The sequence below is a fragment of the Drosophila grimshawi genome, unplaced genomic scaffold, assembly GCF_018153295.1.
Source record: "Drosophila grimshawi isolate 15287-2541.00 unplaced genomic scaffold, ASM1815329v1 contig_848, whole genome shotgun sequence".
Lineage (NCBI taxonomy): Eukaryota > Metazoa > Arthropoda > Insecta > Diptera > Drosophilidae > Drosophila > Drosophila grimshawi.
The window spans coordinates 5,128,185-5,403,606 of record NW_025063692.1 but is presented as its reverse complement, the minus strand read 5'-3'; the positions used below and the strand labels follow the sequence as shown (position 1 = coordinate 5,403,606).

The 275,422-nt window shown below is 39.0% G+C and overlaps 21 protein-coding genes across 33 annotated transcripts; 11 read left to right on the top strand and 10 right to left on the bottom strand.

The window, feature by feature from the left end:
- Positions 1-14,711: 14,711 nt before the first annotated feature.
- Positions 14,712-15,336, bottom strand: LOC6566368 (V-type proton ATPase subunit F). Its single transcript, XM_001992011.2, has 3 exons — positions 15,184-15,336; positions 15,043-15,121; positions 14,712-14,984 (listed from the first exon to the last, which is right to left on the bottom strand). Exons 1-3 carry the CDS (start codon positions 15,313-15,315, stop codon positions 14,755-14,757), a joined length of 441 nt encoding a protein of 146 aa, XP_001992047.1. The 5' UTR covers positions 15,316-15,336; the 3' UTR covers positions 14,712-14,754.
- Positions 15,337-51,670: 36,334 nt separating this feature from the next.
- LOC6566366 lies at positions 51,671-112,194 on the top strand. 2 transcript variants are annotated; one of them, XM_043216027.1, is made up of 17 exons: positions 51,671-51,766; positions 53,300-53,405; positions 54,491-55,099; positions 56,041-56,957; positions 57,938-58,041; positions 74,680-74,789; positions 75,351-75,516; positions 100,758-101,241; positions 101,318-101,429; positions 101,510-101,702; positions 101,798-102,006; positions 102,425-102,555; positions 102,655-102,836; positions 108,443-108,666; positions 108,766-109,066; positions 110,740-110,952; positions 111,432-112,194. In XM_043216027.1, exons 1-17 carry the CDS (start codon positions 51,702-51,704, stop codon positions 112,028-112,030), a joined length of 4,725 nt encoding a protein of 1,574 aa, XP_043071962.1. In that variant the 5' UTR covers positions 51,671-51,701; the 3' UTR covers positions 112,031-112,194. The 2 variants fall into 2 exon arrangements, with proteins under 2 accessions (XP_043071962.1, XP_043071961.1); XM_043216026.1 differs by having other exon boundaries at positions 108,766-109,072.
- Position 112,195: 1 nt separating this feature from the next.
- On the top strand, positions 112,196-112,669 carry LOC6566365 (AF4/FMR2 family member lilli-like). Its single transcript, XM_001992008.3, has one exon. The coding sequence runs from the start codon at positions 112,196-112,198 to the stop codon at positions 112,628-112,630; it is 435 nt and encodes a 144-aa protein (XP_001992044.2). The 3' UTR covers positions 112,631-112,669.
- Positions 112,670-119,056: 6,387 nt separating this feature from the next.
- Positions 119,057-133,157, bottom strand: LOC6566303 (dual specificity mitogen-activated protein kinase kinase hemipterous). Its single transcript, XM_043215994.1, has 12 exons — positions 133,061-133,157; positions 129,513-129,994; positions 128,346-128,525; positions 127,569-127,789; positions 127,330-127,497; positions 127,078-127,194; positions 123,347-123,579; positions 122,830-123,276; positions 122,451-122,560; positions 121,637-122,396; positions 120,146-120,830; positions 119,057-119,483 (listed from the first exon to the last, which is right to left on the bottom strand). The coding sequence occupies exons 1-12, from the start codon at positions 133,086-133,088 to the stop codon at positions 119,345-119,347; spliced, it is 3,570 nt and encodes a 1,189-aa protein (XP_043071929.1). The 5' UTR covers positions 133,089-133,157; the 3' UTR covers positions 119,057-119,344.
- Positions 133,158-134,507: 1,350 nt separating this feature from the next.
- LOC6566302 (dual specificity mitogen-activated protein kinase kinase 6) lies at positions 134,508-138,052 on the top strand. The gene is made up of 5 exons (XM_001992006.2): positions 134,508-135,123; positions 135,984-136,374; positions 136,444-136,576; positions 137,203-137,405; positions 137,470-138,052. Exons 1-5 carry the CDS (start codon positions 135,062-135,064, stop codon positions 137,707-137,709), a joined length of 1,029 nt encoding a protein of 342 aa, XP_001992042.1. The 5' UTR covers positions 134,508-135,061; the 3' UTR covers positions 137,710-138,052.
- A 1,625-nt stretch (positions 138,053-139,677) lies between these two features.
- Positions 139,678-141,092, top strand: LOC6566301 (probable alpha-aspartyl dipeptidase). Its single transcript, XM_001992005.2, has 3 exons — positions 139,678-139,962; positions 140,033-140,593; positions 140,750-141,092. The coding sequence occupies exons 1-3, from the start codon at positions 139,862-139,864 to the stop codon at positions 140,808-140,810; spliced, it is 723 nt and encodes a 240-aa protein (XP_001992041.1). The 5' UTR covers positions 139,678-139,861; the 3' UTR covers positions 140,811-141,092.
- Positions 141,093-142,292: 1,200 nt separating this feature from the next.
- LOC6566300 (chondroitin sulfate synthase 2) lies at positions 142,293-159,606 on the bottom strand. Its single transcript, XM_032738827.2, has 6 exons — positions 159,272-159,606; positions 147,022-147,750; positions 144,768-144,923; positions 143,967-144,566; positions 143,401-143,896; positions 142,293-142,715 (listed from the first exon to the last, which is right to left on the bottom strand). The coding sequence occupies exons 1-6, from the start codon at positions 159,488-159,490 to the stop codon at positions 142,387-142,389; spliced, it is 2,529 nt and encodes an 842-aa protein (XP_032594718.1). The 5' UTR covers positions 159,491-159,606; the 3' UTR covers positions 142,293-142,386.
- On the bottom strand, positions 155,109-155,995 carry LOC6566299 (soma ferritin). Its single transcript, XM_001992003.2, has 2 exons — positions 155,747-155,995; positions 155,109-155,687 (listed from the first exon to the last, which is right to left on the bottom strand). The coding sequence occupies exons 1-2, from the start codon at positions 155,882-155,884 to the stop codon at positions 155,253-155,255; spliced, it is 573 nt and encodes a 190-aa protein (XP_001992039.1). The 5' UTR covers positions 155,885-155,995; the 3' UTR covers positions 155,109-155,252.
- A 985-nt stretch (positions 159,607-160,591) lies between the features above and the next one.
- On the top strand, positions 160,592-162,078 carry LOC6566297 (actin-related protein 6). The gene has a single exon (XM_001992001.3). The coding sequence runs from the start codon at positions 160,695-160,697 to the stop codon at positions 161,997-161,999; it is 1,305 nt and encodes a 434-aa protein (XP_001992037.2). The 5' UTR covers positions 160,592-160,694; the 3' UTR covers positions 162,000-162,078.
- Positions 162,079-162,449: 371 nt separating this feature from the next.
- LOC6566296 (iron-sulfur cluster assembly 1 homolog, mitochondrial) lies at positions 162,450-163,530 on the bottom strand. The gene is made up of 5 exons (XM_001992000.3): positions 163,369-163,530; positions 163,185-163,238; positions 163,036-163,111; positions 162,892-162,966; positions 162,450-162,791 (listed from the first exon to the last, which is right to left on the bottom strand). The coding sequence occupies exons 1-5, from the start codon at positions 163,450-163,452 to the stop codon at positions 162,688-162,690; spliced, it is 393 nt and encodes a 130-aa protein (XP_001992036.1). The 5' UTR covers positions 163,453-163,530; the 3' UTR covers positions 162,450-162,687.
- A 121-nt stretch (positions 163,531-163,651) lies between these two features.
- LOC6566295 (uncharacterized protein C24H6.02c) lies at positions 163,652-164,755 on the top strand. The gene is made up of 3 exons (XM_001991999.3): positions 163,652-163,760; positions 163,822-164,034; positions 164,102-164,755. The coding sequence occupies exons 2-3, from the start codon at positions 163,849-163,851 to the stop codon at positions 164,408-164,410; spliced, it is 495 nt and encodes a 164-aa protein (XP_001992035.1). The 5' UTR covers positions 163,652-163,760; positions 163,822-163,848; the 3' UTR covers positions 164,411-164,755.
- Positions 164,649-165,984, bottom strand: LOC6566323. Its single transcript, XM_001991998.3, has one exon. It carries the CDS (start codon positions 165,857-165,859, stop codon positions 164,771-164,773), a length of 1,089 nt encoding a protein of 362 aa, XP_001992034.1. The 5' UTR covers positions 165,860-165,984; the 3' UTR covers positions 164,649-164,770.
- A 486-nt stretch (positions 165,985-166,470) lies between these two features.
- Positions 166,471-187,250, bottom strand: LOC6566322 (E3 ubiquitin-protein ligase HUWE1). Its single transcript, XM_043215993.1, has 19 exons — positions 186,829-187,250; positions 186,500-186,739; positions 186,220-186,441; positions 185,719-185,990; positions 184,864-185,366; positions 179,288-184,797; positions 175,707-178,827; positions 175,026-175,612; positions 174,842-174,863; positions 174,328-174,668; positions 172,783-174,234; positions 172,282-172,417; positions 169,032-172,202; positions 168,541-168,942; positions 168,281-168,469; positions 167,863-168,184; positions 167,616-167,781; positions 167,317-167,507; positions 166,471-167,247 (listed from the first exon to the last, which is right to left on the bottom strand). The coding sequence occupies exons 1-19, from the start codon at positions 187,093-187,095 to the stop codon at positions 167,145-167,147; spliced, it is 17,217 nt and encodes a 5,738-aa protein (XP_043071928.1). The 5' UTR covers positions 187,096-187,250; the 3' UTR covers positions 166,471-167,144.
- A 3,185-nt stretch (positions 187,251-190,435) lies between these two features.
- Positions 190,436-191,783, bottom strand: LOC6566321 (putative cyclin-dependent serine/threonine-protein kinase DDB_G0272797/DDB_G0274007). The gene is made up of 2 exons (XM_001991996.2): positions 191,399-191,783; positions 190,436-191,337 (listed from the first exon to the last, which is right to left on the bottom strand). The coding sequence occupies exons 1-2, from the start codon at positions 191,729-191,731 to the stop codon at positions 190,576-190,578; spliced, it is 1,095 nt and encodes a 364-aa protein (XP_001992032.1). The 5' UTR covers positions 191,732-191,783; the 3' UTR covers positions 190,436-190,575.
- Positions 191,784-192,276: 493 nt separating this feature from the next.
- LOC6566320 (nuclear pore complex protein Nup205) lies at positions 192,277-200,265 on the top strand. Its single transcript, XM_001991995.3, has 12 exons — positions 192,277-192,358; positions 192,432-192,577; positions 192,664-192,987; positions 193,071-193,172; positions 193,238-193,788; positions 193,865-194,389; positions 194,711-196,223; positions 196,299-197,608; positions 198,188-199,282; positions 199,347-199,504; positions 199,574-199,753; positions 199,867-200,265. The coding sequence occupies exons 1-12, from the start codon at positions 192,352-192,354 to the stop codon at positions 200,067-200,069; spliced, it is 6,114 nt and encodes a 2,037-aa protein (XP_001992031.1). The 5' UTR covers positions 192,277-192,351; the 3' UTR covers positions 200,070-200,265.
- An 858-nt stretch (positions 200,266-201,123) lies between these two features.
- LOC6566319 (40S ribosomal protein S14a) lies at positions 201,124-202,143 on the top strand. 2 transcript variants are annotated; one of them, XM_001991994.3, is made up of 3 exons: positions 201,124-201,155; positions 201,454-201,703; positions 201,767-202,143. In XM_001991994.3, the coding sequence occupies exons 2-3, from the start codon at positions 201,467-201,469 to the stop codon at positions 201,983-201,985; spliced, it is 456 nt and encodes a 151-aa protein (XP_001992030.1). In that variant the 5' UTR covers positions 201,124-201,155; positions 201,454-201,466; the 3' UTR covers positions 201,986-202,143. The 2 variants fall into 2 exon arrangements, with proteins under 2 accessions (XP_001992030.1, XP_032594865.1); XM_032738974.2 differs by lacking the exon at positions 201,124-201,155 and adding an exon at positions 201,168-201,187.
- A 1,191-nt stretch (positions 202,144-203,334) lies between these two features.
- On the top strand, positions 203,335-221,265 carry LOC6566308 (E3 ubiquitin-protein ligase Ubr3). The gene is made up of 11 exons (XM_032738851.1): positions 203,335-204,338; positions 206,909-207,648; positions 207,725-207,953; positions 208,028-208,440; positions 208,516-208,674; positions 215,348-218,287; positions 218,689-219,112; positions 219,195-220,039; positions 220,117-220,248; positions 220,325-220,464; positions 220,693-221,265. The coding sequence occupies exons 1-11, from the start codon at positions 203,651-203,653 to the stop codon at positions 220,808-220,810; spliced, it is 6,828 nt and encodes a 2,275-aa protein (XP_032594742.1). The 5' UTR covers positions 203,335-203,650; the 3' UTR covers positions 220,811-221,265.
- LOC6566309 lies at positions 209,401-214,819 on the bottom strand. 2 transcript variants are annotated; one of them, XM_032738852.1, is made up of 5 exons: positions 214,531-214,819; positions 214,084-214,431; positions 210,336-211,054; positions 209,865-210,254; positions 209,401-209,794 (listed from the first exon to the last, which is right to left on the bottom strand). In XM_032738852.1, exons 1-5 carry the CDS (start codon positions 214,804-214,806, stop codon positions 209,500-209,502), a joined length of 2,028 nt encoding a protein of 675 aa, XP_032594743.1. In that variant the 5' UTR covers positions 214,807-214,819; the 3' UTR covers positions 209,401-209,499. The 2 variants fall into 2 exon arrangements, with proteins under 2 accessions (XP_032594743.1, XP_032594744.1); XM_032738853.1 differs by lacking the exons at positions 214,084-214,431; positions 214,531-214,819 and adding exons at positions 211,471-211,635; positions 211,773-212,336.
- Positions 221,266-223,705: 2,440 nt separating the features above from the next.
- On the bottom strand, positions 223,706-237,019 carry LOC6566307 (neuropathy target esterase sws). Of its 3 annotated transcripts, none has more exons than XM_032739065.2 (11): positions 235,864-237,019; positions 232,273-233,010; positions 230,701-231,560; positions 230,047-230,615; positions 229,080-229,498; positions 228,708-228,983; positions 228,300-228,486; positions 227,271-227,387; positions 225,825-226,036; positions 224,936-225,289; positions 223,706-224,845 (listed from the first exon to the last, which is right to left on the bottom strand). In XM_032739065.2, the coding sequence occupies exons 1-11, from the start codon at positions 235,963-235,965 to the stop codon at positions 224,402-224,404; spliced, it is 4,278 nt and encodes a 1,425-aa protein (XP_032594956.1). In that variant the 5' UTR covers positions 235,966-237,019; the 3' UTR covers positions 223,706-224,401. The 3 variants fall into 3 exon arrangements, with proteins under 3 accessions (XP_032594956.1, XP_032594957.1, XP_032594958.1); XM_032739066.2 differs by lacking the exon at positions 227,271-227,387 and adding an exon at positions 226,203-226,319; XM_032739067.2 differs by lacking the exon at positions 227,271-227,387.
- Positions 237,020-239,284: 2,265 nt separating this feature from the next.
- Positions 239,285-254,525, top strand: LOC6566306 (protein singed). Its single transcript, XM_032738839.2, has 7 exons — positions 239,285-239,343; positions 249,047-249,072; positions 249,128-249,381; positions 251,957-252,377; positions 252,458-253,027; positions 253,649-253,897; positions 254,164-254,525. Exons 3-7 carry the CDS (start codon positions 249,177-249,179, stop codon positions 254,255-254,257), a joined length of 1,539 nt encoding a protein of 512 aa, XP_032594730.1. The 5' UTR covers positions 239,285-239,343; positions 249,047-249,072; positions 249,128-249,176; the 3' UTR covers positions 254,258-254,525.
- A 2,548-nt stretch (positions 254,526-257,073) lies between these two features.
- LOC6566305 (double-stranded RNA-specific editase Adar) lies at positions 257,074-274,279 on the top strand. 8 transcript variants are annotated; one of them, XM_032738699.2, is made up of 12 exons: positions 260,035-260,225; positions 261,346-261,498; positions 265,071-265,158; positions 265,247-265,395; positions 265,814-266,108; positions 266,765-266,947; positions 267,007-267,287; positions 267,343-267,493; positions 269,024-269,189; positions 273,014-273,113; positions 273,187-273,666; positions 273,737-274,279. In XM_032738699.2, exons 2-12 carry the CDS (start codon positions 261,463-261,465, stop codon positions 273,833-273,835), a joined length of 2,028 nt encoding a protein of 675 aa, XP_032594590.1. In that variant the 5' UTR covers positions 260,035-260,225; positions 261,346-261,462; the 3' UTR covers positions 273,836-274,279. The 8 variants fall into 8 exon arrangements, with proteins under 8 accessions (XP_032594593.1, XP_032594592.1, XP_032594590.1 ...); XM_032738702.1 differs by lacking the exons at positions 260,035-260,225; positions 261,346-261,498 and adding an exon at positions 257,074-257,079; XM_032738701.1 differs by lacking the exons at positions 260,035-260,225; positions 261,346-261,498 and adding an exon at positions 258,639-258,704.
- Positions 274,280-275,422: the final 1,143 nt, after the last annotated feature.

The following is a 275,422-nucleotide window of genomic DNA, read 5'->3' as shown; positions in this document are numbered from 1 at the left end:
ATTGCCGTTAAAAACCTGAAAACAAATACCTTACACAAATATATATACACTTGGAGCCCCACCAAAATCCCCGCAGAACTTATACTATGATGTAAGTGTACTTCGTATCAGAAAACTCTAAGATATTTCAAAGAGATAAAAGAAATAGTAAAACCACCACAAGCTGCAGAAAAATAAAAAAAAAAACGTATATAATAATAATGAAAAAATCCTTCGATATTTCGAACCAAAATGAGAAATAGTTCGACAATCGGAAACAAACTCAAGCAGAACTTTAAACAAACTTGAGATCATATAAAACGCTCGACTATTTCAAAAAGATATAAGAAATAGTAGGGAAAAGACATAATGATATGAGACAGAAACTCTGTCGCCAGCCCAGCCAGATCCCAAAAGAACTTGAAAGAAGTCAAGATCATAAGAAATCAAACCAAACAACACTGAACACAAAGCAAAAACCATCAAATTAAAGAAATAGGAACCGCAAAACTTTGAAAAAAATAAATTAAAATAATTATAATAAAACACGGAAATCGAAGAAATCTTCACAGCAAGGACAAAAACAAAAAGCATGTGAGTATTTCAAAATCATCTTTGAAACATTTTTATATCCTTTATATACCCAAATATAAAATTAAATGAAACGAAAAATGCTACCCCTTACTTAATATTTTTAATTTCCAATATCTCATAATTTTATCATTTAATAATTGAATTTATATAATTTAGGTTAACTTGCAGAGCGTATTGTAATTGTATATGGAAGAAGTATATATATATAAAACAAATAGATACATAGAATAAAAAATAAACTTATCTATATCTTATATATATATTATATCCTTCTCACCTTTTCCTCTGACCTATCTGAACTGGCTTTTGCGTGAATGTAAAAGTTAGCACTATTTTTGCTGTATATAACTATCAACATGCACTAAAATGATGATTATTTCTTGCTTCAATTATTTAAATATTATACTTACATCGTTATTAAATGCATATCATATCTAATTAATAATAATATATAACAAGGTTTATACTTTTAATTTTTGATTCGATCCTCCTTCGCTTGTAAGTTTCTATAGCTCTTTGAGAAACTCAATTTATCGAAACCGTAAATCTCGAAGCTTTAGCTTATTTCATTTAAAAGCAAAAAATTGTCAAGTATTCTAAATGTTGTCTAAGATGTAAAGTTCCATGTTAAACTGTTACTCACAGTCAAATTTCTGTTCTCAACTGGGTTTCACCTCGAGTCAAAACCTTAAAAATGGAATCGATTTTGGTTCAGGTAAGTACACCACATACATATACAACTGAATGCTGATTAGTTAATATAAGACTTTGGCTTACGATTTATGTAACTAATTGATTAATATGATCATAAGAGGAAAAATTACAGCTGTTATCAAACTTCTGGGTTAACTTCTCAATGGTTGAATGATTCCAAGGCAGATACAAAATCAGTTTCAATACCTAATTTTGGGCCTAAACGCAAATATGAATTTCACAATCCACAATAGGAATGCATGACTGTATCAAGATGATTTAACGACTGCAATTGCTCAGCGTGAGCTTTGTTGTATGTGTTGTGTTACACAATGCTACACTGGACAGGCAGATGGACAAACGGACAGACAGACAGAGAAGAGCAGAAGCAGAAGCAGAAGCAGAAGCAGAGCACGGCAATCATTTGTAAAATCAGTGAGATTAGTCAGCTCGGAGCTATTGCTGTGCATCCTCTTACGCTCATTAGTAGCACATTTGCCCCGTACGTGATTTAGCTGCCAATGTCCAGAGATGTACAAACAAATATTACAATGTATATGTGTATGTGTATACACAGGAAAATATCAAAATGGCCAAAGTCTGCGGAAGTCGTCTTTCCTTCTTATTTCCTTCTTTCAAGTGCAAATACGATTTATATTTGATTTTGCCTAAGTGTATGCTATAAACTTGCAAGAACATGCAAATCCACTTCAAGTACAAAAGAAAACTGAATAAGTCGATAGGTCGAACAGGTGCTAAGTAAACTTAATCCAAGATTATTTGCAGATTAAGTTAAGCAAAAATCAAATTTAGAGTCTTGGACATTATCTTGCTTCAAAAACTTGGTAAACATAATGTACTAATATATTTGCTTAAGAAATGACTTAAGCTCACAGCTGAGTATGCCATTATTGAATTGGCGTTGGTTCTACAATTTTTTCAAGTGTAGTCACACATCCAGAAACCTGGCGAACAACACTTGTCAGAGTCAGAGTCGTTGGGCGAACGTGGAGCCAAAAAGTGTGTGCTTAATAATAACTGTTGCTTCCTTCTGGATTTTATGGCTCAACTAGAGCACAACACACACACACACACACACAAGCCAGCGTGTGTGTGTGTTTTTACACGTTAGGGAATTTTCCCACCTCCTCTGTGGCAAACATTTGCATTTTTGGGCGTGCTGCAGTTGTTGATGTTTTAGTTTGTGGCGTGGTTCGTTGGTGTTTTTTGTATGGATCGATTGCATGTAGCACTTATGGGGATAAGCTCTATCTGTGTTCAGCGCAACAACAACAACAACAAACGCAACAACATCAAGAACAACAATACAGCACTCATCCGGAAGAATTCCGAACAATTCCCAAAGCCCATGATTTGCGCATAACCCAACTAAGTAGTCGAACATCGAGGAAAATAAAATTCGATTTGCAAGTTGAAGTAGGAAATATGCAATGGATATTTCGACTCTTGCTAAATGTTAATACTGCTACTAGCTCAAAAAATAGCTGACTATATTCAATTTATTTCTTCATCCGTCGTAACTTTGTCCAATTACTTGCGAAATACTTGCAATCAAACGGTTTTTCATATGGTATGTCATTTATTTGAATTTTTAATCAAGTACAAATTTCTGAGAAGTTGCCAATGGCATATCAAATACGTGTCAAAGCTTTGAGCTGCACTTGTCTCAATAGTAAACACATAAATGTCGCTAAAATTTCTGCGCAAAATTGAAATGAAAATCTTTTCAATTCTTGAGCGCATAAAATCGTTGCGAATATTGAATCGTTCAATATAAATACATGCTTGCAACATAGCACCCCCCACACACACACACACACAGACACATATCCGCACACTGGGGCAAACTGATCAATGACTGTCAAATTTCCGGCACAGAGCAGAAGCTTCCTATTTTCATCGACGCTGCAAGGACACCGCAAAGCGCTAAGTTCATTTACGCTTATACACTCAACCTTCCACACAATCGGAGCAACCTAAACACAGACGCACAAGCACACACAAACACACACACACACACACACACACACACACACACCTATACTAACAAGTCACACTTATGTCTCAATGAAAAATGTTCACTCAATTACGCTTTAAGACTTAATTCACAAAATTGGAGCAAATGTTGTTAACGGAAGTGGGCCACTGGGTTCCGAGTTCAGTCCAGCAGTAACTGTATCGCTACCTTTGACCACACACACACAAGCACACACACACACATACAGCATCGTTTATTGTTTCGTTCGCATCTATATATATATATAGCGATGACACCGCCACTCGGCTCATGTTGGTCTTTTTTAGTTTCAGTTTCCTGCAAGCATTTTATTGAGTGTATGCACTCAGAAAAAAATCGACGAGAAATTCGTCATACTTTTTGTCGTCAAGGGCAATCCACCTTATTATTCAGAAAGTATAATTATATAAAACAGGGCTTTTCTTTGCCTTATTTCAGGGAATCATTTTGAACAAATATGTCAACTTTTCATATTTGTAAAAGGAGCGTTTCTTCTTTCGTTTGGGTGCATACATATTCCAAGTCTCCTTTCGCTCAATAAATTAAATTTCAAATATGAAAACTTGCACATTTGATTAAGTTCGGCTTTAAAATGACGTCGGCATTGATTTAAGAAAAGAAACTGCAAAACATAGTTCATGAAAAAAGTTAATAATTTAAGAATTCGATGTACGAGTATTATAATTATAAAGAACAATAATCGAAATTACGTCACGACAAAAAGATTTACATTTAGGAAAGAATATTCATTCATTCTATAACTTACTGAATGTCAAGTTACTTTTATCTGTCGGAAGTTAGCTGTCTAAGTTATTCGGAATTCACTGACAAATATGTCTGTATATATTTTTTTAGCCTTTAAACTAGCAAAGAGCAGCTCAATTTTAAGCACATCAACTACGTTACTTAGTCCTGCAAAAGATGCTAGTTTTGTTGTTGGCTTTTAGGCCAAAGCTAAGCTGGAAATTGCCATCAACTTAGATTTGTTTGTTAGGCCCTAAGCCGGGCATCAGCTGATAAGCTGATTAGGTTGCGGAGAATGAAAAAACACAATAGAAACAGCAATGGTCAAAGGCAAGTCCACAAAAGAGGCTTAAAATGCATCAAAAATTGTGTGATCTAACAAAACCATAGAGAAAGGCAAGAGAGAAAGAGATAGACAGTAAGGTATTGCACTCTACCTTTGCCTCGATTGAGGACAGCTAATCGAAGTATAAAACAATTTAGTCAAGTTGAAGTTAGTTCTTAATTTAAGCCAAACATATTATCTTAGCCCATTAGCCAATTTTCTGTTGGCCACTTTTACAGAAGCCACGAATCGCATTTTGGTCTTGCTTACAGCTGAGCTCTAAGTGCGCCAAAAATAAATTATCGTATAAGATAGCTGCCAATGAGCCTTTGGATATAAATAAATAAGCATTGCATACACATACACACACACAGAGAGAGAGAGAGAGAGAGAGAGAGAGATAGAGAGAGACAGACAGGTGTGTCACCCTAACTGGGCTGATTCAAAAAATGCACTCAAGCGTTAAAATGCTATCGATTTGAGGCTAAAAATAAGCGAAACCTTAAGCAGGAACAAAATACACACACACACACACACATACACACACACACACACCTCTACATTAAAATTCATATATGCGTGTGTGTATTTATTGAATTAAATTGTATAATAAATCCGGCTAGCGATTAAAACGCGCTTCCCTACATAAATATATTTGAAAAAAGTTTTAGGAAATCAAAAGTGGACAATATATACTTTGTGTATATTGTATTATATTTCTATATACATGTATAGATTTCAATTTTCGCCATAGGGCTCTCTCATGCATTCTTTCAACGTTAGTCAACCAAAACAAAAGAAAAAAAAAAGACAAAAATACCACCCTCCAATTTTTGGCATACCATAAATGATGACAAACGCATATCTCAGCTTTAATGAGTTTAAAAAAAAAAATCCAATGCTTTGAAGTCAACTTTTCGCTGGTACAGCTGATGGGAAAAGGGGCGTGGCCAAGCAAAAAATTAATACAAAAATGTGACAAAAGAGAAAAAACAGAACAGAAAAAGAAAAACCAAATTTCAAATGGGAAAACGTTGCAGTCGGGCGTATTCGACTGCGATATACTTTGATACCAACAAATGTTGGAGGACGATCTTAGCAGTCTGCCTTCCAAGCTTCAAAACTATAGCTCTTAAATTGTGGAAGATATAGGGTTCTATTGTTTTTGGGGGAGGGAGTGGGCGTGGTGTAGTATTTTTCTTGGAGAGTGTTACTTGCAATATACCTTTCAGATTTGGTGACTCTAGCTTTCAAATTGTGTGAGATATATAGGGATTTATCGATTTACACTACAAGGTGTATCGGTTTCGCGAGGCGGAGTGGGCGTGGCCATAACAATTTTACTGTCAATCTTTTAGGTGAGTTATCAGTAACATATTTTCCAAATTTGGTGACTCTAGCTAACACGCTGTGAAATATATGCGCATTTCAGATATCTAGGGCTGAAGTGGGCGTGTTCTGCCGCCCACATTTGCGGCTCTTTCAACAATTTCATTCAAACGACATGCATTCAAGTGGGTGTTGACACAGAATTTCCAAGCAGTGAATGCATGTCAGCAAATTCTATAGGTGTTGCAGCAGCCACACACACACAGACACACACACAGCCATGTGGTTACAACGCCTCGCAATGTGTGTAGGCCTTTAATAACAGCTCATAACTAAACTGTGACGTTCACATACACCCACCTGGTGTCCGACATTTAGCTTTTGTCTCATTCATTCATTCTCTCTCTCTCTCTTTCTCTCTCTCTCTCTCTATCGCTCTCTTTCTCTCTGTCTCATGTTGCTGAGCAATCTCGCAATTGGGTAATATATCATATATCTCACACTTGCTAATCACTTTGGCCACTTCAATAGTTGAGCTCATTTGCATCTCCAAGCACAACTCCAATGTCAATTGTATAAATCAATCTGCATTCCTGAAATCAAACACGTCCAACGCAAACAGACACAACATACCATAATACCCTATAATGTAGTTAGAACTGAGCTTGATACTTTTACATTATTTATTTAGTCGCTTAAAAAAAGAAAAACTTTCTTCGAAATTAATAAATTCGAAGAATACTTGAATATATATACTAATGTTCTAAAACTAACACACATTGAAGTGTTCTACGTACTCGGTAGTCTTGTGTATCCATTTATACTGTTTTATACTCTGCTATGAATTTGGTAGCTGCTGCTGGCAGTTGAAATAATTACAACATCCAACTTACCACAAAGTGATGCACATAAACAACAACAGCAGAAACGAAAACCAAAACAGTAGTTGACAGCATCAAAAACAGCAGCTTGCTTTAAAATGTAATTAATGTATAAAATATATATATGTATATATATGTTATATGTATGCATTATTGACTCAAATATATCTTCGTTAATCCATTTCAAAACACTTTGTGTGTTTGCAGATTTTGTAACTTTGTTACGATGTTAAATAAAATAAATAAATAATATCCCTTTTCGCATTCTGCAGTTGGTTTAGATACAAACACGATAACTATTTCGGATGTGTGTGTTTACATAACTAGATATATGTATGTACACATGTATTTATGGTTATGTATATAGTTATGCAATGAGTTGGCCAAAAATATATGCTCAAGCCCAGATTTATTTCTTTTTTGCCATTCTTCTATAATTGAAATATGTATAGACAACTGTATTAAAGAGAAGCTACTGGAGATTGGCCAAAATAAGTGGGAAGCATGAGTGGTACAAAAACAGAGACATGGACGGAGAAAAAGCATGAGAAAATGGGAAAGGAGGAGCGAGGGGGAGCGAGGGGTAGCGAGTGGTAGACAATGGCAAGGCGAAATGAATGATGGACTGGGAGCTGGCTCTTGGCCTAGTTTGATTTCAATCATGTTTGTCACAATGCGAAATATGTGTTCACAAAAGCCAGACAACAATAATAAAAGGCCAAGAGCAAAAATTAATCGCAATACACAATCGATATTGAGTCTGAGAAATGGTATTGAATACATTGTAAATTAAAAGAATCCCATCTATGATGTGCAATAGGTTAAATATAAACTTAGAGCAATAACGAGAGTCTCCTGTTGCAAATTGTTGTCTCTGAGAAAACATAAGTAGCGATGCTAAGAAGATTACTGGTTACCTTTGAGTTATGTTTCTATTCATAACAATTGCCATTAGATCGAGCTTGTGTTGTGAACTGAGCATTCAAGGATTCAGAAAAAGCACTCATTCAAACTTTACTCGATGAAATTGCTTGTTGTAAAGTGAAGTGCATTTGACACATTTCGAAAAGGGCCAACGCTCCAAAATGTTATTTTCAATTTGGATATTCAATTATATCTGGCCGTACTTGCTTTTCAAGATGACGCTCAAGTAGTTTTATAAACCAACCTTAGACGGTTCTTTGCCGTTTTTGTTGTTGTCCAATTTTAAACGTTTTCATATTTTCTGGCCTCGAATACAATGCAAATTGCGTATTTTCTTTTTTAATCACACTCTTTTTTAAATAAATAAAAAATTCAGTCAATTGTAAGGAAGTGATTTGCTTGCATTGAAATTAATGCACGAATTTAAAAACAATTTGGCAGTGTAGATATTTCCATTTAAGCCAGTACCTTTACTGGCCAGTCGAAGAAGCACCCAAATCAACATAAATACTATTTGCTTAACGTTATTTGAGTGTATCGGTAATCGATTTATCGATACAAGAAGTAAACTTAATCTTTTAATCTGAACTTTTTTTTTGTATGTGAATGCATGTGAATGCTAAGATTTTCCAAATATAACTCGAAGAATTCTTCAAATTATTATATATAAATATACATTTATTTCACTTTAAACTTTTGCACTGCCCGGAATATGAAGTAAAGAGCCCTATTTAGTTGCAAAGTGTAAAAACCAATACATAAAATGGATAGCTGGATACAAAACAGACCATCAATGATTGGAGGGGGAGGCTGAGAGAATTGCTGTCCATACAGCTGTCTGTGGCAGAGAGTGGACAACAATAAAAGAAGAGACGACAGCTGCCACTCAGGGAAAAACGGACGGATGTGAAGGTTATGTATATATAATGCCACAAATTCATAACAGACGATGTGGTATTTTCAAGGGTCGGTTATGTTGACCCAAAGGCGAGTTTGGGGCAGGAAAAACAGCAGCAGCGTCAGCAGCGTCAAACAAGATGTGCATTTTTCTGTCAATCTATACAAAATTCCCGTACGGAAATCGTTAAAAAAAGAAACAATTTGATCAACGCGCAGTCCTGGTAGTCAGAGCCCCTGAGAACATTTTGTTGAGTGCCCTTGGAATTCAAAAAAATTATTTGATTTCATGTCATATTTGTTGTCTCAACGCGTGTTACACACGATTCTTTGGCTCTTAACTTTAAACACTTGAAAATCAACAGAGAAACATATGTCGTGAAAAGCGTCGTCAAATGTTTTACGCAAATTGTTTTCATATGCAATTTACTTCAATTACGGAATAAATATGTTTTTTAGTTGGGAGACGCAGAACTACCGTGTATTTGCATATGAGGCAAACAGTGTATACATATTTATTTACAGACCTGGGGGAAATGTGTGCAATTTTCTCGCATTTTCATTCGACACTGTCAAATTTTTGTCTGCCGCTTTTGCTTTTCTTTGCTTTTTCTGTTTGTTATTTGACCGTTATGCAAATATCCTGAGCTGGCAAAACGGGAAAAGAAAATAAACAAAAGTTCAAGTAGTTGACTTCAGGATACCCTGTAGGCAGCAGTTCATTTTGTATTTTTTATGATGAATATGTAATGAACTGTAACGACATTTCTTCGAGCTTATGATTTTGAATTTGTAATTGGTTACAGCCAAGTGATGAAGACGTCTTAGGCTTGTATTATGTAGACTGAATTTTTTAAATTCTAGGCGATTTTCTTCTGAGTGCATTTGCTGCACATCTCCTCCAAAAAGAGCGGCAAGTCATTGTGTTTGACCTGGTTACGGACTTGCCACTGGGAGTTGACAACATCTAAGAAGTCTTGATTTGTATGCCGTATGTCCAGATTGGTTTCTGATTGCCATTATTCCTTTAATGTGCCAGTTCAGCTTGTCTAAGTTATTTGTTGCAATCTAAAGAATGTTAAGTTTCAATTTCATTGCCTTTTCATGTTCAAATGTGTAACTAACATCGGGCTTCTCCATTAAAGCTGGATGCTTTTGCTCATTCAAATGACTTCTTTCTTCTTTTTGGCATTGACTGCCTTTTTGCAGCCGACTGATACTAATGCGATTTATTTGTTTTGACTTATTTATTTATTTATTTAAAAAACATCTGCTGCTCGTTACTGAGTGAAAGTCCTTTCCCTTTTGACATTTCAGCCGGCTTCAGGCCATGCCAGCAAGCAGCTCAGTCTAATTAAACAGACCAAAATGTAAATGCAAACACACAGCGAGACAGAGCGAGATAGCGACAGAAAGCGAGAGAGAGAGAGAGAGAGAGAGAGAGAGAGGGAGATAGTGAGAGGGAGGTTAGAGCTTTAAGAGTCCTATCAAAAGGCTAAAGAATGGCTTCTGAGTGGTTCTTGGTTCGATTCGATTGTTTTCGCTTCGTCATTCGACGATATTAAATCATATAAACTTAAAGAAAAATCACTCAGCTCTGCTCTCGTCTCCCCTTCCCCTCAACCCACCACTATTGCACTCCAATATCGCTGAGCTGCCTGCAGGCCGTGGAAACAGATCCAAAGCTCCGAAACAGAACAGAATCCGAACCAGGAAAAAACAACAAAACAAAAAAACATTACAAAACCGGGGTCCCATAACACAGATCCCATACCCTTTTTGAAATGTGCTACAAAACGGTTATAATAAGCTTGCTCAAGTTGTGTATCAGAATTATATATTGGAATAGAAATGAATTGAATAATTTGTTGCTCTCGAATGTCAAATGATAAATGAGGAATTTTAACCGCACATTCAGATGCAGAAGCTGCGTACAGGGTATCTGCGAGCTTATCATTTTTGCAATGAATTACTCTCGACTTGTTGATGTTGTTGCTGTTGTCTTTTTTCACTTTATTTTGCTGTTGAAAGGCCGTGCAGCGAGGTCGACGTCAAGAGCGATTGAGAGAGAGAGAGAGAGAGACAAAGGAAGAGAGAGAGAGAGAGAGAGAGAAAGAGAGAGGAAGAGAGAGAGAGAGAGAGATAGGGAGAATCACCTGTGGCTTGTCAGAGTATGAAAGGCAAATTTTAATGCCAAAATTGACAGGTAAAACGGCACATATGTATCTCTATACGTATATGTATATGTATGTGTGTATGTTTATATGTATGTATATATGTATGTATGTATGTATGTATGTCATCCAACTGAATGCTGGACCCAACGAAGCGTATAAGCCAGCTACGGCAAAGAGGAGGGGAGCCGGTGTTGCAAAGGGGAAGCGGAGGGGTATGTCAATGTAGCCAGGCACGCAGGCAGCATTGCTCGGCGACTGAGCCAATTGTGGAAAGCCACCCCCCCTCCCCCTCTCTCTCTCTCTCTCACTCTCTCTCTCTCTCTCTCTCTCTCTCTCTCTCTCTCTCTCTCTCTCTGTATATCTTTCTCTCTCTTTATCGCAGTCACTTCTATTTTGTTGTTGTCTTTCAGTTCACTATGTTGTGTGTGTGTGCGTGTATGTGTGTGTGTGTGTGTGTGTCCCTCGTTATTGGCAGATTAAGCCTCCTGTGTGCGTCTGTGTGTGCGTATGCAGCAGCAAAAGCACAAAAAAGCCATGGAAATAAAAAAGAATAAAATGGCAACAAATCAAAAAATATTAGCAGCATATTCCTTTTGATTTTTTATTGCGCAATGTTTTTTTTGCCATTGGCACACACACACACACACACACACGCCCATACACAAACACACACACAGACTGATTTAGTCTCCAAGGTAACACTACGTTGAGTGTGACCCTGTCCTGCGAACCGTAATTGAACTACTAAAAGGAAAGCAAAAAAAAAAAAAATCTTGATAAAAAATACATCAATTTAGTTTTAATCCTTTGAGTGAATCACAAGAGTCGGAATCCTTTTTTGTAAGTTGCTTTTGTAAACGGATTCAGAACTCAATATGGAAAATAAAATTGTATTAAATATTAGAAAGTTCAAACGATGATCAAAATATATAAATCAAACGAAGAAAATGTTGTTTAGCGAAAAAATAAATGAGTAAGAATTCAAATTAAAAGAAGCAAAGATTAACTTGTTTTTACCTTTCTTTTATTTTTTTTTTAATCTCAGAACCTGCTTAAGAACAGCTTTTTGTAAAAGAATTAAAATCAATATGCGATTCTCTGTCTGCTAATATCTCTTGAAATGTATCATGCAACAGAAAAGACGCTTTGCTTTCATTTGAAACATATTTAATGTTGCAAACTCTGATTTTATGTGGCACTCGTTGCTTATGAACAACAGCAACAGCAACAACAACAGCAACAACAACAGCAAAAGCAACAACAACAGCAACAACAATAACAATAACAATAACAACTACAATGCTTCGTGTGGAACAATGAACAATTGAGTGTTGCGTGCAAATTGTTGGCTGTGTTGAGTTACACCTCTTGAATGGGTTGGGTGCCAGGCGAAGGTGGGCGTGGCACAGTTAACGCCTCTTGTTAGCTTTGTGTGTGTGTGTTTGTGTTGCAAAGTTCTTTTCCATCTTGCCTTGTTGTGCTGTTGCTTTTGTTTATTATTTTAGCTGTTGCGCAAAAGTTGTTTGCATAAATAATTTCTATGCATAAGAAGCCTCATGTGAGACACGGAAAGCAGTTGTTGGGCGGTGAGGTGAGTCGAGGGATGGAACCTGGCAAACACACACCACGCAGCGAAATCATTGATATTTTAATGTAAAAACAATGTCAGCCACTTATGCCCCCATTCATGCCCCGTGTGCGTGTGTGCTGTCAGCATTTCACTTTAAAGCCATGGAAATTGAGCCCAGGCTCAATAATGATAAGCCATCCCTATCCCAATCTTACACCTGCCCCACCCACACCACCGCCCAACAAACCAACTCGGAAAGTTTTAGTCGAATGAGCTAAACGGGAGAAACTCTAGAGTAAGAAACACAAATATCGCCCGCCTCATGTATATATACATATGTATATACATGTACTCAACTGGAAAATACCCTGCAGGCTCCGAAGACATAGTGAAGATAATGCTGAACTAGGAGTATGTAAAGATACTTAATATATCAATATCATTTTTCATTTTTTTTCAGCTTTTGAGTAGCTGCAGTTGTTTGTTCTCGTCTATAGTCATGTAATTTTTTGCCAGTCTAGGCTTTAATGCTGTGTCAATAAATTGTACGCTGCTTAAGCATTTAATCTAAAATGAATTAAATTGGATGATAGGTGACTTTAAAGTGTACCGCCTCGTCCCCCATTCGCCCTTTGGGTGTAGCTGAAAAGACTTTTGCTTGTTTAATGTTGTTTCGTCAGTTTCCCAGACCTGCGTCAAATGTCAAAGTTTCCCAACTTGTATCGAAAGCAGCACGCTGAACATTTAATGAAATTGAAACAGAGCCGACAACCAAAAATACAGTTCATGCTACTTAATGCCGGAGGCATAGAGATCTCATAAACTTATCCATAAGTGTAATTAAATTTACGCATGCGACCTGTTGACTTTGCTCCTCTTCTTCTTCATCTTCTGCCTCATCTGTCTCATCGGTCTCATTTGCTGCTGCTGCTGCTTCTGCTGCTTCTTCTTCTAGGGGTTGATGATGAGCGCCTGAAAGTATGCTTTGATTTCTGAGTCGGGGCAAAATCAAAGCCAGACAACAGCTCAAGCTCTAACTGAGGGGCTGTCTAACAGACTAACTGACTGACTGACTGACTGACTGACTGACGGACAAACTGACGCACTAACTAACAGCCTGACAGCGTTGGCAGTGGGCGTGTCAATAGGCATTAAAACAAGCAACCAACCAACATTCGTGTGTGGTTGTGCCTAAGACACTCTCTTACTCTCCAGGGAATTAGCGCTAATTCACTTTTACGCGTCTTACAAAATTAATTGCGCACATTTCGCCAATCATACCTCCAATAATATACTCTGCCCCAAAAAAAAAAAGCAGCATGTTCCGCATTTAAAATTTTCACTTTTTCTTTTTTGCCATATTGCCATGGAATATTTTCTTCATTGTTCAATGCATCCTTATTGATCTTAGGCGGAACAACACTTTTCACACAATTTTCTTCCTATTATTGTATATAATGTATAAAAAAAAACGAAAAGAAAAAAACAATTCGCTCATACTCTAAAACACACACACACACACACACACACACACGCACACACACACGCACACACACACACACACGCACACACATCAATTGACACACTCGCTTAACGCACACATTCTAAGTGAGAACGTGATTGGGAATGAAAATGTCAACGCTGCGTCGCTCGTCTAACAAATTTACCAAGTTTGAGTACGTGCTGGCACACCTTTGCCACAAGCACTGACTTATGCTTTATCCTCATCCATAGAATAAGTCTGATATATATACACTCCGAAGAAAAATCCACATTAATTTTAGAAATTTACCATATCTTTGCCTTATCTTCAGCAAGTATATTTCTGATAAAAACCGAATTGTTTTTTTTTAATTTTCGTCTTCGGGGTAATTTTGCATAATATATGGACCAATTATTTTTCTGAGTGTATATACCAGTCAGTTACAGACGTTGTCCATCTGGCGTTTTTCGGGGTGCCAGCCACGCATGAGAAATCGAGGCCATCATCTGAAATGCGCATAAATTACGCACAGAACAGAACAAACCTCGGAAGGCTAGGAGAGGTGAGCCATGGAACACTTCGAGCAGCAAACTGTGTCTACTCAAGCATCTAATAGCTATGATTCAATTAGTTATCCTGCGGTCTTTCTCCTAATCAGGTGTAAATTAGCGTTGCGTCGCCAGCTTTTGTCCTTAGAGTGACGTGCAAGTTCACTTATAATTGGCCCCAAGCATTTCTACTTTGGCTAACTGCCTTTTTTTTTTAGCCTTAATATAGACATTGTCTTAAGTTTGCATACGATGTTTCATCATAGAATGCAAAGTAACAGATTGCTTGTCATTCCAAGAAAACAAAAAAAATTCTAACTAATTGGGCTTTCTAACAATGTGTAACTTTCTGAGGCACAAATATTTAATTATTACTGCCACAGGGCTGGGAGCACTTTTTAGTGTGAGTTGGGAACTGTTTCCTCATCTAGGAGCAAATGTTGCTTGGCAGGCCTATTTCAGATTGACTGATATGTTCCATAAGAGGAGGCAATAACGCTCTTAAGTTGTTTTTTCTTTACTTTTCCAATTATATTATTCAGATACTAGAGTTTATTTTTAATGAATATATTTTACGTGTAAGCTTCTCGCATACGCTGTCGACGTTGACGATCCTTCTCCTCCATATAGGGCATAATGGTTGTCTTTGTGGGCAATATGATGATAATGGGCAGGATATTCTTGCACTTATCCAACACATGAGCCAAACGCTTTGACGTCGGATAGTCGAGCAGTATAATGCCAATATTGCCCCCCTTGTACATAATAAGGAAAAATGTCTCAAGTTCCCCCAGCGTAGTGCCTTTGAGATGAATATGAGGCACATCAATCGATATAATAAGTTCTAAAGACTTACGTACTTGGTTCAACCATTAGATAGTTGCGAAAATTCTCACGATGATAGCCAATGCCAGCCAGAAATAAGCCCAGGGTTACCTCCTATTTTCAAAATAGTCAATAATTTGTATCAAATTATCGCAATCATTGCTGCGTTATCTTACTGTATCGGCGATGACACCGATGCGCATCACTGTTGGATCCTCGACCTCAACGGCGACCAGCACATCGAAATCCTCATCAGATCCCTCCTCTTTCGATTCGCTTAGGCTATTGACGATTGTGTCAAAACTCATTGTATCTGTATAATTTCGATTTTCGATTTTCTCTAAGCCAAATTAATAACATTTAAATCGGGGCACTTTGTTCGATGTTTCACTTGCCACTCGAAAATATAGTCATATCATTTACAGAACTTTGAGATAGTTTTTCTCAAAAACTCCAACAGAATTACTGTTCTTTGAAGCTCTTCTATTTTATTCAAAGACCTGACTTGTAATCAAAAAACGCCAGATAAACTTATACATATATTATATCTGCATATTTTTGGGTGAGCTTGTAATAAAGGGTACCTTATGTTCATTCAATAGTTCTCTCTCTCTCTCGCTCTCTCTCTCTCTCTCTCTCTCTCGCTCTCTCTCTCTCTCTCTCTCTCTCTCTCTCCGTGTGTGTTGTTCATTTTCAATTGCTTTTTAATGAGTTTTCAATAAATAGCAGGTTGCCCTGCTTCCACTCTCGACTCCTTCCAGAAATTATAGAGCTTTTGCACTCCAAGCCAAGGCTTAAGATGGAACTGGAACTGTAACTGCCTCTGGGATATCAGATCTAGGTGGGCTTTGTTGATGTCCAAAATTAGTTTACCTTAATTTTTGTTCTATTTTTTCTTTTCACTTGATTTGCATTTATCTTAATTATGAAATTTGCCGCTCGAGCTTGGCTGCCCCTACCCAATATCGACTACCCCTGCCACACTGCTGAGCACCAAAATGAAAATTCAATTATGACATGAGTTTACAGATTTAGTTGCTGTTGTTGCTGTTGTTGTTGTTGTTGTATTTGCTGTTGGCCCGCAGGCATTGAGAGCGTCTTTGTGGCCACTTTTAGAAAATTTATTAACTGCGACTTAACGAAAATTCGTTTACTTTTCGTTTTTTTTTTCGTTATTTTTTCGTTTTTTTTTTTTTTTGGGTTCCCCAGTTGATTAAGTCAGCTGCTCTCCCCGCTCACCCAGATCTGACTTGTACAGCCTCCCCGCCTTAAGGCCCAACTGCAAACACTTGAGCGTTTTTTGTGGTCCCCAGATGCCATCGATTTCCTTTGTCAAGTTTTTGCCATGTTAAGAACTTAACATTGATTGGCCTTCCTAAACAACTGTGCCTACTGTTCGCTTATGGCATGGGGTCTTAAGTGTTGTTTGTTTTCCAACTTAATAGTCTAATTTATATAAATAAAAACAAATGTAAAAAATTTAATTTGTAATGTGTCAAACAAGAACTGGAATTAACCTATTGAAATTCATAACCGGCATCAGAGTCGACTTACTACGATTTTTTCAAGGAACCAGTAAGCGGTTCATTATTTTTTATATTGAGAAACTATTTCTAAAAAAGGGAACATTCTTTCTAGTTCTTTTTTTCTGAGTGTAGCACCACTGTAAGTTAGAATTATGGAGCCGCTTACAGTTAGAAGCTTGAAGATATTTCACAATCTTTACCGGAGCACTTTACTTACAGCAATCAGAGAAGCAAACAACATTTAATTTCGATTTCAAAGACAAATAAAACTGAGATAATGATGTTTGTTCCACACCGTCTTATACTTAATATCAATTATTTCAATATGTCAAACTACAAATAAATATTGTAATAGTAATTTCTCCCATGTAGGCAAATATGTTCAACTTCAAATGAAATTCAAATACAGTATAAATCAAATGTTTAGATTGATATTGATAATATTAATGCCATTTTGGCAACTTCAATGATACGTTTTGTATTATATTACATTATTTCGTCACATATAAATGTACAATTTAATATTAAAACCTTGACGACCCAAAAGAAATAAAAATGAAAACTGTTTCCACCGTGATTTTTCATTAATTCCAAACTTCGGAAAACTTTTGCTCCCCAGAGTTTTGCATTAGATTAAAAAGAGCGTTAATATCAGTTGTCGCTTCGGGGAATTAACAAGCTCTTCAATAACAATCTATAAATAGCTGGTGCGCCTCGCTTAGTTGCTTATCAGGTGAAGGACTCCCCGATATGGCGACTTTCCGACGTTGAAGGTCTTATTTAATGTACCCACAGTTGAAACTCTCTGTGTGTGTGTGTGTGTTTGTGTGTATGTGTGTGTGTGTGTTTGTGTGTGTGTGTGTGTGTGTGAGTGTGAGCAATCAGCCTGACCGTAAGAGGAAACTGTGAGGCAGACAAGCCAACATGCCGACAAGCTGACAAACTGGCAACACGCAGTCAAAGTTCAAATTGTATTTGTTCTATTTTTGCTGTGGCAACTCGACAAGCGGCATAAATAAGTTAGCCAACAAATGTTGAAAAGCCACTCAAATTACACCCACACACACACAATCAAATCAAAGAGTAAACAAACCAATCCACGGCCAAATACCCTAGTACTCTAGAATTTAGACTTAAAATCGTAAATATTCTTTTCAAATTAAATGATATAATTATATAAAATACGAGTATATAAAATGCTTGTTTACGTGAAATCTTAGAACACTTATGTTAATTAATAATATAGGCAACAACAAAGCGAATATTAGAAAAAAACATCGTAAGAATTTGGCAGATTCTTTTTCTACATTTTAGAAATATATACCCCAAAATTATGAAAATAAAACATTAGTTTTTAGAAATAAGGCCACAATGTACTAGGCCCATACAGCCTCTATCAATGTACAGCATTTGATATCATTATACTCATCTGAGTATATTACTCTATATACATACATACATTTATATTGCATGCCACAAGCACAAATTTTGAAATATATATGATTATTGTCTGGTATTCAAGAGTCTGCATTTCAAATTGGCCAAAAACTCTCAACTAAGGTCTGACCAAAAAAGAGCGAGATAGAGAGAGAGAGAGAGAGAGAGAGAGAGAGAGAGAGATAGAGAGAGGGAGACAGATAGAGTAATGATAGATTTCCCTTAACATTTGTTGTGCCATTCAAACAGTTAAACGTAATGCGATTTGCAATCATTTCTTCACATATTTGGATGGCATTTTATTTTGATTTTTGGCATGCATGGAAAACAAAAAAAAAAACCCAAAGCCAAATTGACAGGCGCCCTTTGGGGTCTTAGACCCAGGGGGTAGGAGCAGTTAGGCAACTGAAAGTCATCTGGATTTCGATTTGTATTTCGATTTCAATTTAGCTTTCAAAAGCTAAACAATATACGATAAATGCCAAAAGACTTGGTCGACTTCTCAGCAACTAAAAAGCTGAAAATCTTAAAGGGTGCTTGTTGTTGTTGTTGTTCTTGTTGTTGTATGTCGTAGTAGTAGTTGTTGTTATTGGTGTTTGAAAAACTGAAAGGAAATTGAGGGGAAAGCCCAAAACAAATCAACCGCACACACACAGATACACAGCCAAATACCTCCCCCCACACACACACACACACACACACACACAAAAGCATAGAGAGGCAGCTAAATTATTACGTTCAAAGTGAATATTACGTTAACCATAACATGGGTTCGTTGAAGGCGACAGAGAGACAGAAGGACAGAAAGACAGCAAGACAGCAAGACAGCAAGACAGTAATACAGAAAGACAGTAATACAGGAAGACAGTCGGACAAATAGGCAGACAGTTTTGGGGTAGAAATTACACAGTTACAGCATCAGAGATGAAAACATTCTGTGAGCTGTGCACTAAACTTTGCTTTGCTTGTTGGCATTGTCTGCCTGTCTTCTATTGACAGAGCAATAGCAACATCAACAGCAACAGCAACAGCTACAGAATATTATTATTATTCTGTATAGTTGTTCATTGGCAGTAGCAATGGCAACACAGACGCCCAAACAAAATCCAATTCTATTTGATGTGACATCAAAGCATGTGATAGGGGGTATTTAACTTGTCTTTAATAGATACATCCAGCTCGCCAAACCAAGAACTTTAACTTGAGACAACCAAACGTTGAATATCTTATGTTGCAAGTGCGTTCGGTAAAATAGAAATAAAAAGCAACTGCAAGTTGTCGCAGTCGCTTGTCTGTTATCTGTCATCCATCATCTATCATCTATCATCTATCATACATCATCTATCATCTGTAATCTGTGTCTGCAGCGCAGTCAGGAAACAAAATTCCCATTCCCTTATATTGCTCGACAACAATAGGTTGCTGTTTGGAAGCTTTATGCATTTACACACACACACACACACACATCACCCGCTGCGTTGGCATTAAAATGGTTTGCAATTTTAGCTGCAAGCAACCAAAATTGAATGCAGTCAAGAACAGGAGCAAATGTGTGTGTGTGTGTGTTTGTGTGTGTGTGTGTTGGCCAAATGTGGTGCAGCTTTAATAAACGCGTGGCTTGTTGGCTGGCAAAAACCATTAATAACTGGCCTGCACCTGAAACGCAGCACAAAAACAAAGCTGCCAACAGTGGAATAGACCCCAACGGCGACAGAGAGAGAGAGAGACAGAGAGAGTGTGCGAAGGCGGGATGGAAATGGGGATTAAATGTCTGTGTATAGTTGTGTGTGTGTGTGTATTTTTGGGTGTGTGTGTGTGTATTTTTGGGTGTGTGTGTGTGCGTGCGGGTGTCAGATGGTAGGCCAAACCATTTCTTGCCATTTGCGGTGCAGCTTTTCCACACAGCGGATCATACATCCACACACACACAGACACATAAAGCATCTATATAGACTGTGACTATACCCTGTAAATAAATTGTAAATTGTAAAATGTCTGCACAAATGTAGCTGTAGTTGGAGCATCAAGCATACTAGAAAACACGTGAATCGTAATAGACTAGTATTACAATTTATATATTTAATGCTTTGCTGTGATTTTAACTTTAGCCCATTAAGAATGGATAAAAAGGTATATATATATATCAATCGGTATGAGCTAACTAATCTCAAAGATCTTTAAATTTGGAATATTGGTTCCCATATGCCGCCATAGTCAGATCAAGTTTACTTTATTTTATCGATAAGCCACGCCATATTGCGATTATCGATCCGATTTTCAGTAAATGTAATATTTTCAGTTGATCTATAAAATACCCATACACCTGTAAGAATGTCATTAAGATCGGATAGAAGTACAGATTACGTTAAGTCGAGCTCTCTCGACTAGAATATTTTTACTAGTTAAAAGTGAATATTCATGAAATTGAAATAAAATAAATTGCTCATAGATTATCTATAATTCAAATTAAGCTATTCTATAATACTATTTACTGATTAAAAACTGATTAAATATATATATATATATATATATATATATATATATATTTAAATTCTATTCTAGAATCGTAATATACTCATATATATCATATTCTGCATGTGATACGCTGCATGGGCTTCATATACTCTAGAGTTTCTTCAAGTTGTCTAAAATTGGAGAACTCTGGTACTATAACCGAAAGACTCTGCCATATTTGGTATATTCTTGTAAATAATACCTGCTTTCAATATTGATTGATTTAAGTTTGCTGAATTCAATACTCAAGTCTTGTTTATGGTTCTTTAAACGAGTGATTTAGAGTTTACCGATTCAGTACACTTCAGCAATTCGACACTTTTGAAATAATCAAGCTTAAGCAAATTTGTCTGAAACTTTATCTATGCTCGTAAAAACTGTAAACAAATGTTATTTACAAACGGACAAATGGACAAATTTCCAATTTATCTTTAATGCCAAACCTTAAATGTTGACATCCACATAAATTTACAGATACTTTCTCTAGAGAGAGAGAGAGAGAGAGAGAGAGAGAGGGAGGGAAATAGAGCTACAATTTGAAACTGTTTACAGTCTCGTTAAGAGCACTCTTGTGTTCTGTATGCCTCTGAGTGGGTGCCCATGTGTGTGTGTGTGTGTGTGTGTGTTTGTGTGTGTGTGTGTTGGGGTTGTTGTGTTGCGTTGCCTGATAGCTGCTGGCTGCTGGCTGCTGGCTGCTGCCCTTTAATTATTGATTTTAACGATGGGGTGATTAATAATATGAAACTATAGCGAAACCTATGCAGATCGAGTTGTTGTTGTGGTCGTCGTTCTTGTTACTGTTGTGGTTGCTTTTGCTGTTGTTGTTTTCATGTGATGCTCTAATTGCATTTCCTTGTTACAGCTATTGTGTGTGAAAACACTGTTTCAACTTCACGTACAGCAAGTACACTCAGAAAAAAATGAATGAGGATTCAAATAAATATGATCCAGATAGCTTTACCCAAAACAAAATGTATTGTTTTGAAAGCTTACCACTGTTTTGCAACTATTAACACGCCAACCTAGCTTATTTTTTAAAATGAGATTTCTGACAACTTTTCGAGCATTTTACCGTGTGTATGTGATCAACTGCTCAACTTTTTTTCTGAGTGCATGTACGTGCATCTGCATTTTGATGGCCTCTGGCCAAAAATTACGAGTTGAATGCGAGGCGAACTGCCGCAAATTCAATTTGTTGCATTGTTGATCCCTTGTACAGCAGCGCCCCCTGGCGTTCAGAATTTGTTTGTCAGTTGTTTTCTTGTGCGCTCATAATACCTCTGTTGAGGGTATTATACTTAGATCCAGAGGCTTGTAACGCATTCAAGGATACGTCTCCGACTTCTTAAATATATATTATATATATATATATATTCTCGATCTGCATCAGTAGCATCCGTCTGTCTGTCCCTCTGTCCTTTCCTAGGCGAAATATTCAATTCAGTTGTGATGGCCTTGTAAACTTCGATGTGTTTGTTGTTTTTTTCATCAGTGTTCCCATTTGCATGGACTGTGCCACAAAATGGTTGGAATGAAATGCAACTGGTGATGTTGCTGTTCTATTTTTTCCTTTCATTTGTTCTGTGTTGTTGAGTGTCGCAGCTGCAACGACTGGCATTTAATTAAGGCAACTGTTGACTGAGAGCAACTAACTGTTGCACAACTGTTCGCCTAACGATGAATCCATCAAAAAGACCAAAACTTTTCGACTGTGTGTAACAGGAACACCAACATGGCAAATTACTTTGCCCAAGCCCACAGCACACACAGCCACATGCTCACTTCAACATATGTGTGTGTGTATGTGTGTGTGTGTGTGTGTATGTGGCAAAAAAAAACAAAAACGAAAACAAAATTTTGGTTTTTTGGGGCATCAATCTTCCTCCATCATTGTCAGAAACGCAGACCCGATGACGATGGCTCAAACGATGACACAGCAGCAGCTCACACATACACCCACCATGATGTATATAAATGAAATATCATTGAAGCCATTTCATAATTTTTGCAGAGCAAGCAAAAGAAAAATAAATAAAAAATATGTGCTATAATTTTTGTGCGCCCGCCTTTTATTGACGCTATTAATGTTGTTGTTGTGTGTACAAATAATAAATTAATTATTTATTTACATTACCATCAATATTAATGTAATGCTTTCCGTTCGCTCTTCGCTCCTGTTGTGGCTTCCCAGCCTGCCTTCGATGAAAGCTATGCGAATTCACACAATTCAATTATTAAGTCGAGCTACTAATTTGTGAAATATCATCGTTACCAGCTTATATTGCTGTTTTCAATACACAATTTATTTAATTTATATACAACACTCAATTCAATCAATAATAAATAATATCAATTCAGAATACTGTACACTACATACACAAAAACTTCTAAACTTCATTAAATTAAATGGCAGCGAAAAGTATTTACCTGAAAATCAAAAAAAAATAATAATAATAATAATTAAGGCTTTAGCAATATATCATTTAAATGACTCCCGCGGCTCAGTTTGCACTGTGTTTTTCTGTCCTTCCAATTTTCATTGAGCCTGAGCTGAAAGGACCGAATGACTGTTGGCTCCCAGTGAACATCCCAAAAGAAACCAGCCGTTTTAATCGTTGCTCCTGGTGATAATCGAGTCAGTTGCTGTGCCAATGTGATCTTATTGGGGATGCAGACCCAAATCGTGCCACAAAATACACCAGGTAGTCATGGCAAGAAGGCCAAGTTCGACGAAACGGCAGGAAACGGTTCAACTTTTGTTGTTCTGTTTTATAGTATCGATAAGGTACAACTTGTACATACCTGCGGGTAGAACCAATACAGCATTATTACATTCTCTACATGTGTTTTAAATTGTAAGAATTTGTAACATTTTTATTTAATTATTTTAATTTTATTTGCTTTAATTAATACTTTAGTGGTAGTTGAACTGCGTGAGCTATTTATTTCTAAATATATATATATATATTTGAAAGTCGTTTGCGCTAAAAAAAAAGACTGCATAAATTGTAAAAGTAAAATGAGATAAGTAGAAATCCACTCTTACTGATGAGTTACAAGCAAATCTTTCAAGCTTTAACCATTCAAAACATGCACTTGCAAACAAACGAAATAAATTTCAAAACTCTCGACTGAGTGAGGAAAACGGAGTTTAAAACTCAAGTAAAAATAAATTAACATACATGTACACACATATGTATACAGCAAATGTTATTCAAAGGACTAACAAATCGTATGCTGTCTGTCGTCCACAAAAGAAAAGCGATGAGAAGCGAGAAGCGAGAAGCGAGAAGAAAAGGGAAATGGAAAAGCGAGCTAAAAGTTGAGCTTCCTCTTCATGTAGAAAACTCATAATTTTAATGCAATAATTCACTTAGCTCGGGCTGCCTGCATAAACAAATTGAAAAACTTTTTCCACCAGCTTTCACTTCACACTTCTGGTTCCTTTTTTTTTCTCTCTTCAGTTTTTCTTCTTCCATTTCTTTTGTGTCTGTGTGTGTGTGTGTGTGATAAACAGGAGCCCGTAGCCTTGCAAGGCGACCACAGACAGCCAACAAGGGCGGACACACTCGGCCACATACAGTACACACACGCACACACACTCACACACACACACACGCACACACACACACACACACACGCACACACACTCACACATTAGCCTCATTTAGATAGATGCCACAAAACTTACATATGAACGGATATACTACGAACACGAAGCGAAAGTCTTAGTCCCAAAAACTTTTTGTTTGCTTTGTTCGTTTTTCTCTTCTTTCTGCTGGCAACAGTTTTTGCCTGGCAGATTGAAGTGTATTTAGTTACGAGCGAGGACAGGCAGCAAAAACCACAAAAAAAAAAACAATAAAAAACAACAAATAATAAAAAAAAAAAAAAACTAAAAGGGAAAAGGAAAGGAAAACACACACCACAAAATGGGAAAAGTAAAAATGAAAGTAAACCTCAACCACAAAATAAACGGACTATTTCCATGTTTAAGTGCCGCATTCAAAATGATGAATTTCATGGCTCTGGCTTATAAAAGTTTTTCAGCCCAATCGAAAAAAAAAAACAAAAAAACCGAAAAACTGACAAACAACTTTTGTCACAAACTGCTCCCGAAAACAACTTTTTGGAAAATGGTCCCAGAAGGTATTTAGTATCAGCTGCAAATTGCTGCAAGAAGAGCTTTTGTACTTAGTGCATTACTAATAGAAGCTACACAATTATACAGATAAGCTTAAGTATATTTATATTTATTAAACGACATTTAATATTGATTGTCTGACAGTCTGCCTGCCATTTTATATCCGAAGTGATTCCTCAGATCTGATTAAATTCTTTAACGAACTTCTTATTCGTGTTCCTATGCTCAAAAAAGTCTTTGGCAACGGACCACTATATCATAAAGCTGCCAGAGAAAAGAGCAATTGAAAAATGAAGTCTTGTATGAAAATTATTATGGTTGCTATCATTCGACAAAGTATATTCATAACTATTATATAGCTTGTGTAGAAACAATTGGTCTTTTTAGATATCGGTAATATAACTCCGTTCCACAAGGGTCGTTGTTCACGGGCTTGTAATATTTAAAGGGCAAATCTGAGTTTAGCGCAATTTAATTTAATTTCAAGACTTAGTTCTTAGTTCTGCTAATTCAATTTCAGCTGTAGACACCTAAATATATATACCTATGTATGTGTGTGTGTGGGTGTTTGTATATATATATATGTATATATATGTATATATACACACACACACCATCTACCTCCCCATCCATCAGTCCCTTATCCCATCATCTTATGCGCTTACCTGGGCACCCTGGCATTTTTGTGTATAATTTAAAATGTTGTTTGCGCTTCAGCTTAGAGGCCTGCACCCAAAACACCCAAAACAGCCCCAAAAGAGACGAACCCGGCGGGCAGCAGCAGCAGCAGCAGCAGGAGAAGAAGATGAACAGCCAAAAACAGCACAGTAAACCCTCCACAAGCAGAACACCCCCCTCCTCACACACACACACACACACACATACCCCCTCGCCAAAGCAACCAGCTAAAATATTTCTATCAAATTTCAATTTGTTGAAATTTATTTTTTACAATTTTGCGTGAATGGGGGGGCGGGAAAGAGACGCATAGCAAGTGACACAAATAGAGAGGGTGAGTGAGTACTAGAGAGGGTGAGAGAGGGAGAGCAAGAAAGAAAGAGAGGCGATTTTATAGGCATTGAAAGCTGTGTGCCAAAAGCTGCATGCCACATAATTAAGCTGCGTTTCCCAAAAACTTCTGGCGAAAGCCCACAAAAGCCAAGCCTGTAATTAGAAATCCCCTTCACTCGACCACAAAAAAAAAATATATATATATGTATATATACTTATATGTATATATATATATAATTAATACAAATACAAAAATCTCCAAGATTTGCGTAAAGATGAAGCGAAGCAAAAAATATGTCTCAAAATTATAAGATATATCCATTTTGATACATAATTAATTACCAAATGGGGTTTTCTTCGTTGCCTAGCTTAAATATCGTTTAAGTCGGAATAGGGTTAGGAGGGGGTTAGCTGACAGAGTTGTTAGTCAAAGTTTGGAACAGGCAGAAAGACAGAGAGACAGAGAGACAGAGAGAGAGAGAGAGAGAGATTGAAAGAGAGAAAGTTGAACTGTGGCTTATGCAAAACAAATTACCGGACAGAAAGATATAAATATATATATATATATATATATATATATATTCGTATTTGGGGTGCGAGCGAGAGAGTAGATCCATCTGATTTATGGAAAAAGTTTATGGCACTCAAGCCGCATTAAATGCGGATTTAGTTTACATTTTTACTTATTACTTTGACGTCAGCAGCAAGAAAATCAACGATAACAACAAAAACAACAAAAACAACAAACATGGCCTAAATATATATAGCTAATTTGTTTGTTTGTGCACATTGCGTATCCCCCATCTCTCCTCCCCCCTCCCATAACATCACCTTTCACTTAGCTAGGTGTCTGCCATTACTGGTCAGCGAGTATCTTTTTAGCTAGGCTGACATCTGCATTTTGTGACAATTTTGCCATGCGGCTACACCGCTTCGCATATGAATAGAAACAAGCCGGCAACGTTATCCCGAAGATGCCAAACCAATTAAATACCTACACAAATTAAACTCCTACATTTGAAAAGAAAATAAGTATGCATATATAATATAAACATATCGATTCAGTTGCCCTTTCTTACAGCTAGAACTGTTCGTATTCTTAATATTGAGCTGCATTTATTTGATTGGACTATATTGTGCTTATACCTAAATACATACAATCCCCATCCCCCCACTCCACACAACCATATCAAATTCTGAGCATTTTGGGGGAAGCTTATGGGATGTGTGTGTGTTTAGGGGAAGTGGGAGGAGGTCAGCATTGAATTTCCGCTTGTGTTCATACAGCTTTTTTTTTGTTATTTCACCTGATGATAGTTTACTTGCTGCTTATTATACCCTGTAATCAAGGCATTGGGGAGTTTTTTAATCAAATTACTATGTGACTTAATCAGTGACATTAATGCCCGATGCCCGATGACCGAAATGAATCTTTGATTTGATACATACGCATAAGAAAAGTATTATGATTTTTTAAGAAAATAAGTTTGACATAGAAATCTATTTCATATATCTCTAGACGATTTCGGAGAATAAATAAAAGAAAAAGGATCCACTTACACATAAGATGTAATTAAATTCAAATATAAATCTATATACTAAAGTTTATTGAAGAAAAAACATAAAAAATGGTTTGGCATTAGCAAAACAATAAATGGGGTTTGGGAAGAACCAAGGAATATTATAAGGAACAAAATATATGCAGGATATTTCACTGTCAGGCAGTTTCAACTCTCTGCCACCTCGCAGATGGTAACTGGGGACAGCTGAACAGCTGGAGGCCTGCCACTGAATTACTGACTGGGAATTGTGCTTTGTCCACATTGTAACAAGGCACAAGGCAAAAGGCACAACACACACAAACACACATAAACACAAACACAGAACAAACACACACACACACACACACTCGCTGGCTAAACTGGAGCACTAATTGCATCGTTAACTTATTTCGAACTGGCCTCTCAGTCGTGTCCTTGTGTATCCTGTAGCTCTGTACCTGCTCCTGCTTTCGCTACCATTTGCCATTTGCCACGCTCGCATGCACCTTGCTTATTTATTTATTTATGAGCTTTACGCAGCTACGAACCATTTCCTTATTGATTGCCTATGTGCCACCTTATCAGCTTTCCTTTCCTCTCTCATCCAGCCATCTGTTCGCCTAGCACACACACACACACACTAACACACACACACATACACTTACACACCCACGCACACTTTGCCTTTTCTCCGAATTGTACTCGTTTCCAATTATTTGCTGAATTGTTAAGTTAAGTGAATAATATTTGAAGATCTTAAAGTCGAATAACATTTGAAATCAAAACTGAATCGTTTTCAGTAAAAAAATAAGGTTTTTTCTCTCTCTCTCTCTCTCTCTCTCTCTCTCGTGATCTATCTCTGTCTCTTTCGGCAAGCACTTACTTAGTTGTTAGTTAGACTTGCTTGTTTTTGAATGAAACAATGAAAAGAAATGGAAATGCATCTTCTTTCTAGTTCGATGCCGAAAATATATAAACTCTATTTTCATCTGTCTCTCTCTCTCTCTCTCTCTCGCTCTGTGTCCTTTCATGATCTATCTCTTTCGCACATGTTTTTGGAGACTGTGAATCCTTGACAATGGCTACTCTTCCTGTGTCTGCTGCTATTGCTGCTGCTGCTTCTGCCTCCGTTTCTGGTTTGTTTCTGTTGTTACAGCTGTTGTTCTTCCAGCTCGTCTTGTGGTTGCTGTTGTCCTTGTTGCTGTTGCTGTTGTTGTTATTGTTGTTGTTGTTGTTGTTGCTTGTTACCAGACCCACATTAACCGCATTGCTTTGCGGAGCTGTTCTCGCTGTCGCTTCGTCCTGTCGCGCCTGACAGCCTAACTTTATTAGCTCGTTGCTGTTGGCGTTGAGTGCCGCCTCCCTCCCCCGCACCCTTCGCCTCATTCACGTCCCTACATCTCGCGCTGTCTAGGTTTCTACAGGCAACAGGCGGCAAATGCGGCGTTAAATATGCCAAACGCCATTGCGGCAAAATGTTCAATTATCAAGTAGCCTCTAAAATGTTAGACCACAAAAAAGGATCCCCTCCTTCCCCCCGCCTTTCCGCAAACTGGGCGTGGCAAGGAGCTAAACAGATAGACAGAGGGAGAGACACAGAGCAAGAAAGAGAGAACAGGCCACAGTGGCTTCACATGGGCATATAGTTTATGGGCAAGTTAAGGGCCTTGAAAAGGAGCATTAAAGAATCCGCAAAAGTGCCTCATAAAATTTGAAGTGTGTTCAACATAATAAATCTATAAGCAAAGGTTTTTGTTTTCACAGGAAAATCTTGAACTTTTTATTGTATATATCTGCACAGATTTTTCTTTAAATACATAGTTCAGATAGATGTGAGGACACTTAAGCAAAAACAGACTAAATGAATATTGATGACTTAAGCTCGGTCATTTTAAACTTATTCAAAATATTAGATATTCACAAAATTGGCCAACGAACTTTGGCCATAGAGCTCCAGGAACCAAGGCAACAAGTGGCCAAAGCTAATAGCCTGGAAATGTGTGGCAATAAAGAAAAGGCAAAAGACCAATATTAATGTCAATGGCGCTCGGACTCACGGAAATCGTATTAAACGGTAAAAAAAAAGGTTAAATTGAAATTAAAATTAAAATTGAAATTTCTCAAGTAGGACCCAAAATTAAGGCCATGGGGTCACAGCAAGGATACTCTAACAAATACCTCCACTTAAGCAAACGAATATAAATTTGTGTATCCTGGCTAAGGGGTTTGCGTTCGAGTTGAGGTTGAAGTTGCACTTGGCCCTCGGAAACTCGAATAAATTGTTCATTGAAAAATCCGCTCATTAAACGAGCATTAATTGAAACAAATTGAGATGCTCAGGCCTTCATTTAAAGCTAAGCGACCATCTCCATCTTCATCCCCGTCACCGTCACCGTCACCGTCACCATCACCGTCACCGTCCCCATCACTGTCCATTTCCCCATATCCATCTCCTCTTAGGGTCGCCTAGCCCACAATCTCCAGGCGTTTAGGGTGACTGTATTACATTCCATGGCGTCGAACAAATAACAAAATAACAAATCAAACATTCAAGCGCTTGTAAAATAATACCAGGAAGACCGGCTAACTTGGGCACACCGATTCTTTGAAATACCCTTGCAGACGGAGTTTAACTGTCGACATCATAATTAATAAATTTCAAAAACAAACCGATTGTCAAAAGATTAATTTCAATAATTTCGCTATCGCTATATCGAATAACTGAATTGCTAATCAAGAATATAGATACTTACCTGAAGGTGTCTCCTTCAATGCGTTACAAATTTCACAACACAATTATAATACTCTCTGCAAGGGTATCAAGATAATTAAATGCCAGTAAATTCTTCTTCGTCTTCGACTTCGTCTTTACTGGACTTTTGTCCATTTCATTTTGTCGTCCTCATAAATTGGCAAATTCCTCAAATAATTAGCCGGTCATTGAAATTACAATAACAATTACAATTATACAAAATTAAAGCGTTTACTGACACAAAATAACGACATCGGCGTATGAAAGACTTGCAATAAAATTCCAATATTAAATTAATAAATTGAAGGCTAATGTTTTAAAGTGAAACGATTACTTAATTAGGCACAAGTCACAAATGTTTCTCATACAGTTTTATCGAGTTTCAATTGAGTAAATTATATTATTAATATTTAATTTAAAAGAATACTTTAAAATTGCTTACAATCATTTCCAAGTGGTACAAACTTTAGAAAAGGATATAATTTATATTATTAGTGGAACTGTACGCTGAACCCATTTAAATAATTGTCTTTCAGGTATATCAGTTTTAGAGATTCGTGGGCTCTCTCATTACAATAATAATCAATTTAGAAGGACCTCACTCCATAATAATGACATTTATAGTCAATTACTCCTGTGGCTTCACAGCAGCAGCTGCAGCCACAACAAAAGGCATGTTGCAACATGTTGCAATGTGATCGCAAAGGATTATGCTAATGAAGCCTTTCGATACCGATAAAACCTTTTGAAAGCTAATGAAGCCAACTCTTGCGGGATGCAGGCTGCACGCAGTATCAGACAATCAGGTTGGGCCAGTCCTTGCAATTCATTCAAATAAATCTCAAGTGTATAGCAGAGCTGGTACAAATGAAGCTCAGGCGTAACAATAATAAAAATAAAAATAATAATAATAATAATAAGATGAATGCTAATGCAATAACAACAAACGGCGTCGCAGAGAAACAACAGCAACAAGTAAACAGGAAATGGCGCATGAAACGAATCAGTCGAAACGGAAGGAAATGCTTAAGCGATATGAAAATCCTGCCGGGGCATATCCTTAAAATTTCCAGTTATTATTATTTGACGTTTCGGTTTTTATTGTTGTTTTCGTCGCTTCTCCAATACCCTAACAATTGTATTTGTCCTTAAAACTCTCAGTCTTTTAACTTTGAGATTAGCTTCGATGCGAGCGTCAACTAAGTTAAACTTCTAGCTTAAAATCTATCGATAATTATCGATGTCATTGAGAAAACATATATATATCAAATTGTGTATTTTTCGTTATCGTGAATCGATTCTAAACGATATTTGAGGATATTAAAAATGAAAGATGATGATGATAAAAGAGCTATTAATTTACGAAGAGAAACAGAACAGAAAAACGGACATGGCAAGATTGACTCTTTTGTTGATTGGTTCGGGGTATAAAAAACATTAAACTTTTGGTAGAGTATAGAAAATTCGTGATATTCAGATCAGACTGCCTACTGATTGCTCAACCAACAGCTATGCGCAGCGCTTTTTTTACATCTTTGTTATTGTTGTTGTTCGGTATTGTTGCAGCTGTACTGAGCAGAGCAGGAGCTGGAACAGGAGCTGGAGCTGGAGCTGGAGCACAAGATGGAGATGGGGGCTATGGCTGGAAATGAGGATGGGGAGATGTGCTCCAACGACAGGTTAATGCCTTTCTGCCAGGCTCAGGCGCTGCCTGTTTCGCATTGTTGTTCTTATATCTTGGCAGTTTTTAATAACGGGTCTGACAGGGAACTTGATGCTGTTGCTGCTGTTGCAGCATCGACTTTAATAACCACACTCAACACGCACACACACCTACACACACCTACACACACACACACACACACGCACACAAACACACACAGTTTAATGTGATCCGACATGGCAGCAATTAATAAGCGAGAGCTACTTGATGGCCCCGGTTATTTTTATGACTCACATTTTGTGGCCATAACGCTTTACCATTTTTTTTTATAGTTCACACCCATAAAGCAGCTAGATAAATGGAAGTGTGAAAGGACAGCAAGAAATGAAAGATGGCAGTAGTGAAAGTGAAAGTGAAAGGCAAAGTTTTTTTTCTTTTACGAGATTCTCTCGAACATGAACAGAGCAACAATTTAATTCAGCTGTGGTCCACAGAACATATACATATATAGATAGAGATACAGATAGAGCTAGACATGGAGAGAAACAGAGAAGAAGAGACAGAGATTTTCTTTCAAGGATTGCTGACGCCTGCAAAAAGCAGAACACAAACATTTTGTGAAAGCTGCTTAACAATTTAAAAGTAGAAAACTCAACTTGCCCAGATTACTTAGATTCCTAGAAAGTGATAACAACAACAGCAACAACAACAAATACATAATTTTTGCGGCAGTTAAGCGAAATTGTTCTTAGAAATCTTTGAATGATTAACTCAAGATACAATTTCGAGCACAGCCCAAAAATTTGTTGAATTTACTAGAAAGACAAATTCAACAAATTGATACAAAATATTGTAGACTCAATATCTTACACAGTGCAACACTCTAATTACATTTAGACATTTGGGGACATTTAGTAGATTTTAGGTACATAATTGCAACAAATAAATGGTTTGCCCCCAGTCGCACTTGAGAGGGAGAGAGAGAGAGAGGAAGACAGAGACAGAGATAGTGACAAGTGCTTTAATTGAAATGTTGTAGATGATTACACAATTGAACGTCGTCCGGGGACTTGGGGATGTTTCGATCTGAAATGGCATTCAAGTGCCCAGTTGGCCCGTTAAAGGGCTTCAGTTTCCATTCAAGCGGACGCTACAGTGCATGCCACAAGTCTGTGGTCCTATTTCCACTCGTGTGTCAGTCTGTCTGTCTATCTTGTGTATGCCCCCGAAAGCAGATAGCAAATGTTTGCGGAGATAGACAGACAGACAAAGAGAGAGAGAGTGAGAAATGGTAAGCTTGAGATAGCACGGCGAACGCGTGTGAATGCATTAAGAGGATTGTGTTGGACTACACTGAAAAAAGGAAAAACAGCAATCAGCAACCAAAATCTTCATCAATAAATCCGCTTGCAAAACGGCTTAAATTCTTAGTTCCTACGAACTATGTTGCCAAATTGTACTCGAATTTCGATGCCAGTTCATGTTCAGATATTTAAAGCGTAAAGGTTCCGGTTGAAGTTATGCAGTTTTCAGCACAGTTTTGTTGAAAATTAAGAGGTGAAAAAAACGTAACTTTTTATACCATGAATCCATTAAAAATGCGTAAAAATGTAGCAGCCAGAAGGAAGCATCTCTGACCCCATAGAGTATATATATTCTTGTTTAAAATCAACAGCCAAGTCGATATAGCCATGTCCGTCTGTCCGTCTGTCTGTATGAACACGCGGATCTCAGAGACTATAAGAGCTAGAGAATATAAATTCTCGTATACCCGGCGCAAATCAAGTTTACTTTATTTAATCGATAACTGCCTTGAATATCGATATAATTCGATTTCCGATAACAATAAATGCCACAATTTTAAAAGCAGTATCTTCTAACAAATACATAAAATGCATATGCATATAATGGATCAACTGCCCAAATTTCATCAAGATCGTGAAAAGAGAGAGAGAGAGAGAGAAAGAGTGCACTTGCAGACCTGCTCACATTTGGGTGCACAACTTTTTAAGGAGAAATTTGCCAACAAAAATGGAATATATTTAAGGGTACATCGTAGTCGGTCTCACTCGGCTGCAGCATTCGTACTTTTTTATAGTGAGTCCTCGTTACTTAACGACTTGCGGCTTCACATAGACAGAAGGATACAAAGATAGATAGAGGAGAATGGAGACAGAGGGAGGAGTTAACAATTGCAGTTCGCGCTCGCATAAAAAATGGAGCAACTTTCAGTTTTTTTTTGTTTTTTTGAATGCAATTTTCATGGCACACAAATTGAAGCTGGCAGTTAAAAGGGAAAAGGTTGCCAGCAGCGGTGTGGAAAAAGGAATACAATGAAACAATGCAAGAGAAGTTTATGGAAAAATGAAGGACGATGGACCAAATGGCAAACAGGACATTCAGCACTGTGGGGCAGTAAAAAGCTGTTGCTGCTGCTGCTGCGTTTCTTCTTTAATTCTTTTTTTGTTGCCCATTTTACGAGCGCTCAAATTACACGCATTGTAAAATGCCAGTGCACGTAAATACAAACAAACATACACCCACACACACACAGCGGGCCTGGCAACAGTTAAAAGTGAAAACAAACGTAAAATCATGACTGAAAAACATAAGGCTGTAAAATACTTGAAGACAGATGTCATAAGACAGAGCTGTGCATGTCTAAGATTAATAGAGCCTTATACGACAGTTGCCAACATATTTCAATGAGTAAATGTTCCTAAAGCGCCAGCAGGGAAACAAAATTAAAGTAATCTATACTAAAGTCATTTAAACATCCATATCGCTTTGAATTTTTGAAATTCGCCATTCTTTTGGCAAGGGTAACTCACCATATTATTCACAAAGCATATTTCTAACAGCCGCAGACTTAAAGTTTGATCATTTCCAGTAGTTAAACAAAAGGTAATCAATCGATAATCTGGTCAAAGACTTGGACAGGGTATCTGCTTCGTCCAATTCGCCCCACTTAAATCGAATTTGCAAAAGCACTAATTGAACTCGTTTGCTTGCTGAGCCGTGAATGAAAATTGAAGTGTTTTCCTTTGCTCCTGCACCCAAATCCAAATCCAAATTGAAATCAAGTACATTCTGAACACAACACTTTAACTTGATCCAATACGATAACATGAAATTTGATGTGAAGTGAATGAATGAAGTATTGAAACATATGTAAAAATGAAGGTAGTCAAAGATACCCAATATCGAGATTTATTAGAGTTATTCATTCTCTGTATATTTATATGTGCTAAGTACAATCGTATGACTTGTATAAAGTGTGCAATATTCCCCAAACAGTCTTCAACAAAGTTTGCAGGGCATCGGAAACATCACTTGTGAGAGCATTTCCTGTACATTTCACTCGCAGTCGTATTTCATTTATTATTTTGACTTTGATACGCAGACAAAGCTGGACTGGATGACTGACCCAAAAGTTCCATACACTCTGAGACAAGAGATATTTCATTTGCTTTCCATGTTGTCCAAATCCAAACACCCACTCGATTCCCAAACTCCGCACTTTGCCTGCTGATGAGTTTATTAGCGAAATGTGGCAGAAGATTCCACTGAATGCGGCTTGTAGCGTTTTTCACAACTGACTAAACACAAATTCGTCGAAACTTGCCTCGTCTGCCTACTGCCACTGCCTCCTCCTCCTGCACCGCCCGTGAAAATATGCAAAGTACGCCGCAACATTTGTGTTAGCCAAGAAGATATCGGATAACTGACAAGGCTCTATGTCTTTAATATACAAAAGTCACTCGTGTATGCAAATAATGTGCACGTTAATAAACACGCATATTGAACAGAGGTAAACATTCAAACTGAGACCGAGACAGAGAGAGAGAGACAGAGAAAAAGAGAAAGAGAGAGAGAGAGAGAGAGAAAGAGAGAGAGATAGAGAGACTCACACTCAGAAAAAATATTCTTTATTTCTGATTTTTTCAGTTTTCTAATTTTAATCTATTCTTCTCTTTCTAACTTCTCCTGTTTAAAAAGAGATTCATCTAAACTTTATCTAAATTTTAGAAATAATATAATTTTACTTTTTTTTTTATAAAATGATTTTTATTTATAATTCTTATTATAGTTTTGTATATTTTTTTTCTTTTGGCTTCTGCACTTTGAAAATGCATTCATTCAAAAGTAGTTTTTAAATGTTATAAAAATCACGAAATGATTTTTATTTCAATTTATTTTCAAATTCCAAAATAGAAGTTTCTTATATAAGTCTACACACAGAAATTGAAGCCTTTTATTTAATTTAATTTTATTTTATTTTCTTTGAGTGCAACTGAACTCAAGTGAATCAAATTGTTTGTTGTATGGTTTTTGGGTTTGAGGGTCGTATGCGCAATCTCTTCAAAGTTATTTATGTGTGTTTCTTGAGTTGATTTGTTGGGCCAAATGCATCCACAGTCGATTACCCCTCATTTAATTTACAATTCACATCGCAACAGCACAGAAACAAATATATTTTGTAACATGAGAAGACTATCTGTATACATGACTGCTGCTTAAGAGGGGTGTGTGCTATAAATATTATCGAATTGATTCAAATTGGCCTGCTAGGTGCTCAAAGAAGGTTAGTTCGAGTTGGTTAATTTGGATACTAATCCAGATAAACAAGTTCAATATTACATAATACAGTTTATATTAATAGAAACTCTGGCTCAAAATCGAGGTCATATAAATCAAAAAGATGTCAGGTTTGTAATTGAAAAAGAGAAGCACCCAACAATAACTTCAGTGGATGTTCTACTCTATATCTTCAACAATTTAATAGTTAAGTAGATAGTAATCCTAGCACACAGCTAAAGTAAATCTGCGTTTCTTTACTGAACAGTTTGTTGTTGCTTAACAAAGCCACAACTAGCATTTCCTTGATTTTAGCAAATATGAGCACAAGAATTTTTTTAACACACTTTAAGAATTGTATGGAAGTTTTCAGCACAGCTTTGCTGAAAGCATAATAGTGAACAAAATAGCTGAACATTTTTCCAAAACAATATTTCTTTGTTGTGAGCAATTGCAAGAAGATTATGTGGGTGGCAAAATGGGTTAAAAGTTGTGGTTACTAAATCAAGGACTTGTGGCTTCAGAAAGCAAGAATGTGAGTGATTGAAGGGGGAGGAGGAAGAGTGGGAGAAGGAGTAGATAAACAGAACCTCAACTAATTCTCGCTGGCCCCAAAGACCATAATCAGCCGGTTAAGCTTGTGGCTTTTGCTTGTGAAATTTATTTTGAAAACAACATAAAACAGTCGCAGCTCAAAAGGGGGGCGACAGTGAATATTTCAAGTCGAGAAACTACTTTTTTACTTATGCGTGTAAAAAAAATAGGAATAGTGGGGAGAGGATGGGGTTGGAGCTTGGGCTTTGCAAAGTGTATTTATTTATTTTAGCACTTTTGCATATTTATGCAAATGCTCGCTTTCAGTCTATTAAATTTGCATATTTATCAATTAGTTTTGCGTGTTTTATGCTGCCTCGTCTCTCATTGCTAATGTTTCTTGACTATGCCAGCATATTTTAATTATTTGCAGACAGCGTCAATGCCGTAACTTATTTAAGCATCATTTGCATACACTAACTAAATGATAAACTGACAAAATATGAGAATGAAAAGGCAACAGGATATGCAAAATATTATATACCCTCGCAGAGCGACATCTTAGTTGCATTAGTTATCCAAAAATCGGGCAGATTATTACTCTGGAAGTAGATTAAGCAGATTTAATGCCGATTAGGAATATATATAAATATTTTATGGAATTTTAAATGTCTATTTGAGGTGGAATATAGAGTCACAAGCACGAAGTAAATATTAAGAATAATCTGAAAATCTTTGTACACATTGCGTATACTTAATATGGATTCAGTCACGGTATATTAAGAAATTAGACGGAATATTTGTATGGGGAGTTAAAAATCATATATAGCCATATTCCGAGTTCCATTAGGATAGCTTTGAAGCACATGTAGATGGACGAGTGCTGATTTAGAATATATGTATATAAATAAAAATATTTATGTCTGGCTTAGGGACTCGTAGGTGTCTACTTGCAATGCAATATAGAGTACACAAGTACGTAATTAATATTAAGAATAATCTGAAAATCTTGCTACAACATTGCGTATACTTAATAAGGATTCAATCCAATTAGGCACGGGATATACATCAAAGGCAAATGACAAGTCCCGCTACCCTCGTTCAGTCGTTAAGCGATCAAATATTAAACAGACATTGTGCCCCACAATGTGCCACACAAATTAGTTTCCCTCCTCCCCCAAGCAACACCCCCCTCCTCGCTACCCACGAAAAAAGCAAACTAAATCAAATGCTAATCAGTGTAAGGACTTAAGGACTCAAGCAGACCCGAGAACTCTGCGCAAAGGCAATTATCATTATGATAATTAAAATGTATGTGTATGTTTCTCTTTCTCTCTCTCTCTCTCTATCTCTCTATCTCTCTCTCTCTCTCTCTCCCTCTCTCTGTTTCTCTATCTCTCGCTCCTGTTAATTCCAGGAAAATCTGCTCTCGATGTTTTTCTTGAGCAACTAAAAACTATCTTAATTGCCTAGAGCAGCTCAACTAAGTGCATTTGGAATAATCCAAATGATACTCGCTTCATAAATCTTAAGCTGAATTTGCTTTCCACTAAGCATGTGGAAAAATTTGTAGAATTAAGTTGGACTTTGCTCCGATAACAGCTTAAATAGCTCTGATGTGACTGACTTTAGTCATTCATGTGAACATCTGTCATATTTTTTGATAAGTCAATTTTCCATTTTTTACTTATGGAGCGATAATTTGATATAATCTACATGACTGGTGAATATAATTATTCCATTTGAAGGGTCCAGGGAAACATCTAAAAGATGATGTGTTGTAAAATTTATTAATAATAAATAATTGATTAAAATTTATACGAATAAGCCTTAATATAATCCACTAATATAACTAAATACCAAATAAAATAAACTGATTCAGAATCTACTCATTTCCCAAAAACTGAAATCAATTTATGAACTTGTTGTACTGCAAAATAAATGAATAAACCTTAATATATAACATTCACATTATAATAGAAAAAAATGCAAACAACACAAAAAAATGTACACCAAAAGAGCATTAAATCAGTTTCAAGCTCAGCCTACAAGTGGATTTCAAAGGCCATTTAACTCAAAGGTTCGCTTTAGCTAAATCGATTAACTTCATATGAAAGGGGTACTCCCTCAATCACACACACACACACACACACACACACACACACACACAGACTGTTCACGCCTGTGGTCGCTCTTAGCTCAAGTTTGGATTAAATGAGCTGCTGCTGGGCCATTTAAATGCCGAATGTGAATACAATATGCGAATAGAGCCGAGTGCCATATGAATGCCATAAATGTTGTTTGGGGCCAATTCTCAGTTGGCTTTTGTGCCAGTTTGCATCTGGATAGTCGCTCGTTCGTTCAATTACAAAAGTTTTGGCCAAGTTAATAACATTTATCGCTGTTCATAAAACATACATGTATGTGTGTGTGTGTGTGTGTGTGTGTGTTTGTCCCTTTCAAACTTATTGCTACAAGTTTAACAACTTCGTTTCATTTTTTCAAGTGTTTCGATTATCGAGCATATCCGGTTTCCGCTTGGGATCCATTGCTCGCCATCTCCCCCAATTCCCTATACCTTCATTCACTCCACCCTCCACCTACCCCCTTTACCGGACCAACACACGCACACTCTTTCCTAATAGTTGAGCAATTCTTTTAAGTTGCCTTGCGTTTTGTCGTGGGTATTCAAGCTGCTTTCCTCCCACGCAGCAACTTTGGTCAATTTGCTAATTGTTGGGGCCACATTTCAGATTTACACTTAACTTCCTCTCCCTCTCTCTCTCTCTCTCTTTTATCATTGTGTAAATGTGACACCAACTAATTTTCTTGCTTTCCAAGACATCTTAATCAAAGTAACACTAAATACGAGTGTTAATCGTTAAACACAGGAGAAATTTTAGACGACTGCCTTGTGTACAGGATATCTTCTAGTCGAAGTGCCTCGACTAGAACATTTATATTTGTTTTTTTGTCCGTTGCGTCGCATAGTAGGGGAGAGCTTTGGTTTTTTTTCTGACACTTCTCGACAATTTATCAAAAGAATGTCCGGACTGGATATCCTGTCAGCTGTCCATCTCCGAATGCGTCGACCCGCATAAATTAAGCCGGACAGCAATCAAATGGGCGTTGACACGCCCCTCTCCAACTGTCAGTCCTTTTTTGATATGCGTACTGCCGTCAGGACAACACAAAAACAAATATAAATTTGCAGAGCATATGCATAAACATGCAGAAGAAGCGTAGCACACAAAATATGTTTGACAGGTGAGCAGGAGAATAAACAAAAAACGAAGCTATGAGATGAAACATCAAAGTGGAATTGTTACTCAAACTGTTAGCTGAGCTTAGCCTTATCAGCATATCAAAGTAAACCACACCCTCACCTAGCCTCACACACTTTAATATTAAAACCAAGGCATATGGTGAGCAACTAAGTTAGCCAGTTTTCCATATGGCTCGGAAGACAATTGTTTGATTTATTTAAGCTTTAATCCCAGATTCATTGAAAACTAATTTATTTTCATGTATTTTAATTTATTCTCTTGTTTTTTTACTTTAATTTAATGAGTGCTAAGTATGGAAACATAATTGACAAAAACCAATATAAATATTGAGTAACAGCGATTCTTTCCAATATCAAAATTCCATTTTTCAATTAGATAAAGTACATTTTCCCATAAGGAATTAAATATTGGCTATTAAAGGTTAAGAGCGATTTGTGCGTAATTATGGAAGACGTTGTTGGGAATTTTGGCATTTGAAATAGTATTTTTCTCTGTGTGTGACGTGGAAGTTAGGAAAAGCCATTTGTGCCACATCGCTACATCTCGCAAAAATTCAACTTTGTTTGTTGTTGCTTGCGGGCAACCCTTGAACTTGGCCATCAGCAGAACAAGAACAACAACAAGTTAAGACCTGGAACGCATAATGATGAACTGAGAACCGAAGCCGCAAAACTGGCCCACAAAAATCTCAGTTTGTGCATCTCTCTGCTCCCTTTGCCCTATGCCCTTTTCACTAACCCTCTTTCTCTCTCTCTCTCTTTCTCTCTCTCTGTCACTCTCTCTCTTCGGTTTACCATATTTAGCCCCGGCAACAACCCCCAGCACCTTCTCTCCACGCCACTTAAACTGAGAACTCTCAGCTCTCAACTCTCGACTCTCGGCTTTCATCATATTTTTAGGCAATGAAAAACATGCAAAGTTTTTCCCCACAACTTCACAACCCAACCAAAAAAAAAACGGAATATTAAATCAACTGAGCCGAAGTCTAAATACCCTTTGAACTGCTAAGAATCTAAAGAGAATCATTAATTTTTTTTTGGATCACTTAAGATTTGAAGCCAAGCTATCAAATTGTCAAAACTTTTTGTATAACTATGGGACAATAATAATAATTGTGTAGCATATCACAATTTGTACAACATTTCCTCGAAAGTTGAGCAAATTGTACAAATATGTTTCGGGTCCTCTCGGGTTGCCCTCGTTACCACCTTCTTGTTCTTGTTCTCAGACCAAAAACAAATCTCAGACAAGGGTTTACATTCAACATTCAACATACAGAAGAACAACCCATTCGCTGGGCATAAAAATAACTTAAACATATGCAATCTAATGGCATTTTAAGCAGAGATGAATGATATGCGAACGTAGATCCACCACTTTTTTTCGTCTTTTTTTGTGTCCTCCGGGAAGGGCGGGGTGAGGGGGATGGGGAGGAGGAGGAGGAGGAGGCAGAAGCGAAGGACCCAAGGCAAAAGCATGAAAGGACGTCGCGTGCCTTTGTGTCGATTTGCCACCTGCTTTTATGGTTCATAAAGTTTTGTGCTCAGGCAGCGTGCAAAGCGCCATCTGGCGTCTGGAATAAAAAACTGATTTGTTATTTATTTTGCTTATTTTCAGGTTTTTTCCTTTTCTGATTTTTTTCTTATTTTTTTGGTATTTTTTGTTACCTTACTTTATTTTATATTTTATTTTTGTATTATTATTATCATGATTTTGGGGCCAGACACGGTTGGTGCGCTCTATTTGTTGTGCGTACGTGTGTGTGTGTGTGTGTATGTGTGTGTACGTATGTGTACGTATGTGTGTGTGACATATGGCACACACTTGAAAGTAATCATCATGAGCATTATCCTTAACATCATGATGATGATGATGGTGCTCCTGACGAGTTGTTAATGATAAACAAAATGATGATAAAGTCTCGTATTTGCTTCTTGTTTCTTGATGAAAAACGCTTTGGGCCAAGAAAGTTGTTAACATAAAATGGCTCACTGCACACACAAATACACATGCACACACACACACACACACGCACAAACTTATGCCTTCGCTCTGATTTTCTTTTTATTCTTATTTTTGTATTTTGCATTCATTATTGAAATGTTTTGCATTGCCCACTTTGATTTTCTTCTTTTTTTTTTTTTGTCTGCCTAAAGGGACTTCTGGTCTCCACTGGCAACAGCCGGGAATTTATGGTCCTTTCTTCTGTATTACATTCCCACTACCCACCCCCTTTCCTCACATTTTTACTGGTTTTGGCGTTCACCTTTTACAGTTAATAGCTGGGCATCAGTCATTACAATCGCTTTTCAAGCACATCAATTTTAGAACAGATGCCCATTTGATGCCCTTTCTTATATATTCAGCTACAAACTAACACAACTGAAAGCATACGCCTTACATTTTCATTATATAGATATAGATATAGATATAGATATATATATATATAGATATAGATATAGATATATATATATATAGATATAGATATAGATATAGATATAGATATAGATATAGATATAGATATAGATATAGATATAGATATAGATATAGATATAGATATAGATATAGATATAGATATAGATATAGATATAGATATAGATATAGATATAGATATAGATATAGATATAGATATAGATATAGATATAGATATAGATATAGATATAGATATAGATATAGATATAGATATAGATATAGATATAGATATAGATATAGATATAGATATAGATATAGATATAGATATAGATATAGATATAGATATAGATATAGATATAGATATAGATATAGATATAGATATAGATATAGATATAGATATAGATATAGATATAGATATAGATATAGATATAGATATAGATATAGATATAGATATAGATATAGATATAGATATAGATATAGATATAGATATAGATATAGATATAGATATAGATATAGATATAGATATAGATATAGATATAGATATAGATATAGATATAGATATAGATATAGATATAGATATAGATATAGATATAGATATAGATATAGATATAGATATAGATATAGATATAGATATAGATATAGATATAGATAGATATAGATATAAATATATATATAGATATAGATATAGATATAGATATAGATATAGATATAGATATAGATATAGATATAGATATAGATATAGATATAGATATAGATATAGATATAGATATAGATATAGATATAGATATAGATATAGATATAGATATAGATATAGATATAGATATAGATATAGATATAGATATAGATATAGATATAAATATTGATATAGATATAGATATACATATAGGATTGAGACAAGATAAGACGGAGATAAGGATAGAGGCAGAAAATAGGGAGAGGGAGGTGGAGAAGCATGGATGGTAAATTTTCGTTCAAATTTAATATTTGTAATTTCCTCTTAAAGTAGACTCGAGTTAAATAAATAAAATAAATGCTTGGCCCTAAATCAATAGCTTGTGGTATTGGAAAGGGGTTGTCTGTGGCACACATTTACACAACTTTACAGGGTATCCACGAAAAAATGTACGCAAACTGAAAATCCACAACGAAATCAAACTTTTGCTTTTGCACACTTTAAATAATGAACTAGTCCTGAAGTGCTTTTGTGGCCTGCTTGCCTCTGATTTACGACAAAGGATTAAAAATCCAATCCACTCACCCGCTCTCCAATACACACACACACGCACACACACACACACGCACTTAAAGTGCTTTAATTTAGTTAAACGGCGATAATTACAATGCCTATAATTGTCATTAAAGTCGCCATTTTGAGGCCTCTGATGCTTGGCAACTTGGAAGTTGGATCATTGTTAGAGCACGACCCTCCCAGCTCCGGACCACCCAACCATCCAACCACCCAATCATCCAACCACCAACGCTGGCTGCGGCTGATTCACGAAGGAAGACCCCAAAAAGCATGCTATCAATTTTATTTTTATTTATTTTTTGTGCCTCCGCCTTCGCAGTGAATGAAAACAACAAAAAAAACAAAAAAACAACAACTCTCGGCGCAACATTTGTTTGTTTTTTAGGCGCTCAGCATCAGCGTATTTTGTAGCTCGTAAAAGTTTTTGATATAAAAAGTAAACAAGCAAACGCGCAGTGGAGTGCTTGGGGCGAAGATTGTTGGGAGGGGCTTACAAATATTGTGGAGACTTTGGAGGGGGGGGGAGGCATATAAGGCGCAACACGCAAAAGCAAATTATGTGAAGAGAGCAGCAGCAAAGAGTACAACATGAAACCCATGGTTTAATATTTAGCGGGCAAACGGCTGAATTGTTGGCTAGAATTGTTGGCTGGGCTTATTGACTCTGTGACTCAGGCACTCGCATGCATTAATTAAAAGTTCAGGGCCACAAAGGACAACAACAGACACGACAAACATCGGATGCCGAGGCGTGATTACAAATACTTATCAGACTACCAGGCTGCCAGCCTGCCAGACACTTAGTTAGCCAATGAGTTGAGGCTGAGTAGAACTCAGCTATTCGAAAGAACGACACACTGAAGATTAAGTACACTTGCAGATCGGGGTTAATCAGCTGACATCTGAATTTTAGTTCGGAGTTCGAAATACAAAACACTCAGACTCCGATTTCCGGCAGTTTCTTATACCAAAAATAACAAGCTAATTGAAGTGAGTTATTTATTTCTGCTTTTAATTATGTATCTTCTCAAATTAGGTATAATTTGAGTGATTTTTAATTGGAGAAGTTAACTGCTTAAAAAGATGTTCTTATTTATGTAAGATTAAGATTTGATCAATAAACACACCTTATTTATCAATTTCAAGAGTCTACCATTATTCGAAAACTAAAAATGAATTACAAATAAATAAATTAAAATTAAAGATGAAAATGAAAATGAAAATAAGTAAAGAATGTAATAAAGTTAAATTGGTCAAACTCAGAAAAGACCCAAGTAGACCCAAGAATTATTTAATAATATTATCTCGCTATCTCTCTCTCGCCCCCACCTGCTCTCTCTCTCGCCCCCACCTGCTCTCTCTCTCGCTCTCGCTCCCTAACTCTCCCTCTGTCTGTTAAGCAATAGAGCACACTATAGTAAATTCTAGTCTACAAACCGCTCTTAAGCTATGCGGGCAAATAAATAAAATATATAGAAGCTCAACAGCCGAAACCGAGATGGGCAGAGGCAGAGAGAAAGATAAAGATTCTGCCAGAGCCTTATGCCCCTCGCCATCCTTTGGCACACTTTAGGTTTGTTCCACGCCCCTGAGTCATGGCAGCTGTGTGCGTAACTATAATTAATTTCATTTTAGACCTGTTGGCAAGTAAGCGAGCAAACGATGTAGTCCTTTGTTTGGTTTAAGAGTTGCCAGCACTGCAAAACAGACTGCCAATGCCAGAGACTGTGGCAGAATACATGTGGGTGGTTGAGGGGGGCTATCATTCTCAGTGTGTTAACATCCTGTGCAGCTGACAGCGTGATCCCTTTTGCCCCAACCAATTGAGTTGGTTAAATGATTGTAATTAATTTGTTCGCTGCTTAAACGATCATTTTAGTTTTAGTTGTTTAACCGATTGCAATTGATTTGGCAATATATACGAGTAGTTTTCATCTAAATTAAATATATAATATTTATAGCCAACTTAACTTAACTTCCTGAACATGGATAAAAATTAAACGTGCTGCAAATGTTTGACTGCAAAATTCTCACTTGTTTGCTTCTTCTCACATCTTTTATACGCGATTTGTGCCGCGAATCTTGTTGCCTTAAGATCACCTGAGCAACAGCATTTCTCCCCACGCCTCCAGCTTTGGCTCTGTGTGCACTCGAATTATGCATGCAGATAAACAAATACACACACACACACACACACACACAGGCACACACACAGGCACACACACAAGCACACATACGAACTTAAGGCTATTGTTGTTGCTAAGGTGGCGTATGCCAAAAGGAAATTAGATTTGAACCCCCTTCCAGCAACAAAAAGAGCCAAAGGGGCAAGTTAGCTGCCCGGCAAAGACTTTGTTAGCAGTTCGACGGGGAGGAAGCGTGGAAGGGGAAGGGGGTGGGCGTGCGGGTGGGCGTAATGTGAATCGGGGGCTAAGCTAAAACGGCTTAAATGTTTTGGCATCGCCTTTTCGCTTGATTTGCATAATGGCTGTCGAGTCTGTGCTTGACGTCAGTTGCCAAGTACGCTGTACACTCAGAAAAATAGTGGTGTTAAATTTAAAAAATCAAACCAAATTAAAAATCTTCCCCAAAATGAAAATCACCCAAACATTTTTTTGTAAATGATTTCTAAATAATTAGAATACTTGCCCTAAATCAACAATTCAAAAAATATGATCTTTCTTTGGCGCATTTCTAAAAGTTCGTCGGATTTTCTCTAAGTTTATATTCGCAGATGCAGTCGCAATCCAGGCCCGCATTCAGGGATTACAAAGGCGCCCAAAAATATGTATACTCCTAACCACAAGTCTGAGTTTCTAAGCTTAGCTCACGACAGAAATAAATCATGATGATTTTACTTATTACACGCATTTTATACATCTATGAAGAAAATAGGAAATTCAAATGAGTCCCAGCTAAAAGCAATATACACTTTTGCGCACCGGGAAATGCACAGGGTATACATATTGCTGGGGGATTAAGTAGGCAACAACTTCGGGGCAGATTAGACTCTTCCGATAAACGTATCTCTGTTTATTTTTTAAAGCTACTTTACAGAAGTCTCTTTTGCATACAAAGTTTTACAAATATTATTATTTAGAAACCGTTCAATTAAAAAACAAAATTCAAATATTCACATTTTGTTTATTGATATTTTGTTTTTTTTTTAGTGCTACAAACTTAAGGTTATTATTTCAGGCTTAGGTCCTTAAAAAGTGCAATTTAGCAAAGCTTAAAGCTTTGTCGAGCAGCTCATTAACTGCATGTTCAATGGAGCAGCCCCACCTCCCCCAATACCGCCCGTGGAGCGCCCATTAGTGACCCATTGTGCCGATTCTGTTCCTGTTCTTGTTCTTGTTCCTGTTCCAGTTCCAGTTCCAGTTGCCGTTCCCATTCGCCTTTGTCCACTTTCGCTTTCTTTCGGTCTCCCCGTGGTTCTGTGTCCCATTGTCAGCGGAAATTATATTTTGCTGTCAGCAGCTGCCAGCAGTGAGATGCACTGAAAAAAAAAGCTAAAATAAAACAAACTACGTATGTAAAAGCTCACTTTTTAGTCTGCAATCTTGCTGGCTTCAATATATATATCTCATTTTTTTGTGAGTGTATTTGAAAGGAAATGGAACTTTTGGGCTGCACCTGTTTGTCTGTCAGTCTGTCTTTCATATCCAGTCAACAGACAGCAGCCAGAAGCATCATCAGCACAAATCCATATAGTTCCGGATGCGAGCGTTATAAACCCTTCTCCTCTCTCTCTCTCTCTCGCTCTCTCTGTCGCTGTCTCTGTCGCTGTCTCTGTCGCTGTCTCTGTCTCTTTCCCAAACAACACGCTTCCCTTGCTGACCATTGGTGGTTTCACTTTGCACTCATTGAAACTCCAGACACTGTGCTCATAAAAAAAAAAGGTGGCGTCTCTCCGCATTAATTATTTATTTATTCAAATATGCTCTTGGGCTAAACGGCGTGCAGAAAAATGGGTATATCTTAAGGGATTACATATTAAAGCAAGAGCAAAATTAACGACATTTGAAACCACTCCAATGAAAAGAAAAAGTTCCAAAGTTCTGCTTTAGATTCACATCAAATTCAAAAATATAAATCGATAATTCCCAAAGCATACAAAACTCTTTAAGCTGCTGTACATTTTTTTCCCCAATAATATCTCTGTTGAAGCTGTCAACTCTACTTTTGCTCATCTTATTCAAACAATCGGAATCAGTCGCATCGATGTTCCACACATATCCTTGTCTTATTCATCATAAGCTATGCCCAACTTTAACTTTTACTTTGCAACTTGAATTTAGAGAAATCTTTTCGCTTGCAACAAAGTCAAATGCAACAATGAAGCAATTCAGCTAAATGCCTCGCATTTCTGATCTCTTTCAGTAACAGAATGCAAGTCCTAATAAACTAGGCCACCTAAAATATTTTGTTCGCCTTGTGTCAACTGTCACTTGTCCACACACGGGGGCGGGGATTCAGGGGGTTTTGCAGTAGATGCCAACAGCAGTTTAGTTAATTTTTGAGCGCCCCATTAAAAATGACTCTGCAACAATTTTCTTTTGATGTAATTGCTGTGGAGGCAGGCAGCTGAGGGGTTGTGGTTTGGAGGGCAGCCTCGTTGGCCAGTTCATTGATTAACTGCTTTAGCTCTCTCTCTCTCTCTCTTTCTCTCTCTATCCCTCGCTCTCTCTGGGCTCGTGTTACATTTGACATTTTCATTTAAGACTCGTTGCTGTTGCTGCTTATTCATCTTCGTTTCATTCGTTGTTTTTGTGTTGTTTTTTGTGTGTTTTGTTGTTGGGCTTTCTGGCTTGGCAAATACCTGAGAATGTTTGGTAATTTAGATCAAAGGCAGGGCAAGGACTCTACGTGCAGGCATTTTTTCTATTTTATTTTCTTCATTTTTTTTTCGCCCCCGTTAAAGGAATTTGTTTTTTGGGTTTTTTTTTTTTTTTTTTTTTTTGTTTTGTGTTACACAAAATTATTTCTTACGCTCAGATTAAGTAATTCGCGCGTGATACTTTCAATTTCGATGTTCTTGTCGCTTTTTTAAAGAGCCAACGAAAACTCGTTTCGGGCATTCGCTTTATTTTCTTGGATATACATTTCTTATGGCAATTATGCGCTGGATTCGAGAAAATTCGAGAGTGAACAGTTGCAGTCCTATTTATCGATAATTATCTGGCCGCCAGTTGTCAAGGTTGTCACTTTGTAAGGATGTAAATAACATAGCATACTTTGTGTATATAATGGCATTATAAGTATTTCAGTTTATCTACGCAAAAGTGACTGTTAACATCATTTTAAATGTTTAACTATTTTAAGTTAAATTACTTAAGATGCTTCTCATATTTTAAACACACACTTTTTTCAATGTTTTACAGCGTATTTAAATATGCACACTCTCTCTCGCTCTCTCTCTCTCTCTCTCTCTCTGTGTCTCTCTGTTATAACGTATGCACAGCTTAATCATGGCCCAAGTAATCCTGAACACGCAATATAATATATGTAGATATATACACGTATATATATATGGATGCACGGTGGGAAACATGGCTGAATCAGACTTCGACTTCGCCACACAAGTTGACTGCTAATGCAAATTTCAAAAGCGGGTCAAAAGCTTAACCAACTGTTGTGCCTGTGGGTGTGTGTGTGCCTGTGGGTGTGTGTGTGTGTGTGCATGGGGATTTATCCTGGCAATTGCAGTTGCAGCTGGCGTTGCACTTCAAATTGATTAAGGGAAACACGTTGCAGGGCTGCCAGGTGGCAATTGGATTGCCCAACTTAAGTTAACAACTTGCGGACCGATTGGGGTAAAGTTTGGCCAATACAACCAGCAGCATCATGTTATATACCCTTCACAATTGTGATTGGGTAGCATACATGTTTTACACATGAATGTAACACTCATAAAGTCAGCATATTAATTAGATCATGAAAAACGTAAACATGAAACAAAGACTTATATCTATATATAAATAATAAATGAGAAAATAATAATTTACTCTAGCCATGGCAAATTTTATACTGATTATAAAAGCAACATCTAAACAAATTGAGTAATATCACAAAAAAAAATATTTAATAATGGCAAATTTTACTCTGATTATAGAAATAAATAATTCCTAAATATGCTTTAACTTTTTATCTCAAGCCTTTATTCAAATCATAAAACATTTATATATTTGAAAAAGGTAAAAATTGACTACTGCCAAAATCTATTTGTTCCCAGTGTATGTCTGAGTAAAGGCTATGTTTAAGTCCGTCAAACGCTGAACGCAAGCATTCTTGTTTCATTTTCTATATAAACTATTTTATTGAGTAACCAAAACCCAGTCCCAGCGACCATAAATGTGTGTATCTGTGTGTGTGTGTGTGTGTGTGCTTGACAAACAACTTGAGCACACTTGGCAAGAAATAAAAAGGACTCGATGCAGCTGCCAACTTTTCTCGAAACTCGCACGCAACGACTTGACAACTTCCGCTCGCTCTCTCACACACACACACACCCCTACTATGTGTGTGTGTGTGTCTGTGAGGCTGACTGCCAGTTATTAAGTTTGCAGCCACAAACTTGCACATCCCAATAAAGTTTATGGTTCATTTTGATTGGGTTTTGTGCGCTGTTGGACTCCTTCAGTATTTTTAGTTAGCTTAGACAGCTCATCGTAAAAGTCGTTTTTCACAGTTGGATATTGGAATTCATTCACATTTTTGAGTGTTATTCGCTCAGTTGACAGACAATAAATAAGCTGGTAAGCTTCGCTTTTTCAGCTGATTGTAATCAGTGAATAATTCAAAAAGCATTTCGGATTAGTTAAAAGACAAGCTGAGAAACTGTTTTTTTTTTTTTTTTGTTTTGTATTCAATCAGATATGAAAATTGAAAGCTACCAAAAAGGTAAGATATTTTAGAAAACTCAAATCCCCCCTTCCCTATAAAAATTGCAAAATTTAATTGATTGAGAAGAAAATATATATATATTTATGTAAATCAATTACAACACGCTCTGCAAAACTAAAATATAGGCTTTATAATAATAAGCAATATCATATTTCGCATGCCTTATTTGTAGCTTATTAAATTCGTTATAAATGGATTTGTATTCATTTATTTATTTGTGCTGTTAACTCAAATAAATATATAAGCATATTTAACAATATAATAGTTGTTATCTTTTTTATAAACTTAGATTTAATTGATTTTTACGTAGTTTTGGCCCCAACCCAAATATTTTATATATAATTCGATATTAAAAGAGAAAAATAAATTAAATTAAATATCCCCTCAATGTGTTTTAAAACCAACAAAATATTCTTTTCTTCAATTTATTTCAGTGTATCTCTGTGTCTCTGTGTGTAGCAAAATTCCCAAATTCCCCCGCCCCACTTAACAAAAAAAAAAAAAACAAAGAAGTTAAACAACAATACCAAAAAAAAACAAAACAGGTTAATTTATTTTAAATGCAATTTGCTAAGGCATTATTATTCACTTCGGCTAGCCGAGGTATAAATACTCTTCCCTCGAATCTCAACGAAAAACTTGGCGTCAAACAAATTAAAAGGGTATATGGATTGTCTGATCGTCTGATTTAAAACGGTACCTAATTGTTAGTTAAAAATAACATGAAAGTTCCTGAATTCAAATAAGTTGTTATTTTGTGTTGATATATTGTGTTCGTATGGAAGAAGAGTACGGGGAATGAGTATAAAACATTTCAATTGAGTTGCAATTTTATACAGAAAAACAAACAAACAAAACTCAACTGAGGTGAAAAGCTCATCAAGTTAAAAGTGAACATTTTTGAAATGAAAGCAATGCAAAAGCATTTTGGAACGTTGTTACTTAAATTGTGAATAGTTCACATAGTGCACAGACAGGCAAACACCAGCGCAGAGGAAGGACAACAACAACAACCACAACAACGACAACAACAACAACCACAAGAACAGCAACTGCAACAAGAACAACAACAACCACAACAACAACGATTGGATATTAAAGGATATTCTGCAGTGCTGCAGGCGCAGAACGCCATGCGCCATGTCAAAACTTCGGCATTACAGGTCCATGGATCAGCCCAGCACCAGCGTCGTCATACGCAAAAAGTTAGCAAATCAAGTCAAAGTCTCCTATAAATAAATAAAATAAAATACACTATAAACAGCAAATAGTAAAGAGCTCCTTTGAAAAGCGACGCTTGAATTTAAGCTTTTATTCATATGCTTTCCATAAACTCACCTCTCCTCTCTCTAGACTTGTCATCAAAACATTTCTCAAATTCACCACACGCACACCGAAATTTGCAACAACCCAAAGCTTTCTCAAAGCTGCAAGCCTAGCATGAACAACACCCTTATTCCAATACACTTTGCATGTGCTTTTTATTATCCCATACGTAAACTTGCAGCATGCTTTTCATAACAACTAAATAATAAAAAAATACAAATATGTAAGCTAAAACTTTTTGCACTTCATACTTTTACACAATGCTTTCTGTATGCTTTTATCACAAGAAAAAAAAATAAGACAACAAATAAGGGAGAAAAAATGAAGTTCGAGTGTTGTGTACAAAAATTATTAAATAAGGCCACGGTTTTGAATCTACTTGAATCTCTGGCAAATCGAGCGAACAAATTTTATAATCATTAAATTGATGAAATTTATTGCCATTGGCCTATCCCAACAATAATAATAATAGGGTTTTTCAGACTAGATTTGTTCACAATAGGGTTTTTCACAACGCCTACGTAGGTATTTGCAAGGCCAAATTGAACTTTCACATCGATTTTCAAGCAGAAAAAGCTCTTTCACAAATCCTTCCACTGAAAAACCATGTGCAAGAACCACACTGAAAGCTTTCTCCACAAAGCTCTTTGCCCTAGGTTTATGAAGTCCACTCCACAGTGGTATGAAACTGCGGATCGCAGTCAATTAAAAAATACGCATAATATTAAAATTGTGAGCCTTTCATAAACAAACATATTAAATGAATATAGAATATATATATATATATTTATATATATATATATATATACAGCAATTTTCCTATGGCAACAAAAATGATATTTTGATGTAAAAATTAATTAATAATATTTAATTTTTGAGCTAATTATTTGTGTGAAACTTATATGATAATTATATGTAAAAATCACAGCTCAACTCAGACATAAGTTCACTTGTATCGGAATTCATTGAAAAGTGGAGTTTCTCCTATTGATTCAAGGTCATATCAATGATTTATTGAGCAGTTATCGAGTCGGCGATTTTCGCGCGGCGCCATTTAACTCAAGTTCAAAACAGCTTCCGTCTGCCAGCAGAGACAGGTGCATGCGCTTTTCCAGGGCTCGTTGCCGGGCAACATACAAAGCTTCAATGCCATGCATCATAAGAATGTGCACAATGCGACGAGCTGTTGCATTTCGCATCCGGAAGTTGAACGAGTTTGACGAACGTTCGCAGTCAAACAAAACACAAAAACTAAAACGCAAAACTATTGCACACTAAAAATATTAAATTTAAAAAAAAAATTAAATTTAAAAAAAAAATTAAATTAAATAAAAAACTGCTTCAGCATGGCTTCGTTGTTAATGCTTACAATTAGAGTGGTACTATTATATTTGGTTGCCTTTTGCTTGCAGGACGATGACGGCCGTTTGTTTCGTGTGCAACCTGCCGATAATGTCGCATCAGGTGGGCCTGGTATGGCAGGGAGGCAACGGCTGGGACGACTTGGTCCGGGAACAGGTAAAATCAAGATTAAAATAAATTTTAAAAAATAAACTTGCAAAAACAAAAAAAAGTCATTCATAAACTATTCATAAAAATAATATCATCACTCTCATAAGAAGAGTCTTTTTGAAGTTTACGGAAGAAAACGAACAGATAAAATAATTGCGCAATTTTTCAAATATGCACTTACAATTATGGAAATTAGAAAGTGCGTAGTATGTAATAATAGTAAATAGTAAAATATAAATATATAGTGTAAAATAATAAATATATTTATATATTAAAAAGAATTCCAGGAGCAATTTCGTAGTGGTGCTATTATTTGTTCGCATTATAATATATACTCCCCAAAATTCGATTAAACGCACTTGATTTTTTTCTTATAAAATTTAGAATAAAATAAAGAATGTTCTCTGTAGTTCTACAAGATGTAGTTAATTTAAATACACTTCAGATAAAAAAGGAATTAAATTTGTAACATGAACATAACATTTTTTTTTTAATTTCTATTTATTTAAAGTGAGGTTAAGGTGCGAAATTCGGTTAAAGACAGTGTCAATAAAAATAATATAATCAATGTAATATGTAGAAATTATATGAAAATAACAATTTAATAGCTTTTTAGTCGGGTGATCTTCCTGGCTATTCGAAAAACTTAAAACTCTTATCCCGAAACCATACACGACAGGCTCGCTACACATATATTGAAGCATTATCCAACTGAAATAAGCCATTTGGGTCTGGTTGATGCTCCATAAAGTTCACCAAAACTACGTCCAACAAGTTTCTATAACCCTCCGATCTCGTACGGCCTGAAATTTTCCAAATCAAGGTCGTGTTGCGATGACTTCAGGAGTGAAGCACCGGAAAAATTACATTTTGTTCCAAAACCAATCGATCATTATCTGATCAAATTTGTTGAAGAATATGTATCGATATTTTTATATTTGTAACCTTAAATCAAATAGAATTTTAGATGTGACAATATCCTGATATATAAACACGAGTGCCTATAATCGAATTTCGCGGAGTGTATATAGATATATATATAAATATATATATATATAAATTTTGTTGCCCAAATTCCTACTGATTTGTAGCTGGAGGAGTCGACGATCCGTCAACGTTTGGGAGGACGTCGCGATTCGGCGGCACAGATCACCACACCGCCGAGCCAATCGCCGCCGCCTGGCCTGCAGCGGCGTCGCCGCAGTTCGTTGGCCCAGCTAACCGATATACTGAGGGAATGGAGCGGTGGGGCGAACCGTCAGCAGCAGCAACAGCAACAACAACAACAGCAACAACAACAGCAGCAACAGCAGGCGGCTCGCAACAGATCGCAATTGAATCGTCGGGAGACACTGGCAGATTTGGCGCGCAGTCTACCATGGCGCACATCGACCACAGCGGACGCGAGCACCGGGGCTGGTGCCAGCTGTACCGTTACGTATGTGACGCCGCGGAAGCGTCGGGAGTCGAGCGCAGACTCGGGCGCACGGGGCATACGCTCCCGTCGCGAGTCCCAGACAACGGCAACGGGCAGCAGCAACGTCGTCACCATCACCACCGCGACAAGCGCCTCGACCGAATCTGCGAGGCACTGGCACCGGAGGGAGAGCTCCACTGCTGAAGAACCACAGCAGTCATCAACTGGCGGTGGCAGCAGCACCACTGCCTCCGTGCCCGTCGTCATCGAGTGCACGAAGAGCGTAAGTTTGACAACAACTACACCCACACAACCTTCGATATATATACACACACACACACACATACACACACACATACACACACACACACAGAACTACTAAAGCATACCACCCACACAAACACCATCCACTCACATAGAAAGTTCCCAGAACTTGCGCTGCTGCACCAAATTTTCTGGATAAGCTTCGCAACAATGCATTTTCATAAAATTTTACTAAAATCCTAATGGCATATTATTTTTTTAGTATAATTCAATGCAAAACAAAATGTAAAGCACATAAAAATATTTGAATGCAATAGGTAAGCACATGCAATGGCTAAGCACAAAGTAGTTTCGATTTAAATGAATGAGAATATTATAATAGGAATATAGAAATAGTAACTTTTACATATAAATGAGCCCTTAGCAAAAGTCATCCGCAATGAGTGTTATTCATAAAGACAACTAATAAATTAAGTTGCATATTTTCCGTGATGTATTTTTTTTTTAGAACGATTTGTTACCAAATACTAAAAGCACCATAAAACACATCACAACCAAAAATTAAAGCTTCGCTGGGTATACAACAAATATAGAATATATTAAGTACAAATTAAAAAGCTAATATATAAATATAATATTCGAACTGAAATCCGGCGATCTGCCCGGAAAAATGTTGCCTGTTTTGCTATCGGAAATTTTTGTATCAAGATCAAGCTAGGAAATTAAATAAGGATTACAAATAGCAAAAAAGAATTCCAGAAAGGGATTCTATTTATGGAAAGAGGAAATAGTAAAGTATTTTATGAATAAAAAGTATATATTTATACGATTGTCAGATTTAATACACTTTGAATGCAGCCCAACCTAACCCAGCCTATGCATGTCCTCTCTCTCTCTTTTTCTCTCTCTCCCTCTCTCTCTCTCTCTGTATCTATTGTGTTATCCTTGAGCAATGCACAGGCTTCGCGACGCGGCTCCGGCGAAAGTTATCCGTCGGGCAGCCGTCGCGACAGTAGTGTTGCTGGACGTGTAACAACTCCGCCTCCACCAGCCAAATACCAAATAACCAAGAAACGTGACTCACTGGCCGCACCGGAATTTCCCATTTTCCGGCAGGAGCAGCGTCCCTCGACCAGCTCCGCCGGCTCCAACTCAGACTCAATAAGCGTACCACAAATTTCAACAAGCAACTATCACTCACATCAGCAGGTGGACACCGCCTGCCAGGCCCTGCCGCCGCCGACAATTATCACCAGTTCCGTAACGCCGCCGGCGACCAGTCCGACAGCTCCGAAGGGTCGCCGTGACTCTACCACGCAATGTGGCCGAGGCCAACGGCGCGACTCCAAGGCAGGTATCAGTCCGGAACGTGTGCCCCGGCTGCAGCGATTGCAGCGTCAGGCGACCGCCTTCGATGAGAGCTGTCTGCCCGGCGGCAGCCGACGCGGCTCGCAGCCAGCGCTCAGTCCAGATCCACCCGAGGATTGCGAGCGTCGCACCTCGCGACGAGACTCCCTCTCGCCAGACAGCGCTTCGCGGGGCGGGCGACGCGATTCCCGGACCCATCTCTCTCCGGATCGATCGCATGAGCGCGACGGCAGTCCCAGGCGACACACGTTGCGGCGCCAAAGCAGCTCGGCGGCACGTTCGCCACGCTCCCCGGACTCCAACAGCTGCTCCTCGTCGCGGGACCCGAGTCCCTGCTCCCGCCCTCAACCACCGAATGTGGAGCAGAATCAGCGGCCAGCCATCCGGCGGCAGTCCACCACCGAGGAGATTCTCATCGCACGCGGCTTTCGACGACAGTCGACCACTGAGGAAATGATACGCTGTCGCAACTTTCGACGCCAGAGCTCCCAAAGCGACGATGTCTGCCGGTAAGGATATCTATTCGTATACCACTCTTAGTCCCTCAAACAATCGGGAAAAAAATAGCCCTGCATTTAAGAAATTCAGAAAGTAAACGAAGAATTTTTTCAAAAATTATGGTTTGCATTTCTACTTTTTAGAAATGCATTTAAGAAAAATAGAAAATATTTTTAAGAAATAGAAAAAATCAACATATTTGTAGGGCAATCATTTTTTATTTTAGGAAAAAGGTTTTCCTAAATTTAGAGACTATTTCCATTTGAAAGCGATTTTCTACCTTCCAAGTAAACCTTTCCTCAATGTTCAGTTAAACTTTCAATTAACTGCTAGTTATCAGTGAGCTTGAGCTTAGACTCTTCAAACGTAAAATGTATTCAAATTGGCCCTAAGCCGATTAATAAATACTAATAAGCACAGTACAAGGATAGAAACAAGTTTGCATATGAAAATTAGAACAATAGAACCAAATGCATTGTTCCATATGATGTTGACTAAGATAAAGTATTTGTGTCCTTCGATGATTTCTGAGTGCAAGTCAAGAACTCATTGTTCATTATTAGTTTAATTAATACGCACAGCTTATACAGTTGAGTTTTATAGAATTGCTTAGGCGGTGCACTTTCCAATTTGGATGTCACATGTTAGCTACAATGCAACTTGCTTTCAATTTGGTAATTATATATTAACCGCCAATCAATAACATTGGCAGGAAACTTGTCCTTATCTCTGTTTGAGAAGTCGCCAGTTAACCACAGTTGAAAGCCTCCTTGGAAATCAACATTGTTCTTTGACTTCCTTCGGTAATCTGCAGCTATGCACAGCTTGCTGAGAGGGAGTTTCAAGGTTGAGTGTGAAGCTAGTGATAATTGAGGATTTAGTATGTCAAGATATGCGTGTACTTAACAATCAGTCGATTGAAGTTATGTTAAAGTTGACTTATATTGACTTAATAAACAGATATTAATATATTTAATATATTATTCCGCAGGTATCGTGGCCGACGCGACTCATCAGCCCAGATTATTGATGGCACCATTGGCACCATGACCGTGGAAACAACTAGCACATTCTTTGACTCCAGCACTCAGACAGGTGAGTCACACTAGTTTGATACATAATAAATATAAAGTTGTACAAGATTTATTTAATTACTTACTGTCGACGAAAAATATAAAAAGTATATAATAAATTAAATGAAGTTCAAACTACAATTTACTATTTAAATTTAAAAACTCAGAAATATTTTCTAGCGATTTAAATGCAAATGGATCCAACATTCGTTGAAGAAATATTTAATAGAGCCAATGGACTTTCTAGTCTATTAACAATTTCAGAACCTTTTGCTTGACAAGTCTTCATTTTACTTAAACATTGCAACCTGCAAATAAAATCTAGAAGATTTCCTCGCTTCCCTTAATTAATACCGATTAAATAACCTCTTTGAAAGAAGTTGATAGCCATGCAAGTCAAACAATCTTTTGTGATCCGAAAATGTGAATAGATTAGTTTTATATCTTCTCCCGAGTTAAGATTCGTTAGACTCAAGTTTCATTGGAAGCTTATCATTTTGAAATAGAGAGCTTTTCACAAAAATTTTGATTGACTGTTTAATCATCCATCCCATATAAACAGGATATGTTTAAGATCATTCATCATTTCTCAGTCAATTGATAAAAACAATTAATGTAGTTGTTTTTTGTTTTAAACAATTGTGGAAAGTTCGTTAGCAAAATTCGCAGATGGGGCTGTCAACTTGTGGCAATATCCTCGAAAGCTTGCGCTTTGCGCAATCCAATTATTTTTGTTCGCAAGAAAGCTAAACTAAAGCTCCAAGCAGCTGTTGCTCAGCTGATTGTTCGTCGGCGTATGGCCAAGTTGCCAATGCGTGCGAATGAAATGGATGCCACCGTTCAGAGGGAGATAAAGTGTAAAGGGAAGCGAGTGCTCGCTACTCGCATCAGTTGGTGTTGAATCCTTCGACGTGCCACAACAGCAGCAACCAGAGCCCCGACGCCAATTCTCATTTCACACATCGCCCCAACAACAACACACACACTACACACACAACACAACACAACACAACACTTCACACACTAAGCAACACACACACAGAGACACACACACGCATCACAGACGAAAGTGAGGGAGAGAGACAGAGGCGAGACGCGAGTTGCTCCGTGTCCGTGTTGCACTCTGAACCGCATTCGAAATCGGAGTCAAAGTCAAAGTCGGCGTCGCAGTCGGAGTCGAAATCGAAGTCGGCGTCGAGTATAAAACGCGGCCTTTTTTTCGTTTTTTTTTTGGTTCGGCATCGTAAACAGTAAATACAAATGGAAATTGCGCCCACAGCGCTCTAACCATTTGCACCCAACCCAACCCACTCCACCCCTGTCCCATCGTCGCCATCATCAACAACAACAACAACAACAAACTGCGCGTCTTTCTCCTGCTCCCTGCGTGTAAATTCATCGACACTGTCTTCTCGACTATTTACTCACACACACACACATCTATTTTTTTCCTGTGCAAAGCAAACCATACAAAAGAGAGCATCTTACAGTTAGCTCCTCTTTTTTTTGTTTTTTTTTTTGTTGTTGTGTGTGTTGTGTGTGTGTGCAAACAACAAAGCAAGAAAACGAACCACAAACAAGCGAAAACAGCAAACAAGCAGCAGCAGCAGCAGCCGCAGCAACAGAGCAACAGAGAACGGCAGCGCAGTGGCCGAATCCGTTGATCCGCCGCACGCCGATGTCGCGGCGCTGCGCGGCGGCAGCGGCGGCGGCGCACGTCGACGGCACCGAACCCCCCAACAGCCATCGAGTAGCAGCAGCGCCAGCAGCAGCAGCTATCGCAGTCGCAGCGGTCTGTATAGAAACACACGTACACAAACACACACACACAACTATGTTATCTTATCCAAACAGCTGACAAAATTTTCACGATCTAATTCAATTCACAAAGTTATTGCCACGACGTTATAATGTTGATTCGTAATATGTACTTGAAGGCTTGCAGTTATTTATTAAAAGGAGATAATTTGTACACGACACGATCGAAAGAGCGAACGTGACACGACACGAATGAATGATTGCCCGCAGCAGCCAGCAGATCAGCAAGCGCCCTTTCCCGAGAAAGAGAGAGCGGGAGCGCTGTTAACGCTGCAAGCTATAGTTAAAGTGCAGTTAACATAGTCTACAAATGTAATTACAATTGAATAAAATAACATTATGTTATTATTTAAATTGTGTCAGGCAGCGCGCAAATTCAAATATACAAACAACTAAAACAAATTGATGTTTGTTTGTTGCTGCTGCTGCTGCCAACAAGCACTATTTTGCCTTGATATGCATACATAAAACAAAACACATTTCTATGTGACTTTTCGAACATTATCAAAGACCACTATTTGCAATTATATTTTATTCAAACATAAACATTTAGAAACCCCTCCCGTTAAAAGTTCTATAGGTTTGTAATTTTAATTTCATTTTCATAGGAGATGCATATGTTAGCCATACACAAAGAAGCTGATGAAGTTTGAATAGACCATCAATATTATGGAAACGTGCATATAAAGAAATATTTTTAAAAGTGTGATTTTGCTTTCTATATTTGGGTAACGCAGGAAGCTATCAATAAAATTAAATTAATTCGATATTGCAAATCTATATTCTCTAACTCTTATATATTATCGGCTGTAGATGCTGAGCTATAATATATATATACTTTCTGTATATTATATACATTCGCAGTATCGGAGCTGACTGCTTTAATGTGTTAAGCAATCTATATAATCCTCTTCGATATATTTTCATGCAATATCAATATTGACTATCAGACATTTATATACAAAGAATAAGTTAGTCTGTTGTTGCTTGCCAATTATGCACAGATATAATACGGAAATACAAAGATAAATAAATAAATCTAGACCAAATGCAAGCTTTCAGCTGTTGCTTTTCTGCCCCAAAAAGTAGGCAACATTTCTGACACACATTCGACGCACCCTTTTACTCTGTTTACATACAACACGACAATTGTGTGTGTGTGTGTGTGCGTGTGTGAGTGCTATTGAAGTTAACACACACACACACGCATAAATACATACACACATACACCAATACGAACGCCAAAAGAGTTGGCCAAAGTTCGCCTCAGTTTGTCACAGTGACTTTTAATGAATGAAAGTACCCGGGGTGTGTTTATGTACGTCTGTGTGTGTGTGTGTGTGTGTGTATGCTGACAGCAAATAAATGAATGAGTGCTGACTCGAATGCCAGCGCCATCTGCATTTGCTATCTGTCTGCGCCCTGCAACCTGCACCCTGCCCCATTCCCTCATTTACAATCGTGCTCAGTTTGCTTGCTTGTGAATGAAATGTGAGTCAAGTTTGGCGTGTTGCCTTCTTTACATTGCAACAGCGAGCAGCCAACAGCCAACAGCCAACACACCCAACACCCCCACTCGCACCATCCGCAACACAATTTGCCACAGTCTAACACATTTTAGCGGAGAATGGTGCAACAAGTTTTCACTGCAAAATGTCTTGCTGGCAATTCGCAATCGAAAGACACTTTTCCCATTTCGCATTTCACTTTCCTCAATTGCCAATTCAGTTATCTTTATTTTTTGGAATGCGAGCACCATTTATTTGTACTCGACTCGAGCAGTCTTTTTTTGAAGGCTTTCCATTTATTATCTTCCGATTCACTTTTTCGTATTTTAAATTGTAAGTCTTTGACGCTGGGTATTCATGCTTCTGGCACATTAATTCATTATGCTTTAAGCTAAATTTATGTAACAATTTAAGCTTCATTTGCTCAATAATTCTGTTATAAATTAGTGGTAATTTCTCGCCAATTTATTCGTTAGTAGAATCGCATATTTGTGCCAGATTATTTGTCGAGCATTATTTCGACGGTAACACACGGCTGTAATTGTAATTAATTCAAGGCAATATTTAGATTGAAAAATATTGGGTGCTGTGGTCTCTGGGCCTAGTTAATACCTGATATTATTGATTATTTAATATGCAATCAAGGCTGCAGAAAACACTTTTCCCAGTTCTGGTTCTGTCATACCAATTGGACTTGTTTTTTGGGGCTTTCAGGTTTTCTGCATGGCATGGAAAAATAAAACGAGCAAACGCCTTTTTTCTCTTGTTTATGTGCCAATAACTTTATTGCATTTTACGAGCCACAAGCAACATTAATTGGGGACCACCAAAAAAGAACATTCGAAATGCTCTCGACTTCAAAATACCCTGCAGTTTCACTCTAACATCGCATAAATATCCATCTGTAGTATATATACATTTATATCGACTATTGTATATCATTTATATCATTTATAAGTCTGGATAGAAAATAATTGAGTATTCAACGTCATCTGGCATAAATCACGTTGCTGCATTCAGCTTGCAAATTGTTGCACACATTTGTTACACGAAATCAGTTGCAGTTGCAAGCAGAGTAGCTCGTTTTTGCTTACAGTGATATCCATTTCAATCATGCCACAAATTCCGGCATTCATGCATTACTAAAGCACAGCATTTCTCGTTTCTCGTTTGATTCTGGAGACACAAAATTGAAATATGAGACATGCTTTCATGAATTCCACTCTCAGCATGATGCCGCTTTGTGCAAATATACACACACACATATGTATATTTCCAATTGATATATGTATGTGCAGATGTGTGTTCACATTTTCTCTTGCCTAACATATCGACAAATATATGATGATGAGCAAGGTGTCACACTGAAACGCATTTCGGTTCCAGTTCCGGTTCTGGTACATAAAGTGTAGAGTAAAAGAAAAAAAAAACTTCAATGTTTTGGTTATATCAGTTCCTGTTACTGGTTCCTATAGAATTGCAAGTCAAACAAGAAATAGGGACTTTCTTGGGCCAAACGGAGATAGCATTAAAGCTATCACTCATACATAAATGATCTAAGACAGTTTCCTATACCACATCTCCATCTCCAGATGTATATGTGTATAAATTCCAACACCGCATAAATTTTTTGCCAATCTGTGCAACTCGCTGTTGGCTATTTGTGGCACTCTCTTATCTTGTATTTTGCTGGCCTGAGGCGCTCCAAAAATAACTACCGAAACCGGCCAGCTGGTCACGCCCCTTTTAATTCTTATACTTAATTGCAGTTTGAATACAAAGCGCTGACCACAGCAGACCTTCCCTCCTAAAAAAAAAAAAAAAAAAGAAAACCCCTGAAATGAGTTGGGTTTTCTGCTCGCATAAGCTGGCTGGGTGATGGGTGGCAAAAGAAAGGCCAGCTTTCTTTTTGGGGTCGCGTTGCGATGCGATGCGATATTATGGTGGCAAGTGCGACACGCGTTCGAGTTAATTTATGAGCGCCGCTGGCGCTGCCAGTTTTAGATGGCCCCGAAAGAGTAAGTGGCAACAAATGAGCAACAGTACGGTCCATTGGGGCCCCACAGCTAATTAGCCACACGTATGCAAACTACTAGTGTAAATATACACTCAGACAAAAAATCAAACTGAATTTTAGAAACCAGGGATTTCATTTCTTAATTTCTGGGTGGATTTTTCTACGGTGGTTGCTTTTCTCTTCCTTATTTTAATATTAAACATTTGTATTTTAAGAATTCTCATATGCAACAACTAAACTCAAATATATAAGCCGAGCCAGAACATTTCAATACTTGTTTCTGAATTTTAGAAAGGATTTTTATTAAGAATCAGGATTTCCATTTCCACTTTTAGAGGCATTTGTTTCTAAACAATAAAAAAATATAATATTTCATTATTCATTTTGATTTGGGTCAAGCTTTTCAAATTTTTAGAAAAATGTTTTCTTATATTTAGTAATTATTATTTATCTGAACAGAAAAAACTGTCTAGTTTTCAGGGCCATTTTCTAAGGTTAGCAGAGGATAATCAGCAAATAGTCATGACAATCGGTCGGCTTTAATTTTTTGATTTATTCAGATGTCTTCTCTTAAATCGATACTCACTTTCTATAGCATAAGTCGTGGTCCTAAATTCTTGAGTGTAATATTATTTTTTTCAGTGTAAGTGGTGTTAAAGTGAGTAACTAACTTTCGCTGTCAAGGTCAAGCTGTTGACTTGTCTCGAATCAGCCTCAGCCTCAACTCAGCTCGATGTACACGTTTCATTAGCCATTTATGGGTTTATGAATGCAATAATAACGTGGCCATTGGCATCCTTCGCCTCGCCTCGTCTCGTCTCGATCCGTTTTAATTGATGGATTGTCTTGATTGATTTATGAAGCCTCCTATTCTCGAGGAGGCTGTGTGTATTTTTTTTATATTTATTTTGTTTTCCTTTGTAAGCGGTAGTAAATTCAATTAAAGATGTGCGCTGCAGCGCTTGATTGATTTGTTAATGAGTTTCGTTGAGCTAACTGATTGATTGGCGCTGGAATTCTTAAATGATTGGCACATGTCTTAAGCACTAGCTAGCTGAATTTGCGTTGAAAGGATTAGCATACTGAGCTACTGACTGTGAGTGATAAATAAAATCTTTTTCTTGTTTTCTTGTACAGTTGATTTTCACTTGATTGATTTCTTAATGAGTGATTGACTGCGTTAAGTTGATTGATGTGCTAACGATTCTCGTTGACTTACTGATTAGTTGATGCTAAGGTTAAACACATTATTTAAATATACATAAGGTGGGCTCTTGCAAGAATTAAATTTAATACACACATTGAGATTTGTTTAAGAGTATATTTATTAGTTGCATGACTTACTGATGGACTATTTATCTAATGATTTTCAATTAACTCTAAAGAAGCTCTCAAGTAGCTTCCTCTTAGGTTTAATTAAATAATTTATAATCTGAGAACTAAGCTCAACTGAAAACATCACATCAACTAACGAATCAATTGATTGAATGTTAACCAGCTGATTGACTAGAGTTCTGTGTTCTCTATTGAGAGTCCTATTAGATTTCTTTTAGTTTTAATGAAATAATTCACAGTCTGTGAACCGAAAGTCAAGTCAAAACTTTACGTCAACTAATTGGCAATTAACGAGTCAATTGATTGAATGTTGACCAATTGATTGAACGGAACAGGCACTCCGACTAGAATACTGTGTACTCAGTTGAGAGTCGCACGCATAAACGCAACTCGTTAAGGGCAACTGCCACAACATTAACAGCTGCTGTTGCCGTTGACGTTGCTTGTGCTTTTGCTGACATAATGCTCGAAAATCTGCAACAGTTTCTCTCATAAAACGCAAATTGTTATGGCAGCAATTCCGGGGGCAAGAATACTCAAGGCCGTGGCCATAAACAACAACGGCGCCACAACCAAAAAAAAACAAAAAAACAACAACAACAACAACAACAAAAACAGTACCATCGATGCTATCAATCTAAAAGGTACGAGTGCCTCTGCAAGCTAACGAATAACTGTTGCCAATCCCAACCCCAGCCCCAACCTAAAAAAAAACTTGCCTCGTCATATTTCTATGTACTACACTCAGAAAAAATGTTACAGAAGGGTCACAAGAGAAAAGAAAAAAAAAAACACAAAGTCAGCATAAGTTTCTGTTCCCAAGCCCAAACCTGAAATCACCGGTCTACATAGATACATAAATACATACATAAATATGTATGTGTAGATGTCAGGAGGCTGCAGAGTACATTTACACTCGTTTCGCTTATCATGCTGCTCGCTTCTGGGACACATCTGACAATAGCCCGTTTTATACGAAAGTACGATTTGCTTAATAACTTAGGTGTTTCTTGTATGATTTTGTTGAAAATTATTTTTAACGTTTTTGAACGTTCAAATTTTGAAGCCGATTTTTATTTTAGAGCTATTTAACTATTTTCATCGGTTTCAGGGTATTCCCATTTAATTTTAAATTGTTTGCTGCTTTTCTACACACTTATTTTTCTAAGCGTAGCTTTGTGTCATTTTTTTTTCGAATAGTACTTGAAGTTCTGTCTGTTTTTTACGAGGACAAGCTATCAGCAGCAGCCGCAGCACTTAGCAGCGAGTCAGTCAAGCGGCGACTCACCTGAATTTGTGGCTGCCCCTTCTCCACTGGCAGGCCGTTCAGAACAGGATGTATAATGCCATTAACAGCTGTCATTTCTTGAAATATTTGGCAGCGAAGGACAAGGGGCAAAGTGTCGCAAAGTAAAACTCAGGAAAATAAGAAATGTTCACACAAAAAAAAAAAAAAACCAAAACAAAAAAGAAAACAAAAAACAAAAACATAAGCTGAACGAGGCGAACGCTGCCGACATAGTCATAATAATAATAATAATAAAAATAATACTAATAATAACGTTATTATTATTTTTTATTTTTATTGGGACAGTATTTTAGTTTCGTGGCAATTGGGCTGCGTGTATTTCCCAAACGTTCTCCATTGTTATTATTTATATCAATGTGTGTGTGTGTGTGTGAGTGTGTGTGTGAGTGTGTGTGTGTGTGTGTGTGTGTGTGTAAGAGTGTGCGGGGTGTGCGGGGTGTGTGCTGTCTGACCCCAATTGCCCCGTAACAAGTTGTATACAACATTGGATACCCTCCAAGCAGCATAGCTTTTAATCGGGGATTTACGGGCTGTTAAACCAAAACGAATTTTGGTGCAGTTCCAGTTCCGATTCTAGTATGATATCGTTATATAAAGATCTTCAAAAATATTGATAGTCATTTTGAATAGAATGTTGCATTAATTGTAGACTTAACTATAATGCTACTATTATGAGTATCGTCAATTGTGATAGATTCCATTGATGTCAGCACTCAAACCACTGGGAAGGCCTTAGATTCGTATGTAAGCAAAACCTAGTATTCAATTGTAATAATCTAAAAAATATGATGACCCTCTTAGATCTTTTATGTTGCATAGTACATATGCCTCATTAGGCCATCGGCCATTTACTGGGTATATTGACAAACAGGCAAAATGAAAGTGCTGCAAACGCGCTCACTAATTGAAGTCGCCTATCAGGCCGCTTTCGCTGCGTACTGGCAACAGGGTGGGTCGGGTTCGGGGCCGTGGTGGCGTGCCAAGTAAGGGGGTATGGTGTCAAGGAGGGAAAGGGGTAAGGGCGCTAGGGGAGTTAAGGCGAAAGCGCTAAGACATAGCGTTTAGCCTTAGCTCAATTAACAGCATTTACAAATAGAATGGCCGGTCTGCCCGTACAGATTCATTAAAACACGAAAAACGCACACATCAACTCACAGACACACACACACACACACACACACACGCACGCACAGACAACCTGTTCGCCAAGAGACCAGCCACACCCACACCCACATACACCGAAACACACAGGCACACTCAGAAAAAAAAAAAGATAAAAATGTGACAAAAAGTAGCATGCAAAATTTGTCGGTAGATAAAATTCAATTGAAGCTAGATTTAAAAGTTGAAAAGAAAAATTTATGAATAAATATGCAAATAACTTCCGACTCAACCTGATTAAGAAAAGCTTTTCCTTTTTCTAGCTTTCATTTTAGGGGAAAAAAGATTGAAGCAATTTTCGAAAATTGGTATCTCAAAAATAATAAACATATTTTTATAAAATCGATTTTTTTGGGATTGTAGATTTTAACTTGCAAAACTATTTTTATTATTATTTGAATATTTGAATATAGAATATTAGAATAAGAATTATCTATTTATTTATTTATTTATTTAATGCTGTGGCATATTTGTTGTTTTCTTAGTGTAGCCAAACACTCTTGGGAGTGAATGCAAACAGAAAAGCAGCTCAAACAAAGCCACGTCCAAAAACCTGGATGGAGGGAAGAACAACGCTGTCATTATGTGTGTATGTGTGTGGGTGTCTAGGTGTGTGTGTGTGTGTGTGTGTATACTTTAGTAATTTGGATTAAACATGCAGAGTCCAGCAGCAAAGACGCAGTTGAGCAGAGAGCAGGCGGCGACAATAGAAAATCACCTGACCCATTAGACAGCAAATGCGTATAAAACTTAAATGACATGTGTATGTGTGTGTGTGTGTGTGTGTGTGTGTGTGTGTGTGTGCGTGTGTGTTAGCCCTATTGGTGTTGAAGTTTGAAGTTATTGCTTTCATTTTGGCTAGCCTGTTGTTAGTCGTTAGCAGCATTTCTTTTGCCTTTTATTTGCTTGCTTTATTTTTCTTGTTTGCCAAACGTTAAGAATTTAATTAAGTTCCAACTTGTGCGCCATACATTCATATCAGTATTTTTACTACAAACACACACACACACACACACACACACACACACAGACACAGACACAACCAAACAAATAAATTTTCTTTATGTCGAATGAATAACTACAGGTCTTAAACCAGACACGTTTTTGTTGCCCTTATTCAGTTGCTCTAATTAAAAGTCAAGTTTCATTCGCAACTAGGCCCGATTATGTCTAATAGCCTTGTGTGCACTTATGCAAAATTAATTATTTAATTAATTAAGGCCAAACCGTATTTTTTGGCCGGCATAAATTATGCCGTTGGTAAACAAATTTTCTTATCCATCTAAAAATTACGACCGTTGCCGATACAGAGACCATAAGAGCTGCAGTAACCTTATAGAGAAGTTGAGTAAAAAGTATGTAACAGGCAGAAGAAAACATCTTCGATCCCATACTGCATATATATTCTTGATCAGGATCAACAGCCGACTATCTGAATAACCGAACCGATCTCATTGACAATAAGAGCTGGAGGTTTAAAATAAAAGTACTCGATTTTCTTACATCGATTAAGTTTATTTCATTTCATCGATTACCTTATACGTTTCCCCAATATCAATATAAATCGATTTCCGATAGCAAGAATAAGCTCATCATTTCAAAATGTATTTATAACTAATAATTATAGACCTTGATATGAAAGGAGGTGGAATTACGAGTACAGGGTATATCCTAGTCTGCTACCATTTATATATATGTATATATATATATATATATGCATATATATTTAAGTAAAGCTCAGTTGCTGATCCAGCTTTGATTCATGAGATGTATCGTGACTTGTCCAAGCCCCAAACCCCAAACCACGCACCCAACCCAAAACCCAAACCCGAATCCGAATCCTCACACGCAGTACGAGAAGCAATCCCCCACTTCCTCTTTACATAATAAACATGCGTCCTTTAATACCGCAAACTGCGTGGCAGCAAAATCTGTGCCGTAGTAAATTAGTTAAAGAAAGAAAACCGAAGAATAGAAAAGCAGAGCGAACCACAAAAAAAGAAAAGAAAAAAAATCAAGATAACAAGTGGCAAGTGGCAAGCAAGGACCGCAACATGTTGATGCCTTGCTAATTGGAGCACCCAAAAGAGAGAGAGGCAGACAGAAACCAGTCGAGATAACGCGCATGAAAGTAGCGTGTGATTGGTGTGATGTGGAGGGGGAGCGGGAGAGCAGGAGAGCGGGGAAGGTTGATAGTACAATGACATAGCAGATGAAAATAATTAGAAAACAGTTTACTCAATAAAATTCCGATTGATTTAACTACAACAACGGCAACAAGAACAAGAACTACAACGACAACGACGACGACGACGACGACGGGCGACAAGGCGAGGACATGTCTAAGGATTGGCAAACGGGGGAACTGAGAAGGGATGACCAGAGCAGGAGGAGGAGATAGAGACGAGAACGAGCAAGACCACAAACAAACGGGAAGAGGACAGATACACTCAGCAAAAAAAATCGAACTGAATTTTCGATATTCGCCATAATCTTCAAAATTTCATTTTGAGAGTGTTTCTTCATATTTGTTCAAAGAAATCCCATAAAATTGATTTATGATTAAGCTATAATTAAGTTTTGCTTATGATTAATAAATATTAGGGTTTTAAGATTTCATTTCGCAAAGTTTATAATTTGATATAACTCTTAATTTGAAAAAAAAAACGGAGATTCGAACCGAGTTTTTCTTTTTAGAGATTCATTTTTTAATAATAGAAAATGTCTAATAAAAATTTAAACAAATTAGACCATATTTTTTGAGATTGTCGACTTACGACAAACCTTTCCAATGATAAGAAAAATGTTTCTGGTACTTGGCAAACATTTCTAAAATCAAGAAAAACTTTCTAGTTTTCAAGGTGATTTTATGAAATTCCCTGCATTTTTTTCTGACTGCAGAAATAAGGCGAACAGCATCAAAGGCAAGCTCAATGAGGCAAAATGTATTTTTTTTTATATGATGGTGAGTGTTTGGAGTGGGGGGTTGAGGGGATTCGCATAGCTGACATTGATTGAGCGAGGACGAGCGAACGATTGGAGGGGAGAAGTTGAATAGAGGGATGCGAGAGAATGGGCAAAGATTGTCAGGACAACGCTTGACACTGCAACCTCCTAGCAACAACCACCCCCGCCCTTCACCCAGCAGCAATAACCCACGCCCCTGTTCTACCTCTTTTGCACAGTCGCTGCTAGCATACCTTTCGGAAATGCAAAAGCATTTGAGCTCAAATTTAAAATTTAAAAACTAAAAATTGCTTTCTTATTGCCCTGGGTAAATATTGAATAATGAAGTTGTGCAGGCAGAAATAAGAGCCGTATTTATGTTCCTAATTAGCATAAATTGACCACTTAGTCAACTAATTCATTTTATTCGATAATTCGAATGTGTATATAGATAAAAATCCATTGGCGATAGCCAATATATATTGTGCAAAATATATCTTAATATATGTGATATTACGCTGATTGGGATAAGTCGGAAGACCAAAATGTTGCTCATACGAGATGGTGGCTTTTTATGCATTCACGTTTTTTACTGATAGCTTATCCAATTTGTCAGCGTGTCCAATATGGTTTTAAAACTGAATTACATTCTTAAAATGCATGCATGCAGCTTCCATTTGCGTAACTTTTTACGCTCACTTAAATTAATGCATCCAGCTGGGCAATCACATATTACCACCCGCCCACCCCTGCGGCCCCCCCACCTGCAGCAGCACTCGCAGCACTCTGTTGCCGTTACACTTGACAAAAAAATAAGACCCAAAATTTAAATAGAAATAACTTCGAAACATTCAAAAGGAAAATCAAACTAAGCCGCAAATAAAAAAAATAAAAAAAACAATATTCTTAAAAGAAGAAATGTGCTTTAAGATTTTTGGTAACTTTAAAATTGAAAATCGTTTAACAGTGCAGAAATTCAGAAATTTGCCATGTTTTTCGAAAGATAATCTTTCTGAATCTGCAGCTTTTTTCAAAGAGAATTGCATGTGAGTACACTCAGAATAAAATATGTGCACTATATCTGTTTCTGAGTGTACTCGTTTACAATTTTATCAGTCCAACAATTGACTGTTAGAGGTTACTTGGCGGAGATTAGTGCAGTGTTCCCAAAAATGCAATTCATTGCACTTTTGTTTTTATTGTCAACCCAATTGATTCAGAACCACCCCACACCACCCCACCTCACCGCTTCACCCCTTGCTCCCTCACCTATTAAACTGAGTGAAGCTGGCGGCCAGTCACGAGCCATTAAGCCGCTTTTGTTTTCGCCTGGGCAAAAACAATAAAAAGAAAATAATGAAAACGCTCTACACTCAACAAAGGAAATTCCAGGGAATAACTTTGAAAGGGGTGGGCGGGAGGTTGGCGGCACGCGAAAGGGGAAAGAGGAAAGAGGATTATGGGTTCAAGTCCCGCCCTGCGCACTCTTAATTTGAAGCTCAAAAAGTTGGCATTCGCTTATTCACTAAAAACCAGCGAAGTTTTACCATTCTTCTCGGTCATTAGTTGGTAATTTATCAAAGTCATGAATTTATATTTAAATTACTTTCTCCCACGCTCTCTGTCTCTCAATTTCCCTCTCTCTCTCTCTCTCTCTCTCTCTCTTTCAATTTCTCTCCGGCTATTTCTTACACAAACAACTGCAAATTGCAGCTGCAAAAGTTTTCATTTTCTTGCGGTAACTGTCATAAAACCAAATAGCCCAGTCAAAAAGTTGGGATTACGGGGCGGGGATGGGGAGGTCTGCAAATTTTTGGTTGGTTTTCAATTAGCAAATTTTGCTTCATGAATAAATAAAAAGTCTAGAGGATAACTCATATAATTTGTTTTTGCTACTATGTGTGTAGCTTTATTACCAGTGTAATTTTTTGATATCTATTTTGAGCCTGTCAAAGATATGCGAACAATTTAACATATATTAACTTCGTTGCGTATTTGAACAATCTACATAATAAATTGTACAAAATATGTCGCTGTTTACATTATTAATTTGTCTTTGAAGACAGCATCTTTAACCACAGATTTCGACGAAATTGTAAGATTATTATGACATAACAATACAAAGAAGAAGAATCATCCTTATGCGCAAATTGTGGCAAACAATCAAGCATGCAACTGGAATGTTGCATGCTGCGTAGACAATTGATAACAGCAGCCCTTTGCCAACATTTGATGCAGAAACCGAAAACCCATTCAACGAAAGTCAAATGCAAACAATACCAGCAGCAACAATAGGAACAATGCTGAATTGGAAACACAGATCCAATTGAAACTCTATATTAATCTTTGGTAAATTTTGCCATGGTGAAACCACTGAAACCAATTCAATTTTCCAAACACTCCGACAATTCGACATCATAATATTATTACGCATACGCACAGAAGCACAAAACAAGCTTAGCCAAATTCGATTAGAATTCAGAACCGCAACTGGAGCCAAAATTCAAAACAAGAGACAGTTAAGCGATCCGATATTAATCGTACCGTAAGAAAACTGAATGCGATTCGAATTGACACCCAGAAAGACCGGAATGAAAGTTGTAAACCATTGCTGTACTCGGCCAAATGTTATTGGGCATTTGGCGAAGTGTTTTATTCAAATGGGAGTAGGTTGGTTGAGTAGGTTTGAATGTTGTGTTGAGTTGTAGCTCATATTCATAATAGGTTTCCACTTGCCTGATTCATTTAATTATGATTTCCGGGTGACTGACGTGACACACGCACACACATACACACACACACACACACACACACACACACACACACACACACACACACACACACGCACACACATGCGCTTTGTGAGCTTATTATTAATATATCCACTTGATTGCTGTGACACTAAAAAAAACGTCCAGCGAACATACACTGAAAGAAATAAATACTAATCAGATGCGATATTTCTGTTAGCACTTCTAATTTGCGAAAGTGCAAATTGAAAAAGGCTATAAATCTTTCAAGAAAAAAAAAAATATATATATATATATATATATATATGTGCCTAAAATTGTAAAATATGTTTCTTAGCAATTGTACGTTTTAGAAATATATTACTTGAAAATAGCATGTTCTCTCTCGATGAAAAGCAAGTGTTTACTTTGAAAATTTCGACAATATTTCCAAAAATAATCATGTTTTTGTAACCTTTTAAAGTGTATTTTGATATTATCGCCAACGTTTTTGATTATCATATTATCCCCATCAAATTCAAAAGTTGTGCTTTCTATAATGATCCTTACACTCGGACATAAAGTTGTCATCATTAAACTATGTCATACATATTAGTCGAATGAACAATCAGTCGATTTTAACTCCGCGCTGAAGGAATGATTACAATCGGATCCTTCTTTATGTTTCTTTCTTTTCAAAATTAAATTTTAAATTGTTGCTTACTGTTGTTTTTCCCAGTGCATGGATAGCTGTTATGCCAACCTATGAGCTAAAACCAATCAAGCAGCCCATTCATCAACTCAACAAGCATATTTTGTGCGCTTTTTCTGGCGCTCTCAGTTGACTACTCTCTTACTCTCTTACTCCCTCTCTCTCTCTCTCTCCCTTTCTCTCTCTCTCTCTTTCTCTCGCCCTCTCTTCTATGAGTGTGTGTGTGTGTGTGTGGCAGCAATCTGCTTGTTCTAGAAACTAATTTCCGCTTGTAATTGAGTCGCTCCACAACTGTCGACAATTGGTGTTGTCTCTTGTAAACAGCACCTACCACTACCACCGCTCAGCAACCCACCCTCCCATCATACCACTCTGTCTACGCTTGCATCTCCATGATTGCCACCCAATCAATTGACATTATGCAAATTAATGAGCATGTTGTAGCTGCGACACAAATACACCTTCCCTTCCCGTGGCGCCAATACTCAAGATATGCTTGACAGGCTGCCTGCCACCATCTGTCGATCACAATGTGCATATTGCTCTGCTCTTGTGTGTGTGTGTGTGTGTGTGTGCATCACACACTGCTTAAATTGAATGCAAATTATATGAGCAATTGCATATGCATTAAATTGAGTCATCTATTTGTTAGATCAATTTTCTTTTCATAAGAAATACATTTCGAATAAGTAGAAAGTCAAGTCCTGATTCTTAGAAAATATAATTTCTAAATATAGCACAATCTCAAGGTTTTTCAAACTCAAAAAATTATGAGATTATACTGATTCAAATTAATTATATGAATTTATAAATTATTTAAAATATATATGTGAAACCCTAAAATTCCAACGTTTAACAAGCAAAAACTTTGATGTACGAATTCTTATCTATATCTGCACATATAAAAAGAAACTGATACCTGAAAATGAGACAATTTTTTTTTGTTTTTTTTTTTTGAGTGTACATATTTAATTAGTGATTTTTAAAAAAATATTTGGAAATAAAGAAAAAAATATAGTCTTGATTTATGAAATCTTTTTTTCATACACCTAAGCTATCCCAGAACTGAAGTTATTTCAAATACGAATATAAATATATATTTGGAATTTATTCTTATATTTGCAGAGCCGTCTCCACTTTATGATAATAACCATTACCACGAGGAATGTCTACGATGCAATTCATGTGGGCTTAACTTGACGGGTCCGAATCAAAAGCGTGCTAGGAGATTCAAGGTATGTGCATACACACACACACACACACACACCCACACACACACACACACGCACACTCGCACACACACAGATACACATAAGCTGCACACACACACATCTTTTGGTTGGTGGCTCATTTGGAATGCATTTGCTCATTTCGATGAAATGAACTCATTACACATGAAAAGTGAAAATGTACATGTAATGCAATATTGATAAAGTCAATTAAGTTGATGGTTGCAGCTACAGCTGACAGGCCGCAAGCCACAAATTCCAGCAAGAGCACGGCACAGCAGCTAACTGTGGCAAGTAAACACAAAACTGTTGCATACTTTTGAGTGCGGCCTACATTTGGCCTGTTGCCAACTGTGGCAGTTCGCAGTCGGCAGTTGGCAGTTGGCAGTTGGCAAGTTGCTTAACTCGCCAAAATAAATCATTTACACAGCTCTTATAAAAGCAACACATACACACACAAACAAGCACACACATTACACTCACCCCTCCTCCTCCCCCACTAAATGTCTCATTTCTCTCTCTCTCTCTTTCTCTCTGTGTTTGTTTTTTCTTCTTTGCTCCACATAGAACCAAATACTGTGCGATTTGCATTTCGCGGACGTGGCGCTAATGGAATGCTCCGATTTTATGCAACAGCTGCGGAGCTTCAAGCCTCAATCTCTGGGCTGTGCGGTCGCGAGACGCAAGAGCTCAACGACGCTAATATTTCCATTGCCGCCGCAGGCTTGCTCAGGTATGTGTACTCACTTTTCTTTCTTTTTTGCCCATTTCACCCCACGTTGCAAAAGGCCAAATTGTGCCTTGCAGCGAAAGCAGAACCAGAGTCACAGACCCACGGCCAAATATGGCCTACACAAAAAAAAATGAAGCAAGGCAGCACTTTTGCACAACATCTCCCCCACACCCCCACAAACCCCAACCGCCCAGAAAGCCCACCAGCCTACACTCAGAAAAAAAAAACTAAGAAAACATTTTCCTCAAAATTGGAAAGTCTTGCCCTGAATTGACATTCTCAAAAATACGGTGATTCTTCTATGTGTTAGACATATGTTGTATCATTAAAAAATGAATTTCTAAACACTTATTCTAAGAAAAAATTCATTTCTGAAATTCAGCTAATCGTATTGAAATTAGTTCTTCCGAATGCCATGTTTGTTTTAGAGGCTGAGTAGCTCAGTAGGTAGTCATTCTACTCGCAAATGCGAAGATCTTTGAGTCCTAGTAGAAGTGTAAGTTTTTCAAATTGGGTTTCATAAATTGTATAAGTTATGTAAAATATGTGAAATGTTAAATATAAGTAACAGAAACGATAATAAAGAAAAAATGAAGAGCGCCACATCCTTCAAAACTGTGGTGAATTTCTACAATTTAGGCCGATTTTTTTTCAGAGTGTACCAGGCAAACGTCTATCTTACCCTTCGCATAGGCAGTATATGCTCTCTTATAGCCCTATACCCTATATGTACAATCACGTCGGCCCAAGTAATGTGTGTTTTATATTGCACTTGGCAACAGGCGTTTCAAAAATATGTCCAATTACTGACATTAAATACGTTTTTATTGTCAACTGCTAGGGCAACGCCAGTTTGAATAAGATGTCAGCATTCCCAACGTTTAAGAGTTGTCAAATTTACATATATTTCAAATATTATAATAAAAAAAATCTTCTATTTTTAATACTGTTAAAATTATGTAAAAGTACAAAATACAAAAATTGTCCAACTGACAAACGGAAATACGAATTCAATTTTGTCAATGATTATTATTATTTTTAAATATTAGGCTGCCAAACCGAAACTGGGGAAGATGAATGAAGATGGTTCGGCATTTAGTTGCATCCTACTTTTCATACCTGTGCAAGATAGAAATTCTTTGAAAAATAACTAAAAAAAAAAACTTTTAATTTCAACTTCGATTCAGTTTTCTAAATTTCAAACTTTAAATTTCGTTAAACGGTTCGCGGTTTGTTTCCGGCTTAACAGCCCGTTTCTATGTAGAATATAGCATAAGTTATTGAAATTTTAATTTTTTATGTATCACTCGGAAAGAGTATTTGCAGTTCGTAGTCAGCACAATTGTAATCCAATACTCAGGCATATAATTGCATAAAAGGCGTGTGTGTGCGTGTCTGTGTGTGAATGCGAATGCGAATGTGAAGCTGCCGGCGCCATCATTATAATTCAAATGAGATTTGCGCGCCTAGTAATCTACACGCACACACACACACACACACACATAGACACACACACACACACACACACACACACACATAGACACACACACACACACATACACACACACACTGAAGAATGGAACAGACATCGAAACGCGTTTGCAAGTCGCACAAGTTGGAGAGAATGTTTGGCATTTTCCACAATAAAGTTGTTCAAACATATTTCGCACACACACACAAATGGAGACAAAGACATTGAGAGAGAGCGAGAGAGAGAGAGAGAGAGAGAGATAGGCAGATAATGCATGAGATAAAGATAGCACAGTCATATTTGACATATATTTTGAGTTCATTTCGCTCAATATTAAAAAAATGTGTGCAGCTCATTTAATTAAAAGGCTTAAAGCAGAGAAAATGTTCATTATGTCAAAGATAAAGAGTACGCCAGGCGCACAGATACCCTGCGCGAATATATTGTGTGAATATAGAAAATATATTTATAGCATAGCACATGCTACCCATTAGGCAAAGCTTTGCTGCTCACAGGGTATGCATTGCAATATATTTTTTGCTTTTTGCTAAATATCTCTTGCTCATTTTGGCAGCTGTTTTTTTTTTAATAACCTTCATGTGTGTGAGCGTGTGTGTGTGTGTGTGTGTGTGCGTATCGACTGCCAGCTGGCTTCCAGAAGTTTATTAACTGGATTTTTTATAACGAAACTTTTTGGTCTGGCACCGCCCTTCCACCAAGCACAATTCCTTTTCTATTCATTTTAATTACGTGTTCTCATACGAAATATGCCTTTTCCGAGAGAGAGGAAGAGAGGGAGAGAGAGAGAGAAAGTGAGAGACAGAGTAAGCCACAGTCGCGTGAATGTTTCTTGGATCAAACGAACAAAACTCATAAAAAAAATATTTCAATTAATTTGACTACAATTTTGTATATGCAGTTGATAAGCTGCTTAAGCCTCATTCATTTCTCTGTGTGTATGTATAAATAAATATCTTCTTTTATTAGCCTGACTAATCAGTGCCTATAAATTCCAAAAAATAATGCCTGAAAACAATACAACGAAAGATGCCTTAAATTTTATTTATTTTGGTTTAAAAAAAAAAAGAACTTATATATTAATTATTTTATTTTATTGAAGTATCTGTCAGAAATCTGTCTCAACATGAAATAGTAATGGAAATATGCATTCAAGTATTGAAGAATATTCAAAATGCATATGTTTTATTCAAATATGCGCAATGCTTAACAAGATTGCTTTCTCTTCGCTTGGTTCCAGTGTACACTTTCAGCTTGTGTCATTGTTATTCTGTATGCTCTCTCCCTCTCTCCCTCTCTCTCTATCTCTCTCTCCCTCTCTCTCTATCTCTCTCTCTCTATCTCTCTCTAGAGTTTGCTTTCTAGATAAGCTCAGACTTTTTCGTCTACTCGCTTCGCTTGTTCGCTGTTGGCTTAAGTGTTCACTTTCAACGTGTGTCATTGTCATTTCTTACCCATCTCTGTCGTTCTCTCTCTATATCTCTCTCCCTCTCTGTCTCTCTTTTCACCTTCGTTATCGCTAACATTCCTCCAAAAAAGGGAACGTGGCCCCACTCCTGGTGGGGGCGTTAAGTGCGCTTGTGTAAAGTTCTTTTATGCGTGTCCGTTTCAAGTGCAAGTGCTGCTTAGAGTCCAAGTGATATTTTAGAAGACACGCATGGTGAGAATAATGCACACACACACTCGCACACACACTTGCACACACACACACACACACTTGCACACACTCGCACAAGTACAACTGCATTGTCGACAAAAATGAAATGAAAGTGAATCATTCACTTGACTTTGGCACAGCTAGCATAATAACCTATTCAACCCCCAAAGCTCTCCCTCTCTTTCTCTCTCTCTTTCTCTCACACACACAAACCAGCTCAGTACCTCGTTCTCTCTCTCTCTCTCTCGCTGTCTATCTGACCACCCCTTGATGGCGCAAGCTTAAGCATGAATTTGTACAATAAATCGTATTTCCACATTTTATCTTTTTTATTCCTTTATTGAACTTGATGAAAAAAGTCTAGCTTTTGAGAATTGTTTAAGTTTTGGCTCAGTTTTTGGGCTGTGGAATATGTTGAGCCATCTCTAAATGCGATTTGTATTTTCTTCTTCTTCTTCTTTATTTTTTTTGTTTTTTTTTTGGGTAGCATTTTTATTACACCCATATACACAAAGGGTATTTTTATTTTTGTGTTAAAGGAAGAAGAAGAAGACGGTAGCGTCGACCCCATGCCCAGGTCAAAGATTAGTTGATGTATGAACAACTTTTTGCTTACCAAGATATCCGAACGGAAACTTGGCAATTTGGTTTTGCTGAATGCGGGAAGATGGACTTCGTTTCTTGGTTTCTATTTCTGGCAGCTTTTCAATTTCATTGCTAAATTCGTTTCCGAAGCATTGCAGCACTTTTGCATATGTGAGGCATTAAGTCTAAAGACTTTAAAGTGTTCTATGAAGCCTTTTATTGTTGTTGGCCCCATAAGGCATTGGCGTAAAGACAAATTTTTGGGCCAACAAACAAGGAAAATTGGTTGAGCACATAAAATAGATGAAATTATACAGTAAATAAATCATTTCGCTGATGCTGATGCTGATCTATATAAACGCACATTCTGGTGTGGGGCGGGCGGTAAGTGGGGTATGAGGCCCTAGCACGTTTACGGCCCAATCGCGGGCCAACAGTTATAAACACGTATTATGGGCCCACACCCTAGCAAGTATGTGTGTGTCAGTGTGAGTGTGAGTGTGTGTGTGTGTACGTGACAATTAAATTTATGAAATTCTATAAGGGAAGCGACCAAAAAAAAAAAAAGAGAGAAGCCAAATCGGAAATCGCATACAGTCCAAGTTCAAAAAGACAGCCGCCCTTCCTTCATTCCAGCTAACACTTATACATATATGTATAAGATATATATATATATATATATATATATATATATATATATATATATATATATATATATAAGATGGCGAAATAGGCGCGTGACTTGCCAGATAGCGAGAGAGAGCGGCCATAACCTAAGGATCTAGTGTGTGCCACTATAAAGAGCAGAGAGCAGCAAGACACATAAGCAGAGATAAGCCAGGCAAATAGCTGGCAAATGCAGCTCAATCTACACCGAAAAAAAATGGATAATAGCAAATAAATTAGCTAATATACAAGTACAGTGGTCGCTAGTGAATTGGGAAAAGAAGCAAAATGATTACAAACTCAAAAATACAAAAATTATGATCTTAGTCTGATTTTATTAATGGATTCCCTGAAAGATTTTATGATGAATTTTGTTTTCACATACTACTTACTCATCGCCTACCCCAACCTGTGCCCCTCACTCCCTTTCTCGGCTCTGTCGATGTGAAAGCATTTACATTTTAATATGCATTATTAGCTAAATAATCGCTGGCAAACATTTTGCGTCAAGCAACTACCTTCTGGCGTTTGCCTTACCCCACTGCTGCTGCCCCCCCCCCCCTCCCCCCTACACTGTTTCCACTCCCACATCCATCCTCGAGCCTGTCACTTTGCCATTTAGCAATTGTTTCCATGCCACGCCCGCTGTCATTTCGCTATAATAAATTCAAAAGCAGACACAAGCATTTCAGCACGCCAAAAAAAAACAATTTTTTTAAAAAAAATATGCCCGAAAAAATCAGATAAAAATCAGCAAAATTTTGGAATGTCGATTATTAAATACCCTTGCATACTTTTCTCTTCATATATTTGAGCTTAGATACACTTTCCGCGATCTTTGCTTGCAACTATCAAAATATTTATTTACAATATATTATTGATATTGGAAATTGTCATTATATTATATTAAAAACTTGTTTAGAGTTGTAACTAAAATTCGCTTAACTTTGGTGAAAAAATAATATTACATGTAAAATAAAACTAAAAACTTAAAAAATTGATGCAGAAAGAAACTTAAAAATGATCGAAAAATCCGTTGTTTTGATGTACTTATTGAGCTGTATTCTAAAGGAAATAGTCATAAAAGTTATGATATACTTCAGTCCCGAAAAGGTTATTAATTGGTTACATAACTATTATGTATATAAAGGTTGATTAGACAGTTACTATTTGTATAAGCTTGCCGGATTCAAGGTGCGTGCCTCAAATCTTCAGCAGGGTATCTCAAAGACGCAGCAAAGAATCTAACACACACAATATATATATACATATATATATAAATAATTTGGCTGTCGCGTCCATCCATTTGTCAGCTGTGAGTTCTATTGTAAGCGACGTTTCTTTTGCTACCTACCTTTGCCACTGTGCCCCTTATGCCTCAGTCCCACATCGTTCTCCTGTTGCTATTGCAGCAGCTATTTTAATATTTTAATATATGCTGGCATGCATTTTGTCTCATTATTTGCGACACAAAGCGCGCCATTTGTATGAAAAATGATTTTAATATTGCGCCCACAGCATTTTCGCCCCCAGTTCGAGTTTTCATATTCATTTATGGTCTGTGGGCTTTACTGCCAATTAATTAATTGGTCGCCTTTGTCTGCATAGCTCAGGGCAATACCAAGCCAACGTTTCCATTGCATTTTATCACATTGATTGCACTTCCCCCGCTTTTCCAACTTACCAAACATATTCAGCACTTTCTTCAAATTCAAATCATAATGATGCTAACTCAGCTTAATAAAGGCAAATTCATTAAGTCAAATGAAACTGCAAACAAAGTATGGGTATGATTGTTTAATGTCTTAAAGTGATTCTCAGAATTCCTTATTCAAGCCAAACACAAACAACAAAAATCATAAAGTTGAGCAAATAAATTATTTCGGAATTTACAATTCTGATTAGATTTTGTTCATTATCCATTTGTTCAACTCAACTTATAACTTTTATTTGAACAATGCTTTTCATATTGTTTCGACAAGCTTTAATATTTATTTGTTAGCTTGCAATTATTTTCAATTCAGTTAGACATTAAACTCTTTTCAAATAATTCAAATAATAATGTGAATATGAGCATATGCCAGGATTGTATTTTGATACGTTTCAATTAAATTTAATTAAATACCAAATTCAAAACTAACACTTAGGTGAAGTGTTCATTGAATTGATGATCCACAGGCCTCAATGCCCCAATTATAAAATATACAAAACTGCATAATTGCAATATAATACGAATCAACTCCATTCACAGACATATATATAAATATATAAGTATGTGCTAATTTGAATATGGATAGTCAAAGATTTGGATTGTGGGCATCTGCTAGTCGAGCTGTCGCAACTTGAACATTCTTAGCGGCTTTAATACGCTTTTATTTCGAAATCGGCCAGATTAAACCACTATATAATATACACACACTTTACGACAAAGTTGCAAAGTACTTTTGGCTGGAGCATAAAAAGCAAGAAAGCACAATTTATAACATACAAAATGTTTATGATTCTTTCTATCTGTTCCCTCTCTCGCTCTCTCTCTCTCTCTCTCTCTCTCTCTCTCTCTCGCTCTCTCTCTCGCTCTATCTATTTGAGTTTGCTGTAATTGTTTTTCTTAGCTTTCTTATCTGAAAATGGGCGTGTATGTGAGTGTGTGTGTTTTTCCAATTATTATGCTGCTGACATGACAGAAACAGTGGCCGCTCTTCTACCTCTATATACATATGTATGTACATAGGTAACAACTTTGACACGCCGCGGGGCAAGTTGCGTGAGTTGAGTTCGATAATGCAGCACGTAGCACCTAGAACGTAAAACACTGCAGTGGCACACACACACACACACACACACACACACACACACAGACACACTCTCTCTCACACTCACGCAGAAACAGCTCTTGACTATTAAAAGCACACGCAATTAAAATGAAATCAATAAATTGGTGACACATATACACAAATACTCGTTAGATAAGATACAGATATATTTCATAAAAAATTTGTGTACACTGTAAGAAAAATGTGTAGTCCAAGAATTACAATGCAATTGGATTATAAATTTTGTTTACAAAAATTAAATTATGATATTTAAGCAAACAATTATTTATTATAAGATAATCGAAATTTCTGAATGTAAATTTCATTAATGTTTTCTTCATTTTAGAAAGAGTTTTTTCTACAAATTATTGTTTGCATTTCTACTTTTTAGAATTCTTATTTCCTAATTATAGAAAATATTTGTAAAAAAAAAAAACATTTTTCTAGTTTTTAGAACTTTTTTTGAGTGTACATTTAAGTAGGCGGGGGTGTTTGGGGTAGCGACCAAGCCCAGCTGTCGATGCACGGCAAGCGAACCAGGCCAAGACTATAGCAACTGCTTATAGATCTTCATGGTCTCAGCTACGAATCTTACACGAGAGTTGCAGTTCCAGCACAATCCACAATAAGCAACAGAAAAGGTTGACAAACAAATTGCAAATTAACTAATTAAATTTAACTCAACGTGGCAATAAGCAGAAAGCTGATAAGAAACTTTAAGTTAACTTCAATAAGTGCAACTGTGATAGCCAGATATGCATAGATCATAATAAAGAAAATATATAATTAAATCTTTTAATAGATCGTACAAAATATTCGAATAAAATACGAAGAAAAAAAACGTTTCCTTTTGAATCTAATTCAGTTTAACGATTTGAAGAATAAAAACGAAATGGAACTGGAACAGCATGTAAATAAATATACAAAAATAAGGGATGGAACCTAATGGAAGTGGTACACACAAGAAAATTACTGTGTATAACCATTTGTATGCACTTATATTTAACAAATTAGCTAAAATGTCTAACCAGCTGAGTAAGTTTAATTAGACTTTGTCTTTCCCCAACTATACTCCGTCTATGCCCATTCCATCCCAATCCATTCCATTCCCCACTCCCCCCGTCTGAAGAGCAACACATTTTCAAGGGTCTCCCCAAACAAGCTGGGAACAAGGCCCCAAAAACACATTGCCCCACATTATTATTAAGGATGGCGACAATGACAAAAGAAACAACCAATTCAAGCCAAGTCAAACGGGAGGGCGGGGGACGTCAGGATGGTTAGTGACTCCAAAGGAGGGATGACAGTGAGTGAGGGTGTGTGGGTAGGTGGGGGGGTGGGGGGGTTATGTGCTTTGTCTCTTGACGCGTCACCTGCATTAAATTATTGATTCGATTTCGCGCTCGTCTCGTTTTCTCTTTTGTGGTAAGTATTTGAGGCCTGAATGAATTGTAGACATTGGAGGCCATTGTCAAAGATGGCGCCCAAGACCCCACTCGCACCACCTGACATCTACCTATGCCCATATACCACTCAGTTAGTCCGTTAGTCAATTTTTCATATGCATTGATGGGCAACAGCAACAGCAACAGCAACAACAACAGAGCCAACAAATGTGTGCCGTGTGCCTCCGTTTGTCTATCAGCCTGCCTGTCTCTCTGTCTCTCTGTCAGTCTGTGTGTGTATGTGTGTGTGTGTGTATATATCCTAGCCACAAACAAGACATAATCAATCACTAAATCAAAGAAGAAGAAAAAATAGAGAAGCGCCCGCACCAAATGTTCGTTTCAATTAAAGTTTCGTTTTCATTCAGTTAGTCCCGGCCAGAGCCAAGCATAAGTGAAAATCCCATTTTGCCGTTAGGCCAGCCTAGGCCCAGCCCACTCATACACTGATCGAAATATCAATGAGCAAACGTTTTCATTTAGATAGACAATAGAGCAATAATTAGGGCTATTCATAATAGTGTATTAATACTATATTTTAAATCTCACTGAAAACTACCAATTTCTTATCTGAGTGTACATAATAACTAATAGTAACAATAATAATACCAATCAAGTAGTAAAATGTAAAAGTTCTGGCAAAGTTTATGAATTGGTTTTCATTTTTTTAGACTGCCTTACTTGGCAGTGCTTGGACCACAGTCAAACATCTGTAATTGAAACTTTCCGAACTGCAACTTCACAAGTAACCTTAAGATACACACTTTTCTCTCAGTGTACTCAGACACACATGCTAGACCTACTCTGTCTCTGTTGTGTGTCAGACATCATACGAAAGGGAAGCACATTTTTCCAAAAGGGATGTTGTGATGCGGTTTGAAGGTAGATTGGGGGAAGGTTGAAGGTGGAGGGGAGTCGACAGTCGGCTCAGCGACGGAAGTAACCAATTTCCGGCTGCAGCCTGCTTTCTAGTTCACTTTGCATACATTTAGGCGACATTGTGCGGGCACCAAAGATGAATTTCGGGGTGGAGGGGTGCTGGAGAGCAGTTATTGTTGACCCTGGGCTTTTAGCTGTGGAAAATATGAAATTGTTGTTGCTGCTGTCACTGCTGTGACGCACGCAAAATCTACTTTAGAGTATGCTATTAAAATCCACACCTCCGCCTTACAATACAACACCCCCCCCCCCCATACCATCGACCTCCCCTCACGTTTTTGCACACCCCACCTATAACTAGCGGCGCCCATCAAAGTCAATTTAGTTGAAAGTAATTTGCTTTACTCGGCAAACATTTAATGGGCCTATGCATTATTAAGCTGTGTTGCTGTGGATGCACTGCAGCACAAAAATATTGATTTACCCTTGACTTCAACCCCCTGCAGCATTCCCCAGCACCCCCTTCATCGCAGGAAGAAAACATTGCCTTGAATTTTAAAATTGCGCCAAGTGTAACTCACCTTATTATTCAGAAAGTATATTTCAAAAGTCAGTGTTTCTCTTATTAATTTATTTAATTAATTTAGGGCTACAATCTTCTAAAATTATAAACAACTAACTTCGGATTTGAAGATATTATTATTATTTTAATCAGAATTGAGAGAGTTTCGACTGAGCTTCTCGGCCCTTGAGGCAGACGACAGACTACATTCTAATATAAAAGCAGAATCAGTAAATTTCATTAGTTGTTTCTGCATTTCAGAAAAGATCACTTTCTCAGAATTAGGGTTAGCATTTCTACTTTTTAGAAATGTATTTCTTAATTATAGAAAATATTTTAAGAAAAATATTTGAATGCCTTCTGATTTTTCAAAATTATTTCTAAGGCAAGAAAAACTTCCACTTTTTAGTTCTTAGCGGGACTTTTATTTTTGCACATTTCAGGGTTTTTTAATATTTTTTTAAGTGTGTAGTTCGCTCATTTTCGAGTCGAAATCACATTTTGGCGCACACACTTAGCATAATTTAGCACTTCATTACATGGAGCAGAAAGCAAAAGCCGCAAGAACGCCCACAACAGCTGCCAGCCACAAAGTTTTTCCGACCTCCCCCCCTCCCAGAAGAGCCCCTGGAAAACTCTTCCCCTGACTTCTTTGCGGCTGCGAGAGTTGACAAGGCAAGGCTTATGCGATTTGTCGCGCATTGGCAAATTGAGCAAAATCTTAAGTCGCCAGCTAGCAGGTACAGCAGAGGTATTAAATATGTATGTTGACATTATGTATCCCCAAAGTGATTATTCCTAACCCCCCCCTCCCCCATCGCATTCACCACACCCGTCCTTCCCGAATTCCCCACATCCCCACAAATTATTTCTACAAAGTGACAAAAACTTGTCGCATTTTCTCAATTTCTTAAACGAACCGGAATAAAAACTTTTGCACTCTTGACAAGTTCTAAATTACGATGCTGACATATTGACGACTGTTCAGACCATACGCATATAATATGTATGTATGTCTAAATACATATATATATATGTTTTATTTCTTAAATAAGTCCTTAAACTTTTAGCCAAGTTTGTGTGAAATGTTTTCAACGTCTTTTGTCGACTTCATATCTCAATGACTATTTAAGTTATGTTTGCTGAAATTCTGTGATATATGAACTAAAGCAATGGTAATGGCTTGTGTTATAAAGTTTCTAAATCAGATCAAGTCTGCCTTAGAGACAGTCCAAGTGTAACGAAATAAAATATATAGTTTATTTTGATTAAGAGCTAAAGTAAGTTTGTAAGTTCGACGTGCTAACTCATTTCTTGAGTTATAATGCTGAAATACAGTATGCGTTCAGGATTAGTTTAAGACAACTTTAAAACCAGCTCAAAATGGTCTATAATCAGGTCAAAGTATATATTTTCTTACTTAAGCCAGGGCTAATTCACTCATTTTATAATGCTTATATGCAAATATTTTGCATAAGTTCCTGTGAACTGGTTCCTAACTGAATCAGCAGTTATTGAAGCTATCATATTATTAGTAGAACCTTTACAATCTAGCCAAAACTGATTCAGCTTTGTGTAACCATTTGTTATACAATTTTAAAATGGAATTGTGTCATGGATGTTTTGAAGTATAGTTGAACGAATCACATCCACTAAATAACCGTTTTCCAAAGCGAACCAGTTCAGCTTTTGTCTGTTGCAGATATATTCAGAGAGATATGTGTATGTAAATGTATTTATGCCCGTTTTAGCAAACATTTTACAGCTTTTTGCTTTGCATACATTCCAATCAGCGTTGACTACTCGAAATGTGGTGAAATGTGTGCCACATCTTCACACACATCCAAAAACACCCACTATTGTGGGTGAGGAAGAGGGACAGACATAGGGGGAGAGAGAGAGAGATAGAGAGAGAGTGAACGCGACGAGGAGACACGCAGTACCGAGTTCAAACATATTCCTACAATCGTAATTCAACAAATTATTTATTCTTGATATGTGTTTATGTACAAGAACATTCAACATGTGCAAAATAAAAACAAAAATCCAGCAGTTATTTGAGTTTTTTTTTGGATTTACGTTAAACGGCTGTAGTTATCAAGAGAAATAAAATAAACGTGACATAAACATAAACATAAACGATTCCATTTCCCATTTTGAAATAATCGAGGGAATGGGTATGCCGCAGTTAATAAATAGTCCTGTCCTTGTTATGGCGAATACGTCCGCTAAATACTTTATATACTCGTACACTTCACGTCACACATAGGGTATATACACACAAATACATATATATATATAAATATACAATATATATATATATATAGAGTGAATATGAACGCGTTCTTTCCAACACATTGCGGTTAGCAAAGCTTGGTGGCCAATTTGCAAGTTGATTAGCCATTGAGCGGAGCGGCGACCATTTTTTTTGGCCAATTGTTAAACGTGCTGGTTGCACTTGCTGGGCGCTGGCAACCCTACCTATTACGTGACCCAAAAATATGCAATGGCATTCGCTGGCAGGAATAGAGGGAGTGGTGAACTGGAATAAAATGCATATTAAATGTGTATGTAAACTCTGAAAAAAATCGCACTGAATTGTAAAAATTCGCCACATTCGGTGGCAAGGGTAACTTAACCATATTATACAAAAATTTAAATGCAAATATAACCAATATATATATATATATAAATAAATAACTTATATAGAAGCAAGCCTTACAAATTTCAAAGAAGTCTAGATTTAGTTTTTTTTACTAAAAATAAGAAAAATGTGGTTGCTAACAGGTGGATTTTGTTTCTCTGAGTGTAGAATATAAAGTATTCTGCATTTACAATGTTCAACACACTTTGAAGGCAATAAACTTTAATTGCTGATTACGTATACGACGCGTTGTTCCCGCTGCAGACATCGTCCGCAGTTGCATTCCAAAGAAAAAATATATTTCAATCATTTTTATCCGCTTGTTGTTGTGGTTGCTGTTGCTGTTGCTCTTGCTGTTGTTGTCGTTGTTGTTGTCGCTGATGGCGAATAATTCAAAAATTGAAATTGCCATCACGTACATAGCGCCGGCAGCAAAGTCGTCGTCGTCGACGTCGTCGTCGTCGTCGGCGTCGTCATCGTCTTCGTCGTTGCGTCACTTGTCAACATGAATTTCCAATTTTCCGTTAGCGCCTTCAAATGTTGTTGTATGTTGTTGCCATTTCCGGTTCATACCCTAAACACAAATGCCAATAGAGCTGTGCTTATTTATTTTCACATAACGCAACATAAATCAGCAAAACATATCAAATCTTACAACTTTAATGAATATTTAAGAAGTATATTTATGTATATTTCTTAACTTGGCGAATTAAAAGAAAGAAAAAAGACTAACTTTGATCAATTTTAGAACTCCTCTTAACTCAAAAATACAATTATAATATGAGAAGTGCAAGTTGCCAGTATCCAAAAAGAATTTGTTAAACTTCAACTGAACTTCGTTTAAATTCATTTGAGAATTTGCCAATTCTTTTTATTTGAAATACAATTGAAGTATTTACTTATTATCACTGTTAGCGCATTCAATCTTCGACTTGGCTGGCATTGGCATTTTCTTAAGTTCTCTTTTAAGTTTTTTTGTTGTTTTTTAATAAGTACTTTTGGCAACGTGCAGGCGATTCTAGCTGCGATGCCGCTTTTGTTATTGTTATTGTTTTCTAGCTAAGACTTTAGACGAGGCGCGTCAGGTTCACTTTCACGTTCACGTTTCCTTTAACTTTTCATTTTTATTCGCTTTTCTTTATATTTTATTTTTCGAATAGTAGTGATGTGTGTGTATCAGAAAGTTGCGAAAAGACTTTCAGCTTATTTTTTAGGTAAGTTTGCGTTGTGTTGTTGCTCCTTAAAGTTATCGCCAACTTTGACAGCTTTGACTTGATCAAATTCGATTGCAAGTCCCAACAATGAAATTGTGTGCTGCACTTTTCAATGATATTTTTTTTTGATCAGCTTAGCAAATACTTCAATTGGGTATTGAAAATGGTTGCAAGCACAGCTTTAAGGGTAATATGAGGATATATTTGACCAATACCAAATGTAAACTTAAGTTAAAGCATCCCCTAAACTTATGTATGTGTGTGTGTTGAGCTGGTTGTCAGCATTATCATCATTCTGATTAAACGCAAACAGCGTCCACACCAAAATTAGTTGACATTTATGCAAATGCATGCCGGACCTGGCACAGTTAAAGAGCCCAGTCCAACCCCTAACCCCTCCCCCAACAACCCCAATTATACAACCTACCCCATCCCTACCCTTACGCCTACGTTAGGCCTACGAGCTTTTTCGACCTGCCTTATCGCATCGCACTTTCAGAGCGTAGTTGCTGCTTTAACCCCTTGTTTCCCAGCTCCCAGCTTGAAATCCATTTCAAATTTTACATTTCTGCTTCTCTTTTTTAAATTTGTTTCTTTGCAACAACATTTCTTTTGATGCTTTTTTGGCCGCTGTCGCATTATATGATATTTATGTGCTTTAATCTCTTGTCTTGTAACTCTATATACTGTGTGTAAGGAGGGAAGCATGAAGTTCACAAGATTTATATTTTAGACATCGTCGAATCCTTTTACTCGATCAGAACAACGAGTCCACTTGATTTAGGCTCGTCTGGTTGAAGATCTCCTGTGGTTGAAGCTCAATTGTCGAGAGAAAATGACACAAGTCATTTATGAATATTTCTCAACACATTTTTTTGTTGCTCGTCTCAGGAAAAGGAACAAATCAATTTAGGGTATTGTGCAAGTCGGGCAAGGGAATTTGCCATTTGTTGTTGATTTCTTTTTTTAAAATGAATAATAAAGAAGCTTCGTGCTTACGCGTAGATAAGCAGCACATTTTTCACTTATTTTTCTTCTTTCTGTTTTATTTCTTTTGCGCTGATTTCAATCGCAAATTTCACTTTTAAGTTCCTTATGCTTTATCATCAGGTTAATAATGGAGAGTAGACTACCTTCTGTCAGTTGCATAGAGCAGGAGACAGCCGCCTCCTTAAATGCAACTGACAGAGGGTACAATACTCTCTCTACACACACACACACACACACACACACACACATATACACGCATAAGATGCCACGAACTTGAATGACGTCACGCCCGCTGTAATATGTAATCATCAAAGCGTGTATTTTACTCGCTTGGTGTTACTTCTTACAGTGAGTGCGACGGCCACACGTCCAGCGGAGGAGAGTGAATCTAGCGCAGAGAATTCAAACAGAGATAGAGTGTGCAAAGTGGAAAGATTTAAAAGTGAAAAGTGAAAAAAGAAAACGGCTGTGGACTGAATTGAATTGAATTGAAATGAGCAAGTGGAGTGAATTGAAATGAGATGAAATGCATTGATGGAACTGTTGCTAATGCGATTATCTAAATGTGATGTGTACTAGTGCACACAGTGTCAAACACACACACACACACACAGACACACACACAAATACACTCACTCACACATTCACAACAATCACTCAGCGAAAACACTTTTGTAGAATTCGTTCATGAACATTCCCCAAATTATTATTTCAGAAGTTCATTCTAGAAATGAAAAACAAAATGTATTTATTTAAAGTAGAAAAGTTTAAGGTTTTAGTTAACGAACTATAATTCTATAAACTTAATAATTGACTTCAAGTAATGAACTTATCGGAATATAGTAAAATGAGCCTGAAATGAAAATATTGTTCGCTGTTAGATCTTTGTCGAATTTGTGGAAAACGGCTTAAAGTTCTTGTCAGATTATGACAGTATTATTCTGAGTGTAGTCACGCTCTCAACCACTCGAGGCAGTTCTTATGAAAAACTCTGTCACGTTGATGTTGGAATATTGAAAAACGTTTTCTCGTCACGTTTTATTTGCGATTTCCCTTTTGAATTGGGACCCATAACTGTCTACAATTTGCTCCATTTTTTTTTTTGTTTTGTTTTTTTGTGCAACTTTGTCATCGGGGCTCTTTTCATATGGAAAGACACAACTTTTATAGTAGACATAATTTGTATTATACAATTTGTTATACAACAACAACACCAACAACAACAACAACAAGTTTACCTTTGATAACGTGATAATTTTACTCAATAACTGGCAACTAAACTGGTTCATGATTATTAATCCAATTACAGATGCTGCTTGGTGAGCTTTCTAAATTCTCATGATGGAATTTAGCTTGTATTTTATTTTATTATAATCAAATCTAATTTTTATTGAATACATAATCCAACTACAAAAATTTCAGGAGTTCTTTTTTTGTTCCAAAAAACGACATCCCAATGCCAATGGAGCTTAATTATTTTGGAAACGTATTGGAAGTTGGGCTAACTGCCAAACATTTTCTAATTTTCTGATGGATTTTTCTGGGTATTGTTTGGTTTCTGTGTGCTTTCTCTAACTGCAAACATTTCAGGAGTTCTTTTTTTGTTCCAAAAAACGACATCCCAATGCCAATGGAGCTTAATTATTTTGGAAACGTATTGGAAGTTGGGCTAACTGTAAACCAAACATTTTCTAATTTTCTGATGGATTTTTCTGGGTATTGTTTGGTTTCTGTGTGCTTTCTCCAACTGCAAACATTTCAGGAGTTCTTTTTTTGTTCCAAAAAACGACATTCTAATTCCAATGGAGCTTAATTATTTTGGAAACGTATTGGAAGTTGGGCTAACTGCCAAACATTTTCTACTTTTCTAATGGATTTTTCTGGGTATTGTTTAGTTTCTGTGTGCTTTCTCCAACTGCAAACATTTCAGGAGTTCTTTTTTTGTTCCAAAAAACGACATCCCAATGCCAATGGAGCTTAATTATTTTGGAAACGTATTGGAAGTTGGGCTAACTGTAAACCAAACATTTTCTAATTTTCTGATGGATTTTTCTGGGTATTGTTTGGTTTCTGTGTGCTTTCTCCAACTGCAAACATTTCAGGAGTTCTTTTTTTGTTCCAAAAAACGACATCCCAATGCCAATGGAGCTTAATTATTTTGGAAACGTATTGGAAGTTGGGCTAACTGTAAACCAAACATTTTCCACTTTTCTGATGGATTTTTCTGGTTACTGTTGATGTTGTCTGATGTTGCCACATTTTGCTGTCTCACTTGAACGTATTGAACGAATACCTTAAACGTGGTCGACGACTCCTGGTGAGAATGGGAAGACTTCACTCAGAAAAAATTGAAGGGTTTGGCTTTCTAAAAACCTTAATTTCAGGTTGGATTATTCTCAAACTTAGATCTAATTTTCATTGTTGTTTCCCAAGTAGAATTGAAAAATTCTTATATTAGCTTTTTGTTAACTATATTATTTAATGATTTCACATCTAAAACAAATGTGCATAGCTTATAACAAAGTTAATTTGAAAAATTTACGATTTTCAAGAATAATATAAATTAATTCTAGAAAATATTTTTGGGATTGTTGATTTTCCACAAATCAGGTAGATTTTTTTCCAGAGTGTAACAAAGCGAAGCAATTGCTACTTGAAGCCAATGTCCATTAAACCTGAATTCCACTGCTTGGCCAGGCAATTAGCAATCGACCATCATCAAATGCAAATAAACCCGGAAATAGAAAAGACAGAAAAGTAAATTTTTCGTTTTTTGGTTTGGTTGAAGCACAATGTTGACCGTACTGTGAGCACTTTCCATCCAAAATGTTTATAATGTTTATTTGCTGACCTTATTGACGGCATTGACATCATTAATGATGCCTCAAGTGTTCTCCATTTAGGCTCAACGAGCATCAAGAGAACAAATAAACCAAATGGCAGATATACGTATGGATGGATGGATGGGGGTGGTTTGTCTGAAGTGCCAACAAAAACAACCAACAAAAAACGCGTTAAAAATCACGCCCCCATCCCCTCAACAACAACAACAACAAGAGCAACAACATAAAAAGAAAACAAGAGCGAAAAAAGAAAGGAAATACGAAACGATGCGCAACAAATTCAAATAGAAAGAAAAGATAACAAAAGTCAAATGTGCTCCTTGACTTGTCACAGGCCGTTGAGCGGGGGGGGCTTCTGGGCAGACTACCCCACCTCCTCCTCCTCCTCCTACTTTCACCCACCCTCCAATGACAATGACAATGACAAGGATTGTGGCACTTAATTTTCGAGCATTGAACAAATTTGATGGCCTCGCTGCGATACACAATTCCAGAGCGAAAAAATCAAAACAAATTAAAGCAAATACAAAATCGAAAAACTAAAATCAGAAAAACAATTTATATACACTCTAGTTTCTTACTATATTCAAATTCAAATAACCAAAAATATGCTGAATAACGTGGCAACTTTTTATGTTAGTCTCAACAACAAAATGCGTTATCACATCTAATTATCTATCTAATACAAATGAGTTTCAATTTATATCAAAATAGATTTAAGACAGAGACAAAGAAAGGGATAGAGAGAGAGAGAGAGAGAGAGAGATAGAGAGAGATAGATAGATATCACCCAACAAGATTAACATTGAATCCATTGAAAATAGGTAATAAGTGCAACAATAAAATTGTACAAAAGCATTTGCGACATAAAAAACTCCTTTTACACAATATCTATAAAAATAAAGCCACAATTTCAAAGATATATCTTTCTTGTGGTGAGCTTAGGGTATCTTTAAGTCGAGCTCTCGCGACTAAAGCACTCTTACTCGTCTCGTCTTTGTAGTTAGCTGGCAAATAAAATTGGCTTTGTGCTGCACCTGCAACAAGATCATCAAATGAAACTGCTGGATTGTTGTTGTTGTTGTTGTTGTTGTTTCTTGACATTTATTGTGGCTGTGTGTTGTTGTTGTTGTTGTTGTTGTTATTTGCTTTGTGTTGAGTGGCCGACTATCAAACCGACAACAGATGCATTATTGCCACCGCAGCACAGTTAATGCCCCACAACTGCTGATATGGACGCACTCCCATACACATACAATCCACTGGCCATTTGCCATTTGCCACATGTCACATGCCACATGCCACAAGTAAGAGACCAACTGTTTTGTTTTGTGCTTCACTCGTATTGTGCAAGTGCAAATCCCTTTAAAACTGAACGCTTAAGCGAATAAATGAATGAATTGCATATCGGAAAACGTATATCGCGAAAGTAGCTGAGAACAATTGTACATCCTCCTCCATACCACCCCATACCACCTACCACCCCCTCTCTCTCTCTCTTTCTCTCTCTCTCTCTCTCTCTCTCTCTCTCTCTGACCACGCCACACACACATTATGAACCATAACTATTCCCAGCCTCAGCTCTCAGCACGTGTTTCCTTCACATTTGCACAAGATTCTGTTTTCAATAGCCATTGAGTGAAATTTATGGAATATGCAAAAATCAATGAAAATATCAAATTTCATGTTTAAACAAAAGTGAAATGTGCAAGACCCAACAGAAAGATAGAAGTTCGATCAATCAATTCAATTGAATCGAGTTAATCAAGTTTTCAAGTCTGGAAATCTAAGCTTTTATTCGCAACAAGTGCCAATTATAAATTGGAAATTTTGTATTTTAGTTGGCCAATTGCTTGCCCAGAAACAAAAATAGATGGAAATCGGTGTTGCTCCAAACAGGCTTATGACACTGCTCAAAATGCCAGCAACAGAACATAAACAGATATTCAATCAATTGTGAGAGTGCCAACCGATTATATATAAACGCTGCGGGGTTTTCTATTTGAATATAAATAGAAGTCACCTGTCGCCTGTCACCTAGATCAGGACGTACACATGTTCCCCCAATTGTATATCATGAGAGTGTGGCATGTGTTGCACGAGTACGAATGTCGAAAGCTGCAGCAATTTATACACACGGAAAAAAATCTCCTTAAATAAAAAAAAAAAAAAATCGACCTAAAATGAAATTCAATCTGAAAACTAGAAAGTTTTTCTATAAAAAATAATTTCTATTTAAAAAAAAAAAAAACGAAAACTTAAAATTGACAATCCAAAAATTATATATTAAAATCACCCTGAAATTTAGAAGCTTACTTTCGGAATAGATTTGTTTTTTCTGAGTGTATAAGCGTTGCGGGAAGTCTATTGGAATAGGAATCGAACTAAAAATAGAAGTATTGTGTACTGCCACACGCCTGTCACCTGCAGCATGACATGCATAACTTGCCACAATTGCATATCATGTGCGTGTGGCATGTGTTGAATGAGTGCGGCGTGGAGCATGCCACCTAATTAGCATTTGACAGCGTGTTTGCTCACTTACCACATGCACAATTCCAATCGTTTGCCACCAACTGCCTGCCACTAACTGCCTCCCTGCCCCACAACCGATTTATGCGCAAAATTTGCCACAAATTATTTTGCAACTCATTTGGTACACTTTATTTGAATTTGCATTTTTGTTTTACTATGAAGAATTAACTGTTCAATTGGAAAATGTCACACTAAACCTGTTGAAGATATTATAAAAAATTATAAAAATGGTTTCTATTTCTATTCTATGCCAATCGATTTCCCCAATGTTGAGCTCGAACTCCGTCAGTTGTGCTTGAATGAAAAACATAATGTTATATAACATTTTTGCTGTGCAACACTTACCCACCAGGTTCTCGAAATTGTGTTTTAATATATATAATGAAAATATATATATAAACTCAACCGCATTAAAGCCTATAACAATGAGGAATTGATTCAAATTTACCATCAGACAAAAGCTAAAAACAAGTCAAAGCAAAAATCACAAACGATAAGCGATTAAGAAGAAACCAAACAAAATTAACTTGAAGTTACTCCCACAGCGACCTACACTTAAAAAAAAACAGCCCTGAAATTTAGAAAGTCGTCCTAAAAATTTGAAAGCTTTTCTTGTTATTGAAAATACTTTTTCTATATATAAAAAGACATTTTGCTGCGTATTCGAAAATCTTGCACAATGTTTGTGTTTCTTCTATTTTTTCGAAATATTTTCTATTATTAAGAAATACATTTCTAAAAAGTAGAAATGCAAACATTTTCTCTGAGTGCACTTGTGCCAAAACTCGGCTCAGCTTATGCGCCTGCGAAACTATTCGTACCTGATTTGAGGCACAGTGTTCCAACCAGAAGCTTGGTTCCTTTGTTTGTAGTTTGGAAAGTTCCGACAGGTCTGAAAAGAAGGTAGAAAGGAGTCTCTCTTCCTCTTCCCAGTTGAGGAAAATGCGATTCCAGTTTTTCTCTTCTGCATGAGTCCAATTAAGACGTCAAATATGAGGTAAGCCAGAAACTAGCAACATTTTTCAACATTTGCAACAATGGATTACCAATCTGATTACTACAAGTACTAGAAAAACTCCTTTCGCTCCGCTCGTCAGAAATCGGCTTATAACTGATATAACATTGCTTGCATATACACAGATACATGAGTGGAAGACTCTCAGAAGATGTCTTATTACAATTTTGAACAATAACCATAAGCAAAAGTCATTCGCTTCGAATTGATTTGACAAAATTAAAGATATGCATATTTTACTAGCCAAAATGTTGTGTTTCCCAATTCAAAGAATAGAAAACAAATAAGCTGTGACCGTGGACAAGTTGTCATCAACTTTACATGCAACGTTTGTAGTTCGAATTCGTGTTTTCAAGCACTTTTCTGTCATTTGTTTTTGTGTGGAGTGACATTTGATTGACAGACGACCCTTGTATATATATATATATATATACATATATTTAATGTGTATAATGGACAGGCAATGACTGAAGCAAGCGGGCATAGTTTAATGGCCAATTGCTTTATTGGTTCTGGGGAGGACGCAAAAATACACAGCTCAAAGAATGTCAACGCTGGTGGACAGCCAGGCAAATGGTAAATGGTAAATGGTAAATGGTAAATGGTAAATGGAATGTCAAGGCAGAGATTTGTAAGTAGCCATTGCCCTATATCGACCTTAACACATAGATACTCCTATTGCCAACCGATAACACCTCAGACAACTAACAAAAAACAAAAGTGCTCAGCTCAGTGAGGGAAGCCTGTACTTCAAATATGCCGCCAGCTTCTGTGCGGAAGTGCGGCAAATGGATCGAATTATCGAATATCGAATTACTTGCAAAATGTGAAAGACTGTGGAAATTCAAGGATTTCTATGCTTGTGCAAATGCTTGCCATTTGCAAGCAACCAACACAATCTCTCCCTCTCTCTATCTATTTATCTCGATTCCACTAAACTTTAAGATAACTTCAATTTATATGAAAAAACCAAAATTTTTGTTAGCTTCTTTAGTCAAATAGAGATACGCTTAGCTGAATATGGCCTGATTTACTCGGCTGTTGATGTTGATCCAGAATATATATAATTTATGGACATGCTTTCCTATATCCTCATAAATTGGTCCTGCATTCAGCGAATTTTTAGTGCATTAAGGACTCGGCGACTGTGGCATAAATTCAACTAGTCTAAAATGCTTATGATGCTAGCCTTATTGGTCTTAAAAATGGATTGAGTTGCACATTACAAAAGTAAGTCGGTGGATGGGTTTGGAAAGTTGTGGGATTAACGAACGAATGGCTTTACCAAAATTGACTCTGAAATGTGCCTGCTGTATAATTATGTTAAATCTCGACAATATTGTGCCTTTATTTGAGACTAGCTTACTTAATTCTAAACAGCTTTCGGCATGTCAAAAACTTTCTTGTTGCCACATGTAGCATGGAACGTACGCAAGAAGAACAACCGCAAAATAGGCAACAGCAGCCGCAACAACAACAACAACAACAGCAACAGCAGCAGCATTCATAGCCTACTTAGTGGCGCACATTGCAAGTTATTCAAATTTGAATCAGGTCATGTTCCGTAATTCGCATCCGGATCCGCATCTGTAGCACATCTCGCTCCAACATGTTGCTTAATGGCTATCTCCCGCAGTGTGTGTGTGTGTTTGTGAGCATAATTGTTCCATGTGACTATAGTCGTCACTCGTTATTAGAGATGCGCCCGTGTCGGATTTAAACGTGCCACAAAAATACCAAAAATATTATTGTTCATATATAATCGATATATATATATATGATATATATGTCTGCCTGCTTGATCAAGGTTAGATCAAAAAGAAGTCAATTATTCTCTATTATTAAAAATCATTTTGTTTTTGCCGCGTGTCGATAGAAAAGTCAACTCCAGCAGCAGCTGTGTAAATTGCTGCAACAATAGAGACATAGACATAACACAGCTACACTATAAGAAAAATACCAGTGCATTTTTTGTACTCAAATTAACTGCCAGTGTTATCCGAATTCAATCAAGATCGATTTTTACCTTAATTACTAATTTTAGATAAAGAGTTAACTTTGTAATCGAATTGTATGTGAAATTCAATGAATAGTCGACTGGTCGCTCAGTGTTTTTCTCACAGTGTACATGCTACATGCTACTTGCTGCACATGCCACAACCATGTATGTATGTATATGCTACATGCTACATGGTTGCGGCAAACATGGACCTTAATTAGATCACAGTTGGCAGCCGCATAGCATTTTATTGCCAACTTTTCTGCCTCGCAGACACACACACATTATGCTCAGCCTGCCACACGGGCGACGAGCGACGAGCGACGTGGCACGGGTCAGGGGTCAGGGGTCAGGGTTCGCTTGTCTATCAACGTCTTTCAGTCTTCATCATGCATGCCAGTTGGGACGAACCCATTATTGAGCAACTCGCGGTCCGCATGCCACATCAAATTTGCACGCTCAATCTGTGTTTCAAACTTGGCGCTATTTATGGTTTATGTGGCACAGATGCTGCTGTGTGTTGCCCCAGTGTGGCATCAATGCGTTTGCCCCCCTTTTACATTGTGGTATTTGCATTTTAATTGAATTGCGCTATTATTTTATTTATTTATTTTATTAACACCACTAGTTGGATGAGAAAATGTATCATGCAACATGCCACAAAACCCAAATAACACACAACTTCACTATTGTTGTTAATACTGTTGCTGCATGTATATATTTGTGGCAAGTTTTGTTGGTTTATTTTTATCACTCAACTCAACTCAACTCAACTCAATTCAACTCTCATGTGTCCGAGAGCTGAGTGCTCGTTAAGTGGCACTCAAAACACAACTTGCCAAAATGTGAAATGGACAGTGGAAAATGTGGAAACCAGCAAACAGCAATTAGAATAGAATAGAATATTAGCCACAGTGACCATTCTGTAACCCATCTTCAAGCTGACTACTATTTTGCAGTATATAATATATAATTTAGTACTCGTAGTTGAACTGGAGCTCGAAAATAATATTAGTAATGGGTATTTTCTAGTTTAATCTCTGCTTACGTTGATAAATTGTAATACAAAAGACTGAGGAAGACCAATTGGCAGGAAGCAATTGGCAGAAAATGTATTTTGTAGCTGAACGCATACTGAATGGAATTCCTGATAAATGGCTTAAGTATTTCGATAAGACATTCCAGCTTGAGTCCTGACGGGATTATCAATGCAAGGACATTGCCTCGCCGAGCAAACGATGCAACAATTCAGTTGCACTTAAATGAAAAATCGCCTTGAATTTTAGAAATTTAACATACTTTTGGCATTTAGAAAGTACATTTGTGTAATTGAAATAATAAATATAAGATATGCGGTTTTGTTGGATGAAAACAAATATATTTAATTAAACATTTTTATTTTAAGATTTCACATATACAAAACCTTTAATGTAATTAATTTGATCCAGTAAAAATTTTACAAATAATTTTGTTTTAAATGAGAGTTTGCCTTTCTTAACTATAGAAAATGATTATTAAAAACTTATTTAAAAAAAAACACATATTTTCTAGATAGTTGATTTAGGGCAAGATTTGTAATTTTTTGAAAAATATTCTTTTTCTTTTGCTTAAAAAATCAGTTTTGTCTTAGCTTGGCATTAAATTAACATATGGTTTGGAAGTCGCTAGGAAGCAATCAATATATTAAATGCTTTATTAGTGATACTATAGAAGCAACTGGTCTCCAAAATGTTCAATCGAATTGTTGAAGTGTTCTCAATTGAGTCGTGAAACTTGAGGTGGTCCACTTAGCACTTCACTTGTGGAAAGTATAGCTTAAGAGAGGCATAAATAATTGTTGAACACTTGTGCATATCAAATAGACATTTGGATAATTTATATACGTTTTTATTTGTTTTATTGCAGACGAGTTCTGTGAGGAATATCCTCATAATTTGATGCCCACACCCGGATATTGGATTGAGTGCTCGCGTCAAAAGATAACACTTCAAACACCGCACACCATCTGGGATGAGAGCGATTCAGAGCATGAGGATATTCGCGCTGGCAGCGCCAGCGATGCGTATTTGGAGCGCGAATGCAGTGATCTCTATGAGGATGATGAGGACTCGGAGGCGACTCCGAGTCCAAGGAAGAAGACAACCATCGAGGAGCAATGGGATCAGCAGGGCGCCTTCGAACTTATCTCAGTGGAGCAGGAGACCTATGAGAAGTATTTCTATGGTACCGAACATTGGAATTACTTTACCAGTGATGAGGATCTGGGCCCCGTTATCCTATCAATCAAACAGGAGACGCTCAATGGGCGCGATCAATTCCGAATTCTGGTTCGCGCTGGCTCCTACACGGTACATGGACTGATACCGGCCTCCTGCGTATTTGCCGATAGGTACAAGTCTATATTTCCCCTGCCTAATATCTATATAGATATATATACATATATATGATCCAAATTCAATCTACAGATATAATCGTGAGGAGGTAGTTAGATCTTTAGGCAAAGAAGTTAACTTAAATCCACCATTAACATTAGGACAACTACCCGATACGCCAGAGGAATTATTAAAATTAGATCAGGTATATATACTATATACATATGTACTTTATCTCTCACAAAATCAATTGTGATTCTGATTTTGATTACACGTACTTTGTAGGTTTTCATAAAATCCGAACTTAAAGTCGGCGTCATATTTGTCAAAGAGGATCAATATTCGGAAGAGCAAATTTTGGACAATAATGAAAATTCACCGCTCTTCGATGAGTTCCTAACGCTGCTCGGAGATCGCGTACGCCTACGCGGATTCGATAAATACAAAGGTGGCCTTGACACGGTGCACGACCTAACCGGTACGTGGATCTACATATACATATATACCTAAATCCAGATCTACATATATTTTTCGTCATATTTCGAGTAATAATTATGCACCAATCTATTTTAGGTCTATTCTCCGTTTATACAAACTGGCGCAACATTGAGATCATGTTCCATGTGTCCACGCTGCTGCCATATGAGAAGCACGATCCCCAGAAATTGCAACGCAAACGTCACATTGGCAACGATATCGTCTGCGTGGTATTCCTTGAAGCCGACAACACTCGCTTCAGTCCAGCCTGCATCAAAAGCCACTTCCTGCACACCTTCATACTGGTAAGTCATCGATAAACCTCAACATAACTCAGAATCTGAGAATGTTATATATTCTTGATAAGCATCAACAGCCATGTTGAATTCTCTGCATTCAGAAGAAAAATAATCGAAATTTTTGAAATTCGTCATACTCAGCTTATTATTAAAGTCAATTTTCTAAAACTCCTAAAACCAAATGTGTTGTTTTCTATCGCGTGTCAATGTACAGTGGACAATTTTTGTTACTTATATTATTTAATAAACGTTAATGTTTTGAAGATATCATTTTAGATAGTTTATAAATGCAATTTGAAAAATCTGAACTTTCAATTCGACAACAACTGTAGAAATTTCATCAGTTGTTAAAGAAATCTTGAAATTTTATTGCTTTGATAGTGAAGTTGATACACAAGCATTATGTATACCGTTACACTTGTAGGTGCGTGTATCGGCTCGCATTAAACACAAGCCGACACGCTACGAGGTGTCTGTCGTGACACGAGACGAGGTCGGCGCCTACAAGCCCTATCTGTGGGAGCAGTCCGTGTTCGAGAAGGGTCCGATGTTTCGGTAAGTTGCAATTGAGATTGAGATTGAATGATGCATGTCTTTTCTTATGACCCCCTTCTCCGGCTGCCCCGGCACCCCATCTTTGCCATCTTTATTTAGCGAGTGGCTATTGACGAAGATTGTGAATGGAGAGCGTGCCTCGTATTCGGCACCAAAGTTCGCCCGGATGCAGGAGAGAACTCGATCGCAGATGCTCGAGGATCTGGTGATGAATCTATCGAATCATGCGGAAACTGGTCAAATACCGAAGCCGTATAGGCGGGGCTCCTGGCGACCCATTGGTGAGGATGAATATTTCAAAATGTTGCATGCCAGAGTTTTAGACAACAACCAACAACAACAACAACAACAGCAATACCAACAACAACAACATGAACACTACAACAACTGCTGCTATTGCAAAGAGCAGCAACAGCAACAGCTGACTTTGGGCTTCGACAGCACACACACACACACTACACACAACAACATCAACAACAACAACAACACCAACAACAGCAACAACATCGCTGAGCAACTACAACTGCAACAAGCACAGCAGCAGCAGCAACAACAATCAGCAGCAACAACCAGAATCCTCCGCTGCAATTTATGCTGTGGTTCTGTGATGCACCTCTGTATGCGACATAGTATGTGTAGTCTACCCGCACACACACACACCACACACACACACCACACACACACACCACACACATTCCCAGACATTTATTGAAATCCTTACAGCTTCAAAATGCGCTTCGCAATTTTTGCTAGACTGCATTTTAATTTTGGTTGAGTTCGTCTCGCCTTTTGTGCAGTTGTGCATTCGAGTTCAGTTGAACTAGTTCACACGAACCAAGTGTTTCTTGAGTTCCAAAAAAACATGTCTCGCTCATTTTGCACACCAACTCTCGAGCAGTGTTGCCAACAGCACTTGATTAATCTCTGTACATATGTACATATGAGTAGATGAATGATTCGTTCGTTCCCTCTCTCACTCTCTCACTGTCTCTCTATCTCACTCTCACTCTCTCTGTCTCTCTCTCTATATCGATGCTCGCGGCATGAATGATTGTTTTTGCCTGGTTGTGGTTCCTGTTTCAACTGCCGTTGCTGCTATTGTTGCTATTGTTGTTGCAACACTTCCGCACACCATGCCACACACACACACACACGAAAACAGAAAGACACGTTTACACACGCAGCGGCACACATTTGCTCACACTTCCGTTTCCGCCATTAACACATCCGCCTGTGTTTGCACCCAAAGGAATCACAGAAAGCTGCGCTTCAAACGCCCTTCTACGCCCTTGCATCACCCACCCCCTGCCCGCCGTCACATTGCAGTCGAAAAAATATATATAGCTGCCCTTGAACTTATTCATATACATATTTCTAACCAAATGCATTGTTTAAATTCTAAGAAAATTCATTTTTGTTATTGAAAAAAAGAAGCAAAATTTACTTGCCTTTCTACATTTCAGCGAAACTATTTCATTATTTTTATTATTTCCAAGAAAAGCAAGGACAAATGTTGTTTCTTGATTCTCAGGCAAACTTGTTAGCTGCAAATCGCATGTAAATTTTATGTATAGTTTTCTTCCTTTTATTTATTTGTTTTTTTTTTTTTTGAGTGTAGGACGCTGTGACAAATTCAACAGCCGACAATCTGTTTGGCAGCGAATATATTGCCACCCCTCCCCTTCCCTCAACACCCCCACGAGGCGCCCCTGGCCACATGGCGTAGCTGAAGTTGTCCGGCATGAAAAAATGTTGTACATTTTATCGGCTGTGGTCAATCTTCTTCGTCCTCTTCTATTTATTTATTTTGTTTTTATTATTGTGTTTGTATTTGTTTGTTGCGTCTTAGCCACACATTTTACATGGTTGTTGTTGTTGTTGTTGTTATTATTGTTGTTATTATTGTTGTTGTGAGTAGTTTTTAGATCTGTAGTTTTTGTATTTTTTTTTTGTTGGTTGCATTAAGCAAAATAAATGTAATTTGATTTATTCATGCACATAGCACAACAATCCGCAGCCACAATTCACACAGCAGAACACAACACCCTCCTCTGCACTCCGTACACCTCTCGTGAGAAGCACCCCCTCGCCCGACCACCCAGAACACTCACTATCCAAATGGTAGCCAGCATTGGCATTTTCAGCCCCTTTGCCACTATAGTTATGCATATTAAAATCATGCAAATTATTGATTGATGGCTTTCTGGAGCATTGCTCCACACACACACACACACACACACACAGACAGAGACAGCACCTCCCTGATGGTTCCCAACTTCCATCCTAACGTGAACACCAACCCCCGCTCCCTGGTGACTTTCCATACCCTCCCAAAGCAGTTTGAATAGTAACTCAATTAGATTGGTCTACAGGCAAATGTGGCAGTTGAGCATTCCTTTGAGACATATGTCCAACTCAGAATATGTATCTTTTAATCTATTGAATACATCAACATCATTCGACTTTAAATTTTCAATTTCAAATTGTTTGGGTCAGTTAGTTGATTTTGAAAGTTGTAATTTCAATTACATTTCTTGTCATCTTTTTTCAAAATCTTTGCTTGCAATTTTGCTGAAATTATTATTTGTTGTTGATTTTGTTTTTTTGTAAAGGACAATTATCTTAAATGAACATATTGGAACATACATTTTAAGATCATTTTTCGACGTTAATAATAAAGCCCATACACATTTATTTGCAGATACTTTTCGAATTTATGACTTCTGAGTATATGTTATAATTTTGACGTAGAAAAAAAGTAGCATCTAATAGTTTTTCACCATTTTTGACCTCAATGTGAGATTTGGAATTTGTATATTTCGTAACACTTACCGTTTTGGGCTGTTCTTTGGTCACAAGAAAAGGAAAAGAAAAAAACACCAATCAATCAACAGACACACCAATCAATCAGTCACCAATCAATGCGTGTGTAGTCAATAAGTGAATGAATCAATTGTCAGTCAATGCAATTTTTTTTGTTGAATACATACACAGCACTAACGAAAATATTGCGAAAAATCCTTGCCATCCTCCACCTAAGCAGGAAAAATCGAAATCACAATGTTTCGTAGGAGATTGTATGTAAGTATTACACTTGAATATGGAGTTCGGAACGTTTGATGTACGGATTTTTCTCGCTCTCCAAAAATCAAACAGTTTAGGACAACGATGAGAAAATTTCAAAATTTATACAAAATTACAAACACATGATTTCAATTCGATTCTCAATTGGCACAACAGCAATCTGGCTATATTATATGGTGTATTGGATACATCTTTCAAAACTATAACGGTTACCAACGAAATAAATGCAAGACAAAACCAGAAGTTTAAGCATCGATTCAAGTTGTACTTTTGTTGGAAACGTTTCTCACAATAATATCAAAATCCATGAAGAACTATGTATACGAAAATCACTTTGAAACTCTCGAACACAATCGTATTTCGGACGAATATGATCTAAAAATGTCGATTTCATCAATGATTGCTTTAAATCAAATTTTTGAAGTTCGTTTCCGTGATTCTGATTTTAAATCGTTGTCGGATCACTATTTCATGTTCAATAAAAATAGTCGAATTAGCTAAAATTAAAATAATACATGATCAAATTATAAAACCATTGAACGCACTAAACAAAACCCCATTTACCTATTTGCATGCCATAACATAACCAGTAAAAAGCAACAAATTATAAAGATGAATAGCTAAAAATTCAAATCACAGCTGTGTTCAAGTGCTGCCCCTGATCCCTGGCCCAAATTTGTCCTGAAACTTTGCAGTGCTGACTCTGCAATTGATTACACAAGCTAAATTTCACTGTTCACCGTTTTTATTAGTATATTTTATTGGCATTTGTATTTTTTGGTAATAACCAGCACTCACCTGGCGCCAAATGGAATACAACACAAAACTGCCGGTCAGCTCAATGGGTCTCTCTCTCTCTCTGTCTCTCTCTATCTCTTTCTCTATCTCTATATCTCTCTGTCTCTCTCTCTCTCTCTCTCTTTTTTAAACAAAAACGAAATCAATAGAATCAAAATAGAAAAGGATATTTGGCCTCTCTGCAGAATGTGTAATGTATTCGGTCGAAGCTGAGTTTGCTGTCAAGTGCATAACTTGATTTCCATATGGCAGCTGCGACCCTTAAGCGTTATTCACGATATATATATATATATATATAGCTTGTGCTTTCAGTTTTTGCACAGCACAAAAATTCAGTGTAAATTATATTGGAGTTTGTCCAAATGAAATGATTACTTTACATCACTCATTCCACAAACAACTCCAGAAAAATTAGACTTAACTTCAGATGAGTTTTCCAAAAACTCGAACAATCCTTTTAATACACTTAATTGATGGAAAACTTATAATTCATTTGAGTACGCTGCCTTGATCGCTGCCATCGTTGTTCTTGTTTTCAGTGTACATTTGTAGATATATAGTTTTGTATACTCGCATTGGCAACAGTCAGATGAAAGCAACATTTTGCGGCAAGCCTTATATGATTGATGGCTTGCAGAGACTTCAGCTGTTTCCAAAGTATTTTGTTGCTTGTGTATACAAATATAAACAAACATATGTATGTACTATGTATGTGGGCAGCAGGTGAAGGCGACTGCGATTAAAAGGCCAAAAGGTTTTTGCTACCCTCTCAATATATCCGTAGGGGTTACAGCAAAAATTACAAACTATTTGCAAATTCATTTAAAATTTAGACCATTCTTAGCCTTTAGAGAATCATATATGTGTTGTTGATTTACACATATATATTTATACATGCATAGTAGGTAACTCAAAAATATGCTTTAATCAAATACCAATTCAATTTCCTTATTTCTACAACAATCCCTTCACTATAAAAATTAATCCTAATCTACATTGTTACATCTCAAAAACAGTATTTACAAGCTTTAATATAGCCATATAAATACAGACATAAATATTGAAATTATAATTCAACAATAGTAGATATTTTTATTTCGTTAATTTGTTAACCTAGACAACAAACAAAAATAAATGGAAAGTAAAATTACTCTAGCGATTTCGATTAAAGGGCTTTCTACAGGAAATCTCCCAGTCCAGCATACCCCACTTCCTTGTCCCAGTTGCCATGTTGTATAACACAATATATTTAACAAATTTTTGAATGTGGCCTTAAACTTATCTAAAGCGTTCCCCAAAGTCATCATACATGTAGGGTAGACAACTGGCCCCTTTCTCAAATAAATAATAGTTATAAATACGTGGGAATGTATCTTTGCATAACTGTTCCCCCATTCATAGTTGAACACATTGTAAATGATGCTCAAAATATGCTCAATTTAGCTATATCCATTATATATGTACCTGGGATGCATTTTAAGCACTTTTACTCTCTTAATAATTTAAATATACTTTAAAACGGTTATTTTCAAAATTGCAATGCTGATATTTATTATTTCTGTAATTTATTTCTTTATTCTGTAAGACTAAAAAAATGAAATTGGATTTTTAGAAATATTTTATGCCTCGCACATTATTACGCAAATTATTACGCACATTATGGGTAGCTTTTGCTTTGTAACATGATCAAAAATTAAATATTCTATAATATGATATGGAAAATTCTTTAATATCTCGATACCAATAATTATTTATATAAGCTTTTGAGTCAACTTATTTAGACAGTAAATTAATTCTATTTATGTAAATATATATCATATTTATATATATATATATATATATATATATCCGAAATTATCCAATACCCTATATATAACAAAATTAATATTCAATTATCAAGTTATGCAATCAAAATATAATCCAATCCACATGTATATATCAATAACTAATCCAAATTGAAACCTCCGTTGAACGATTATTTGTAATCTATATATTTTTGAAACAGGCCATATGAGACCCTCGTCACCGCTGCTGGACTCAGTTAGGGATCAGTTCGAGGACTATGATCAATTGGCAAAAGACTTTACGCGTGTATTCCTAAACGAAGAACCATCGTGCCTCACAAATGCCCATCTTTTCGACGTGGTCTTCCTGGTGGGCCAATCGAAGCAAAAGGCCCGCTTAATTGGCGTACGGGCCATTTTGGGCGTACGAAGTCGTGTCTTTCAGGTGGAGCTGACTAACTAACCCCCCATTAACCAACTTTCACCTAAAGAGCTCTGTAAATAATATAAATTATCTATTTTTATTGTTAATGGCATTTTACAGGAAATGTTATATGGCATACAGACGGGCTTCGGATCGCCGCAAATACCCGTCGCTGAGATCTTTGCACGCCCAGCACCATCGCTTGTATCCCCACAGAATCAGAAGCCCAAATCCAATAACTATTTAACCGTACCCGATTCGGACTCAATACGGCCAAAAAGTGTACCCTCATCGCCAATGGTGAAGCGGGCCTTCTCACGACTGGGAACAATAACGGCTGGCTGGGGACGATCCATACGCAATAAGAACTCAAATCAATTAAATCCGGATGACAAAAAGAAATGGATATCGTCGACAGATTGTTCGAGTAAGGGTTATTATACAATGCAATGCAACAATATCGATGCGTTTCCTTGTTCTTCTCTCTTTCTCTCTCTCTCTCTCTCTCTCCTTCTCTTTATGTCTCTCAATCACTATGTTTATTTCGCTCGCGCTCTCTTCTTAAACTTACTTGATTTATGTCACACACACACACACACACACACGCACACACACACACATACATACACACATATATATACACCACAAACCAATAAAAAATAATTAACGTCTTGGATCCTACGTTCTACGTAACACGATCGCAACTCCGCTCCTACTACGTACTACGTAATCGTAACCGTAATCGTTATCGTAACCGTAATCGTAATCGTTATCGTAACTGCCTGTTTTATCCCTAATATATACAATCAAACAAAACAAAACCAAACCAAACCAAACCAAACAACAAACGCAAAAAACGCACGTCGCACGTCAATTAACCTTAACTCGCATATTATTTAAATCTGATAAATGACTTGATAATATTATCATGATCATATCTAAATTGGGCTTACTCTGGTCTCGTTTATCGTTCTTGTCCTCGACCATGTTCTCTTGTGTCTCCAACAAACAATAATAATTATTATTATTATTATTATTTTTATTTTTTTTTTATTTCCTTTATTGATCCTATTATTTTCGTTTATATGCATATGCATACTGCTTGTTAATTCGCATTATTTGCCTTCAATATCATGGACGTCTGTCTTACGCATACTCACCACTCTGAACTCACCACAATTGTATTCAATATCATCGGCGTCTGTCGGTCCTTTGCATACTCACCACATATCTACCATCTACCTATACACCACAAATCAAACTTCTGTTTTATATTCATGTTTAAATCTGTATCTGTCGTTAAATGTGTTCTCCTTAAATGTTTCTCAATTAAAATTCTCTGACATATATAATTGGCACACTCTTATTCTGGTGTTTACCATATCTCTAACGAAATTTCAACTAATCATTTTGCACAACTGTTTTTAATTCTAATCACTGTCACTCAATTTTTCGCTCTTACAAAACTTACCATATTATAATCAAATTTATTGCAATCACATTTGCATAATTCACCACGCTTCTACTGTTATCCTCTTTCTATTCTCTCTCTCTCTATTTCTCTCTCTCTCTCTCTTTCTCTCTCTCTCTTTCTCTTTCTCTTTCTCCATGCATATTTAAAAAATTGCATTTTATTTCTTTAACTTAATCAACAACAAAAATATTCATCAAATTGGGAAAATAATTTAAAAACAAATAAAAAACAACAACATTTTCTCATCTCACGCGCCACTTTGCCTCTCTCACCAACCACAAAACCCCACCGCCCCCTGCCCCCCACCCACCGTGCGTCCCTTGCCTCAACAAAAAAATTCCAATTTTTGTTTGTGTTTTTGTTTTTTGTTCTTATTTACCGTGCGAATAATACAAACAAAAAAAATCAAACTCAACCTGCAAAACCACAATTATTTTATTTCGCAATTTGAATTTGTTCTTTTGGTTTTGATTTCCATTTAATTTATGAATTTCGCGAACCAACTTTTACCCTACAACGAAACACCACCAAAAACCGATTACCAACACAAACACAAATAAAAACCGAAACCAAAACCGAAACCGAAACCGAAAAAAAAAAACAATTTCCAAACCTGACAGACAGAGATAGCAAAGACAAGGATAAAGATAAGCCGGGCAGCAACCAATTGGCCGTACCCCGTCTCTCCGTCTGCGCCGATGCCCAAAAGGTGGACCGTGCCAAACTGGCCCAAACGGAATTCAACATCATCGAATTCGATCCGGATACGTTTCGGGTGCTGCTCGACTATCTGCATACGGGCACCTGTCCACTAACCTGTGTCTCAATACCAGGTGAGAAATAAACAAGAAAAAGCCGAGAGATACCTACCAGTCAGCATACTCGACTAAAATGTACCCTGTTACTTTCTGTTCATATGAAACAAATATCTAATTTGACTCCAGCGATTTTATAAGCCTGTAGTCGAGGTGTCAAATGGGTTTCAAAGCCCTCAGCCCATTTGAACTCTTGATTCAAATTCAGAGCCGTATCAAGCTACTAAGCTCAATATTTTGCTTTAGAATGATTTACAAGAATTGATATCTTGTATCTTGAAGTAGGATTATCGGGTAAACGAAAGACAATTTTTAGAAATGATCGATAATGGGCTAAGGGATATAAAATTGGACTCCAAAAACCAATTCGTGAATTAAGAATTTATAAGCGCAAACTAAGTTTTAATATCTCAAATTAATGGGCATTTCAAATAGTTGGAATACAAGCAGAAGGAGTTTCAATCCAAATATCATCAATATCACATATCTTCATCTAGGTCTTCTCTGCGCCGCAGAGCACTATGATCTACCGGAACTGTTGCAGGCATGTTTCCATCATTGCAAGCAGTTTTTGCGCATTGAGGTCGTCTGCCCGATGCTGATTTCGCTGGAGAACTACTACTGGCGCTACACATCCGCCTCCGAGTTGGTCAACATGATACTATCCTTTGTGGAGAGCAAGGCGCATGCCCTGTTTAAATGCCCGGAATTCCTACATCTGTCCGAATCGATGGTGCAGATGATCATGTGCCGTGAGCTGCAAACGCCCGAGATACGTAAATTTGAGGCGATGCTCGCGTGGGCGCGTCACAAGGTTGCCAAGCTCAAGAATCACCCCAACAAGGATACCCAATTCGAGTTCGAGTGCATCATGGAGCGTTTGACACGTGACCTAAACCTGTGCCGCATCTCGCCAAGTGAACTGTTGACCGTCGTCCTGCCATCCAAGTCGATGAAAAACGAACGAATCATGGAGACGCTGATGGTGCAGGTGAATCTGGGCACATATCGGATGCCCGAATTGGATGTGTACCGTCAGCAGTTGCGACAGCAGGAGTCCGCCGAGGCCACCGTGCAAGTCCATCGGGGTGGATGAGACAGTAAGAATGTGAGCTTCGATTTGGAGCAGCAACAGCAGCAGCAGTCGCTCTCGCTAGCCCTGACCACTGTCGCAACCACCGCGGATAATACAACAAACACAACCAGATCGGACTTTGGAACAATAACATCAATCACAACCACAATCACAAGCACAACAACAATGACAACAACAGCCACAACAACAACAACAACAACAAAAACCAACAACAACACCGGCTTTATATCAACACCCACATATTGTGTCGCTGGCGCCATGGGCAACATTAGCATTCAGTTGGATGCACGCGCCTATGCTATGGCCTCCGTTGCCGTTGCCCTCGAGCAGCAGCAGCAACAGCAGCAACAGCAACAACAGCATCAGCAACTGCAACAGTTACAACAGTTGCAGCAACTTCAACTACAGACACGCGACGCCGCCGACGAGGAAGTTGAGCTGTATGCCAATTTTGAATTGGCGCCAAGCACCAGTCGCGTCGCCGCCCAAATGCAGGCGGCCAAGGAGGCCAGACGCAAGCGTTGGGCTGCCGATGGCGCCAGCGGCAGCAGCGACGGCGGCTGCGCCAGTGGCAGCAGCGGCAGCGGTCGGCGTTACTAAACAGAAAATACAAAACCTGACCTAAAACCAAAACCCAAACAAGACAAAAAAAACAAAGAAAAGAAGAAAAAAAGAAAAAAAGTACGCCCTGGTTAAAGAAGAGAAAAATTGAAACAATCCAAATCGACGCTAACATTTTTAGCTCTTACATTCACCCTGCAATGACAAAAAGCAAGCCAACAATTTGAAAAGACAACAAATCCCAAAACGAGAACTAAAAGAAATGTCAAAAAAGCATTTTCTACAAGTATTAAATTTGAATAATCATATTATATACATACACATATATATAAATATATATATATATATATATATAGCATATTGTAACTAAGCTAAGCACCATCAGCGAATGCCGTCGAAAGAGATAGCTGGAGAGATAGAGAAAAGTTTGTGGCATTACATTTTTGGAAAACCCCAACACAGCAAATCCAAAATAATAATAAAAAATAAAAAAATAATAAAAAAAAAAACGCTTACTGATGTAAAACAAAGACTTAAGACAAATGTTAAGAAATTTTTTAATAAATGTTTTAAACATATAAACAAATCCTTAACAAAACAAACCCAAAACATAAAAACAAGAACCTGTATATAGAAATACATTTATTTATATTTAAATGTACACAAAGCTGACCGAGGTGCATGCGAATATTTTTTTTTTGATAATATATAAAAAACAAAGAAAAAAATTAAATATATGTGTATGTATATAAATATGCTTGCTTATAAGCAAGACATCCAGTTATATAAGTATATACATTATCTATACAAATATGTCTGTAACTATACAATCTACCACCCAATTGACAAGATGCAAAGCTATTTGCTTTCTGATATCGATGTACACATATAACCAAAATATAACCAACAGCAGAAACACAAAAAAAAAAAAAAACTAAATTACAAAGAAAAAAAACACTCAATCGCTTGTTATACAAACAAACAAAAATATATACAATATTCCAATCACTTGCCCTTACACTGAAATAATAATAGTCCAATTGCTTGCAAACAGTCAAAATAAATGCTCACCGGCAAAATAATCCAATCCAATCCAATTCAATCCAAATCCCATTGCTTGCTCACAAACCGAAACTACTAAATTAAAAAGAAATAATTAACTAAAACAAAAATAGTATATAGTGAATATATGCTTGGGCAACCAGTTAAATAGCAGCTAAGTTCACATATTGGTGTTAGACTACATGTTAGTTGACTAGATGTTAATTCAGTGGCAACGCCAAATAAATTAATGAACGAAAACCTGCATAACTGCGAGTTGCAGTTGAAAAACCAAATATCCAAAAAATCAAATTTGACATACGGTTAAACATTTTGTCTTACATTTTAAAGAAGTATCGATAAACGATAACGATAACTTGGCCCCCAAAGAATGTTCAACGGAAGTAGGCGAGCTCTACCCAAATGGTAGCCAATTCACATGCAGTGAGTTCAGTCTCTGGCAAACTTGGAATTCAACACAACTTGTGTGTTGTAATAACAATAGAAATAGTTGTAGTAGTAAATTTAAACTACATTACATTATAAATATACGTATGCGTGTCTGTATATGAATATGTGTACGATCTATAAAAGTAAATTCTGACAACAAATAATAAATAGCAAAAACGTAACGAAAACAGCAGCATTTTCAAAAGGGTTTCAAAAATCACGGATCAAAATTTCAAACAAAATTAGAAGAAGAAAAAAACAATAAATTTCAAACTTCAGAACATTTATATAGTATATGTATACATATAAATATGTGCTCCTATTATCCATATATATATATATATATATATATATATATATGTATATATATATATACCCAGTACAGCGCTGAGCATATGCTTAAAAACACTTATCCATAAGTCAATACACAATAAAATACGCAGCATTAAAAAAATCAAAAAAAAAATCTGCTTTGAGTGTGCGAAATGTTGAATTATTGGAAAATCAAATAGTCAATATAATAAGTGAATGTAATATTTAATCAAACCAATTAAAATCGTGAATAAAAACAGGTGAACTATTCAAAACTGGGAAATTATACTTATGAAATAGATTAACCACAATATACCAGTTATTACAAAAACAAAAACAAAAACAAGATCAAAAACAATGGAATGGAACTAGAGAAGAATAGATATGGAACAGTTGAAGAAACATGGAACATACACACAATTTACAACAGGTGAACAACTATACTTAAATTGAAATAAATCAGAATTTATGTTAAGAAATACTTAAAATACCAGTAAGTTAGAAAAACAAATCGAACAACCCAAAAATACAGTGTGAGACATTTGAGAACGGAACCACAAAGAAATAGGAATGACAACAGGTGGATTAGTCAACACTGGAAATTACAGTTACATTAAAACAGCTATTTAAATGCAAGTAATCCATATAAAAACAAAATCAAAACAGTTGATCTGGAAGGCATAGCAAATAAAACAGTTGAAACTATATTTAAATAAAAAACATTGCAAAATGGAACAGAGAAATACACATTTTTTTTCTTAACCAAGCTTTTGCAACAGTTGAAAATGTACTTAATGGAAATATAACTTTGAACTTTGATTAGGCTACATGATAAATGGAACTTTTTTCTGTTTTGAAGCAACTTTTGGAAACACATAGAAAACTTAATCATTGAAAATAGTACATGGTGGTAAAGAACTTGGGATATGGAACTGTTGCACTAGCAGTAATGTAATTTGAATAATAAAATATGATATAGTAAATTCATGTGAAATAGAACATAAGATTAAACAGCTAACTTGGGCGTCATAGAAAACCTGTTCAACATTTTTAAGCCAAATGCAATCGGAAAACATATTTACAAAATAGCTATTTGAAAGGGGAAAATAAAACCCTTCGATGTTAAAAAGAAAAAAAAAACCAGGAAATAATTACTGAAAGCATACTTAAGTACATTCAGTACATTAGCTATTGATGGAAATATTTACATACAAAAACAAACTAAATACAACAATATACAATATTTTGCATAATTGTACCAAGTGTTTCTAAGTGTTTGTACCTTGCTGTGTCAAAACAACCAAAAACTTAAAGATTTAATCCCATACTGTATTAACTCTGGATGTCAAACAACAATTACTTCGGAATTGACGAAGATCGGCATGCCCTTTCTATCAAAAGCTTAAGGAGTATGCAAAACATATAAAGTCGAACTTTTATCTAATTACATTTGGTTTTGCAAATTTGAATACATTACCCATCGATTTCCTGTTGTATCTACATACATTTTATAAAAAAAAAAATGTTATTTTATTTACTTAAGATTAAGTCTAGTCAAAATTCCAATATTTGATTTTGTTCCCCATTCATAATAGAGTTTATTCCTGAGATTTGCAAGATAACCTTGCACAAAATTAAAGGAAAATCAAATAGCTATACTCAATTGATGACTAATCAAAAATATTCTTTAATGTGTTTCAAATATCGTGATATTTATATATTTATAATAACCTCTACAATGATATAATGACAATTTAAATATCTTTGTACTATATTTTTGAAGAGGGTATTCGAACTTTGTTACGATGTGTAAAATGCATTTCTGGAGATATTATCGACACCACCAAGTATAAACAAAATTGAGACAACAATAATCATCCAAAACTTTTCATATACTCAACAGTAAGCCAGAAAATTTTCCATTTGGGAATGTTCGACGTCGATATTAAAATACATAAATTAGCAACAGAAGCAGACAGGACATGCAGTAGACGAATTTTTGATGGAAAAAAAAGTATTAAAAACAAAAAAAAACCCAAAAAAAAAATCTCAGTGTTTTACTAAATGCCGTGTGACTCTTTTTGAGATCATCTACTCATAATACTTACAATACAATAACCACAAAATATTGCAAAATCGAAAACCGAACAAAAATCATTCTTAAAACATACAGAAATGAAATTAATTAAACTAACTAAATTGAATGTTGTAATTGCCGAAACGGAAAACACAACAAAAAAAAAAAAAGATTAAAAAAAAAATAAATAAAAACCTCAAGACGATTTTACATATACTTATACAACAACAATATACTATATACATGCGATACATAACAATAACAATATGGCCGATTGTGAGTGGTTCGGGGTCCGGGTTGGATTGGGCCCAACCGCATAAAAGAAAATGTATGTATTGTCCCTGGGCCACTATGTTTGAAACTAAGTATACACATATATATACACACATACATATATACTCTATACACGATAAGACAGCATCTAAACTGATCCAATTATATATCTATGTATTACTTGTGTGTATTTTTTATGTATGTGTTATACTATATACAATATACTTATATACATATTTATTCGCGATAATTCCAAGTTGGCCACAGCTCATATAGCCCAATAATTGGATCATTAAATCTAAACATTATATTCATATATATATATATATATATATATGTGTGTTTATATAATTATTATTTAAAATGGTTATATAAGTTGGATCTTATATCAATTTTCGGCAAATATTTTTTGCGTGTACAAAATTCGAATTTGTTTTTATTTCATTTAAGGCTATATGATATGATGGATATAAACAATTGTAAACGACTTATGGAAGGCGATATATTTAAAATAAAACATTTGAAACAAAACTCAAATTCGATTTTCAATTCATTGGATTTTCAGAAGCGATCGGAACTAAAATAAGACTTGCATAAATTTAGAGTAAAACAATTTATAATGGAACCAAACTGCGAATTAAAGTGGGCTTTTAATTTCAATGACCATCGAATTTCATATGACTAAATGGATCAATCGTAAGTTGATCGTTAATCAGACTTAACCAAAAATATTAAAACCAAAAATAAATCAAACGCAATTCATTTTTTTTGTTTTTTTTTTTTGTATTGAGGGTTTTTAGATCAATTTTTATATTTTATTGAATTTGTTGAATTATGTATTATAATTATTATATTTTTTATAATTATTATTGGTATTCATAAGAGTTTACATTTGTTTTGTTGATTTTATTTTATTTAATGCTCGCAACGCTCATTTATATAATTTTTACAATATTAATACACATACACACGTATATATGTGGTATATGTAGTATATATATACATATGTATATGGTAGAACTAAAAGTGGAAGTACAGACTGATGCATATTTATACCAAATACATATATATACACATAAGTATATAGTCCAAAGCTTAAACTTTAACACATAAATCAGTCGAAATGGATCATTTAATTATTAATTTTTATACTTGTTGCTTTTTCCGTTTTCAATAAATTAACATACAAATAAATGTTTTTTTTTTGTTTTTTTAAATTTTCCTTTTAAAGTTTTGATTACTACATTAACAACAAAGAGCAAACAGAAAAAATTACAAATTAAATTGGTTGTTTTTGTTTTTGTTTTAATTTACAAACAGCAAATGCAACATACCCTTTTCTTGCACGCTACATGTATATACATATATATATATGTATATACATACATATACATGGTTTCTTTTATATACAATTTTATATATTTGCAGTACAAGTTTTGCTTCATTTCGTTTTGTTTTGTTTTACTTTTGGGTATACATAATTAAATAATTTACTCGTTAAATTTGTTATGCACGCACAGGAACAAAACATTGAGGTCGCTAAGCTGCACACATACACACTCGCACACACAACCACAGACACACACACACACACACAGATGCATTCACATAACTGGTCATTTAAAGTTTTTACTATTGTTTGGGTATTTGTATTTGTATTTGTATTTGTTGTAAGGAACTTGTTTCTATTTATAACAAAACCAAATAATTATACATTACAATAGTATACAAAATTAAACATATATATATATATAGATATATATATCTACATGTGTGTATATATTTCATATATATGTTATGGATATGAAAAGGCGTTCAGCTTACATTTGGCAGACTGATTCAAATTGCTTTTACGTTTCATCTGATTAAATCGTTTATATATATTTTTTCTTTTGCAAATTAATGTTCTGCGATTTTTACATCATATATATAGTTGTTGGTCAGAAAACAAAAGTGAAAACAAAGTGAGACAAATTCAACTATTGCAATATTATCGACTATATGCGATGTCTGGTAAAAAAGAAACACGTTGGTGTGATCTATCAAATAACATATATATATATATATATATATATATATATATATATGTGTGTGTTTAATAATTGTTATGATTTTGGCTATTAGATCGTTCACTTGATCGTTCACTATATATGTATATATATACATCAACTAGTTATGGCTTTAATGCAGTTACAATTTTTAACTTGATTGTTGTCCTAGTTTTGTTTATCTCTTTTTTATTGAATAACAATTTTATATACAGAGGCACACACACATACATACACAAACACGCACACACACGCACACACACACACACACACATGAACTAATACAAGAAACAAAAAAACAAAATACACAAAAAACGAGGGCACATTTTGTGATCTGTTTGAATTACGTGTAGAAGACGCAAGACCTAGCTACGGCTCTAACTTATACGTTATAAGACTTTTGAACACTTTCGTTTGCTGTTGTTGTTGTTGTTGTTGTTGTTGTTTCTTGTTGTTGGCTGTTGGTCGGCATCACAAGTCGAGTGCTGCCTCATCGGGGGCAGCATCATCGAAGCCATACCAACATCACATGACCATAATTTGCAGCGCTACTCATTGATCTATTGTCCGATAGATGCGTCTCTGCGGCTCGGGAGTGTAATGGATGCGGGTGCGAAAGTGCTGCGGGGAACCGGGGACACTCTCCGATCCACGACGTGGCGGCGGCAACGGCGGCGATGCTGACACATAACTGTAAACGGCAAAATGGACAAACGGATTAATAACAAATACTAAATTCTCTCATTTTCAATGGCGACACTTGAAATGCAACCCACTAAAAATGCCAAAAAGTCGAGCCGAATGAAGTTGTCCAGGCAGAAGAAAGCATGTCAGACCTCATCCTCGGTTATGCCAGGTTAGGGAGGTCTTTCAGGTGGGGTTAGTAAACCCCGTCGATCCACTTTAGCCATATTTGGCAATTGACTTAAGCCCAATTAATTTTACCCCCAGTCATGCGTCAAATGTCAGATATGAGGCACTATATCCAGTCCGTAAATTGGGTGAATATGGCTAGTTGCCTTGTCGGCAGCAAGTCGGAGGGTTCTGATAAATTTGAACGGCAATGAGAACCAGGGAATTCTAGTCTTCTCCTCTCAAGGTGGGAGGAGCCCAAAATTCTTAGTCAGCTTCAAAAACCGAGACCATAAATTTGGTATATATGTTCTCGAATAGACAACTAACTCCCGTGTTTCTCCCAATCGAGCTGTCTTCGAGCGTTTTCACTTTTCTATGTCATTTTTTGTGCACATCTCAAACTACATAATTAAATAAGTTGCAATTTCCTTTAGAGATATGGATATGAATTGGTACAACCAACTGCCAGCTGTAATTCATAATCCATATTAAACTCACCGTCGCTGGAGCATCGGTGAGCCCGACGCTTGTCCGCTCAGCTCGAGCAAATTCTTGCGCAGCAGCAGCGGCGATTGTCCGCGATTGTAGCGCGGCGGCGGATCCGGACTCCGGTGTCGACGATCCAGACCCGCAAGCAGATGCGGACTGGGTGGTGTGCTATTGCTGCCCCCGCTACCAACTCCAACTCCTCCTCCTCCTCCACCAGCAACACCAACACCACCAACACCACCACTGCTTGCATAGCGACGCAAAAAGCCGCTGGTGACAGCACCGTGACCAGCTGCAGCACCGCCTGGGACACCACTGCCCGCTAGTGGCTCTGTGGTCGGTGAGGTGCTTTGGCTGGTATTGTAGCTATGACTGCTGCTGCTGCTGGCAGCGGAGAGTGTCCGATAATAATATGATTTCCCTGTGCTGCTTCCATTGTTAAGACTAATGCTGCGATAAGCTGGCGGTGCTGGTGGTTGTTGTGGTTGTGGTTGTTGTTGCTGCTGTTGTGGTTGTGGTTGTGGTTGAGGCGCCAGCGCCGTTTCCAGATTTAGATTGAGATTGAGGTTAAGATTTAGCTGCTCATTAATGCCATTTGAGACTGGGGACGTCATCGTCGCTGTGGAATTCAATTGGGTTTTAACATAGGTCGCAAATTGTCGCTTCATCGCGCCAGCGAGTGTATGGAACCAGCCTGATTGATTGATGATGATTGAGTGATTGATGCAGTGCAATACAATATGGTGCGAGCGAGCAAGCGAGCGAGCGTGCGTGCGTTTGAGTGTGCGAATGTGTGTGTAGTGTGTGTGTGCAGTGTGTGCAGTGTGTGTGTGTGTGTGTGTACACAAAGAAGAGAGAAAAAAAATAGCACACGAAACGGAAAATAAAAAAGAAGAGAGCACAAGCACAATATGCTAAGAATTAGTCGAGAGCCACAAAAAGCGTACGCAAATGCAAAAAAATGCAATAGCAAAAATCAAATTGAATAAGAAAAACCAAATGCGATCTGCGGCACGCCGAATTTTGAATACCCTTGCAGCAAACAAAGCCGAATATTAAGAAAGGTTTTTCTCTTTCACGATTCGATTGATTAGATAGAATAGGTATACAAAAAGCGGACAGACGGATTGATGATGCTTATCAGGAATATATATATATATATATATATATGTGTATATATATATAGTTAATGGGTATATATATGTAGTAAATCAGAGGATTGGATATATAAACAAAATTAATTCGTGCAAAAACTGAACCAATGATCGATTTTGCTCCAATTTGTGCAAAGCTATATCAATATTGAGATTAGATTTGCATAGAAATAAAAACAGACGGACTATTGGCTAATCCAGAATAGTTCAGGGGCAAAAAAACGTATTGCCATTGAACTGTTATATTTATGGATGCTGCTTTCTCTGCAAGGGTATCCACCAAGCAGAACAGAAAAGAACAGAACGGAACATAATATTATAGATAAAGTTGATTAGCAACACCTACCCGATTCGGCATTACTGGAATAGATCAGCTGCTCCCTGGCATCTGGATTGGAGCTGCTGCTGCAGCTGCTGCTGCCACCGCTTGTTGTTGTTGTTGTTGTCTGGCCGAGCAGCTGACGCCGTGCGTACAACTTGCTCAGCTTGCTGCCCGTCAGCACGGATGAAGTTCCAGCACCAGAAGCACCAGAAGCACCAGGAGCACCAGGAACACCAGGACCAACAGTTGCTGGAGCATAATCCGATTGCATTTGGTCTGTTGTTGCTCTGGCAGGCTGGCTGCCAAATGGAGTATTCTCAATTGTTGCTGCTGCTGCTGGAGATGTTGTTGCTGTTGTTGTTGTTGTTGGCGTTAGTGGCAACGGTTGATATTGCAATTGTGTTGCATTGCCCACACCAAAGTGTCCAGCGGCTGGCGGTGGGAATGTTGCTGCTTTTGCTGTTGTTGTTGCTGTTGTTGCTGCTGCTGCTGCTGCTGTTGATGGTGCTGCAATTGCAATTTGAGAGCACGTCGATTGCGTAGACGATTGACTAGAAGTGGAGTGCGAGTGCGACGACGACGAAGCAGCGGAGCACATGTTCGAGTGGGAGGGGGAGCGGCCGCATGTGGGAGGCGCCACATAATTGCTGTGAAACGGATTCGTGCTCGTGCCGGGCGACGGACGTGGCGCAGCCGCCTGATGATAATGATAATGATGTGACTGATGTTGCTGTTGCTGATGTTGCTGTTGCTGTTGCTGATGTTGCTGTTGCTGTTGCTGATGTTGCTGTTGCTGATGTTGCTGTTGCTGATGTTGCTGTTGCTGACTTTGCTGTTGCTGATGCTGATGTTGCAGATGATGTTGCTGATGATGTTGCTGATGATGTTGCCGCTCGGCAGCCTCCTTTTCGCGCAACTGATTCTGTTGATGATAAAAGCGTTGCAGCACTGCAAAAAGCGGGTAAAATATACGTGGAATTATTATAGTTGTTAATATGGTAAATTATTGAATTATTATTATTATTATTAAATACAGCAATAAACTGAACTCTATTATGAGCAATATTATAATGTTATTCAAATACTATTTTAACATATTTGAAGGAGAACTTATATTCCAAATTGAAAATCTGTGAGACAGACGGACAGATCGATGAAAGTTGAACTCTTCTTTAATAGTTTGAAAGTGGTTGCAATATCCCTCTCCCTCCGCTCACCTATGGGACTCTGATTGCCTGGTTGTAGTCGTTGCTGTTGCTGCTGCTGCTGCTGTTGCTGTTGGTGTTGCATCTGCTGTTGATTGTTCAGCTGCAACGTTGTTGCTGTTGCCGTTGCTATCGTTGGCTCTGTTATTAGCGGCAAGCTCAATTCAGTGGCGACATTAACAATTTTACTATTATCACAGGTGTCATAAAACAACATTGTATCCGTTGTCCTTGCTGCTGCTGTTGTTGGTTCTCCTGCTGCTGCTGCTGCTGGCAAACGCCACTTCTCAGTCGGAGTTTGTTGCTTACTATGCGGCAGTGTTGTTGTTGCTGTTGGTGTCATTGGTTCAATTGGTGTTGTGGCCTTTGACTGTATTGGTGTTGTGACGGTTGTCGCAATTGACTGGTGTTTCTTTTGGCTGAAGGGCGATGTGGTCAAATTGCGTAGAATCGATTGACCTGTGCCGTGATAGAGATCAGAGAGTTAGTACAAGTTTTTGTTGTTGAGAAAGGGATAATGTGCACAGACCAATGCTGCTGAAAACCGATTCCTTTTTGGGGCTCTCATCGCAGTATTTGTAATGCGAACCATTGCTCAATTTGCGTTGCATAAATGGCGATTTGCGATAGAGCTTATTGATGTTGTTGTCGCTGTTGATGTTGTTGTTGCTGCCACCCGGTGGCGAGATGGGACTGGCACTGGCGCTGCTGCTGCTGTTGCTGCCACCGCTGCTCAAATAGTTGAATGTTGTTGTTGTTGTTGCCGCTGATGATATTGCTGTTGATTGTTGTTGTTGGTGTTGTTGCTGCTGTTGCTGTTGCTGATGCTGTTGTTGTTGAGGTAGTTGTGTGGCTGATTGCATGAAATACTGCGGTCCCCGCAGCAACTGTTGTTGCTGCAGTTGCTGCTGTTGTTGCTGTTGTTGCTGTTGCTGCTGGTAGCTTGGAATCTGTGTCGGTTTTATTGTCTTTGCTGTCAGCTGTTGACCTGTTGTTGTTTTGCCATAAAAAGGGATAGATGTTGGTGTTGTTGCTGCTGCTGTTGCTGCTGCTGTTGTTGTTGTTGCTCTGCAATTAATGCATAATTGTTATTAGTAGTTGCCACTTAAATACGAAGCCCGTTATGTGCCAAAAAAAAACACACACAAAATGTACGGCAGCGAAAGAGAAAGAGACACACAGAGTAAGAGATAAACAGAGAGTTAGAGAGAGAGTGAGAGAGAGAGAGAGAGAGATATGTAGGGAGTTTCTGTGTGATGCGGCGCAAGTAAGGGAGCGAGTGTGTGCTGTTTGTGTGTGTGTGCTGTGTGTGTGCTGTGTGTGAGCTGTGTGTGTGTGTGTAGAAGGAGCGAATGTGTGTGAATTTAATATTTACAATATAGCAAAAATATATTGATGAAGATGAGAGCAATACAAGTGCGTGAAAGAACAAGCGAATATCAAAACTAAAGAGAGTGAGCGGGAAAGAGAGTTAATCACATATAATATATATATATATATATATTTCAAATTTAACAAAATTCCAAATTTAAAAATGCGTATTGCGAACTAACCGAAATGGAAGTAGTACAATTTTCTGAATTCACAATAAAAATCATTTTTATCGATAATTGATCATCACAATCATTTCAGTAAACGATATTTATCGCTAAGTTAATATTGAAAGTTATTTCTCTTTTCCTCCCTCTCTCTCTTTCTCTCTCTCTCGCTCTCGCACTCGCACTCTTAAGATTCCACTTTTCAGCCTGTTCCTAAAGCAGAAAATTCCATGAGTATAATTTTAGGGCGCCAGATGGCGCTGCACAAGCCGAAAGAGAACAATTTTTTTGCAATTTTTTAGTTTGTTGAATCAACACTGGTGAAAAGCGAAACTCAACACACCAACAAAACGAAAAAAAAAGTGATCAAAAACAAGATGGAAGATGGAACACAAGCGAAAGACGTGAATAAGAGAAAAAAATACACTTAAATAACATTTATTTATATAGTTATATATATATATATGTAGACATAAAGTTATAGTTTATACATACATATGTACAAAAGCGATGTGAATGTGGTTGTATGTGTGTCTGCATGTGTGTCTGTATGTGTGTCTGTTGTGTGTGTATGTGTGTATGTGGTGGCATTGAAACGGATCGAAATGGCATAGAACAACAGCAACACAATTGCAATTGCTAAGCACACAACAACAACAACAACAAAACATAGCGCAAAAATATTCAATATAAATTTCATTTAAAAAATATTCACAGCAAATGTATAGAAACTTATAAGCATATAATGAAATTACCTCGTTTATGTGTGAACTGTATTTTCGGCAATAGAAATTAACAAAAACAAAAGGACAAAATGCAAAAATGTTCAACAATGAGCCACAAGCAACATGCAAAATGCAACTGAATAACATCAACAATTAATCAATTCAAATGAAGTAAGAATGCTATAGTCGAGAGAGCTCGACTGGGAGATACCCTGAACCCAAGTGTTTACGTCATTGAAAAACTTTTATCGGCAAACGATTCTTATCGATTTGAGGGAAAACAGAGCAAGTTATCGATCAATTTATTTTACAAATTTGAAGACTATACCTCTTTAGATCATACAGACAGACAGACAGACGGAAATGGTTAAGTCTATTCGGTTTTTGATGCAGATCAAGAATATATATATATATATATCTATATATATAAACTATATGGAGTCGGAGATATTTTCTGGCTTTTACATACATATTTGTACAGCTTTACAGTACATTTTCAATGGGTTCAGTGTATAATACTAATTATCAAGCAAAACTGAAAAGCGGCTAATGTTAATAAAATATAAAATTAATGTGTTAATTAATGCGCATTAAAACATATAAGTAATAACAATAATAATAATAATAACAATAATAATAATAACAATAAGAAACTTGGTCGTACTTACTGAATTTTACTTTTGATTGTGGGAGGAGTTTTTATAGTCTTGACTTTTTTGTATTTGTTTCGTTTATCATATCATGGTAAGGGTATATAAATTATTACTATATATTTATATATATGTATATATGTATATGTGTATGTATATATATATACATATATTTATATATAGTTATATAGTTATATATAGTTGATTGCTTGCAATATCGATATTATAATTAATGTTTTGTTTTTTTATGTTTTTATATTTTGGTTTTAATCGGTTTTACAGTTTGTCTGGTTTTGTTTTTCATTTTATTATAATAATATTATGTATTAGGAATTAAGTAACCTACAAAAAATGGTAATAAAAAAAGGATGAAAATAGAAAATCAAAAAAACACACAAATTAAATAGTCAATATAAAACGCAACATATTTCAGAAATTATTATTTTTTTTACGTACTTTTTTTTCGTTTTTTTTCTTTAGATGTATGTAATATTTATGTGGGGATTGGGGGCAATGGAGCGGGGATTACGGCTTACTTATAAGACTTGATATACTCTAGAGTGGGAGTGGTACCTGGTCAAAAAGTGGACTGCTAAATATTGTATGTATATATATAAATATATATAATATATAAATATATATAAATATATATAATATATATATATATGGCGAATATAATGCTCCAATAAGTACTGACAATATATAAATATATAGCGAGTACCCCTCACCAGAATTAAGGCTTAAGTGTTTCGCATAGAACCGAATCGGAATGAAACGAATCGGAATGCAGTTGTCAGTACTTCCCAAGGAGAGTGCATTCGAAGTGCATTTAGCAGTGTGTCAAAATGGTAGTAGAAATAAATAGATAACAGAATTGTGATCAAAATGTGTAAACCTAAATGAATTAAAGAAATTATTAAAAGAGAAGAAAAAATAAACAAACAAAAATCAAACAAAGGTAAGGGAATTGTGTGAGCGTGGTAAAGAAAATAGAATAGAATAGAATAGAAGAAGGCATGCCAACTCATTGTTTAGGAATACGTTAAAGAAAAAGCATTTAATTCAAGTTGTTTTCTGCATTACACAACAGATAATTACCGACTTTAGCAATCACCCTACGATTAGGTACAGTTTTAGTTGTAGTTGTTGTTTTCTTTTTTTTATTATTTTTTTATACTTTTTTTTGTTGGTATTATTTTCGCCTACCTGTTAGGAAATTTTGTTTTGTTGTCAGAGTTAGCTAAAGAAATCAAAACGCAACGTAACGGAATGAAACAAAAGCGGAAACGGAAACCAAACAAATGTATACATAGAAACGAAGCGTTTGTTGTGTTCTTTGACGCTCACACACACGCACACACACACACACGCGCGCACACACACACGCATACAGCAGACATCAGACCACAAAAAAGGATTTCGCATGTGGTTTGGACATTGTTGTTTGGGTGTTTTGGCTGGTTACTGGCAATGGGACAAGGGGCAAGGGGGCAAGGGGTCAGAGGGGTGGTAGGGGTGTGGGTATATGAGGTGGGGTGGGGTATGTAGGCAAGTTTAAAAAAAAAAAAACAGAGAGAACAAATGCAGTCATGTAATCACCTCGTCAACGTGGAGTCACCATTGGCGCGCAGCCGCCTGCCCGCAGCGGAGTCGACAACATTCTGAAACCAGCTGGGCACATCGACTTTGGCTTGCTCGTAGATCTTGATGAAAGGCTGGGCCAGCAGCTCCGGATATTTGGGACGATCTTGATGGTTCTTGGTGAGGCTACAAAAAAAAAAAACATATTCAAAATGTAAAAGAAGAAAAACAATATAAATATTGACAAATTGTGTTACCACTTGATGACAAAATCACGAAACTGCTGACTAAAATTGTAGTCCTCGCCAAAGGGCAGGCATGGCGGCTCCGAGTCCAGCACCTTGGTGAGCACCTCAAAGTCCGTATTGCAGCCCGCGTACGGGGAGCGTGCTGTGGCCAATTCCACAAGCGTTATGCCCAGCGACCAAACATCGGCGCGTATATCATACTTTGGTTTCTTCGGATCGATCCGTTCCGGCTGCACAAAAAATGTAATAAGTAAATAAATAAATAAATTTAATATATAAATTATTAAGTTACGCCTGACATTATACATTCGTTCCGAATTCACAGTCAACAAAACAACTTTCATGTTCTTGGTCAATGGTATTATGAATGACCCTTATACGACACCAAGACGCTCTTGCACTTCTCGTGTACGTCCAATTCTGGTATAAGAATTAATATCCCATATTCACCAAAACATATTGTAATCTGTCCAATAGAAATTCTTACTTTTTGCTCCTCTATTGTTTGCTGTTCCCCATTAAGACCTACGCTATAATTCGCCCACTTTCTATTAAGCACTTTACTACTACTAATTATAATATTAGACTACAATAGATTTTGGATTGCATGCTAATTCAAAGTCCTCTATTTCTAGCATTAGATACTCAATTTTAAATGTCTTGTTTAACTAACAATTTTAAAATATATTTTATTGGTTTTTTAAAATAATTTTAATTCCAATATTTGATTTTATTTTATTGATTTTTTACTGTTTTGTGTGTGTAAATAAATATAAATAAACTCACCGCCATGTAGGCTGCACAGCCAGCGGAACGTGTATTCGCCTTGGAGTCCACCAGGCGACCGCTGATGCCAAAATCGCAAAGTTTTATGTTGCCGCGCTCATCGATCAAAATGTTTGAGGGTTTCACATCACGATGGATGACGCCGTGCTTGTCCTTCAGATAGGACAATGCGTTAACCGTCTGTTGAATATGGAAGAAAAGCACATTAATTTATTACTATTTGCTTAATCTCAAATTTCAATTTCAATTTAAAACTCAAATATACTGTCTATTGAACTACTATATCATATACCACTGCCATACAAACAAGCGGTCGAAAGTTCAGTTTTAAGTTATGGGAACGAGATAGGCGTAGACAGTCAACTCTATATATACCTACACATATGTGAAATATTCAGTGAGAATAGCTTAAAAGGTACAAAAATAAAAGAAAATATTTCAAACTTGACACTAAAATTTAAAAGTCAGCAGGTTGACTCCAGACGAGAAGAGTATCGAATCTTCAGCATACCTCAGATTGCCTTCATTTCCTATTTGCCTACGCTCTCACGTTATTCAATAAAAAGCTACATTTAGATGTTGGCAGAGAAAATTGAAAAATTGGGAAAGAAAATTTGTGAAACTAACAGAAATTTATGAATTAAAGTAGGCTTTCAATTTGAAAGAAAAATTGGAGAAGCCAATTCACAACCTGCTCTAAGAAGGAAAAAGCTGGAGCTGATGCAGGAGGAATTATGCGTCTTTGAATTAAACTCGAAGTACAATACACAAGACCCCATCTACAAGGTTGTCTCGAGGATGGTGCAGCAATGTGTTGAGATATTCAAAGACTAGGAAAGAGCAATAGGGTAACTATCTCTTGTGGGTGCCAGGACAACCAGCCAACGTAATTGCTAACCATAATCAATCATAGTGTTTCGACAGGACTCAATTGGCGTGTGGTAAGAAACCTCAGAAGAACAAGAACAAAAAATGTATGGACGATTGTCTGTATATAGAGTAAAAACGCTACGCGAATTATACCAGTTATCCTGAGGGATTAATGACTAAGACTGTTTCAGTTAGTAGAAATGACAACTATGTTGAGAGCTGGTAACAATCACAGCATTCGTGCTCATTTATTAGAGCGAGCATCCACACAGTGTGGGATCTAACAAGTGAACTTACCGCCACAGTGACTTTGCCGAGGATGGGCTCTGGTACCGGCTTCTTTGACTGTTTGAGCAGCTTGTCGAAGCACATGGACATCAGCTCCATGCATATCCAGACATCTGGATCACGAACGAAACAGCCCAGACATTTGACAATGTATTTGCAATCGTGCGATTTCAGCACCACATCCAGATCCATTAAAATGCGTTTGTTCTCCTCGGCATTGCCGGTGCGTCGCATCTGTTTAACGGCGATTATTGTGTTGCTGGTCGAGTGGAGCATTTTGACGACATTGCCACTTGTACCATTGCCCAGATCGCCCAGATGCTGCAGATCACGGATGTCTGTCGGATATTGCCGGTCATTGATATTCAATTTGCCCGTTTGGCCCATGATCATCTTCAATTTTTTATCCGTTTCCGTTTCCGAGGGATGTGCCTGTGTCGGCAGTGGCAACATCATTCGTTTTCGGAATGTCCCCGATGTACCGGATTCATCTATACGAATAGAGAGAGAGAGAGAGAGAGAGAGAGAGAAAAGAGAGATTAATAACACATTAATAAAAGTACATATGTTTGTGGGTTGATAAGGCTCAAGTTTCAGCAATGTGCAGATAAATAATAAATATTGCCACTCAACAATTTGTTTTTGCTCTTCTCCAATGACCGTAAAGTAAACAGAGTGTGTATGTGTGTGTGTGTGTGTGGGTGTGTGGGTGTATGCCATGAATGCGCGCACACTGGCACAAAATTGATTTGCATTGCAATGGATATCGACACCAAGGTCAATACTATTTATTTTATTGCATTTGTTGATTACACAGCAAAGACAGTTATTGATTCAAATTTAGTTTAAAAAAAGGAATCGAAATTTAATTTTATTATTTATATATATCTATATATATACTATGTACCATGCAGCCCCATGTAGTATATCGGTGTATGTTCTTGATCAGCATTACCCAATCTGTCTTTCTGTGTAAGCCAATCTCAGAGGCTATAAGAATACAAGTTCGCTTTTATTAAATCGATAGCTGTCTACCAATATCGATACAAATCGATTTTCAAAATCAATTGATATTTATATATATATGCATACCGATATATTCTGAATCACTAAACACATTTCATTAAGTTCACGTAAGAAACTGCTGGTTTCAGGGTCGACCTATCTCGACTAGAGCATTCTAGCTAGTTTAGAAAGCAAAATACTAACCAAATCAAGAGTGGTCATAGTTATATCGGATGCCAAGATTGATTGATTCATACTATTTTACGGCAGTCAACAAATATTAGGTTTAAATAGCTGTCGATGTCCAAGCTTAAGGTTGATTAAGTCGTCAGTAGTAGTTTATTAGCTGATATTACACTTGCATTAGAGTATGCGGCAGTCGGATACGACCGACTTGAAACAACTTGAAGCGTGCATTGTTGGTGCCGATTTTATGGCTGGTGCTATTGTTACTGCTAAGGTTAAATAAAGTTATTGCCTTACAGCAATACTATTACAATCACACTAAAAAAAAAGAAAAACAAGAACAGCACACAAACAAGCTGATCATAAAAATATAAAATGTGTATTTGTAAACAATGCGTAAATTGGCAAAACGACAAAAAAAATAATAAAAAATACAAAAACAAAACAGACGAATACAGAAAAACACAAATTTCGTCGCCTTGCCATCCTCACAGTCTCCACTGTATGTGTGTGTGTCTGCGTACGTGTGTTTAAGTGTGTGTGTGTGTGTTTGAGTGTGTGTACGTGTGTTTGAGTGTGTGTACGTGTGTTTGAGTGTGTGTACGTGTGTTTGAGTGTGTGTGTGTGTGTGCTGGTGAAGAAACGTGAAACCAAAAGCGAATAACAAAACAAACAAGAAGCGCGTATCAAGACATTACTCCGGAAATGCCAAAAAAATACAAAGAGAAAAAAATGCCAGCAAACATGCCAAATGAAAGCGACAACACATACATATATATATATATATATACACACACATACACATATACCATACATACATACATACACACATGTATATATATATAATACATATATATATATATATATATACGTATTTGCATATTCATAGAGTTGGCTAGAGATTCCAACCTGATCCCGATCCCGCAGATTCTGGCGGTTTTTTTTTAATTAGTTCTGTTTCGCAAGAACAAAACTTATTTCAACCATCAAAAAGCGATTTTCATTTGTATTCATTTTGATTCATTTCAAGAGAATTAAGGTTTTTTAGGTTTAAACATTTTTGATTAACGTTCCCAATATAAATGCTAATTTACTAATTATTGGGAATTTCGGAATTGAACGCAATGATCAGAGTTCCAATTAGAAGTACTTAATTACTTTGAATATCGAAAGCCATCAGCAAAGTAAAATGTTTTGAGGCCAACTCAAGGTCTGGAATATTGGATATTTAAGGTAAAAGGTAAGTAAAGTAAAGGCCTTCAGAAATCAATCATATCAATTTCATGAATTTGCAACTACATGCCTCCTCCAATTCAAGGCAAGCAGATTTTACATAGCAAATAAAAGTTATCAATAGTAAAAAAATCTATCTAAAAAAGGCAGCGTAATTTGACGGCCGGTTTGGAGACAGCAAAACTAAAATCCACAATGTTAAATAACTGTTAACTATGAGGATTCTGTTCAACAGTGTCAAAATATTAAACTTTTATATATTTTGACGGTGGTTATCGGCATACCACCATATAAGCAGCAAGTGCATCGAAATGGAAATAGTAAATTATGAATGAAAAATGGTTTTAATCTTAAAGAAAATAGTCTTTATAATCCTTAATTATAATTAAACTCCATATAAAAAGAACGGTGTAAAAGAGCTCGTGAAATTATTCTTTTCTTTTTTTTGTCTGGAGATCTGAAAACTGAAATTAACACTGTTAACTCATTGTAACCATGTGTGGATTTTGCGAACAGCTGTTCGACGGTGTTAAAAGAACAAAATAGACATATTTTGACACGGCTTATCCGCATCTCCTCTTCCTCTTGCAATTCGAACTCCATATTGTTGTGAATGAAATATATAGAGTAAATTATTGGAATCGTTAAGAAAAATTCATTAATTATTTGGCTCTCAGCAGACCTTTATCGTTTTTTTTTAAGTTTCAAAAACGAAATAAATTTTGTTCGATTTGTAAAACATAAACTAAAACTGCGCTCATGCAAAATCCAATACGAATCAATGCGAATAAGACAAAAACACAAACAAACACACGCACACAGGCGCACAAAGCATATGCAAGAGGAGGCAAGTCTATGTTTTGATGCTGCTCTCTCTCTTTCAGCCTCGCTCTCTCTCTCTCTCTTTGCTGTTGTTTTGTTTGTTTTCTCCCCCAGTTTTTTTTTTTTCGTTTTTGGTCAATTTGTTTTGTTCGCAGCGTGCTCTTATCTATGCAATCATCGAGAAAGGCAGAAAGATCGATAACATGCATATGTATGGATTTATGTATGTATGTATGCATGTATGTATGCATACATGTATGTTAGCTAGCATTTATCGAAACGCGTCAATTTCTTATCGGTTTATTACTTACTTATGGGCAGATTGGGCGTTGGGCGCATAATTCTGGTAGGCGGGCCAAATACGCCGATACCTGACGCTGGCGCCGGCAGCACTGTCGGTCTTGTGGGTGAGGCGTTGACGTTGACGTTGGAAGAGTCAGAGGCGTTGGCGGCGACAGAGGCGGCATTTGCGGCTGCTGTAACTGTCGCTGCTGCCGTCGCTGCTGCTGACGCTGCTGCTGCCGCTGCTGCTGTCGCTGCTGCAGCACTAACAGCGACTGCAGCATTTGGTTGTTGTTGTTGTTGGTGTTGATGCTGATGTAGATGTTGATGCTGATGATGTTGATGTGGTGTTGTTGCCGTTATTGTTGTGGGTCGGACGCGGGCGACGGCGCCGCGCGCATTCGATAAGACGATTTGTTCATGCGACTCGTTTTGTGCTTGCAGCGCAACCTCCAGCGATTGCAGCCGACTTCCAATTGTCTCAAATTCAATTGTGCTGGACATATTGCTGGTGCTTCCTCCTCTTCTTCTACTGTTGCTTCTTCCTCTTCGTCTATTCGCTTCAGTTGTTGCAAATTCGATTTTTTTTTCTGCTTCCGTTGCGTTATGTATTTATACACACACACACATGCACGCGCACACACACACACACACTTTGGCGCGTGTGTGTGTGTCTCTCGTTCACTCTCTCGCGCTCTGTACGCTTGAACTTTCCACTTGCACACACGCACCAAAAAAAAAAAATTTTAACAAAAAATAAAAACAGCAATCAAGTGCGACAAAGACGCACGAACGAACTCACGCACGCACGAACGCACGCAGCACACACACACTCACGTAGAAGAACAGAACAGAAACAGCAACAACAACAAGAATAAGAATAAGAATGAGAGAACAACAACAACAGCAGCAGCGCAGCTCGCAATTCTTTTCTTTTCACTCAGCACTCGGGGTTTTGTTTTTGTTTTCGTTTTTTAGGCGTGTGCTATTTGCTGCGTATGCTAGTGTTTGTTTCCTGACTGGCGCGAACACTTGCACTTTTGCATTACACGACAATTTTGCTTTTATTGCTGCCTAATTCGCATATACAGCTATAAAACAATGTGAAGCACTTCACCACCAACAAGAAGATAGTGTGTACGACAGTGTGACCATACGCCACAAGTGCTAAAATGACCTCAAACTACCAGCACAACTCTTATCGATATATCGATATTGCAACATTTGCCGCAAATAAATATATTTTTGTGTGTCTCTTTGGTTTGTGCATCACATTTCAATAAGTTTCAATAGTAATAAGCGTATTTCAATTTATTGACAGTCAGTTCGAATAATTTGAAGGTTATTGTGCTCAAGGACAAATATCAGCGAATATATGACGATAGAAAATACCAGAAACTCTCAGATGTGATTAAAAAACGTAAATCAAACTGGAGAAAAAAGGCTGAGTTGGCAACACTGTATTTTGCCCACTGTGGATTGTTTTCAACGAGGACAAGTCGTGTGCGCGAGTGTTGGGTGCAGCAGAAAAAAAAGCAAAAAGAACAAATTAAAGCGAAAAACAGTGCCACCGACCAAAGGAAAAGGAACAGGCCACAACACAAACACCAGAACGCGGCTCATTTTTTCCCCGTTGTGGTTGGTGTTGTTGATGTTGTCTCTGCACCAACAGAGGGCGATTATCCACAGCACGCTTTGACCAAATGTGGTAAAAATAGCAGCGAAAAAGCAGCAGCCGTCGTCGCCGACGTCGCCGTTGTTGTTGTTGGCCGACGCCGACTCAATAAGACAAAAAAGAAGAATAAAAAAAAGAAACCCACACAGAAGCAGTAAAATTTGCCAAAATTGGAGCAAATCATTTCACGAGCGAAAAGAGGGCAAAAGCCAAAAACAGAGAAAAACAACAAGAAAAAGAAGAAGACAAGTGCAAGTGCATTCCGCCAAACACGCACACACACACGCACACCCACATACACACACTCGCACGCACACACACACACACACACACAGACAGATTTTGAACGACGGCAATGTCACGACCACGTCCGCGCCTCCCACCCATTGGCATTCCGCGTGAACCGGAACCGGCATTGTAAGTGCATTTTATATATATATATATGTATATATATATTTTTTTTTTGGTTAAGCGAGCAGAAAATGGGTTATGATATTATGATTATGACACTTGTTCGTTGCGCATACACACGCACACACACATACACGACACCAATTGCATGTTATAAAATTTGGGCAAAAGCGATACTTTTTTATTTGTATGTCTTTTTTCCATGTGTGTGTGTGAGTGTGTGTGTTTGCTTTTCAATTGAACTGGTTCGATGAATTGAACTAAGAACAGCACAGCTGAATTTTTCCCAGCCGCATTCTGTTTACCCTTTTCAAATTGAATGCAATTCAAATATGCCCTTAAGTGTATAGAGTATAGATAATAATCGAGCATTAATGAAGCATTCAATAAGTCTAATTTTGAAATCCTGAATTTATTTCATTTGTGGAACCTATTCATTCACAACTTACCTAATGCATTGCGTTTAGGAAGAGGAAGAGGAGATTGCCGATAGGTGCAGTCAAAAATGTATACATTTTGTTCTTTTGACACCGTTGAACAGCTGTTGACAAAATCCACACAGGTTAACAGTGAGTTAACAGTATAGACTTCAGTTTTCGCGTCTTCAGACAACAAACTAATAAGCAAAAGCATCGCGAGCTGGTTTACTCCGTTTGTTGTATGTAGTTTCTCATTATAGATCACTTTTTTTCGATCTGTAAGCAGAGCTTAAACTTGATATATATATTTCAATTGTACTTTTTTCTACATTATGTTAATGTTCCTGTCCTATTCCCACCTATAAGCTGAATTGCATGCCAGTGTTATTAAATAAGTAAATAAATTAATAAATAATTACATCTTCTACTTCTGTTTATTTTTTGCAGTGTACCGCCGCGTAATCTGGACTCGCGGGCCACCATACAAATCGGCGATCAGACGTTTGACATCGATGCCGATAGTCTGGAAAAGATTTGCGATTTGGGTCGCGGTGCGTATGGCATCGTGGAGAAGATGCGCCATCGCAAGACGGGCACAGTGCTGGCCGTGAAACGCATACCGATGACTGTCAATTTTCGGGAACAGCAACGTCTAATCATGGACCTGGACATATCGATGCGGTCCAGTGACTGCCCCTACACGGTCCACTTCTACGGGGCGATGTATCGCGAGGGCGATGTTTGGATATGCATGGAGGTGATGAACACCAGTCTGGACAAATTCTATCCAAAGGTCTTCAAGAATGAGCTAACCATGGAGGAGACAGTGCTCGGCAAGGTGCAGTCCCATACATCAATCATAACATAATCTCTATTTGTATAATGATATCCTTGTCCATTGTTGCAGATTGCGATGAGTGTGGTAAGCGCCTTGCACTATCTGCATGCCCAGCTGAAGGTCATCCATCGGGATGTGAAGCCATCAAACATATTGATCAATCGCAGCGGTCAGGTCAAGATATGCGACTTTGGCATCTCAGGTGAGAAGTCAGTCAGCCAGCCAGCCAGCTAGCCAGCTGGAAAAAATGCAATAATTCCATTCCAGACGTCATTTTAGATTTAGATTTAGAATTAACAACAGACAGAAGCATAATTTTATATGTATATTCTTGATCAGCATCAACACCAGATTTAGCCATGTCTCAAACACTGAAAAGAACTATAGACTTCAAATTTGGAATACATTTGCACGATTAGCATACGCAGATCAAATTTAGATCACAATTCTATAGATATAGTTTTGCAATTGAATTGTAATATATAGCCTGACATTAAGATCGGTTAAAACACACAGATTATGTGTAACTGAAACATATTTTCATATTCATATTACATATATATTTTTGTTGTTATCTATTTATTTATATTGTTGCCTCGACTAGAGTATTCTAACTTGCTTCAAGATGATTTATTTAATTTTACCTGATGGAAAGCATTACTAGCATTCATTTCAGTCACAAAGAAAGAGAGAGAGAGAGAGTCAGAGTCAGAGTGAGAGAGGTGCAGGTGCAAATAAGTCAATAAAATTGCAATACATGCATTTATATATATTTATTTGAACAATTGATAACATATTGAACTGATTGTTAAATCTGTCTATGCTCAGGCTATCTGGTTGACTCTGTGGCAAAGACTATTGATGCCGGCTGCAAGCCGTATATGGCGCCGGAACGGATCGATCCACAAGGTAATCCAGCCCAATACGATATACGTTCCGATGTATGGTCGCTGGGCATAAGTATGATTGAGATGGCGACCGGACAATATCCCTACAACAAATGGCGAACGCCCTTCGAGCAGTTGCGTCAGGTGAGCCATTGCATATCCACTTGCTTTGTACAAAAAAATATATAAATATATATGTTGTGTATAGGTTGTCGAGGATGATCCGCCTCGATTGCCAGCTGGTTCGTTCTCTGCTGAGTTCGAGGACTTTATAGCGACATGCCTGAATAAGGAGTATACGGCGCGGCCCAATTACGAGCAGCTTCTGCGGCATAGCTTCATTGTCGAGCATTTACAGCGGAACACGGACATCTCCGAGTTCGTTGCCCGGATACTGGATCTGCCGGAGAGGGAGCAGGCGCAGCCACAGTCGCAGTCGCCGCAATAGGATGGATTGCATATTTTGTATGATCCAAATATAAATTTGCCGCCGTCTTCTACATGCATTTGCTATGTGTGTCTGTCTGTCTGTCTCTGTCTCTGTCTGTTTGTTTATTTGTTTGTTTGTTTGTTCAACTGTGTATCTCTCAGTGTATTGTAAGAGAAACAACAAACCAAACAAAATCAAAAAAAAAAGAACAGCGACAAAGATTACAAATTGTTAGCTTAAGTATATCTGAAATGAATTGAAATCAAATCAAATCAACAACATAACATTTATGTATAAATATATATTTGTATATATATGTATATATATATATATATATATATATATATATGTATTTATATATATAAATATGTGTGTATATATATATTTCGCTTAATCAGTTAATTAGTAACGAGAATTCTTAACATTTTATTTGCCTTTAAATCTAGATTTTATTCGTCCGAAAAAGAGAAGCAATCATTTCAATTTGTCAATTGGTTGTATAGTAAATGTAGTAATTAGAAATGGACATCACTGCTGGAATAGCGCTTTGCGAGTGACCACTGTATATATACACATATGTACATGCATATATATACAAACAAACACCACACACACACACATATATATACATATATATACATTTATTCTTCCTGCATCGGAGTTATTAACAATTGCAGCGCTCAACAAATTATCGAAACTAAAATGAAAATGAAACCAAACTGTGCCTCTAGTTTTGCAGCCCATCATCTAGTGGCTGTCAAACTGTATGCTGTAAAATGTAAAACTGTAAGAGATACACACACGCACACCCCCCACACACACACACACGTTATTTACTTAAATAATGCCGTTAGCTACCAAAATATATATAGCGCATTACCAACAAAAAACAATAACAATAATAATATACGCCAAGCAAAATAAAATTGTGTAAATTGTTTAACAAAAAAAAAAAAAAAAACCTGAAATAGCTAATTAATGTTGAAAGCATGCAACTATATTTTTGTGTAATTACTTGTTGATTTACATATATATATTTTATTAATAACTTATATACGCATATACCTTAATATAAACTCACTGTAAAATGAAGCAAACAAAACGAAAAACGAAAGCTGCTTGGAAAGCTGAAAGAATTTTAATCTTAGCTATTAATGAGGAATGCGTGAACTGTTCCTTCAAATCGATTTCCAAGCGAAACAGCTTTACTAATAATATGCACACATACGGAATGCATGCAAAACGCACATACAAATGCATTACTAAGCAACTCATGCAAGCTACAACATTTGTTTGCGTGTGTGTGTGTGTGTGTGTGCCAATTAATAGTTGGAATGCGTGGAATTAAGACACGGCAGTCAATTACATATACATATATATACGAGAACAACAATCATTTATTATTTATGTTTTAAGCAATGTTAAGCAATGCATTAGCAAACATAATCTTAAAAGTTTCCATTGTGCTTCTAAAGTTCTGCAAACAAAAGAGTAAGAAACGTATTGAATAAAATTATTATATTTAATAACTGCCTCCCACAAATTGCGTACTGGCATCCATTATTACATCAGCTAAGTTGGCAACTTTCTAAAAGTTATTTATGCTGAATTTGCAAGCTATTTTTTATATAGCTGAGAAGCTGCAATTTTCGAAAGATCTTTTTAAGGATTCTTGATTTAAGCCTAAATCCTAACTAAACTTAAAGCATACTTTCAAGCTGTTCAGTAAACTCAATGAGCAAATTTTTTGTGGCGAATGTAAATATTTAAAGCATACTTTTAGGGCGAATAAAAGCACTGCCTCATATGGTACAATAGTACAATAAACACGGTTACTTAATTTGATTACACTGGTACACATTTACATTGGTACACATTTACTTGTACACTGTTTGCCTTCGTCAGTTAACAGCCGTTACAATTTGAAATGAACCATTGTGAATTAAAGAATATCCCCTATCAAATATCGATATCGAACTTATCGATATATATTGCAAATGTTCAGTTTGTTTAATCGTTGGTGCTTATTGTGATTATTTATTGCTGCTTATTTGCCGCCATAAAACACAATTGTTTATCTACGCGCAGCTGGCTTGAGCGATAAGCGATAATCTGCCAGTTGTCAATTCGCATTGAGTGCTTGAAGAACAACGAGCTAAAAAATAAAAATATGAGTGCAGCTCGCAATTTGTTGCTACTCTCCTCGTCTCGGTTGCATGGTCATGGATATTTGGAGCACGCTCGCCACCAACTGGATGAATTGTTCCAGGCGTAAGTTCAGTCTACAAATACATAATTATACATTTGAACTTATATTCAAGTCATTTTTCACCCGCCCCAGCAAAAATGTGAAAACGGTGCTCTTTGTTCCGTATGCGCTGCGTGATCACGATAAATACACAGCAACAGTACGCGATGCATTGCAGCCCTGGGGCTATGCCGTCGAGGGGCTGCACACTCAACCCGATCCTGCGGAGGCGCTGCGCAAGGCTCAAGCGATTTTCGTTGGTGGCGGAAATACGTTTGTGCTGCTGAAGCAACTGTACGAATTGCAGCTGGTGGAGCTAATACGTGAGCTGGTGTTGAAGCATGGCCTGATCTATGTGGGCAGCAGTGCCGGCACCAATGTGGCCACACGCTCCATTCACACCACCAACGATATGCCCGTGCAGCAGCCGCCCAGCTTTGAGGCCCTTGCGCTCGTCTCCTTCAACATCAATCCGCATTATCTCGAAACGGCTGCGGACACCCAACACAAGGGGGAGACACGCGACGAGCGTATTGAGGAATTTATCGCCTATCATTCGCGACCGGTGCTCGGATTGCGCGAGGGCACCAGCCTCCGAGTGCAAGGCAATCTGGTCACACTGCTCGGCGATCGCAATGCCAAGCTCTTCAAGGCGTAAGTGTGCTGCGATCGTTATCGATAACGCATTTACGTTACAGGCCACCGGCAATTGTAGATAACAGATGTAACAGCTGCCACAGCTGTTATGTACAATTGCGGGTGGCGTCGTATTGCACTATATATAAACTATGCATCCTCTGTTGATTTCAGTGATGGCTCAGCCGTGGAATATGCGCCCCATGCGGATCTTAGTTTCCTGCTGGAGTCATAAGGCTCGCTGGCATAGAAAACATTAACACACATTTATTTAAAAACATACATACATATATGTATATATATATATATATTGTAATTGTTATAACAAATGATATAGTCGGCATGTTCGTGATAGATCTTATACGTAAATCATACATATATGAATATATATTATGCGCTTTTAAATCTATGACTACACAATAATAATTATACGAAACACATTTGCTTGAAAGGGATTATTAACTATCTACAATCAATAAATTTCCATTGCTAATAATAAACTAAAGCAATGATTACAACAAATATATTGTTTCTTAAGGGAAAAGTACTTGAAATAAGCTGCTCAATTTTAAAACTTTTTTGTCGTTTCTTAAATTATTTAAATGCATCTTCAAGAGAACCATCTAAGATATATGCAAGATTCTCTGTTTGCTGTTTTCCGTCTATTCAAATATCAAATCGAAATAAAAGTAAAATAATTAACGGGCAGATTTCCTTATTCGAACTGAACATCATTTTCTTATGTATAACAGTTGGCATTTGTAGAACAGTTAGCATCACTTTCAGTCATGATATCAGCAGATAACATTACCGATTGAGCATAACATTTTGTCAGCAAGGAATGAATGTTAACTATGCTCTTTATTTTAATTTTTTGTTTTTTTTATATGTAACATATGAATTAAACTTTGCAGAGAGTCGTTCTAATAGTTAAGGTGTATAGGAAATTGTAAACTAGCATAGATTATTAGAAGGAGCGCGTATAACAGTTGCAAGGTTTCCGATGAGGCAAGATTTGGGCCACATTCCATTCACATTGGCTAAGGCGGCATTTGATTCACATACACATTTCGTTTGATTGGTTTACTTCAACAGCCACTTCTTCAACTTAAGCATATCTAAGTCTATATGTATAAAATATCTATAACACTTAGCTATGCATTAAAAATATACATATACATATAAATCGTGTATATATATATATATACATATACATATACAGTATATAGGAATTCTGGTAATTGTAAAAAAAAATTTATAAGTAATACAGTTATAAGTTAATAAATAATTTATATATGTATATTGGCTAATTGAGAGCGGCTAATGACAAGCTAGGATTGGCCCTGAATATTGGCTAATGGCTGTTGTATGCACTGTTATACAACTGTTATACACACACGCACACACACACACACATACACGCTACATACGAACTTACACAATTACCTCCCATAAATGTGTATATAATGTCTATATATATATTTAAATTTAATATGCTTAAAACTTAAGCAAGCATTTTGGCAGCTACAAGTTACACACAATCCCCTGTCCCCTGACCCCTGACCCCTCCTCCTCCTCCTTCCCCAGGATTCTCTTTTCAGCACTTAATTATATAACAATTCTTGCCTACCATTTTGAGCATTAAAAGTTTCACTTTAAAACAAGGCATTTACAAAAAAAAATATTTAAAAAAAAACAACAAAAATTGTCTAAAATTAGGCAAGCACACATACAGACACACATACAGACATACACACAGACACACACTTTAGAAAGGAACTGACGAAATGAAATAATCCTGCAACGTTGTTTTACTTTTGCAGAATACTTTTGTCATCGTAGCGAATGATGGCATCGCCGATTTGTTTGCGCGACGCCAAATGGATGCACTGCACCCGTCCGCATTTCGCTGGCAAAGTGCTGGGCATGGCTCCGCCCCTTGCCAAATGGTGGCGCACATCCAAACCGAAACGCAAATGGGGCTCGACAGCGCGCAATATATGTACAGTGTGCTGGGCGGCGACAAACATGTCCAGGATGCTCTCGACACCTCCAGCCGTTGGGCTGTGCTGCAGCAGCTGCTCAATGTCCAGATCGCTGCGCATGATGGGCAAACCCTGCGTATCCATTAATTTCCGAGCTGTAAGCACACAAAACAGGCAAGCAAAAAAACAAAGAAAAACCATTAGGAAAAGCGATATTTGATACGATTATTATTATAGTATTATTGCCAAAATGTAAGCATGCGTGGAAGTGCTTCCATTTCACTAGCAGAGTAAAAAAAAGGAGGAGAATATATAGATCTTTGAGAAACTTGGGCAGTTTGTGAAAAATATGGGAATATATACATAACTTATTGGAAATTGAAAATTATCGATATTCGAGAAACGCAGGCAGTTATCGATAAAATGAAGCGATCTTGATCTGCGCCGGAAGAATACTTCATACAGTCGCCGATCCGAGATCAAAGTGTTCATACAGACGGACGGACATGGCTATATCAACTTAGTTGTTTATTGCTGATCAAGAATATATATATATACCTTACGGGCTTGGACTCTACCTGTCACATAATTGTGCACAAGACCATTCTACCCCTTTTATAATCACATTGATTAGCATCTATATCTGTTTATCTCTTTCTCTTTATCTCTTTCTGTCTCCTAATCTCTTTATGTATCTGTTTGCCTTCCTGTCTATCTAACTCTTTCCCTCTTTCTCCTCTCTCTGTCTTTCTCTCCGCTCCTTCACAATCTCAATCTCGCTCTCTCACTCTCTCTTTTCCTGTCTCTCTCTCTCTCTGTCTCTCTCTGTTTCTCACTCACCCTGAACATAGTCGCGACTGTAGAAGGCGATGACATCGTGATTATGTCGATCAAAGTAGCCGCTGCTCTGGCTAATATCGCAGGTATCGCAATCCTTACAGAACTGCGCCCAGGTGCACGGATATAGCTGGAATCCGATGGGCGCATACACCTGGAAGCCCTGGATCGTGTTCATGCGCACCCTATTGAGGAAATCGGTGCGAAAGAGCATGCTTGGTGTGGCCAGCAGCACCAGGGACTCGAGTCCCAGTTTGGGCAACGCCAGATCCGCGACAGCTAAGCTGAGCAACTGCCTCGGCCCGTACATGGAGGCGTGCAGTAGCCAATCATCCGGAGTTACCGGCTCACTCAATTGCTGCGGCAGACGTATGGATACCCAGGCAATCCTTGAACCATCTGTCTTGTATTTGGATGATAAGTCCAAGGCCAGTTTCTTCAGTGCCTTGAAGGGATCATCATCCCCTTTGCTGGGCGAATTCAAGCGATACAGAAAGATCTGCAGCAAAAAGGGAACAGAACATAAGTAAAGGGAACTTCTCGACAACTACAATTCGAGAATTTGCTACCAGGAGTAGAAAGGTGTTGTCCTGATTGTGCATACAGATGCGTTCGTATTGGGCCACAAAATCGAGAGCATCTGGCACCTGATGCTCGAACGATGGCACAAGGATGGCGATCCGTATGCTCTCCGTGACATACGGCGATGGTACGACCTCGACGCGTCCGAGTGGTTTGACCACCTCGAAGCTCTTGAGGATCAGACGCTTGGGCGTGTTGCTCTCGTAGAGATTGAGGTGCAGCTGGTAGTCCATGCCGCGTGTCGCATCAAATTTACGATAAGCACTGTGCATGCTGTGATATCGCAGCCGGGGATATTTCTCTGCCGCATACTGTAGCGCTATCTCCAGCACTTTGGCAAAGTCGAGGGCCTCGATGCGACTCAGTGCGGCAACAGCATGATCCGCATTCGCATTGGGCAGAAAACTGTGTGTTTGATTCAACAGCTGCCACATGAGCATGTCGTGACGTGTCTCCGGCGCACTGGGCGGCGGCACGCCGAGGGGCCAACGGATCTCGAGTATTTTGTTGGAGATGCTGCCGTTCGCAATGCGATACGATTTTTGTTCGAGCGCATAGCCACGCTGTTGCACCAGCTCCAGATGATGCTGCACCAAATCAAATCAAATCACTTTTATATTTATATATTTTTTAAAATTATATTATTTAAATATACTATTTGAATTTCCGTTGTAAATGCAATTCTCTTAACAGCAAACGGTTAACAGTAAGCGCTTAACAGCGTCACGTAGTGTTAACAGCACAATTTTAGCAGCACTTAAAAGAGTCGAATCGAATCGAGTACTCACCTTGGAATAATATGCATGCAGACGATAGAAATCCTCGGGTGTGTGCACGGGATAAACGGTGCTCGCATTCCGAAATGCTTCCTCCTTGGCCAGTATGCTGAGATCCTTAAATTGGCGCGATTTCGTATTCAAAGCATAGCTATACTGACGCATACCCTGTGTTCAATTAGATGCCAAAAAGCGAAATGACTAAATAGAATGCATTTGTTTTTCTTCTTTTTTTTATGTTTGGCGCCGTCAAATTGACCATGAAATTCATTTCTAACACAAAAAATAATAAAATGAAATAATGTACATACATACAACATATGTACAAGGGAAAAAACGAAAAACGTGGCAGTGGCAGTTGCAACCCAGACCGTGATTCAGTTCCGAACATGTGTTTGACAGATCACAATAAACAATAAACTTCCTTTATTGACGACGAGCATGCGAATCGCTTTTACCCTCCCATTAAAATCCCAAACTCAACAAAACCCAGCAGACGGCGGCATTTTTGCTGCTCCCATTTCCATTTCCAGGAGCGGTGAGGATGGCCACGGGAAGCCGGGGAGGGGGGAGCAGCAATAGCAGCGGCTGCATAATTAAATTAACATTGCCATGTTAAGAGTTCGTTAGATGCGAGTTATGTTTGAAGTTTGACAGACGTCAACAGACTCAATCTCCCTCTCTCTCTGTCTGTCTCTGTATCTCCGTCTGCTGGCAGGCAGCGCATCATAAACCATTTTTGCACTCAGCAAATGCAACTAGTTAATTTGCTGGCGCACATTAATCAATTTAAATGACAGCAGAAGAAAAAAAAAAGAAGCGAATACAAGATGCGCCCAAGAAGCCATAGGAACAAAAGCTGTAACGGTACTTTTGAAGTTGGCAGCAGCAACAAGTAGACAAGTGTTCGACTATTAAATACCTTGCACACAACATACATGCAAACATACATGAACATACATTATAACATTATTTAAAGGTCTACTTAACATTGAAGCAAAAGCTAATGAAATGAACACTCTCCACACACAGACGCACACACACACACATGCACACACACACACATGCACACATAATATAATATACATATGTACATAAATCATTTAACGGTGCCTGGCAGTAGCCGCATAAATATAAACCCCAAATCCAAACAAATGAATGAAATTCATGAGAAAAACGTGCGTCAAGTTCTTAGCCCTACTATGTATCTTGATTTACGTATAAAACAATTCTAGCTAAATTGCGTGTGCAAAATGAGATTTGCCGCTGTTATAAATAGAGCAAGAACAAGAGCAAAGGCAAGAGCAAGTGCAGAAGTAAGCAGCGGCTTTAATTGGCCAATATTAGTTGCAGTGCAAATAAAGCAAGCATACTTAGCAGTGGCTCACAAACAGCGACTCAACAACAGTGCAGCTCAAACTGCAGCAAACGTCATTTTATGTTGTCTATTAACCCTTCCCTCGCCCAACTCCTCACATTCAAGAAATTCTTCGAACGTTGATTGAAAATTAAATAAACTGTCCATCAAGTGGTGGTTGCTGTTGTTGTGATGTTACTCCAACAGCTGCTGGTAGCTGCCCCCAACCAATGCCTGCAACAAAATGAATACTTTAAAGTTGCTTTCGTTTTTCCCTCTGTGTCTCTCTGTCTCTCTCTCTCGCTCTCTCTTATTGGCCTAGCCCTCTTTCTGTTTTGCGGCGGCTGCTGCTGCTGCTGTTGCTGCTCTTTTCAGGGTCACTTTTGTTGTATCAATGAACTGATTTTAGCTTTTGTGTTCTTTTTGTGTGTTCGTTCTATGTGTGTGTGTGTGTTTGTCGTACGTCTTTTTAGTCAACTGCAAATTGTTTAAATAAATAAAACGGCGTGTGTAGAAAAGATCACACGACAAGCAAACGGGCAAATTAACTTGCACACACACACAAATACATATATATATATATATATATATATATATATATACATATAGTGGCATGCATGTGCTGCAGACAGCAGTGCTGCTCAAACGTTGAATAGCTGCTGCTAAACATTGCTGCTGCTGCTGCCGCCGCTGTTGCTGCTGCTTATTATGTCTGCCTGTTAATGGATGGTGTAATTTAACATTGCACTTGAGCAGAGTGAATGTCAAACTGCGAATGCGGAACACATTTTTCTCTGCTGCTGCTGCTCAGCTAGCAGGAGCTGTGCATTTATTACATTGTCAAACAGTTCCACGTTCAAAATCAAATTCATCGTGTCATTTTCGATTTGTGGTATTTTTTTTTCTCACCTGAAACGTGTCCTGGCAGCTGGCAACACGGCTCGCATATTTTACACATCGTCCAATGTTGACACTGTGATCATTTGTGATGCCGATGCGAACACATCGATCCAGATTGTTGCGCATCTTGCGGATGACACTGCTGCTGAGCAGGATGCCCGCCTCCAAGGCGCAATAATTGCGATCTGTGAGTCCTCTGCCTCCACCCCTTTCCGAGGCACTACCAGCACCAGCACCATCCGAATTATCATCATTTGACTCATTGGCAGCATTGTCATTGTCATTGTCATTATGATTGGCAGCATTGTCAGCATTATCGACATTTTCATTGTCTTTCTTGGATTCGGCGCGTGGACTGCCCATATACAAATCGAAGGTGATACTCATGTGATAGAGCAGCGCATTCAGCTTGCGAGCATCCACATACACATTGTCCGGCACGAGCAGAAAATAATCGTAATCGTCCAGATAGTTATCGGCTATGTATTTGATCACATAGAAGGGACGGCGACTCTCGCGGGTATCGGTGAAACCGACGATGTTCTTCAGTTGATAGTTCGTCTTCACGCTGTCCGCATTGATGAAGAACTTGATCTTGTTGACCAGGTGGGCGGTGGTGCGATTGAAGGCTGTCGCATAACTGTTGATGTTCTCCTGTGACGTCATCACACCGATAAATATCTTCTCCCGAATGCCCAGCTCCGATGAGTAATAACGCGGTCGCATCACATTTTTTACCTAGCCAGAAAAAACATTAAAAAAAAACGGAAACAAAAAAACAAATGTGAAATCTGAGTTGGAGTTGAAGCACATAATCCCTAAAAAGGTAGTTGTTATATTAATTAAATGTAAGGTCGACCCAAATCAGATTCGTTTGTTGCATAAGGAATGTTTACTTTACAGATCAACAGTTTTTTGTCAGCGCTTAAGCATGAATTTCGGGGAAACAGGCATCAAAAGTGCTTTAGTGATTATCGATAAAAATCGATCTCTGATGGAAAGAAAACCCACTACAATTTTAAAGATACATCCCTCTAGTCAGGCATGTAAATATACCTTGACATAATATTCAACGCATAACTATTGAATTGAATAGTTCTTTCAAGAAACAATCGCTTATCCGATAGTTTATATATGGCAGCTATAAATGATAGTGTGGTGAACTAATCTTCATTATTTACAGTTACCATATATTATTTAATACTAATAACTAACTTACGTGTATATAGTATTTATTTACAGTTACCACCAGTTACCACTATTTTGCAGTAGTTTCTCATATTGCCTGCTCATCGAATTATTTTCTCGTGAGAGGTATTCCAGTAACAAAAAAAAACTGAATAATATACGACTCATTTCATACGAGTGCAATCATAAACATTTTATGGAGCACGTTGAACCCTTTACCCAAGAAAACCTAAATAGACATACACGAAGATATTCAGTATCGCTGACTAATTTTTAAGATTGCCAACTTCCATTTTTACGCATTCGAGCGAATGAAAACTTGTACTTTTTATGTGCCAGTTTGAATAACATAATCATCTTATAATCATCTTATCATCATCATCATCATCATGATCATCACCATCACTTTGAGTACCCACCACTTCCACTTGGATATTTCAAGTGCCCAAACGTGCAGTTGTTTGTTGTCTGTCTGACTAGATTATTTTAATGGGCACAAAATACTTATTGTTGTCCTCGATTCATAATTCTTCGAGCAATACAAACACAATTCACAAAGCGAGAGAGCTCGAAAGGAGCTCGAAAGGACCTCGATCCTGAGCCCCAATTCCTTTTAATGTTCGGTATTCAATATGTTGAAAAAATGCAGATGATAGTGTATAAATATATAAATTATATGCATTTATATTATGTATATATATATATATATATATTCGATTTTTTTTTTGCTAGTCAAGCATATATATTCTTTATGGGGTCTGATTTCTTCCTACGGCCTGTCAAACCCTTTTGAACAACTTCATTATACCTATTTTCGATTAGGTCAACAACGGACTACTTTAACTTATAGAGCTTCATTAGTAGACAACTAAAATCGGGTTTGGACTTTGTTTCAATGTAAATCTCAGCTTTGGTTTAGTTGAAACTTTAAAGTAAACTCGCATTTTTTTTTTTTTTGTTTCTCTCGTCGGCAGTTAAATGATTTCAAATTTTATTTGATGATATGACCGAGTATTGCGCGTACCTTTTAATTGTTTATTTTTTATGGGCATCGTAAAACACACGGCCTTTGCACAAGATTGACTTAGTAATACACATTTATACAATGTGTTTGGTTTTTCTGTCGTTGATTAACGTTGACGTCAGATACGAAATACACCTGACTCTGACCCTTGAACTGCAATCGTGCGGCTTAATGCTAGCCAAAGTTAGCTGCTAACTGTCAGTTAGTATTTGTCTAATCGGTTTTAGGCTAGCGTTGAAACAGACGACAATTAGCGCTGATTGCTGAAAATAATATACTAGTTAGTGCCGACTGAAAGTGCTTTAGATGAGCGACGGTGATATACCCGGTAATGTCAAACAAATCATTCTTATGCTAACAATTGTTAGAAATATAATAAATAATAATATATATTAAAATATTTAATTTTATTTTTCAATTAGTTTAATTGAATCGTTACTTTAATAGACTTCTATGTCCGGGTTAAATAAATAGATATAAAAACCAGTGAGATCGCTGCAAATGATCTTTACCGACTGCAGAATACTCTGGTGCCAGAGTAATGCTAGCTAATAATTGGTGAGCAAGAAACTTCTTGCGAGGTTTGCGGTTCGACAAAGATCAACATTAATGCAGCCTTAAAATGTTGGTGACTCTAGCTTAAAAACTGCACAAGATAATAGGTATTGACGATTCCAAGTTCGCTGATTCTAGCTTTCAAATTGTGGCATAAATGTGATTTTATCGATTTACGCTTAACGATGCTATCGATTTTCCAGCTCTCCCAGTTGACGTAACCCGCCAAGGTCAAAACTTTGTCGACAAATAAATATTTCAGCGTTCCAGTCTATCGCTTCCACAAAACCAATATACTCTTCAATCTTCAATGACAGAGTATAATAAATATGCTTAAGGCTTGTAACTTTGACAAATAAGATAAGAATCGGAAGTTATCGACTGATATATATAATTATAGCATCAGTAGAGTCAATTAAACCCAATTCGGTGATTGTTGCAATAAAGATGTTAGAATTATAGACATACCAAAGGCGTTGATCAAGCAAATACGGATCAAATGTTCGCTGGAATTATACAGGGTATCAGGCTCAGTGTTCACATTTGTAATGGGATATTAATTGAATTATTATTGGCTAACGAGCCAGCGACGACATGGCCAATGCACTCATTAAAATCCAATCTTCCCCTGCCCCTCTCTTTCGACAACAAATTCGTATGCAAAAGCCAGATGACCTTGTGCTTAAATTACGGGCACCTTATGCCACACGAGCTAAAAACTGAAGCCACATCCACATCCACATCTACATCGACACCACCGGTACGCAATTAATTGTGTAAATATCTAAACACAAACAGAGAACAGAAAACAGGTAAACATATTTGAACGACTTGCCCGACTTGCAGAACAAACAGCACAAGAACAGTTATCTTAGTCACACCGAACATTATATACCCTATTTGGATATAATCCATATGTTATTAACTCAGCACAGAAAGTCTCCCTAAAGATTCGAAGGTTTTTCATGTTTTTAAAAATAATTTCGAAATGTAAGAAAACAACATTTTTCTCAATATTATATTACATTAAACAATTTCCAAAAATATGATTTTTTCTATATTTTTTTTTTTAGTTGTAGATGACTTTCTTATTTATTTGGTTTTTCATAAGAGCGCTTAAAATTGAACCGATTGTTCCTATGGCAGCTATAGGTAATGCAGCTCCTACAGACGGATATATGCTGTAAGCTTCATCAAGATAGTTCTAAAACTGAATGGACTCATGTGAACTAGATATGGAAAACAGATATGGCTGTATCTCAACTCGATAATATATGTATTTCATCATCTGCATTGCAAACTTCACGACATTATTATAATACCTGCTTCTCTGCAAGGGTATACAAAATGAAAATTTTATTTACCATATTTTTTTTTATTTTCTTTCTTCTTTTTTTGTGGTGGGGTAAATGAAAATACTTTCCTAAATATGTCTGTTTTGCTTTTGGAGAGGATGAGGTGGAGAGAAGTTTGTGAAAATGATGGATGACGTATGAAAATTCCGCGAATTTTCAAAATCGAACGCAAAAATTGATCGTACGATCTACAACATGAATTTGCTTTGGCATTTAACAATTTCGTTTGAATTATGAGTGCCCCGAATAAATGGCAATCAAGTACAAACATTTTTGGAGAAGTGTACCACTGAGTCAGCAAACAGTCTAATCTAACAATAGCAGGTGCTTACTCAAACATAACGCAAACAATTCGCAATAGAAGCACAGTTCTCAGAGAACCCACTCTCCTTACAAAGTGCTCAAGCTGCCTTAAAGCCTTAAAGTCAGTCAAAACTCTTTGATATGAATTACAACCAACCAGCTCATCCTGTCAAACCAACACGATCTAATCAATCAATCAGTAATTTCCATCCTTCAAAATGTAAGTCTTTATTTTGCGAAAACTAGTCGTTGATAAGGCGCATGTCAGCTGGCATGAACTTTGACAAGGGCTCGCATAAAGAGATAGTAGTTTGTTCAACCAAAATGTAGTTTGCTCTTGATGAAATATTCACAGTCGCTCAATAATATATCTGGGTAAATTATTTAGCAATTGGAAGGCAATATCTTTACAATGGTGTCTTTTATCGCTATCGGATATCGATTTGTATCGATTTTCGCGCAACAGTGGCCGGCATTGATAAAATATAGCTTGATATGCGAGTATAAAAATAAAGTGATTTCTTACCAATGTCTGAGCCGATGTCACTTGCCAACCGCAAGCCACAAAGAATTGATATTTGTTGCATTTATGTGGCACACGTGTCTGTGAAACTTTCAATTTGTTCATTGTTGGAATCGTTATTTTGGGCCCTCGATAACAGCAAAAGACAATAAAAACAACCTTGTGACGTAACAGCAGCCAACGGAAGTAAAACACTAACTACTGGAAAGAGAGACGAGAGACAGAGCGAGAAAACGACTAGGGGATACCCTGTAGACAAGTCTTTAACCAATCCAAGCCAAGTTAACTTAATTCAACTATTTCCTACATTTCAACAGCGTTTTCTTTTCTGAGTGTAGTAAAACGCTGCAGTCTTGGCCAGCTCTTTAATGCATATACAGGGTATACAGGGTATACAAATACTCGTAATATTTGATCATATTTCAATTGATGGTTGCAAACTGTAGCCACCAACATTAGCTAGTCAGTAAGTAAAGGCAGTTAGTTTGGCCAAGTTTAAAACGTTATCAGTAAGCTGCCTTATCAGCGAGGAAGAAGCGAATAGTTAACAATAGCAACAGCAACAACAACAGCAGAGAAAAATAGGAACAATAACAACAACAAAATCGACAATATTCCAATTTCAATGTGCCATAAATTTAATTAAACATAGATATTGAATTATGTATATTGGTTTGTGCGCAGTTTGCTGCCAGCCCGATTTGGATTTCCAATTGGATGACTGTCGTCCAACTGGAGCCTCACAAAAAAGAATTGATGTTGTTGATGATGATTCAGACAATAAAGAATTAAAGTTTAGACGGTTTATAAGTTCAATTACGACTCGCAGTATCAAGAATCAAGGCTATTAAAATAGTTACTAATGATCAAGAAAAGAAACTAACTATAAATATGTTATTTACAAAAAGAGCAATAAAACTCTGCTTCTACGTAAACTTTTGTACTTTTAGTTTTGTTGTTTCGTTTTAGTTTTAAAATTCTGCCCACACTAATTGGCATTGGGTGTAATTAATCTTAAGATAACTTTTGCCCAAAGCACTCACCCAAATGTATAATTGTTTACACAATTATGTGGTTGTTACTTTGAGAGCTAAATGAATTCAATGGCTGAGTGTCGAATACTTGTGAATCATATGAATCATGCAGATGCAATGGCAATTAATTGAATTGCTTGCAGTTAAAATTAATGTGTAATTTGATAATGTGTGCACATTTTATTTGTTTTTATTTGCATGTGAATTGTCTGTTTTGGTACCATTCATAAATTCAGCCAGATGCCAGCTTCGTTGGAGCGGGGAAATGGGTGCGAGAGCCCAGGGGGCAGTGTCTCGACATTAGTCATTAGTAATTGGGTTAATGAAATAATATCATTTAGCCGAAGCGTTCTCGATTGATCAAATCACACCTCAAGTCAAGTCAATTGTACCATACAAAATAGAAAATATCTAAAATATTTGCATGAATTGAATTGAATCAAGTAATCTGAGCAACATGTTTTTATTTTGAATTTATTTACGGCAATTTAAGAAGTACAATGAACAATGACAGTATTCATTCTATCCCAGTGAGTCGATTAGTATTTATATATTATCCTGATCATATACAAGATATAACAATAAGATTAGGTTATTTGGAATTTATTCAAGTCAAAAGCTAAATGTTTTTTGAGGTCTTTCGTAGCAGTTTTTTGTCAAATTAATATGATTCTGCTTAGATCTATTGTGCCTCTGCCTGACAAACAACTGCAGCCATAGCTTTTGGTGCAGCTCTGCCAAGATTATTACTAGTCTCAGAGTCTAGACTCATTTCTCTAAAAGTGGAGGAGCAGCTTCCTATATATTTCCGCATAGTTTTGCGTAGAAAATACTTGCTAAATTAGCACAATTGATTCCGAGTAAGTCGAGTGCAAATAAGTAGGCATAACATTAGGTTATAAATCGCTTTGTGCAACACCCAAGTGCTATATAGAATATAGAATAAGTGTACGTGTGTTACAGATAGATAAGCAGAAACTTGTTTATAGAATGATATATATTGCATGCTGTCTCAATCTCAATCTCAATCTCGGCTCGTTTTCAATCGGGCACAAGAGCCAAGTGTGTGTGAATTGTGCATTGGATTTGACAAATCTTAATTGAAAGTCGTGCGCAGGCGGTGCTTTACACATTTCTACAGATATATATCTATATAGATATATATATATATATATGTGTGTGTGTGTGTGTTTGTTACAGATCGGTGGTGCTATAGCTGTAACTGTTGTGGATCGTTGAAAAGTCGCTGGGTCGACTCTGTCGCGCGCTCATGACAATTAATTGAGATCGTCATTGTGCACTACTATTCAGATATATATATTCATACACATGCATACCTATATCTAAAACTATGTGTAGATATGTGGGCCTTAAGCCGGATATGCGACGCGCTTTTCAATTAAGGCAGCAGCAGCAACAACAACAACAAAAGACAATTTGCATCTGGGTGAACATTGTAAATCAAAAGAGCATCAGCTTATATATATATATATATATGAAATCTGACAAAGATCGGATATTTTGCGAGAAGATCAATTAACTACTTTTAGATGAGTGAGCGCGGCAGTTTTTGCCAAATAAAAACGATTCAATTATGAGAAGCAAGGATCGCCACATAGAGACGACCTTAATGAAAATAATCATACGAATATAGTTTAATCAATAACAACAATACGAATATTATTAATAAACAAAATGAAATTACATCAATAATGAGGAATATACATATGTGTAAAAAGAATGGCAACGCTACGCAACTGGTTGCCAGTCTGTGCGTAATGAAAGAGTTGTTGAAAACAATTATTGAGCAATCAGTTATTTAGCCATTAGTCAATTTAACTTTAATAACAATCATCATAAGAATATAATATATATATATATATATATATATATATATATATATATATATATATATATATATATATATTCGAAAACAAGTTTAAAAACAAGATTATATTCGTAGACTCGAGAGAGAGCTTCTATTCAATTTATTCCTTATTAAAATACTGATGAAGCAGTTTTAATGTATATAAACATTAATTATGATGTATTCCCATTAATTAATGATATATTACCGATCAGCTGATCGCCACAAGGTTGACTTCATAGGGTGCTCACTAATTGATAAGTCAGTTTATTTATAGACGACACTGGGACACTGATAAGTCATACTTGTTGTAAATTAAGGTGTCACAAATTGAGAATTCTATATATACACATATATATGTAGAAATGTATATATTGTTTGTATCAATTGTTCACTTGGCCACCGAGTTGTGCATTCCAGCCGAGATCATGTACTTGTCAAACAAATAGTCCCCAAGATCTGTCTGGGCCCGTTCCAGCTGTCTTATAAAATCGGCTAGAATCTTTTGGCCATCGACCTGCTCCTGCAGAAAGTTTGCCTCAATGAAATCGCACAGATTCGGATCGTTCTGTTTGCTTGCCAATGCGTGCACCTCTAACAGATGCTGATTCACCTCCAGTTCCATGTTTAGGGCATGCTTCAGGGCCGTCAAAGCATCGGTAAATTTGGGCAACGGTTCCGGTACACTGCTCAAAATAATGGAGCCACCTCGTTTATTCATGTACTTCATTATCTTCTCGGCATGCTGGCGCTCCTCGGCGCTGGCCTGCAAAAAGAATCCATGGACGCCCGGTGAACTGACATCGGCCCGATCGAAATGATAGGCCTATTGATGGATTTTAGGGGGGTATATCTTTTCGATTTAGCCGATTTTTGGTTGCTTACCATGGCCAAATATTGATGGCATGCCTTTAGTTCCATATTGATCTGTGCGTTGAGCTTCTCTTCACAACATTTGGCAAAATTCTGACGCATTATCTGGCACAGACGACGTAGTCTTATCCATGGATAGCCAATTGACATTTTTGTGTGGCATTCAAAAAAAAATATATATAAATAAACCAAAAACTAAAAGCCGACAATTTTTATAAAACTACAAGACACATTTGTCTAGGGAAAAATAAAAGCCGAAAATGTTTAGAAAAAACTACAAGGCAAATTTGTCTAGGGAAAAATCAAAGGAAGTTCTGATTTATGACTGCATCGTTACTAGTAAAAAAAAATAAAATAATAATAATAATATTACAAAAGCGATAAACTTCAAAGTCGATTTCTGAATTTCTAAAGTGTTTAAAAAATTAAGAGAATTCATTAAAGATCTGACTCAAGACAAAGTCGGTTCGAAAATGGGGTTTCCACTGAGTATAGCGGATTATAGGGAAGCAAAGATTAAACCCGCATAGAGCTAAGAGTTTCTCGGTGTTTCGTTTTTGGGGGTCACAGGTTCAAAGTGCGCAGTCGACAATGTGATTTCACTTTTCATTTTTTCTCTTCTTTTTTTTTGTGTCAGCAAAGCACTTAGTCAGTGTGGACACACACACACACAGATGACCCTACTCACATAGAAATATATGTATGTATATGCATACAGTTCAGGTCAAAATAATAATACTGTAAAATATATATTTCATATAACCAATTCCATTACTTGCAATAGATCTTTCCTATATTTCTGGGCAGTTTTAGCATGTACAAATTTTGAGCAGCATTTTAAATAAGACGTGGTAATTTTATGGTGATATTAAGGTGTGTGGCAAAGGAAAGCTGATACTTGAGAAGTCCATTTCAATATAGGGGAAAGTAACAAATAGTGTTGATTAATGATTTAAGTATTCAAACAAATCACAATATTGTCGATTTAATTTTTGGGAGTTGCAAAAGCTCATCGACTCATTCTTACATTTTACTGTCAAATAAAACCCCTCTCACGGTCAATCATTGCCATTGGATAAATGAAGGAGTAAATTTAGATGAATTCAAATTTTCAAATAAATGTGGAACAAGAATTGAATGGTTCAAAATAATTTTCTATATCTCGTACTACTGTTACTACATAAACTTGATCGCAAGTGTGTGTACATATAGATATACGCTATGATTTATGTGTGCTTAGGCAACAGCGAGTTAAGTAAACTCAAGTTATTGTCATTTACTTGTATTAAGTGAATGGGAAACGACTTTTTGCTCAGCTTTATGTGTTTTTTTTTTGTTGGTTTTATTTTTCGTTTTTTTTTTTATGTGCGAACGAGTTTTAAACATTATCTTTCCCTCGTGCAACACATGCACATTAAAGTAATAATAATAATAATAATAATCACACACAAACAGTGGCCCATTAAATCATAATAATAATAATAATCATTATTTTGCCAAGTCATTTTAATGTCGCATTATTACACAACACTGGTTGTTACATTTTATTATTGTTCCAGACATCGTTTTATTGTCCATGATTCAAAATTTAAATAGCTAAAATGTGTCACATATTATTTTGATAATCATAGAGAATTTGAATATTAATTCTGGTGCACATGTATTTGAGTTTTTTTTATGTAAATTTGGACTTAAGCGACCAGAAAATACTATTCCATTTATCCTAAGGTTTCCTGGCAAACTTCAAACTTTTAAAAAGGCAGCTGAGTTTATATTCTATTTTTTTCACACAATAAACTATAAATAAAGTTGTTCTATGAACAAACTAGAATATGTAGCTCTTTTTATATTGATTCCATAATTAGCAAATAGAAAGCAGAAGCAGTAAAAATTATCTCAAGCGCTTAAGGTTATTTCTTTATTATCTTTTCTTTTTGCAAGCAATTGCGCATTATTATTATTACTGGTTTTACTGAGTTTCCAAAAATAAAAGTGCCAAAAATGTGTATTAACTTAATAAATTTGTTATTTTTTTGCGCATTGCTCGCTTAATGGAAACGCAAACGTTTGCATTGTTAACTCTATAAAAATAATAAAACAAAACAAAAAAAAAAAACCAACAAAGACTAATAATAAAACAAATAAATGTTTAACGCAACAAAATTTCAAATACCCTTTCAAAGAAATATAAATTAAAAAACTAAAATTAAATTTAAAGAAAAATAAATGAATAAATACGAATTCAATAAAAGGTGTCAGCCGTAATCTAGATCTTAAATTTGAGGAATACTGTCGAAAATGTGGGCGTGACCATGAAATATATATATATATCGATGCCTGCGGGACATCATATTGTGACAAATGTGTTTTATCGATTTGCACTTATCAATGTTATCGATTTTCCAGCCCCTCGTCGACGAATATATATATATATATTCCAGAGGTTGCACGTCTTTAGCTTCAAAAAAAAGCAAATGTACTCTTTAACCAGCGGTAACAATGTATAAAAACAGATATACGTTTTCATGTTTGAATATATACACAATGTTTAATCGATTTTCGTTTGATTTTTTCATGTATTCTCGTGTTCAATTCAATAAATTTCGCTGCGTCGGATTTATGCCGCCATAGGTACATATATATGTATACATATATTATATATATATATATATTCAAATACATACGTAATGCAAGTATCAGCTATCGTTATTTGGTCAGCTCTGGCTTATAATTGAAATGCGTTTATTTACTTAAATGTAATTTATGCGCGCGCCAGTGAAATTTTTGTTGATCGCATGTTATTTTTCTTTTAATTTATTTTTTTTTCATTTCATTGTTGCTGATCAAATTTTGTGCAACCAATGCTGAAATTGGCGCTCACTGTTAAAATTGGCAAAAATGTAACTGCTATCGTGTAACATAAGGGTGCAAGGGAGGCAGTTACAGAGGGCAGCATTAACAGTGCATGACACCACAATGACTCTAAAACTGTTGCTGCTGCTGCTGCGCGCCGGGTGTTAATTGTCTGCTTTTTCTTCAAAATGAGCCACTGCAAAAGTGGCTGGTTAGGGTTATTTTTTTGTTGGTTTTTTTTGTTTTGTGTATTTTTTGTTTTTCTTTGTTGCTTGGCTGAACATTTGCCGCATTAATGAAGGCGTTGATAACAGCAATTGAATTGAGCCGAATTAAATGAAAAGTGACGTCTGCGCTGACGCTGACGTTGTCGCATATGTATGTATGTGTGTATTGTATGTTTTATGCCCAAAAGGGGAAGGCGAAGCACGCAAGCGAATGCGATAAGCAAGAAGGTCAATAAATTGCTTGATATAATGAGCAATGTGCACAAATACAAATACAAGTAAACATACACACACACACATAAATACACACACGACATATGCGTTGCTCACGTTTGCATTAGTAGATGTTTCTCATAGGACTCAATTTGGCACTTTCCGCAATTTCCCCGTTCTGATTGGCGCATGGACCACGTGCACAATATGTATCGATTTTGAGAGAGAGAGTGAGGTGGCTTACCGGCTTTTTAGCCGCCAGCGGCTTATTGATCAAATTCAAATGAGGCTCAAAATCCTGGCCAAATCGTTCGATAAGTAAATTTTCGGCCACCTCCTGTGGGCATTCCTCCTGCTGCACCAGCTCCCGAATATTCTGCGGTATATAGCAACTAAGCACCAGTCCAAGCAGCAGACCAATCACAAAGTAATGATTGCGACTCAACGCGGACGGTCTACGCATCTTTCCTGTTTACACATACACATGGGTGTAGGATGCTGCTGTCAAGTGGACATTTTATTGTACGCACTGCTGCTGCTGCTTCTTTTGCCCGGACTTGTTGCTTGTATTTTTTTCTGTTTTTTTTTTTCTTTTTTTTTGGCGGAAGCGATAAGAAAAAAAAAGAGTGAAAGAGTGTGCGAAAGAAAGAACTCAAACAAGTGATCTGTGAGTGTGCCGGCTAATTTTGGCAACAACTGTTTTTGCTTTACAGCACACGCACTTGCGTTCTGTTATTGTTGCTGTTGCTGTTGCTGTCGATCAAGCCGTTCTTTGCCTTTGGCGCTCTTTTACTATTCGCAGGCAAGCAGGCAACAAGGCATCGTTTCACGCACACTACTCACAGACGCACATCCACACGCACACACTAGCACCGCCTCGCACTGCACTGCACTGCACACACACACACGCACATCTGATATTCGTTGCGAGTCGCTTGAATGCTACGAAATATTGAACATAAAAAAAAAGATGAACAAGCGCAAACAAGCGCCGCCTGGCCGCCGCACACTGCGTAACGTAAAAAGATGGGATATTTTATCTTCATTCGGTTTTGCACTTCTAGCAGCGGTTTTGTGCTGTTAGCGCGCTGTAACGATTAACAGTTAACTGTCTGTACTTGCTAAAACGATCTGCTAATCGACTGTTGTTATGAACTAGTACGCTGATCACAGATCGTGCAAGCAAATTGAACAAACATTGTGCGCAACCTAAAGCCTTATTATATTGTCATTTCTTTAAGTCCACTTCTGTAATTCTAATTAAGTTGAGATTGTTAAATGTTACGTAATGTTTACCATTAACAAAGATACTATTTTTTGTGTGTCGTACATGCAATCGAGCCCCATACGTTTGTTTTGCACACAAAGTGGTTATTCTGCGTACTTGTCTAATGTTAAAATTGTGCTATGCTAACATATGTTAATTTTGACTAATGCTCTTTCTTGCGTTCACAGCTGATCATTAAATAAGTTTACAACTGCTAATAATTTAGCTTTTGTTTGTGACGTCAGTCTAGACATATAATTATGTGTTGTGAATGGCAAATATCATATATCACCATCATATATATTTTTACGTTTGTTTACGAAAACAAGACAACACGTCCGTAACTTAACTATGAAATTTGCACAAAAACAAACAATTGCTGTCTAGTGTGACGTAATCGATGTACATAAGGTACTATGTTAATGTGCGGCTATATTGCGTTAACATTAACATTGGCGTTAACTTTGTATATATCCGCCGCACACATTGCCGAAAAGTTGATAAACAAATTGATATGGCTGTGGTTGTGTTGGACAATGGTGCCTACACAGCCAAAGTGGGACTGGCAACGCAGGACGAGCCCAAAGTTGTGCCCAATTGCATTATGAAAGCGAAAAGTGAACGTCGACGCGCATTTGTCGGCAATCAAATCGATGAATGTCGCGACACCTCAGCGCTTTTCTACATCCTCGCGTTTCAGCGTGGATATCTGCTGAACTGGGACACCCAGAAGACCGTGTGGGATTACATATTCAGCAAGGATGGCATCGGCTGTTCGCTGGACAATCGCACCATTGTTATCACTGAACCGCAAATGAATTTTCAGAGCGTTCAGGAGGCGATGCTCGAGATGCTGTTCGAGGAATATCGGATTGGAGGCATGTATAAGGCGACCGCTGCCGATTTAGCTGCCTTTAACTATGTGGCGGACAGCGAGGAGCGGACGACAATGCAAACGCTTAACTGCATCATCATCGATGTTGGCTACAGTTTCACGCACATTGTGCCATTCGTTTTGGGCCGCAGAGTGCTTGAGGCGATACGGAGAATTGATATTGGTGGCAAAGCGTTAACGAATCATCTCAAGGAGCTCATCTCGTATCGCCAGCTGAATGTGATGGACGAGAGTCATGTTGTCAATCAGATCAAGGAAGATGTCTGCTACGTGGCCGAGGACTTCAAGGATGCGATGAGTGTGCATCAAAGCGAACAGCGGCGCAAGGAAGTTGCCGTCGAATATGTGCTACCCGATTTTACGACCGTAAAGCGCGGCTATATCCGTGTGCCCGGCCAGCCGCGTTACGATGAGGACCAGCAACAGATGGTGCCGTTGTGCAATGAACGCTTTACGGTCCCAGAGCTGCTCTTCAATCCCTCAGACATTGGCATCAGCCAGGTAGGCATACCGGAGGCAGTTGCCGACGCGCTCCAAGCGTGTCCGTGGGAGGCCCATCGCGAGCTGCTGCTCAACATCTTGATTGTTGGCGGTAGTGCACAGTTTCCCGGCTTTCTGCCGCGTCTCAAACGCGATCTGCGCGCCCTTGTGCCCGACGATCTGGAGGTGTCGCTCATCTGTCCTGAGGATCCGGTGCGCTATGCCTGGTACGGTGGACGCGAGGTCGCCACCAGTCCCAACTTTGATGAGTTCACTTACACGCGCTACGATTACGAGGAGTTCGGCATCCATGGCCTGCAGCAACGCTAAGTCCTTACAAAGCCATCTACCTTAGCTCATTAATGATTATTATTAATTTTTGTTAGTTTTAGTTACCTATAAGTATGTATGTGTTTTTTGTCTCCATTAAATAATAATAATAATAATTATCATCAATCTCTTAACTAGTCTCCGTCTTGACAAATATATCACATAGCTGCAATTGGAATAATCTCAGTTGTGAACATAGTGGCATCAAAATATTATTAGGAATAAAAATGGCAATCTAAAAGTTGCAAACAAAAGACAATTGATTTAGCTTAAAGTTTGATCTTTGCTTCGATTCTTTATATTTGAACTATATATATTTATACACACAGTAGTTGTATTTTTAATTTTAAAGATATAAACCTAAGTACATGCACATAGTCAAGTTGAAGTAATTCGCTTACCGACCAATTCGCTATTTAATTGTACAACTAAAATTTAACTACAGCAAAACAAACTTAAGCATATTTATTTATTCTTTGAGAGCACAATTTGCTTGAGTTGCTATTAGCTTTAACAATTATTTGGGGAGCACCTTAGCAAATGATTTTTGAGCAGATGCCTTTCGCAAATAACAAACGAAAAAATTAGAGAAAAAACAGCAACAAGTATTGTAATCTCTACATAAACTTAAGATAATTTAGATGTTGATGCGAGGCGGGTGCGGTGCTGTAGAGCATCGATATATTCTCTACATGCTAAAGGATTCGCCGCATCCACAGGTGCCCTTAATGTTCGGATTGTTAAAGACAAACTCGCTGGACAGCTTCGATTCCACAAAGTCCATTTCGGTGCCTGCAATAAAACACAAAAAAAAAAAATGATGTAGATTATTATAACTCTTGTGATATGAGCATCGACTATATTATAATATTATAGTAACATTTTGCCTTACCTAGCAAAGATAGTTGCGCCTTCTTGTCGATGAAGACCTTAACCCCATCCTGCAGCACCTCCTCGTCCAGTTTATCTGCAGTAGCACAGTACGATTATTTAATGCACACACGTAATATATATAATAAATGTAGAATTTTCATACCTTTGGTGCTAGCATAATTTAGTGTATAGGAGAGTCCATTGCAGCCCCGCTGGCGAACACCAACTTTGAGACCGATCTGTGGAACAACTCCAATAATTAACATGCATATATACAAAATACATATACATATATATCCAGAATAAACTTACTACATCTGGCTTGTCGTGCAGCAGCGATTTGATTCTTTGTACCGCAGCTGGAGTCTGCAAAAAACCAAAACAACAAGAAGACATCAAGCAATAAATGTAAACAACAATATTTTGATCAGGCAAGGACCGTTTTTGGCTTTTGACTGTTACTTCATCAGCCGTGTATTTCATCACACACACTTACCAGGGTTAGTGCGGCCCGCGTTGCTATTAATTTACGTCCTGTAACCGCGCGCACCGTTGCCGTTGCCACAACACGTGTTGCCATTTTTTGTTCTGGATTTATATAATTTGTTTTTGCCAACAATTTCAACAATTTCAATGCTTTTCGAAAAGTGTTAATAAACCGTCTGAATATGCCTGTGTTGCAAAACAATGACACCTATCGATAGCTATCGTTTAAAATATCGATTCGATCTTATCATTTCGTCACGCATTTTATAAAATCATCATTCGCATCATATATATACAAAATAAACCAAATGATAAAAGGTACATGCATTCTTTATAAATTTAAATTCAATATTTAATAAGCCAATATACTTTAATTTAACAGTCACCGTTGGTAATATTCATGTAAGTCTGTCTGTCAATGAATGATATTATATATGAATGAATAATACTCGATATATTTTAGTGATTATTTGTCCGTTTCGTAGGCACGATGAGCACCTTAAAATTAATGTACAAACGCATTTTAGCGCCAGCCACACGAGCCATCTACAATGCTAACAAACACACCCAGCGTCCATTCCATTTGGTGGCCATATCAACAAATCCACACAACAACAAGACACACAACACGTGCCTGCAGCGCAGCAACTTCAGCGACAAGCTGCAAGCAGAAGCGGTAAGTAACAAAACAATAAGTGGATCTCAATCAGTAATATACCCAATCCTCTTTTCTTTCCTTTCAGCAAGATGAGGCCAGTCGTGTGGTCAGCAAGAGCATACCACTGGCGGAGCTACAAACGAAAATGCAATTGATCTACACATGCAAAGTGTGCCAGACGCGGAATATGGAGACCATATCAAAGATTGCCTACAACAAGGGCGTTATTATCGTCACCTGCAAGGGCTGTGAGAATCATCATCTGATTGCCGACAATCTCAACTGGTTCACCGATCTCAACGGCAAGCGCAACATCGAACAAATACTCGCCGAAAGAGGTGAACAAGTTGTGAAAATTGTTAGCGATAAGCATGAATATCTGCCAAAGGATTAAAACAAAATATAACAAGTATAAATTGATTAGAAAGAAAGCAATTAAATCAAATTTTTACACTGTAATCCGATAGGTGGAACGATGTAATTTTAGGGCGCCATCTAGTGTCACAGCAAAAATTGCATTTATACTTTTCAATATTGATTTTGTTATTGCCACTTACTGCATAGTGTTATATATTTAATTCGTTTTGTATTAGCTATAAGCATAGGCGACTTTCTTATGTGTAATAGGACTTTGCATTTTGTAAGCGAACGTTTGCTTACGGTTGCACTTGGGCGCCATCTGGCGTTTATTTGACTATGCATTTACTTTATAAAAACAATCTGAATTTGCGTTATGTAATTCTTTTTACTTTTATTAGCTATAAACATAGGCCACCTTATTGAGCAGTTGCATCAGTCGATTCAGGTGCGGCGCAGGAAGCGTTTGGAGCTGCTGATAAAATCTGCTTCTGCACGGTGATTTGGGCGCGAGCAGCAAATGTGTCAAGTATAAAATCTCGTCCAGCGGTAGGGATACAAGTGGCGCCTCTGGCGCACATTGTATGTCATCCACCTGCAAATGAGGCAATTGTTGCAGCCAATAGGCATGGAAATAGCTTCCCAAGGCGCTAGCGAAGCGTACGTGGCGCAACCAGCAAAATAAACGCGACAAATTTGATCCGCTGTTGGCAAAAACAACAAACTGATAAATGTTTTGCACAAAACTGGAGCAGGCAGTGTCCTCCATCTCCACTTGCACCTCGATGAGCATATCACAGATCATGTGGCGCAACAGATAACAGCGTGTGTAGAGAATGCTCTCCTTGCTCTCCCGGAATAAATGCAGCCACAAATCCGAGGAGATCAGTGTCATTGCACGCTTCAACGCTATTTTGATGTGCTCCACGGTGGCTAGGCGAAAGATGCGTCGCACCAGTTGATGCATTTGTAACACATCGATATTCAGCTCCATAGCAGCGACATTCAACCGGCTATATTCCTCTTCCTTGTCCCTGCTCAACTCGGACCAATCCAAATCCTTGATGATATCCCAGGCTGGTTGGAGTTGGGCATACGCTTTGTGCATTTTATAGAGGAGCGGGGCGAGCGTGTGGCCATTGAGTGTACCATTAATAATATTGGCGCACATCGCCCGGATGCACTGCCTCCGATCCATGTCGTAGTAGCGTCTAATAACCGCATGTGCTTGAGTGGATTGGAGGAGCACTGCTTTCACTAGCTGATCGCCCAGCTGCGCATAGCATTCGTGCAGATACAGTGTCGCCTTGAACATGCACTCCACATCCAGATAATTGAGTACCAGCTGATCCCGCTCCTCCTTCTGGCCCATCATCTGATCCTGGCAATCCAAGAGCCAGGCGATCAATTTGGCGGAATGCATTGCCGCTTGTTCCAGTGTCAGATTACCGTCCACACTTAGCTCATTTCGTATGTACGCATCCATGGATTACATTAATTTGTCAATAAATTCTATTTACATTTTTATTGTTAGTAGATTAATAATTCATTTTGAATGGAGATCTCTGGCAATTGGCATCTCTGTTAGTTCGATAAGTCTATGCTGTTAATTAACTCTTTGTCATCGATATGCCTGTTAATTCTCGATTCATTTACGAAGTACTGCACTCTGGTTAGAGATCATTGGTAATTTTCAGTTCTGTTAATTCGATAAGTCTACGCTGTTAGTAGATATTTGTCATTGATATGTGTCTCCTTAGCTCTCGATTAATTTGCGAAGCGCTGCCAGATAGTTGCACGACATATTGTTAAGCCGCCAATCTGGCATCTTAGGCTATATAGAATTCGAAAAAAGTTCCCTATCCGCCGCCGACATTGATGGTGCAACTAGTATGTATGCTCTTTAAATTTTATTTATATATATATATATATATATATATATATATATGAGTTTACTCATCTCTCTTCAGCTCTCACATTCTTTAAAGTTACATTTACTCATTAAAAAGATAAACATAAAATGCATAACATAGACTTATAGTTACATCAAATACCTTTCGCTTTTCATTCATTTACTTCATTTTTGTTTCATCTCCATTTTCGCAGAATCTTTTTTACTTTTATTTTTAATTTTATACATAAACAAATTTCAAAGCGTAATGTGCACGTTATGCATTTTGCTTTGCTTCATATGTGAATGAATTTATGCTTGACTTAAGAAAATAAAAATATTTTAATATTTAATATTTAATTTATTTATTTTTTTTTTGTGTAGTATTAATATAATTTTTCTTTCAAAAATATGGTTGCCAACAAAAAATGATAGAATTCAGAAAACAGCATTTGAGTACGTTGTTATTGACTGATGATATAGTACCCTCCATTATTCTTATTTTTGTTTATTTATGTTTCTTTCTTATCCGTGTTTTTTCATTTTCTGATTTTTTTCACTGTTTTTTTCCGATTTGCATTCCCCTCGTTTTGTTTTTGAAAATTTATGAAAATATACATATATATTCTATATATTATATGCGCGCGAAAAATTAATAATTAATTCAACATTTTTTTTTTTTATATATATACTATTTAACTATATGTACTGTGTTATGTTGTTTGTCGCTGTTGTTGCTATCGCACATTTCCTGTGGCTGTTCTGTATTCATTCTCTTCATTGCAGTTATGAGTTTGCTGTGTGTTGTGTGAGTGTGTAGTGTGTGTATGTGTTGGTTGTTGGAATTTTGGGGTTTTTTTTTTGTGGGACGGCACAGCTTTTAGGCAAAGCCAAAACCCTCGGAGCACTCATGTATGGCCTTTAGCAAACAGCTACGCAATTTATCATACGACTTATACATAGGCAGATCCAACTGATTGAAACTGAAGAAGGAGGAAATTCATCACTATTACATTACGATTATTAATTATTAATTCAGTGTGTGTCATTACCAGGTATGTGCGCATGGCAAGCGATCTGTGGAGCGATCGTCGCGATGTATTTGGAACTTTTGTATGCCATTCATGCCCTCCAGGGAGCCGAAGCCCTGCAACGGTACCTTCGAGGTGCCAGTGACAAACTGTAGGAATTTCGCACGATCCGCCTGATCGAAGCTGCGCAATGCGCGCCAAAACCATTGAATCTGCACAGCAAGACATTATAAATAATAATATTTATATATATATATATAGTTAAGATATTGATAGACGATATTAAAAGGGGGAAGGGGGAAACGACGACGACGACGCACCTGTGCCGATTTTGATGTGTACTTATGGTACTCTGTGTTTGCTTTTAGATCTTCAATATCAATATCCGGCAAGCCGGATATCAGAAGCTCCAGTTCCTGTTCGTTAAATATCGATATTAAATGCTTTGGAATTATATCATAGAAGCCTTCAAGGAATGCGTCCAATCTGCACAAAAGTAAAAAAAAAAATAAATAGAAAAATTGAAAATCAAACCATTTAATAATAATAAAGTTCACAACAACTTACTGCTGACGTATCGAGCCGCTCATCTTTAGCTGGCAGACGAGCTGAACATATTCAAATTTATTCTCCTCGGTGACGGCCACATCGCGTCCATTTGGCTTGAGATCACGGATTTGTGTGACGCCAAACTCTTGGACCTCCGTCGAGAAGGTCAACTCATAGCCGAGCGTCGATATATCGTTCTTCATCAGATAGTCGAGGCCTTTGTAGAATTCATAATCCTGTGATTCCATATCCGTATGCTTCACCTGTTTGCCCAGTATGTGTTTGTAGAATGAGCGTGTGAAGTAACATTCCAACAGCTTATTATCATGCACGGCCTTGGCTGTTTCATATAGATAGAGATAGCGACATGAATTAGACAGAGTCAGAGGCAGAGACCAGAGAGTTAGCATCTCCATTTTTGGGCCATTTGACTTACCAATTACGCGACCAACGAACTTAAAATAGCTCAAATGATTAGGATTCGCATGACTCGACGGATTGATCATGTAGGTGACGCGATCGCCCGGCGATACACAGAACAAGGCATACATCGGATTAAAGATTTCGCGAGAGATTATCACATACCATTCGCGCAACAGGCCGCCAGCATCCTGGCCTTCCTCATCTAAGCAAAACATAAAGTGTGGAGAGATTAGGTGTGATCAGAAGTTATGGTTATAATGTCGCTTCGCTTACCCTCAAATACAATGTAGAAGCGATTCTTCCATTCCTCTGGACCGAGACGGTAGAGGACACGGAATGAGTCCTCAAAGACGGTGATACGACGCACACTGACCGTATGCTCCTCACGGCGTATGCCCTCATCGAGTCGCTCCAGTTCGGTCTGGAAGTATTTGCGCTTCACATCAAAGTCTAGGATGCGTGTGTGATCCACCAGCACTGCGAATGGTCCATCCGACAGATGCGATGCCGATTGACGCAAGATCTGATTGAGCACGGTGCGATGCTTCTCGGCGAATTGTAGAAACTTTTGACGATCCTGTTTAAGTTGAGCCTCGTGAGCCGTTAGCGGCGCCACCGGTTGACCACCAGCACCAGAGCCCACCGTTGTCGACCCATCCTGCATGCGGGTGTCATCTGTAAAGTAAACAAATTCAAAATATAATGTAAATCATTAGTCATATTATTAGTAGTTTAATTCGATTGAAGAGGAGAAGGAGACGTACCCTCATAGCTGGCTGAATTGGTGGGCTGGCTACTGTTACTGCTGTTGTTATCATCCAGCAGCAGCTGTGGACTCTGATGTTCGGCTGCCACCGGATGTGGCGCAACACGCAATCCAGAGTGGCCAGCACCAGAGTTGGCTGCTGTTCCACGTCCCGGCTTCTTGGGCGTCACACGATGCGAAGCGTGTATGAGGAAGAAGGCCTCAACGGTTGGCTGCAGCACCAACACAGCGAACTCATCCTTGGACTCCTCGAGCGCAACGAGACACTCGCTCAGCGTGTGCCACAGCACGTCCAAGCATAAAATTTGACTAAGCGTTGGTTTCGCAGCAGATTTGGTGGCACAGCTGCTGCTGTTGCTGCAACTGCTGCTACTCTCGGAGGCATCGCTCGTCTCCATGCTGCTGAAACCACCACGAGCATTTGAAGCCGCAGCAAAAGCAAGTTCTGCTGCTGCATATACTGATGCTGCTTCCCCGACGAGCGGTGGTGAGGCCGCGCCATCGATATCAATGATATCCTCATTGCTGTCATCATTATTCTGACCATTCTGCACCTCGTAAATGTTGCGCACCTGCATGAAGATCTTGAGCGTGCGCAGGAAATATGGCTGAGCGGATGAATTCGACATTAGTTTCTTCATCGACGGCAATTGCAGTTCACAGGTGGGCTTGGCATTCTTTGGCGCCGATATTATAACCGATTCGGATGTGAAGCGATCCTGCATGGTGCCCTCATGGACGGTTAAATTGGTTAGCAATGTGGCGCCGGTACTAGAACTTGAAGTGGCGGAGCTGCATCCGCTGCCACTCGGTTTATTGCTATCCATCGGTTGCTGCTGTTGTTGCGGCTGTGGTTGTTGCTGTGTCGATGTTGGCTGTGCAGTGTTTGTATTATAGGCGCGTATCTCGTTGAGCAGTGTCTGAATGACCTGACGCACTTCCTCCGCCAGGCCGAGTATCGCGGCGGTCAAGTACTGTATGAATATCGCATTCGATGCCTGCGAACACTGTGTGAGATTGACGATCAGTTTGGTCACATTGTCCAGACCCTCGGTGGTGCCGCATTGATGGGTCAACACCTCAATGACCAGTTGCAATTGTGAGAAGTTCTTCGAATAGATTTTGCGACGTGGCTTTAACGGATGCGATGGTTGGTGATAGTCACCACCACCGGTGCTGCCACCGTTGCCGTTGCCGGGCACTGCTGCTGGCAGTGCTGGAATATCTGCTGTAACTATTTGGTCTCTTGGTATGAGTGGTAGCTCATTTTCATCATCAACCTCCTCGTCTTCATCATCATCCTCCTCATCGTCATCATCCTCGTCGTCGTCGTCATCATCATCGTCCAACTCATCCTCATCCAACTCCTCATCATCGTCGTCATCGTTATCAACGATTAGTTGCGCTCCACTCGCCATCCGATTGGGCAACGGCGGCGGCGGCGGCATTCGATGTACCAGCACATTTGCTGGAGGCGACGCCACTGTTGTTGCAGCAACTGCATCGCCTGCTGAAGCAGCGGCAGTAGCAGCAGCGTAGGCAGCAGCAGCAGAGGAGGCAGCAGCGACAGCAGCAGTAAGGTACGATTCTGCATTGCGACGCGCCGTCAACAATTGACTAATGGGTACAAGTGGCGGTAACTGTTCCTGCTGCTGCGGCTGCGTCTGCTGTTGTGGTTGTTGTTGCTGTTCTTGTTGCTCGCGCTCCTGTTGCGTTTGTTGTGGCACCAATATTGGCATCTGTATAGGTGTTGGTAACTGTCGTTGTGACATGCCACCATTCGATCGCTGTTGCTCCTGCTGTTGTTGCTGCTGTTGTTGCTGCTGTTGTTGTTGCTGCTGTTGTTGTTGCTGTTGTTGTTGCTGTTGTTGTTGCTGTTGTTGTTGCTGTTGTTGTTGCTGTTGTTGTTGCTGTTGTTGTTGCTGTTGTTGTTGCTGTTGTTGTTGCTGTTGTTGTTGTTGTTGCTGTGGCAATTGCTCCTCCTCCCTGGGCAGTTCGACGCTGAGGAAGGCGAGCAGCTTGACCAGCATATCCGTTAGATGCGGCGACCGACAAATTACTTTGTACGGCAACATCTCCAAGAGCTGTCCAAACGCTGAATCGGTGAACGATACAAATTCCGCATTGCTAATCTCCCACTTCCAGGACGGCTGTGAGGTAAGCGGAAACTCCGATACATTGGCCAAACGTTGCGGCGTCTGTCGATCGATGTTCAAGACGACATCCCAAAAGTCTTGTGCATTGGTTTGATACGCAACGCTTGATTTGCTGCCGCTCGCTGTGGTGGAAGTGGAGGAGGAGGACGAGGTGGCAGCTGCTTTGGCTGCAGCCGCTTTCGATGTGGACGGTGCCTCATCCAACGGCTGGGATTTGGGCAATTGTTGATGTTGCTGCTGCTGTTGTTGTTGTTGCTGCTCGTCGAGAATGCCGCGCAATCGATTTGCGATTTGATGGTAGCGTGAACGCAATTCACCACCTGTGCCAGTGGAGTAACGCACTCCACCCGTGGAGGTCGCAAAGACCGCCGCATTGCTATTGGCATTGACTGGCACACCGAATAGCAATCGGTTGCGTCCCTTCGGCTCCCGATTGTAGGGCAAGAAACTGAACGGATAGTGTTTGGCGAGCACAAACAACAAATCGAGACAATTGCGCACAATCATTTGAGCTGCCTGCGGATTGATGCTGATGCTGCGTGAGGTCCCCTCGAACAGGCGATTGATGAGGAATATGTTGCTCTTATAGCCAAAGGCGGCATCCACACGCAGTTTCAACCATTCGGGTTTGCTGCCCGTGTTCGCCGCCCCAAAATTGGGGTTCTCCTCGTTTGTCTTCTGTATAATGCTGATCAGTGCCTTGATGATCCAATCGCGTGTCGGTTCGTGATGGCACAGATTGCGTATGACCCGATGCAAACGAACGCTGTTCACCTTTTGATCCTCAACGAAGAGGAAGAGCAACAGGGTTGCCAACGAATCCGGATCAAGCAATATATTCTCATCCTCCATCATGAGCAAGGCCAATGGTTTACCCGTACTGGGCCCAATATGATGATGCACAATTGTCGTATGCTGATGATGCTGCGGCTGTGCATTCCCACTGGCATCATACCAAATGGCGCTGTGCCAGCGTGCCTCATCCAAATTCTGCAGCGTTGTCTGGAAACGAGCTGCAAACGTGGGAGGGGGTGAGGGTAATCAGGAGGTTAAATCAGTTGAATTTTACGATAGATTGGGTTTAAAACATACATAACGCATTGCTGGGTGGATGGGCGTCCATGCGGGGACCGTTGCGTGATTCCCAATCACGACGCAGAAACTGCGCCTCGGCTGCCAGCTCGGGCGGCAAGCTGGCTATCTGTGAATCCTCCATGTCCGTTAGTATCTGCGTTAGATTTATATAAATAATTCGATTATTTAGATATGTACAAACATACAGCTGCTACTGCGGTCAAAATAAATAACAACTATTAAAAAGAAATAGTTAAAATATTGTTTCAACAATTGTGCAATAAATATAGATGATTCTGTAGACTTGAACTCGTTTATTCTTCATAGAATGCTTGTCAAAACAACCCAAAAAGGAATAGGTAAACTAAACCAAAAAACGGTGTGTAGAGATATATGGAAGATGGTCCCGCGAATGAAGGGATTCAAAAAAAGGGGCGACGGCAGAGAATTTTCATATTATGAAGAAGTAGTACTATTATTTTGACCGCAGCTGTATTAGGTATATTTTTTGGAACTCACCGCTTGACGCAAATTCTCGGGCAGATTTTGAAAGAATGCCGCTGTATCGACGGGATCATCGGGATTTGCGGTCTGCGCCGCCTGTCTCTGCTGTTCGATACGCTGCTGCATTAGCACCTCGGATTGTATGTTGGGTGGCAGGGCGGCCAAAAATTCGGGATTCACCTCGACGAGGGAATCATGGGCAATCTGTATGGCATTCTGTTGGGCACGCTGACGAATGCGTTGCATGCGCAAATGCTCCTGTATCACCTCCTCACGCATCTCGCTGGGCAAAGCGGCTAGGAACGATGGATCAACACCCTCTGGCACCTCCAGATCACCCAAAGCGGCGCGCACCTCGGGACTCATATCGGTGACTACGCTGCTGCTGCCAGCAGCAGCAGCACCACCACCACCACCACCACCACCAGCTGCTGTTGTCGCTGCTGCTGATGCTGTAACTCCTCCGCCAACGGCACCGGCTCCGGCAGTGGCTCCGGCACTGGTCGATGGTGGTGGAGTTGGCGCCTGTTGTGCTGCAAGGCCGGCAGCACCGCTTTCATCTAAGCTAATAGCCTCCACATCAATGATAGCATCCGCTGCACCACCGGCTGCTTCAGCTAAGACGTCGTCATCGCCATCCTCATCGTCATCCACATCGGAGCTAGGCTCCGTTTCGACAGCAACATCCCGGCGCTGTGGCTCCAAATTTAATTGTGGCATCTCTTCCGCCGCCGGCGGCAGGGGCATCGGATGTGCGGCGACGGCGGCAACAACGGCCGCCGCAGCAGCCACAATGGAGACCACCTCGTTGGCGGCTTCCGTACTCAGTGGTTGATGGTCTTCCGGTGCCTCGTCAGTGGGTAACTGTTGCTCGCTGGCCAACAGCTGAGCGGCCAGCTCGGATATGGTCACTGTGGGCATAATCGAGGCATAACCAGCACTGGTCATCACCGGATCGGCCTGATCTGTTTGCTCCACATCCAGTTCCAGTTCGTGTTCCGACTCCTGGTCTGGATCTTCTTCTTCTTCGTCATCTTGCTCATGCTGCTGATGCTGCTGTTGCTGCTCATCAGCATCGATCGGTTCCAGCTGCAATAGGTCCTGCCCCGACTGTAGCTGCTCCAGTGGTTCCGGGAAATTCAATGCGCCCGGCATCACCTCCAGCGATGGCGGTAGCGGGAACGTCAATTCAGCATTTGTCACTCGCACCGATGATGACGATGAGGAGGACGAGGATGACTCACGCCACGGTTCCTCCATGGCTCCCGTCGACATCCGTTGCAGTCGTGGTGGCAGCATATCCCTATTGGGTCGCACATTTAACTGCACTGCTGTTCCGGCTCCGGATCCCATTCCGGTTACTGTCCCTTCGCCGCCACCACTTACCGCTGCTGTGCGATTGGCATTGGCATTGGCATTGGCATTGTTGTTGTTGCGGCGCACGGAACTCGAACGCTGCTCGTTCAACTGCAATTGCAAATTGTAAATATTATATTTGATTAACACTTCTGCTGTTGCTGTTGGAGCAGAATAAGGAGGAGTCAAATCAGTTAGGCTCACCTGCAGCTCGTAGAAATCAGCGACATCGGCGCGTGTGCGTGGACGCGAAGGACGACCACTCGCTGGTAGATGCGGCACGGGTGGATGATGTCGTGGTGGATGCGATGCTAGTACACCTGTTGTTGTTGTTGTCGCCGGACCCGTCTGCACATGCAGCTGAACACTGGGAAACAGTTGCTGTTGCTGCTGTGGCGCCTGCTGAAGCGGTGGCGGCAGAGATAGTCCTCCTCCTAATACTACCACATCCGATGATTCCGGTGAATCCTGCTCGTTGGTTAAATCGATTTCGGCATAGATGTTATAGAGTGCCTGATTGCGATTACGATTCGGACGTCGAGGAACTATTGATTGTAAATAAGAACAAGAGTGTTAAAATATGTTTCCCTAGAATACTACCACAAAACTCCGCTAGATCCCTTTGACCCGGAACGCGGAAGGCTAACCCTAGCCTATTTTGTGATCCCCCATGGCTATTGCTTGGGTACAAAATCAATACTGTGTTCGAACAACTTACCAGCTGCTGTTGTTGTTGTTGCTGCCGATAGAGCACTGTTGCTGCTGCTAATGTTGTTGTTACTGCTGGTGGTGTTGCCGCTGCTGCTGCTACTGCCAGTTGGCGGCAGAATTGCATTGTTTGATGTGGCAAATGCTGGTATTGGTGGTGGTGGCGCAACATTTGCCAGAGATGAGGCATTCACGAATTGCATTGAGGGTATCAGTCTGGGTATGGAGCTGCGGAAATAATTGCTGGTTGCTGATGCTGGTGGTTGTGCCGTTGTTGTTGCTGTGCCACTAGTTGCAACGTCTGCTGTTGCCGTTGTCAATGTTGCAGGTGCAGGTGCAGCAGCAGCAACTGTTGCGCTTGATGAGCTGTTGCTGCTACTGCTGCTTGTTGTTGTGGTTGTCGTCGTTGCGGAATTCGATAGCCAGCTGCTAACGTTGATGCCAGAAATGGGATTTGCAGCTGCATTGACATTGACACTATCAGTGGCTGCTCCCGTTGCTGGTCCCACTTCAGTAGTTGTTGCAGTTGTAGCTGCAGCTGCAGCTGAAGCTGTAACAGTATCACCAGCAGCACCACTACTAATATTGGTAGCGGCTGTTGCGGCAGCTGTTGCTGTTGCCGCCGTTGACTGACGATTGGCGTCTTCCTGTTTGCGCTGCTGATGGGCCACCTTCAGTTCCTTAATCAAATGCGGCAGGAGGAAATGTGCCGCATAGAGACAGGCATCCGTTTGGGTTTCCATGTCCAGAGCTTTAGCCTCCTCCAGCCACCAGTGGAGTGCTACACAAGTTACAGATAGAGAGAGAGAAAGAGAGAAAAAAGGGATATTTACAACATAAATCACAAATGCGGATTATAATCGCAATTCACTCACCGTCCTGGGTGAACATCTCCATTTGTGTCTCCTCGGTTGGATTCTGATGCGATGGCATGCACACACAGAACTGCTGATCCAGATAGAGTAGACGACGTCGCACTCCATTGTTGCAGAGGGTTCCTCCATTATTGTTGTTATTGTTGTTGGGATGATTGGCCATGTTGGAGGAGCCACCAGTTGCACCGTTACCACCACCGGCACCATTACCAGCGCCAGTATTTGTTCCAGCTGTCACCGTCGGTGGCTGATCATCCAACAGATTGCTCATATTTGGATTATTGCCAGCACCACCACCAACTCCGCCGCCAGCCGTGCTGCGATCCATTTGGAACATGGCTGGTGACAAAAAGGCATACGGATCGGATGCGTTTGCAACGCCTCCTCCTCCTCCTCCTCCCCCACCAGCTCCTGGTCCTCCAACGCCGCCAGTCGCGTTGCTGTTGCCAATGAAAATAAAGTCCGGTGCCATCCAGGCTTCGGAAGAGGAACGCAATGCGGGGGCCACCGAAGTGCTGCGACCTCCACCAGCGGCTGCGGCTGCTGCTGCCGACGAGGATGAAGCGCCGCCACCATTCACATCAATATCAAGGGGCAGCGCAATCGAGCTATTCATGCGCAAACGAAAACTGGACGGCGCCTGCGATAGCAAATGTCGGTGTCCATGGCCGTGGCCATGGCCATGACCATGACCGTGACCATGCCCATGTCCGTGACCATGTGAACCATCGCCAAGGCGTTCGTATAAATAGGCATTGGCTTCACGTTGCGATTCCTCGTTGCGACGACGATTCTCGCTGATAATGTTTGGTTCGATGGCGGCACTGCGACGTGGACGATTATTGGAATTGGCAGCTGCGGATGAAGGTACACCAGTGGAGGAGCCACCACCAGCATTGGAGCCATTTGCCTGGGCCATCACCTGTTCCATGAGATCAACATCATCGTTGGCATTTTGTGCGCGTGCAACGTCATCGTCGACATCATCATCGTCATCATCATCATCATCATCGTCGTCGTCATCGTCCTCATCGTCATCGTCATCGTCCTCGGCATCAACATCGGCATCATTGGATGCCGTTTCCGATGATTCCGGTTCATAGATATGATCAAAGACTTCAATAAATTGTCGTGGACGCTCCTCATCGACATCGGTTTCGCTATGTTCATCGACATCCTCATCGACATCCTCATCGACATCCGCTGGCACCTCATCATCGTCATCATCATCGTCAGCCTCCACCTCTTCTTCAACGTTGCGCTCATCATTCTCGGTTGATCCATCCGAATCGGAATCCGATGTAGTCACCACATCGCCCAGCAGCGATGCATTTATGTCGCGTGCATTACGCGACGATGGGGCACGTCCAGCCGAACCAGGAACCGAACCACCAACGGCAGCCGTCTCGGCTGAGGCAGCATCACTGTTATCATTGACAGCAGTGGCTAATCCTTCGCCGGCGCCACCCTCAACATTCAGGTCTAGATTGCTGCGCAAGCGTGGATCACCACTGTTATTGCCGAGCAGTGCCGAATTGCTGGCGGAACTGCCGCCACCAGCATCATTACTGCCATTCTGTGGCGTCGAGTCACCGCCACCAATGGCACCAATAGCACCACCACCACCAGCACCACCAACGTTATTACCATTGCCGCTGCTGCTGTTGCTGCGCGAGGCGAGAAAAAGTCCTTCGCATTGCAGAAAATCATCCCAGAGCTGATCGAAATTGAGAACCGGACGCACTGTTGACGATGTGGAGCCGGTGTTGGTGTTCGTGGCATTGCTGCTGGCAGCACCTACAGCATTACCAACACCACCACCACCACCACCACCAGGGATGGCAACAGCATTGTTGCCGGCCTGTGACGCCAACTCTGCAGCAGACGATTCGGGGCCATCATTGCTATGCTGTTCATCATTATCGGCGGCGACATCGATGACAGCAGCTGTCGCATTGTTGCTGGTGGCCGTGGAGGCATTGTTGCTGGCACTGCTGCTGCTGCTGCTGCTGGGTGTGCCAGCTGTGCCGGCTGTTGTGCCACCACCAACACCACTGGCTGTACCACTCGCTGGCACTGAATCCTCCGAATCGATGGCCATCTCATCCGAATTGAAGATAAACTCAAAGGCATGACGACGATCCGAGAGCACATTCCGTATAATATCCCGAAGAACACGCTCTCCATTACCACCCATCGGATTTGGGCCATCCGGAGCGTTGACGAGCGCATTGATAGCGGCCAGGCGTGGATACAGGCGACGATTGAGGATAGTGCTAACTGTATTCAATGAACTGGAATTGTTATTCCCATTATTGGCACCACCATTGGCCGACGAGCTGGCGCCACCGAAGAGTATACGCTTGGAGCCGAGCGTTGCGGGCGGCACATTGAAGCGCAACAGTATCTCCATGGGTCGAAGAATGGCGCCCAGAGTGCTGAGTGTGTTGTGATTCGACAGATCCTTGTATTGGGCCACTTTGGTCAGATAGGTCATGACACCCTGTCGCAGCAGGACCCGGTACATGGTATTGCGATGCATGTGAACCTTGTCATACAGCATGGGCGATTCAATGAGATTGGGAAATAGGCTCATCAGCACCTGGAGACGCGTATGCTTCTCCGCCGAATCCGGATGGGCGAGAGCACGTGCAACGGCCGCATGCAACTCGTCGGCAACCTGCTGTTGCACACCAGCCAACTGATAGCAATCGGACAGCGAACAGATCAGCACACGTGCCATGGTGCTCACCTCGGGCACATGCTGACGCTGTGTGATCGGCAGAAAGCGATCCATGAGCACGGCAAGGAATGTCTGCTGTCCGTCGTTGTTGTTGTCGCCGTTCTGATCGCAAATCAATGGACTATCCGCCGGCGTATAGACATGGGCGAGCAGTACACGCGGCACCAACGATTGATAGGCGCGCGTCGCATCCGCTAGCAATTTGAGCAGCGTTGCACGCGACAACGTCGGCTTCAGATGATTGTGGGCACTGGTCGGTATGTGCCAGGTGCAACAGCAAGGATCATATTTATCGCCAGTGCCACTGGCTGTCTGGGATGTCGTTGCTGAGTTGCCAGCGGTAGCTGTTGTCTTTTTCACGGATGATGGCGTCGAGTCCTGCAAATGCAATAAAAAAAAAACAAGTGAGAAAGTTGGTGGCAACATAGATTGTCAGGTGGAGAAGATTTGGAATATTTTTTTTTTAAAAGTCTAAATTGGTTTGCAAAAGGAATTATTTCAATATATAAATTATAATAAAAGCTCAACTGGGCAATTAAATGTGGGCTGTAGTAGATAGATGATGACTTGTGCGTAAGCACTAAGACCAAGATCAAGAACGAAATTGGGAATGTTATATCTGTAAGAGCTATAGGCATTTCCTATTTTTTCTTTGACGATTGCCAACACGCTACTCTCAAATGTTGGTGACTATTGACTTTCAAATTGTGTGAATTATGTGGCTTTATCGATTTGCGTTTATCGATTTTATCGACTTCCTATGCTCCTTTGACGCTTACAAGGCTTAAGAAAGTTTACATGTTTGATTCATTGTTGTTGCTGTTGTCGTTGGACTTACCTCATCGTCCAGATTATTCATGGAGCCCGCTGCGCCTGGCGGCTGATCGGGCAGCACGAGCTCGGCGGCATTCAGTTGCTGTTGATCGGCACCGTTGGGGCCATAATGGATGCAGGGCTGCACGAGTGCATGGAGGAGCTGCTTGAGCACCGATACCGCTGATTCCACCTGCTCATCATCTATGGCCAGATCGATCGTTTCCGGTGTTTCCTTTGCTGCTGTGCTCGCAGCACCAGTTCCATTTCCAGTTCCTGTTGTTGTCGTCGTCGACGTCGTTGCAGCTGCTGCCGCTGCCGCCGTTGGCTGTTGTCCAAACTTTGATTTGACCATGACACGTCCATCATCGATAAGATTATTGCTGCTGATGCCACTAATCATATGCTCGGCCCGAAGCATCTCCTTGGCGGCTGCAACAAAAATCTTGGGATCCCGTGACACTGCCGTCGACACCTGGGTGAGCACATAGATGAGATCCCGATGACCGATTGGCACGATGCCAGCGGCCCGCATTCCCAGCACACGTTCCATGGCCTCTTGGAGCACTGGTGGCGCCTCCAAGACATGACGCAATATGATAATGGCATAGGTGGGGAAGCCCATAAAGCCGCACGATTGCTGCAAATCGAGCAACATTTGAACGCCGCCGCAACGTGCAAAGACCTGGGCATTATAATAGTTGCGGGTGAGACGTGCACACAAACGCAACAGCGACAACTTTGTCTCGTGATGCAGGAGCAATTGTGTTGGCTGCAGCAGCGCCACAATATTTATAATAATGCGCACGCAATCAAATTTACCCAGTCCAACATTCTCCTCGTTGAGCACAATTTTTTGGGCACGTTTCGGTATGTTTGTGTAGCTGTTGTTGTTGCTGCTATTGTTATTGCTGCTGCTACTGCTGCTGCTGTTGTTGTTGCTGCTGTTGGCTGCTGCTGCTGCTTTGGCCTTGGCTGCCGCAGCGGCGCTCTTTTGACGCGACTTGGAGCGTGTCGTCGGCGGTGAGAGATTGCCATGATCTGTGGCGGTTGCAGCAGCACCAGACAATGATGATGATGTTGATTGCTGCCGCTGTTGCAGCTCCTGTTGTTGTTGCTGCTGCTGCTGCTTGTGCTGCTTTGATGACGACGTTGTCGCCGTCGTCGTCGTCGGTTCATTAAAGTTAATCAATTGTCTCAACGGAATCAGCTCCTCAGTTTGAATAGTGCCGCTGCCGTCGGGCGAGGTGCGCATTATGCGATTCACAACGCTATCCATTATATGGGATGATGGTACCAAGTTTTGCAACTGGATAATCGCTTCGCATATCTTGAGGGCCGGATAGACAGGACGATGACTGCCGGATGCTTCGCTCACCTGGGTCATGCAATTGAAATTGACCGTACAACGTTGCCGTCCAATATTGATGTGAAGCCAACGTTCGCCAGCAGCGTAAGCGCTACGGATTAGCTCATTATTGGCTTCGGAATAGGGATTCCATTTGCCAGTGGATGAATCATACCAACGCCATAAGTCACTGCTAACGGCGCGCATGTTCGCTTTGCGCTGGAGGATGTGGCTCATGCTATCGATGGCATCAATCAAATCGACTAGATTCTGCACCCAACGTGGCACAGTGGCACGTGTCTGCTGAGCATCATCGTCGTCGTTGCTGATGATTTGTGACTGCTCCAACATCCATTGACTCATGCAATTGAGCAGCTTGACCAGCAATACCATCGCATCCTGTGCGGTGATCGCTTCGACGAGGGGTCGATGCAAATCACTGTAGTTCTCCTCGAGCAGCAGCGTTGATGTCTTCAACCGCACAAATAGCCGGGTGGCTGTCATGCCAGTTAGACATTCCTCGAGCCGGCTGGATTTGGATGCACCCGATGCGCCCCCAGCTGGTGGATCAAAGAGCTGTAGCGTAAAGTCCACCCATTGTATGATGTTGCGCACAAAATTGGTGACAAACATCTGACGATTCAATAGATTATGCCGCCTATAGAGCACAGCGATGAGATCCGCGGCACAAGTGACCGTATCCGGTATGGCCTCCATAAATTCAAAGGCACGCGACACGGCCTCATCGCAGAAACGATCGAATATCACCGTTGGCATCAACTTCAATTGCCTATAATCATAGCCAGCTGTTGCAGCTGGAGCAGCACCGGGAGCAGCAGCCGTGCCTGCGGCTGGCGGGCATTTAGCGCTGAAATTGAAATCGATGGCAGCACTTGGATTGGGAGTTGATGCATCGCTAACCGATTGCTGCTGCGGCTCCATATCGATATCCATGTCGCCAGCAACAGCAGCATTACTCGTTCCACTACTGCCCTGTGAACCGGATGCGGAGCCTCCTCCCCCTCCACCGCCGGCAACATTTGATGACGATTGTGATTGTGCCTGTCCCGACGAATTGGATAATGCGCTCGCCTCTGGATTGTTAAGCAGATAGTCGGTGGCCTCCTCGAGTGAGGTATTGATGCGCAACGCCTCGATGATGTGATAGTGACGAAAGCCCATGTCTGTCAGGGTCTTGATATGCTCTGCATTGAGGCCATCGTCAGTGCTGCGTATGTACAGGTTCTCAAATTTGATCTCCTTCATACGCGTATGATAGCGATCCAACAGCATCTGATGTGACTTAATCAAATGCTTTAGTATCAATAGGATCGTTTCCAGCATACTCGAACCGTAATTGGGTATCGGACGGCGACACCAGATGCGTCGCAATGCCTGCATGGCCAACTGATGGATATGGATAAGATAGAAGACCGGCTCGAATGGCACACAATCGGGCAGACAATTGAGACGTGGACTCATCGTGTATGGTGAATCGAGCATTGCACGCGGATTCACCATCTTCTCGAGCAATTGCAGCCAGGCATCCAGAAATTCACCTGTACCCTCGGGACAGTCACGCTTGTCATCCTCGTGCGGCTGCATTAGATCATCCAACGGTGCCCATTGATCAAAGTGAAACTTTTGCGAGACATTATCGAGCGACAGGGCCCAATAGAACATCTCAAAGAATGCCTTGAGACCGTTCTCTGCACAAAATTGTGAGATCATTAGATGAAATGCACTGCGTTTATCATCGAACAGCATCGGGCCGGTGAAGCCCACCGAGCAGATGAGAAACGTTAACTTCAATTTGGGCACCGGTTTGGGCAGAATGCTCTCGTGACTGAAACCATTCACCAGTATTGAGCTGAGGATGCGGGCAATTTCGCGTGCCTCGGGCGTAGGAACTTTAATGTTGCTAATCAGATCGTTGATGCGACGTAGTCGTGTCTGCGGCAACCCCACCGATAGCTTCACCAACGTACCCAATAATTCAGCCAATGCACGTCCGAGACGCGAGCTAGCCGCCAGCAGGGATTTGATGTAACGAAACTGTTCCTCTGGCGTATATTTGGTACGAAATTCGGCGGCACGTTCCAATTTACGTGAGAGTTCCGCTTCGGTCAATGGATCAGCGGTGCCAGCAGCTGCCGACATTTGTGCCGCAATCTCATCCCAAATGAGATCGGGATGTTGAGTGGGCTCATCGGAGCATAGATTCAATAGGATGGTGCTCTCCCACACTAGCGATATATACAATTGGACAAGTTGCTGGAGCAGCTGGACGCCCGTCTCTCGATTGGCACCCCAACGTTTGAGCAGCACGGTGCGCATCTCATTGGACGCATTGCGGCAAAGATGGACGAGCATCACCACATAGCCATGCACAAAACTCATATTGTGCAAAATTGGTGTATATTCAGCATTGGCAAATCCATCCTCCAAACGTTGACAGCACACCAATTCGGCGAGCAGCACACTTCCGCCCGGAAATGTAAAATGTTTAATCAATGGCTTCAATTGGGCAACAATATCTGCCAACTTTTTGAGTGCAACATCCAAGACTTTGGTCTCTTGCGCCTGGCTCAGAATCGCTTTGCACACATTCGCCACGGCTTGGGATGTGGTCGAAACGGGTGAATCCACTGGTAAATTGGGTAACGAGAGCAACTGTAAGATTGGCGTTAAGCCATCCCTTTGTACAAATTCACGGCAATGATCACCATTCGGACTATTACTGAAAATAGCCTCGATAAATTTCATAACATTCAAAATGTAATCAATTAACGGTATGGCTTCACGTTCCGGTTGTTGTGGTTGTTGTGATTGCTGTTGAGATTGTTGTTGCTGTGATTGTTGTTGTTGTTGCAGTTGTTGTTGCTGTTGTAATTGTTGTTGCTGCTGCCGATTAGCAGCGACTGGCAACTGTTGCTGATGCTGCTGTTGTTGTTGCTGCTGTTGCTGTTGTTGCTGTTGGGATGCTGAGCTCATTTCATCATCATCGTCATCATCGTCACCGCTGCTATCGTTATTATCGGCAGCACTTTGCAGCACCGGATTACCACCAGCAGCGACCATAACCATTGCCGATTGCGATGGCGTCGTTGATGGCACCACACCACCCGTCGCATTCGCCGCTGCAATGGCCACATTGCTATCCTTGTTGGCGCGCCAGCAAATGAAACTGGGATCGGAGCCGAGACGGACGAGTTCGTTGAGCAGTCGAACGATTGCCTCGGTGGCATCGGCACGCAAATACGGATGATGCTTGATCAGATCATCCATTGCATTGCCCAAATTTGTGGCCGTATCACCCAATGGATCCGAACTGCGACGTCTTCGCATCGCCACCAAATAATCGGGTGAGAGTAACACTTTCAACACCTTATCGAATGGTTCATACGATAGAAACTCGAAGAGACCACGATCATTGAGACACAAAGCGGAGAAAACATTCGGCAATGAGCCGAGCACTTCACGTGTTGCCGGCACATCTTTGTGCAGCAGTGCGCTCAGCATAACACTGGTTATGCCCAAATCCTGTAGTGATGAGAGCAACGATGGCTCATTGAATACGTAAACGGTGACCACATCGGTGGCCAGCAGAAACAATGATGGCCCATAATATTCAGCGTTGGCGATAATGTGACGCAACGATTGCGTTAGGCTCGTCTCCATAATGTTGCGCATGTTGCTAAAATGTGCATGATCCTGAATGCTCTTCTTCAGAAAGTTGAGCATTGATTTCAGCAATGCCGCTCGCTGTGTCACACACGATGGTTTCTTGCGCTGCATCAACGTATTGTTGGGCGACAATAATTGTGCCTTGCGCTCGGCCAGCGGACGTGCATAATAACTATTTTTTGGATATCGTGCAACGCCCGTCGATGTTTCTCGAAAATTTCGGGCTGCCAAGATGATACTACTCAACGAGTTTATGCCAGAGCCACGTGAACCAATATCCAGCCAGCTGGACATTGTGCTTGAGCCAGCAGCAGTGCCACGTAGCTGTTGTTGCTGCTGCTGCTGATGATAATGATCCGCACCACTGTGCTCCATAAAATCGCGAAACGCGAGCTGGGCATGATCGGTGGTAGCACTGGCGCTGCCATCACTGCTCGAATTATCGCGACGCGGCGAAGCACCACTGTCGCTGGCAACCGATGCATTCTCTGTGGCGGCATCTATATAAAATTACCATAGTTTATCATTAACAATTCGAAAAGGGAATCAAACTAAAATCAACCCACCATCATCGTCCACCGGCTCCAGCGAACTGTCCATTTTATCGTTTAGGCTTTGCTCCTCGGGCAGCGTTGATTCTCGCAGTGTGATGCCAATCTCTGCGAGAGCACGACAACAGCTCTTAATCTCCTTCTCCAGACGATCGATAAACACATTCAGGCCATTATTTTGATGAAAGCGTGCAATATCAATGTTTGTGATCAGATCAATGACGCGCACCGCGCGTGTCACAAACGTAATGTGCTCCAGATCCACGCCCGGCCAGCTGATCACACGCAACAGGGACTGCATCATGCCGCTTTTGACCAGCGCAGAGCCGCCCAGCTCATAGCTGGCCAGATGATAGAGCAGCGAGAATAGCGATGTGGCCAATATCAATGGATAACGTTCGGTTAACCCATGCGTCGTCAAATTATCAATGCAATCCCGCACCAGTAGCGGCAATGTGCCACCCTGACGCTCTGCACCCGTATAATGCACAATCTTCACCAAACGGGAGCCAGCTCTGCTGGGAAAAGGTAAAATCAATATCAAAATCTAAGCAATAAGCAAATTTATCATCAAGTTAATTGTGTGATTAAGTTTAATATATAGCACAAGTATGTGCAAAGTTTTTCCAGATTTTTGACTATATATCTCTTTTAGTATTCAGTTGATTTTGGCTATTTTTATGGACAATATACGGCTCAAAATATTTGTAAACTATAATTCTTAGCTGCAAAAGTTGGCACATCTGAAATTCTGTAATCGACTTTTCGACTAACTAGTTTTTTGATTGTTTTGTAATTTTTACATGTACTTTGCAGATGTACATATTATTTATTATTATTTAATGCTTTTAGCAGTGATAAAGCACTCACCTGGGCACACTGGGATTGCGATCAAAGTGCAGCATTGAGGTGAGAGTACGCAGTACAGCGGCACGTATCTCCACGAGATGGACATCTTCCTTGTCGATCAGTTCGCAGAGCTCCTCACCGAACCCAGCATAGAGCACCTTGTCCGTATTATCCTGCAGCGCATTCGAGTATATCAATATGGACACAGCCTGCAGGCGAGCCTGCACAAATTGCAGGCGCAGCTTGTAATTGTTGAAGCCAGAGATGAGGCGCACACGATGTGCAATGCGCATCTGAAAAAGGAGATAAGCATAAATTGTTTACTTTTCGAGTACTTAATTCCAATTGGAACAAATCGATTCCACAGGTGAATGACTCAAACTAAATGAAAGTCCTAATAATTGTTCTTTTTTTTTACGCTAAACCCATTTAAAATGTTTGAAATATGTATGTATACGTAACATGAAGTATATATATTCTTGTTCATGTTCAATTTTAAGTTTGTAAATGATCGTTACGAACCTTGATGGCCTCACTGGGCTTTGAGATCTGTCCAGCGATTGTTTTAATAACCTCTGGTGCTGACGCTGTGTGACAGAGATCCATCATATCAGGTATTTCCAGTTGTGCGGAATGTCCATGCTCGTCCACATAGTCAATGCACAGCTGATAGAGGAACTCCAGCTTGGGATCGCCAATGCAGCAGTCCTTCAGCGATAATCCGTAATTTGGATCACCCCAACGCTGCAACGCAGAGGTCAATAATTGATTTGTTTTCAAATTTGAAACTATTCGCACTCACCTCGGCAACATTGAAAAGCTTGACAATGAGCAGCTCCTTCTTTTCAAAGGGCAAGCGTGGTATGAAATTGCTGCGCTTAGAGAACATATAAAGCAAATTGAGCACGGCCAAAACAATGTCCATGTTCTGTGATGAAAGCAGTTGCGTCAAATGCTCAATTGAATTGTACAAATGGCGCGAGAACGAATGCTCAATGAGCAGTGTTGTAAAATTGAGTACGTGCAGCAGCAGGGTCACATCCTGAATAAAAGAGACAACGAAAGACAGAATGAAAGGATAACAATAAGAAAGATGACATTTTGGCACATTTTTGGTTAGCGAGCGCTTACCGCATCGATAAACGTTGTGTCGCACTGCAGCACAAACTCATTGTTATCGACATGACGGGCGGCCTCCTCGAGTATTTTGTCAAACCGATCCAGTATTTCAATCCAGTGGTATAGCTCACATTTGCCATAGATCCAAACGTGCACCTTGTCGAGGAACTCGAGCAGTTCGGGACGTGTGCGACGTTTGGTTAATTCATCGATTAGTTCGCGACATTCTGAGGTTAGCTCCGAGGAGCCCTTCTTCAGTTTAACGGTGTCCACCTTCATGGCTGACGTCTGCTGCTGCGGCAGCTGGCGACGCCGCCGTCCGTATGTTGTTGGTTCAATCAAGGCTGGTGCGTTCTATTTTTCCTCTCCACTCTCACAAAAATTTGTTATTAGTTCGTTATAATGTGTTCAGGTGGATGCTTCTATTTAATAGCTAATGCATCCGCGAATTTTTGAAATTGTATACGTCAAATAAACTGCAAATGGACATTAATAAATAGAAATAGTAGCAAATTAAAAATAAATTTACGATTATGCTTGTTGTTGGTAACGAGAGATGAATAACAACAAATATGAATGCACTCCTCTTCGCAATAACTAACGAACTGGAACTGGCACGCACTTTAAACAAACAGTGAAACAAAACGCGCTTTGTTTGGGTGACCAAATGAAAATTAATGCGAAAACCTAACTGCGCTTCACTGTTCACTTTTGTCGTTCTTTTGGCTGTCAGCTGTATGCGGCGACGCGACGACGAAAATACGACGAAAGTAGCAGCAGCAGCAATTTCGCCGCGTCTTAACTTCGCTTTGGGCTCCGCGCAATAACAAAAACAAACAACAAAAAAAAAGGCAACCAACTTGCAAACGTTATGGCGAAATCGAAAAAAAAAAAAAAACACAATTTTATAGCGCGCGCGCACTGACTTGAGAGAATTAAATACTGATACTTGTAATTCTGATGAGGTTTAGAAAAAATGAAGAAAAACAAAGGTTACTTGGACTCCCAATTTTGACGCAGCAAAACAAATGTTCTATCGATAAATATCAGCTGTTGATTAGTGGACATATTATTGAAAAGCAATTGAATGAGTGTGTATTTGTGTTTAAGTAAAGTTTATTAAGAAGCCAAGCTATTGGAGGCTTCCTTAAGAATTGCACAACACTAATTTATAAGTACTTTGCCGCGACTGCCTAAACTATTTAATGCATTGGGAATACCCATTCTTTCAAGCACTAACACTCTGCATACAATTGCGGTCAAAATAATAATGGCACTGCTTTATAAAAGGCAAATTATCAATATTTTCATATTCATCATCTTGTTCAATTTCATTTACAATTAAAAATTCTCCGAAAAATCATGTTCAACTACATTCTAAAATATATTTTTTTTGCATTTTCCAGGCACTACCATTATTTTGAACGCAGCTGTATGCATGTCCTATGTGCATATAAAATATGCAAGGATAATGACAATATGACGATGCGTAACTACGTTAACCTCAACTTGTTTATTATGTCTATTACCGATTGCAGCACAGACTTTAGAATAAACAGAATCGGAGTCAGAGTGAGAGTAGTAGTGCTGTCTCTCACTCAGCCAGCTGCAACCACAACAGAAACACGAATTCGCCGAAAAAATAAGAGAAGAAAAAAACAGAGCAGCACCAGCAACAAATATACATATGCGTATGCATTTGTATTTGTGTTAGCGGCTGTGTATGTGTGTATGCGTATTGCACGAAAGCCACTGCTGCATACATACTTCAGCATGTATGCATAAATACATACATATATAAAAATATATATAAATATGTGTATGCAAAAGAGAGTATGGGCAACAAATAATTTGTTGTTGCACTTTCAGCAAGCAGCAACAAATGCCTTTGGTCTGATATATCAATACACACACTTATACATGCACCTATGTTATATGGCGAACACAACAGCATTTTGCAATATACAGAATAGCATATTACCAATTTAATTCCTACATTTTTAATATACTTAATGGTCCTTTGCGTATTTTTTCCCCGACACCCACACAAACACGCACGCACATACACACACACACACCACGAAGTAACACGAAGTGCAAAAAGTACTACAAGTGCAGACGAAATATCAAAATAATCGTGCAGTCACAAAAAACAAAAAAAAAATGAGTATCAAAAAGAAAAAAAGATTGCCACAGGCCACACAATGCAGCATATGCATGTGTGTGCGTGAATGCATTTATATAAAAATTGATAGATTATACTTACATTTACGCTAAAGCGCAGCACTTTGCTGCAATTAGTGCTATCTAATTTTTGATCTACAAATGTTCTTATTTGATTTGACAATTGTAATTTCAGTTTTGTAAATTTTACTCAGCACGCACTTACACTTTAGAAACAACACTGTCGTCTTTTGTAGCTCGTGAACGACTTAGTTCACAGTTGAGTGAATCACTTTTGTGAACGAGGTTCGTTGGCTCAGATAGAGCAAGTTTTCTTTTGCATTGTGTGCTTAAACTTAGTACGCAGATCGAAAAGCAGAGCTTGAAAACGAAAAACTGTAAAATAAATATAACTATATAAAATTGTTCGCAGACAGAAAAACTGAAATCAAGACAATTAACACAGTGTTAACCTGATTGTATGTATAAATAAATGGGATATATTTTGACGGTCCCTGAAGAAAAATTTCTTATTCTCTACTTATATTTTAATAATAAAACGTCTTTATTAACGCATTAATCTCATCATGGCTGAATCACTTTTGTATTGAAGTTATTTATATCGTATGCACAAGCAAAACTCGAACAGCTGTTCATACAATCCACTTTTCAAAACAAAAAAAATCGGTTGTATAAATATTAGGATGACATGCAGGCAGGTTGGTGTGAGCCGGCACCAAAATCTGAGGAATTTAATTTATTGCGAATTTTCAATAATCAAAGTTATCTAAATTGTTTAGGCAATAAACTCAACATATACACAACATAATGAAATAGTTATTTATATTATGCTCACCAAGTTACGTTCTCCAGAGCGAAGTAGGGCATAGTTAAATGATACATGTACAATTTCACCAATTACAGGTACCAAGTATGCGTTATTCACCAAAATGAACTATTGTGCGGCACTGGTTTCTTCTATCACAATAAGGGCTGCACACACTGGCAGGAATGTCATAGTATTTATCGATATATAAAACGATTTGATACAATATTAATTCTGATTGTTGGGAGCGCAAATTTGAGACACTTATATACATATTATATTTCAATTGATAAATACAACGCCTGCTTTTTCCTAACTTGTCCAAAAATAAAGTATTTTTATACATACAACTATGTATGCTTTTCAACATGATATGAATTGAATTTATTTATATATATTTTGTACAGATAAAAGAGCGGCATTCTGTTTTCAACGAACAATTAAACACTTATTTATAATCTTTGGCATATACATATTAGAACGCTTTTTGATTGTAATCATATATGTAGTTAAATTTGATGGTCAAATTACATACGAAAAAATTGTCTAAGATGCTACAACTAAAGGACTTCAAATTCAGATTGCAATTTCTGAAAATTCAACTTAGAAATAAATAAAATAATTAGCTACTTTAGGATTAATACATTAGTTAACTAAAAGTTTGAACAAAGCATAATATTAAGCTTAACGCATTCAATAATTACGACAAATCGAGCTACTTAAATATAAAATTTGTACAATACAAGAATAAATTGATTGACTTTGTGGGCTTAAAAGCTATGCAAATGCGGATTGACGGCCTCGCTACTTTGACCGGTTTCCGCCTCGAAGAGAACCTGCTGGATGCGCAGCTTGGCAACGGAACGGGAATACGGATCGGGTATTGTGCGCAATTGTGAGGCGATGCTCTGGCCAAATATCATAAAATCATCCTCGCCACTAGCGCCGCCACCGCCACTGCTGGTAACAACAGCATTTGGGCCCGCATAGCATGGACCGACACTGGTCGACGTCGCCAAATCCAGTTGCTGTGACGGCGATGGCGATGTGAACGGTGTGGATAGTCTGTGCGGCTGGGATTGCTGGGAATGTTGCATTTGTGGATATGGTATGTATTTTAATTTACGCAGCGACGAGGATGACGACGACCGCTGCTGCTGCTGCTGTTGATGCTCTTCCTGCTCCGATTGCAGCTGCTGCTCCTCCTCCTGCTGGTGCTGTTGCTCCATTATGCCGAGCGTGTTGGCTTCATCAATCATCAACTCCATCTTATTGGCGCTCAAATCCTCCGTTTGACAGCCTGCCTCGGGCGGTGGATTTGTATTCGTGCCAATGCTCATTTTACGTTTGCTGCCCTGAGCAACTAGCTCGGGCAGATAGGAATCATTTGGCTGTAGCTGCTCCTTCTCCTTCGGCTGTTGCTCCTTCTCCTCAATGGTGTTGTGTTGCATGTGTTGCTTTTTGATGATGGCCATGCTGCTGCTGGTGCTGCTCGTGCAGCTGCTGTCCACCGGTGCATGCTTGTTCTTTAACTAACCAAAGACAACAAATAAATATATATAAATGTGGATATATGCATTATTTGCGACTTACGCGCTTGCAATGAGAGAGCGAGACGGGGCGCAGAAATGAATCGGCATGTTTAAACCAAAACAGTTTTGGCTCATAACGTCGTCCCTGCTCCTTTTCGCGCATCAATATGCGCAACTCTTTGGTGTAAACGGTGCGTACACTTTTTATTTTCAATTTGATGTCGAGGACCGTTAATTGCGGTATTTTCAGTGCACTGATTATCGCCTCGTAGGCTTCTTCGCGCGCCACACGATTCTTATAGGTGTCCAGCAGTGAATTGTATAAGCATGGCTGGCATCTGTATGCTTCCAGAAATTCAGCTATGGGTATTTTCGTTTCGCGGAATTTGGCCATCGATCAGTTCGTTTGGTTTTCACAACCGACGACAACTAGAACAACAGCAAACTAACGCAAATGTGTTTGTATGTATTTTGTTTGTTGTTTACACTGTTTGCTAGTGATGGCAGAATCAGCTGTGAGTTATGAGTGACCAGATTGCACCAGATCATTCACCGCATTGCGTCACTATAGATATATTCTAACATGCGGATAGATTTAGTTTAATTTTGATATGAATTACAAAAAAAAAAACTCATACAGAAGTGCTTAAATAAATTCAGCAATTTATTTTATTTGAACATGCTTTTATTTTTTAACATATATAATTATATTTTTATTTTAATATGGTTTTATTTATATTATATTACTTATAATTTTCAAATAACGACTACGCTTATGGTTTCCACTTCAAATATTGTAATCTAGTTTACCGCTGTCGTGCAAATGGCGCTATCTTATTTTATTGATGCATTCGCTTTATTTTTGCTTGCCACAATTGCCTATCGTTATGTTATCGTTATCGTCATTGTGAGTTTTGGCAAGCCGGCAGTCTGGCAAATTTTACCGCGTTTTATGTCAGGCCAAAATTACAGCAAGTTTATTTATCGAATACAACGCGCAGTGCAACAAATAAAATGGATAGTAAGTGAAGCATTAAAATTGTTAAAAATAATAACTGAATAATACAATGAAAATGTTACAATATTTGGATCAGGCGTGATCGAGGACATGTGGACGCCATACAAGCGTCTGTATCAGATTTGCCAGTCGGCCATAAGGAATCCCAATGAGATGAACCCCGATTTGGTGCAATGCCTCAAGAAGCACAAACAGAATTTTACCAATTTGCTACGCAACCCGGTAAGTGGCATCATCGTACAGACAGTTAAAACATAACCTTAACTCCTCTTCCCCCTTCCCTCGCTGCCACTATCTCTGTTGATCAGCCCAAAAGTGAGAAGAGTCGTGCCCAGCTGGCAACGATATCAATGGAGGGTGTTATGCTCGCCGGTCAGTCGCGAAAAGTGGTACTTTCGCAGGAGCTAATCAATGAGGCCATTATATTGTCGGATATGTATGATCTGGATGAGATAATTGCACTGGAGCTGCTCTGCTCAGCACAACGTCAACAGATTCGTCATCCGGGCTTGCCGCGTGGCCTTGTCGCCGTTCTCCTCTATTATGATGGACGCAAGGCAATTACCTGCACACTGCGCGATATGTTTCAAGCAATGAGCGGCGTCACCTGGAGCACCGAACTGCCCAAGGAGGTAATATAGTTGGGGAAAAAATAATAGCGCCACTCTCAGAAGAAATGTTTTCATAACTAATGGTTTGTTTTTTGCCCTTGCAGATGACCGTGGTGTTCGACAACTATGTGCAGAATCTGGTTGAGGATTCGAATATACTTGGCCGTCTCTTGGAGTTGCTCGCCGAAATGGACACCGAGAAGGAGGTAGATGAATGATTTTGATGAAATATTTTGAAATTGTGAAATCATTTACATTTGCCCACTTACAGATCGCGTTGTTGACAAAAAATCGTGCCTTTGGCTCGAAGCGTCATCAGAATCAGGTGCTGGCACTCTATGAGAGCACACGCAAGGCACTCGCCATGTGCCTGTTCCATTGGTCCGCCCAGCGTGGACTACCCAAAAATATTGCCATACGTCTGCTAAAGCAATTGGCCAACAATACACAAGGGAACACCAGCGAGGTCACACTGATTATGCTGATGGCACTGCTCTATGGCTATGATACGTCCGTGCTGCTCCTTGCCGAATGCGATAATCAGCACATATCACGTCTGCCCATTTTGAGTGATCCAGAGTATGTCAAGTGCTTCTATGAGGCCATCTATGCCCAGACAACTTGGCAGACGCCACAAATGGATGTCATCATCAAGTACAGCTTCGGTCTGACATTGGCCAGTTTGAGGCAGGCGCCCATCGATCTTCAGACAAACGCTGGCGCTATCATCAATTGCGATGAGCAGCTCATCGATGAGGCGCTTGCCGGCAATGTGTTCACCTTCTTCCTGCGTGAGCTGCTCGAGACAAATGTCGTCTACGAGTAAGTATCATTGAGTGCTGTAGAAGGGCTTCGCCTATCTTGAATCAATTATTTTCTATTTTTTGTGTGTTTGCAGAGTTGAATTCATTTACCGTCGCTTGCATCAGTTAATTACGGATTTCATTGACTTTATGCACGCCAAGGTATCGGAGCTGCGTGGCCGATCGGATGAGACGGCCCGTGTAATGCTGAGTTTTCAGAATGCCGGACTCGAATCGCCGCCAAATCTGGATGACAATTTTGAGCTACTGATGCTGTGCGTGGCCAAGTTATATGGCGATAAGCGGATACCCGTCACCCTGTGCAACGAGTATTGGGGACCTACAATTGCCAAAGCGACAACAACGACGCCACACAATGCGGCCGCAAACAGCAAATCAAACACATCGCGTGCCGTCTCCTTGTTCAAGTTCATCCGTTTGGCCAGTGAGTTGTTGCCGCAGATTTTGATGACGCCGTATTTGAAGATGATTGCCGGACTGACGCGCACCGAATTTGCGGCCAGAGCAGCCTTTAATCTGCTCAAGGACTCACAGAATGTATCGTCCACCTATGCGGTCAGCTGGGACAATTTCTTTACGGCCCTCAATTGTTATTTCACGTAAGTGCGCACCAACCAGTTCCCAAGCCGAAACATCTAACAATTAGTACATATTATTATTGTCTGTGTGCCTGTTTGATTTGTTTTTGTACCCTCTTCGGCGCCAATAGCTATTCCATCGATCCAAATTCTTGAGGATTTCTCGAAGGATTGAGGATTATTTCTCATTACCATAAAAATAAAATAGCCATGGCTATTACTTGCTTCAATCGTTTGTCGATTATAGCCGCTGTTCTGAGACCTGGTCAGGTATCTCTGTCCAGCTATGCTTAAGAGTTACATATGATAATGGGTTGACATTTCCAAAATTGATATTTACAGGAATATGCGAAGCGATCAGCAATCGATAGGTGGATCGATCTATCGCAGCCGGCCGATGCCGCGCAATATAGCGCCAAGTGAGACAGAGATAATGATTTCTGTGCTGGGCATTGTGCAGGCCGTTGCCGATAATGATGAAATCTCACGGATTGTCATCTGTGAGCACGTCAATTGGCAGACGCCCCAAGTGCTGTTGGGCCTGCTCGCGTGCACCACATCGGTGGCACTCAAGGGTCAAATCCTATTGACATTGGCTGCACTCAGCAAATCGAAAGAATCGGCACGCTCGATCTGGTTCCATCTGGAGGAGTCACAAGTGATACCCACAATGACAAAGAACTCGTCGGCATATGCATCGTTCAGTTTGGCGGAGGAGATCGTACAGAACGAATGTCGAATGGAGACATACAAGTTGAGTCGTGGCGTCCTCCAGCTGCTCAATACGCTGATGACCACACACATGCCACATCGATTGGGCGCTGGACAACGCAAGGGCGGCTATGATCCGTATTTGCATTTTGTTATCGATAAGATATTTTTAAAGTTCTACAATCGGGCGTACAAGGATCCCGTGGAGCGTTGGGAAGTGGGTGCCAAATGTATGCAACTATTATACTTTCTGCTTGCCACATATCAGCCGAAGGCGGCCGATTTTGATAACGATCGCGATGACTATCCGCATCCAGGCTATCATATAATGCTGCAATTGCAGGTCAAATCGGATATGTTGCGTCTGATATTGCGCATCATTGAGGAGGCACAGGAGCAGCTAGACGATTACAATGAGTTCCGGGGCAAACCGGCGCTCGAGGAATGCGCCCTGTACGCGCTCCTGCTGCTCGAGGTCGCCGTCGCCAAACAGAATGCCTTCTTTGAGGCGGCCAATTGTAGTATTTTATTGATGGGCTTGAATCGTATGCTGCTCGATTTGAATCCGCGTAGCCGTCAGCCGGACTATGTGCACAACATCATCAAGTTTGTCACGTACAACAGTTGGCTGCCCCGTCACACATTGGCCGCCATCAAAATCTTGAGCGGTTTCACCGCCCAGCCCGATGTCGTTGTCCAAATCCTCAATATGTATTCACCGAACAGCACCGAGAAACTGGAGATACGTCGCCAGTTTATTGAATGCCTGGAAATCGATATGCTCCAACTGAGCGATGAGCAACGGCGTCAATATGAGGCACTCGATCGCTTTGGCAATGCCTATCATAAGGATGCCACGGGTGATGCCGGTGATCTTGATTCGAATACGAGTTCAGTATCGGATACGATATCGGTTTCCGAAATGGAAGTCGAAGATCGTCAGCCGATGCGCATTGAATTGCAGATTAAAGAGGCAATTGTGCAACTGTTCGAAGTCAATATCAATCAGCCGTTGCCCAATTTTGTCACCTTTCTGCTTGGCATCGATGTGATGCGTGATTTTATGTACAACGAGCAGATTCAGCTCAATGTCAACTGTTCCTGCATCAATGCGCTGGTCTTGATCCTTGAGCGCCATCTGGAGGTGAGTCAGTGAACTGTTATTCTTATTCAAGAAGTTTTTTTTTACATTCTCTCTCTGCCTTTTTCTATCCTGCAGCAACAACGTCAGAGTGATAAATATTGCGAGCATACGGCCCACATTGTGGAGAGAATTTACAGATTGTTCCACGGCTTCTGCGCTAGTCCTCAGATATCGGAGGCAATATTGCGCTATTTCCGTTTGACATGCAATGATTTTCTGTTGCGCCATTTGGGTGCACTACCCTTCCGCAACAATCACAGGAATCACATGCTGCACGCGATCAGCCACCTGATGAACTGTGTCTCCATCGAGATACGTGTGGCGGCCTCGCATGGCCAAACGACACGGTATACGCTGCTGTGCGATATTTTGCTCGCCGTAAATGCGGATGTGCTGCACAATGGACACAGTGTACCCCAGGAGTTGAGCACCAGTCTGCTAATGTCGGCGGCCGGTAATCAATTTGGTTTGGGTGTGACGCCCTGTCGACAAATGATGCAGACAACGGCACCCGAATTGCATGCGAATCGTTTGCTTGACTGCCTAACATTGGAGACGCTATCGTTGACTCAGCCGGATCTGGAGTTCTTTGACGAACGCTTGGTGTCCACCTTGCTGACGGAGTGTACGGCAAATGCGGCAATGCATCAACATAGTGCTGGCGTTATTAATATCCATAAGCTGCACTGCATACTGATGGATGAACTGCATCTGGTGCAGAGCTCCATTGCCAATGGTCAGCGCAAGGCTGTCATCGATGAGATCACAACACTCATTCAGTATGCCATCAATTTGAATGGTATTCGAATGCAACGGCTCGCCACATACGCCTTCATGAAGGCCTGGGGTAATCTTGTCCAGCTGCTGTTCAGCGCCATGCCCGAAACGGTGCTGCCGGTTGCCGTTCGCAAACAGCATATTATCGATATCATTGAGAAGATAATGTTCAAGGTGCCGCCAACGCAGCCGCTGGTCAAGCTCTCCATACAGGTGACGGAAACGATGTTGGTGCTGCTCGAGAATCTGCGTCACTGCTACTATCATCTGGAGGATCAGCGTGCCCTCGACGAGCATGGCAATATCATCTGTTTAAATGATGCGACGCCCGGTGTGGATGCCACCATCGCCAACAATCAACAGCAACAGCAGCAACAGGCCAAGAACAGTGCCGCAAACAATGCGACGCATGTTATCAGCAGCAGCGTCAGCAGCAACAGCTGCAAGAGCAGCAATCTGCGCTTCATCCTCAAGCAACTCATCGCCTGGATAATGACCTGTGAGGTCAAGTCACAGCAGCTGAGCATCAATCTTTACACCTCGCTGCTCTACTGTCTCCGGATTGTGAAACGTGTGCGCAGCGACGAACAGATCGAGTACAATGAAACGTAAGCATCAATCAATCAATCAATCAATCAAAGCCTTTGAGCAGGCTATACATATATAATAAATAGAGTAGCAGTCAAAACAATAGTAAAAATTCTCTATATTAAATCAGTCAATCAATCAGCGATCAGTCAGTCAATCAATCAAAGGTCTTAAGCAGACTATACATATATCTAGATACATATATAGGACAGATTAATAGTAAAAATTCTCATTATTTGCATAGCCCAATGAGGCCAAGGTAACAGTTTCCACATCTCAATCGGAGTGAAAATTTGTGGTAAGAAGCTTTAAAGACTATTTCTACAATTTTGAGCTTTGGCAGACTGTAAAGAGGTCTCCGACATGGGTTTCTCTAGAAAACTGCCAATACTTGTTGGACTCTAGACACCTTAGTTATGTGTTGGCTATTTCTAATCGAGTAGCCCCCAGGGAAAGCTAAGAAAATTCTGCTACTATTCCACTGGATCCACATAAATTTAGAGACTTAAATACTTAAATTTTTACTTATCTACCGTAATAAATTATAATATTAAGTATTTATTTTGAATATATACATATGTGTATTGGGCATATTACAGGTTAAGAACGCGCTCGGATAGCTGTACAACATTTGGGAATCTGCAGGCGGATGTGGAGCAGGAGATGAAGCACAAAGAAATGGCCGCGGAGATAATCAGTGAGTTTGGTGAGAAACTAATTGATACGATCTGTCACGATGTGACGACGGGACATGCGATGTGCAGCATGCTGGCCCTATCCTGCCTGGACATAATATCGGAGCTGCGTGCGGTAAATACCCTATGCGATATTATCGCATCGCGTGGCTATCTCAAGCAGGTACTCTACGGCCTGGCCCAATCGGATGTGGAGCTGAAGGATGTGCTCAAACCGATACCGGATAGCCTTCGGCCCCTATATATGTACGAATCCCTAATGGCATTCCTAATGCAAATGGCGCAAACGTATTTGGGCGCCACACAAATTCTCGCTGAGGGTGCACTCGGTGTCCTCTCCAATATGCGGATCTATGATATGCAACCGGATTTGAAGGCCAGCCAGCAATTGACATTGGAGCGCAATGAACCGGATGATTTTATGCCAGCGGTGGATGCACGCTTCCGTTCGATCCTGCTGCCGGCTCTGTCATTTTGTGATAGCATCATTGATTCACTTGGCGCACGCAACACATCCGCGTCGACGCAATTGCTCAATTTCCTCTTCTCGCACATTGATATGATTGAAGGCATGTTGCGGGCGGCGACACCGTTCATGGGTTTGGGACATTTGCAGCAGCTGGCGGCGATCACCAATATATTTGCCCGCATCACATGCAATGATCAGGCAATTATGCAGGATCATCACCATCTGGACAGTGGCGCCCCATCGCCGGAGATGACAAATCGATTGAGCCGGCTACGTCAATTGTTGATTGTTGTCCTTGGCCGCTTTACCGTTAATGAGGCGACAATTCGTTGCATGATGCAGCAGGAGCGCCACCAGCAACAAGATCCCACCGACCTAACCGAGGTGGATAAGTGGCAGCATATCAAATACATTCTGGATATATCCGCCAATCTGTCGATCTATTGTCGCGCCGGCGTCACAAGCCATGTGCGAGACGGCATCACCTCCAAATATCTATTGACGACCATGATCAACGATGTGACTCCCCTGTTAGTTGTTGGGATTATTTTTTCTTCAACGAACGAATCTTTAATGTTCATTATTCCATTGCAGTTCGGGCAAAACGGACTCGAAGAAACTGTCCGCAATCATGGTGGTCATATTGAATCAACTCAAAGGCTCCATTGCCTACTATTTGTCACAGAAGGCAATTGCCGACAATCTTGTCCAGCAGCGCGCCTCTCTGCCCAACATTACATTCGGGCCAAGCGGTGAGTACATTTTACCATATGGTTAATATCTAGCTGATTAAACATTTATTGATTTACATGCTCTTCCAGGCAAGAAAAACTATTTAGAATTAAGCCAGCGTCACAATGATAAACGCAGCGAACTGAAAATGTCCGTTTTCATTGCGGAACAGAGTCTATATCTGCTCTGGATCCATGTGGATTTCTATTTTCGCAATGCGGTCATCTATTCCCAGGAGAATCGTAGTCTAATCAACGAAACCTGTTTGGGTATGTTCGACAAGTGTACACAAATATATATATATATATATATTTTGTTATTATTTTTCATTGATTTTATTTCTAATATATATATCTAATCTCGTCCGTTCTATCTGTGACAGATCCAAACAACATGTCCGTACTGAATGCTTCGCAGGATGAGATCGTCCAGTTGAAGCAGATGCTCATCTCCACATTCAACGAACTGTTCTGTTCGCAATTAATCACTGCCAGCGAAGGATATACGACCAAATGCAAGAACTTTAGTGCCGTCCTATTGCGGCGCATCAAGGCGCTTGTTCAATTTGCACCACAGACCTCCTAACATATTTCAACAAAACAAAATAATACTTCTATTTTTTCTTATATTATTGTAAAAAATAGTGTAGATCTAGGTTTGTGTGTTTAGTTTTGAATCGTGGTCGTTAACTTTAAAATCCCTTATAATAAACTAAAGAAAAAAACTAAAAATATATTGTTTAAGCTGATTTTAATTATTATGTGTCAATTTAAAAACAACTCAATAAAAGAATGATAATGAGTAATAAATGAATTTAAAAAGAGCTAAACTGAAATCAATGCTGCTATCTCTCTCTTTTCTATGTACCAATTCCATGAATTATAAATACAAATGAATAAATATGAGTTGGCTGTCTGTCGAACAACGACTGTTATTTTTTAATTTTAAATTTGGAATGTCGAGTTTATGTGGTTCCATCGATACTGTTCCCATTTCGCGAATTTCTATTCAAATCGATTTCCGATTGCAAGAAATGTGACAATTTTCAAAATATAGCCTTCGAATTGAGTATTGACATACTCAACATCTGCGTTTTGGGTATCTCCTAGTCGAGGTCTCCCAACTAGACCGTTCTTAATTTTTAAATACGAATTCAACTCAAGAGATTACCATCAAATCGATTAAATTCCCAAAATTCCACAGCCGTTGATTTCAAAATTTGATAAGAGAGTCTTCGCATCGCCAGAGAAGACTTCAACTTTTTCTGAAGCCACTTAAATTTTGTGTTGGCGTAAGAAACGTAATATGTGATGAATATATACATTAAAGTATTTTCAATGATTTTGAAGCAAACAATAGAAGCTGATATAGTCGATCACAGGAAACGGCGAAACATTTGCAAGGCAAACCCGTATTAACTATGCTCTATGTTGAATGTTGCATTTAAGCATAAATTATGCATTACGATTTTTTTGCCGCAATGGGTTAAAGGTCGTTGGTAAAATTTAAATACAAATTTATTTACTTGCCGCGCACATAATGATATATCGATGAAAGCATTGATGTTGAAACTATATATTGTTCGTGAGATATCGATGTATTTCACATATCGATAACTTATTGCATCCCTATAATGTTGCTTCCTTTTCTGATATCCGGTTCAAGTAATTGGTTCGTTTCGCGATTTTCTATTGCAATTTTATGTATAGAAATACCATTATTTTTGTAATAAATGTAATAAACGGCAACAAATAACTTCCGCTACATATAATTTTCTATCAAGAAATTTATTTTGAAATTGATATTATGCAGAAATGTTGCCGATGTTATGAAATTATTTTGTTTTGATTTTTTTTGTTGTGTTTTGCTTGTGGTGGTGGCGGTTTAACAGTGTTCGAAAATGTTTTGTTTTGTGGTGAATAGCGCAAAATACTGATTGCAGATGTTTTTTTTTCGGTTTTCTCAACAGTTGCTGAAACGAAATGGCGCCCCGCAAGGCTAAAGTGCAGAAGGAGGAGGTGCAGGTGCAGCTGGGTCCACAGGTGCGAGATGGCGAAAACGTTTTCGGTGTTGCCCACATCTATGCCAGCTTCAACGACACGTTCGTGCATGTCACCGATCTGTCTGGTCGCGAAACCATCGCCCGCGTCACCGGCGGCATGAAGGTGAAGGCCGATCGCGATGAAGCTTCTCCTTATGCAGCCATGTTGGCTGCTCAGGTAATAAACAAAAAAGTTGATATATGTCATATTATAAAATATTGAAATCTCGACTCTTTCAAGGATGTCGCTGAGAAATGCAAATTGCTTGGAATTACCGCACTGCATATCAAACTGCGTGCAACCGGTGGCAACAAGACAAAGACACCGGGACCCGGCGCTCAATCGGCGTTGCGCGCCCTCGCGCGTTCCTCAATGAAAATCGGCCGCATCGAGGATGTTACGCCAATCCCATCCGATTCCACACGCAGGAAGGGTGGTCGGCGCGGTCGCCGTCTCTAAAAAACATCGCTCACTGTTATGTTATAAACAAAAAACATATATGCACATGCTATGTATTTTATATATAGCGCTGACTCTTCTATATTTATATGTAGTAATAAATGATTAAAACACGAACAGTATATAAGCACATTAAATAAAAATAATAAGGTCAAGGACATTGAATTATTTTGGTAGCAAACATGCCGATAGGCAACTTGGTCGATATATTAATCGGTGTTTGCATATATGTATTTTCATAATTGGACACGGCATGCGATTTTAGCAAAATACATTCATTTTATTTAATTTAATTTTAGGTTGACCAAATGGTCATGTCGATTTTATTTAGGTTTTGATTTATTGCAAGCATATAATCGAACAGCTGTTCGATACTGAAATGCCACACTGCTTATCGATTGGCAACCACTCGGCCCTGCTCTTCTCCGTGCTCTTCTTGTGCGTGCCAACGCATCGCTGTGACTGGCAGTTTTACAAGAACCACATAGCATTGCACAGATAAAATTCACATATACAGAGACTGTGTAATTTCTACACACAAGAAAGAGCTGGCGAATTCGTTGAAATTGTGCAGCACATTTGCGGATGCAAAAAGAAATTTCGTTAATACTAAAACGAATGTACTAATGCAAATGTACAAATAAATAAATAAAAAAATACGCACCAGACAAGGCTAAACCAGCAAAAGCAACTGATATTGTAATTGGCAAGTTCATTGCACGAATAATATATTTGGTTATATATATATATATATACATATATATAAAAATATATACATTTGTGTGCCTGTGCCTGTGTGCGTGAGTGTGTTTTTTAGTAAGCATGTGTGTGTGAATAAGAAATTTGCAAACCCGATAAAACATCGTGCAAATTGTTAAGTGGCTGTCCAATGTACGTTCCACATATATATAAATATATATATGTATGTGTATGTGTAGTGCATATGTGTATTCATGTATCTCCTGCTCACATAGGATGTTCATAGATAATAAATAGTAGGTCGGGCAAGCAACGTCAGTCAACTGAGCAGAGCAGAAACCGAAGCCCGCAGCGAGCTGTGAGAAGCGGCTTAAAAAGCTGAGCAATATTTCGAGTCAAGTGTTTTAATGTTTTTTTTTTTATGTTAAATTTTCCGTGTATTTCGTTCTTGTATTGTTTGTGTTTGTTTTTCGTAATTCGGAAGTGCATTATAATTTATGGCATGTAAATTGAAGAAGTTGAAGAAAAAAGAGAAAAAACACAGAAAAATTGATTAAAAACGCTAGCAAAATCATATTTGGCAAACAAAAAAAAAATAAAATAAAATAAAACCCGCAGTGTGAAACGAGGCAACAGCAGCAGCGGCATAAGAAGAAGAACCAAAAAAGAAAACTTGTTTGAAACAACGACGACGACGACGAACAAGACGCTAAAAGGCAATCTTAACACAAGCTAAAGCTGAGGCGGCGTGCAAAGCAAAACGCAGAAAACAAAAGCAAAGCAGCAGAAGCAACAAACGGCACTTGCAGTCAGCTTTGTCTGCGCTGCTCCTAGCCAAAAAATCAACAAAAACAATTAAAACAAAAAAAAACAATATCACACGGCATAGTTAGGCGATAGGCGATAGACGATAGGCAGGCAAGACGACGTCACCGATAGATCAGAAGCATAATACACGGCAGCAGTATGGATGAAGATGACAACATATCCAATGCGAATATAAGTGTCGATGACGATGACGATGACGATGAGCAACAGCAGCGGCAACAGGATATTAATCGACAGCAACAAATCGACCTCCTCGAACTCTATGCACAATCGTTTCCGTTGCGAAATGTGGATGGTGGCGGTGGCAACACGAGCAGCGACGGACCAGCTGTCACAGCGGCACGCACAGACAACACAACCGGCGGCGGGGCTGCCGGGTCGGGCAATTCGCCATTTCACGATTGGGACTCACAAAGCACAGCGGCACGTGGTAGCGCCAGCGGCAGTGGCAGCGGGAGCAGCAGCAGCAACAGCAGCGGCAGCAACGCCAGCGGAAGCAGTCAACAGCAGCAGCAGGCAAACGCCAAGGAGATCAATGATGCCAGCGCTACTGCTTGTAGCGGAGGAGGCGGTGGCAGTGGCGGCGGCAATTCGGGTGCTAAACCCAGTTTCTTCTTTGGCACCTCATCGGTTATATTGCGCAGCCGGAAGGAGGTCGCCGCATTAATCAATACGGAATGCTGCCGTGGCAGTCCAACGCCCGATTTGGATTCAATTATGGATACGCTATTCAATCCTGGCACACCTATCGATAATCCCGATAATATCGAATGGATACGCTGGCTAATTGCTGGCGGTCGCACGCCCACGGAATTTGTTAAAATCGGTGAGTAACGCCAAAGAGAGAGAGAGAGAGAGCGTAATAGCAATAATAGTTCAAATTTAATATGCCTTATCGATATATTGTGTTATCGCCAAGCAGCTGATCGCGCAAGTCGTTGCCCCTGAAATTTTCACTGTGTGTGTGTATTGGTGCGCATACCTGTGCGCTGTTGCTTAGTTTTGCTTTCGAGTGTGTGTGTGTGTGTGTGTGTGTACCTGTGTATGTGGTAAAATGGTCGTAGGGCGGCATGGTAGATAGATTTGTATATATGGCACGCAAGTGTGAGCAAGTAAGGTGCAAGGCAGCGTGACAGTGCAATGCTATAGCAACAAAACAAAGCACAAAACAACAAGCAACCACAATAAATATCTTCTTTAATCAACAAAGTACTCACATATATATTTTTATATATATATATAAATAGAGAGAGAGAGAGTGGAGCTTGAGTTAACTTTAGCCCATTTAGCACAAATTTAATCTGGCAATATTATCTATTTACTGCGTTGCTGCCTCATTTTTTCTTTTTTTTGTGTGCCAGGCACAGAGTGCGTCGCAAACATTGACAACCCCAATGCCGATATATTGCTCGTCGTCCCACTTGTCTCTCACACACACATGCGTACACACACACGCACATTGGCTAGCTGTTGCACCTTGTGTGTGGCTGTCAGCTGTTGTTTTTGTTTCGGCTTTGCCTTGCGTAATATTTCCGCAGCATCCGTTCAAAAACACGCAGCTGCTGCATTTGTTCCTTTTAATGCATCTAAATTGCCACCCTTGTCAAATGGCACAATATTCATTCTCTCTTTTTATCATTTACCAACACACACCACGATTGCATGCATGTGCAAAAGAAAGAAGCAGAAGAAAAAAGAAAATCATTTCAAACAATTGCTAAATTGCAAATGAAAATGCTACGTGCTGCTGCCATGGAGACGCACACAAACATATATATATATAATATATATGTATATATTATATATAAATATATATATATATATGTAGCTTGCCCCGGCATACACTGCGAAAAGTTTATTGACCGTCATTGTTGTTGATTTGACAATTGTTGACACGCCATGTTTCATTTGCACAGTGCACACGAAACTGTGAAAACTACATTACAAACACACACACATATAAATATCGCACACAATTTGCATTACAAATGCCGCTGCTTTTGCACCACAGTGTAATCTGCATGCATGCCAGTCTGTCTGTCCGTTCGCTTGCTCTTCTTGTTCTACTTTTTCTAATTTCTTTTTTTTCGGGCCTTGCGTTTGTTCGTGTTGACCGTTATTGTTGTTGTTGACAAAAGCTTACACAGCCACACATTCACACAACACACATGCGTATGCATATTCTATATTCCTTTTGCACTCTTTAAAATTGTTAATCGAAAATTGTCAAAACATGCTCTTCGCTCTGTGCTGTGTGTGGGATTTTGATTTAGGAAGGGGGAGGGGGATATGGTAATGGGAGAGAATGATGGTAAATAGTTAAATGGAAGGCATCCGCAGAGTTGCATGGCAACTTGTCGATCGCCATTGCCAGACCATCAAACCCAAATTGTCAATCAATTTTACTGATTCAATGCGTTAGCGCTTACAGTCGTTATTGTTGGTGTTGCCGTATTTTGTTTTTTTTTTTTGCGCTGGCTTCTTTCGTTTGATTTGATTTCCTTCCGCATTCAGTTGACCTTTTTGGCGAGGCCCAGGCAAACGCAAAAGTCGAAGACAAGTCACGCAAGCAACGCAAGCGCCAACATTAAATATTATGCCAACAGCAATGAGTGCATCATATTTATTTTTGGATTTTAATCAAATCAATAAAAAGATAACACCAGCAACAACAGCGAGCAGATATTGCTTTGCTTGCAATACATATTGTATCATTAACTAACTGCATATATTGTGCATCATAACGAAATAAATGGCTCAATTCTCAATTGCTCATTTCCGTTTGAAGTGAGTATAAATTGGTTTAGTTCCGTTTGCAAAATAAATACCATAACTGTCGCTTTACTAACTCACAACACAGTCATCAAATTGGAAAATTGGTCGTTGTATCGCTGAATATATATTTTTTGTTCGTTCTTTCTATAAATACTTTTGGCACATTGTTGCTGAATTGTCTGTTGTTTATAAAAAATAGTTTGGCACATTTGCTGTTAAGGGTCAAAATGTTAAGGATTATAGATTGTTGCTAAGTTCACGGATTTCAGATCAATTTGAACTTTCCGTTCGTTATCTCGCTCTCTCTCCATCTCTCTTTCTCTCAGCTAAGCAGTTGATTTTGTGACGACAGACACAAATATATAATTTGAGGTCGCACAGTTGACAGCTGTTAAGCAGCTGCTCTGTTGTGGAGGTTGGTCGATACGAAGGATTATGTTGGACAGCTGGACAGCAATCCTCCATCCCCTTCACACTAAGCAAAAAAATGCCCACCCCACCTTATATATTTAAATCATGGCGGTTATCGTTTACAAAATAATATCGATATTTTTATGCTTAACAATTGTAAATAAAGATTCAATACTAATGTTGTTGTTATATGCTTTTCTTTTTAAACAGTGCGCAGCTACGATAACCATGCGAAATGCGGTCTGGTGTGGGTGCCCCATGTTGTGGCATATCGGTGTCGCACCTGCGGCATATCGCCATGCATGTCGATATGTCGCGACTGTTTCAAGAAGGGCGATCATGCGAATCATGATTTCAACATGTTCCTCTCACAGGCAGGCGGTGCCTGCGATTGTGGGGACACGTCAGTGATGAAGGCGGAGGGCTTCTGCAGTGATCACGGCATCAATAATCGCGTCAATCGCGATCCAGTGCCCAATAATCTGTTGGCGGTCGCCGAGGCGATAATGCCAAAGCTCCTCTTCCGTCTGCTGCAGCATTTTCGGGAGCACAGCGATGCTTCACTGCAGCAACAGCATGCGAACAATTCATACTCATGCGAAGCGTTCGCCAATATGCTTATCGATCTGAACAATATGGGCGAGATAATGCGCAAGGTGATGACACGGACGCTGATCAATGCCGATGTCTATTCGTATTTTATGGAGACACCGTGCCAGGATACACGCAACGGACACTTCCTCAAGGCGAATCGCGAAAAATACGAGGATGCCGTCAATCGTTTCCCAAATCCAGAGCCACCCGATGAGTATCGGGATTTGCCGGCGCTCGGCAAGAAACTGGTGCACACCACCTTGCTGGAGGAGTTCATATTCTGGACATTCAAGTTTGAGTTTCCACAGACGTTGGTCTGCTTCCTGCTCAACATGTTGCCCGATCAGGACTACAAGGTAAGCAATTATAGCTCCTTATATATATAGCTCTACATATATATATGTATATATATTTAATTTTTAATTTGCACAGGAACACCTGACACGAACATTTGTGATGCACTACAGCCGCATTCCGTCGGTGTTGGAAATGTCCCGGGATCCCGATACACTCAGCAATCGGGTTGTCCACATGAGCGTTCAGCTCTTCTCCAACGAGAGCCTTGCCCTCAAAATGGTCAATGAGCTGTCGCTGTTGCATGTGATGATTATTAGCTTGAAGCTGATGATGTCCAAGATACTCATACAGAATACGCTGCATGGTAACATTCAATTGATTGCCCCTTCGATTTTAATAGTGATAGCGTAACACTCTCTCAATTTGTGCCTTTTGCAGATCCCATAAAGAACTTTCACTTTGTGATCGATTGTACGCGTCAAGTGATGAAGGATCATTGCTATTGGCCCCTCGTCTCTGATTTTAACAATGTTCTTTCGCATGAATCGGTGGCGTTGGTCTTTCTACGCGATGATAACCTAATCGATATGTGGTTTCAGTTCCTGCAGATGCTGCAGGGTATGAATGTGAATGTGCGAGAGACGGCCTCGCATGTGGAATTCGAGCCGAATAGCTATTATGCGGCATTCTCCTGCGAATTGGAGGCCAGCGCATATCCCATGTGGTCCATCATTTCTCATCTGCAGGATGGCACCCATGCCCATCTAGCCAAGAAGATTATCAACTATTGTGTGACGACGCTGCACGAATGGCTCGATTCCATCTACTTTAGGGAGCCCAAATTGTCTCTGGTATGTCCATCTACATACACTTTTGTGTTGAATTGCAAATTAAACTCTCCACACACATATTTTTTTATCTGACAGGAGGAAATGATGCAGGCCTCGTTTCATTTTCCGCTGCATCGTTATCTGGCCGCCTTTGTCTGCCAGGCAGTCACCAAAATGGGCATCAGTCTCAGCGATGTTCTGCCCTCCCGTCCCGACATCTTACCCCTGCTAATGATACATCCACTCCGTGTCCAGGTGAGTTCAATGATCCCCATATATATGTAAATATATATATATATACCAACCACAACTTTATACACACATATATATATATATATATATATCTATGTGTATAAAGGTGTGGTTGCAGCTCTCCTTAATCTAGCATAGCAGAAGATCTAAATCGAATTTTGTTCATCTGCAGAAGCTTTCGCATATTTTGGAATATAGAATTTTCGTCAATTTATTATGAGATTGATTGACCTCGTGTTTGTTGTATATACAGATATATATATATCTTGTTGAATACAGAATTGGTGACAAGTTGGCAATAGAGTGATTGACCTTTAGCCATTCAAACTCAAACGATTTTTTGTTTACTAAGAGATATTCGGATCACAGGAACAATCAGTTAACTGTTTAAATATAGATGTCTGCAACGGTCCCCTTTTATTGCTTTCCTTATTTTATCAATTGACATACATATAGGAAACGATATATATATATATATATATAAGCGAATTCCAGACTAAACAGTTGATTGGTCAAAATGCAATTGTATGCAAACAAATATGTATGTTCTCATTATATCATAATCTTTTTCTGGTAAAGATGTTTTTCTATGGCAAAAGACTGTTTTTATCTATGGCTAAAATTTTTAATTTATTTGATTTTCTTTTTGTTCGCTTTTGCAGTTGTTGTTTTTGTTGTATTTTGTTTTTGTCACAAAATATTTGTATTTTATTAACAAGTAAGATGAAATCAGTTGTAGATCCTACATAGAAAGCTAGTTGTTTATTATTATTATATATAGCTGAGACACGATGCGCTGCAAACCTAATTTTTCATTAGGTTTTTTTTTTAGTTCGTATTCTTTGGCACCTGAACGTGTGGCGAGAAATCATAGGTGATTATTTTGGGGGCGACAAAGCCGCCGAAGCCTGGCCGTGTCTTATAGTAGATGCCGATGCCAGCTAGTGGCACTGGTGGACTCGAAACCACATCCTGTATATCGAGGTAGGGCACGGTGCTCTGTGCCGCATCCTTATCCATTCCCGAATTGACAAATTCAATGTACTCGTTGTGCTTAGATGCCACCAGCGAACTGACGACCGTACGCGTCGGCACATCCACATTGTGTATTTTCAGTTTTTGTCTGCAAGAAAGGAAACATATTTAAGTTGAGTTTTTTTTTTTGTTTTTTGGGAGATCCTTTTTTTCATTACCTGCGCTCGCCGCTCACATCCGTATTGTCATTCGATTGCCAAACGCTGTTCACCTCCGGCTGAACGAGTTCACCGCGCTTGAAATCGAATTCACTGAGACGCGCCTCCAAATTCAAATGAGCGCCCAGCACCCGGAATCGTACACCGGTCACAACGAAACTATTATCATCCATTTTCATAATATCATCCAGATCGATGGAGCGACTCTCATAGCTCATCGTATGATAGTCCCTGCCCTTGGCCACATTTCTATCAAAGATCTTATAGTCATCGACCGGCTTCCAGGCCAGAGTGCTGGCATTTATGCTGCCGCGTGGCAACAGTTGGCCCTCCTGTATCTGCAGATGAAAGACACGATTCCGCTTCACAAAACGCAGACCGGTGACGACTCTGCCAGAGAGAAAAAGAGGGAGAGAAATGATTAATATCGATAACTCGTATATCTTGTGATATGTAGTTCTCATCACTCACTTGTTTTGCTTGACATCGGCGACGGATTCGCGCAGATTGAAGAAGCGATCCGATTTGATGCCCTGCTCATCGCACAGACAGAAACAGTAGCTGCAGTGCCAGAAGAGATAACGCCACCAGCTATCCACTTTGGTGGTGCCACGCGAGCATGTCTTGCGCTGACCCAGCGTACGTCCATTCTCATACTCGATGTACTCGTAACGGCGACTGCCATTCAATGGCGATGGACAGACCCACATATCGCTATCGACAAACTGGCAATTGTAGATCTTACCCGTACACTTCGGTTGCCTAGCACAATATAGTTCCTTGAAGCAGCTATCACTGCGCGTCGACTGATAGAAATCGCATGTCTCCCGGCACGTATCGTCCGTATTCAGATCGACCTCGTTGACAATGTAGCCCTGGAGTAGACGTGTCACCTCATCGTATGTCTCATTTTTGATATGCTTCTGGGGATCACAGCGATAAACAATTCGATCTGATCGTTGCATCACCTCGCGCAGTAGTTTCAATGTTCGCTCCACTCGCTTCTCGTAGTCGCGACGCATAAGTTCCGCTTCCTGGGTGAAATTGCCCCGTCCATAGACGCGCAACATCATCCACGAGAACTCCATCATGGTGTAGCCCTTGAGTTCCGTTAGCGCAATGTCTGTGTACAGTGAGTAGACAAATTGTTGTGGCGATTGTTTCGTGTGGCACATCTCATCCAGCGATTTCTGCAAGACCCCAAATAAAATGTGTAAGCAAAAATGTTACCTTTATTGTTATACGATGTTGATATTGCGTGTGATGCGCGTTATCGATATCAGCCCATCTTAATTGCACTCCAATTGCATATTATATGATTTACGTTACGTATACGTTACGTGCAATTAAAAACAGATAAAACTTGCAGCTCTCCCCCACCTACCTATCTCTCTCTCTCTTTCGCTCACCCGAGATTTAAGTTCTTAGTTAAATTATAGCAATACCATCAGCGTTCCGTTTCCGCTGTGTGTGTGTAGCTATTAATGTGCGCTTGCCCCAAACAAGCAGCAAGGGTGATAAGCAAAGCGATAATCTACAACACACACACACACACATACACATACACATACACATACACATACACATACAAAAATTGCAGACTAACCACCATTGCCCTGTAGTACATCGTTTGCTTGACCATACAGTATTCAATTTCTTGGAATATTTGCGACATTGAAAATATTTTATCATTGCGCAACACTGCCTCGGTTAAATCCAGAACAGCACGCTCCTCCACATCGTTGCTGGTGGTCGCTTTCATTAGATGATGCTGATGGCGGCGGGGCGGGCACGTGCGGAGTTGGTGATGGAAGGAAGATTAAGAATTTTCAATTCAAATTATTGGATTAAAAAAAAAAAAAAAACAGCACAATTCGCTACTGGTGGTGTGTTGTATGTTGTGTTTACCTTGAAAGAGTAAAAAATACCATTCAAATTCAACAACTTGCTCTCCAAAAGCGCCCATTCGTAATGATGTAAAATTTGATATTGGTTGCCATCGTTAAATGCTCGATCCATTTCCGGTTTATTGATGAAACTGCGATGCGAATCGTACACTTTGCGCAACTGTTGATCCCGATTGTTCTGACTGTTCCCCGTTTTCTCCAAATATTGCCAAAGGTCCCGCACCAAATGGAAATATTCGTTGCGTAGGGCATCCACCCCCAATACGGGAGCTCGATGCACATACATTGCTGACTGCGCAGCAGCAGCAGCAGGAGCAGCGGCCGCAATCAGTAACAATAACAACGATAATAATGGTATCGCTAACATTGTGCGCAGTGGATACTTTTGCGCAATACACAAACTTTAAAACTGGGGATTTCCTGCAATAAGGCTGCTTTCTTGATAAATTCTCCGTTTTGTTTTATTCCGCGTTTTGCTTTAGCCAGAGCAGTTTTGCCATGCGAAAAATCAACTGTTGTAAAGCGTTGCCAGTCTTTTTAAACAAAGACTGTCAGTTATTTCTCTTCTGACTTTCAATACATACACACACACATATATATACATATATATATATATAGATTTATATATACATATGTATATGTATATAGGTAGTCTCTTTTTGCTCGCTTGCACACGCGTGCCGTGCAATTTGTTAAATTTCAATTTAATTTATATGTATGTATGATGCGCCTGTTTCGGAAACAAGAAAAAAAAACTTTATTTTTTTGCGATTTATTTTAATGTTGTTTGTCCATCAACGCTTGTGTCGTTGCTGTTGCTGGTTGTTTTGCTACTGTTTTCTGCTTTCAGCCGCTCTGCTGACTTTTGTGAAATGTTATGTGCTATACGTGTATGTGTTTTGTGTCTGTGTGTGTGTTTGTGTCTCTTTGTGTGTGTGTGTCTGAGAGTGCAAGTGTGCTGCTTTTGACTCGCACTCGACTCGCGTATGTACACAAAATAAGAATTTTTACTCCCGCTCGTTATATGTTCGTTCGTGCGCACCGCTCCCCTGAGCCGCTTACGAGCATGATTTTTTCTCTTTTTTTTTCGTATTGTTGTTGCTTTTTTTTTTAGCTCGTCGTTGTCGTCGCTTCGCATAGAAAATCGTTGACTAGGAGCTCTGGTTTTTTGTATTTGTTGTTTTGCTGTGTAGCCAAACGATGAGCAGTTTAAGCAACCCGCAACACAATGGCACTTCTTTGTGTACGTGTGTGTGTGCATGTGTGAGCGCGCGCGATTTTTAAGCTTGAGCTAAATTCTGGCTATATTTGGGGACACAAAGGCACGCATAATTCTGCAAGATCAGCTGTAGCTGCAGATTGACCGCTGAACAGGTATGGGTGTTATCGATAAACGATATTATGCTCTATTGACGTCACTGCGTAATGTTTCTTCGTGGCTTAACCAGCTGACTGCTGTACTCCTGTACTCTCGCTCACCGCCTACCTTTTCGTTTACCACCACAAGGCACACACTGCAATTAACGAAAAAAGGAAGGAACAAAAAGATGGGGAAAAATTGCCACGCGCTGCACTGCCTCTGCCCTATGCTCTCGTTTGCTGGTGGCCAAACAACTTGTTTCGTTTTATTCTGTTTTCTTTGTTTGAGGTGTTTGCCTTTGCTATGCTTGCGTTTGTTGGGCGCATTGTTTACATTTAGCTGAGACCTTTGACCTCGGCGCGTTTGTAAACACATTGCTTCTGCTGCTTACATACATATTTGTTTGTACTCGTTTACCCTGTCAGATTTTTGCGGATTGGAATTTATGCAGCACCTTTTCCATTTATTGAATAAATGAAATTCTGCTGCCGCTGTGACGCATGAAACGCTAATTCGCATGCGTGCTTGTATTTGTCTATATATTTTTGTAAAAGTGTGTGTATGCGCGTGGTATGTGTTTGAATATGGCTCATGTTTAACTGTGCTTTGTGTCTGTGTTCCGCTCTTTTATTTTCTGTCTGCGCTGCTTAGTGATGAGTATTATCTGCAGCGACGCCGACGCAGTTAACATTTTTTTCTTGGCTTGAGACTTTCTTTTGGGGGTTGCCCAATTGGCGCAAAAAACCAAAAAGCAACAAACACACACACATGAGACGTAAGCGATTAATCGGTGCGACCGGAAAGTCCAGTTCAATTAAGCTGGGCGACTAAGCTAAGTCAACACGGATGATTCATTCATTCATTCACACACATATCTCTATATCATATGCTGGAGGAAAGTGCTACAAGATTTTTGATTGGGTATTTGTTGTTGCATGCAATTCATACATACCTCATAGTTGGACGCAAGTTGGCTGAGCAAATTGCCGGACGACGATGACGAATTGAGAAGCTTTTGTTCCTCAATCTTACCATTGCCAGTGCCCAAGAGCGTCAAATGCAATCGATTCATCAGATGATGCACCGAATATGCATTTGGAGAAACTGTCCACTCAGCGAATGTGATTAATGTGCTTATCTCTAGTTTGTCCTTGTGTGTCTCGTAGCTCTGCATTTGCTCGTAACGCGATGAGATGCGGTTCATTGTATCCGTTATATCGTTCATTTTACTCAATAACGGTACATTGTTGCTTATGAAATTATTAACCGACTGGATGGCCAGCGCAATATATTGAGAATGCTGTGGGGGAGGGCAACGCATAAGAATAAGTATAAGAGTGTGATTCGTATACACACATGTGTATAAGAGAGAGTTGGTGTACATATGTTTTTTGTTTACCTGCGCCTCGGTGTCATCAATATGTCGGCTGACCTCTTTCAAGCGCTGCAAGACTTTGCGCTGCTTTTCGCGCATCAACGGAAATTCAATGCTGGCCGCCAGTGGCGATGACTGCACAATGTCCCAGGCCTTGAGGACACCGGTTGTCACCTCCTTGACCACATGCAACACATCGAGCACATCTTCAATGACTGCCGTCGTTGGTGTTGGTCGCCAAATAACAGTTAAAAGTAATAACTGCAGTAAATGTAATTTGTATGACTGCAGCAGCTGCATTTTTTTTCTTCTAAAAGTGTGTGTTGTTTTGTCTAATTTTATTTATTATTAAAGAGTTGCTGGAAGTCAGTTACAAAAGAAAAGCAACAACAATCACACAGCAACACCAACACCAACACCAAGAAACGCAAAAAACACAACTTTGCTATCTGAAAATCAAAATACGAATGACGGCGGCTTCGTCGTTGTGAGTTCGGCTCTTTCTGCTCTGCGTTCATTAGTTGTACTTCTTTTCCGCTGAAAGACGGTTTTGGTTGTCTGTCTTTGTTTGGTTGCTGTTATTTTTACTGTTGCATGTCAAACACAGGCAGCATAGGTCAAAGCGCAAGAGCGAGTGAGCAAGCAATAACATACATACGTATATATATATATTTTTATGTACAAATGCAGTGCTGCCACCATGTAAAAAAGATGACGTTCTACTTTGCTCCTTACTTTTATCGATAACAAATTGAAAGCGCGGGTTAGGTGTTGATTTTCAATTATTGTCTGTTGCGCTATTTATCGATATATTTAATTTGTATTGGCTTTTTATTTGCAGAGCTTCTTCTACGAAATTCTGGCTGGCAAATGGGTGCGAAATGGTCTGCAGATCAAGGGCCAAGCCATGACCTACATACAGGCGAACTTTTGCAATTCAATGGCCGACATGGATCTGTTCTTTCTGCAAATATGCGCCACAAATCTATCGCAATATTTCTTTCTGCAGAACACCATCGAGCTATTCGATGTGGGCCAATGGCTGGAGACAGCGCCACTGAAGCAGCCCCAGAAGCCGGAGCAATCATCAATGCTGGAGGGTTTCCTCACATTTCTCGCCACCCTGGTGACGAGTCGCACCAATCTGGGCAACGATGAGGCCACCCAGTGCATCATTGAGATCAGTGCACTGCTGGCCACCGAGAATAAGACGCATTCACAGCTGCTCGAACTGATGCCGGAGCGTTCGGGCAATGTGCACACCAAGAATTTCGAGACGTTCCTTAAGAAGCTGTCCGTGTACAAGGCACCGTCATCTGGATCGGAGAATCTCGAACAGGGCCTGTTCACGCCAATCGATGAGGTGTGGGAGGAGTACTATGATCCGTTGCATGTCCTCCTCCGTGCCGTGCATCGTCGGGACTTTCAATCATCGCTGGATCGCTTCACCAACTATGTCAAATCGAAAAATAAGATGCCGGTCAGTGGTAATCTTTGGCCACCGTTTCGTTTGCCGTTGCCGGTGGGTGAATCCTTCACCGATCCGTGTCGCATTCTAAACTCCCGTCTCTTTCACTCCACCATACTCTCGATCTTCTTTCGAGCGGTGCACACACGCGATGTCTCCGAGCATCTGCTCGCACTGGCTGTTTTTCTGCTCGAGATCGCTGTGGAGACGAGTAATGATATTAATGCCGCTGCCGCCGGCGGATCATCCACAGCGTCAGCCTCATCCTCAACGTCGAGTGCGGGGAATGCTGCCAACGCTGCCGGTGCCTTACCCGTTGCCATGGTCGAGTGTGAGCCGCAGCATCATCAATCGGGTTATTATTATGGCGGACAGCGTCGTGAGCCGCCCAAGCTCTTCCAATGCTATCCCACAGACAATCTGGGCTGTAATCTGCGGCATGTGGTGAGCAAAGTGTCGCTAAAATCCCGTGATCCTCAGGTGACCACATCCAGTTATCGCTCGAATCCCTTTTATGCGGATCTTGATTTCGATGTGGAAACGGAGGCGAGACGAATGATTGGCGCCGCTTCCTACGGTTTGGATGAACTGGACGAGACATCCGGTGCGGTGAGTGTGGCACGCAGTGTGGCACTGCAACAGCGCAACAGTGCATTGTCCCGCATGCGAATGGAGGTGGCACTCGTGCCCGATCTATCGGTGGTGGCCGAAACGGGTGTTGTACTCCTCCAGCCGGATGGCAGCGAGGATGGACACGATAATGCCATGGATATGAGTCCGGGGGCTCAGGATTTTCATCATTTCCCGCTGCAACAGATAACGCTGCCCGAGAGCGGCATGGAGGTGGCCATACGCAGAGATCTCCTGCTCGCCGAGACGACGGCAACGACGACGACGACGCCGGGCACGATGCCGGGATCGCTAGCAGCAACGCCAGATGATGAGCGAACGGGACAAACGGGAACTGGCATCGGTGCCAGCGACAATGAAATGTTCTCACCCACAACGCCCACTGGCAGTGGAATGCTATTGCCATTTCAACGTGTCCGTCTGCCTGTGGCTGTGCCCAGCAGCAATATGGATGTGGTGCCATCAAATTCACTTGGCGGCCCCGGCGGCGGCATATCCGGTGGCGTATCCGGCGTTGCCAGCGGTGGTGCAAGGAAACGTGCCGTTGACATTGCAATCGCCAGTGCCGGCAACCGGGATGAGCTGCACATGGACGAGAGCATATTGTCGCTGCTGCTCAAGCTCCATTCGCAATTGAGTGGCAATTTGGATAGCTTTTCGCTGGATGATCATCGCACCACCATCTCGACACCGATGGATGTTGATTGCAATGAGGCGAGCACATCCTCAACATCGACATCGACATCATCGTCGTCGTCGTCGTCGACAGCGTTGGCCGAGCGCTTCCCCAGCTACAGCTATCAGAATATCCACGTGTCGAGTTCGCGGATTGGCGATGGTCCCTTCTTCATTGGCAATCTGTTGCGCAAGATTGCCACACGGGATGCGCAGTGTGCGCAGTGCATCGATGATATACGCGCCCGTTTGTGGCCCAATCAGCGGGAGAAACAGGCGGAGGCACGGGCTCGGGAGACCAAGGAGAAGGAGGAGCGCCGTAAAATGGCACGCGAACGTCAACAGAAAATGATGCAGGACTTTGCCAACAAGCAGAAGCAATTTATGCAATCTGCTGCAGCGGCTGCCAACAACATGGACTTTGGACTGGAGGACGACGACGAGGAGGCGATGTACGAGGAGCAGCCAAGGGAAAAGGAATACGATTGCATCATTTGCAATTGCACAACGGCCAGCACCGAAACGAATCCCATTGGCCTTGTCGTTCTCGTCGAGTCCAGCGGCATTGTTGGCCATCGTCGTCGCATCGCCGATCGCCTTCCGCTTCCCTTGAACGATGCGGACAAGGAGCGACTGAAGCAGACGACCCGCCTGGCCAACGAATTTACGCGTCGCACCGATTTGCTCAGCGACAAATTTGGGCAGGAATCGTGGTATCTGTCCAATAATATGGCCTACGATAATGGTGTTCATGTCCAATCGTGCGGCCATCATGTCCATCTCAGTTGCCTGGAGGCATACCTGAAATCGCTCTATACAACGCAACGTCAACCGGTGCAGGATCGTGGCGAATTCTATTGTCCCGTCTGTCGACAGCTGTCCAACTCGGTGCTACCCCTCAGCCCCCAGCTGGATAGACCCATGCATCTGGTGCGCTCCGGCAATCAACCGTTCGAGCAGCTCGTCGCCGATCTCACCGATCTGATCAAAGAGAACGAAACGATGCCGGTGAGTCGATGTAATCCTTACTTAATCCCTTTCAAGTGTAATGATTTCGGTTCACTTCTTAAAACTTATTTCAATTTGAACTCACTGTGAACACAGCCTTGCCATCTGCTTGGTTAGTGGAATACTCTTCTTCACATCGCTTGTACGTCTGGATTCTGGAATATAGATTTATATTCGATTTAGCAAAACAGATTAGAATCTGTGCCAAAGAATTTCTTACCTTTTTGCTCTTCCAAAGGTTGAGCCAAATGAATATTCCTGTTCCCTCGCGAGATCTACTAATTATTCCTTAAAATGGACTATTATTGAATCAATTGGGGATTCCCCATATAGCTACGATGAGGCACATCTTTCGCATCTTAACTAATATAAATAACTAATCGATTATCTCATTTCGATAGCAACCCACTAAACTAACGGAGGCCATGGGCCATGCCATGGAGGTGATGACGAACATTGCCCAGCGTAAGGTCAAATGTGCCACGATCACGTTCCGCAAGCTGTTCATCTTTGTGACGTCGATAGCCCGCACCAATCTCGAGGCGGAGATCATACAACGTGGCGGCTCGCTGTGCACCTCGAATGCGACGCGGTACAAACCGAAACGGGATTGCATTGTTCCATTGCTGCATGTGCTGTCGGTGCATGTGCGTGTGCTCGTTGAGTGGCCATTGTGGAGCAGCTGGGCATCTCTGGCCGGGATGCCGGTTAACGATACGGAGCCATTACCCGCACATTGCCGGGAACTGATACCTAGTCTGCTGGCGGATCCCATTGCGCTGCTACTCAAATTCATACTGCTCGCCCCGCTCCATCTCGATCAGGGTGAGTTCGCCTCCCTTCCCTTCCCTTTCCCATATATATATATATATATATGTATATCTAAATTGTATTTGTTGTATTGCAGATTATTTCACCTGCATGGTTAAGGTGATGTACAATCTGCTCTACTATCAGATTGTTGTCCAATTGTGCGTCACGCTCACCGAACTCGAGTGCGATCACATCCTGGCCAATTATGGCAGCACAGAAGCAAACTCTACCTCCGCCTCCAATTCCGCGACAACATGCGAAACAGCTGCAACTGAAACAACAGCAGCAACAGCAAATAGCAACAAGAGTTGCAGTTCCAGTTCAAGTTCCAGTTGCGGCAATCGACGCAGCAGCTCAACGAGATATGGTTCACTGCAGAGCTGCGCAGAGTTGGGCAAAGCGATGGCGCTGGTGCTGGAGCAAACGGATCGCTTGACGCATCTGCGACGGGATAGCATACCCAGCACCAGTGCGGCTGGTGCAACAGCAGCAGCTAGTGGTGCTGGACCAACTGATGAGTGTCCAACTGGGGCTGCTGCTGCTGCTTCTGCTGCTGCTACTGAGGTGAATCTCAAGTCAATGGAGCTGCAATTGCAATCGCTGTGTTTACCATTTCTGCGGATTGCGGCGCTGCTGCGTCAGCATTTGTATAGGCACGAGATGCCGGAGATATCGGCGCCCGGTTTGGAGTTTGTGCGTCTCGTTTACTATTTGGAGCTGGTCACCGATTCAATGGACTGGGATTGCTTTAATGCATCGAAGGGATTGTGCTTTATTCCAGGCACGGAGCAAACGTTGCCGCAATTCTGGTGCAAGCAGCTCATGGATGTGCATCCGCCCAGGGACACTGTTCGCAAGCTAATCCTCATGAATCAGCACTCGCTGTGGCAGCAGCCCCGCCTCCTGGAGCTACCCCGCGAATATGAGCGTCTCTTCACGGTGAGATTCAGCAAAATCAACCTAGGCTACATATATATAAATTTGTTATCGTTATCGGTTATCGGTTATCGTTGCAGTACTATCATGAGCGACCCTGCCTCAACTGCTACAAGGTGCCCAAGGAGAGCTCCATTTGTCTGCTGTGCGGCACCATTGTGTGCCTCAAGCAGAACTGCTGTGCCGAAAAGGAATGCTGTGAGGCAGTCCGGGTAAGCCAACCACAACGATTTCTTAACGATTATTTGCTTATCGATTATTTGATTTCTTTCTGTATAAATATAATAGCACACAATTTCCTGCGGCGGCGGCATTGGCATCTTCTTGGTGGTCACCTCAACGTACATCATTGTGATTAGGGGACGACGCGCCTGCCTCTGGGGCTCATTATATCTGGATGATTTCGATGAGGAGGATCGTGATCTCAAGTGAGTAACTCAATCGATTACAATCGATTACAATCGATATTTTGGGACTAATATAAAATACGCATCAATCTTCAAAAATATAATTATTTATGTGAATTTCTTGCAAACTTATTTAGGCTTTCTTTGGAAACAAGCTTCAATTAGCATATATATTTAATATATTCCAAATACAGAATATATTCTACAGTTATTTATTGTTATTTATATCTTTCTCTCTTTCGAATGTAGACGTGGCAAGCCGCTTTATCTGAGTCAGGATCGCTTCAATCTGCTGGAATCACAGTGGCTGTCGCACAAGTTCGCACACACGAAGCACACGTGGGTGTTCCATCGGGATCTCTTGTGAAACATGGAAGACTTATTGCGCAGCATCCAGGAGCTGGTTGGCCAGATCTAAGCGATCGAATCGAACCCGAACCCCCCGGATATAGAGGCGGGAGGAGAAACGCGCACCAAAACGAAAGCAAAAAACCTGCAAACTGCAAACGGCAAACTGCATTATTGGTCTAAAATCCGCTACTCATTTTCATCCCCCGCCATGTCCACTTCCACTTCATTCGCCGCCTCATCCTCCTCCAGCTGCACCCGTATTGTTGTGTTGCCCAGATATACAAGCAAATTCAAGCTGCAATTTGATTATATAAATTTCTATAAATATTTATAGTCGAATTGCTGCTCTGACATATATATATACATAATTATAAATATATATATTTATATGGGCAACTAATAATATAGTTCACACAGAGTCATATTTAACATTAATATTTAGGCAAAGCGACAAAGATATCCACACTCAATATACATAAATATTAATCTAAATATATATATATATATATATATATATATAACTATATATGTTTATGTGTATATTATATATTCATATATATATATATATATACATATATATATATTTGTTATATGCGTAACAGAAAAAAGAACACAATACATACTTAAAATAACTTTCTAAACAAAAACATTGACCTACAAATATTGTTGCGTGTTTTTTGCTCTAATCGGAACTAAAAATCGATATGCCTATATACATATATATATATAAATTATATAAATTGGATATCGATTGGTATATTCATCTATATATACATATACATATGTATTTACTTGAGTAAGTCTTGATATTTGGTTAGGTTTATTTAAGCTACACACACACACTCACATACACACTCACACACTCACTCACACACACACTCACACACACACTCACTCACACACACACAACCTTTGGCCTCATGAGTTTGTGCATGTAAAAAACGAAAACGAAGTAAATAAAAAGTAAAGAATTAATTTAGTTTTAAGAATAAAGAGAACGTAGCAATATGCATAAATATATATGTATGTATATAAAAAATATATAATATATATGTTTACCAAATCAACATATGCAACAACATTTATAACGTAATCAAAAACAAAAAGAGTCCAACACGAAAAACGAATGTTAAATACAAATAAGCGTATTGTGAGAATTGTAAGAATTGTGAGAATTGCTTAGGAAATTAGTAAAGGAACATGGCAGGCGGGCGTGGCAGGAGGGCGTGCAAGTAAGAGAGAAAGAGCGAGAAAGAAAGACGAATGGCGAAATACAGAGAATAGAGGGAGACAGAGAGAGAGAGAGAGAGAGAGCGCTTAGGTAAAAATATAGAATCACATCGATCGAAAAAGGTATGAATTGTATAAAAATGTTTGTGAATTTGTTATCAGTAATTCTAACAAAAATAATTGCAATATAGTATTTGTTTGCTATACAATTGTATAATAATAATTAGTTGAGATCAGATCAAGCAGGATCTTAGCAACAACTATTACAACTATACATAAAAGTATCTTTTTTTTTGTTTATTCAATTTCTGTTTGGAATCCTCAATACTAGAATTAGGTATAAAAACAACAAGTTTTGTCTAAATTGTCAATTCGTGAAAACTTTGTATTTTACTTTAAATTACAGGTGCAATAATTGAGGAAGCACAAAACGATTTATATAAATTTCGTCGGTAATTTTTACATAAAGTTCATTTCCTCTCTGAAGGATGATTATCGGGCTCTCTGTTGTTGTTGTTTCATTTCTCAATGTTTTTTTTATTTGCTTTTTTTAAATATTTTTTTTTACTTCTCGCCTCTAATCTAAATTTATCAATTTGAAAAGCGAGGAAAAGTGTGTGTGTAAAATGATGTTTTTTTTCTTTCAATTTTTTGTTCATTGTTCGTTGATCTTTGTGTTTTGTGGCGTATTATAATTGTAAATATTAAATAGAAACCCAAATTTCAATTATTGTAATAATCATATGCATATATATATATATATATATATATATGTATATATGTAAATGTAAGAGAAATGCATCAAAGTTATTTAGCAAAAGACAGAAAGGAGCAGAAACTGCGTGTACTGGATATACATACATAAATAAATTAATAATTGCATGCATCAAACATTACGTTTACATATTTAAACTATATAGAAAAGAAAAGAAAAACTCAAAATGTAAAAGCAAAAATCGATTATCTTTTTTTTTTTGCTAGTTTTTAATTAATAATATATCGAATTTTTTTGGTTTTGCGTTGATATATAACTAAGTATATATATATACATATATTAATGTATTGGCAAAGGCACGCTATGCAATAAATATTTCGATAAGTGTCGACATATATCGATACCTATTGAACGGTTATGGCTCGCGCAATTCCCTAAATAAATTTAAATTCGAAATGAATAAATGCAAAAAAATGTGTGTTTTGTTTTCATTTCTATTTATTTTCAGATATATCTACATCGATTAATAAACAAAGAACAAGTAAAGCATTTAGATAGATTTCGAATTATGAAGGATCTTGAGCTTTGGACCTACTTACTGAGAGGACATGATGCATCCTTGATTTCGTCGACTTAGAGCTGTTTTTTGTAAAGAAAGTAATGCGACTTTAAGTCGCAACTCATACGTCAGAGCAGTTCGTCCTTGTAGTTTCCGAGAGAAAACAGGGATTCCATTTGCTCCGACAGTCCAAGTGTTTGGGCTCTTAGATGACACCCCATAATTATTGAATGCACTTCGATGGCATTGGTCCTTCACAAATCCATGAATATATTTCTTTAATTGTTTCAGCTTTTTATGATTCCAATCGAATGCTTTCAAACGTTGCATTTTCTAAAATCAATTCTTACATTTGTTATAAGGAACAGGAACGGGAAAATTATAAGTAAAATAGTTTGTCGTTTCACATTTGTGTTTATTTAATTTACATTTTCACTTGCTCATCTTAAAAAAAATTCGACCATAAAAACAAACGATTTATTTCAGTTTTTATTAGCTAATACAAAAAATATGTGTGTGCTTTTGAGTTGTTTTTTTTTTTTTGGTGTGGGCCTTGCTATCAGGATATCAGTGGATCTATATGAATAGTGTGGAATGGAGTGGGTGCGGACTCGGTGATAGAGAAAGACTGAGAGAGAGAGAGAGATAGAGAGAGAGGGGGAGGGATAGAGAGAGAGGGGGAGAGATAGAGATAGAGAGCTCCGATTTGTCGCATATATGTCAAATATATCGCAAAAAAAAAATAGATATATATATAGCTCTATGTGATGTATACATCATGTATGTACAGGGTGGCTGAGTGTCGTATCTGTGTGTGTGTGATTAGCTAAAGCTATGCCTAAATATGCTATACACTTACAGTATATAATTAAACAATATAACGATTTCATTGTCTGTTTTACTTAACGATTAATGGAGATTCTGATTAGCCAGGCTGCGTCTACTTCACAGCTCCTGCTGCTTCTGCTTCTGCTTCTGCTTCGGCAGCAGCCTTAGCTTTATCTGATCATGCTCCTGCTCCTTCGGCTATTTAAACTAACAACTATAAAAATATCTCAGACAGACGACGATTGATGATTGGCGCCTTTTCGCACAATTTATAGCTAGTTTTTGGTATCGTTATTTGTTGTATTCCCCTGCTGTTTATCCATCACCTGCTGTTTTTCCACCACCTGCTCGTGTTCGAGCTCGTGTTCGTCTTGCTCCGTCCTCTTGCTGGTTGGAGGCGTTGTTTGGGTTGTCGCCTCGGCCTTTATGGATGGACTGGCTTCTGGCTCGGCTATGCTCGCCGTGTTCGTCGCCTCCAACTTTCGTTTCACTCTCCCACTACTCTTATCGATCTCGTCCACGGCTATGGGCATCGTCAGATTGAACAGAGACGGCGTCGGCGTTTGGACACTGCGTTTGTCTGGCAACGTTGGCGTCGATTGCGTTGCCTTGTCCACTTTGTTCTCCATCTCCAGATCGAGCTCCACATCGGAGTCCAGTTCAGCCTCTGAGAACGATAGCGAATTGCCCGCCCGATGTACCTGGATGCGACGGCGATCCTGCAATCAAACACAATCACAATTGATGAATTGATGATACTGATGATGATGATGTTGATGATGATGATGACGAATACTAATTGTATTTACCGTATTTAAAGTGGTTGGCTCGGAGATATATCCATCGAAATCCTCATCCTCATCCTCGCTAAACAGATCCGGTGTACCCAGCCGCACATATGTCTCGGGCAGCTTGCACACGATCTGTGCCAGATCGATGAACGTGTATTCGTTGAGGGAGGCGTGATTGCCGCGCTTCGGTGGCTCCTTATTGAACCACTGATTGAACCGACCCAAGCGGCCCGCCTTCGCCATCGTATCGAAGTAGTTCTTACCAAACACATATCCCACGTCCCGAATCTCATCGAAACTGCCAAATGCAAGCGTTTTATATTTATCTATCGGCGGTCGTATATACTCGCAATAGTCCGAGTTTTTCACTTCCTGCAACCGAAGAGAAATCAAGGAGAAAAACATAAACAATAACAAAGAAATTAACCCATCAATGGATAATAAGATAAACTCGCAAACAGGCAACTAGTGAATGATTGACCCATCTTTATCTGGCAACAGATTTTTAATTGTTATTAGAAATACTCCTGCTGTACGCGGGACGAAATTTGCAATATATTAAAATCATGTTTCAATCATAATTTACTATTTCCATTGCCGATAACCGCCGTCAAAATCGAACAGAATCCACACAGATCACAGTGAGTTAACATTGTGGATTTAAATTTTTAATTGATCACTTTTTTTTGGGCTTGAAAATAAAATTTGAAATTTTTCTAATATTGCTATATATCCTAGTATCCGAGTATAATTCATCAAATTGTAAATATAGTAAAATTTCTATATTTTAAATATATATATTAAACTATTAATGTATAGATGACAAATTGAATTCATAATGTGCACCTGCTGGGCAGGTGACAGTTAACAGTGAAAGAGTGAGAGAGAGAGAGAGAGAGAAACTCACCTCCAATTGACGAACGCAGGAAACGTAGGCGAGACGCGATTGTATGTCGGGCAGATCAGGCACTTTGACCGGTGAGGTGAAGGGATTCCATTTCTTATAAAGCAGCCACCAGCCGCTCAGATCATCACCATAATTGGTCAGATCCGTGTCATCCTGTGAGCCCACATCGATGGCAATTATGTGTGCGGCGCCCAAATTGTGCATAACATCAGCTATGTTGTTATTGTTGTTGATTATGTAAGATAACATATGTATAAATAAGTGTTGGCAACAATTGTTAATGTTAGAACAATAATTTGTGTTAATCGAGATGTGTCCAGTTGAGCCAGAGTGTTGGATTCTTTTACCCGTGACTGTTACTGTTACTGTTAATGTTACCTGGGACATTGTTCGTATAGCATCCATCGAGCAGCAGGTGCCCATCGCGATAGTCACAGAAGGGGGGAAAGACGCCGGCAATGGACATGCTGGCGCGACAATAGCGCCACAGATGACCTGAACATAACGGTATCACGCAAAAAGGACAAGCGCACAGTTGTATGTATATATATGTGTGTGTGTGAGTCGACGTGGACAAGGTGTATGTTTGTTTGTTTTTGTGGGTAGGAGGGGGGCGAAGGGAGGTAAATAGAAAGAGAGAGAAAGAAAACACAATTTTATTGCCATTGTTGTGTGTGTCTACGTATGTATGTGTGTGTGTGTGTACAGTTAATTTTTTCCTTTTGTTTACTTTAGTGCAAAGATACGATGAAGATTCATGTTAAACTATTAAAATAAATCACATACAGATACGAAATAGATAAAGTTCAAAATCAACTAAAACGATAATAATATACATACATATGTACATATGCATTATTAGTGCATGTAAACAGTGTAAGCAAATACAATTTACAAATCGAAAAGAGAGCAAATTTAAATTAATTAATTTAGATCTGTGTTCTGTGTGCTCTGTTTGCCTTTGTATGTGTAAGTGGGGTAGGTGTATATATATATATACATGTGTATGCACACGTATGCGTATGTATGAGAAAATGCGTGAGAAACAAAAACGAAAACAAATGGCTACTTTGGCAATACGATCCACAGACTATTCTTATCGGCAACCGCAAGAATAACAGAATAACAACAACAACGACAACAGCAAGAGGAACGTGTGCGTGTTTGTAAGGAACGAGGGCGAAGGAGAGGGGTCTAGTCGAATAGAAGGAAACGAGTGTGCAACGCCAACCAGCATGGCTAATTAACAGTTAACAGTTGCAGTCAGAGACAAACATTAAATCCAACACTTTCTGCGCTCTCTATATTCCGAAAAATTTGATATTGAAAGATATGATTATCATCGTTGTGTTAGAGGAATCAAGAGGTGGTGGAGCGTTTGGTAAGGAGGGGAGGGGGGAAGGTAGGTAATCGTATTTCTAATTTTAGTTGCTAGTTGCTATTTACCTGGCAAATTATTAACATAGCCGCCATCCAGCAGAAGATGTCCATCTTGTGGATCGCATAACGGCGGCATATAACCGCTGAGTGACATTGAGGAGCGCACAAAACGCCACAGAGATCCTGAGACAGATTTTTTTTTTGTTTTTTTGTTTGCAAGTGAGCGAGCATTGTTATGTAAATGTTTGTGTGTGTGAGTGTATGTGTGTGTGTGTGCGTGTGGGAAGAGAAATAGAGAGAGAGAGAGAGAGAGAGAGAAACAGCTTTGAGTTTTGAGTTTGGTGAAGGCGAGCGAATGAAAATTAAAAACCAATCACATATCACGTTCATGAATTAGAATTTGTTTTATATTATTTTTGATCGAATTGGCAGCAGCAGGTTAGTTCTAGCCAAGAGACACCAACAAGAACGCACAACATACATATACATATATATGTAGAGGACAATGAAAGAGACAACGTGGAGGCCGATAATAAAAAAAAAAAAAACACACACACACAGACAGCAATAACATATTGGGGAGAAGCTCAGTAAGTCTCCAATTGGGCGACACATGAAGGAGGGGAAATTTGTCTCTTTTGTGTGGAGAGTGGAGTGCGTCAGTGCCTCTCTTTAAAGTGTGCAGCAAATGTATGTACGAGTGTATGTATGTATGTATGTATGTATGCATGTGTGTGTGTGTGTCTTTGTGTTTGTCCTACAAGCTACATACACACATACATATGTATACAGAAAGACTCAAACACCAAACCAATAACCAAATATTATGCACAAACTATAAATATATATATAATAAAATTCAATAAACTAAAACAAAACAATTGAAATAAAACAAAAGAAGCAAAAAAAAAAAACAAAAACAAGGCATCATCATTATAAGTGAAAGCAGCTTAAACTAAAAGAAAGCGTATGAATCTTAATTAAGCACCTAAATGAGTTGGTGTGCGAGAGAGATAGAGGGAGGTAGACAGAGGGAGAGATAGCAACAGCAGATGGTTGGAGATGTGTGGAATGATGAATGGATGCAGCACTCACCATTGGTGTGAATGCGATGGCAGCTGGCGGTTATGTCGGTGGTGAGCGTAAAATACGGTATCCATAGATCCTCGATGGTAACATCTCCAAAGGTGTCGTGTATGGTCTTGTTGAACTCACGGCCAGAGAACATCGATGTGATTGGATACGTTAAGTCCAACAGTTGAAGGAACCATTTTGTCATTTTCTGCATAAACAACATACATATAACAATCAAATTGATAAGTTTTCAACACGGATAAAAAACAGCTAGGAATGCATAATATATATATATATATATACAAGCAGGCTGTTAACCTACTTTTGATTCAAAAGGATTTAAATATGTTTAAAAAAAAACAAATAACATAATGCAATGATTATGTTAATGCTAATTTTAACATAATCATAAGCAGACTGTTAACATACTTTTGACCATTCGCGCGCCTTTTGCGTGACGGTGGTAATGTTGCGCTCCGAACACCAGAGGGCGCCCATTAGGGCGCCAATGCTTACACCTCCGACCATATCGATCGGTATACCCGCCTCCTGTATGGCCTTGAGCATGCCGATGTGTGCGGCGCCACGTGCACCGCCACCGCCCAAAACGAGTCCAATCGAATTGCCCGTTAGCCAGCGGGCAAGACGCGAGAAATCGGAATGCATATTGGGCTCGGATAGCAGCACGCGACTATAGAGATCGTTCTATAAATACAGAAAAAGCAGAAGAAGAATAAGAAGAGAAGATGAGACAGACAAATTTAAAAAGGATTCGATTCGATTCGATGCGAGTTGACTTACAATGCGATATTGGCTTTTGCGTGTGAAGATGCGCTTCACGCAAAGGACATGATGATGCTTGGTCACCCAGGGACGGGCATTTAGCCAGCTGAGCGTATTCGCCGGCTTCGCATTCGTCGTCTCCGGATAGAGGAGGACCAGTTCCTTTTGTGTTCGCATCGCCAGCTTGTCGATCTCGCGCTCGAATTTACCAACCAAATGCGAACGTTCCCCGAGACCAACAATTAAAATGACATCCGCTTGACGCATGCAGCGCTGTGTCCATGGACTCAGCGAGCTGTCGCACTGATACAATGTGATTATATTGCGATCCTCCTGCTGGGCCAGCCACGATGTCAAACGGTATTCGTTCGCCGTATCAAAGATGTTGACGCCCAACTGTTTGCCAACCACTTCTGAGGTCAGACGTAGCACAGGACCTGCAAATCGAATCGTAGAGGGAGCACACGACCGATAACGAAATGGAAATGTGAAATGGTTATGTTGTTGTTTTCTTTTTTACTCTGGTACCGACGGTGCTCGCAAGATTAAAACCAATAGTCCGGCTGTCCGTCCCCGATAAATCGATAATGCTTATCTGCCTCAATTTTAAAGATAGAGTCACCAAACTTGGAAGGTATATTTCAGACCACGCCCATCTACCATCTCTAATCAGAAATGCACGCATTTTCCACAATCTTTAAGCTCGGGCTCCCAAAACCGTTATACCTGGTTTATAACCATATATCTCACATAATTGGATAGCTAGTACGACCAAATTGGAAATTTATACTGCTAATAATACCCGCTATTTCAGACTTAAAGCTAGCTTAAACTTAAAAGGCAATTACTAGTAACCTCCTCCGGTCAAACGTGGAAGGTAGATGACTAGGAAACCCATCCTTCACAGATGGGTATTTCTTCCCCTTGTGCTGTTGCACCTGGTATGAGAACAGCTAGTATTGATGATCAGTATTAGAGTGCTTACCAATGGCGCACAGCGAATGGTATAGCTCGTAGGTGAAGGGCGTGAGGGGCACATCATCGGTGATGGGCACCAGGGCGACCGTGGAATACTTGTGCGTGACCGGATTGGCCTCGACCGGTGTACCGTACGCATTGCTGCCTCGCGTCTGCATCGAGCCGAGAAACCGATGACTGAGAAAACTGATCAGACGGGTGACGACAATCGGATAGCGCAACTTGATCGCATTGAACAGTCCTTCCGGCAGCTTGGCCAGCTCCGAGTCCCGCACCGCCATCACTGTCGTCGTACGCGATGTTTCCGTTATCATTTCGACAATGCCGACGAGATCACCCTTGCCATATTCACCGACAATTTCCTTTTTGCCGTTCGGTTGCGTGATGACGGAACGCATGCGTCCGCTTAGCACAATATAGGTGCTGTCACTGCTCTCGTCCTGCCGATAGACGGCACGTCCCGACTCCAGGAATATCCAGTCGAGGGCATAGTCACACTGACGCACCAGCGGCGACAGACGACGCACAACCCCATTGCCCAGACCGAGAACGATGCGCGGCCGCTGACGCATTATTCTGCAAAAGAGATGATTGAGCGGATATCGGGAATGAGACGAGTGTAATGGACAATGGGGAACTCAATTGGGGATTCGCTACTCACTGATAGATGGCGGCACGGCGTATAAAGGCAACGCGACTATTGTTCCTCGAACGGATCGTATAGGCGCTCGCTTCACCGGTGAGCATCGCCAGGCCACCGACAATCTCGCCGGGGTGCACAAAATGGATGAGCATCTCAGGTTTGGCGTCCTGCTTGGCGCTGGCACGCGTCGCATCCGCATTGCTCTGATAGACGGCCAAGTTGCCGGTCATAACGAACCAGATGCACACATCGTCCGCATTGCCCTCGGTGATTAGAGTCACGTTCGGTTCGAGTTCGCGGACAAGAACAAATTGTTCTATGATGTGGGCATCCTCCTCACCGAGTCCCAGCTCCCGACGCAGACTGTCAACGGCCGAGGATTGCACCAGCCGCTGATCGATCGTAGTGGGACTGGACGCTGTACTGGCTGCGGCAGCTTCACTCACATGCGCCGTAGAATTGCGTCGTGGTGAATTGAGGGATTGTTGCTGCTGCTGATAATGGTATAGATCAATGTAGGGCGCATCGCCATGCATCTCGTGATAGTGCAGGTTATTCGCATTGGGATTGGGATCCGGATCGGATAATGTGTGCTCCTCGCGCGACAAACGCAACATGGGCGATGTTGGTGTCCTTGTCGTGCCCGACGGACGTGACTGTGTTGCCTGCGACGTCTGCGACTGCACGTTGCTAGTTGTTTGTCCAGTTGCCATTGGATTGCTGCTATTCTTGTTCCGCATATGGTTCTGGACGAGCTCAGCGTTGAGGCCCAAATAGTTGCGCAGTGCTGTGAAGAGCACACGCTGCAGCCGGATCATTATCACCTGGATGACGCGGATCATCACATCCGGATTCTCATCAAACACCTCCTCGAAGGCCTGCCCCAAAAAATATATGCATATAATTGAAGAAGAAGAAGAAGGAGCAATTAGTGTTCGTACTAGTTTAATTACAAGCGAAAAACTTGAAAAACTCTTCTCTTTATAGCCAATGAAACTATCGCAAATGGTTACAAAAGGGTATACAAGTTTTGTGCCTGAGTATGTAACAGGCAGAAGAAGGCATCTCTGACCCCATCAACTATAAACATATATATGTATTCTTGATCAGGTGCAACAGTCGGATCTCAGAGACTATACTAGCTAAAGACTTCATTCTGAATATATGTTTTTGTATACCTCGCACAGATCAAGTTGGGGTTGACGTCTTATCGTAATCGTGATCAGTCTGACTACTGAATTCTTACTCTTCTATTCATTTCAATTTGAATATTGAATTTTACTTTTTAAATTAGTTTATTTTCTACTTTTTATCTTTTTTTTCTATTTAGAATTTAGAATTCAGTAAAACAAAATAAATACATGAATGATGCTGTTCGAGCGAGTTCGACTAGGACATACCCTGGGAAAATTAACTCGTCTGCTATACAGCTGATGTGGTCGGCTTTCTTTAAACTGTTACATACTTTTCGACAACTTCAGCATACCCTCTATTTACGCCCAATTTCAATGAGTACAGGGTATAAGCAATAGTTTGAAATCACGAATGAAATCCCAATGGGAATGGGACAAAGCTGGTCGATTGTCTTACCTGCATTGGCAGCCGAATGACGACGGATTTCTCGATGGCCTTGGCCGTAACGGTTTTGTAGTAGCTTGAGTTGCCCGACAGGACATCAATGAAGCTGAGGAGCGAGGTGACAGACTCACCCTTGCGCACCGTTTTCAGTGAGAGTGTGCTGCCATCGGCATTGCAAATGTACACATTGATCATACCGGACTGTACGATATAGACACTATCATCGGGATCGGTGATCTTGAACAGATAATCGCCGGCCATTAGCTGCAGGATTTGGGTGTGTTTGCAGAGCTTCAGAAAGATCGGCTTCTCGAAATGCCCAAAGATGCGTATACTCTGGAGCATATAGAGTGCATCCGGCGGCACACGATCGCTGCCCTCGATTGTCTCCTCCAGATATTCGGCCGGTGGCTCCACCGTCTTCATCTCCAGCGGCCGATTCTCGCGCTGCAGCTGCAGAATTCGTCGGGCGAAACGCATTACGGCCCGCCGCTTGTAGCCCTTCCCGCTGCTGTACATCTGTCCGCTCACGTTCTTCATTTTGCGCAGCATCCGGCGGCCATAGAAGAGCATCTTGTCACGTTTCCGAAACCGCAAGCCTCGATGATCGACACCCGTCGCCGCCGAGGTCACCGCACTCAGCGATCGGGCAATCTCATCCCGGAGACGGAGACGTGCCAAGCGTTTAAAGTACAGGAACCACACGAATAACAACACTCCGAGCAAAAACAGAGCGCCGTACCAGTACACCTGCAATCGATATAACGAAATAAAAGTTATCGATAACAATGATAATGCACGGAGTGTTTAAGTGTGTCTCTCAGAAATCGAAGAAGAAGACTAGAATCAGTGTTAAGGCATATTTGCAGATTAAAAACAAAATATCGTTTGTGGAACCTAAAAAAAAGCTTGCAAAGATCTGCTGAGTGCCAAACAGCATCACTTAATTAATTTTCCCGCCGCTACACTCTTTATTTAAGACACTTTTTACTTTCAAATCATTAGCTTTCCCACAATTTACATTTGCAATTTCGATGCACCTGTTGTTTTCATGTGAATTTCATGATTAGATATTTCAAATACATTATTTGTACACCGTCGGACAACTGTTCCCAAAATCCACACAGCTTAACAGTGGGTTAACAGTATGGATTTCATTTTAGCGGTCTTTAAGCAAAACCAAAATAAGACCATTTTTGCAGAGTGGACCAATTTTATAGTTGAGAAAAAACCCATGCATTTAATATCATTGCCTACACACATAAATGATAGTCATGTCTTTTAAATATGAAGCTTCAGAACTAAGATACGTGAGTATTTCAACTCGACTGGGCTGATATTGATCGGGAATACATATGTATGTGTATATATATAAATATATACATATATACACATATGGACTTTAACGCGTTACACATTTTGTCACAATTTTGAAACACCTGCAACACTCTCTATACACAACACACATACACATGCATATGCATACTTGCCCATCTCTCATTTCAAGCACAAGCTAAAATTTATGCATATGAGCAGAGCGCTTTAACAGCCTCACTCAATCTTACTCAATCACTCTCTTACAAGCGCACACTCAAACTCTCTCTCCCTCTCTCTCTCTCTCTCTCTCTCTTTCTCTCTCTCTTTCTCTCTCTCACACACACACACACATACACACGTCTTCCTTTGAATTGACACTTTTTTTGCATGCAGTCGCTCAATGTTAATGTTAATGTTGACGTCGCTTCGCTGTCAACACTTGCTGTTGTTGTTATTGCTTTTGCTGTTATGCATGCCGCTGCCTTTTCCGCATTTGCTGCTGCTATTATAGTTGTTGTTGTTAATATTTGTTTATGGTTTATTTTTGTAACAGGTTTCAGTGTTCAAGTGCGGCAAATATAAATCAAAACAACTGAGGCAGAGGCATAGCAAATTCAAATTGGAATTGCCGTAGACGCAATTATAAAACAACAATGGCACCAACAAAGATTGATAATTTTGTTGCCGATGGTCTTATTTTCAATTAATTGCAAAAAATCGTAACAGGTGCTTTTACCAGCTGCTGCTGACGTCCCAGTCACGATAACACAATTTTCTAAATAACTGCGATTTCTTTGTACAGTACATAAACACATACATACATATGTGAGTAACTGGTACGCACGTATCATGTATGTGTGTGTGAAGTATGCACACGCACTTGCCATCAGTCTTTTTATTCCTTATGCCTTATACTTCGTCTGTGTCCAGTGAAACGGGTATGCCAAAGTTATGTGCATGCAATAAGCAGAACAAACATATACATATATATATATATATATATTCCACATCAGCAAAACAGCTAGAGATTCGAAATGTGAATATAAAAACAAAATTGAAATTCTTGGTTCAATTGTAGGGTATTTCATGGTCATACACCCAACAACAAAAATGCGCTGTTGTTGTTATTATTGTCTTTTTGGATCAACGCCTGGCAACAAGTCACAAGGCAAGAGCAAAGCACAACAAAAGAAGTAGAAACAGATAAAAAAAAAAGAAGAAGACAGTTCCCAATTGATTTGGCCCCAAGGGGTTAATTGAATTATTGTAAACTGATTTTGACTGGAGCAGTAGGGGATTGTGGATGGTGGTGGGTGGTTGTTGGTTTATCTACACGCGCACATTATTTAACGGAAAAACAAAATCCCAATGACTAATCAAAATTGTAATCAGTTATGGGCTAAGCACTCTTGATGCGCTTTCGGGGTCAGGCTTTAAGTTATTGTAAGATAAGAAAGAAAACACACACACACACACATAGATAGAGAGAGAGAGAGAGAGTCAAATCTATGCATGCATGTGCGAACGTGTTTACATAAGAAGGTTTGCAGCTTTTTTTTTTGTCTGCGAATCAAAATCAAAGCAAGCGAACGTTTATGTTGACGGAAGTGTGCGCAAAAAAATAAATATGAAAAAAAAATCCCAAGCAGACACACACATACACACACACACACACACGTATATGGCTTGCGCGTGTGATAGCCTAAAAGATCTTTTGTATCGAGATGAAATGATAAACACTTAGCAGCAACAACTACAACTACAGCTAAAACTATTTCTTGGTACACTGGCAGTAACAAAAATATGTTCATCCATTATGCGATGTGAAATTTTGAAAAGTAAATATTTAAAAGTGAGAACTTTGCCAGTTTGTAATCAATAAAAAAAACCGCGTACATAATTTATAAACTTCACGCATGGGTGGCTTATAAATGTTTAACATAACAATTGATTATCCTTTGTTAAATAAAGAAGTCGGATTTAGGTACATGTGTACCACACTGTGTACATGCCTATGGGAAAATAACAGTAACAGTAGCTGTTAAGGCACGTGCAATGATCAGAGGCCTTTTTTTTCTTTCATTCGTCAAGACACAAACCAAATATCCTGCCCTTAACATGAGTCATGACGAGCCCATTTCCCCCACAAAACGCAATCGGTACTATGACAAATAAACAAAGAAAAATACACAAAACGATGTTTGCTTTATTTGACAGCTGCTCCGTACACACATGTGTGTGTGTGTGAGATGTGTGTGTGTGTGTGTATGAGTGTTGTAGACTTACCGCTGCTGCGATTTGTTTGTGCACATATTGATGCCAGGCTTCGGAGAATATTGTATTATAACAGCCGGTGGCGCTCGCACGGAGCAGCTCCAGGACATCCATCTGTTCCTCCTGTTCTTATTGTTGTTGTTGTTCTCCTTCTTTGCACGCCTAAACGGGTCGCCTGAGTTGTTATTGTTGATATTGAAAATGCGGAAATGCTTTTGCAATAGTTGTTTGTTGTTGGTTGTTTTCCTGTTTTTTCTTTTTGTTTTTGTGACCACCCCCGCCAAATCGCAGTCGCAAACAAAACGTTTGTCAGTAAGCAAGCGGGAGATAGACGGAGAAAGCGAGAGCGACAGACAGAGACGGAGCGAGGTAGTGTGACAAGAGAACGTTTTGTTATTGTTGTTTTGCTACGTTCTCGGCTGCGACCGCTGCAGTTGTTGTTGTTGTTGGTTTACTTTGTTGAATGCTGTGTGCACTTGGGTTTGTGCATTGGATATTAGCTGTGTCCAACCCCCTCTTGACACAGCACACAGTACACAATTGTAGATTTGAGCGTTTTTTTTATATGTATGACGTACATATACATAAGCAAACACACATACGTATGTGTGTGTGTGTGTATAGATTATTTATTTGCTTTGTGCAATTCTTGTTTGTTTTTTTTCATTGTATTGCACGCGCCATCCTCTCACGCATTCAATGTTGGTTGTTGTTGTTTGAGGCGTTCCCCCGCCCCAACACCCCTTTCCGGTTGGGCTGCTTATCACCGAAAGTGCAACAAAACAAATATTTAAAAAAAATATAAAATATTTAAAAAAAAAATATGTTCGACAACGATTGTTTGATTGTTGTTCTCTTTTGGTTGTTTGTTGGCCCTCTTTCTCACTCCCTCACACTGCCGCGTTGTGAGGTAATTTTGATTTCTAAATTAAAGTAAAGTAAACTAAACTAAACTGGCCAAAACAGAAAGAAATCAGCGTCAAATGCGTATTTTGTTCTATTGAAAAACGTTGCAAGTAGTTGTTCTGGGTGCCCACAACACAATACGACGCACAACGTACACCGTATCCGCCACACACAATATAATTGGGATCACGAAAAATTTCAGATTTAAGTTAACTTAAGCATTATTCTGCTTCGATTTTGATTCGCGTTGTTCTGTTTCTGGCTGTGTGACCAGCCTGTCAACTTGACTTGCCTGCTGTGCAACAGCTGTTAACCACACACGCACACATACACTCACACACACGCCCTCTCACACACACATGCATACAGGCATTCACATTAACATTGGTGCTGCCAACTTGGTGACAAGCGCGTTGACAAGTCTCTGCTACAAATTCGAAACGATTAACAGTTGACTGCAATTTGCTATTTGTCTTATTTTTTGTTGTTTCTCGTTTGGTTAATTTCTTTTAATTGTATGTATTTGTTTTTTTTTTGTACAGCTCATAATTGACTTGTTTAAAATTTCTGAAAATCACACGGCATGCAATGCACAAATACTTTAACTTTGAAAATATGCAGTGATTAACAACTGTAACATTTTTGTGCATATGCTGTGTGTAAGTGCGTGTGTGTGTGCGTGCGCGCGCGTGTGTATGTGTGTGGGCTATTATAAATATTAATGGATTGTTTATTTAAGGATTTGGTACGGCTAAGCCGTCTGCAGCGCAAAACTCCGAACGACGGTGAAATCTGCAGCTGCACTTTTAGAGATGAGCGAGTGACACGACAATTTATATTTAATAATAACACAATTAACAGAGCTGACTTAAGCAAGAAAATCAAGAGAAAACAACTAAAATTGTGGAGTATACATTTTTTTAAAATAAAATATTAATACGATTTTCGTTTGCATATTCAAATAATTCAATTTACAAATTGTGGGTCGTGTCTGACTCGTGTTAAATTACAAAACGAAAAAACCACCTTTCGCGGCCATTTCTAGCTTGCAGACATTCAGACATTTTGGCTTTTAACACACTCTCATTACGTTCGAAAAGTCCGAACCGAAAAGTAACGTGCCAAATGGATGTAATGAAAAGCAATAACGCTAATGCCGAGTGCATCCAAAAAGAAATACATATGTAGATTGGATGGGTGGCTGGATGGATGCATGATGCATTCAAGAAATTAACAGAGCATGGCGCCAGTTGAGTTTGCCAAGCATGTTAAGTAGTCGATTGCAGTTGGCACGTTAGGCTGGCTGGCTGGCTGGTTGGCTACTTAATCTACTAATTTGGCTTGTAGGGATAGCTGTAAACCAAATGGCGTGGCGTCAGTTATCTAGCGGCAATTCGTCAAGTTCAAGTTATGCGCATTTCCTTTGCCCATTTACCGTTACAAATGTTGTATTTATTTATTTTTATTTTATTTTTTTTCAAATCAACGTCCTAACAGCACTTTCGCCAAGTTGGCAAGACTTGCCACAGTGCACAATGTTAATTAACAGTCCAATATAACATGTGTGTAGAAGACACTGTTAATTGGCGTTAGCAGCATCGAAATGAGTTTGCAAAATTGCGAATACGTAACTAAACTTACTTGTCTCGTTTTTATGCTAACTCTGCTACGCGTCTTGCGTTTAATTGTGAGGATTTTTCTTATGCATTGGCTCTTGTAAATGGCATACATATATTTGTGATGCTCAAAATTGCGTTAACAGACATGCTGCGCTAACAGCCCATTAGCATTATGTTAGAAAGCGGTTCGATTTAAATTGTATATGGCTCTGGCAACGGGTTTTCATTCCAATTTGAGAGCAAGTCGTGAGCGGTTGTGTTCTTTATCCGAATTATTGTGGTCCTATTTGTGCGCGCATGCGTCTGTCAGCTAATTTGAAAAAATCGTGAAAAAATCCTTTTGCCATACAAAAAAAAGAAACGCACACACACACGAGTGTGAACAGGCGCGCCAGCAGAAAAAATCAAAACCATTCAATTCGAAAAAAAAGAAACAAATTAAATACTGACAAATTTAATTTACCTGAGAAAAAGCAATCAACATATATATATTTTTAATAATTATCGTCTGTGATTTGTTTACGTTTTTTTTCTGATTTTTTAATTGTGAATGGAACTCGAACTGCGGCCAAACTTGTTCATCAATCCAACTAAATTCGTTTTGGAGAAGTGAAGGGTGCTACAGACTTACACACATATACACACGCACGCACGCACACCAAACACACAGAGAGACGCGCGAATACAACTCTACACACAGACGTAGTAGTTGAAACACCGGCAAAAGCAAAAGAGGAGCGCAAATAGAAAACGGCAAAGAAAGAAAAACTAAAGCTTAACGAAAGCGGAGCAAAGATAAAGAGCGTCAAGGAGACACAGAGAGATAGAGAGCGAGAGAGAGACCGGTCGTGCAAAGGATAACAAGCAGAAACGACCATTTAAAACGGTAATTTAACAACAAGAAACCAAAATCCAACAACAACAAAAATATCAAACATTAAGCGAGGCTCAACGAACAGCAAAGAAAGTAAGTGAATTCCTTTCAACATGCCTTGTCCCCCAAACATGGCACCAAATGCACTCCCAGCCCAGCTCTTCTTCTCTTTAACACACACACACATATATCTATATATACATACACACACACTCAACACAGAGACACATGTATATACATACATTTCTTTCTCGTTATCTCGCTCTTGCTCCAGTTGCAGGTGTAAGCGCTTCAAGTTTGAAGCTTGCTTCATCTTTGCTTTTGCCCCGTCATAAAATCTATGGCAGCTTCATTTCATAGGTTTTGATTATCAGCTTCTCCTTTTCTTTGGCTTCGGGTTCGTCTGCTGCTGTTGCTTCTTGGTTTGCTGTTGGCATTGTTTTTTCCGCGCCTCGTTGTTGACTTTTCCAACTATGGGTAATTGCTTTGACATTGGCATTCACTGCCATCATTAAGCTCGCTCTCCCGCTTGCTTTGTCTCTCGCATGCTCTCTTCTCTGTGTGTCTCTCTGTCAGCGTTGGCCAGATGAGTGATGATTACCTGCAAATTTCTCTGCTTCTTGTTCATCATCATCTTCTTGCTTTCTTGTTCTTGGTCTCAATCAAAGACAGCACGCAAAAGCTAACAGATGTAACACGCACCCTAACACCGTTCACGGCACACACACACACACATATTGTATGGATGTGTGTGTGTATATACATTCCTAACTGTTCTTGTCAATCAATTTGTTGGCTGGCGCTCTTTAACCGAGACATTCGCATTTTATTAACTGTAGATTGCGCTGATTCTGATTCTCAATTGCAGCAGCATCTAATGTCAACTTTCAGTGCTGAGCGCTTAGCTTTTATTTCTCTGGCTTGAATTTTTAGCGTTTTCTTTTTCGTGCTCGTATTTTCCTTTGTTCCTTTGGAAAAAAAACAGGAGAATTTCGTGTGTATCTCTTGTTCTCCATTCTGCGCCTGCTGCCATTGCTGCTGTTGGGCGTGTGCTTTATGCGACGACACCACGCCCACCCCCTGCTGCTGCGTTTTCGTTTCAGCTTCATTTTGCACGCACGCCGTCGTTCTCCGTTTTCCCTTGTCTCCCCCATCCTGTCACTGCCGCGGCTGCTGCTGCTGCTGGCAAATCAATAACTCTCCAACAGGATTTGCATTCGAGCCATAGCAATTAGCAATTTGTATGCCAGACAATAAATGCTGCGCTACCTTCACCCCACTCCCCCACCTTTACTGAGTCACGTTCCCTTATATATATATATATATATATGTATACATGTGTATGTGTCTTCGACTTGAGTTTGGATTGCATTGTCAACCCAACGATTTTAGCTCGAATCGAATGCTTCCGTTGTGCGCCGGAAATCAGGTATATATATATATATAAACACATACACACGCGCATACGCTTCACTTGACTTTAGTGCTGGAAGAGAAGCCCCATTGTCGCCAGACACAATCGTCTTCTGGCTCAAGACAATAATGCACAAGCCATATTACAGTGGACCCTCAATAGAGTGAATCATGAATTGCTTTTGTTTCTTTTTTGTAATAAACACAAGTGCAGCTGTGCATTTAAAGATGAGTCTATTTTCTCGCAAATAAAATGAAATAAAATGGTGAAATTATATATTTTATTTTTTATCGGAAATCTTTTTACCGATGAAATCTAATAAATTAAGTGACAGTTTGAGTAGACAGCGCTTTGATGAGTCATCAGAAATTATCATTTGTGTGAAATGAATGAGTAAGAAATATTTATAAGATTTCTGAAAGTACTTAAATGCAAAATAAAAAGCCGAATCAGATCGAAACAACTCAATTTTCACATTTAAATTAAATGGAATTTTGGGCGTGGTTCGAACATTGAATAATTTATCAATAATAATTAGGAAGACGTCAACCAGCATTCATTTAGCATCCACATTTGGTGGCAATTATTTATTTATCGATTCTTGGGCTTATCATGGACAACATGGACAAATATCTATTTCAACTTTTTCCATTACTGTTCATTTTATGTAGTGCACACTGTATGCAATGCATATGTTTTATTTATACATATGTCTATTTATCAACACCACCCTCCACCCCCATCCCACTGTAATGACAGTTTTGGCCATCAAGTGCAGCTGTCAGCTCAACAGAACAAAAAAAGAAGAAGAAAAACAGCAATAAGAACAACAACAAGAACAACAGCTGAAATAACCCAATAGAGCAAAACCGAAACGTGCATTTTACGCACAGTTTTTCCGATTACTTACAACCCGCATCCCGCACCCCGTTTCCCTAAATTACGTCCCCTATCCGCATTATTATTTTCTGTATGTTGGTTTGATTAATTGCATTTGATTTCGCTTTCGATTTGCAAGCACATGAAATATGTATGCTTATCTTAGCATATTTGGCATGCATTCGCATAACTTTTGAACTTTTTTGTTGTTTTCTTTACACATTTTTGTGCGTCAGTGCAAAGCTTTTGGCTTAACCCTTTTCTCGTTTGCTGTTTTTCTCTTCTTTTCATTTCTTTTCTTCTCTATTGTTTTCTTTTGTTTTGTTTTGTGCCCGGTGGGTCTCGCTATCCCTCTCTTGCTCACACCCTTTCGCTCTTTGTTCTGCTGCTGCTGCTGAGTCACGTCTGGCTGTTGTTGTTGTACTTTTGACTCCTTTTTTTTTGCCATTTTCGCTTTCAACACCGCCGCAATTGGCTTCAAACTATGCTTGTGATTCATATATATACATATATATGCATAATTTAGTCAGATATGATTGGTTTGTGTCTTTATCAATGCAACAACGCACTTGCTGCATATCAAATCAGTGGCGCCTTTTTTTCATTGAATACATTTGTTGTGCTATTTTTGGATTATTGTCGCAGCCATCTTTGTTGCTGTGTCTTTGGCTTCCTTTTCCTCTTGCTTACAATAATCATAATAATTGATATGCTTTATGCTGCTCTTGCTGCTGAACTCTGTGCGCAGTTCAATGCACCGCAATCTTTAGTGCACTTTACGGCGTTGCCAGGCAGCATCAACAACCAACATCAACAACCAACAACAACAACCAACAACAACAACCAACAACAACAACCAACAACAACAACAATTTCCGTTTGCCGATAAAACTCAAAAACTCTTTGACTTTTCTTTCTTTCTCGTTTCTCTCTCTCCCCCCTCTCGCACCCTGAATTTTAGTGCATTATAGCTGGCAGCTATGGCACTCGTGCGCTTTTGATTTATGCGCCCGCTTTAAAGTGCGCCCGTGGCCTTTATTGTCGTCGTCATCATCGTGATCTTCAGCTTGAAGGAGGTGTCGTTGTAAATTCATTTTGTTCAAAATTTCCACACACGCACACACACATGTGCAAGTGCAAGTTCAGCTTAAACGGGTTAAGCTGTTTCTTTTCAATATTGCAATATCGATACTTGTCTGTCTGCGTCTAAATATCAAGCAGCCTTCGTCTTCGCCTTGCCGCCTCCTTACCCGTCATACGAAAAGCTGTCTGCTATGTTATTTGCGGGGCTACAAAATATTTATGCTCATTGTTATTAAATATTTTTATACATTTTCTGTTACGCCTTTTATTAATGTGCATGCCTCCGCCTGAAGACTTTCTATGTGTGTGTGTGTGTCTCTACGTAATTGATGCATAAATCATACCGAGTGGTAGTAATTTCAACGCTGCACAACAGTTAACTGTTTTGCTACAGATGTGTAAGTGGTGTGGAATAGGAGGGGACGGATGGTTTGTATAAAGACAAAGAGAGATGTTTACATTTGAACAGTGCAACTCGACTAGAGTTATTTATGCGCTGCGTTCAATCAACCAAAGCAAAGCAAAACCAATCCAATCCAAATTACATACAAGATGCCAGCACCAACAACAATAGCTGAAGCGCAAAAAGATAAAAAAAAAATAAGTAAAACCCGAAACCGTTTTTGTTCGCTTGCCCTGGCCATTTTTAGTGGCTTTCATTGATTTCTCTAACTTTTTTATTTTAAGATCATTTCATATTGTGTGTGTTGGCTAGCCTTGTTGATATTGATTTTTTGATTGTTTTCAAAGATCAAACTCAAGCAAAACTAACTGTATATGCAGAAAATAAAAAAAAGCTCCGGTTTGCTATCTCTATCTCTTTCTTGCTCCCATGCACCTACGATGCCGTCGTTAAACAAGTTCATTCACAATTTCCATTACAAATGAAGCGAACGTTGTTCTAACGGTTTTTGCCAAAAGTCGACGCTCCCTCACTCTCTCTCTCTCTCTCTCTGTCTTTCTCTCTCTCAGTGCATCTGTTCATTTTTGACATCTTTGAAACTTTTACTTTTTTCCTCTTTTTTTCGTCCAATCAAAAAACAATTTGTTGATTCGTCGCGTAATAATTGATTACTGCACTTGTTTTAGGCGCTTTCTAAAAAAAAATTGCTGAAAACAAAACATGTTAAAGTGGTCTATGTGTACGTGTGTGTGTGTGTCTTTATAATTGTACAATTTGTAATTATGAAAACAATTGGAAAGGTGCTGCTTGCGGGCAAAAAAAATGATTGCACCGTTTTTACTGTTTAATTGCGAGTCGATGGCTTGCTTTTTTAAGGCTTCAATTTCGCCGCCGCAAAAACCGCAAGCCTGCATTATTATTTTTTTTTTCTTCTTTTTTTTGTATATAAATAACAAGCATAACAATAATCAAGCAAAACGACAACAACAACTACAGCCTCGGACTAAGTATTATTAATCGCCCACAAGTTGTTGTGCTTCTTCTTCTTCTTGCTGCTGCTGGCATCGAAAATCTTTTGCATTTAACGAGTACTTTTCAAGTCTCGACATCGTTTTTGCATTCTTGACAGCCATAAAAAGTCCCAGTCGCAGCCATAGACACACAGCAATATGACCGAGGAGGGAGAGAGAGACAGGGACAGGGCGACACGCCCAACCCGCACAGTGGTGCCGTGCACCCATATATTAACTGTGTACCCAATATTTATCTATGCGTGTGTGCACTCAAGGGCAGAAAAAAAACTTTTATTAGCCAGCGGTAATAAAATCTTAAGTGGCATGGCGTACCCGAAAAAAAAACTAAAATGCAACTGAACCCAAAATACTCTAAATTCTAAAGAAACATAAAATATATTTCCATATTTTATAATTTTACTTATATTTGATCTGAACATGGTGAAAATTGCATAAAGGGGGGATTAAAAGAATTACTTTAAATTTATCCTTATGCACAGTGTAAAACTCTGTATTTTTCTAGGTGTTTTTCGATTTGCAAGTATTCGTTTATTTATGATTCTTACAAAGTACCGTAAATTACATGGTACATTTATAGAATGGGATTAATCGCAGAAGCTGCTTTGTGGTGGACCAGTGTGCAGTGTGATCCTTCTGCCTTTCTTCACCCCATTCTGAGGCACCTGCACACACACACGTACATATACATACGTATGTATATGAATGTGTGTATGCATGAGTGTATACAATGCAAATGAGACGCTCTGCTGAGCAGCAGCAACAGCAGCAACTTGAAAGTTAAAAACGAAGACGTGGGCCACTCTAATATTTATATCTGCGTTCCTCCTTTCTGATGGCTCTATCTGTACATCCGTACGTTTTTGTGTGTGTGTGTGAGTGAGTATTTTTAGAACGTTGTTGCTGCCTGCTTAAAAGTCGAGATTTGGAGCGTCAGCATGTGTTGTAATTTTTTTTTTTATAATACGCGACGTCTCGTGAGACTGGCCAGCTAAGCTAACATGACCATTGACAGCAAGCAGCTCACAATAAATTTATGTATGAATGTTTGTGTTGCTGCTGTTTCTAAGTCTTCTGCTTCATTTTCTTGTTGTTACAGTTAAAATATACCGTATGTTTTGTGCAGTAGCAGCAGCAGCAAGCAAACATTGCAGCAGCAACAGCAAACATTCATACATAAATTTATTGTGAGTTGTTTGCTGTCATTGATCATGTTAGTTTAGATGGCCAGCCTCACGAGACGTCGAGTATTAAAAAAAGTATTAAAAAAAATTACGGCACATGCTGTCGCTGATTTAGTTCAAATTGTATGCAGATTAGCTCCACAAAGTTTTTCGTTCTCCGTTTTTCCCCACTTCAACCTCTCCCCCATCCCATTCACCGTTTTCTAATTCCTTTCTTTCTTTCGCCTTATACAACATATGCATAATTGCAGCAGCAGCAGCAGCAGCTGTTGATGAGCTCGCATTGTTTGAATCTGTGCGTGTGCTGTGCGTTTATCAGTTTACCGTTATCATTAACAAGCTACACACGCAGATGAGCGAAAGAGTGAGCGAGCTAGCAAATGAGCTGAGGCCACACATAGTACGCAAAAAATACGAGAAAAAATGTTGCTGCCTGGTGAAAGGTGTGTGCGATGCGATAAAATTTCATTAGATTTTACATTTTCATAATTTGCTAAAAGCTCGTACACACAGTCGCACGCACACACCCATAAATATATTTATGTACGTATGTATATATGTGAGTATGTACATATGTATATACATGCAATCAATTTCATTTAATTAGATTGCGCTTAATAATGCCACACATGCTCCGTAAATATGGCAAGAGCCAATAATGTAATTTAATTGATTTGTGAGCAGCGCAGCAGCAGAAGCAATAATGTATCAAAGAAGAAGAAGCGGGCGACAGCGGTAAACTGCCCTAGCACTGATGCCACTCAATTTGATTGAGTGTATTTGTGTGTCTGTGTTTGTGAGTAAATGAGTTGTCGACTGTTGATGAGCTGAGCTCTACTTGAGGATTGCAGCTGTAAGCGCTGTTTTTCTTCTTTTTTTATTTCTTTTTGTTTCTTTTTTCTCTTGTTGGTGTTCTTGATCTCGATTTTGTTATGACTACTGCGCTGCTTGTTGGTGTTCCGCATGGCCATTGTTGCCAACACCATTTGCAGTAATTGGCGCTGCTGTCGGCTCTTCTTCTGCTAAACGAAATGCAACGGTGTTTAAACTGTTTGCGTCGCCACAGTGCCTTTCTTTCCATTCTTGCATTCGTACACACATATGTACATACATATATATTTGTTTCATTCCTGACTGCATATGTGTGTGTGTGTGTGTGTGTGTGTGTGTATGTATATGTATGCGCTGCTCAAATTGGCATATGCACAACTAAGTATGATTTAATACCCAGTAGGAATTCAAATAGTGTTAAGATGTACTACGACAGGAGTATCACTTAAAGTTACTTTATCTTTACCGTTTTGCACGGGTGCAAAATATCGATAATAAAATATTGCTGAATGTACTCTTGGGTATAAATTAAATGTCGTCATTTGTATACTTTTTTACAATAAACATATATTTTTATATGTGGTTTGCTAATTAGCTGTTGTACAAATGATGTGCAAATTATCATTTAAAGAAAGCAATTAATTTTCCAACTAATTTCGACTATTTGCGAAACAGATTTCTAGAACTGGCGCTATCGCATTTCAGGTTAACATGAAAATAGTATACATAAGGGGGAGGGGGGATTTCTGCTGCTGCTGACGTTACAAGAAAACAGCGATCATTGACTTCACTTTTTGCCAAAGCGTGAAATGTGGAAAGAGAAAGAAATCAACACCAACACACATACAAATGCAAACACACACACACACAAGTGTGCACACGCACACAGCGTTTTTTTATATTTCTTTTAAGATGCCAGATTATCATAATCCATTAAGGTGCAGGTTTTCATTTTCATTTTCATTTGCGTTTAATGTGATGGTAATCTGCCATCCGATTTGCCTTTGGCAAACATTTACCTTTTTTTCCGTTTTGTTTTGCTGGCATAGCCAACGCCTTATAATGAATGGAAATGAAAATCGTTTGGCCAAAATGGTCAGCCAACGCCTACTAAAATGACAACAGCAGCAGCAAAACAAACAAAAAGGAGTCACACTTTGGGCGTCGCCTCCTTTATTTATCATGTACAGTGCATATTTATATATATGTTTGTTGTTTTTTCGTTTGCTTTTTCTTGCTGCTGCCAATCAGGCACTGCAAGCAGCGCTCTCGGGCTTGGCTCGTTTCCCTTTTCTTTTTTTTTTTGCAGAATGAATGAGAAATGAAAACTAAGAACTACAGCAATATAATACAGCTGCGCACCTTTTGCCGACAGTTGTTGTCGTTCTCTTTGCCCACAATCAGTGTTGATCATTTGGCTTTTATTTTGTTGTGCCAAGTTTGGCTTGAATATTGCAGTTACAGGTTGTTTACAAAAATAAGTAATGAATTCAATTTTAAAAGAGATTCCAAATCAATTTGGTTCAAGATAAGAATAAATGATTTTGATTTGAGTTGAGCGGCAAATTTGGCTTGTTGAAGTTTGACTGTTTCAAGGCTGTTGGCAACACTGGTGCACATCAATAGCGTTTTTTTTTCTTCTGTTAAGTGCGCTGCCTGTGCTCGCTCCACAAATAAAAACGTACATAACTATCTGTTCCTGCATCTGGGCCGGCCCCACACACATACACACATCAAAATGTGAGTAACTTTTTACTGTCTCAGCCTGTCTTTAGCGTGTTTCTTCTTTTTGCGGCTTTTAGCCGGTTGAGTCATTCGAGTGATTCGCTAGCTCTGATTAGCAGGCACGCGTCACGCTAATGAGCCACACACTAACACACACACACACATGCATACAAGCATAAATAGCAGCAGTGATGTTAATAAAGCAAAGCTGCTTTCCAAAATGTTCAACGTCCGCTTTGAAATTATCGAATTACTCTCGTATCGATTACACGCTTAACATCGATGCTGTGGCAGTATCGATTTTTATTTAAATTGACGTTGTCATGTTGACTATTTGAATTTGCCGTTTCTGCTGCTGCTGCTGCTGGAGTTCATGTCGAAGTCGAAATCGGAGTCAGATCTGGCAACATGTGCCGTCGTCGTCGTTGTCAGCGTTGTTGTTGTCCTCGCTTCATGTAAAGTCAACAGCCAAAGTCTGACAAGAAGAAGAGAGTAGAAGAAGAAGAGGCCCATTGGCTTTATCTACGTTTCCTGTTCGACTTGGCGACATTGAATAAATGGCAGACCAATATCATCAGCGGGCCGCAGATATGTGCATACACACATATAAATATATATAGATATATTGCCTGTTCTGCATGCATGGCACACATGGCAGTCAGACTGGCAAGCTGTCAGGCAGCCCAGACACTCTCACACACACACACACACACACAAAATGCATATGTAATTTTTGTCGTCTGCACTTTACAGTGCCGGCAAAAAACAAAAATGACAAACAATGAATTCCGTCTTATTTAAATCTGCTTTGCCTTTCACATCTCTTTTTGTAAACCAATATCTCAAAAAAAAAAAAATATATATATATATATATAAATTTAAAATTAAAATTAAAGTTAAAAAAGAAAGCAAATAAAGGATATAATAATCAAGCTGAATTTAAAAAGGCAAAGATTTTATGCCTTAATCTTTTGAGGCCAAACAAAATGGAAGGCCAATAGTAACAGTAAAACTTTATTCATTAAATCACATTTCTACTTTTCCAATATTTTCAGACTTTTTCAAATTAGATTAGTGAAATGCCAAAAAACATAACGTGATATTTTGGGTTATATTTCAAATTACACATTGTCTTATTGAGAAGAAACTCTACCACAAGGACACACTTCTATTTTGCTATTGCTTAGTTCATGCAACTATCTATAACTCTTTCTAATTTTTATTTATCTATTTGTTTATTCCACAGCAGAAGCCAACAACAGCTGCGTTTGAGTGAGAGAGAGAGAGACAGAGACAGAGAGAGATATATATAGATTTTTACCGGCAGGTGCCAATTGATAGAAAGTGACGGCATCACCATTGCTCCAATAAGTACCATGAACGGCCAGGGCTGTGAGCTGAACCACAGCAATGGCGACATCATCTCACAGAACCAACAGAAGGGCTGGTGGACCATCGGGCTGATCAACGGCCAGCACAAGTATATGACGGCCGAAACGTTCGGATTCAAGCTCAACGCGAATGGCGCCAGTCTCAAGAAGAAGCAGCTCTGGACACTGGAGCCATCCAACACCGGTGAAAGTGAGTTGATTTAAAAAAAATAATGAAAAAAAAACCAACAACAAAAATCCCGATTAACCAGCCATGACAACTTAACTCCACACTTAATTACACATTGTAAATCGGAATGTCAACAAAGTTTTCGTTATGAAATTTCATACTGTCAAAAAAAAAGAAAAAAGAAACAAATTAGTGAAGAGTAATGTTCGACTGGAAGATATCCTGAATCCAACTGTATATATAGTTTGCTGATTGTAGTTTGTTTGATATGAAAAGTTTTACACAAGAGCTTTCAAGAAAGCAAGTAAAAGTAAAACGGTATATTTGAGCGTCAATTTGTTTGGTGTATAATTTGGACATGATAATCGAGCCAAGAATCGCGTTTCCAAATTCGAATGTAGTTTGGATCTAAAAGTCAAATCATGATTAAAAAGCTTTAATTTGTACAAATCTGATCACGTATGAGAAAGTTTTGGCTTTGAAATAGTTTTGAACTGTAAGAACTAACCTATTTTGGGTATATCAATTTACATAGATCGGTGAATGGGGGTAGAAGCCAGCCATATACATGTATATATAAATATTCCATATTTATGTATATATATAGTGCATATATATATGCATATTTATAGTCATTTGTATCTTTGCTGTTATCTCTTTGCCCATTGACTGATAAGCATATTAAATGAACTATCAGAAAAGGGAAATGGAAATTATACGTGTTGATTACAGTTGCCATTGTTAGTGTTGTTGCCGTCGTCTTCTTCTATTTTTGCATCATTATCAGACTGGCATTTATCAGTTTATCAGACTAGTTGCATTGCCATGACTCACTCAATTGGTGGCCATAAATCATTTGGCTCGCTAATCACAATGATCATCTCTGTTTTTTGGTTTTTGAATTGCTTTGCTTTTCATTGCATACCCTTACGTTGAATGTAGCAGTTTTTCCGTATCGTATGTGACGCATTAATGGATATATTTCTTGACGAGTTCCCGTTGTGAATGGCAAAATGATTTAAATAAAACAACTGATCGGTTTATTTTATTATTTTTTTTTTTTTTTTGCGAAATGAATATCAAAACAAACACAACCAATAAATAAGAAACAAATGTAAGCAACTCAAAGTAGTTGTATTTCTATAATTAGCTTTCCGCATTTAAATTAATAATCAGTTATAATTGTATTTTAAAATAGCCGCTTAGCTTTTTTACAATGTCAGTTGAGTTTGTCGCATTAATATTGCCATACTTTTCAAAACATCGATATGGTAATCGATAATAAGTCATCGCAAAAGATACGAAATACTCGAAACGAATCTTTCCCTTACGGGAAAAGAATGTAAGAAATGTTGACAGTGGAATCTTTTAATGAAATTCCATTCCACAAGTGTATTTGAATGTTGGTGTGCGTCGTGTGTATTTCACCTTGTGTTTGTGTGTGTTTTAAAACACATAAATCATTTGGGACTAGCTTCAGCCACAGCTGCACTAATTTGACGTGCAGTTAAAATACAAAAAGAAAACACACAAAATGTAGAAGAAGCAAAAGAAGAGGAGGCAGCTTAACTGTTTTCATGGCCAACAAAGCTTACCAAGTGTCTCACGAATTTGGCATCATTTATCAAGACGCCACGAGTTGCAATGGCCACTGAAGATTGCAATTGGAGTTGGAATGGAATTGGGTTTGTTATACGTATATGTATATATATATGTATATATATATATATATATGTATATATGTGATGGCCATGCGATCGGACTGGTGCTGGTGCTGGAGCCGTTGACTGCGTGCTCGCCGAGCAAATATAATTAAAGCCAACCCGTTTGCCACTTGCCGCAACCCGTTGCCAAAAGGCTTTTGCGGCTCTTTCTCTCCTGCTGCTATTGCTGGTGCTGTTTGCTGCTGGCAATTAATACGAAATGTTTTCTCGAACGGTCCATTAAAAAATAGCTCATCCAAATTGAAAATTGAAACGACTGGACTTGGCTTGGCTTGGCTTGCCCAGCCAGTCAGCCACATGATACAATGTTAATATTAATGATAACGATCAGTTGCTGAATTGCTTAATAATCCACTTTTAAGCATACAAGAAAATAAAAACCAACCAGCACGCATAAAAACGACTGATTCGACCGAGATACTTTTGACCATTTCGCTCGCGCGCATTCTTCAAACGGTTTCGAACTATCGATAGGCAATTAAGCGTTGCATTGCAGCATTGCCAGCTGTCATTGTAGCATCGACATCAATGGCAACGCCATCTGACAGCTAATTGTGCGCAACAATTTAAATTCAAAGTGCTCTTCGATACAGAGAGCGACATCTAGCGGAGCGCATGGAAAGATGGCATAACGGTGACAATATTGAGTCCACAGGGGTTATGGCAGCAGTAGCAATTAGTGACTATTTTTATACACAACATTTTTGGGAAATTAAAAAAAAAAACAATGACATTTTCCAACTTGTTTCAAAAAGCAAGCAATCAGGCGCTGGTCGCACCCAAGTCTTTAACTACCATCTTAAATAATAATATTTAAACTGAGTGTAAGAAGTTGCTAATCATGTGTCAATTTGTTGTTATGACCCACACAGGTATTATCTATTTACGATCTCATCTGAACAAATATCTATCGGTCGATCAGTTTGGCAACGTGCTCTGCGAGACGGACGAACGGGATGCGGGCAGCCGTTTCCAGATCAGCATCAGTGAGGATGGCAGCGGTCGCTGGGCGCTTAAGAATGAGTCGCGCGGCTATTTCTTGGGCGGCACACCCGACAAACTCGATTGTACGGCCAAAACGCCAGCCGCCGGTGAATTTTGGACGGTACATTTGGCTGCCCGGCCCCAAGTGAATTTACGTTCGATTGGACGAAAGCGATTCGCACATTTGTCTGAATCTCAGGATGAGATTCATGTGGATGCCAATATACCCTGGGGCGAGGATACGCTCTTCACTCTCGAGTTTCGTGCCGACGAGGGCGGACGCTATGCCCTCCATACGTGCAATAACAAGTGAGAGAGAAAGAGAGAGAGAGAGAGATTGATTTTGATTTTAATTTTAATTTGAATTTTATTCATTTTTGCTTTCGCAGATATCTGAATGCAAATGGTAAGCTGCAGGTGGTGTGCAACGAGGATTGTCTCTTCAGTGCCGAATACCATGGCGGCCATTTGGCATTGCGGGATCGTCAGGGTCAATATCTGTCGCCGATCGGTTCGAAGGCTGTGTTAAAGTCACGCTCGTCGACGGTGACACGTGATGAGCTGTTCTCGCTGGAGGATTCATTGCCGCAGGCATCGTTCATTGCCGGTCTCAATTTGCGTTATGTGAGCGTTAAGCAGGGCGTCGATGTGACCGCCAATCAGGACGAGGTCGCTGAGAATGAAACTTTCCAGCTGGAATATGATTGGTCGGCGCATCGTTGGGCATTGCGCACCACACAGGATCGCTATTGGTGCCTGTCAGCGGGCGGCGGCATTCAGGCCACCGGCAATCGTCGCTGTGCCGATGCTTTATTCGAGCTAATCTGGCATGGCGACGGCTCCTTGTCGTTCCGGGCCAACAATGGCAAATTCTTGGCCACCAAGCGTTCGGGCCATTTGTTTGCCACCTCCGAGTCCATCGAGGAGATAACCAAGTTCTATTTCTATTTGATCAATCGGTGAGTGCCTGCCTCACAGTAAAACAAGTGAGAATATTGCTGATACCAATAAGTAATTAGTAATAAGTGGATATAGCCAAAAAATTCCCATCTTTTAGGCAGATTTTCCTAGTATTCTGCCTTTTTTTATATTGATCTTTAAGGGGAGCTAATTTGTGGAAGAAGCAAGCAGACATTTCCGATATTTATGGGCGCCAGTTCTGGGCGTGGTTTGAGAATGCCTATACTACTAGACTAACTGTGAAAAAGGTTGTCAGGAAGGAAGCTTTCAAGTTTGGAGACTATATCTTTATCGTTTTTATCGACTTACACTGTCAGCGATAACGCCTTTGGTGATTATGGGGGCTTAATGTTAATATAGCTAGCCATTTCTGATTTTTATGGGAGGACCTGTAAAATTGTGGGAGATAAGCGGCTTTATCGATTTGCAATGATCGATTTTATAGATATGCTCGTTTCTAGTAGGAAATGGACGCAGCAGCGGCTGTAGAGGAGAAGTGTTTTCCTAGCTTAAGGCTTTAAGGCAGACAAACAGACAGACAGACAGACAGAACCACATATATACTTTTGCTAGTAACTTCGCCAATTTGACTTACCTCTGTTGTGTGCTTGGTGTAATAGACCTATTCTAGTGCTGAAGTGCGAGCAGGGCTTTGTCGGCTATCGCACGCCTGGCAACCTTAAGCTGGAGTGCAACAAGGCCACGTATGAGACCATCCTGGTGGAGCGCGCCCAAAAGGGACTCGTCCATTTGAAGGCACACAGTGGCAAATATTGGCGCATCGATGGCGAAAGCATCTCCGTCGACTCGGATGCGCCCACCGATGGTTTCTTCTTGGAGTTGCGTGAGCCAACAAGGATTTGCATAAGGTAAGAGACGACCCCCACCCTTGGAATAAACATTAACTGTACTCCTACTCCTAAATCTAAAACGAATTTCGAGAAGAATGGTTGAAATCACAAAATCTGCCCTGCCCAGTTTGGGTAACATTTGCCTCCAATATTGAGGGGCAGATATGGGATTCAAATTTGGTGATTCTAGTTTACAAATTATATCGATTTGCACTTATCGATGTTATCGATTTGCTTGTCTTTGAATTTGAAAAATTGACAATTTTCTCCATCGTTAAACACAGATCGCAGCAGGGAAAATATTTGGGCGCTACCAAGAATGGTGCCTTTAAGCTACTGGACGATGGCACCGATTCGGCCACCCAATGGGAATTCTAAGTTCCAAGCATCCTTCCAATCTCCAAACTCCAATCCTCAATGATGCAAGAAGCACGTGTTTAGCAACAATAACTACACCAACAACAACAACAACAAGAACAAGAACACGTATCAATTTCCAGAGTTTTAATAGCGTGTAGACTATGTCAGAAAAGAAGAAGCAATTTTTTGAATGAGAAGAAAACAACCAATCAAATATAAGGAAAAAACATGAAAAGATCCTAAAGAAAATCGCACAAAAAAAGGTGTATCCTACATGCAAATTAAAATCAAACTGCATGTTTATATATGTACACACACACACATATACACATACACACTCATATATATATATATATATATATATACATATATATACACATGCATATGTATATGTATATGAAAAGGAATAATATATATTTATATATTATATTATACACATCTAGTTGACGAGACAATTTTTTAAACAAGCCTATTTAGCTTTTTATACGTTTTTACAACAACAACAACAACAAACAAAAAATTTAGCGTAGACAACAACAACAACAACAACAAGCAGGAACTGGAACTGGAACAGGAACAATTTGTCGCGAGTCCTTCCGTTTTTTGAAAATATCAGCAACAAGCAAAGCAAAAAAAAAAAAGAAGTAAATCATTAATTAATAATTATGGCAACATACATACACATCATACACACACACACACACACACACATACATATATTTATTCGATTCGTAAAGCTTTTAAAAAGGGCCGCTTAACTTAAAAAAAAAAGAAAAACTAATTTAAAAAAAACAAAAAGCAAAAAAAAAAGACACAAAAATGTTGCCTAAAAACCAACACATATATATTCCTATAAATTTATTTATATATTTATACATATTGATATATAAACAATAAAAACAAACTCTCTCACACACACACACACAAACACACACACATTCACGCAATTTTATCATATATGCAAAACTTATTTTTAAGCGCAATAATATTATAAATAATAATAAAAATCAATCAAAAAAAAAAACCAACTGAAGAATATGGAAAACTTTTGCAATATCTGTTTTTTAAGCTAACCAAACTAAATACATAATACATTCATACATACATACATACATACATACATACACATACATATATTTATCACTTGTCATTATTTTTTGTTAAATATTTATTTTGATTATTACATAATAATTTTTTGTAATTTTTCTTTGTCACACGTTTTATCTATATATTAATGTTTTTTTTTTTTGTTTTTACCATTTTGCACTCAAAGAAAACTTTAGTCGCTAAAACTAAAAGCTAAAACAGAAATGAAATCATGTATGATAAAAATGATATAATATGAAATATATACATAACATACCTATATAACCATTTACGATTATATATATATTTATTCCATCCACCAAAGTTTCAGCGATCCAAACTAAATTCTCCAATCTGCCAATGCCAATTTAGCTCAGTTTACGAGCTTTATCTACATGCATACATACATACATACAAACATATATATACTCACACACATGGGATCGATCAACTCACCGATTATTATCTGTTTAGTGGTAGTACTTGGTAGTACTTGAAGTCTCTCTGTCTCTCTGCCTCTCTCTCTGCCTCTGTCTCTCTGCCTCGCTCTGTCTCTCTTTCTCTGTCTCTGTCTCTGCCTCTCTCTCTCTTTCTCTGTCTCTGCTTCTCTCTCTCTCTCTTTGTCTCTCTCTCTGCCTCTGTCTCTCTCTCTCTGCCTCTGTCTCTCTCTCTCTGCCTCTGTCTCTCTCTCTGCCTCTCTCTCTATCTCTCTGCCTTTCTCTCTGTCTCTCTCTGCCTGTGTCTCTCTCTCTCTCTCTGTCTCTGCAGCTAGTCGCCGCCATGCTCCAAATAGCACAATTTGAACAGTTTCCCGAGTCAGCCGTTGCAAAGGCAACCTCCTCATCTCTGTCAATCTATTAGAAAGGAGTCATCTGCGAACCCATAAACCATATATAAATATATATATTCCAGATCAGCATCAACTGTCTGTCTGTCTGATAACTGCGCCCGTTTCGCGACTATTATTGATCGACTGTAAGAGCTACAAAATACAACTTGTCGTAGACCAGTTGCTCAGATCGATAGCTTTAGAATAGAACTGCATTGAAATCTGAAAAGGTGAAAACTGAAAGCTGGAAAATAAAAAACTGAAATATGGATACATACTTACGTACATATGTATGTAAATATGCTAATGATCATTTTTTGTTATGTTCTTCTTTTTAACTCTTTATTTAGTTATTCTTTCAGAGTTAGCTATGTAACGGTGTATGACAATAATTGAATAAGAATAATTGAAATCGCCCATGCGCCATTCTGACGAAATTGCTGCTCTTCACTGATGCCAAAAGTAAATGATCTGGCCGATGGCGTTCAGCTGGGCTGGATGATATCACAGCGGCTTCTTGCATTCATTTTATTTCATTAGGGCTCAATGTGGGTTATTTATAGCCGCCGTTTTTGGCGAGGCCTAGCGAGCAGCTGCATTATAATGACCGACAGATGGCGTTGCTTGATTTATTTGCACTGCAGCTGACGCAACTGATATCTTCGTGCAAATAGTTAAAAGCACTTAATGCTGAATGGTGCTCATTAGTACCGGACAAATTTGTGCTAAACAGTGATGTTTTTTGCGAGTGGAGATATTCTGCAAAGATTCCACAATGGCAAAGTATTAAGAATTCTGCTGTTGAGGCTGTATATGCGACTTTCTCATATACACATATCAATATTTTTTGTATGTAGATTGCAATAATACTAGAATGTGGATATCCATCTTCTTATAAATAAAAACGACTGATCTGGAATTATTTGTAAGTAATTAAGCGAATAACTCACTTTTGGCTTGAACGTAATTTTATTTTTGCAGTTTGTTTCTTTGTTCCTTTTATTTGTTTTATTACCATTTCCTTATTATGTTAATTGAGAATGATTATTATTTATTATTTATTTTAAATACACAATCGCTTCAAATATATACATTGTAAGCATTAGTAAACAATTTTGAAAAATTCGTAATCGGTGCATCGATACATCGATGTCATTCTCCAATAAACATCAAAACATCGATGTGGGTAAGCATCAATGTTTCTCCGACACTAAAGCTCTTCCCCACATATGACCCGACTTTGTGTGACGCAATAATTTAATACATCAACGAATCAATTGTGTTATTTGCAGAATGGTTCAAATGCTGTTTGCAGTGAATGATGCATAACATAACATTAACGCTTGTGACTCGAACCATAACATTACGTTCACTCCTCTGTTCGCTATTTTTTGATATTAACAGTGAGCGAGCATTTGCCGTGCGTCTGTATAGAAAAGTTAATATACAACTGAGGTAAGCATGATAGATAAAAGAAAAGGAGGATTGTTGTAGTCGATTTAGTTCGACTACAATATACTGTAAGTCCACATGTCAACTATGTTCTAATATTATTACCGAATTTCCCTTTAAAAGTTTTGCACACGATAGTATACGTAGATTGTCTTTAATTTTTTATGACAGGCACTAGCACTGCAGAACAAAAAATACAAAGGCAACGCATATTTTTATTTACAAGCCCAAACTGAAATCCTCTGGTTCCGATTAACGCGTGCATATCCTTACATACACACCGACACGCAATCGTAGGTAACGGGGCACTGCAGAATACACACAAACATAATTATACTTACGTCCATTAAATACCGACCCTTTCTCACACATGAACGCGCTTATTTATGTATATTATATATTAATTAGTGCATATATATTATATATTAATTAGAATCCTCTGCGTTTACAATTTGTATTTATATTTGCGACACGGTTATGAATAAAATGAAAAACTTGATCTGCAGGCGGTGTAAGAGACCCTATATTCCAAATTGGAAGTCTCTAGCTCATACCGTCTCGGTTTAACAATATATATACTTTAAGGGGTTACAAATGCCTCCTTCTGCCGTTTACCATTAAGCAATGCAACACAGTACATTGTCTGCTTAGTGCTTCCACATACATTTGCGCAAAACTGTTCACTGAATTTCGATCGATAGTCCAAAAATATCGTATGTTAATTGTGAAGTGTTAGCGATAGTCCAAAACATACACTCTTTTGGCACTGTTGGGCCAGTTTGATTTCCTATCGATAACCCACAAACATTGTATGCTCATTTCGATTTCGATGCGCTAGCGATACTAACTAACCACTCTCGGCGGCACATCTCGAAGCATATACTCCCTTGGACGAGTGTGGTCATTTATGATTAATTTTTTAAGGCATGGAATTTGGTTTTGTGTTTACCAACATTTAAGTGTAACATAACTCGTATGTTAAATCAAATACATATGTACAATTGTGAGTATATTCATGCACATAATGCCATTAAGCAATGTGGTGAAAATGGCTTCTTTGCATATTGAATTTGGTGCCATGTTTACCTCCAAGCAAATGTAAGTTTACCGTTTCGTAAAATGAATTATATCTATACAAATGTGAGTATATGTAGACTCATATTTATGCAAATAATGGCAATAACATACACATGCACATAATCCAAAAATGCAGATAGACTTACACATAAATAACCATTGCATCATTGCACACTGAGCGAGATGGAAATTTTTTTTAAGTACAAATTCGAAATTTGGTTGGAAATCAATCGAAAATTGATTTAACTATTTTAAGAGAGCATACCCTATTTATAATAAATTCATTAATATAATCAACCCCGGATGTTGGCCCGTTTGTTAGACCGCTCTCTTCGAGCTCTGCCCGCCAGCATAAGAGAAATAAATTTCTGGCCGTTTCGGCACTAATTCCTTTTATTAACAAATTAACTTTGATAGTTATATGTATATGTATATACTCTACTTACTATATGTATATTATTATTATATGTATATACTCTACTCGCACTTGTGCTTGGTCATATCAAATTCTGCAGACTCACTCATCTTTTGCACAGATTGTTCCTATGGAAGCTGTATGAAATGTTTTGTACAAATTTAAAAATCATATTAACGCGCAAAATTAGTTTGATTAGGACATATTGTTAAACAAAGAAGTTATTCATGTGAGAACTAATTGTCTATAAAGGGAATAAAATGTATATAATATAATATATGTATATAGTATATAACAACACGCATATCTAGTGAGTTCTGTTCGGATATCTTGCAAAAAAAAAAGCAGATTTTCGTTATATTCATTTCATTTATAAAATAGGCGTCGTATTATTGTCATTTAGTGCCTATTAGATATTCCAAGTAACAATTGTGTAACAACATTTTTCTAATTATTTTCAAAAAATAATTGTCGATCTGGTCCATTGTGCATTGCCGCAAAACGAAGAGAGCAAATTTTTAGAGACAAGAGTAGAAATTACAAACTCATGATTTTCGGCATATATGATTTTTACAATTACATACATACATAGTTGAGCATTTTGCATCTCTGTTATCGATTCAGCTGTTTTTGACGTCAATGTAGAGCGCATAGCGCATAGGGTTTTTGTGACGTAGATGCGCAATACAGCGCCATGTTAACTCTCGACTGCGCAGTCTGATTTCTTTGATTCGAGACTATGTTGTATATCCAAGTATCGATATCCACGTGAAATTTGCAAATTATCGATACATACGTTTTGATAATTTTTAGCCATCCTTGAATGTGTTATATATCACCATTAAACCAAAAACAAAAAGTGGAGATTAACTTAAGTCGGTGTTGCCTCTTGTGGTATATCAAACGGTCACGTTTCGAAAGAAGCAGCTGTAAGAGATTTGCATTGTGATTTAGTTCGATGCACTCCGCGGCAAAAACAGAAAAGTTGCATTGCTTGTCGTCTAGGTCTGTGTGATATTTTTTTTGCCATTTATTTGTCGAGTGCAATTCAAAGTAACATGGAAAAGCAAAACAAAAAAAGTGATGTAAAAATCAATAATTAGAGCTCCATCGAAATACCAAGTAAGGTAGGCAGTGGCAACTCAAAACAAAAAAAAAAAAAACAATGAAAAACAAATTAAGTACATTGATGCACATGTATATAGATGAATATGTAAATTTCCGTAATTATGTATACACATACGTGTGTTTGTATGTAAATTTGTGCGTGTAGTGAAAGAAGCCTACGCAAAATTAAATATTTTATGAAAATAACGATTATGTCCATGTGAGCCACATACATATGTAAATGAATTAAAATCACGTTGATGGCCGTCGTAATAAGTACGTGTCTACAAAGATAGTTTCTTTGCATGAGCAAATGTATTTGTTTCAATTATTTAAATGAATGTTTCGGATAATCGATACAGTATGTAATAAATAATATCTTATTATATACATCCACATACCCAAATGTAAAAAAAACGTCCATATTTTTGAAAAATTGTATCAAAAGTATATGGTTGAAACGACTTTTTACATACTGCAGGCTGGGCGATAGAACCAAAACATACTGTATTTATGTGAGTACATATGTAAGCAAATTTCTATCGACCTGCCTGCGTCGACGTACTCTCTTTAGTAAATACTTCCGCATAATACGTAGATGCTGCTGCAACTGTCTCTCTCTCCAAGCGAGTTTGAGAGACAGAGAGAGAGAGAGAGGCAAAGCTGTTCTCTCGTGTGCGGCTACCCTTAACACTTCAAAGTTTTCACTTTGTTTTTACACATTGAAGTTACGTATGAATTTGCAAAGATGCATATGTATGTATATATATATGAATGTTAATATGTATGTGTAGATGCATTTTTAATTTGCTGCATTCCACTAAAATGTCATTTAGTCATTTACAAATTAAATAGTTTTATAACTTTTTGATAATGATGTCACGTGATGTTTCAGCAAACAACTAAAAACTGTACAAATTACAAATATATTAACGTCTTGCCATACTTACATACTTGCACAAAAAATAAAAAAATAAAAATAAATAAAATTAATACACCATTTCAAAATAAAAAATAGACTAAATACAAAATACCTTTTTGAGCTTGCCCGATTTAATTTACAAATGCACAAGTTTTTATGAAAATATATAACTTATAATTTGTACTTCGATTAACTGTTTTTTAATTTACAATAATTAGAATTCACGAAAAATTCAAGAGCGGACTCTTTCCTCTATAAAATTGCAGTATTAGAAAACTACAGTTAAAATTACAAAGAAACCATCAAAGTACGTGCAATTCCAATTGGAAAAAATCATGCCATACAGCGCCAATAACAATATTGAGCAGCATGTAAGTAGACACAAAAATATATTTCTATTAAATCCATGACTACGCTTATGCTATTTATTATTGCAAGAATCATTTAATAAACTTGTGCTAAAATGCGTATTTTCATTATTATTATTAATGCAATTCACTCCCATTACTTGATGATCTTGCAATTTAAGATAGAAACTAAATCAGCTTCAAACTTCAAACTTCTAGCATAAGCGTGGTATGCATGCATACATTTAATATGTATGGTGTATAAAATCAAATTTGGAATATTTAGATATATGCACAAATGCACAATTTGAACGTGATTCGATAATATTGTACATATTTCGCATAGTTTAGTTTTCTTTTGAATGAAACTTACAGTTGTTTGTGCTCACATATTTTGTTGTAAAGTTTATGTAACTATGCTCAACTATGCACAGAAGCCAAAGTTTGTAGAATCTTTCTGTGTTTCTTTCGTCTGTGCTTGCCTTTTGTTTATTTATTATTTTTGATTATTTTTTGTTTGCAGTTGAACAGTTATGCACATTGTAAAAATATTATTCTGAACTTTAATTAAATATGTATATATTTGTAAAATGCCGGCAACAAATTGACATTTCAATTGAGAGCTATAAAAAAAGATAACATCTGTCTTTGTTATCTCTGAGGTTAGTCTTGACACTTAAATGCCTCATCAAGTTGGTAAGAAGTAAGCAATTTATTATTGACAAGGAAGTCAAGTCGAGTCGAGTCGAGTCGACCTAGCCATGTCCATCTGTCTGTCGCCAATTTCAGAGACTCCAAATTTAGAACATAAGTGCTCGAGTACTAAACGCAGATCAAGTTAATTTTTTTTTTTAACAAATTATCGAAAAGTGTGCTGTTTTTTAATTAGATTAGATCCGGCACACAAATACGTCTACACGCTTGAAAAAGTTAATTTTGCGCAGGCTCTCCGCATTGCCATTTAAATGTCAATGAAGTGTCACTATGCCAAATGGCAGCACTCGGCCAAGAGAGAAACCACAAAAGATTTTCTTACATTGAACGGTTGACGGTAAGGCAAGACAATGTTTCACTGCCCGTTGCCCGTTGCCCGTTGGTGAAACATTACAAAAGCATCATTGATTTAGTCGGCGTGCCAAATTGTTGATGGGCTGCCTATAACTGAACACGAAAATACTACAAAAATCCAAAGATTTCCAAGCGAAAGATTAATGAAAGTTAACGAAATAACGAAAGTTGTTTTATTTTGAAAATTGCATTCGATCGTAGTGTAAAAATAACATTATAGATGGAAGACCGTTGAATAGGGTTATCAGACGTATATGTTGCTTCGTACGAGCCCTTAAACTTTTAAATTCCTATATTTAATTGCTCTTAATATTGGAATAAAACTATTCACACTAAACTGTACTGCAGCATATTGAGCATGTATAGGAACAAAAGGTCGGTTTTCGAAAGTGATTATAAAATTCAATCGTGGACAGCTGGTCGGGCTTCGGTCTTCAAAGAAATGTATTTCGAAGATAGCTTTGTTGCTTTTTTTTAACACTTTACACATTATTCAATTGTATTAAAAATTGTTGAATTAAATTTCGGAGTTTAGTAGTAGTTTCGACATGAAATCGCTTAAATTGTTCACCAACCGTCGAAGCAGTTTCAATGTTTTGCAGGACTTTTGGTTCGGTCAATGTTTTGGGGCGCTTGCGTTTTTCGCATTCTGTGAAATGCTCTTTTGCACAAGATCTAAAAAGACAGGTGCGTTGCCTGGCTGCATTTGTTGTCTAATTTAGTATAAACTTATTGTTAAGTCATTTAGACGAACAGACGGCTGTCGCTCGGTTGACACTTGGTGTGCAGGTGCATGGATGTGTGGTTGAAATGCATCGTAGCATAACAACAACATTATTAATGTACATTTTCCGTTGGTCTTATAAAGCTCTGCAGCCCTTTACTATTCGGCCCGTTCAGCTGTTCTTTTATTTGATTGTCCATTTTGTTGTTGTTGTTGTTGTTATTGTAAATTCTTAAATTAGTTGATTTTATACTTATACGCAATTCAAATTAAATTTAGATTCGTCTGCAATTCATTCTGAAAAAACATTGTATACTGGATAATTGCAAAGAAATAAAGGCTTACGTTTATACTTTACTTTGTGGCTTTCAATTTTTCAAGTTTAAATCTCCTTTTCATTTATTTATTTGCAAAATGCAGTAGCAGTCGCATACTTTTATACCTATGTCGTATCATTTTTGTCGTCCCCATTTCTTACAACTATTTTCTGAAAAAGTTGAACTTCTATCGTTTTTGAAATTTAGCACATATCCATCTCGGACCGAATCGGACGTATATATACCATAGCTCCACACTGCCTGATACACTCGAACTTCATATCTGTTAAATAGTCAAAGTCGTAAAAACAAAAAGCATAGAAATAAAATGTTCCTAACACATAAACATAAACCTAAAACTTTGTAAGATATTAGCAGATTAACCCCGGCCTAAGAGGGTATGTACTTTTCGGTATGTACTTTTTTGCCAAATAGAGGACCCTTATTTCAATCAAGAATATAAAGTTAAAAATATTTTGCTGATGGCTGTTTCTTTGTCGTTGTCGTTGTCGCTGTCTAAAGTTTCTCCGGACTGTTTCGATGCACACTGTTAATTAGTTTTCGTATATTTTTCGTTGGCACTCTGAATGTTTTATCAACCGAATAGCATCAGCATTTGCTATACGGTTTATGCTAAAGTGCACTTAAAATCATTTGGCCTGGTAGGCTGTCTTAGTGGTGCTCAACCTGCCTGCTATTCATACAAAAAAAAAAATTCTTTATGTCTATGTGTATGTTAATACTTCTCAAATAATTTTGTTGTGCTTCAAATGGATTTTGTGCATTTTGATTTAATTGTAGTCAGTTGAATTCTCACTCTCAGCCGAATAAGTCGCTTTTATCCGCTTTTATCCGTCTTTCTTTTGGTGTGTGTGTGTGTGTGTGTGTGTGTCGGTTCTACTAATTGTTCTTATCGTTGTCATTGTACATATTACGTTTGAGAACAAAAAAAAAAAAAAAAAAACAAATGTTTGCTGAGTGTTATAATGCAAAACGTATGTGTTGTAAAATGCATTACCGCAGCATGAATTTTGCCAAATCTGCAATTTGCTATCAGAGTCGCCACCTGTGCGCAGATTCCAACTTTCAACGGGGGTTTTTAAAGCGATGTTTTGCATTACCAACCCTGTCGAGATATAAAGTGAGTACGGCAAAGTGACTAATAATAATAATAATAATAATAATAATAATAATAATAATAATAATAAGCTCAAGTCTAATGTATATGTTATATGTGGTATGAGTTGGGTATTATCCGTGTACGGGCTTTTCTAATCCATCTGTCCATCAGTCCATCAGTCTTGACCATATCAGTGTTGTAATGTTTTGTAATCGTTCAATATGAAAGTGTGTAAACGGCATTTTTATTGTCTGTGTTGTGTAGTAATGCTTTCATCTCTCGAATATTGAAAAATCTGTCGTTTAAATAATGTTTAATTAACTATACAAATTTTAAACTACATATTTTTTTTTTTTGAAATACTCAGGTGGTGAATTCATCAACGGAGGAGAATATGAACGGCTACAATCGGAAATCACCCCAAAAACGGCGCTATGATATGCCACAGTATGCTGGTAAGTAAAGTAAATTGAATTTAATTTGAAACAGATATAATCGAAATCTTCAATTTTATATTTACTAATATTTTTTCGTTTTTTATAGCGTCACCAAAAAAGAAATTATGCAAGGAGCGCGTACCACAACCGAAGAATACAGTAGCAATGCTGAATGAATTGCGGCAAGGACTGATATACAAATTAGAGTCACAGACTGGTCCGGTGCATGCACCGTTATTTACGATCTCCGTTGAGGTTAGTTAGTCCAGACGCTCATATTGTCCTGTTAAGAGTGATGTTGTCGAGAGAAACGGGCAAATCTCTTTTAATAATTCATTCAAATTCATGTTCAATATTTTTTTTTTGTTACCTAATCGAATGGGTTTTCTATATTTTCAACACTCGTTGTGCGATTAAGAAGTTTGTAACAATTATAATTTTTATCTAAATGATAAAACTCCGAATGTATGAAACATACTTTCCAAAACTTTCGATTTCCGGTGGTAGTTTATTTGATACATTGAACTGAACCCATTCAAATGGGCAAATTGTATTAAAAATCGATTACCATTCGCATTTTCAAGGTGTTAGTTTTGAACATCTGCGATATATTTGGGTATATGCTAGTCTCTAACAGATTTACAAATCATTTACAATCGCTATTTATTGACAGGTCGATGGGCAAAAGTACATGGGTCAAGGGCGCAGTAAAAAGGTAGCGCGTATTGAAGCTGCAGCCACAGCGTTACGCAGTTTTATACAATTTAAAGACGGCGCAGTCTTATCACCCCTGAAGCCTGCTGGCAACTTGGACTTTACCAGTGATGAACATCTGGAAAATGGTATTGAAAACGTGTCCAACGCAAAATTAGTCGAACTTGTGATGTTGATGTTGCCTGAAAACAAATCCAACCTTACCTCGCTTGAACAACCCACGTTGCGCCCACAAGTCTTTTGCATGAGCCACAGCAAGTATTAGAATTTTATGTTTTTTTTTTTGTTTTTTTTTTTTAATTTTTTGCGTTAATTTATTTATATTTATTTGGTAATTTTAACTTATGTAGTTGTAAAGTTGTATTTGCGGCTCAATGCACAGTGATAGTACTTTTTTTTTTCATGTATGTGTTTGCGTTACTTAAGTTCTTAGTAAAAAAAAACAAAAGGGCTTTCATATTTAAAGTCCACAAAAAGTTGTAAAGAAACTTTCCCTAAAAACTCGTTCCTCCTAACGCTAATGCTTTTGTGATCCACTCGAACATCTTCTCTTACGCATGATATTTTCCAATAAAAGAAAACTATTTTGAAAACATTTTTTTTTTTGACAAAAATGATTTGCGCTCAAATAATGTATGGAAAAATGAGTTTTCAAACAGCCAGCATAGCTTTGGAGACACTTTCAATAATCTTTGAGTTTCAACGACTTTTTTTGTTGTTTTTTTGTTGATTTTTGTTTTATTTTAAAAGCCTTAAATACCCTTATTATTTTAAACGTTAAATAGAAACTGTTATAAATGTACATGTTTTCTTAGATTAAATATCTTAAGCTAGGATTTGTGAGCCATACGCCATATATATACAATATACAATAAAATCGGAACAATTAAATTTTTTTTTTAATTACTAGATGCGTCAAAAAGCGCGATATCTGTCGATGGACAGAAAAAAGTACCAGATAAGGGCCCTGTTATGTTATTATACGAGCTATTTAATGACGTTAATTTTGAGTGCATGAATATTGACGGCGCCCAAAACAACTGTCGCTTTAAAATGACCGTCACTATCAATGATAAAAAGTTTGATGGTACTGGTGGGTATATTGCTGTTCAATTATTTGGTATAATTGCATTACAAATTAAGGCTATTTAGGTCCCTCCAAGAAGCTAGCAAAAAATGCAGCCGCCAAGGCAGCGCTTGCCTCGCTGTGCAATATCTCATATAGTCCAATGATGGCACCGCAGAAGAACGCACCGTTGCCCATTGATGACAAATCGTCGTCAATGGAATTGCCGCAAATACACGCAGATACTATCGGACGCTTAGTGTTGGAGAAATTCATGGAAGTTATCAAAGGTCAGGAAGCGTACTCGCGACGAAAAGTGCTGGCCGGCATTGTTATGACAGACAACATGAATTTTTGCGAAGCCAAAGTAAGTATTGAAATTATACCAGTAATACCTTACCCAAAATATGGCCTCCTTTCAGGTTATATCGGTTTCGACGGGCACCAAGTGTGTCAGCGGTGAACACATGAGTGTTAATGGGGCTGTGCTTAATGATTCGCATGCTGAAATAGTGTCCAGGCGTTGCCTCCTAAAATATTTGTATGCACAACTTGATCTCCAGTGTAATCAGGGTATGGTTTAATACAATATTATGTTTCTTTAAGCGTAGGTTATGCTGTATATATTTTATATATAAATATATATATGCTTCAAGTTCGAAGTTTCATATTTATTAGATTTATAGACATCATATGTATGTACATTTTAGTACGGCTAGTGCGGCTTTGCTGTGCTGTGAAAATAGCATGCATCTAAGTAGTTTCTCTCTAACTCCATTATTTATTAATAGCATAATTGAATCAATTTTTGAATGTCAGAATTGCTTATTGTGCATATTACGCGGCATAGTTATAAAACAAATTATGTAAAATGATTGTTGAACTACTCTACTTATATGTAGCTTAAAATAATATAAGTTGATAATACAAATTGATTAAAAACGTGTGCATTTGGTCGTCAAAAATTGATTGCCACTAACCTATGAATATGGTACAAAGACATAACGAGTGTTCACAAAAATCAACTAATTTTTCTCATGCCAAAATATAATTTTACTTTTATCAATGTAAAATTATGGACTTCCTCCGGTAAAATTGGTTAATAATAGTCATTAAACGGTGTCATTGTTGGCTCCCAAGAAAAGCGAGCTTTAGTTAGTAAAATTGCACTTTCTCGGTTATTTTTCATTTAATTAGAATTAGCTTACAGTGTGCGCCTCTTCATTTGATTGACTTCGCACATACATGAAGATGAAGGTATATAAAATCGGGCCTGGGTTCACCATATCTCCTCAATCGGAGCACTTTCGACTAGTTCATTCATACGTATGATTTTCTTGCTTTGGGCCATTGCTTGCATTGAATTAGTATAGTGTGTATATAATAAAAGTGAATTCTCTGCGTACTATTTAAAGCATTGTTTCATACATTCAAACAAAAAGTCATTTTTACATGTTTCAAATTAGGTACGTAAGAAAAGATAATGCGCAAACGTGAATGAACTTGTTTTTGCATATGTATATTAAACCAAAATATCTAATTTTAATTACTTAGCCTTACATTTTCGAAGGAATTAATTTTAACTTTTTTGATTTTCAGTAAAAATGACACAGACTCGTCACTCTTAGCATTTTATTGATTATGATGTTTTGTAGTTTTTTTTTTTTTTTATATTACAATAAGAGATCAACCTTATAATCCTTATTTATAGCCTTATGAAATGTTAATTTTCTTTGGGGACGGATGCTGCTCTGAACCTCCATATTAGCTATCAATATTCGAAAAATATGATTTTCAGTTGTCCTTGAAAGTAATTTTTAAAGACGTTGTTCCTGTGAAATTTATCCGTATTCAGATTTTTAATCTTAGATAATAAGAACAAATAAAAATATCTCAAAAGTCATATATGTATATGTGTATATATATGTATGTGTAATCATATGTACATATATATATGTATATATGTATATGGTAATAAAAACCTTAAAATCAATATATTCCTAAAGCGCGACCAGCATCAAACTGAAGCTGCAAACTGCAAAAACCTAACTTTTATTTATATATATATTTTATTATTCTAATTTACTCTTTTCTGAATTATAGCAACAGCATATCAGTCGATTTTCGTGAGGAATACAGACGGGCAATACCCTTATAAACTAAAATCCGGGGTACATTTCCATTTGTATATAAATACAGCACCATGTGGGGATGCACGGATATTTAGTCCTCACGAAAACGACACTGGTGTTGATAAGCATCCAAATAGGTTCGTACAACAAATATCTAAATATTTCTACTACTAAATCTAAAAAAAACAAAAAAAAAAAAAAAAAAAACAAATAAGAAAGATCTGATTTCTTCGGCAACCCGAAGATTACGTACCTTTGCAGATTAGAGTTCACCTGCGCATATTTTGATTTAATTATTAATACAAAATTTCGATGTTGATAGTTATTTGTCAACATTTATGCATCGCAATAGCGCTTGTATATTTTGTTAAACACGAACTAGTTTTTCGACCACGAACAGTTCTGTGGCAGCAAAATTTCAAGTCATGCATGGTCAAGAATGTATGCTTTAATATACTTTTTTGGGTTGGAGACGTCTCCTTTAATGCGTTTCACACTTAACAAGAAATGTTAATTTCCATGTAAGCATTTTAAATAGAATTCTCACTGTGTTTTCTAAGATACAAGATACAAAAAGTTGATTATGCAACAATTTGAGCTTTTATTGATTTACCGAACCAATAAAACACTCATCATTTTGTCTGACGCAGACATAATGGAGTATATATTCGATATATATGCTTCAAGTTTCTAACTGCAAGTGCGTCAATAAAATAGTTGTGTTCATTCGGACTGACTGCATAAGGGACATTGCACACAACCGTTAGTATATCAGAGTTCAAAGCAAACAATCTTTAATTTCATTTTTTACCTATATTCTGTGCTGTACTATATTCAAGTACAAAATACAAAAATCTTTTAGGAAAACGACATCTGTATAAAAAAAGATTTAACATATACAATTGACTTTATACTCACATGTGTAACAAATAATTTAAAAGTTTTTTTTTTTTTTTTAATTGCGTCTGTAATTTGTAATAAGTATTGCCTTTTTTCGTCTTTTTGTGTAATCGACGAAAGGAGGACAATTGAAACGACAGCAGAAGACACATGCACGAATGCTGTGAGTTAACAAAATTTATCATCTGTTCCTGTCTCACTCTTTTTTGTATGCGTATGCGAACACTTAACACTTGGGCCTAGTGCGCGAAAAGTCGTCCGCCTTTTACTTCGACTTGGATACAATTATCCAAAAGCTCCGATATAGTGGTAGTTTTATATGCCAGCCCGTGATCAATCACCAATCACCAGCAGTCTTACAGCAAAGAAGTGATGTGTCATCCAAATGTGGTAGTGTGTGGGGCAGAGTGTGTGGCAATCTTATCTGCGGGACACATAAATGGAAATACCTAATAAATATAGATTGATCTTTGATTAGCCCCAAGTTTGCTGACTCTTCAGATGAAGAATATGCCGATTTATCAATTTACACTTTCAGATATATTCATTTGGGAGTCGAGCGTGGCCATGGCCATACTTTTTTTTTTTATCGATGTAATATATACCTTCCAAATTTAGTGACTCTAGCTGAAAAGCTGTGAAGTATATAGTGTATTTTTTTTGTTTTACTTTAAAGGAACTGGGCCGATGTCGATTTTTAGGGGACATCATCGCCAGCAATCTACAAACCAAAATTGGTGACTAACTTTAAAATTGTGGGATATATGTATGTAGTTTTATCGATTTAACCAAAACTTAACACACTGCTTGACGCGGACACATACAAGTTATATACTGTCCAAGCTTCAAGTCTCTAGCTTTAAGGGAACAACAGAAAAATGTATAGAGACTTGAATTTGAAACGACGCTCACGACGTATACATTTAATCGATTTCGAAATATATCAACCAAATACAGCTGAAGACTTGACTATTCCATAAACAGACAAGCGATCAGTGTTTGTATGACCTGTGAACATTTTCAGTTCGAGTTATGAAGACAATACTGTATAGAATATTGTTTCTAAACTCTCTTGTTGCCATTCCAGTTACAAACAAAATTCCATTCGTCTCACGGAAGTCCGAGTTAAAGAAGGTTGACATAAAAGATTAAAGTTTGCAGGTGCATACTTACATTATTATTATTATTATTATTATTAGGGGGGAAGCTGCACCGCGACCTATTTGATCTATTTGTGCCCCCTTTCTGAGCCTATAGCTCTTCCATCAGCCCCATCTCCCTTACGAACGTGAGGATCTTTGTTGGGTTGAGGTCTACTATGTCTTTGCAATTCAAAACATGCGCCCCTAGGATGCTGCTTCTTCTTCTAATTAAGGCGACACATTCTGCCAGGATGTGCATCGAGGATTCCTCCTCTCTTTCACAAAACCTGCAGAGATCGCTACTATATATGCCCAATTTTGTCAGGTGACTCCTGAAGGACTTTGGGCTGGTAATGTCTTTCTTCCCTGCCTTGGGGATGCAGATTACCCTAGCTCTTCTCCATGCGCCCGGTATGTATCCGAGGGCTAGGCTACTTACAAATGCTTTCCTAATACGGGAGAGAAGTATTTCCTGTCCCGTTTGAAGGAAGGCTGGCGATATGCCGTCCATTCCAGGGGACTTATAGGGTTGGAATGTTCCAACTGCCCAATTAAGTCTCTCCCTTGAGACTGTCGACTTGGCGCATGCCCACCTTTGCCGCTGCCGAACCGTGGGCAACGCCCACAACCTCCGGGCACATCCTCTTGGGGGTGGCCACCAGTGGTGTGAGATTGTTGCTACGCCTTTTTAGAGCTGGCGTAGGTGCTGCAACGTCCTCCCTGGGCTCTTTGGCCTTTTTCAGGGCTTCATCAGGGGTGAGTCTCTGCTGGAGGTACCGATGGTACCACTTGACCCTAGAACCGCAGAGATTTCTCCGGTTTAGGTCATCCAGCCCACAGGGTTGACCCCTTGGTGGCATGAACTCTCCTGTCCTTTTTGAGCGCTGGGCGCCTTGCTTCGCGGCGTTCGGTGCTGGGAGCGGTGGTCTGGGTGTACCAGCCAACGGTCTCCCATGCCACACAGCCGGAGTTCCTTGTGCCTGTGGCACTCTCCTGTTTGTTGCTGGAGCAGCACGGTGTGGAGGATTGTCTACCACTCAAGAGGGTCGTTCCCCATCAGGGGCATGACCTTCCAACTGTCTTGCGACAAGTTCCGCAGGGAGATCCTGCGTTATTTTGGCATAGTGTACTTTTTTCATGGAATTCCACGAGCTGCGGAGAAATATGTGTCCGCCCGGGCAGAGATCCGCAATACCCGGGCAAGGCTAAATTAGAACAGGCGGTCGCCATTTGCCTGAGCTCACCGTTAGAGACTGGGCTAGTTTTTGATCCGGGCCCCCAGCCAGGCTGACTCTCGGCACGGTTCGAATGACGCCTTAGTCCGGTCCGGAGTGAGATGAAGGGATAGGATGTGGTGGGTAACTATGTTGGGAGATAGGGGGGATGTGTGAGGCTATACTTTGGAAGGCGGCAACACAAGCGCCTTGTCGGTACGATAAACATTATCGCACCCGCTGTTTGTCCGGGACTGCTTATTTACGAGAAATCTCGCATTATTCGCAGCTAGCCTCCCCGAGGGGAGGCCGTTCGCCTGGTGGCCTCAGCTCAGCCCCATCCGAACCATCCCACAACTTACATACATAAATACAAATTTTAATATAGATTACAAATAATAACACTAAACAGTGTACTTTTCGTGTTTGCAGATAGTAGACACTTAACAGATTGTTGTTTGTTACCTTAAAAACAAAATAAAAAAAAATACTTTTTGTGGTGCCACGAACTATCCAGAGAATCAGGTTCAATTTATAATTATAATTTACTCTTTTGTCATTTCTCGGCTTGCCCATAAAACATGCAACTAACTGCTTTTGGACTTTCACATAAACGTTGTATATGTTGATATACTGAATTTGTTGAATCCCGTGACATAACCCATTACACTGGGAACATACACATTACTCACTACTAACGATTAGGAAAGCACGCGGGCAATTGCGTACGAAAATCGAATCGGGCGAAGGCACCATACCTGTGAAAAGCAGCGATGGCATACAAACCTGGGATGGTGTACTGCAGGTAAGTGGGCTGGGGTGGGTTGTCTCAAAACGCTCAATTCAACTGATACTTTCATTAAATTGGGTATTCACAGGGCCAGCGTTTGCTAACGATGTCATGTTCAGATAAAATTGCGCGCTGGAACATTGTGGGTATTCAGGGTTCGCTACTGTCTTCCATTATCGAGCCAGTGTACCTGCATTCCATTGTATTGGGCAGTCTGCTGCATCCAGAGCACATGTATCGCGCAGTGTGCGGCCGAATTGAGAAATCTATACAAGGTCTACCACCTCCGTATCATTTAAACAAGCCTCGTCTGGCTCTGGTTACTTCTGCAGAACCGCGCAATCAGGCAAAGGCTCCAAACTTCGGAATAAATTGGACCATCGGTGATACGGAATTGGAGGTGGTAAATTCTCTAACCGGGCGAACAATTGGTGGTCAGGTGTCAAGGATTACGAAACAAGCTTTCTTTGATAAATATGGATTTTTGATGAAAAACTTGCCTGGCATGCCAAATCGCAAGGTCATCAAGGACTACGGCGAAACAAAGGCGGATGTCAAGGACTACCAGGTTGGTACTTGTTGTTTATTTTATATATATACAGCTTTCAGCATATACATATACTCATTATTCTTTGCAGACGGCGAAGCAGGAGCTGTTTTCTGCATTCAAACGAGAGGACCTTGGCAGTTGGTTAAAAAAGCCAATTGAGCAAGACCAGTTTGGAAATGTGGAATGACTGCATTCAACTCCACCATCAACCGGATACATTTGTACCACAGCAAATTTTTTAAAAAAAGACAGCAACAACGGCAAGCAATTAATAGATTTAGATAATTTAGCTCATATAAAAACTTGCAATTTAGACTGCAATTTTATTTTTGTCCAATTAAATCGAAACCAATTAATTTTAATTAGTAACCTGCCGATGAAGCATCGGAACAACAACGACAGAGATATAGGTTCAAATATTGGAACGAAGAGATTTTTCAGTAGAATATTTCTAGAATAGAATGTAGTTTTTATGCTGGATCTAAGTAATGAAGTATTATGGCGTTTTACTTAAAATAATTGATTTTACATAAATTAACTAAGACCTGTACCTATTGAAGGCTACATCAATAACATGACATGACAAGTTTTTCGAAATTAAAATTTCAGGAAAAATAACCACTTTGAGTTATATCTTGCTCTCTTTTACTTTCATTGAAAATCGGGCTAGACCCAATTTTGTATGTATTACTCTTTATAAAAATCAAATAAAACAAAATATACATGCATATATTTATACATAATACATATACATACATATATTTATATATGTATAAATATATAATTATGTTATATATAATATATATGTATAAATATAATACATATATTATTATTATTATCAAATTTAAGCATGTATACTTACATGAGTTATACTAGCCTCTACAACAAATAATTAAAATGTAAGTAGTAAAATAATCACAAAAGCAAGTGAAAATATACATATATATATATGTATATAAGTATGTGAAAACTTCACATTTAATTATTTGTACGTAGTTTTGGGTAGACCATTTTCTGAAAACAAAAAAATGTTCCAAAGATTATAATCACTATTTAAATTAATTTGCTAGCAGCAACTCATTTATTTATTTCTTGCTTAAGATATTTGAATTTACTTTTTATAAAAATATATTTAAATATAAAACACCCAATCCCAAAATGAACAGGGGATTTTAAATTTGGGTTTCTTGTCCATACTTTTTTTTTGTACACAATATAAAATCAATTATATGGATTAAGCATGCCTTTACTTTTATTTGAGTGTTAATATTCATTTCCAAAAATTCACTTTTAATTAAATATAATAGTTTTAGGTAACTCTTGAAACGAGCTACCTTCATAATAGTCAATTTAATTTCCCACAAACAAAAACTGCCTGAATACCTCAAAAAATCTTCCGATTCAGTGCCATCTTGTTATACAACTTTTGGGAAAGGTTAGTTAAACATAATATCGTTTAATGTGTTTGAAGTTAATGTGATTGCAGTAACTTTAAAATAAAAGGCATAAGATTCGAATCTTCCAATTGTGAAAAAGCTTTCCGTCAGGAAATATGTAAAAACATATTGTTTTTAGGTCAGTTTGCAAAGATCAAAGCAATTTTTAAGTCACCACAAAAATATTTTTTATAAGATAATTGCCGAACATTAAACACACAGGCCTTAGTAGTCAATTGGAACTTTAAAGACTTAAAATGAATTAATTTAAATTATTATGTTATGATTTTTCCATTGATCTTGTCCAATGAAATACATTTATTGTATTAATTGTATTA

Bases quoted from the DNA above. Each gene is read 5' to 3' on its own strand.
- LOC6566368 (XM_001992011.2), bottom strand. From the start codon at position 15,315: ATGAGTTTTGACACAATCGTCAATAGCCTAAGCGAATCGAAAGAGGAG. The intron at 15,122-15,183 runs GTAAGATAACGC...TTTTGAAAATAG, and splicing joins TCGGTGTCATCGCCGATACA to GAGGTAACCCTGGGCTTATT. The intron at 14,985-15,042 runs GTACGTAAGTCT...TTCATCTCAAAG, and splicing joins CTATCTAATGGTTGAACCAA to GCACTACGCTGGGGGAACTT.
- LOC6566321 (XM_001991996.2), bottom strand. From the start codon at position 191,731: ATGGCCAAATTCCGCGAAACGAAAATACCCATAGCTGAATTTCTGGAA. The intron at 191,338-191,398 runs GTAAGTCGCAAA...GTCTTTGGTTAG, and splicing joins CGCTCTCTCATTGCAAGCGC to TTAAAGAACAAGCATGCACC.
- LOC6566299 (XM_001992003.2), bottom strand. From the start codon at position 155,884: ATGTCAATTGGCTATCCATGGATAAGACTACGTCGTCTGTGCCAGATA. The intron at 155,688-155,746 runs GTAAGCAACCAA...ATCCATCAATAG, and splicing joins GCCATCAATATTTGGCCATG to GCCTATCATTTCGATCGGGC.
- LOC6566322 (XM_043215993.1), bottom strand. From the start codon at position 187,095: ATGAAGGTGGACACCGTTAAACTGAAGAAGGGCTCCTCGGAGCTAACC. The intron at 172,203-172,281 runs GTATGTTTTAAA...CCACGTTTGCAG, and splicing joins TCCACCCAGCAATGCGTTAT to CTCGTTTCCAGACAACGCTG. The intron at 168,943-169,031 runs GTACGTCTCCTT...TTTACTTTACAG, and splicing joins CAATTCAGCCAGCTATGAGG to ATGACACCCGCATGCAGGAT.
- LOC6566306 (XM_032738839.2), top strand. From the start codon at position 249,177: ATGAACGGCCAGGGCTGTGAGCTGAACCACAGCAATGGCGACATCATC. The intron at 252,378-252,457 runs GTGAGAGAGAAA...TTGCTTTCGCAG, and splicing joins CTCCATACGTGCAATAACAA to ATATCTGAATGCAAATGGTA. The intron at 253,898-254,163 runs GTAAGAGACGAC...CGTTAAACACAG, and splicing joins CCAACAAGGATTTGCATAAG to ATCGCAGCAGGGAAAATATT.
- LOC6566307 (XM_032739065.2), bottom strand. From the start codon at position 235,965: ATGGATGTCCTGGAGCTGCTCCGTGCGAGCGCCACCGGCTGTTATAAT. The intron at 228,487-228,707 runs GTATGTTAACAG...TTGTTTATGCAG, and splicing joins AGGCGCGCGAATGGTCAAAA to AAAATGACAAAATGGTTCCT. The intron at 226,037-227,270 runs GTAAATAGCAAC...ATAACAACATAG, and splicing joins CTATGTTAATAATTTGCCAG to CTGATGTTATGCACAATTTG.
- LOC6566309 (XM_032738852.1), bottom strand. From the start codon at position 214,806: ATGCAGCTGCTGCAGTCATACAAATTACATTTACTGCAGTTATTACTT. The intron at 210,255-210,335 runs GTGAGTGATGAG...TCTCTCTGGCAG, and splicing joins GCCGATGTCAAGCAAAACAA to AGTCGTCACCGGTCTGCGTT. The intron at 209,795-209,864 runs GTAATGAAAAAA...CCTTTCTTGCAG, and splicing joins GATGTGAGCGGCGAGCGCAG to ACAAAAACTGAAAATACACA.
- LOC6566297 (XM_001992001.3), top strand. From the start codon at position 160,695: ATGTACATAAGGTACTATGTTAATGTGCGGCTATATTGCGTTAACATT.
- LOC6566319 (XM_001991994.3), top strand. From the start codon at position 201,467: ATGGCGCCCCGCAAGGCTAAAGTGCAGAAGGAGGAGGTGCAGGTGCAG. The intron at 201,704-201,766 runs GTAATAAACAAA...GACTCTTTCAAG, and splicing joins CAGCCATGTTGGCTGCTCAG to GATGTCGCTGAGAAATGCAA.
- LOC6566320 (XM_001991995.3), top strand. The intron at 199,283-199,346 runs GTTAGTTGTTGG...ATTCCATTGCAG, and splicing joins ATCAACGATGTGACTCCCCT to TTCGGGCAAAACGGACTCGA. The intron at 199,505-199,573 runs GTGAGTACATTT...ATGCTCTTCCAG, and splicing joins CATTACATTCGGGCCAAGCG to GCAAGAAAAACTATTTAGAA.
- LOC6566295 (XM_001991999.3), top strand. From the start codon at position 163,849: ATGAGCACCTTAAAATTAATGTACAAACGCATTTTAGCGCCAGCCACA. The intron at 164,035-164,101 runs GTAAGTAACAAA...CTTTCCTTTCAG, and splicing joins ACAAGCTGCAAGCAGAAGCG to CAAGATGAGGCCAGTCGTGT.
- LOC6566303 (XM_043215994.1), bottom strand. From the start codon at position 133,088: ATGCGCCCAACGCCCAATCTGCCCATAA. The intron at 123,580-127,077 runs GTGAGCGTCAAA...ATCATCAGCGGC, and splicing joins GTGTGTGTGTGTGCGTGTGT to AACAACAACAACAACATTCA. The intron at 119,484-120,145 runs GTGAGTTTAATA...TGCCGTTTACAG, and splicing joins TCACCGATGCTCCAGCGACG to TTATGTGTCAGCATCGCCGC.
- LOC6566305 (XM_032738697.2), top strand. From the start codon at position 264,581: ATGTGTTGTAAAATGCATTACCGCAGCATGAATTTTGCCAAATCTGCA. The intron at 265,159-265,246 runs GTAAGTAAAGTA...CGTTTTTTATAG, and splicing joins TGATATGCCACAGTATGCTG to CGTCACCAAAAAAGAAATTA. The intron at 267,288-267,342 runs GTAAGTATTGAA...GCCTCCTTTCAG, and splicing joins TGAATTTTTGCGAAGCCAAA to GTTATATCGGTTTCGACGGG.
- LOC6566323 (XM_001991998.3), bottom strand. From the start codon at position 165,859: ATGGATGCGTACATACGAAATGAGCTAAGTGTGGACGGTAATCTGACA.
- LOC6566301 (XM_001992005.2), top strand. From the start codon at position 139,862: ATGAGTGCAGCTCGCAATTTGTTGCTACTCTCCTCGTCTCGGTTGCAT. The intron at 139,963-140,032 runs GTAAGTTCAGTC...CACCCGCCCCAG, and splicing joins CTGGATGAATTGTTCCAGGC to CAAAAATGTGAAAACGGTGC. The intron at 140,594-140,749 runs GTAAGTGTGCTG...TGTTGATTTCAG, and splicing joins AATGCCAAGCTCTTCAAGGC to TGATGGCTCAGCCGTGGAAT.
- LOC6566365 (XM_001992008.3), top strand. From the start codon at position 112,196: ATGACAACAACAGCCACAACAACAACAACAACAACAAAAACCAACAAC.
- LOC6566308 (XM_032738851.1), top strand. From the start codon at position 203,651: ATGGATGAAGATGACAACATATCCAATGCGAATATAAGTGTCGATGAC. The intron at 208,675-215,347 runs GTGAGTTCAATG...TTTTATTTGCAG, and splicing joins TACATCCACTCCGTGTCCAG to AGCTTCTTCTACGAAATTCT. The intron at 220,465-220,692 runs GTGAGTAACTCA...TTTCGAATGTAG, and splicing joins GAGGAGGATCGTGATCTCAA to ACGTGGCAAGCCGCTTTATC.
- LOC6566366 (XM_043216026.1), top strand. From the start codon at position 51,702: ATGTCAAAACTTCGGCATTACAGGTCCATGGATCAGCCCAGCACCAGC. The intron at 53,406-54,490 runs GTAAAATCAAGA...ACTGATTTGTAG, and splicing joins ACGACTTGGTCCGGGAACAG to CTGGAGGAGTCGACGATCCG. The intron at 108,667-108,765 runs GTGGAGCTGACT...GGCATTTTACAG, and splicing joins TACGAAGTCGTGTCTTTCAG to GAAATGTTATATGGCATACA.
- LOC6566296 (XM_001992000.3), bottom strand. From the start codon at position 163,452: ATGGCAACACGTGTTGTGGCAACGGCAACGGTGCGCGCGGTTACAGGA. The intron at 162,967-163,035 runs GTATGAAAATTC...GTGCTACTGCAG, and splicing joins AAATTATGCTAGCACCAAAG to ATAAACTGGACGAGGAGGTG. The intron at 162,792-162,891 runs GTAAGGCAAAAT...GTTTTATTGCAG, and splicing joins GGCGCAACTATCTTTGCTAG to GCACCGAAATGGACTTTGTG.
- LOC6566302 (XM_001992006.2), top strand. From the start codon at position 135,062: ATGTCACGACCACGTCCGCGCCTCCCACCCATTGGCATTCCGCGTGAA. The intron at 135,124-135,983 runs GTAAGTGCATTT...TATTTTTTGCAG, and splicing joins CGTGAACCGGAACCGGCATT to TGTACCGCCGCGTAATCTGG. The intron at 136,375-136,443 runs GTGCAGTCCCAT...CCATTGTTGCAG, and splicing joins AGGAGACAGTGCTCGGCAAG to ATTGCGATGAGTGTGGTAAG.
- LOC6566300 (XM_032738827.2), bottom strand. From the start codon at position 159,490: ATGCGTAGACCGTCCGCGTTGAGTCGCAATCATTACTTTGTGATTGGT. The intron at 147,751-159,271 runs GTAAGCCACCTC...TTTTCTGGCTAG, and splicing joins CGCTGGCGGCTAAAAAGCCG to GTAAAAAATGTGATGCGACC. The intron at 144,567-144,767 runs GTGAGTACTCGA...GATTTGGTGCAG, and splicing joins TGCATGCATATTATTCCAAG to CATCATCTGGAGCTGGTGCA.